The following is a 217,363-nucleotide window of genomic DNA, read 5'->3' as shown; positions in this document are numbered from 1 at the left end:
AAAAAAAGCCGTATGTTCTTCCGTTTTAGTCAACCCTTCTTCTCACACACAATCCCTGGCAATCACTGATCTGTTTCCATTCCTATAGTTTAACATTTTTCCAGAATATCATATAAATGGAATCACAGTATGGAACCTTCTGAGACTGATTTCTTTCACTCATTATAATGTATAAATTCACACAAGTGTTGTGTATTAGAGCTCACTCTTTTTTATTTATGAATAGTCTTTTTCTGTAAGGAGGTACCAGTTTGTTTATCCATTCACCAATTTAAATATATTAGGGTTGTTTCCAGTTTTGTGAAATTATTAAGCTATATAAATATTCATATGAGATTTTTGTGTGAAAATAAGTGTTCATTTAACTTTGGTAAAATATCTTGGAATGAGATTACTGGGTCATATAAGTATGTGTCTAACTTTTTATAAGAAACTGTAAAACTCTTCTCACAGGTGGTTCCACCTTTTTTTTTTTTTTTTTTTTTTTTTTGCGCTATGCGGGCCTCTCACTGCCGTGGCCTCTCCCGTTGCGGAGCACAGGCTCCGGACGCGCAGGCTCAGCAGCCATGGGTCACGGGCCAGCCACTCCGCGGCATGTGGGATCTTCCCGGACTGGGGCACGAACCCGCGTCCCCTGCATCGGCAGGCGGACTCTCAACCACTGCGCCACCAGGGAAGCCCGGTTCCACCTTTTTACATCTCTACCATCAATGTCTGAGAGCTCTGGTTGCATCCTTGCCAGCACTTCATATTATCTTTAAAAAAGTTATTCTGGACGCAGACATAGAGAATGGACTTGAGGACATGGGGAGGGGGAAGGGTAAGCTGGGATGGAGTGAGAGAGTGGCATGGACATATATACACTACCAAATGTAAAATAGCTAGCTAGTGGGAAGCAGCTGCATAGCACAGGGAGATCAGCTCGGTGCTTTGTGACCACCTAGAGGGTGGGATGTAGGGGGAGGGAGGTGCAAGAGGGAAGGGATATGGGTATATATGTATACATATAGCTGAGTCACTTTGTTATACAGCAGAAACTAACACAACATTGTAAAGCAATTATACTCCAATAAAGATGTTTAAAAAAAAGTTACTGTTAAGTCTGTAGTGGTATCTCTGTAGTTTTAATATGTATTTCCCGAACAATTAAGGATGCTGAGCACCTTTTCATGTGCTATTTGCCATTCATATATCTAATCTGGCAAAATATATGCCTAAATATCTTGCCCATAATTTTACTGGGTTGTTTTCTTATGGTGGAATTTTGACAGTTCTGTTCATATTCTGAATACAAGTCCTTTGTCAGATATGTGATTAACAATTTTTTTTCCATTCTTCTAACAGCATCTTTTTTAAAGCAATCTTAAATTTTGATGAAGTACAATTTATCAATTTTTGCTTCTATGGATTGAACTTTTGGTGTTGTATCTGAGAATTCTTTGCCTAACCCAAGATCATGAAGACTTTTTTCTTATGTTTTCTTTTTTTTTTTTCTGATTTAGAAATAAACACTTTTATTTTTTTTTTATGTTTATATTAGATTTTCTCTCTCTTTTTTTTTAAAACATCTTTATTGGGGTATAATTGCTTTACAGTGGTGTGTTAGTTTCTGCCCCATAACAAAGTGAATCAGTTATACATATACATATGTTCCCATATGTCTTCCCTCTTGCGTCTCCCTCCCTCCCACCCTCCCTATCCCACCCCTCCAGGCTGCCACAAAGCACCAAGGCAATATCCCTGTGCCATGCGGCTGCTGCCCACTAGCTATCTACTTTACTACGTTTGTTAGTGTGTATATGTCCATGACTCTCTCACGCCCTGTCACAGCTCACCCTTCCCCCTCCCCATATCCTCAAGTCCGTTCTCCAGTAGGTCTGTGTCTTTATTCCTGTCTTACCCCTAGGTTCTTCATGACATTTTTTTTTCTTAAATTCCATATATATGTGTTAGCATACGGTATTTGTCTTTCTCTTTCTGACCTACTTCACTCTGTATGACAGACTCTAGGTCTATCCATCTCATTACAAATAGCTCAATTTCGTTTCTTTTTAAGGCTGAGTAATATTCCATTGTGTATATGTGCCACATCTTCTTTATCCATTCATCCGATGATGGGCGCTTAGGTTGTTTCCATCTCCGGGCTATTGTAAATAGAGCTGCAATGAACATTTTGGTACATGACTCTTTTTGAATTTTGGTTTTCTCAGGGTATATGCCCAGTAGTGGGATTGCTGGGTCATATGGTAATTCTATTTGCAGTTTTTTAAGGAACCTCAATACTGTTCTCCATAGTGGCTGAACCAATTCACATTCCCACCAGCAGTGCAAGAGTGTTCCCTTTTCTCCACACCTTCTCCAGCATTTATTGTTTCTAGATTTTTTGATGATGGCCATTCTGAGATGATATCTCATTGTAGTTTTGATTTGCATTTCTCTAATGATTAATGATGTTGAGCATTCTTTCATGTGTTTGTTGGCATTCTGTATATCTTCTTTGGAGAAATGTCTGTTTAGGTCTTCTGCCCATTTTTGGATTGGGTTGTTTGTTTTTTTGTTATTGAGCTGCATGAGCTGCTTGTAAATTTTGGAGATTAATCCTTTGACAATTGCTTCATTTGCAAATATTTTCTCCCATTCTGAGGGTTGTCTTTTGGTCTTGTTTATGGTTTCCTTTGCTGTGCAAGAGCTTTGAAGTTTCATTAGGTCCCATTTGTTTATTGTTGTTTTTATTTCCATTACTCTAGGAGGTGGGTCAGAAAGGATCTTGCTGTGATTTATGTCATAGAGTGTTCTGCCTATGTTTTCCTCTAAGAGTTTGATAGTTTCTGGCCTTACATTTAGGTCTTTAATCCATTTTGAGCTTATTTTTGTGTACGGTGTTAGGGAGTGATCTAATCTCATACTTTTACATGTACCTGTCCAGTTTTCCCAGCACCATTTATTGAAGAGGCTGTCCTTTCTCCACTGTACATTCCTGCCACCTTTATCAAAGATAAGGTGACCATATGGCGTGGGTTTATCTCTGGGCTTTCTATCCTGTTCCATTGATCTATCTTTCTGTTTTTGTGCCAGTACCATACTGTCTTGATTACTGTAGCTTTGTAGTATAGTCTGAAGTCAGGGAGCCTGATTCCTCCAGCTCCTTTTTTCGTTCTCAAGATTGCTTTGGCTATTCGGGGTCTTTCGTGTTTCCATACAAATTGCAAAATTTTTTGTTCTAGTTCTGTGGAAAATGCCAGTGGTAGTTTGATAGGGATTGCGTTGAATCTATAGATTGCTTTGGGTAGTAGAGTCATTTTCACAATGTTGATTTTTCCAATACAAGAACATGGTATATCTCTCCATCTATTTGTATCATCTTTAATTTCTTTCATCAGTGTCTTATAATTTTCTGCATACAGGTCTTTTGTCTCCTTAGGTAGGTTTATTCCTAGATATTTTATTCTTTGTGTTGCAATGGTAAATGGGAGTGTTTTCTTGATTTCACTTTCAGATTTTTCATCATTAGTGTATAGGAATGCCAGAGATTTCTGTGCATTCATTTTGTATCCTGCTACTTTACCAAATTCATTGATTAGCTCTAGTAGTTTTCTGGTAGCATCTTTAGGATTCTCTATGTATAGTATCATGTCATCTGCAAACAGTGACAGCTTTACTTCTTCTTTTCAGATTTGGATTCCTTTTATTTCCTTTTCTTCTCTAATTGCTGTGGCTAAAACTTCCAAAACTATGTTGAATAAGAGTGGTGAGAGTGGGCAACCTTGTCTTGTTCCTGATCTTAGTGGAAATGCTTTCAGTTTTTCACCATTGAGGATGATGTTTGCTGTGGGCTTGTCATATATGGCCTTTATTATGTTGAGGAAAGTTCCCTCTATGCCTACTTTTTGCAGGGTTTTTATCATAAATGGGTGTTGAATTTTGTCGAAAGCCTTCTCTGCATCTATTGAGATGATCATATGGTTTTTCTCCTTCAATTTGTTAATATGGTTTATCACATTGATAGATTTGCGTATATTGAAGAATCCTTGCATTCCTGGAATAAACCCCACTTGATCATGGTGTATGATCCTTTTAATGTGCTGTTGGATTCTGTTTGCTAGTATTTTGTTGAGGATTTTTGCATCTATATTCATCAGTGATATTGGCCTGTAGTTTTCTTTCTTTGTCACATCCTTGTCTGGTTTTGGTATCAAGGTGATGGTGGCCTCGTAGAAGGAATTTGGGAGTGTTCCACCCTCTGCTATATTTTGGAAGAGTTTGAGAAGGATAGGTGTTAGCTCTTCTCTAAATGTTTGACAGAATTCGCCTGTGAAGCCATCTGGTCCTGGCCTTCTGTTTGTTGGAAGATTTTAAATCACAGTTTCAATTTCAGTGCTTGTGATTGGTCTGTTTATATTTTCTATTTCTTCCTGATTCAGTCTTGGCAGGTTGTGCATTTCTAAGAATTTGTCCATTTCTTCCAGATTGTCCATTTTATTGGCATAGAGTTGCTTGTAGTAATCTCTCATGATCTTTTTTATTTCTGCAGTGTCAGTTGTTACTTCTCCTTTTTCATTTCTAATTCTATTGTTTTGAGTCTTCTCCCTTTTTTTCTTGATAAGTCTGGCTAGTGGTTTATCTATTTTGTTTATCTTCTCAAAGAACCAGCTTTTAGTTTTATTGATCTTTGCTATCGTTTCCTTCATTTCTTTTTCATTTATTTCTGATCTGATTTTTATGATTTCTTTCCTTCTGCTAGCTTTGCGGTTTTCTTGTTCTTCTTTCTCTAATTGCTTGAGGTGCAAGGTTAGGTTGTTTATTCAAGATGTTTCCTGCTTCTTAAGGTGGGCTTGTATTGCTATAAACTTCCCCCTTAGAACTGCTTTTGCTGCATCCCATAGGTTTTGGGTCGTTGTGTCTCCATTGTCATTTGTTTCTAGGTATTTTTTTATTTCCTCTTTGATTTCTTCAGTGTTCACTTCATTATTAAGTAGTGTATTGTTTAGCCTCCATGTGTTTGTATTTTTTACAGATCTTTTCCTGTAATTGATACCTAGTCTCATGGCGTTGTGGTCAGAAAAGATACTTGATACAATTTCAGTTTTCTTAAATTTACCAAGGCTTGATTTGTGACCCAAGATATGATCTATCCTGGAGAATGTTCCATGGGCACTTGAGAAAAATGTGTATTCTGTTGTTTTTGGATGGAGTGTCCTATAAATATCAATTAAGTCCATCTTGTTTAATGTATCATTTAAAGCTTGTGTTTCCTTATATATTTTCATTTTGGATGATCTGTCCATGGGTGAAAGTGGGGTGTTAAAGTCCCCTACTATGAATGTGTTACTGTCGATTTCCCCTTTTATGGCTGTTAGCATTTGCCTTATGTATTGAGGTGCTCCTATGTTGGGTGCATAAATATTTACAATTGTTATATCTTCTTCTTGGATCGATCCCTTGATCATTATGTAGTGTCCTTCTTTGTCTCTTTTAATAGTCCTTATTTTAAAGTCTATTTTGTCTGATATGAGAATTGCTACTCCAGCTTTCTTTTGGTTTCCATTTGCATGGAATATCTTTTTCCATGCCCTCACTTTCAGTCTGTATGTGTCTCTAGGTCTGAAGTGGGTCTCTTGTAGACAGCATATATAAGGGTCTTGTTTTTGTATCCATTCAGCCAATCTGTGTCTTTTGGTGGGAGCATTTAGTCCTTTTACATTTAAGGTAATTATCGATATGTATGTTCCTGTTCCCATTTTCTAAATTGTTTTGGGTTTGTTATTATAGGTCTTTTCCTTCTCTTGTGTTTCTTGTCTAGAGAAGTTCCTTTAGCATTTGTTGTAAAGCTGGTTTAGTGGTGCTGAACTCTCTCAGCTTTTGCTTGTCTGTAAAGGTTTTAATTTCTCCATCAAATCTGAATGAGATCCTTGCTGGGTAGAGTAGTCTTGGTTGCAGGTTTTTCTCCTTCATCACTTTCAGTATGTCCTGCCACTCCTTTCTGGCTTGTAGGGCTTCTGCTGAGAGATCAGCTGTTAACCTTATGGGGATTCCCTTGTGTGTTATTTGTTGTTTTTCCCTTGCTGCTTTTAATATGCTTTCTTTGTATTTAATTTTTGACAGTTTGATTAATATGTGTCTTGGTGTATTTCTCCTTGTATTTATCCTGTATGGGACTCTCTGTGCTTCCTGGACTTGATTAACTATTTCCTTTCCCATATTAGGGAAGTTTTCAACTATAATCTCTTCAAATATTTTCTCAGTCCCTTTCTTTTTCTCTTCTTCTTCTGGAACCCCTATAATTCGAATGTTGGTGCGTTTAATGTTGTCCCAGAGGTCTCTGAGACTGTCCTCAGTTCTTTTCATTCTTTTTTCTTTATTCTGCTCTGCAGTAGTTATTTCCACTATTTTATCTTCCAGGTCACTTATCCGTTCTTCTGCCTCAGTTATTCTGCTATTGATCCCATCTAGAGTACTTTTAATTTCATTTATTGTGTTGTTCATCGTTGCTTGTTTCATCTTTATTTCTTCTAGGTATTTGTTAAGTGTTTCTTGCATTTTGTCCATTCTGTTTCCAAGATTTCGGATCATCCTTACTATCATTATTCTGAATTCTTTTTCAGGTAGATTGCCTATTTCCTCTTCATTTGTTAGGTCTGGTGCATTTTTATCTTGCTCCTTCATCTGCTGTGTGTTTTTCTGTCTTCTCATTTTGCTTATCTTACTGTGTTTGGGATCTCCTTTTTGCCGGCTGCAGGTTCGTAGTACCCGCTGTTTTTGATGTCTGTCTCCAGTGGCTAAGGTTGGTTCAGTGGGTTGTGTAGGCTTCCTGGTGGAGGGGACTAGTGCCTGTGTTGTGGTGGATGAGGCTGGATCTTGTCTCTCTAGTGGGCAGGTTCACGTCTGGTGGTGTGTTTTGGTGTGTCTGTGGCCTTATTATGATTTTAGGCAGCCTCTCTGCTAATGGGTGGGGTTGTGTTCCTGTTTTGCTAGTTGTTTGGCATAGGTTGTCCAGCACTGTGGCTTGCTGGTCGTTGAGTGAAGCTGGGTGCTGGTGTTAAGATGGAGGTCTCTGGGAGATTTTCACCGTTTAATATTATGTGGAGCTGAGAGGTCTCTTGTTGACCAGTGTCCTGAAGTTGGCTCTCCTACCTCAGAGGCAGAGCCCTGACTCCTGGCTGGAGCACCAAGAGCCTTTTATCCACACGGCTCAGAATAAAAGGGAGAAAAAGTAGAGAGAATTAGTAGAAGTCTGAGGAAAGAAAGAAGGAAAGGAGGGAAGGAAGGAAGGAAGAGAGAAGCAAAGAAGGAAAGAAGGAAAGGAGGGAGGGAGGGAGGAAGGAAGGAAGTAAGGAGGGAAAGAAGGAAAAAAGACAGAAAGAAAGAAGATACAGTAAAAATAAAATAAAGTATAATAAAGTTATTGAATTAAAAAATATTTAGAAAAAAAAAGAAAAGGGACGGGTAGAACCTTAGGACAAATGTTGGAAGCAAAGCTATACAGAGAAAATCTTACACAGAAGCGTACACATACACCCTCACAAAAAGAGGTAAAGGGGGAAAAATCATAAATCTTGCTCTCAGAGACCACCTCCTCAATTTGGGGTGATTCATTGTCTAAAGGAGGGAAGGAAGGAAAGAAAGAAAGAAAGAAAGAAAGAAAGAAAAGTATAATAAAGTTATTAAAATTAAAATTAATTATTAAGAAAAAATTTTTTAAAAAACCACGGACGGATAGAACCCTAGGACAAATGGTGGAAGCAAGACTATACAGACAAGATCTCACACAGAAGCATACACATACACATTCACAAAAAGAGGAAAAGGAAAAAAATCATAGATCTCGCTCCTAAAGTCCACCTCCTCAGTTTGGGATCATTCCTTGTCTATTCAGGTAATCCACAGATGCAGGGTATATCAAGTTGATTGTGGAGGTTTAATCCGCTGCTTCTGAGGCTACTGGGAGAGATTTCCCTTTCTCTTCTTTGTTCTCACAGCTCACAGGAGCTCAGCTTTGGATTTGGCCCTGCCTCTGCGTGTAGGTCGCTGGAGGGCGTCTGTTTTTTGCTCAGACAGAACGGGGTTAAAGGAGCCGCTGATTCGGGGGCTCTGGTGCACTCAGGCCGGGGGTGGGGGGGGAGGGAGGGAGGGGCACTGCGTGCGGGGCGGGCCTGCGGTGGCAGAGGCAAGCATGACGTTGCTCCAGCCTGAGGCCCGCCGTGTGTTCTCCCGGGGAAGTTGTCCCTGGATCCCGGGAACCTGGCAGTGGCGGGCTGCACAGGCTCCGCGGAAGAGGGGTGTGGAGAGTGACCTGTGCTCGCACACAGGCCCCTTGGTGGCGGCAGCAGCAGCAGCCTTAGCGTCTCCTGCCCGTCTCTGGGGTCCGCGCTTTTAGCCGCGGCTTGCGCTCGTCTCTGGGGTTCACGCTTTTAGCCGCGGCTCGCGTCAGTCTCTGGAGTTCCTTTAAGCAGCGCTCTTAAACCCCTCTCCTCGCACACCAGGAAACAAAGAGGGAAGAAAAAGTCTCTTGCCTCTTCGGCAGGTGCAGACTTTTCCCGGGACTCCCTCCGGGCTAGCCGGCTAGCCGTGGTGCACTAACCCCTTCAGGCTATGTTCAAGCCACCAACCCCAGTCCTCTCCCAGCGCTCCGTCCGAAACCGAAACCCGAGCCTCAGCTCGCAGCCCCGCCCGCCCCGGCGGGTGAGCAGACAAGCCTCTCCGGCTGGTGAGTGCCGGTCGGCACCGATCCTCTGTGCGGGAATCTCCTCGCTTTGCCCTCTGCACCCGTTGCTGTGCACTCCTCCGCGGTCCCGAAGCTCCACCCTCCGCCTCCCGCAGTCTCCGCCCGCAAAGGGGCTTCCTAGTGTGTGGAAACTTTTCCTCCTTCACAGCTCCCACCCACTGGTGCAGGTGCCGTCCCTATTCTTTTGTCTCTGTTTTTTCTTTCTTTTGCCCTACCCAGGTACGTGGGGAGTTTCTTGCCTTTTGGGAGGTCTGAGGTCTTCTGCCAGCCTTCAGTAGGTGTTCTGTAGGAGTTGTTCCACGTGTAGATGTATTTCTGGTGTATCTGTGGGGAGGAAGGTGATCTCCGCGTCTTACTCTTCCGCCATCTTCAAGGTCCCCCCTCTTATGTTTTCTTTTAGAAGTGTTACAGTTTTATTTATTTTTGGCCATACCATGCAGCTTGCAAGATCTTAGTTCCCCGACCAGGGATCAAACCCAGGCCCTGGCAGTGAAAGTGCTGTGTCCTAACCACTGGATCGCCAGGGAATTCCTAGTTTTATGTTTTAATTTAGGTCTATGATCCATTTGGAATTTTTGTTTAAGGTGTGAGGGATGAGTCAAGGTTCATTTGCATTTAGATATGTAATTGTTCTAGGACCATTGGTTTATAAAGATCATCCTTTCATTAAATAGCCTCTACACTTTCATAAAAAATGGATTCAACATATTTTTTCTGAATCAGTTTCCGATGATTATGTTCCTACCCTTTTGCCAACAGCACACTATTTTGATTACTGTAGCTTTACAGTAAGTAATTCTTGAAATCAAGAGGTATAAGTCCAACTTTATTCTTCTTAAAATTGTTTGGACCAATCTAGTCTCTTTGCCTTTTAGTATAAGTTTTAGAATCAGCTTGTTGTTATCTACAGAAAAATTCTCCTGGGTTTTGATTTGGATTTTGTTGAATCTATAAATCAATTCAGGGAGAAGTGACATCTTGAGAATACTGAGTCTTCCAATCGAGAAAGAAGTATAACCCTCCATTTATTTATGTTGTCTTTCTTTTACAATGCTTTTGTAGTTTTCAGCATACAGAGCCTGCACATATTTCATTAGATTAATAGCTAAGTATTTAATTTTTTGGTGCTAATCTAAATGGTACTGTTTGAAAAATTCTGAACTCCAATTGTTCGTTGGTATTATATAGAAATATAATTTTTATATATTGATCTTGTATTCCAAGATTTTGCTAATATCACTTATTCATTTCTAAAAGCCTTTTTTTTTTGGTTGATTCCTTGGAATTTTATATATAGAAATCATGTTATCTGTGACTAGAGACAATTTCAGTTCATGTTGTCCAATCTGGATACCTTTTATTTATTTTTCTTGTATTATTGTACTTACTGGCTGGACTGTCTAGAACAATGATGAATTGAAATGGTAAGAGTGGACATCCTTGTCTTGCTCCCAGTTTTAAAGGAAAAACATTCCACCTTTCACTATTAAGTATGATGTTGTCTATAGTTTATTATTATTATTTTTAAAATGCCCATTATCAAGCTGAGGAAGTTTCCTTCAATTCCTGGTTTGCTGAAGTAGTTTTATTTTTGTTTTTGAATCGTGAAAGGATGTTGAATTTCGTCAAATGATTTTTCTGTACCTATTGAGATGATCATGATTTTTCCTTTTATTTATTATATGGTGAATTGATAGATTTTCCATTTTTGGACCAGCCTTGCATATATACACTTGATCATATATATTATCTGTTTTTCAAAACAATTTTGTCTAGTTTTGGTATTAATGCAATGCTGGCATCCAAAAATGAGCTGAGAAGTATTCTATTTTCTTCTATAGTCTGAAAATGTGTGTAGAATTGGTATTATTTCTTCCTTAAATAGTTGGTAGAATTCACCCTATAGGCCTGAAGATTTCTTTGCTGTAAGGTTTTAAACTATGAATTCAGTTTCTTTAATTGAATTTAGATGTAGGACAATTTAGGTTATCTATTTTTTTCTTGAGAGTATTTTGGTAGTGTCTTTCAAGGAATTGGTTCATTTCTTCTGTGTCTTCAATAAATAGTCTGCTGACCCAGGGCCTGGTACCGAGTGGAAACTGATGGATGTTGGTTGAATAAATGGATGGCTGAATGCCTAAGCATAGCATTGGGGAAGGAAGAAGCAATATTCTCTGTTTCCCAGAGGAAAACTGTCACTCTCAGAAACACAAAAGGACTATCACAATTAACTGTACATGTACTACATTCCAGGCTCTATGTGAAGAGCCAGGATTACATGAATCACCTCGTCTTATTGCTCCCAAGAATCTTATGAGGAAGATATACTATCTCCATTTTATAATCAAGAAAAGCAACACTTTAGTTTTCACATACATTTAAAGAAGTCACACACGAAGCTAGTTAAGTGAAGCTTAAATCCAAATCCATGTTTATTTCTGAAACCTCTTTAAAAAAACCTTCTTAGTGGTTCTGCAGCTCCAGTGATAAATATTTGTGTATATTCATATTCTCTCTCCCCTCACTCCATTCTTTCCTATGTCTGTGGATTAGGAGTCTGGACCTGGCTTAGCTGGGGCTTTTGCAAAGTTGCGATCAAGGTGTTGGCTAGGACTGGGTTTTCATCTGAGACTTGACCTGGAAGGATCCACTTTCAAATGAGGTTGTTTGGAGAACTGACTTCTTGCAGCTCTAGGATTCATAGCAGCCAGCTTCTTCAAAGATACCAATGGAGGTGGAGGTAGGGAGAAGGAAGGAGGGACTATTGAGCAAATCTACTATCAAGGTGGAGTCTTATGCAATGTAACATAACTATGGTATTGACATCCCATCACCTTTGCCATATTCTATTGGTTACCATGATTCCCATTTCCTGGTATTCACACACTATGTAAACCCTGTATCTTGAGGGTGGGTTGCAACTGTAACTTGTTTGTAGCCAATAGTGACTTGCAACCATATAGGTCCCTTTACTCTCCCCTCCATGTTATAGTTGTCATATATATTACATCTACCTAACATTTAAAACCCCAACAAGCATTATAATTTTTGCTTTCAATTGCTATAAACATATTAAAGAATGTGGGAAAAGTAGTCTATTATTACCTAGATAACTCCCACCTATTGCTCTTTTTCCTGTGGTATCATTTATCTTCAACTTGAAGAACTACTGAATCTATCCAGTGGATCTTGTTAATTTCAGATTTTTTATTTTGAAAATTTCTGCTTGGTGTAATATTTCTTTCTTTGTAGAGAACATCTATCCTACTGTTGGTTTCAAGAATATTTATCACCACCTCATGGAGCATAGCTCTTCAAAATCTCTGTTAATTTCAATATCTTGGTTATTTTAGTGTTGGCATCTGTTGTCTTTTCCCTTAAGATGTGGTCTCGTTTTTTTGCCTCTTTGCTTACCAAGTAATTTTGAATTGTATCTTGGATATTTTAATTTGAATATTATGTCATGAGCCTCTAGGTCCTATTAAAATCCTCTGGAGATTTTTTTTTTAAGCAGGCAATCATCCTGATTAGATTGAACTAATTTTGCCTTACTTTCTCTGGGAAGTGTTCCAGTATCAGTTCAGTTTCAAAACCTTTGGTATGTTGCTTTGGGGCTCTCTTACGTGTGTATATCTCAGGAATTAGCCTGGGACTTAGGCAGTGGTTTCTTTAGTTTAGTTCTCTGCTATTACTATTATTCTGGTGGCTGAACTGGTTCAGTTTGCTTTGTGATCAGGAACAAATTATCAACCTCCCTGCATTTTCGATTCCCTTGTTATAGGAGTAGGGAATGACAGATGAACAGAGTTAGAAGGAAACATGAAGAGAGACTTCAGATTGTCACACTGTCTTCTGTAGAGTAATATATTTTCTTTCAAAAGCAGAATGATGATGGAAGAGTAAACTGGAAGAGTAAATGAGAGTGGAAATAGGACTTTCTAAGAAAAACTACAAAAAAGGTGAAAATCCATTTTGACACATACTGCTGAAGCTTTCAAGTACAAGCAGAAAAATTGTTCATGTTGAAAATAAAGAACTACCCTCTTCAACATTGGTTCAATCAAGCTTTCCCACCCACAATTTCTAGGCCAAGAACCCACCACAGAAGGGAGAAGAGAGAGGTTGAAGAAAAATCTACATATTGCATAAAATAAAATGGTAAAACTATTATACTTTCATGTATCTTGGTAATTTATTATTTTCAAAAGGAAGATATTACTTTTAAAGAAAATTATCTCTATCCTCCTGATCCTGATTACAAAGTCACTTACTTGGATACCAGAATTAAACACTGCAGCATACAATTTCATTATCTTTTCAGAATGAAAACAATTCACTAGAAAACCATAGTATATGGCTGTGAGGGTAACTCAAAGATATGTGCATTCCCATGCACTGATATAAGTTGAAAACATATGGTCCTTTCTAAATGTAGTTTTTATTTCCCAGGGCTTCAGTTTAATACATTTACCTCTATACAATCTCCATAGCAGATCCTCTAGTTCTCATAAATTCTAGCAATTCCAAAAAAGCCTCACAAGATTTTGTTAAAATCTGATTTGACCAATTTATGAAACGTAAGTTATTTTAATTACCCAGCTAAAAACCAGACATGAAAAGTACTAGGAGAAGTCCTTTCCCAGTGGAAATACTCTATGCTACACTTTTTGGTTATTGGAAATTAGTGAAATTTATCATTTTCCATGTTTTCCTTCAAGTTGTCTCTTCGCTGGCTCAAAGTCAACCCATAACCTCCTTTTGTAAAAATCATTAATTTATAAGGATGGTAAAAGGCTACATAATCACCCGTTTCACAAATACAACACAGTATGAGACTAATCACTTAGAATTCCTTAAAAATACTAATTCTTCAGCCCCAAAAAGATCTACTGAACCAAAATCTCAGGGACATTTTTTCATAAACCTTTTTTTCTTGAAAAACAGGCTCCTAAATTGATGGTCATTCAAATTGGGAATCACTTAAGAATCAAAAGATACGGCTTATATTCTACTCCTGGTTCTAATTATTTCAATGTTTGGCTTCTTTGGTTTCTTCAGCTGAAAAAATGAAGGGGTTAGCAATGGATTGTTAAGGTCCTCTTAGCTCCAACACCTTATAAAGATGTATCTTTATAAGAGAAGAGTAGATCACAAACACACACAGAAGAAAGACGACGTGAGACAGAGGGAGAAGATGACCATCAACAAAGCCAGCAAGAAAGGCCTCAGAAGAAATCAACTCTACTGACACATCAATCTTGGACTTTTAGCCTCTGCAACTGAAGAAATATATTTCTGTTGTTTAAGCCACTCAGTCTGTGGTATTTGTTATAGCAGCCCTAGCAAACTCATTCAATGAGTTATCTAGGATGCCCAAAAATATGCAGACTCCTGAGCTGCCCTCAGACTGAGTGACTTAATTTCTGGGGGTTGGTCCAGAAATCTGCTCTTTTAAAACACATCACAATAAAGTTTACTACACACAATAAAGTTTGTGAAATACTTCTCTGAAATCTACTGTAATATCAACTGTTAACTGATGGCATAGATTACAAAAGATCGACCTATCTATCTCTTATTCTCAAGGCCCTCACAATTAAGTTAGTCCCAATATAGATAAGCAACAAGAGACTCAAGAGCTCCAATTTGTTACCATCTCAAATGTTAAGAATGAATTCTTGCAATCTAAAAGAAATGCAGCTCTTAATATAGGACACTTAAAAAAATGGACTCTTGAAGATAGTGAGGCAAAGTGGTTGACTGCAATAAAGTGAAAGGAATGAACAGGGAGAAAGAAATCAAAGCCCAGGGCCTGACTAAGGTGGAGAGTCTAATAGAAGGCCACTAACACATTGAGCTGGGAGAAACAACAGGAAAAGAGCCACAAAAACTGCAGAAATTGAAATTGATGAAACCATAAAATGGCCCTCACAGTTTAAATAGATGTTAGACAATATGTGCAGAGGATGGGAAACCATAATAAGTGTTCCAGCAGTTTAAAAAAAGAGAACCAAATAGAACTTCTAGGACTGAAAAATACAACCAAAATTAAAAACAAAATGGATGGGGCTTCCCTGGTGGTGCAGTGGTTGAGAGTCCGCCTGCCGATGCAGGGGACACGGGTTCGTGCCCCGGTCTGGGAGGATCCCACATGCCGCGGAGCGGCTGGGTCCGTGAGCCATGGCCGCTGAGCCTGCGCATCCGGAGCCTGTGCTCCGCAAGGGGAGAGGCCACAACAGTGGGAGGCCCGCGTACCGCAAAAAAAAAAAAAAAAAAAAAACAAAATGGATGGATTTAATAGTAAGTATGTACGAAAGAGATGAAGAGAAGTAAAGTAGAATATGTGTCAGAAGAAATTATACAGTATAAATCCTGACAAGACAAAAACAATTGGAAAATACAGAAGAGACGGTGATAAATATGGAAGGCAGAGTAAGTCTGCCACATGTAATGAGAATCCTCCTATAAGAAAAGAGAAAGGGGATATAGGCAATATGTGAAGGAGTAATGAACTAACAAAAGGCACAAGTCTAGATTCAAAGAGCTGAACAAATCCTAAACAGGATTAACAAAAGAAATCCATACCCAGACACATAATTATACCACATACAACGTAAGCAGATATTTGTTTTAAAGATGCAATATTCAGCTTGACAGTTGACTCAAGAGCCAGAGAGGAAGTCGTAAGAGAGTAGAAAAATATTTCCAACATGTTGAAAGATAATAAAGGCCAAATTAGAATTTTACATTCAGCAAACATACCTCTGCAGAATGAGAGCAAAATAAAGATATTTTCAGACAAAGAAATCATGAGCAAGTATGCTACCAGTGGACTGTCACAAAATGAAATTCTAGAGGAAATATTTCAGGTAGAAAGAAATTGATCCCAGATGGTAAGCCTGAGGCACAAAGGAGAATAAAGAGTAAAGAAAGTGATATATATGTGTGTGTGTAAATATAAACACTGACTATATAAGAAAATAATAAAGTCTATAGAATTAAAAGACGTTGAAGTACTTGACAATGGAATTAAAATGCAAAAATAAAATATATGACCATAGTATGCAAGCTGCTAATTAGATAGTTGTTCTAGTTATTACATCTGGGTAACAAATAATCCCCAAACTAAGTTGCATGAACAATCCATGTTCACAGATTCTGTGGGGCTGGAATTTGGCAGGGCACAGCAGGGATGGCTTGTCTCTGCTCCATGAAGTCTGGGGCCTGGAATCACTTGAAAACTTGCTTACTCATATGTCTGATACCTGATGCTGACTGTAGGTTAGGGGTCTCAGTTTCTCTCCTGGGGGCTAGTTTAGGCCTCCTCACAACATGGTATCTGGATTACAAGGGTGAGCTTTCCAGGAGGGAAAGAGCAAGCAAAAGAGATTGAGAGCCAGCCATGCAGATGCCATATAATCTTTTATGATCTAACCTTGAAGTTGTACAATTACATACGCTGCATTCTGTTGTATTAGTTGAGGTAGTCATAAATTCTTGTTTCAAAGTAAGTGGAAACATTCTGTTGCTTGATGGTGGTTGGGGGGTGGCAAGCTTCTAGAAAAGCATGTGAGACTACAAATATCGCTGTGGCTATCTTTGGAAATTATAATCTTCCAAAATGTAAAGATAATGATTAACTTTAGTCTGACTTAATCTGAATATGCATGTTGTAATACAGGGTAATCATCAAAAGATAAAAGCCACTAGAGTAGTAAAGAAAAAAAATGTGTATAGTTCAGGAAAAGAAAAACCATATTATTTATATTAAGAAAGAATTTAACATAAGGAATTGGTTAAACAGGTTTTGTGAGAAGTCAAAATGTCGGCAAGGGACACAACTATTAAAGGGAAGAAAGTAGGATTATTAGAACCTGGAAACCTAGAACAGATACCCTGCAGAGAGCCAGAAAAAAGGTAGAGCCTGGGAACCAACCACAACTACTGGGAGAAAAGCCATTGCTGAGGTGATGCTGGTGATCAGGAAGCAAATGGCAATAGCCAAAGTCTCTTCTCCTGTTCTCCAGCTTTCCAGTCTCCTTCTAGTGCCCCCTATTTGTGGAACTTAAATGAAGCTAGATGGTGAAGGAGAAATATAGTTTGCAAAGTTCCAGAATACAGAAGGGTGTCTAGAATTGAGAGACAGTTAAAAATTGGCATAAATGGAATTAAAAAACAAAAGTAAATACAAATTTAAAAAGGCAAGAAAATAGAGAAAAAGAACCATAGAACAAGCTAGGCAAAAAACAAACCCCCATAAAATAAAATGGCAGACATAAATCTATTAGTCATTATGTTAAATGTAAATAGCTTTAGTGTTCCAATTAAAAGACAAAGAATATCAAATTGGATTTAAAAAAAAAACCCAAATCCAAACTCTATGTCGGTAATGAAGGAACACTCTCCTAAAAAACCCAAGAGTTGAAGAGGAACAACCCCTAATGAAAAATGGAAAATAAAGGCTGAAAATGAATGAGGTAAGCATCTATCGCAAGAAATTAGAAACAAGAATAAAAAACTCCAAACAAAATAGAATAAGTAATACTGATAAAAGCAGAAATTAATGAAACAGAAAACAAACAGAGAGGGGATTAACAAAACCAAAATTTGGATCTTAGAAAAAACAAATCACTGTCCCTATTTAAAGATTATGTAGACTATCCAAAAGAATTTGCAAATAACTTACAAGCATCATTAGAGTTTACTAAGTTTCCAGATACAGAAGCAATACAAAGATATCAATTACACTTTACACATAATCAACAGGAAATAAAGTGGGCTGAGTAATTTGGATTTAACATGCTCACTGGAGAATATTTAGAAATATTTCAAATATATTTGAAAAAGTATTGGATGATATTAGAAAGCTAAGTTAGTGAATAATTATCAAGTTAATATCTGAGACAAAATAGAAATTCATAAAGGAAATGAATTCTTCATTTGTGACCACTTGTACCCTGGGAGATTTTGCAGATTTTTAAGAGGCTACTGAGAAGCTGAGCAGAGCTAAGGGACTTGAGATTCAAAGGTAGAATGTAGTGCCAGCCAAGAGGTGGGGGCACTAGCTCTGGTAACACAAATCCACACTTAGTAAGCCTGAAGAGTTTTTGAAGTAAGGACTAATAGGAAGTAAGGGCACTAGTACAGTTAGCTCAGCTCTGAGTCACATGGATGACTCAGAAAATCTCAGTTTCTGAAATTGGGTCAAAATGTTCCTGAATTACTAGTGCCCAAGTGCCTAGTAGAGCAGATACAAAAACTCTGTGGAGGATGAAAATGTCTTATTGGGCATCAAATTGCAGTTGATCTTTGAACAACATGGGAATTAGGGCACCAACCCTCTGCACAGTTGAAAATCTACTTATGACTTTACAGTCAGTCCTCCGTAACCCAAGTTCCATTTCCACAAATCATATAATACTGTAGTATTTAGTGAAAAAAAATCCACACATAAGTGGACCCAGGCAGTTCAAATTTGTGTTGTTCAAGGGTCAACTATATTTCTACAAGCAAGCTTTCAAATACAATATTGGCATACAATTAAAGATAACCACACATACAAGAATACAAGATAGGGCTTCCCTGGTGGCGCAGTGGTTAAGAATCTGCCTGCCAATGCAGGGGACACGGGTTCGAGCCCTGGTCCGGGAAGATCCCACATGCCGCGGGGCAACTGGGCCCGTGAGCCACAACTACTGAGCCTGCGCGTCTGGAGCCTGCGCTCCACAACGAGAGGCCGCGACAGTGAGAGGCCCGCGCACCGCGATGAAGAGTGGGCCCTGCTCGCCGCAACTAGCGAAAGCCCTCGCATAGAAACGAAGACCCAACACAGCCAAAAATAAATAAATAAATAAATTAAAAAAAAAAAAAAAAGAATACAAGATAAATAAGAATTAGCAGAAACAAAAATATAAAGAGAAACCCCAGGAGAGCTTCAGATTTGGGAATTATTAAACACAGACTATAAAATAATCATGCTTTTCATGTCCAGGTAGATAAAAGCTATAAAATTTCAGCAGGACAATTAGAAGCTGCAAAGTGATAGATTTGCATGTTTGAAATTAGAAATTTGAGAACTGAAAATACAAGGGTTGCTAAAAATAACCAAGACACTTTTACAGAACAATAAGTTGGGAGGACTTGTTCTGCCAAATATCAAAAACAATATATCAGCTATCGTGATGAAGAAGTATACCATCACACAGATAGAAAAGAAGGAACAAGAAATCCAGCAAGAGACGTATACATATATGGATATAACATATGACTTTGGTGGCACTGCAGAAAAGAACGGACTTCAGTAAATGGTGGTGAGACACTTCCTAGCATACACAAAATTAATTCCTCTTGAATTAAAAACTTAAAATGGGAAAGTTAAAATTAAAGCTTTAGAAGACAATAGAGTATCTTCATGACTTTGTGGCTCTAGAGAACAATTATTTTAAAACTCACAAAAAAATCTAGCTTTAAAACAAAAAATTGACACTTCTCAGTACCTGACCATTAACAAATTCTTTTTAGCATCATAAAGAGAGGGAAAGGCAAGCCAGAGTGGGAAAAAATATTTGCAATTATATAGCCAACTAAGAACAGGATTTATAAGAACAGGATTTATAAGGATCTTTTATGAATCAAGGAGGAAAAAAAATCTGCCAACACAACCAAAAAATGGACAAAAGAATTGAAAAGTCATTTCACAAAAAAGAAAGTGGCCAACAAACATATAAAAAGGTGCTTAATTTCAAGAGTAATTAGGGAAATGCAGAGTAAAACTTCAACAAGATATAACTGCACATCCAACAGATTGGCAAAATTAAAAAAAAAAAAAATCTGTTAACACCAGAGATGAGCAAAGTGGGAAAACACGACAATTCTATTGCTCAGGAAAAACTCTGTTATTACCTAATAAAATTTAAGACGTGAATATCCTATGACCAAGGAATTCCACTCCTAGGCACATATACCTTAGTTACACTAGGCAATACATAAAATAATGTTCATTGTGGAACTGTGATTACCCACCCCCCAAACATCCCAATTGTCCACAGTCAATAGAATGAATAAATAAATAGTTGTATATTAACGCAAAGGTAAAATTATACATCAATGACTATGAATGAAGTATTGTTACAAGCAATCACATGGATGAATCCCATGTGAATGAAGGAAGCAGCCACAAATAAACGTACTGATTCTATTTACATAAAGTTCAAAAACAACAAAAGTAAACTGTATGTATTGTTTAGGTACATACATAGGTGGTAACACTATAAATAAAAACAAAGACACAGTTATCACAAAAGGTAGAAAAGTGCTAACTGCTAGAGGGTATGTGTAGGGAAGCTGGTTGTGATTGGGAAGGGACCACAAGGGAAGTTTCTGGGCTGCTGTCAATGTTCTATTGATTTGAGAGCTGGTTATACAAGTAGTTACTTTAAAATTATTCCTTAAACTGTGTATTTGTGTTTTATATACTCTTTTGAATATATATATATACACACACACACATACATATATGTATATATATATGAATATATATTTCTTAAATAGACAAAGCTAAGACAAGGCAAGACAAAAATGAACAAATTACCTACTGATTACTTCCTGTGACCCCCCCAAGATCGCAACTTCCTGATTTATGTTTTGAATTTGTTAAAAGTAAAATAGTTAAGCCCATACCTAATGATTGTATACTAAATGGTTATATATTTACAATCACAATGAATTTTTAATAATATTCATTGCAGTTGAAAGGATTATTAGGTCAAGAGAATATTTTCCCTCAAGATCTCAAGAGAATAATTTTCTTTCTGTCTTCATTTTACTAATTATAAAATAGTGGACTCTAAACACTGCTGACATTTTTATGTCTTGTCACTGGCACCACCAGGGAGTGCCATGACACATAAAAAATAAAAATAAAGATACACATCTACATCCAAGTTCTTTGGGACAACTTAGAGGAACTTATAGATAGATGTGTAACATACTGCTCTGAACTCTAAAAAGGAATGGACTTTGGAAATCCCCAACCAACAGTCTGGGATTTACCAGATCTTCTAGGTTTTACAATTTCTCAATTGTTTTAAAAGAATTTCCAGGAGCTAAAAGCACTTTGAAGTAATGTCTCTCCACATCCAGTGAGTGTTCTATCCCCATGATTGCAAAACTTGAAAACTAGGAAACACCAAAGCAACACTACTCACAAAATGAATAATAAAATTGGAATCTCTGGAGTCAGCTATGGAACAGGATTTACAAAGATATTGTCAAATTTCTTAATTTATTTTTAATAAGTAAAAAATCACTCAGTGGTACCATACAAATCATTAATTTTTGCACCTGGTATTTCAATCACCAGCACTGATCTCATGGTACAGAAATAAAACAGATAATGAAAAAAAACCGTCATTAAATTCACGCTGGTTTTCCAGCCTAGTAGAACTATACAGAAGAAACTAATGGCAATAACCGTTACAGAAAAAAAAAGCAATGACAATATGGTTTCAGATTTAATCACAAAACGAACTTAATCCTTACTGATTTTATTTATATTTGCTAAAGCACTGATCTCTATAAATAAGAATTGATAGCACGGTTCTGTTCTAAATTTACTGCTGAAGAGATGTGGAGATTTAGATCAAATATAAGCAAGCTACTAGATCATAGTCGAGAATTATTGAATGGCTACCTGGAAAATATCAGTTATTGTCATAGAACACAAAACAAAAAAGTGGGAACAGACTTCTTATAGGAAAGTGCTTTTACTGCTGCTAGCCTCTAAAGTTCCAAGCCATAGAGCTTTGATATTCCTGGATTCAATTTTAAGTAATATTAATTTTAAGCATTATATTTGCAATATACATGATGGGAGAGGGTAGGATACGATGAACCAAAATTAACTGCTTATTTCAAAGGTAGCCATTTCCTTTAAACTCATCCTGTCCACTTATCCTCACCTCCAACGCAGACTACCCTTTATTCATACAAATTCACCCTCCACTCCTAAATATATTTTCCCAATTGGATGATACTTTTACAAAAGAATGAAACAATACAGCTGGTTGACCAAGTAACTTAAACTATTTGTAAGTGGAATAAAAGGAAAGTTAAGTAGAGAATATAAAAATATACCAAATTGGAGTAATACTGATGTGAATCTAGTTTTTAATTTATCAAAGTACCTATTAATGGTTTGAACAGAATAGCAGAAGAAAAGCAGCTAGAGGGAAATGACTTTCTGTGGTTACAAAATGCCAATTGCTTTAGAATGCATGACAGCCCTGGAAATAAAAGAAACACTTGCTGTTTTCACTGAGTTTACAGTGTTGAGTACACTTTATGTTATTTTAATGAAAGCATTTCTATGAACATATGCAATAGCTCATATCAGAAAACAGAAAGTTTCTATCAATAAAGACCTAAAAAAATAAATTTTTATCTTTGTCAACTCCCTTTCTGGGAATGTAGAATTAAATAATACATTTCCCTTTAAAATAAAATATTAATTTATGATTATTTTTTCTGTCCATTAGGCTGCTGGAAGAAAAAAAATCAAGACTAAACTAGTAATAATTTTTTAATTTCTACTTTTCATCTACTGCTAAGGACACTCCCTTTACAAAACCTTTTAGTCTTATATACTATGACAATCAGGTTTAGAGTTCCAAATAAATAAAATAGCCATACTAGAAGGCATACTAAAGAATCAAATGACTAGCCATATTTATCTGTTCACATTCATGGATTCTCTAAGCGGGTTGTCAGAGTCCATATGCTATTGTTAACATTTAGTCGCAGTTAACACCTGTCATCTGATGCGCTTGCTCATGACTTACAACACTGATGCTATCAGCAAAAGATCCTGATTTTAGGGAGACAGTGATATAACAAACTCTGGTTAAATCAGCAGAGGTAACATGTCAGTAAACTGTAACTTTTAAAGTTTTAAGAGTAACTACTCTTCATCCACTGCTACCATCCCTGCTCCATTGGTGTTAAATTCAAAGCCTCATCATGAGAGGTGCAGGGAGCCAAACACTGTTTGTATAGAAAAATGGGCCTCAAATACTAAACAAAAAGAAATTCATAAAATGGGATTAAACTTTTTGGATAGTTGCATTTGTTAATTTCAATTTCTTGATCTTTTATTTCTTATGGTCTTAGATACATTCTTTTTTCCTTCTTTTCATCCAAAGAGGTTAATACACAATTTTTTTCTAAGCATTATAAAACAGCATTCCAGTTCGAAGTTGCTTGTGAGCACATCCACATATGAAGCACTACACATGTGTATACTATGCTTCAAAATGCTTTACAATTCTTCACTGTAGTTTTTTACTGATGTTTCCCTTAAATCAAGGCTTCATCAAAGAGAAATCCATAGCATTATGAGCTGACTCTTTAAGCTCCTGAATAAGTGCATTTTTTCCAAAATCAAGTAGTCCTAAATTTAAGACAACTTCTGTTAATCAGTGTCATGACTAAAGTAGTATCTTACTGGAGGTCCAGGTAAATCTTCATCTCCATCAGTATCTGGAGCAAATGACACAGTAAGATCCACATATTTCTTTTCAGTAGAAGGTTTCACAAGTTTATGCATTCTAAGGAAAAATAAGCAAGGAAAAATAATTTGGTAAATTCTGTAAAATTAAAGAGTGATTTGGTGATAATGTTGTCCAAAGAATCTGGGCTTGTTTAAATTTATTTTTAAATCTAATAATTCACCTGCTTTCATATAATTATTTTCTTTACTAAAAGCTCTAAAATCAAGACATTCTTTTACCTAACAGTTAATCAATTTTTACCTTTGCTGGTAATGATAAGGAATACAGACCACTTATTTAAAAACAAAAACAAAAAACTCCACAGAAAAAAACCTAAAATGTGAGATATGATTTTAAAAAATGAATATATCAAATATAGATCCCTGCCCTTGTGAATGAAGCTTATATTGGTGGGAGGGGAGAGACAATAAATAATACAGTAACTGTTAGACAGTGATAAATGCTATGAGAAAGAGGAAAAGTAGAGCAGCGTAAAAGAGATTAGGCATGCTAGGCTGGGGTACCAGACAGGATGCAGTATTAAATAGGGTTCAGAGAGGCCTCTTCAGGAAGTGCAAAGACCAGAGGTGAGAGTTAGTCAGATGGCCATCTCAGAAAGAGTTGCAAGCAGAGGGAAAAACTAGAGCAAAGGTCGCATGTTGGAGACTGGAATGTTCAAGGAAAAGTAAGGAGGCCAGTATAACTGGAATATTGTGAGCAAGGAGAGAGAAGTATGAAAGGAACTTGGAAGGATAAGTGGGAACTAGATAATTTAGGGCCTTGCAGACCACTGTAAAGACTAGCTGTTTTCCTCCCTCTCTTCCTTTAGGTTTCTGCTCAAATGTCAGCCTTTCACATCAGAATATGACGGGCAGGGACTTCCATAGTGGTGCAGTGGTTAAGAATCTGACTGCCAATGCAGGGGACATGGGTTCGAGCCCTGGTCCGGGAAGATCCCACATGCCTCGGAGCAACTAAGCCCGTGTGCCACAACTATTGAGCCTGCGCTCTAGAGCCCGCGAGCCACAACTACTGAGCCCATGAGCCAAAACTACTGAAGCCCGCATGCCTAGAGCCCGTGCTCCACAAGAGAAGCCATTGTAATGAGAAGCACGCGCAGCGCAATGAAAAGTAGCCTCTTCTTGCCACAACTAGAGAAAGCCTGCACGCAGCAACAAAGACCCAATGCAGCCAAAAATAAGTATAAAATAAATAAATAAATCTTTAACAACAACAACAAAAAGAATATGACAGGCAGAGGGAATATCTAGATTGCCCAATATACTGTACCAACTTAATACCCCCTTATTCTGCTTTATTTTTCCACAGCACTTATCACCATCTTACATACATATTTAATTGTTATGTAGACTCCTCAAGCAGGGCAGGGACTCTGCTTTGCTCACTGCTGTATCCCTAATGTTTATAAAAGTACCTGGTACATAGCAGGCATTCTTTAAAAAAATCTGTTGAATAAATGAAAATAACAATTCGGCATTTAAAAAAAATACTTCAGTCTCACAAGCCTAGTCCTTATGTGTTTGCATATAAGAGGTGCATCTACTTTTACTTGGTATATTGACCAAATCAGGTTTCTAAGCCTATTAGCTTATAAGATGACCCTGAATGATAATAAACTCACAAGGGTATTATAATCCTATAAATCTCACTTGATAGGTAGCCTGTGGAGCTTGGCAGAGTCACTGTCTTTATTACTGCCATTAGATAGGAGTAAATCACATATTTTTATCTGAACTTCAATAACCTCTATATTTAATTTTCTAGTGTGCATCCAACTTATATTTCAACTTTTGAGACTATCTTGCATATAATGTTCAATACTTACGTTAACTTCAATCTTTTTGCATGACCAGGCATTACAGGGACATAAAGCATTTTGACTCCCTGTACCACCATTGTTGGCTCAATTCCATACTTCTCCTGAAAGTGAATACCCAAAAGAAACAATCAAAGCTCCACCCAAATATAAAATGCTGGATGACAATGTTTTACAACCAGTTAAAAGAGAGAAAACTCCTGCTAAATAATATTTATAAAAACCTCTAACGAAATTATGTATAAAACTAACAGACTCAAAGCAACTAATGAATAATTGTCTCACTTTGACTGCATTTATGAAATCCAAGAGGGTGAACTCTTCTTTTCCATGTATAATCCATCTGTCCCAAATTGTAAATGATATTCCATTTCTGTTGTAGAAAAATATTCAGAACAAAAACATTTAAATTTTCTTCCCTTTAGTAATAATAAAAAATCCCAGAAGTCCACTATTTGTGATTTAGCTAGATATTAATGTGGGAATAAAAAAGGAAAATATAACAAAATATTCCATAATTCCATCTTACTTCCCCATCACACCACACAGGTAACCACTTTTATCAGTACCTTGTTTATCTTTCCAGTGTCTTATTATAAATCAGTATGTCTTAGCAAGAGAGTTCCATTTCTTTCTTTAAACAGTTGCATGAGTTTCACTGTGTGGATGTTCCAGTCTCCTATTACTAGACACTTAGGTTGTTCCAATCTTTGGCTATGATAAACAATGCCAAAATGAATATCCTGTTCATATATCATTTGAGATGAGTGCAAATGTATCTGCAAGTTTGAAATATAGTGCTATATTTGCCTTAATATGGGTTATATTATTTTATACTCTCATCAGTAATGTATGACAGTGCTTTCTCATACTCTTGCCAAGATAATAGTTTTCAAATTTTTGGTTGTTACCAATTTAAAAATTGAAAAATGGAAGTCCAGGGGAATTGATTTGCTTTGTCATACAACTTTTGGAACTAGATTCTTAATCTCATTATCCATTAGTCAGACACTAGAATGGCTTCTAATTCATCTGAATTAGGCAGACAGATGAAACCATAGAAAGTACAATGCTAAACAGTGTGGCCGATTATGTATTGTGAGAGTTCTATGGCTAGTTTAGTCAGCAATGCTTCATGCTACATGCAAAAGAATAAAATTGGACTCCTATCTTACACCACACACAAAAATTACCTCAGAATAGATTGAAGACTTAAATGTAAGACCTGAAACCTAAAACTCCTAGAAGAAAACTTAGGTGGTAAGCTCCTTGACACTGGTTTTGGTGATAAAGTTTTTAGATTTGACACCAAAAGTAAAGGCAACAAAAGCAAAAATAAACAAGTGGAACTACATCAAACTAAAAATCTTCTACACAGCAAAGAAAACCACTAACAAACTGAAAAGGCAACCTACCGACTCGGAGAAAATATTTGCAAATCATATATCTGGTAAGGGGTTAATATCCAAAATATATAACGAACACATACAACTCTACAGCAAAAAACCCAAACAATCCAATAATAAAATAGGCAGAGGACCTGAAAAGACATTTGTCCAAAGCAGACATACAGATGGCCAACAGGTACATGAAAAGATGCTTAATTATCACTAATTATTAGGGAAATACAAATAGAAACCACAATGAGATATCACTGTACACTTATTAGGATGGCTATCATCAAAAAACAGAAGATAACAAGTGTTGGCAAGGATGTGAAGGAATTGGAACTCTTGTACATTCTTGGTGGGAATGTAAAAATGATACAGTCACTATGGAAAGCAGTATGTAGGTTCTTTAAAAAATTAAAAACAGAACTACCATATGATCTAGCAATTCCACTCCTGGGTATTTATCTAAAGAAAATGCAAACACTAACTTGAAAAGATATCTGTACTCCCATGTTCACTGCAGCATTACCTGTAATACCTAAGACATGGAATCAATCTAAGTGTCCATTGATGAATGGATAAAGAAAGTGTGGTACTATATATAATGAAGTATTATTCAGCCATAAAAGGAACGAAATCCTGCCATTTGTGACAACATGGATGGACCTTGAAGACGTTATGCTAAGTGAAATAAGTCAGACAGAGAAAGACAGATATCTTATCATCTCATGTATATGTGGAATCTAAAACAAACAAATCCCACAAAAAACTCAACCAACCAACCAGACAAAACCCAAAAACATCCCAAGCTCACAGATATAGAGAACACTGATAGTGCCAGAAACAGGTGGTGAGGGTGGGCAAATGGATAAAGGGAGTCAAAAGGTACAAACTTCTGGTTGTAAGATGAGTAAATCATGGATATATAATATGAAGCATGGTGACTATAGTTAATAATACTCTACTGCATATTTGAAAGTTGCTGAGTAAATCTTAAATATTCTTATCATCAGAAAAAAAAATTCTATAACTATGTATGATAATGGATGGTGACTGGGCTTATTGTAATCATTTCACAGCATATACCAGTGTTGAATCATTGTGTTGTACACTTGAAACTAATTTAATGCTGTATGTCAATTATACAATAAAAAAAGAAAAAAAAAGAAATGCTACATGAAGATGGAGTTTTGACCTCATCATGAAGTGATGTAAGAGTTTATATATACAGGAGAAAAGGAGAGATAAAGCTATTATTTATCCCTTTTAAAAGGTAAAAAAATTATTTCATTCTCATTATGCAAGAGAAACACACCTTCATGCATACCTGATTTCAGTTTTTCTTACTTCAGATGCCTCTGTAAACACTATAATTGGAATGGCTAAGTTAAAGAAACAATTTTTGTAAGCTTCAAATGGATAGTCACCAGCTACTTTGATCATCTCCAGTGCAACCTAGATAAAAGAAGGTGATCTGATTATATAAATAGCCTAAAACTATTCATGACTTTAATTGCATCTATATAATTTTCCTGAATTCTTCTGAAGCATTTCTGTGTAGAGAATAAAAGCAGCTATTGGACTGGAGTAATATAAATTTCTTATAAGCCTCTAACTAATTTGACCATGTAATCTTCCTACTTTGAAAGCAGATATCAGAAGTCAAGCAATACAGCAGTCTAAAATCATTTAATAATAGGAACAATAATTACATAGCTTCTAAGAATAACACTACAGTAAGGTATAATAACTAGGGCCATCCTAAAGATTTTAAATCATTAAGGAAAGACTAAATTTAAAGAAATCCAAATCACTAACAGAAATTACATTTATTTTAAGACAAAGAACTAAAATCCAATATAATCAAAGAGCAAAGATTAGGGTAGTTCATTTTATTCAAGAAAAATAGAGCATTTGGATTGTATAGAGGATACAAAGATGATGAAGAGGATTATTGCCTGTAAGAAAAGTTATACTCTATCTTGACAGAGCTTATTTTTTTACATTAAAATGTCTGTATTATCTGTAAAAGTTCAAAATACAGATTACTGTATTTTCAGAAATATCTTACAATTTTAAATTATAAGATCAATATGTATCCCTCCTTCTCTAAGATCTCTGAGTGAATGTTTGGGGTGGTGTAATAGGGAAGACAGAAAAGAAGCAATGAATAACAAGCATTTTCAAAGAATCATAATCTCACCAAGCCAGTAACTGCAGCAGTGGATGTTGCTATAGCAGGTATAATTCTACCTGCTATGCGTTTTGTTTTCAAACGGTCAGCTGGTTCAATGCTATACATTTTGGCACGAAGATTTGATGCAGCTGTGATGAAATCTATGTGTCCATTACGATCATCATCTTTTTCAAATGAAAGCACTGCCATCTGAAGGTCACCTGATGACAACAACCAGAAAAACAAAGTTTCCTAGTAAGTGATAAAGGCTTTACTAGGTAAAAAGCAAGGCAGTGTGGGTTCACTACTGTTAAAAATTCCTTTTTGTTTACGTTTGCAAATGACTGAAAAATACAATGACAACAACAACATCCAGGGAACTGAAGTTACTGAAGGATACGAAAATGATGGCTTTAAAACCACTAAATTAGAAGTTTTAATATTTAAAAAAAAAAACCTTTCTAAAAAAACATAAAAATAAGAAAGCCATGTACATCTGCTATTAAGTGGCTTACAATAAAAAGTCAACACTGGGTACTGTTCAAAAATTGATTTCAGGAGGGAGACGCAAGAGGGAAGACATATGGGAACATATGTATATGTATAGCTGATTCACTTTGTTATAAAGCAGAAACTAACACACCATTGTAAAGCAATTATACCCCAATAAAGATGTTTAAAAAAAAAAAAATTGATTTCATAAATACTACTCTGAAACATTTTACCTCTGATAACTAAGAATAGGGTATATATTGGTCAAATAAAAATAAGTGTCTTTATGAAAGATTTCTAGATTAGTGGTTCCTCAGATCATTCTGTAGACAGGTGTAGTTTAATCTGTGATGAAACGAGAAAGTAAGAAATGGTAATATGTTTTTTCTAGAATTATAATTATTAACTTAGGATATAAACCTTTTACTAGCAAAATAAATAGCTGGCTAATCTCCTGAATTTTACTGGTCTTCGTGTAAAATCCCCAAAGTTTGGAAACTGCTAATTTATGTAGTAGAAAGGTGCTGAGCAGGTCTAAAAACATGAGCTAATACAGATCTGTTTTTAAGGAATTAAAAGTTCAGTTTCCCTATATTTAAGACCATTTAGCAAAGGTGTACATAAGTCAGGTTTATATTCCCTGTGTGTAATTATGGAGACTAACAAGCCAAGAAGAAATCTGTCTATGATTTTTTTTCCTAAAGTGATTTCACTGGATCTCAGGGTTAGTCTCCAAAGGACTCCATGTTTTCTTCATTATGCTAGCCATAAGTTAAAAAGGAATCACACAATAGAATCTCAAGAACTAAAACAATCAGAACAGCAAAAACAAAGCAGACTTACATTTCAGCCTTCTACGGTAGGGAAATGGTGGAGAAAGTTATGAATTTAGTCACAGTTAAAAATGAACAGTGACTTTCATATGATCATGGAATCAAGTAATATCATTATTATTGTTATGATTTAATCCCACAACCTTCTGAGTGTACAGTTAAGTGAAAATAAAAATCCCTTTAGTTCAAAACATTTTTATAAAGATTTCCCCTTACTTGTGGTAGCTTCACTAGATGAAATAGCCTTTTCCAGTTGGAAAACAGCATTCCTCTCATCTTCACTGCTAACAGGAACATGGTCTGGTTTCCTTGCAGTTTCATCTGTTTGAACAACCTTTAAATATATGTATGTATATTCATTAATGATATCACATCCTACACCTAAGTTTGACTAACAAATCTGTTTTTATCAAATAAGTCACAAAAAGAAAACATTCTATTGGTTTAATTAGATTATTAATCATTATGGTCCAATGTATTTTACACCTTCTATTGTTAAGCAATATTATGTTATTTACATATTTATTATCTACTGCCTCACACTGACATGTAAACTCTATGAGAACAGGGATCTTTATCTTGTTCACTGAAATAACCTCAATATATCTAAAATAAACTTGCTCATAGTGGGTGTTAAAAATACTTACTGAATAGTTTATAAGATCTAAGTTCATACAACTCTCTCTTAAAATTCCACACTAAAATAAAGTTAATGTTAATCAACAGTTTGTGATTCTGACAAATCAACTTCAAACCAAATGACATACCTCTAACTAGTGCAGAGCTATTTTCTGTCTCCAAAGAAACTGACGAAATCCACAAAATATATAATATGGGCATCTTTTAAATATTTATTGACTACTGAAAAGAAGTTCTATCCCAAAGAATATGTCTTCCTTCATATAGCTGCATGCTTAGGGCAGCACATATAAGTGATTTATCTTTAACAAGGGCAGTGAAGTTAATATTCTCAAACCAAGAAACTAGCTACACATCATCATTAAAATACTATTTCTTATTAAAAAAACATCCAATTCACATTTTTACATATTAAATATGATTATAAATATTTGAGAAATATTAAGGAGTCAGAGAAGCAGTAATTTTTATTTGCCAGAATGTGTAGTTGATTCTTTTTGGCTATGGCATCTTTTAACTAGGAGTGCCAGACGCTGAAGCTTCAGTGGGAGCTGCTTCAAGGAGTGGTGAAAAAGCTCATAAGTCATGTTAAAATTGCTCAGGGTAATTTATGCCGCCAAAACTTCGACACAGAAAGAAGCAATTCAAGCTAGAAAACATATTGAAGAGCAGTAGAGACCTGTAAAGTTATTGATGCATATTTCCTTGGCTTCTGTCTAGCAGCTTTGCCCATTGGAAACGGGCTAGGAAGCTTCTTTATATAGGAATTTTGTTTTTCCTTTCTGTACTTTCGTTCTTGATAAACTACAAGTCATGAACATTTCATTCAGAAAACCTATTTACTTGCACAAAATGAACTGCCTACAAGTTTTCCTTGTCCCTAAAATAAAAATACAGAGTGGAAGACGGCACACACCACTTCCTACTTGAATTCTGCAGAGAGGCACTCATTACTCCACATTTTCCAGTATAGCTAAAGGTAAACGGAACAGAAGATTGTTCTGTGGTTTATTTCTTTTTAGAGTGCATATGAAAAGGCACATAATGAACATGTGAAAAAGAAAAATATTTAGTATTTTCAAACTTTTTTATTTACCCTGCCTAAATTTCATGTTCCATCTTTATTAATACTCCCTGTCTTTCTCCTTCCAACATATTTGCCGACAAAATCCCAACCCTTGTTACAATCCAATTTACCAGCTATTCTACAGTAGCACCCAAGCTGCTAAATGCCTTTTCTCCAGCCACATGTAGTGGAATACATTAAGTGGAATTAACATTAAGTGGATCTTAAATATTATCTCAAAATTCTACAACATCTTCTAATTCCCCACTTTTCCCACTCCCCTAGGCAATTATTTCACATCTTTTTTTTCTCTGCTCAAACTTCCTCTATCTTCTCTCTGTCACTCAGAGCGATTAAGCTTGCTTCTTTTTTTCAACTAAGAAAATAATCTTTTTTTCTTGCACACTCAAACCAATTCCTTACAAATCCTGTCAGGGCTACTGCAAAATGTGCACAGAATCCAACCTCTTACCACATCTTCCCTGTTACCCACTACCCCTGTTTGATGGTTCATTCAAACCACCATCACATCTTGACTATAATCTCCTAATAGCTATTTCTGCTTCCCCTCTCATGTCCTAATCATTCTTAACACAATCGCCAGGGTCATCCTTTTAAATATGTCAGGCTGTGTCCTCTGCTTAAAATCCTCCACTGGCTTCTTATCCCATAATAAAACATGAAGTACTTATAACCCTCACTACCTCTCCAATCTCGCTATCTACCACTCTTCTCTTGCATATTCTCCTCCAGAAAAATTCTAGCCTTCAAAGTCTTTCAAGGCCTTTCTCTGAACTTGTTCCTGCCGTCTGTACTGCTCTTTCACCAGATAACAGTATGGCTCACTCCCTCACTTCCTTCAGGCTTCTGCTCAAATGTTACCATATCAGAGAAGCTTTCCCCTTTTATCTTGTATAAGATGACACCAGCTCCATTACCCTTTGTTTTCCCTGTTTTATTTTTTCTTATTAGCACTTATGCCCATAATGCAATATTACATAATTATTGGCACTTTTTTTTAATAGTCTGCCTCTGGCCCAACTCGCACAAGAACAAGAATTTTGTTTTGTTCCTATGGGCTTCTCCAGGTTTAGAAAGAGACTTGACACAAGTAGAAGTTCAATAACTATTTGCTAAATTAATGAACTTGTACACATACCTTGTTGGAAGGTCTGAATTCCTGAATCTTTACTTCGGAAAGAATATTCAACAGGGTATCTGCTGATAAGTCCTGGTTTTTAAAACAGTAATTTTATCAACATATTCTTAAAATTCTGAATTCTAAACCTAAAAAACAACCTAAAAAAGGTCCTTTATCATACTAAATATTTGAATAATTTATGATATAACTGTTTAGACCACATCTGTTTGTGACATTTACTTTTATTTCTATAGAAATACCATCCACAAAGGCTGGGAAGTGGGGGTGGTGTGTGTAAAAAAGTACTTGTTAGTCAACAAACCTTAAATCTTAGTTCTTTCCACAAATTTTTTTTTTTTTTTTTGGCCGTGCCATGCAGCAGGTGGGATCTTCCCCGACCAGGGATCAAACCCGTGCCCCCTGCACTGAGAGGATGGGGTCTTAACCACTGGACTGCCAGGGAAGTCCATCCACAAATTTTTAAAAAGGTAGTTTTAGGACTGGTTTTATCAGACAGAGTACCTTGAGATCAGGAACTATCTCTTCATTGTTTTACAAAGTTCCCTGCAGAAAGTTATACTCAATATACATTGACTCACAGTAAATGGAATTCATACCTTTGGAAGCAGGAAAATATTTAAATGGTTCAGGATAAACTTAGATGAATTTAAGGCTATATACATGTTTATTATTAAGAATCTACTTAGGAAAAACTGAGACACAGTGCTTTTGAGGTCACCTACAACTCATCACAAAATTATCACTCTTTTCACAAAAAGAATACCCAACTGAATGCTACTATTTTTACCAGACATTTATGGTATATTTTACTGCGTGTTAATTCCAAAAGGGATTAATGTACAACAGGCATTTTTATCTAGATCCAAAATAGCCAATTCTAGTTATGGATCTGGCTCATATTTCCCATTTAGCCTAGTACCTAAAAGTATATTAATTTATTTAGCTCTATTATGCATTTGAGAAGGAAAATTCACTAATGCAGACCTGCCTTTCAAATAAAACTGTATTAGATCCCTTTACATATGAGTCAATGAAGACGATGTCTAAGAGAAAAGGTATAAATGATAAAAGTAAAGAAATGTCAATGTAGGCTAGCATTTTCAAATCTCCTGAAAAGCATATGTTAATTTCACAAAAATAAGCCAAACAAATGATAACAGAGTCACTAAGAAATATTTTAAAATTGTTATGAAATAGGTCACTTTGGGTTTTCAGAGTAATTACAATAATTAAAGTTAGTAGGTTATAAATGTTTTAAAAATAAAGTAAGACTGCTTTTACAAATATTTGTTTCGCTACTTAAGTTCAGAAAAAAAAGTGACTTTCTTCCACTTAGTGATGCTGCAATAAGATTTTAGCTTCTGCTTTATTAGAATGGGCAACACTAGAACAAAATGAAGTTTATATCGAAGAATGATTCTTGTAACATAAAACACATTTTGATGATGCAATTAGCTAAGTCATCTAATTCTAACCTTTTCTATCACTTGTTAGGGCTTGAAGAATATCTTACCTCTTCTGTAAATGGAATGCAATAGACTGTAGCATATAATTTTGCAGCATTCAGAAGGAAACTGAAGTGCCTTTTGAAATTAAAAAATAAAGTGTGAATGCACAGTTTCAAAGATGTTTACCAGAAACTATAGCCTTTAAAATGTTGAAGATAAGTAATTACAGAATTTTTATTACAGGATTATTTTTTTTAAAGTTAGGCAATGAAATTCTGGTCTAGACCAAGGCATTGTAGAAGTTATAAAAGAGAAAACATCACATGTTTATCCTCATAAGCACTAATATTCAGGTAGTGATCAAGACTACTTTGGGGAGAGAAGTGGCCAGAAGTAGAAAAATTATTGGAAGAAAATTCATTTTAATTCATAAGAAAATATTACAAACTTGGTTTTAAAGAGTGTACAATAAGTTCAAACCAAGCAAATGAGTTTGTTTAAAAACAAAAAAGGTAAGTTTTATAGAAGAAGCAATCAGGGCTTCCCTGGTGGCGCAGTGGTTAAGAATCCACCTGCCAGTGCAGGGGACATGGGTTCAAGCCCTGGTTTGGGAAGATACCACATGCCGTGGAGAAACTAAGCCCGGGTGCCACAACTACTGAGCCTGCGCTCTAGAGCCACAACTACTGAAGCCCGTGCGCCTAGAGCCCATGTTCTGCAACAAGAAGAGCCCCTGCAATGAGAAGCCTGTGCACCGCAACGAAGAGTAGCCCCCCGCTTGCCACAACTAGAGAAAGCCCAAGCGCAGCAACGAAGCCCCAAAGCAGCCAAAGATAAATAAATAAATGAATTTATTAAAAAAAAAAAGAAGCAGCAATCAGGATAAGGTGACTAGAATAAGCACCAGAGGAAAAAACTAAGCACAGAATTATTTGTTGAAAGGAAGGTTAACAAGCTAAGTGTTTAATTAAAATATATACATATAAGTGTGTTTGTGTATAAAATGCATATCTAAGATAGATAGGATATACAGGCATTTACTCAAAGATGAACTCCTTTGAAAATTAACCTGAGATTATTTAGGGAGTTATTTAGTAGTGATCATTTTCCCCCATGTAACTAAAGTTTCTTATACATTGACTTCATTAAATAGGAAAACATCTGTCTTCATTTTACTTTTTTAATGAATAATGTCAAAGAGATGATACTTTGGTTGTACTTTAGAGAAGACAAAAATAATAAGATTATTTACCATGTAAATAAGTAGATTCACCTATGTGTGGGGAGAAGTATTGTGGCTGGCTTTGTTGGCCAAAATGCTATGCTAACTCTTAGATTAACAGGGATGCAATAATTTAACATTAAAGAGCCTGCAGTTTTCACCCTCCAATGTAAACCTATACAGTTAAGAAGTTTACAATGAAGGATGTATATAAAACTGGATATATATACTTACAAAGGTTCATTTAGATCAAATTTTAATGGAGAGGGGGGCCTTTTTGGTGACTGCCAAAACAAACCTAACAAAATACAAAATACAAAATATTATTTTCAGTGTCAGCAGTCAGTAATAAATTGCATTAAACTTTCTTCTCAACACTGATATATACTTACTGCCATCTTTTAATCGTGTGTCCAGAGGGAAACAGTGAAGAAGCTGAAGAGCCTAAAGAAAAAATTGAATTAAAAAAAAATCACTACTTAATATTAACTGAAGTAAAAAAACCTCAAAAAACAACATACATAAAAAGATATATAGTGAAGTCTTCCAGTCACCGTGTACTCAATCTGCCCATTCTCCTGTCACTGCCCCCCACCCCAACTTGGAATAACCTCTATTGCTATTTTTTATCAACACTTATATAGTCTTTTTTCTTTTTTTTGCATCTATGGCAAACATGAATATAGATTATTTTATCCCTTTTCACAAACGGTGGCATATTTTACATATCATTCTGTTCCTTTCAAAGAGCTAGTCCTTAAAACAAGCAAATAAAAAACAGTAAAAATACATAGTATTTTATATTTTGAAATGATATGCTGCTTGAGATTTGCTTCAAAACCATCTGGGGGAGGGTATATTAGGTGGGATTATAGATGAAATAAGATTTTCTATGAGCTGTTAATTGTTAAACCTGGGTGACAAATATATGAGGAATACATGGAGATTAATTATATGCTATTTTCTCTATTATTTCTGTGGTTGAATTTTTCCATGATAAAAAAAAGTTAAAAAACCCATAGAAGGAGAAAAAAGAGTTCTGTAGATTTTGAAACATGAGGTCATTGATAGTCATGGTAAGAATAATTTCAATAGTCGTGGGGAAAGAAGACACATTTACTGGATGAAGATATGGCAACAGTTAGTATAGACCACTTTTCCAAGAAGCAGAGCTTCTTTTTCCAAGAAGCAGAGTGAAAAACAGGAATAAGTATAATTTAAAGACTTTAAAAGATGAGCTTATTTTATATTCCAATAGGTAAGAGCCTAAAGAGAGGGAGAGACTAAACAGAGTGCAGGACACATTCAATCTTCTGTATGTAACTGGAGTAAGAATAACAGCTAATAATATTTCACTAAATATTTATGGGATGGACCAGGTTCTATGCTAAAGACTTTGCATGTATTAACTCACTTGATCCTCACCACTATGCTATGAGTCAGGCACCAATTTATTACTCCCATTTTACAATGAGAAAACAGACAAAATGTGATTATTAGATATATATGGGGAAGGCAAAATTCCAACAAAATTTCTGATGGAATCTCTATTCTCTCAGTCTCTTGCTTTACTCTGAACAACAAACTTCTTTATGATTACTGATTAAATGTATTCCTTCTTCTCTAGAAGGAAACCCTATTTTATTAAAACCCATTTTGTACACAGAAAGACAAGGATTAGTTAAATGTATAACTGACAAGCCAATGGGTGGAGTTTAAATGCATTCTTTAATCAGTAACATTCAGGGAGAAATTAGTTGTGTGCCCATCACTTGTTCTCAGTTAACTTACTAATTTCTGAAAAGCTTCCTGAAAGAAAGAGTACACATTTTCAGGTCAATGAAATTAATTTCATAGTAATTAAATGAGCCAAGTTTAGACTTTTTCTTAATGTTTTATAATGTATACTTACCTTATGGTTAAAATATTTTTCAAACTTTAATCTTGCTAATTCTACACAGTGGGACCAATTTCTAGGTCTTCTGCTAAGTAACTTAATAACTTGAAAACAGCCTTCTAAACTGTGTCCAGTTTGTATCTTCTAGAATGAAAGGAAAAAAGAAAACAAAGCAAATACATGTCCAATTAATCACACAAACACACATGCACATATTCCCAGGAAATGTCAGCCAAAGTTTGAAGTGCCAGCTCATGTGTCTTATGATTTTATTATTTTCACCTCATGCTCCCTGTCCCCGTCTTTCTACTTTCCCTCTTTCTTTTCTTTTCTGGAGGGGAAATGGGAAAAGATAGTATGTAAAATGTTAACTCTAAAGTTTCTTATCTCCCAAGTTATCCTCATGTCTTGCTAGTGGTAAGTTAGTACTATGTATGTACTTACTATACGAAGTGCTATGAATAATATTTTACACTAAAAAGCTGGCATTTTTAGTGTAGGATTAAAGGAAAGTGAAAAAACAGCTTTCAAGTTGCCTTCACCATGAGACTAATAAATCTGAGACCATTCCTACTCCTGAAATTTTCACTAAAACTTACTTCAGTTTTTTCCAAAGAGCTTAACAATCTGTTTTATTATTTGTAGCTCTCTTATCATTTATCAAATCCTTATCAGGTTGAACCATATGAATTGCTGTTCTGTGAGTCAAACATGGTAAAGTATTTGCAACTCCATATAGTTTGACCAAATTAAAAATGAAGGGTTATTTGTGACCTGCTAACTTCGAGATTCCTCATATACTTACTATATACAATATTAATGTATAAACTCTGTTTAAGGAGGTAAACTATTTATAGGCAACCTGAAAATAAGATTACACTGACATAAAGTGTTGGGGTTAGCAGATGCAAACTACTATATACAGAATGGATAAACAACAAGGTTCTACTGTATAAGACAAGGAACTAAATTCAAAATCCTGTGATAAACCATAATGGAAAAGAATATGAAAAAGAATGTATATACATATAACTGAATCATTCTGCTGTACAGCAGAAATTACCACAACATTGGAAATCAACTACACTTCAATTAAAAAAGAAAGTATATTGTTTTTTACCTTTAAGACTTCTTCTGCAGATGGATAGGTTTGCCAAAATTTGTTAAACAACGAAGGCTTGTAGGAAAAGGAACTTTCAAACTATAAGGGAAAAGAGGAAAACACATTACAAATAAAAGTATGTTTAAAAGTTGGAAATATCTGATGAACTGGGCAATTGGGATTGACATGTATACACTGATGTGTATAAAATTGATGACTAATAAGAACCTGCTGTATAAAAAAATAAATTAAATTAAATTAAAAAATTTAAAAAAAAGTTGAATATATCATCTTTTCTACTTCAAAGAAAAATTTCTTAAAAAATATCTTTATTACCTTATCTCTTGCCCATTGTATAGTGTGTTCAATAGCAGCTGGAAAGGACTTTAGGGTACAAAATGGTATTTCTTCTTCTGGGGGATCCCGCTATTTTATAAAATATGACAACAGTTAAGAGAAGCAATGACAATTTTTTATGGAATGAATTTACTTGAGTGTTTTAAGACCATTAAAAAACAAAATTCAAAAATGAAACAAATCCAACATTTTTTTATCTTCTTTCTCCTACACATTAAGAAGAAAAGATTATTCTTTTGACACTTAACCCACGTGTTTATAGCCATGTAACAACAAACACAAATTCTATTGTCACTTATTATCTGTGCACTCCTTTGGTACCATGTAGTACTCATATAGCAGATTATCATATATAATTACCTTTTTTTGTTTTCTCCAAGTATCAAGGTGACATTTAACACTTTAAATATTCTGCATTTTGAAAAATAATTCAAGAATTCCCAATATAGTGCCCACATACCGTTTCTTTCTCCAGGCAGAAAAAATATTTGTAAGCAGGAATCATATGTTCTTGATGCTTGGTATAGTTTCTTGCAGAAATTGTGTATTACATAAATGACAAATGTCTATGTTGTGTCATATGAAAAAGTACCATTGAAGAAATTCATATTCTCTTAAAGGGTACATTTGGTACATTTAGTCTTATGGGCTTACCCAATCTAAAACAACTCACTTTGTCTCTTTTTACTTAGAGATTTTATTTTAGTGTGTTGATCTATAAAATACCACGGAATATTTTATAAACCAAAAAGGAAAGCCAGATGGAGTATTCAATTCTAGTTTTTCTGAGTATGAAGTTAGAGAATATACATATAGGAGAAGGGGAAGATGTGGTAGAGAGAATCAAGGGAACTTTTGGAATTTTGTAACATCCCCTACTTTGAAAATCTTCTAGTATGATCCCAGCATATCATGATTTTCTCCATCTAATTTCCTTCAAATCAAACTTATCAATTTTGTCTATTATAGTGTTTTCACTATATAAACTTCTGATTGCATGAGAGTAAAGGGGAAAACAAATTTTATTAAAATTTAAAAAATTTTCTAAACCAAACATATCCATTAAATAAAGGGATATTTATGTTTGTAAAATAATATTCTTCTTTCAATTTTACAACTTGGGTTGACCTTTTTAAAAAATTTTTTTTAATTAATTAATTTATTTATGTTTTGCGGTACGTGGGCCTCTCACTGTTGTGGTCTCTCCCATTGCGGAGCACAGGCTCCGGACGCGCAGGCTCAGCAGCCATGGCTCACGGGCCCAGCCGCTCTGCAGCATGTGGGATCTTCCCGGACTGGGGCAAGAACCTGTGTCCCCTGCATCGGCAGGCGGACTCTCAACCACTGCACCACCAGGGAAGCCTGACCTTTTTTTTTTTTTTTTTTAAATCCTCAAGCCTACATTTCTTAGACCAGTGATTTTCAAAGTTGGTAGTATCGCAAAATCACTCGTGGAGGTTAAAAAAAAAAAGTCACACCTATATCATTTGTATAAAATATATTGTTATAAATGGCTTGGTCCCTCATATGGAGAAACCGAGTCTTCAGTAAGATTTTGGGTGGGTCACCAGTTCAAAGGTTGCTAAAAACTAATCAAGCAGCTCTGAGAAACAAACAGTAAACACAAGAATAATATTCCAGAAAGACAGGAAACAAAATTTTGATGATTAAAAAAATAAGTTCAGCTACATTTAAAAAAATGTCTATACACATATGCACAGACATCATTGGCGGATCAAAAACAGAAGGGATTAGGAATGCTATACCAAATTTGCTGACTAATGAAGAGAAATAAACCGTGAGATATAAAAATGATGAGATATAAAGAAGAGATATTTACTTTAAAAAAGTGGTTCACTTACATGACTATTATAGGATTCAGTTAAATGAGGTACAATAACTTCAGTGTGTCCCTTAGTGCCCATTGTTCCAGAATCTAAGAGGGGCCGTAGATTTGCTAAGCAACGGCTATGTGAAAAGAAAATAGGTAACAAACATAAAAGTGAGCAGTAACAATGTAAGCAGAGGACAACTTACCAATTTCTACTGACCATTTCACATGTTGATCACTTCTTGGATATAACACTTTAGGAAACAGATACACGACCACCAAACAACCCATTTATTATTACCACCCCCTTCCTCCCACAAACTTTGTTGCTCACTCTAGCAATTTTTGTCTCTACCTTCCATTCCCAAGTTTGGTAGTTTTAGAACAAGACACATTACGTTTATCTTGTTCTAAAACTCCTACACAGAATGGATAAACAACAAGGTCCTAATGTGTAGCACAGGGAACTATATTCAATATCCCGTGATAAACCATAATGGAAAAGAATATAAAAAAAGAATGTCTCTGTGTAAAACTGAGTCACTGCTCTACAGTAGAGATTGCCACAACATTGTAAATCAACTATACTTCAATAAGAAAACAGAAAAAACAAACTCCTATCAAATTTTGGGCTTCAACTTTTTTTCCTCTGGGTTAACTCTTAATTAATGTGTTACCCCTTCTTTTCTTGTTTTCTATTTCTTCTTTGGTTCATTTTCTGACTATAAGTTCTACCTCACTATATCTTTTCAACATTTTCTTCATCCCAAACCTTCTTTCTCAATACTTATGATACCTATATTCAACATACTTTATTTAATTTCTTAAAGTTTCTTTTTTGCCTTTCTCTGCAAAAGTTTATAAACTTTCCACTGTACTCTCAACTGGTAAATTTTCCTGCTAATAAATCTGCTCTAGCACCCTAACATTAGAGAGTCATACAAAGATATAAGAAAGATTATGTAAGGTGTATACATCATAGTCATTTATTCATCTACTTATTTAACAAATATTTACTGAATGACACCATGTGTTGGGCACTGAGGACAGAGTGATGGGAAAATAAATAATAACTGAATAAATGATTTAGTGAGGAAACAAATATTAAATAAATGTGCATGGCAATAAAAAATAAGTGCTATGAAGGAAAAATGAGTGCTGTGAAAGATTATCTTAGGAGGATCTAATTTAGAATTCAGGGGTTAAAGAAAGTCTGTTTGAATAAAGACATTTAGGCTGAAACTGAAAGGATGAGAGAAAAAACTAAAGGAAGTAAAGAGTAAGTAGGCAGATTTGGGGTCAGGAGTTTTAGAACAAGATAAACATAATTTCCTGAGGTTGAAGGAGATCATGTACAAGTCCCTGAGGTGAAAAGTGTTAGATGCCCCCACTGTAAGAACTGAAAGAAAGAATGTGTGGCTAGAATAAGGGGAACCAGGGAGAAACAGTAAATTTTAAGCTGGAGTGGTGGACAGGTGGCAGATACTCTATGAAAAACATTTAGGCCATTTTAAAGATTTTTAATTTTATCCTGTCTCTAATGGGAAATCATCAAAAGGCTTGGGTTCAAGGAGAACTATAATAGGAACATAAAGAATAATCAGAAACTTCGGTAACTTTTCAATAAATAGGTGTGAGAAATGAAGTGAAAACGAAAGACAATTTCTATGAACCTGAATTTCAAGAACATACCTGTCTACGTATCTCCTGGCTTCCACATTATCTAATGCTGTAATAATTATATCCTGCTTAGTATAGAACTCATCATTGTAAATCACCTCGGTGGCTGGACATACTTTGTTCAAGTGTGCATCTATCTTTAATTGAGGATTTATTTTCAGGGTTGCATCAGCAGCAGTATAGCTTTTAGGTTTCTAAACAAATAACATATAAAAACAGAAGAAATAAATGGTAAATAGGAAAAATAGACCATGACTGAACTTAAAACATTTTTTATATGAAGAATAATGTAATGAGACCAGTTTTCATTTTTAATTTGTGGATATTACATTCACTGTGGTCATGCTGCATTTAGTAATGCACATTAGAATTAATAATTCATACATTTTGTTTTTTTTGCGGTATGCGGGCCTCTCACCGCCGTGGCCCCTCCCGCTGCGGAGCACAGGCTCCGGACGCGCAGGCCCAGCAGCCATGGCCCATGGGCCCAGCCGCTCTGCGGCACGTGGGATCCTCCCAGACCAAGGCACGAACCTGTGTCCCCTGCATCGCAGGCGGATTCTCAACCACTGCGCCACCAGGGAAGCCCCATAATTCATACATTATTAATAAAAATGTAAACGAATTCTATTTTACAGCTAAGTGCTCTGTAATTCTTAAAATATTAGTTAAAAGTCTAATTAAGGGGCTTCCCTGGTGGCGCAGTGATTGAGAGTCTGCCTGCTAATGCAGGGGACGTGGGTTCGTGCCCCGGTCCGGGAAGATCCCACATGCCGCGGAGCGGCTGGGCCCGTGAGCCATGGCTGCTGATCCTGTGCGTCTGGAGAGACCACAGCAGTAAGAGGCCCACGTACCGCAAAAAAAAAAAAAAAGTCTAATTAAAAGTACATTTTTCTCTAGTAATGAGGTTTGAATCAAGTAAGTGCCTAGAAAAAAAAAATGAGAACACATTCAGTACAATGTTAGAAATCCAAGTTCTATAGAATATGAATTCTCAGAGGTATGGTAACATAATATCAATATTTTGGTACTAAAATGTTTAAAAAATTTTACCATTTCTGGATGGAAATAAAAAATTATTATATATGTTTCAGTTTTATAAAAAGAGTACCCTTTCTTTTCTTTTAGAGTTAGTGATCATTTTTAAATCACTGGTGTCCTTTCAGGTGCTATCATAGTTTATTTGGGAGTACTGGCTCTAACACTAAGTATCTATAGATCATTCAGCTTGAACGACTGCATCTAGTTTTAATGGTATCTGTCTCTTCTCATATTGTTAGACGGACATGTTTTTACTTCTCAGTGCTATTAGCATTCATACATACAAATTGTAAACTTTGTCAGAAGTGTAAAACAAACAGGCTTTAATAGTTCTTTTATAAGTAAAATGCACAAAGGTCTGTGAATGAATCTTATCACATAAATTTTAGTTCATGAGAGACCCTGTTACTTAGTTCTTTGTATTTGGATAGGTGAGGTCATTCGGTTAACTATGCCACTATATAACTATATACAAGTATGCTTTAATTACTTTCCTGTTCATGACATTTCTTAGTTTACTAAGATTCTCAATGAGTTGTAGAACAACAAAGTGAAAAAAATTTCTAAAGAGTAAATTTGCTTGACTGACTAAATTGTTTCTTTTACTGACTTAAATATTTTGACCTCCATAAAAAAGACTGAAAATAAGCATTATTTGATAATAAAAAGGGATGTTAAATAATCAAACAAGAGCAAAAGAGCAAAAAATTCTCAAACTTTACCTGTTTTGTAATAAAGGTTAATAAAGAAGACAGTGCCAAATTTGTCATCTATAAAAACTTCAAATTAGGGAAGCTGTTTTTATATCCTAAGATGTTTCTAAAATTACATAGATACATCTTGATTATAAAATGAAAAAAATACTGCCCATCATTCACAACTCAGATTTTAACACCCAAAATCAATGCAAAAACTAATTTTTATATTAAAAAATAATTATATATTTTCTCTATTGTCATTCCCATTATTTGATAATTTGAGAGATTCTAATAAAATAAAGAAGATACTATGCTTGTTCAAGCTCCATATTCTATTTATAAAAAGGAAACTCTCTTCTTTTTTGTATAACATAATAGATGATTCAAATTTGAAACAGTATAACAACACACCTGTATGTGATGAGGACGAAATAGAAACTGTCTATTCAAGTTGGATTTTTCTATCAAGTCAGGATCTGTTACTGTAACCTAATACCAAGGAAAAAAATGGCTGAAATTACATAAGAGATAAATTTAAATCTACTTTGTTTTTCTCTGAATGACTAAAACAACTCCCACAAGTTATTCTAAATTATTTTGGCTGGTGAAAGTTATAATACAAATACTCCAAAACTGGTTACCAATACTACTGTTTTTATACTTATATTTAATGATAATGTTTAGCATACGAACATGTCAAACAAAACAGCTGAAACCAACTGCAACTCCTACTCAAAACTTTTTTTTAACTATTCGTAACAAAATAAAGGTTTAACATCACTATCACATTTTAGAACCGTAATGGATTAGCCATAGAGGAGTTAGCTCTTCTTTCTATACATATTTATTCTCAGTCTCAATTGATTGGGAAAGAAAGCCTGAATGTTTCAATTTGAAAGCTCTTGCTAAAGCAGAGGTCTACGAACTACAGTGCAGGCAGGCTGCCTGTTTTTGTAAATAAATTTTACTGAACACTGTCATGCCACTTTATGGCTGTTTTCATACTGTAATGGCAGAGCTCAGCAGCTGTGACAGAGCCTTAAGATCAACAAGCCTAGAACAGCTACAATATAGTTAAGAAAAAGTTTGCAGACCCCCATTCTAAAGGATGAAAGATTAAAGTAAACAGATCCAAGATAATCTAAAAAGTACTCATAATGCATTTGCCACTTAAGCTAGTATTTGTAAAAGATTTCACTAGAAGCAGTATTCTCAGAGTGTGTTCCAGCTGTTACATGTTGATTTGTATTCCCAAACACATTCACTTTCTTTTAGCTGGCATTTCAGATATATATATATATATATATATATATATATATATATATATACACACATATATATGTATATATATATAGAGAGATATGCGTATATATACATATATATGTATATATATATATAGTTTTTTGTTTTCAACAGTTCTTTTTAATTACGTGTTAGAGGGTATCTCTTTGAAATGGGGGGAAAAAAAAGCACAGAAAATGTCCTTTAAGAAAAAGCTTAATCAATGTATACTTATTGTGATTACTGATTAAAAAGCTTTTTCTTCTACCTCCCCCAACCCTACTTTTTATCCACTTTTTTTTGTTTGTTCTTCTACTGGATTGATCAAGTATTCTTGATTCTAATCCTCCCTCAATGCCCCTGTCAACCCCTCACTGAACTGATTTGGAAGTTAAATCTCTATTTTTATGTGGTGATCTTCAAAATTTTAACATGTACATGTGACTTAAGATCTAAAATTAAAATCTCCATCTTCCTCCTGAACAACTGGAGGATATCTGAACTCTCTCTTCTGTTTTCCATATCAATGAACATTTTACTTATTCTTAACCAGCCCACCCCCAAACTGGTCAATATTTTAATTAAAGGTTTTAAAAATTAATGCTTATTTAAATCTAAGAATGTTGATAAATGCCTCTACTTACCCTTGCTTCACACATTGCCTATATTAATCCATAGTTCTTTCAGTGAGAATAAGCAGTAATCTTTCATCATTTTACTAGTCAATTATCTTTTTTTTTTTTTTCCTCTTAACAGATAATTTAGCTGGGTATAGAAATCTAGGTTGATAATCCCTTGCACTATAAAGATATGCTTCTCTATCTTCAGGTGTGCATTTATTGCTGATGAGAAGTCTACTAAGTAATCTCTCTTTTTATCTTTGCTTTTGATTTGTTTGGGATTAGTTTACCTTTTCAATCTGAACACACTTGTCTCTTCAACTCTGGAAACTTGTCATTATCCTTGGAATATATTACTTCTTCTCCCTTATCTTTACTCTCTCTGGAAATTCTACTACACTTACGTTGGACCATGCAAATGTATCCTCTTTCATTAAAAAAAAAAGAATCTTTCTAAACTATATTTTGGGTATTTATCTTCTTTTCATCAATTCTCACTTCAGCTATATTGGAATTTTAAGTTCACTAATTATACAAAAATTCTTCCTTGGCTTTTTGTGAAAATTCCAGTGCCTTTTTCTCTCATGTTTCCATTCCTCTTTCTATATCTTTGGTCATTTTTAACTTTACAGTTTGTTCTATTATCTGTAGCACGCCTATTATCTATAGTTCTTAGAGAGTTAATTCTTCTATTTTCATTGGCTGATTCTTCCAGGTGGTACCTTTTCCTAGTAGACTGTCATTTTTCATTGTAAATTGTCTTGAATGGATGTTGATTTCTCTGCATAGTCCTATGTACTCTCAGTGTGTAAGTACCACCATGATGTGGTTTTGCATTTGTTTTAATCAGAGGTTTCAATGGCCCTAAACTTGTTATATTCATTTCTCTTCTTGAAGTTTTTATATGATATAATTTTGGACCCCATACACCAGTGTGGTGCAGCTCTGAGTTATGATTTCTTACAAATGACTTTCTTTCTAGTTAATGTATTGGACATATATTTAAGACAGAAACACTTATGAGTCACCACAGCTTTTAGCTCAGGAATAATTTCTCTCTTGGTTCCTGGAACCTGGGGGTTTCTCTTTCCTTCCTTCTAGTTAGTTTGGCTACTTATGTAAACACTTTAAAAAAGAATAATTTATACAGCAAGACTATGCATTTGCAGTAGGCTAGAAATCTGTCCACATTAACTTACCTTGTTTTGTTACCTGAAGTAAGTAGGTTTATTTACTATAGTTCTTTTCCTGACTTTTATATGCTGATATGTATTATGAAGTTCCAAGGAGTAAAGTAGGTGATATCCAAACTTGTGTAACCAAGGATTTTTTTTTAAGAAATACTTTAAAAACTACCAGAACTAATAGTCATTTGTGGAACACAATTTAGGAAATGCTGAGCAGGAATAATATAACTGTAGGACATCTGCCTGTAACTGTGACAGTAAGTTTAATAAACTATAAAATGTGAACTATTAAATAAACTTTAGTCATTTAATTACTCACTATTAGTCACCATGATAAATCTATGACATCACCACTGTAGTGTACATCTTAAAGGCAAACAGCATCAATGAAATACATTTTTATTTAAATATATGACATGGCTTTCCAGTTAACTGACATTTATCATCTTAAGAGTTTATACTGTATACCAAAGTTTACACTACTCACTCTTTTGATACTCACCAATTGAAACAATATTTGAGTACTCTGCAACTTTTTAATGTTAGCTTCTCCCATCTTAAATATTTATATAATAATAAGTAGTATCTAATAGAAATAACAGTATTAATGTGCTTTATTGTTTCAAAAGCCCTTTCACATTTGATCTTCATAATTACATTATGAAGCAGGTAGTACAGATAACAGTTTCACAATACTAAAGAAAGAAACTGAGGAGCAGAGAACTCAAGTTATTTGTCACAAGGTCACATAAATTTTGAAAAATGGTCAGGGTAGAATCAGAATCTTCCAATTTCTAGCCTAGTGGCTCTATCCTCAAAAACCAATACTTCAGATCCATGCAGTCAAATATGATTCAAAACTGGGCAGCAAAAGAAATATAAACTTTTAACTCTCAAGGATTTATATCTTACCATTCCATTCTCTTTGCCTGTGCCAACACCTAGCAAAGCAAAATTTTTTAACATTTCACAGCCTATGGCTCCACATCCTACCTATGGAGAAGAAAAATAAAAGGTATCAGATTAAATAAAATTAAAACATCTACTTACTAAAGAGCAATTTCATCTTAAGTTTCTTCAAATGCTGTTACAATACATACTTTTAAAAATAATTTGAACTTTTAAAGTAACTTAAAAATCATTTTACTTTAAAATATTTAATGGTTCATGATATCATTATAAGTGTCTCGGTTAAAAAAATGTATAAATCATAGAAGGAAAAGCATAATATTTATAATTCCTTTAAAAAGAAGACATTTTAATATTCCACACAAAAGCCAAAGTTTGAACTCAGTTTTTATATAAGATGGAAACAAACAGCATGAAACAGTGCAACATTACAATTAAAAAGATTACTTGTTTATAGACAATTTTCTAAACTCATTTGATGAATATAACTATTCTAAGACTTTTAAGTAAAAACTAATAAGAGATTCTACATGCAGGTAAAAGCTCAGGAATACTGCTGATTTCCAAAATATTATTTAAAAAATGAATAATAAAAATCAGTAGTACTTTTAGGACTGATTATAATAATTAAAAAAAATAAGTGGCAGGAGAAGTCGTCTTATGCTATTGGGGAGAGCTTCCGTGTCAATGCACTAAGACATTTAAGAAAGACATATCCACCTACATATTCCTACATTTGGTAAGAAAAAACAAAAAAAAACCCCAAACCCACAATTTTTAATGTATTTCTAGAAAATCATTTAATGTTCAAAACTACTATACTCGTATTTTAACTTTACATGTACTAATTCTCTAGACGATGGGTTGGCAAACGTCTTCTATAAAGGGCCAGACAGTGAATGTTTTCAGCTTTGTAAGCGATATGGTCTTTTTCACAACTACTCAGCTCCACTATTATAGTATGAAAGAAGCCATAGACAATATTTGAATAAATGGGCTTGGCTGTGTTCTCGTGAAACTTTATTTATAAAAACAGGCAGCAGGATGGATTTGGCCTGCAGGTACAGTTTACAAATTCCTGTTTTAAACATTTCCTGAATGTCTACTATGTTAGAAACTTTACTCAAATTTCCTTTAATAAATTAACGATATACAAGAGCAGTTTGACTGTACTATTTATTCTCATTATTATTCCTACTTACTAAAAAGATATTCAAATTTTGTAGCTTCCGACACAAAGTGTCTCCAATGCAGGCTCGTAAGGCATCATATCTATCTCCTCTGTAAAAACAATATAAACCAAGAAAACAGAATGGCATAAAAAAACATTATTAAGATTAGTTTAATTGCTGCTAGTACCAATTTAATAAGTTTCTTCCAAACTAACAGATAAATTATCTTATTTGAAAGAGAAGAAACTTCATAAAGAAATCAGTTGTTTCTTTTTTCCATTTGACTTAATATTCTAAGTCCAAATGACTTAAGTGAAAGTCACTTTAGTTTATCTGGAAAAAAATTTTTAAGGCAGGGATTTTTAATAAAGGTTTGTAGAGAAGACTATGGCTGGGCTTTGAAGTTGTTAACCCACTTAAATTGAAGGCAGAACTTTGGGTTATGTGTATTTCTGGGAGAATGAATTCATAAGCTTTTATCAGATTCCCAAAGAGATATGTGACCCAAAAGGTAAAGAATGACTGATATAAATAAAAGCTGCAGGTAGCAATTGTTTTCATCTAAAATCAGAATGATGTTTCAAAACCTAACCATTCTCATGATATAAATTTAACACTTTATATTCATTATTTATAAGGTGGTAAAGAGATACTGCATTATTATGACACAATCTCTAAGTAGAGAAGAAATGACTGCAGAAGTGAGCTAAGGAGAAAAGACAACTAAAACAAATGCATGTTTGCACAAAAACTCTTTTAATCTAGTTGCTCCTTATAAACATACAACTAAGAAAAAAGCAACAAAAAGGTCAGTATTACCGTGGGAGAAATTCTTCACGTTCAGGTTTGCCTAGGGATTCGACAATATCTGCTGCTTCAATATATAACTTAAAGTAGAAGATAAAAACATAACTTACTATGTAGAAAGCTAAATTGCTAGAAAAAATAATTATCTTCTGTAGTTATTTAATGATCATTAAAGAAAACAATGATAAACATGTAAAATAATGTAAACATGTAAAATAAAGGATTAAAAAATGTGATTGTTTCTTATGCAATAAACATTCCTTACATTCTTTCATTGAAACAATGGTTAAATCTGGAGGAACTGTAAAAGGATATAATTTGATTCATGTCATTTAGCCATCTTACAGATGATATATTCTATTATTAACAAACAAAAGGAAATTTCACCTCCAAATCTATTTTTTATAACTACATAAAAACTTCTGGAAGCTCATTCAATTTCAGCTACATTTGAATAATTTGTTTACTTTTGATAGGAAAGTACCTAGTCCATATTTAATTTCCAACTTGGAAACTATGTCATCTGTAATTATTACATATACTACAGAGGAAATGGTCTAGGAGGCCACAATTTCAGCATTTAAAATAATATCAAACAGAATTAGTTCAGGTTAATGAAAAAAACCCGAGTCTCATTCTCATTTTCATTTTAAGTAACTTATATGGCTAAAAAACGTGAACATGACCATGAACATGAATAAATGGTTATTTATTTAATTATAACATAGAATCTATATTAATAACATAATTTATATTCCCCATGCTGCTAATAGTTATATCTAAACCAGACTTTTACAACTGAACTTGTACACTGTGTTAAAATAAACCAAATAATCCAGCAGCAAAATAATATTAATTAATAGCATCAATAATAAATTTACAAATTTTAATTATTAAAGCTAAATTTAAACTTTTTAAAACATAATAAACAAGATCAATGTTATATTCAAATGTTTAAAATTAAAAAAAAAAAAAAGGGCCTGAAGAGTATCCTTTGATACACTTTGCCAATTATTCCTTCTGGTAATAGAAACCAGGGTTTTTCCATCTTGCGATTGTTTTTACCCTATGTAGTTCTCAAACTTTTACCATTCCTATGCTTTCTACCTTTAGAAGTTTATACCTAGAAACTAGGGAATCTGAAGATTCATGATACCAAAAGACTCCATGGAACAGTTCAGGAGTCCTGAAAGCATGTGACTGCTAAACTAACAGTAGTGGAAACTAAATATAAGGATAAGAAAATTCCTTATATATAAGGAATATAAGAGTGAAAATTCCTCCACTCTCACAAATGAGGGAAATACATCCTAGAATGCAACTCTGGGTTACATGCCAATAGCCTCAACAAATGATCTTGTCAGTTTCCATTATAGAATTAAGTTTTGGTGGCACATCACATCTGACTCATGCATCAAAAAATACTTTAAGGTTGCTTTTATAATATATTAATTAATACTATGTTATAATTCATAACAGACATTCATTATATGGGTGAATAATTCAACCTTAAGTACAAAAAAAATATTAAAATAGAGAACTAACCCACTGGCATAAAGGAGAAAACTTTCCTGTCACAGCTTTCAATACTTCTTGGCTGGCAACACCTCCTACTGCTGCAGCAAGTGGGGGTAAAAAGCCTTGGGCAGTCCAAGAGAGCCAACGTACAATGTCATAATTTACTTCAGGCTGAAACACAAGCCATGAAAGACAATAATATTAACAGTATTCACATGGTATACTCAAAATTTCAATAAATAATTATACCTTAACTTCTAAAAGAGCTACTCAATTTCCCTAATAGTTTTTAAGTCCTAAAAAAAAGTCCCAATCTCATAATAAAAGATCCAATTCCATGTCAGTTACCTTAAGCAGTATATTTCATTACCAGTACCTGCCCAATTTTGCTTTTTGACTCTTTATGTGACACTAGGGAACAATTTAGAATTAAATGGATTATCTACCGTGATGTCGGACAAACAACCAGAATTTTAAAAAACATGTTTTAATGAAAACTATGGAAAAACCTTGCACCTACATAAATGAAAAAAAAAAAAAATGACCCAGAAAAAATGATGAGCTATCATTTGTGCTTGAAGTGGCAAATAAAAAGTAAAACTGTAAAAAATGAGGCAATACATTGTTAGAAAAGGCAGTTTAGGAAAAAAATTGAGAGTAATGGCACTTTTGCATATAAATCTAAGAGCCAATCACCACAAAGTTCTCATTATCATACTTAAACTGAAATGATGTTTCTCAAAATAAAATTTATTAGTATTTTTAAGAAAAAAATGGAGAACTGGATTTTGGAGCTATTATTTTAGCACAATTTCTTATTTGTCACAAAGATCTCTTCATGAGCTCTGGCTTCTCTTTCTCTTCCTGTTCTTTCAACATCAGTAACTAGAATCTTAACCTAGGATTCAAGTAGGGCTCAATTAATCTCTTGAAATTCTATGTAAAATGTACATTTAGGGGAAGAAGGAAGGCTTTTATTACATTATCAAAGATATCTATGATACAAAAAGAGATTACTATTTACTCACATTCCACCCACTCCATTTCAATTTTCTATATCTCACTATTTTACAACTATTTAGCACTAAACTCAACTCAGATTACAATTTCATTTAAGATGTGGCATTTCTGAATGCAGAGATATTGGTGGTACTGATAATATTAACAATGACAAGAATGCTAATAGAAGCAGGTAATTTGGTTGAGCATCTATTTTGAGTTGTATATTATTAGTCCACATGTAATCTTCAAAATAATCCTAGGAAATATAATTTCTATCATACAAATTAGAAAACTGAAACTTTGAAAGATTAAGTAATTTACTCAAGATTTTACTGCTAGTAAGTGGTCAAACCAGAATCTGAACCCAAAAAGTCCAACTCTCCAGCTCTATTCTTACCATTAGGTTACACTATCTTTCAAGATTTTATATTTTTTAATAAACAAACATCCAAATCTGGGGAGTTTTTCATCACCCTAGGATAACGACTAAGGCCTATATCTGAATTTCTGCACACGGTCTCCAAAAGATGATACATATCCACAAGAAGAGAAATAAACCAGTGGCAGGGCTTCAGTATTACTAAGAAACAGAAAATATGAACTTCAAATTGCCTGTAAATAGAAAAACAAACACCAAACCACAAATGAACTATTTCTGGACTTCATATTGCTGCAAGCCTGAACAGAGAGCAGGAAGCGTGTAACCACAGAAGAGAGAATGAAAAGCCTAATGTGACAAAGCACAGTCAAAATCATCCTGAGAAAACAGAAAGCCCATACTAAGTGCAAAAAATACTGAACATGTATGAAGTCTGGCAGATCTCAGCAGTGGCTATGATGAAAGAACTTCCCTGGGGAGAATGATAGAAAGGGGGAGATATCCCTTGACAGAGAAGGCTAAAAAAGGAAGTAAGAGAGGAAGTTAAGTAGGATTTGGCAGAAAGCAAAGAGATCCACAAGATATATCAACACGTATCCACCAAAAAAATTTTTTTAGTTAAAAAAAAAAATCACCTATTAAAGAAACTCCTTTTCAGGAAGAGAAGAGGAAGAGGGGCTCTAGAAATAAAAATTTGAAAAAGCACCAAAAAACCTTACCCTGTCCAAAAGCATATACAGAAAAATCAGTTTACCAAACAAAGAAGATGTAAAAAGGAGACAGAAAATTAGAATCAAAACATTTCAGTACTGAAAATTTCTCCCCCAAACTAATTATAAGGCAGAGTAAATTTGACTGAGTGAATTATATATCAACAAACACTTGGAGATGTGGAAAACCCCACCTTGAATCAGAAATTTAATAACTAAGAACCCAAATGATCCATTCCACCTTCCCCAAAGGGGAAAAATAAATAAATAAAAGAAAGTATGAATCAAAATGGGCTCATGGTATACCTTGAAAAATTGACTGAATGATCAATCTTGAGTTATAACTTGGTAAAACTATTAGATTTCACAGATGAAAAAATACACAGAAGAAAAAAATATACAGGGCCCCAAGGCAAAAAGACCAGATTATTTATAAAAAGTAAGAAAAGTAAGCTGACATCCTATTTCTCAACTACAAGATACAAAGCAAGATATCAAGGAAGAAAGTTAACAGCCTTGAATTTTACTTTCAGCCAGGCTCCTTTCAAGAATAAAGGTTACATAAAAATTTGAAATGTGTTAAGAACTCAGGGAATACGGTTAATTCTAAGTTCCTTCTGAGAAATGCACCAGCGACTAAACCTGATTTCAAGTCTTACTATAAAGCTACAGTAATCAAAATAGGATGGTACTAGCAAAAGGATAGAAACAACCAATGGAAGATAATATTGGGTTCAGAAAGAGCCCTACACATATGTGGTCAATAAATTTCTGACAAAGATGCCAAAAAAACTGGATAAAAAAAAAATGTCTTTTCAATAAATGGGCTAGAATTACTGGATATTCATACACAAAATAATTAACCTTGATCTATGCCTGGCAAGACAGAAAAGAACAAATTAATAAAAGTACAGGGCTTCCCTGGTGGCGCAGTGGTTGAGAGTCCGCCTGCTGATGCAGGGGACACGGGTTCATGCCCCGGTGCGGGAGGATGCCACATGCCGCAGGGCGGCTGGGCCCATGAGCCATGGCCGCTGAGCCTGCGCGTCCGGAGCCTGTGCTCCGCAACGGGAGAGGCCACAGTGGTGAGAGGCCCGCGTACAGCAAAAAAAAAAAAAAAAAAGTACAAAACTGTACACAGTGAGTTCAAAATGTATAGTCATGTACACGAACTATACTTTGTATGGTACAGAAAAATAAACTCACAAAACAATAAACCTTCTAGAAGAAAATACAGGGGAAAAGCTTTATGATTTTGAGTTAAAAAAGGGCACAAACCATAAAAAAGAAAAACTGATAAACTGAACTTCAGCAAAATTAAAAACCTGTGCTCCTCAAAAGACACTGTATTGATAGTAAAATGAAAAGACAACCCACAGACTGGAAGAAAATATCTGTAAAATGTGTGTCTGATAAAGGACTAATTTCCAGATTATATAAAGAATGCTCTCAATTAATAAGAAGATAACAACCTAATTAAAAACCAGGCAAAGATTTGCAAAACTCAAGTAGAATAATGTCAAGTAACTTGCTTACTGTCACAGAGTCAATAAGTAGCAAAACTGGAATTTGCAGGATAAGAGAACAGTAATATATAGATTTATATGTTACATAATTTTTGATGGCCATAACTTTGAATATTCACCTGCTCTTCCAAGGTTTCACTTATAGATGTTGCTAGTTTCAACAGCTCTTCTGAATCTTGTTGGCATCTAGGATTCAAAATAAAACACCCCAATTTCAATGTTCTCAATTGCTATAAACAGTAGGTCATATTCAAAACTGAAATTTAAGAAATATGTTGAAAACCTGTGGATTACAAAGTGCTTACTGACTTTAAGGTAACTGGTTTATAAATACATTACTTCAAAATTACATCAAAATCATGCTCACCTAAGAACAGTATATAATGTTTAGTTTTAAATATACATGGCAAAAACTTTTTGCAACAATACCAGGAGATAAAAAATTCTATAGCGGATTCATAATTTAATAATTCTCAGATTTTTTATTTTAAAAAGTTACAGCTTTTGAAGACTTCAAAATAGGAAAATTCTTATTTAGTATAACTCCATTTTTATAAATTGATCTCTCCACTCCTACCAGAAAAAAGACCAGGTCAGAAGTGTTTATACAGTTTGGTGTATCTAGTGGTATTACAATAAAAAAAAAAGTTATTTCAAACAAAGAACATTACCCAGTATTTGGCTTGCGACTATAGTTCTCCTGAAACTGGTCCAAGGCAAGCATGGCTGAGTGAATCTCTAAAGGTGCCTATTTAGAACATTAAAAATTGGTCAATATTTATTGAGTGTGTAATATGTGTCAGGCACTGTGCTAATGCTTTTAAGACATTATTTAATTTAATCATTATAATAAATGTATTAGCTTATTACTATTATCTTTATATAACAGATAAGGAAGCTGAGACTTGACTTCAAGGTCATAAAGATATATTTAAACAAAGATCTAAGGTTTTTTTCCCTCTCCCGTTGCGGAGCACAGGCTCCAGACACGCAGGCTCAGCGGCCAAGGCTCACGGGCCCAGCTGCTCCGCGGCATGTGGGATCTTCCCGGACCGGGGCACAAACCCACGTCCCCTGCATTGGCAGGTGGACTCTCAACCACTGTGCCACCAGGGAAGCCCAAGATCTAAGTTTTAATCCCAGGTTCTATGACTAGTTTTTATTAGGTTATCCATATGAAACAAAGTATTACCAACTGAACAAAGGAAACAAAATGTCTGTACAAGAGCACCGAATTCTTTTTCTTTATTAACATTTACAAATTTGGAAACTGTTAATATCGAATATAATTCTTTACTTATCACAAATACATTCACTGCTACAAAACTGATCCAGTGATTTAAAAAAAACAGAATAAATGCTTCCAAAGTTTTTACGGAAGAACTATGTATTATATAAAACTCTACATGGTTCAGAAAATCTTTTAATATGATCACCTTTGCATAAATTAATGAAACCACCTTTACACTATCAAACCTGGTATATCATTATAAAAGTAAACCTTTTTCCTATTATTTTAACATTTCCATTATATAAATTCCTATTTTTAATCCTTCGGCATCAGCTCTAGATACATGAATACAACTTTTATTTTTTAAAAATCCAACAGTCTGACAGAAATCTTCATAATCCCTTACCAATCCCCACCTGCCTTTCTCAAACCTGCAAAGCATTTATTTACCTCAGGTTTGCTAAAATCCGCAATAAGGCACTTTGGATGTTTTATCTGCTTCTCTAATGGTTCCTAACAGAAAAAAACAAAACAAACAACAGAAAAAAATCCACTATTACTTCGGAGCAAGCACATGACTACTTGACAAACTACACAGAGCACTAAAAGCAATGGCTCCCTCCCAAAGGTCTGAAATAAATAAGGTTAGGCTAATATGTTTTAACTGAAATATAAAATAGCTACCATTCACTGGTTACCACTTTTCGTATTACCACACTTTATTTTTTTAATGTTACATGCAACTAGATAACCTGCTCCAAATAGTAAATTTGGGAAGAATTGGTACAAACATTTGTATACTCGAAAAAATCTATAATCTTAGTCAAAGAGCTACCATATTTTTTTGATACCAAGTTATCAGGACTCATTATGCCTGACATAACTTGAATAAATACCCAGTTAAAATTTTCTGTGTGGAGCAAAGGACACACCAAGCCCAAAAAAACCCAACCAACACTCCACCACCACCTCTGCCCCCCCCCAAAAACAAACCCAATCTGAAATTTACTTGAGGCATAATTAAAAACTGGGGTAAATGGCAAGAGGAAGTAATGCACAAATCTTCCTACAGCAGATTTGACTAGCTGTAGCATTTTAATCTGTTTAGCTCTAACTTTGGCTTGAACAAAACCCTGTAGAAGACTTTAGTTAATAATTGTTCTGGAAAAGAAAAGGCAGTCAAGTTAAAACCTTGAGAACTTGCAAGAAAAAAGAGACTTATTAGACAGCTTATGCTGAGAAGTGGCCTAAGGATTTAAGCAGCAAGAGGCTCGCTGGTTCCTTGATACAAGTAGCCTCTACATTCTCTCTGTACGGATACTTACCTTTCCTTTCAATGCCAGTTTATGGGAATTATTTAACATTTCTAACATATTACAGTATTTCTTTTTTTTTTCTTTTGCGGTACGCAGGCCTCTCACTGTTGTGGCCTCTCCCGTTGTGGAGCACAGGCTCCGGACGCACAGGCTCAGCGGCCATGGCTCATGGGCCCAGCCGCTCCACGGCATGTGGGATCTTCCCGGACCGGGGCACGAACCCGCGTCCCCTACATCGGCAGGCGGACTCTCAACCACTGCGCCACCAGGGAAGCCACTACACTATTTCTTGAAATCCAAAACATTAAAAATTTAAAAACCTGGATTAACAAATATGATGAATAAAAGAAATATTCCTTTTACTTCAAAAATGTAAATGACTGAGTAATAAAACAGAACATATAATGAATCAATGCTTATTAAATCTTTCAAATACATATTAGTTATATCTTTTGTCTTAGGAAGTAATTATAAGAAGGTTTTGAAGGTTTATAAGAAGTATAATCAACTCTTTGATGAGTCACAAAGGAGTAGTTCCTTTGTGAACTATATGGATGGGTATTGTAGCTGTAAATTTTTTTGCTGCTATCAGTTTATTTCCATAGATTGATTCCATTTTCCTGAAAGTGGGTACAAATTAAAAAACAAAATCTGTTCAGCCTTTGAATTACTTTTATTGCTTTTTTTCTCCCTGCCATTCTTCTGTAAAGAAACATTTTTTTAATCAGAAAAAAAAATACTTACAAAGCAGAATGTTTTAGGAGTCTTAACTTGAACAGCTATCCCTCCATGTAAATAAGGTTCCAGTTCTCTAGTATCACCAATGCTAAAAGAAAATGGTGATACCACTAAAAGGAGGAAAAAAGAAAACCATTACATACTGATATAAGTATTTAAATTTGAAGGTTTATCACCATAAAGATGTTAATTTTTCATAGTTTACAAAATTAAGATCTCAGTATAAATCATTTTATTTGGTGATGGGTGGAAGTGTGGGGAGCTAGACAGATTATTTTTCCCATACAAATATAAGGACTTAAGCAAAAATGGCCAAGAAAACTTGGAAGGAAAAAAAAGGAATGAGAGGTGCTTATTATTAGATATTAAAATACTTTATAAAGACTCAATAATTAATATACTGATACTTTATATATATATAATTCATAATAACTAAAATAGTATGATACTGGCTCATGAATAGACAGGCAGACAAACAGAATAGATTATTCAGTAACAGACCCACAAGGGACACAATTAAGGTGGTACCTCAAACCAGCAAAGAAAAGATACTCAATAAATCTTTTGGAAAAAAAGCCATCTGGGAAAGTATTCCAAATGGATAAAAGTTTAAATATCAAAAACGATGACAAAAAAATTATTAGATAAGAGCATAGGAGAAAAATTGCTTTAAAACTTTGCAGTAAGGAAGGTTTTCCTAATTATGACTCAAAAGAAAAAATTGAAAGCTTTGACATCATATACACATAGAGCCATCACAAGCAAAGTCAAATGCCAAACTAGAAAATAAATTTTGTGACTCATATTAAAAAAAAAAAACTCAGCAAACATGCCCTATATATTAGGAGTTCTGGGGAAAAATAACAACTCAGTGAGAAAGTGGGCAAAGGACAGATGATTCACATTAAAGGAAAAAGAAATAGCTCTAAAACTTAAGAAAAGATACTTAATCTCATTCATAAAATGTAAAACGCAAATCAAAATTATACTATACCACTTTCAATCATACAGGAGACTATTCTACAATTACTGATGTGAAAAGACCATCTAGATGTTTAATTTAATGAAAAGGCAAAGGGCAGCTCTAGTCATAATATGTTACCTTGCATGTAAAAATGCATAAGGAAACCTGGAAGGGCACACAATAAACTAAGAATAGTGGACAGGTAAGAATGAGTGGGAGCCATAGGTGGGCAATAAAGTTTTCACTATAAACATTTGCCTTCTATTTTTTTTAAAAGTAATTAATTTATTTATTTTTGGCTGCACTGGGTCTTCATTGTGCATGGGCTTTCTCTAGTTGCGGTGAGTGGGTCTACTCTTCATTGCGGTGCATGGGATTCTCATTGTGGTGGCTTGCCTTGTTGCGGAGCACGGGCTCCAGGTGTGCAGGCTTCACTAGTTGTGGCATGCGGGCTCAGTAGTTGTGGCTCGCGGGCTCTAGAGTGCAGGCTCAGCAGTTGTGGTGCATGGGCTTAGTTGCTCCGTGGCATGTGGTATCCTCCCGGATAAGGGATCAAACCCGTGTCCCCAGCATTGGCAGGTGGATCCTTAACCACTGTACCACCAGGGAAGTCCCCCTTCTATTGTTTTTGAACGATTTGCTTATTCACAAAATTAAATTAAATAAACAAGGTTTATATATTAAGTAGACAGAAAAGGTCAGCAGAGTACACATCAAACTTAGCTGCTGTTACTTCTGGAGTAGAGGGGAGGTCTGAACTAGTACTCATTTTTAACTCTACCTAAACACAAATACATATATATATCTAGAATAAGCATATATTGTTTTAGCTATTTAAAAATGTTTTTCAAATAACAGAAAATTACTTTAGAGCAGTAAGTACCAACTAATAAATGTTAAGAAAAAAAAAGTTTCATAAACTGCTACTCTATTCAAATATTCTCTCTCTGCCCAAAGAATTTTTGGTACAAAATGTGGGTTTTATTTTCATTCCTTGATATCCAGTGGCTTCTCCTGTTAATATATACATATAGCCTCAAGATGCAGATCCAGCACCACAATCCACCATTGCATGGCCCCCAACACAACAAAGGATAATCCTAAATAGTTAGTTGAGTCAATTTATGCAAAAACAGATAAAAATTCTTTAATATCAGTGATCTCAATCTATATTTTACATAGTTAGATACAGTCTGGGAAACAATCCAACAGTTTTGTTACCAAAGATTTTTTTTTTTAATATTTATTTATTTGGTTGCGCCAGGTCTTAGTTGCAGCAGGTGGGCTCCTTAGTTGTGACTCGTGGACCCCCTAGTTGTGGCATGCAAACTTTTAGTTGCGGCATGCATGTGGGATCTAGTTCCCTGACCAGGGATCGAACCCTGGCCCCCTGCACTGGCAGCAGAGTCTCAACCATTGTGCCACCAGGGAACTCCCCAAAGATTCTTAAATATAGATCCAAAGTTGTTTTGGTATAAAGAGTTCGTAACAGGGACTGATTTTTTTTTTTTTTTCTCTCCTAAGGATCCATCTCGTAGTCATGAAAAGAAAAATAAAAGTAATCCATTTATTAGTCTATACACTAATCACATAATTATACTTTTAGATGCCCTAAAGATAAAACTGAATCACTCTCAACTGAACAGGTGTAAACATGCTGTCTCTGAGTTACAAGACATCTAGCAATGTCTTTAACTTTTTTAAACATGGCTGGAGGAAAATCACAAGCTACGCAGACTAACGCTGCTATAAATTCATTATTTTCAACTTCAAATGGATCCTAAATGAAGCCTGATGATTTTTCGATTTTTTAAAATGTTTATTCTCCTCAAATCTCTGGCCTTACCACCTTACCTCTCCTTTGGGCCATGATTTCATCTCAGTCCACTGACAAAACATTCCTACAGCTTCTTGCCAATAAATCCACAAACCTGCCTGCAATAACATCCATTCATCCCTTTATCCAAGCCACTGAACAAAAACATATATCTTCACTTGAATACTTCACTGTCACCTCACCCAACAAGCCTAGACTGTACTCATTATTTCTCTCCAAAACCTGCTCCTCTTCTTGCACTCCCTAATGTGTAAATAAGGTGCCAGAATCTTCACTCACCTACCATAAAGTTTTCCCTTAAATGTCTTGAGACTCTTGCTATCTCAACTCCAACTGTCACCCCTGCTATATTACATCTTTAAGTTCTTTGAATTCTCTTGCTTTTTACTGTTTGTCTCTGCACAGAATATTCTTTTCATCATCTTCGTAAGCCAATGCAATCAATTTTAATCAAGATACCCTGTCCCCACTGCTGCTGTACCAAAAGTGAGTAGGTTTCCTTGCTAAGGTTAGAGTTCCCAGAATGCCTTTTCTCTCTTTATACCATCACTGCTGAATGTTAGTATCCCCTCACTTGGATTAAATGTCTTGAGGCCAAGAATTCGATCATGTCTGTCTGAGCTGATGGTGTGTTCTTGACACCGAGTATAGTGTCTGAACTGTAAACATGCTGAATAATGGATAAGTATAAATGAATTAATAAAACACATAAACTTACCAGTTATTTGTTGTGTGGATCCATTTAAGCCTGTCATTCCATTAATTTCTCGAAATGTTAGGAATTGTCCTGTTTCAAGTTTGTGAGGACGATTTTCAAGGCAAGTGACAATACCAGGATTAGCCTAGAAATAAGAGTAATATACTAAAAAACAAGTCCATGTATTCCTTTTTTGTACAAATTCCAAATCTCACACAAAAAGGAACATATTATCATAAAATTCTCAAAATAACCAAAATTCCAAGCCATTCTTCTCCTTCCATATTAAAAGCAATGCTTTAAAGAATTGTAACAAAATAGTGACTTATCATTTTATTATGTGATTTTCAAACTTATTTTATTATGAATGTTTAAAATATAATTTCTATGTTTGGGGGAAACAGATTCCACAAGGGAGTTCAAATATTTCACAGATGCAAAGATTCTCGTGATTTATAAAAACATTCGAAGTGACTGAATGGTTAAGTTTCAAAGTCATTCATGACAGACTCTGTACATAAAAGATGAGTCTAACTTTGAAGATCAAAGAAATGTAAGAACAGAGGATGGAAATTTAAAGCCAGGAAAGTGGTAGTTTAAAGCTTATCCAACACTTTAAAGCAAAGAAATATTATGTATCCCTGCTTATCAAGATAAAAACAGGAAGTAATTGGCTTAACTCACCTAAAAGGTGGATGAGATAGGTCAGACACCAGGAAATTTCCTAACTGCATATAATCCATCACATTGCTTGAATAATGTGATAATAATTTAATTTACATAAAAGCTAATAGAATTATAATTCTCTCTTTCATAAGTATGTAAATTCTAAAAATTCTCTTGCTGTTTAAGGGTTTGAGAAATACAATTATTATCACAAACATGTAGATAAAATTAATGTAATGTGGGTTTACTAATATCTCAACAAGAATAGAATTCATAAGGACTTTAAGGAGAAATAATTTACAGATAAGTTAAATGGGAACATTCATGATATTTTTCTAATTTTTTATGGATAACCTCCATATTTCCTGCACTATTCAATAAAAGACAATATCAGTGCAATACAAGATCCCTTGGAGCTTATTCTAACTCTATAATATTCTTAGGGACAAACTAACAATAACTAGAGAAGGTAAAAGGCTGAACAATAACCATTCTGTAAGCAAAGAGATACACAAAATGATTTTTCAATGAATTTTTTCTTAAAAAGGGGTGAGAAAGGCAACATTACACTGGCTTTAAAAAGAAAGCATAAAGATAAAATCACAAATACTATTCAGTCAAAGTATATTATCATTTCCTTATGTTTGGTTTCTTTTGAGCTTTAATGTAAATTGATCATTAAGAGTGCAAATAAAGTTAATGATTTAGGCTAAACTACAGAAAAAGTAGTAAAAATGGATCATAATAATTTCTCCAATTCTTTCAGGGAATAAAAAATTATGCTTGCATGATATTAAGAGAACATGGTTAGAAAATTCAGAGTTTTTGATTTGAAGGTTAATTAACTCTTAAACTTTTCTCATCCTCCAAATAATGTTTTAGAAATATAACAAATTAGAAAAGCTTTTGTTTATGATGACTTAAGTGTTCATCTTCCTGGAGTCAGAGTGTTGGGCCAAGTGACTTATTACATACTTAGTACATCTATGATCTGACAAATCAACAGTTCAGTAAACACTGACTCACAATTCATGTCCCATAGGAACATGACAGAGAACAAAATTAAAATTAATGACATAAGCAAATGTTCATCAATTGTTAAAAAATGTTAGATGGAATCCAGAATACTCTCTCTTAATATTCTAACTTCAATTTTAAACAAATAAAAAATACTGCATATTACAATATTTTGCTAATATCACCTTTTAAAAAAGTTTTCACATCAACTTAAAAAAAATCAATCATATACATATACAATAATATATGTATATAATCATACTTGCGTTATATTTGAAATGAAAATCTCTTTTGGTTCCTCTCCTGTTGTATCTAAAACTTCAAATTCGTCACCGAAATCACAAAACAACCGTGACCAAATTCCATGTATATCTGCACTGATGAACTGTGAAATAAAGAAACAAGTTCAAGCTTATACATTTATATAAAGAAAAACAACCCCTCAACTATCTTAGGCCTTTTGGTGACAATTTTATTTATAATTAAGCATATTATTTGAGGTATAAAGTGACCACAAATATGATAATTTGTTTGTAAATTGGTTTTGGAATCAAGGATTTTGATATTTCGGACTGGATATCTAGTGTTAACAAAATTAGAAGCAACATCAGCACACCATCATTGTACATTCTATAATTTTTAAATAACAAAAATTCGTGCCTTGCCCTAAAAATCAAGCACAGAATATAAGAAAGATAACTTGGTTTGACAGTCTAGCAGTGAATTCTTACCTTTCATTTTAGAAAAGAAGAATGGAGTGTCCATTCACCAAAAGCGGTAGAGTTGAAGGAAAATAAAACAGCTAAAAACTCAGAGTGGCGTCAACAGGAAAGGGTTGAGGTACTAACAGTGCACATCGAAATTATGAAAGGTAAGAATCAGATTCTTAAACACAATCATAAATGTTTTATTGAAAGTGATTTTTATAACATTCTCCAGTCTAAGAAAATGTAAAGAAATTATTTTTGTGCTCAGTTAGTTTTAGACATACTGATAATAAAGAAAAAGTCTTAATCTGTAACACATATGATCCTGTATAAGGTGATATTTTTCTAACAAAAACTAAAGCCAATCATATTTGGGCATAAGAACGTAGCCCATTGAAATAATTTATACCACCTATTATATGAGGTAGTGAAATAGCTAACAGAAGACTACCTCCTACTTGATCATGCACTGCCTTTACTATCAAAATAGGTACCTACAGCATTTTTTATGAGACATAAAACCGAGAAGAAATTTATAAGCTTTTTTTTTAAGTTTAAAAGCTGCAAACTCAAGGACAATTTCTTTCTTTGCAAAACAACTTTAAAGTATGAATATATGCATCAATCACATAAAGATTTTACTTTACAACCTTGTGTAATTATTTTGTAAAACTATTTTTTTTTTTTTTTTTTTTTTTGCGGTACGCAGGCCTCTCACTGCTGTGGCCTCTCCCGTTGTGGAGCACAGGCTCCAGATGCGCAGGCCCAGCGGCCATGGCTCATGGGCCCAGCCGCTCTGTGGCACGCGGGATCCTCCCGGACCGGGGTACAAACCCGTGTCCCCTGCATCGGCAGGCGGACTCCCAACCACCGTGCCACCAGGGAAGCCCTATTTTGTAAAACTTTTGTGTTCTGTTCTAAGTTTACTGACTACTCTGTCTTATTCATCTACTTAATTTAATTTGTAAAACAACACAAATGTTCTACAGAGTATAAATATGCTATGTAAGTACCACAATCCAAAGATTTTCAGCACATCTATTTTATACAGTATGATGATAGTTTAGTGCCTATCTCAAAGGAACAAATAGCATTTTCCTTTTGCCAAAGGAACAAAGGACCCCACGAAGGAGGTGGAGTTAGTAATATGTATGCAGTTGTAGGGGATGTAGACCTCTTTCCATTCTTCTCATCTAGACCTCTTTCCATTCTTCTCAATGTCATCACTACTTAACAATACCTAATTACTCTGAACAAAAATCTAGGAGTCATTCTTTATCATTCTTTCCTTCACAACTCTTATTCATCCATTCTCAATCCCATTAGTCTGTTTTTACAAAAGATACCTCGAATTCAATGACTTCTCACATTCTCTATTCCCATCAAGGCACAAGTATCTCTCACTTGGACTACTTACTGCATTAGCCCCTAACTGGTCTAGCCACCTCTACTCTACTGTTACAATTCAACAGTTCTCTTTCTTTTTGGTTTCACAATCCCTTCACATTCTTAAAAATTACTGATGACCCAATTAGATTTTATTTATGTGGGTTATACGTACTGATATTTACTGTGTTAGAAAGTAAAACCAAGAAACACTTAAAAGACAAGAACACACACACACATTCAATTAGCTGTCAGAGCAATAATATCACCACATATCAAGTAGACTTTGTAAACTCTATTGCACCCCATAAGAGAATCACAGTGAAAAAAGCAAATAACATTTCAGTAATATTATTATAGTTTGACTTTGCAGACCCTATGAAAGGGTCTCAGGGACCCTCAGTGTCCTTGGACCACACTTCGAAAACCAAAATTAAAAAGTATTATTGATTGTCCTCATGTAAAAAGTTTCTTATATAACTCACTGAAAAGCTATAAATTCTAATACTGAAAGTGCTTTTCCTTTGGTAAACTATGTGTCATTATTAAGTGATACTATTACCTTTATTGGAGGGCACTGAGAACGGCAAAAGTCATTGATCTTCTTCTGAAATGATAGTTTGATCTCAGTCAATACTACACACTGTTGAGAAGAATACAAGAATTACAGATTAAAAAATAAACAATTATTTTGGTAATGTACAACTTCTAAATCAGAAGCATTTCAGTTTGCACTATGCTAAAAATACCTTATTTTCTTGGTAAAAAATACTATCGTATTGTACTCCATTTTAAGGTCAATACCTTCAGAGGTACAGAGTAGCAAAAGTAAAAGTAACATATACAGCCATCTCTAGGTATCTGCAGGGGATTGGTTCTAGAACTCCCTATGGATACCAGAATCTGCAGATACTCAAGTCCCTTACATAAAATGTCATAGTATATACAGGACAAAACCTGCCCACACTAAATTCAATTATCATCACAATTAGAAGCAAACCTTAATATCCTATGTGGCATTTACACAACTCAAATGGTTGGAGGTTTTTTTTTGTTTTTTTTTTTCCGGTACGTGGGCCTCTCACTGTTGTGGCCTCTCCCATTGCGGAGCACAGGCTCTGGACGTGCAGGCTCAGCGGCCATGGCTCACGGGCCCAGCCGCTCCGCGGTATGTGGGATCCTCCCGGACCGGGGCACGAACCTGTGTCCCCTGCATTGGCAGGCGGACTCTCAACCACTGCGCCACTAGGGAAGCCCCTTGGAGATTTTATTTTACCTGTTACTGCCATGGAAATGCTTAGTCATCAAAATATTAATTAAATGCTAGCTTAAAACAATTACATTTTCAAAGAGGTACATTAGTTGGCTGAGCTTTCTTTTACTTTTACTGCAGAGATTCAACAGATTCACAATATTACAGCTTTTATTTATGACAATGCCACCAAGTTCTGTTATTTAAGATAGCAAATTATAATTTTCAATGCTTAATTTTTTATCATCACCCTGTGAGATAAGTAGAGAAGGTTTTATAATTAGATTTTATCATAGCTAACTTAAACTCATAAAGGTCAAATATTTTCTTAGGGTCATTTATCTATCAAGTGGCAAAAGCAGGTTGACACGCTCAGTCCAGAGCTTTCCTTACTGCTGGTTTCCATGAAATGGATAACTCAGTTTCACTACAAATAACCAGGTATGGATTTAGTTTTATCTAGCTTAGAATAGGGTGTGATTCCTACAGAGCGGTAATCCTCCATCGATCTCTTACTGTTTATATATCTCTCACTGGGTATACCACGAATGCAAGGCTCTGACCATTCTTTATGTGGGCTGTTTCTCAGGTTTGTATTTGCCTTGTGCAGACTTGAGAAATGAGGTAATGTCTCCCTCTGGGACAAAGAGCAAGCTTGTTCACTGCTTGCTATAAAACAGCAAGTTCCCCAAGCTCAATGTTCCTTTCCTCTAAAGGAACCCACTACATGTGCAGGCATCCACTGAGCCCTCTGTACTGCACAGGTGGGATTTGGAGGAATGCAGGAGGAAACAAGGCAAATATCATGCTCACACATTTACCATGCTCTAAGTAATAAAGTCCTTAGTCTCTGATCCAGGAATCTCATGTTTTCTGCCAGCATCCATGAAACTCTAACAGGCTAACTTACTGGCTTGCAATTAGGGTAAAATCAAATCCTATTAGACCCAGTACATACTGAGTCTAATTTGTGTTTCATCAATGCTAGAAAATTCTCAACCATAATTTGAATATGCCTTTTTCTAGAAGTCCAATCTCACGAATTAGACCTTTTTATTCAAGCTCTCATTTCTTTTAATTTCTCTTTAGTATATTCTCTTATTACTGTGAGCTGTAGTTTTTATTTTTAGATTTAATTCTATTTATTTATTTATTTTGGCTGCATTGGGTCTTCGTTGCTGTGCGTGGGCTTTCTCTAGCTGTGGCAAGCAGAGGTCGCTCTTTGTTGCTGTATGCAGGCTTCTCATTGTGGTGGCTTCTCCTCTTGCAGAGCACGGGCTCTAGGTGTGGGGGCTTCAGTAATTGCAGCACGCGGGCTCAGCAGTTGTGGCACATGGGCTCTAGAGCACAGGCTCGGTAATTGTGGTGCACAGGCTTAGATGCTCTGCAGCATGTGGGATCTTCCCGGACGAGGGCTCAAACCCCTGTCCCCTGCACTGGAAGGTGGATTCTTATCCACTGCACCACCAGGGAAGTCCCTGTGGTTTCACTAATCTCCTCAGCTCTATCTTTCGATTTATTAATTCTTATTCCAGTTGTATCTATCCACTGTTTAATATATTCATTGTTTTAATTTTTAGGACTATATTTTTCATTTCTAAAAGTTCTATTTGGTTATATCTGCCTGATTGCTTTCAATAGTGTCTTATTTTCCCATTGTATATTTAATCCCTTCTTGTAAGATTTAGTCTGTTTGAACATCTATATTTTATAGTCCCTATCCAATAATTCTATTGTCTGAAATTCTTGGAGGTTTAATTCTATTGTTTGTTATATCCACTGACTCTTGATCATGCTGAACTGCTTTTTCCTGTCTTATTATTTTGTATTATGAACACAGCCTCATAGGAGCTTTACATATTAGAATATACTGTGGCCTGGTTGAGGGTATATGCCTCTAGATCTTCTGTTTCTGTCTGGCATTCCAGCATATCACCAGCTTAGTACTATGCTTTGTGTGTGTGTGTGTGTGTGTGTGTGTGTGTGTGTGTGTGTGTGTGTATATCAAGATATTTATTGTGTACAAGATAGTTTACTGTCTTTTTCAAATTCTAAGCCTTGTATAATTCATTCACTCATTAGGCTAAAAGAGGCCTTAGGAAGTTATTCAATATAATCTCCTGAATGCAGGCAAGTCTACATGATAATGTGCATAGAAGTAAAATCAAGACTTAAAATCTTTAAAATCACAAGGCACCTTCACAGCTTTCTCAATCACACTTGTTTCAAGACATAACAATCATCTCAAATATGTCATACACAAAAAATTACTGATCGGACATTCACAAAATATGCTTTGAATGAAAATAACATAGCAACAATTCACTCAGAGACACCTATATGGCAAAAACTATACCATAATACAAATCAGAAATAAGAGTTTAGGGTGAAAATTTGAAAAAGGTACAAATTTAAGGGCTGATAACCTAACTTTTCTTAAACTTACTGCTCTCTGTCTCCAAAGTTGTGCTATATCAATGACAGTCTTCCACAGTGCCTCTTCTCTATAAAAGGTGAATATACGAAAAACCAGCCCAACTGGGTAGTCATAGATTGTAACTAATGCAAGTCAGTTTTGTAAGGTGTATTTGATATTCCATCTACATAACCAGGAACTGTCTTAAATAATAACCATCCTATATTTAACCACAACCATAAATCTCATTCTGAATCAATTGAAGAAAATGCCCCAAAATTCTGATTTAATTCAATTTGAAAACCAATTCATTTCCATATAAACCATTTTTTAAAAAAGAAGCTGGAATAACATTCTGAATTATTCATAATCCTGGGAAATCATTAACTTGGGCAGTGGTTGGAAACAGCATAAAAGAAATTATCAACCAACTTCTCTCACCCCTTATGTAAGAAAGAAATGTTACTTTAATAGTTAAGAAGGCAATGAATTGGCTGACAAGGGCCCATGGTCTATGGATGAATCTAGAGATGGAATTAGGGAATGGGACACCAACTTGTGTTGAGATGTAGAATCTTCATATTTACCAAATCTTTTCTAGAGGTAATACCTTTGCTGGCTTGTCTTTCTTTTTTTCTCTCTGGTGAAACTATAAATTCTGAACTACCAATGATCAATTTCTGTGACATTTCCACCACTGACACTGGAAAAAGCTTTGTTTTACAAAAAAATACACAAAGTACATTTTTCTGAGAAGCAGATGAACAGTTGGGGTATTCTGTGGATTTTTTTACCACAGCTGCTAACATTTGCTGAACTCTGCAACAAAAGCAACTTGAAAGAAAGACGTTTCCACAGTTTGAGGAAAAGAACCAGACCAAAAAGGATAAGGGAAGCTGATGGAGAAAACTGTAACTTCCAAATGGTGAGGTCCTTAGGTTAATGATGCACTAGACTTACAGTCACACATTAGAGTTCACTCAGTATGACAGACTCTAGGTCTATCTACCTCACTACAAATAACTCAATTTCATCTCCTTTTATGGCTGAGTAATATTCCACTGTATATATGTGCCACAACTTCTTTATCCATTCATCTGTTGAGGGACACTTAGGGTGCTTCCATGTCCTGGATAGTGTAAATAGAGCTGCAATTAACATTGTGGTACATGACCCTTCTTGAACTATGGTTTTCTCAGGGTATACGCCCAAGAGTGGGTTTGCTGGGTCATATGGTAGCTCTATTTTTAGTTTTTTAAGGAACCTCCATACTGTTCTCCATAGTGGCTGTATCAATTTACATTCCCACCAACAGTGCAAGAGGGTTCCCTTTTCTCCACACCCTTTCCAACATTTAATGTCTGTAGATTTTTTTGATGATGGCCATTCTCACTGGTGTGAGGTGATAGCTCATTGTACTTTCGATTTGCATTTCTCTAATTAGTGATGTTGAGCATCCTTTCATGTGTTTGTTGGCAATCTGTATATCTTCTTTGGAGAAATATCTATTTAGGTCTTCTGCCCATTTTGGGATAGGGTTGTTTTTTTGATATTGAGCTGCATGAGCTGCTTGTATATTTTGGAGATTAATCCTTTGTCAGTTGCTTTATTTGCAAATATTTTCTCCTATTCTGAGAGTTGTCTTTTCGTCTTGTTTATGTTTTCCTTTCCTGTGCAAAAGCTTTTAAGTTACATTAGGTCCCATTTGTTTATTTTTGTTTTTATTTCCATTTCTCAAAGAGGTGGGGTCAAAAAGGATCTTGCTGTGACTTACATCATAGAGTGTTCTGCGTATGTTTTCCTCTAAGAATTTTATAGTGTCTGGCCTTATATTTAGGTCTTTAATCCATTTTGAACTTATTTTTGTGTATGATGTTAGGAATTGTTCTAATTTCATTCTTCTACATGTAGCTGTCCAGTATTCCCAGCACCACTTATTGAAGAGGCTGTCCTTTCTCCACTGTATATCCTTGCCTCCTTTATCAAAGATAAGGTGACCATATGTGCATAGATTTACTTCTAGGCTTTCTATCTTGTTCCATTGATCTATATTTCTGTTATTGGCCAGTACCATACTGCCTTGATTACTGTAGCTTTGTAGTATAGTATGAGGTCAGGGAACCTAATTCCTCCAGCTCCGTTTTTATTTCTCAAGATTGCTTTGGCTATTTGGGGCCTTTTGTGTTTCCATACAAATTGTGAAATTTTTTGTTCTAGTTCTATGAAAAATGCCAGTGGTAGTTTGATAGGGATTGCACTGAATCTGTAGATTGCTTTGGGAAGTAGAGTCATTTTCACAATGTTGATTCTTCCAATCCAAGAACATGGTATATCTCTCCATCTGTTTGTATCATTTTAAATTTCTTTCATCAGTGTCTTATAATTTTCTGCATACAGGTCTTTTGTCTCCTTAGGTAGGTTTATTCCTGATATTTTATTCTTTTTGTTGCAATGGTAAATGGGAGTGTTTCCTTAATTTCTCTTTCAGATTTTTCATCATTAGCGTATAGGAATGCAAGAGATTTCTGTGCATTAATTTCATATCCTGCTACTTTACCAAATTCATTTATTAGCTCTAGTAGTTTTCTGGTAGCATCTTTAGGATTCTCTATGTATACTATCATGTCATCTGCAAACAGTGACAGTTTTACTTCTTTTCCGATTTGGATTCCTGTTATTTCTTTTTCTTCTCTGATTGCTGTGGCTAAAACTTCCAAAACTAAGTTGAATAACAGTGGTGCGAGTGGGCAACCTTTTCTTGTTCCTGATCTTAGTGGAATGGTTCCAGTGTTTCACCATTGAGAACAATGTTGGCTGTGGGTTTGTCCTACATGGCCTTTATTATTTTGAGGTAGGTTCCCTCTATGCCCACTTTCTGGAGAGTTTTTATCATAAATGCATGTTGAACTTTGTCGAAAGCTTTTTCCTCCATCTATTTTTTTTTTCTTTTTTTTTTTTTTTGCGATACGCAGGCTTCTCACTGTTGTGGCCTCTCCCGTTGTGGAGCAACAGGCTCCGGATGCACAGGCTCAGTGGCCATGGCTCATGGGCCCAGCCCCTCCAGGGCATGTGGGATCCTCCTGGACCGGGGCACGAACCCGTGTCCCCTGCATCGGCAGGCGGACTCCCAACCACTGCGCCACCAGGGAAGCCCTCTCCATCTCTTGAGATGATCATATGGTTTTTCTCCTTCAATTTGTTAATATGGTTTATCACATTGATTGATTTGCATATATTGAAGAATCCTTGCATTCCTGGGATAAACCCCACTTGATCATCGTGTATGATCCTTTTAATGTTCTGCTGGATTCTGTTTGCTAGTATTTTTTGAGGATTTTTGCACCTATGTTCATCAGTGATAATGGCCTATAGTTTTCTTCTTTTGTGACATCTTTGTCTGGTTTTGGTATCAGGGTGATGGTAGCCTTGAAGAATGAGTTTGGGAGTGTTCCTCCCTGTGCTATATTTTGGAAGAGTTTGAGAAGGATAGGTATTAGCTCTTCTCTAAATGTTTGATAGAATTCACCTGGGAAGCCATCTGGTCCTGAACTTTTGTTGGAAAATTTTTAATCACAGTTTCATTTTCAGGGCTTGTGATTAGATTGTTTATATTTTCTATTTCTTCCTGGTTCAGTCACAGAAGGTTGTTACTTTTGTAAGAATTTTTCGTTTTTCCAGGTTGTCTATTTTATTGGCATATAATGGCTTGTAGTAATCTCTCATGATCCTTTGTATTTCTTCAGTGTCAGTTGATACTCCTTTTCATGTCTAATTCTATTGATTTGAGTCTTCTCCATTTTTTTCTTGATGAATCTGGCTAACAGTTTATCAATTTTCTTTAACTTCTCAAATAACCAGCTCTTTGTTTTATTGATCTTTGCTATTGTTTTCATTTCTTTTTCATTTCTTTTTGGATCTGATCTTTATGATTTCTTTCCTTCTGCTAACTTTGGGTTTTTTTCTTCTTCTTCCTCTAATTGCTTTAGGTGTAAGGTTAGGCTGTTTGAGATTTTTCTTGTTTCTTGAGGTAGGATTGTATTGCCATAAACTTCCCTCTTAGAACTGCTTTTGTTCCATCCCATAGGTTTTGGGTTGTTGTCACTTGGTTATGTAGTAGCATACTGTTTAGCCTCCCCACGTGTTTGTATTTTTTGCAGTTTTTTTTTCCTGTAATTGATATCTAGTCTCATGCCATTATGGTCCAAAAAGATATTTGATACAATTTCAATATTCTTAAATTTACCAAGGCTTGATTTGTGACCCAAGATATGGTCTATCCTGGAGAATGTTCCATGAGCACTTGAGAAGTGTATTCTGCTGTTTTTGGATGGAATTTCCTAAAAATTTTAGGTCTATCTTCTTTAATGTATCATTTAAAGCTTGTGTTTCCTTATTTATTTTCATTTTGGATGATCTGTCCATTGGTGAAAGTGGGGTGTAAATATCCCCTATGATTGTGTTACTGTTGATTTCCCCTTTTACAGCTGTTAGCATTTGGCTTATGTATTGAGGTGCTCCTATGTTGGGCGCATAAATATTTACAATTCTTATATCTTCTTGGATTGATCCCTTGATCATTATGTAGTGTCCTTCTTTGTCTCTTGTCATAGTCTTATTGTCAAGTCTATTTTGTGGATATGAGAATTGCTACTCCAGCTTTCTTTTGATTTCCATTTGCATGGAATATCTTTTTCCATCCCCTCACTTTCAGTCTGTATGTGTTCCTAGGTCTGAAGTGGGTCCCTTGCAGTCAGCATATTGTTTCTGTATCCATTCAGTCAGTCTATATCTTTTGGTTGGAGCATTTAATCCATTTACATTTAAGGTAGTTATCAATATGTATGTTCCTATTGCCATTTTCTTAATTGTTCTGTGTTTGTTATTGTAGGTCTTTTCCTTTTCTTGTGTTTCCTGCCTAGAGACTTTCCTTTAGCATTTGTTGTAAAGCTGGTTTGGTTTGCTGTATTCTCTTACCTTTTGCTTCTCTATAAAGGCTTTAATTTTTCTGTCGAAACTGAATGAGATCCTTGTTGGGTAGAGTAATCTTGGTTGTAGGTTTTTCTCCTTCATCACTTTAAATATGTCCTGCCACTCCCTTCTGGCTTGCAGAGTTTCTGCTGAAAGATCAGCTGTTATCCTTATGGGGATTCCCTTCTAGGTTATTTGTTGCTTTTCCCTTGCTGCTTTTAATATTTTTTCTTTGTACCCAATTTTTGAAAGTTTGATTAATATGTGTCTCGGTGTGTTTCTCTTTGGGTTTATCCTGTATGGGACTCTCCGAGCTTCCTGGACTTGACTATTTCCTTTTTCATGTTAGGGAAGTTTTCAACTATAGTCTTCAAATATTTTCTCAGACACTTTCTTTTTCTCTTCTTCTTCTGGGACCCCTATAATTCAAATGTTGGTGTGTTTAATGTTGTCCCAGAGGTCTCTGAGACTGTCCTCAATTCTTTTCACTCATTTTTCTTTATTTTGCTCCCTGGCAGTTATTTCCACCATTTTATCTTCCAGCTCACTTATCCGTTCTTCTGCCTAAGTTATTCTGCTATTGATTCCTTGTAGAGTATTTTTAATTTCATTTATTGTGTTGTTCATCACTGTTTGTTTGCTCTTTAGTTTTTCTAGACCCTTGTTAAATGTTTCTTGTATTTTCACCATTCTGTTTCCGAGATTTTGGATCATCTTTACTATCATTACTCTGAATTCTTTTTCAGGTAGGTTGCCTGTTTTGTCTTCATTTATTTGGTATTGTAGGTTTTTACCATGCTCCTTCATCTGTAACACATTTTTTTGTCTTTTTTTTTTTTTTTTGATGGGTGGGGTTGTATTCCTGTCTTACTGGTTGGTTGGCCTGAGGCGTTCCAACACTGGAGTTTGCAGGCAGTTGGATAGAGCTGGGTCTTGGTGCTGAGATTAGAACCTCCGGGAGGCCTCACTCCAATGAATATACCCTGGGGTTTGAGGTTCTCTGTTAGTCCAGTGGTTTGGACTCAGAGCTCGCACCACAGGAGCTTGGGCCCAACCTCTGGAATAGGAACCGAGATCCTGCAAGCTGCAGGGTGTGGCAAAAAAAAAAAAAAAAAAAAGGAAAGAAAAAAAAAGAAAGATTAAAAAGCAGTAAAATATCAAAGAATAAAAAACAAAATAAATTTAGAAAGATAAAAAATATATTAGGAAAAATAAAAATATAATTGAAACAACTGCCAGAAGGTAAAATAAAACCATAACAGAAAAAGAAAGGGGCTGGGCAGGGGGCAGGGGAACAAGCCAAAAGAAGAGAACAATAAGTATAAAGAATAAAATAAAATTAGAAAAATAAAATATAAATGAATGAACAACAGTGAATCAACAAGGTAGAATAGAACTTCAATCTAAAAGAGGAAAAAGGAAGAGAGGAAAAAAATAAGAAAAAAAATAGCCTTGGCTATGGGGTCAGAGTTTAGGCAGGGATGGAACTTAGGCAGGCGTGGGGTTAGGGTGGGGCGGGACCTAGGCCGGTGCGGGGGGTGACGTTTGAGCATTGGACCAGGCCTAGGCTCAGGACCCACTGAGCTGGAAAAGGCCTTGGGGGCGGGGCTTAGGCAGGGTGACGTTCAAGCGTGGGGCGGGGCCTCTGCTTAGGACCCAGTCTGTGGGGCTTCCTCCCGTCCTCATAGATGTCCATGGTCCACCACCGGTGCTTGGTAGGTGCCCTAGTTGTGCAGAGACATGAATTCTGCATCCTCCTAGTCCACCATCTTGATTCCGCCCTCTGCCGAGTACATTCTTGCTTCAGTTTCTGATATATCCATTTCCCAGGGCCATCGGGCAGGCTGGCTCCTGACTGGTGTGCACACTCGTGCTGGTGGTCACAAAGACCGGAATTCTGCACCTGGAGAAACTTTTCGGCCGGCCGGGCAGCCACAGGGAGGTGGACAGGGGCAGTACTATGTTTTATGTTAAGTTCTCAGCTTGCGAAATTTTAGAATATAACGGATTATAAAGTTTACTCCAAACTTATGTGAGGGCAGGCCTATCGTTATGAACTCCCAGAGAAGATCTTTTTTTTAATTCAGAGCTCAAAAGAAAACAGACAAGCTTCTTGTTCTGATGGGCAAAGATTGTTCTCCTACACTCTTTCATTAAGGGTGTAGCTTTCTGAGGTTCCAGAGAGCTACAAAAGGTGGTATGTCTCAATTACACTTTTCCATCATATATAGACAAATTTTATCGTTTTTGTGTGACCATTAATTCACAAGAAATGTGGTTACTGATACAGGCAAACCCTGTCCCTGAAAATGACCACAGCCAACAGTTAACTGGTCTTCTGTTAGCTACCTATTCATTTTTGGTCTCTGAGCACCTCCCTTACATATTCTGACCTCATGTAATCATTGAAAAGGAAGTCTATTAAGCAATTCTATTGTAGACAGTCTATGAAGCATCTTTGTAGCAGGATGGATTTCAAGTTATCCAGTCAAGAATGGAAGTCTACACTGATTCTTAAGTGGGTGTGATATTATGATTATAGTAAGAAATATATATTTTGGTCTTCATCCAAGGTTCCTGCCACATAGCTCCTACCACACTTGTAATTTCCTATATAAGAGCTATAGGTGCATCTTTTGTTATAATATTTAGTTTTGTCCTATTTCCTGAAATAGCTTCAGAGTGATAAAGATGAAGTGAATGTCTTGTTATTCATAACAAGCCCTTTCAGCCACACCTGAGTTTATGTTAATGAGGAGACTTTTGGAAAGCCCCTAAGGATGGGGGCTGGTTGTTAGAGGAACCAACCTTAGTATGTGAGGTTCAGAACTTTCAGCCCTATCTCCCAGATCTCTGGGGCTGGAGACTGACTTAATCACCAACGGCCAATGTGTTACTCATTCATGCTTACATAATGAAGCCTCCACAAAAATCCCTGAACCAGGAGCTTAAGAGAGCTTCCAAGTTTGTGAACATGGCATACCTGAAGAGGGCATGGGAGCTTGGCAACCCTTTCCCCATACCTTGACCTATGAATCTCTTCTATCTGGCAGTTCCTGAGTTATAGCCTTTTACAAAAAACTGGTGATTTAGTAAGTAAACTCTTTTCCTGAGTCTGTGTGCTGCTCTGGCAAATTAACTGAACCTGAGGAAGGGGATGTGGAAACCTCTGATTTATAGCCAGTCCTCAGAAGCACAGTTTACAACCTGGACTTGAAACTGGAGTCAGAAAGGGTTGGAGGGTGTGGGTTCTTGTGGGACTGAGCCCTTAACCTGTGGAATCTAACACTATTTCTCCAGGCAGACAGTATCAGAACTGGATTAAACTGCAGGACACCAAGCTAGGTGTCCAGAGAGTTGGAGAATTGTTTGGTGCTGGGGGGAAAACCCACATGCATATAGTCACACAAGTGCCAGAAGTATTGAGATCTTAAAGAAACACAGAAGTGCTTTTCCCTAGACGATGGATAACATCATAATTTAATCACAGGGAAAATCAGGGTCAATCTAGTCATTTTTAGAACTTTCAAGGTGCTGAGAAATTTTGTTTTTATTTGTTACCTGACTTACACTGAATTGTTGGTCCACATTATTTACTTCCTTGTTCCTGGGTTACACATTACTCTCTGCCCATGGCCTTAGGAAGAGTATAGTGTGCTTTCCTGCTCCTTTACTTTGGGTTTGTCCATGTGACCTGCTTTGGCCAACAGACTATTAATGGAAGCAACACAAACAGAGGCTTAAAATGTGTTTGAATGGTTACACTCGCTCCTTTGCATTTCTGCTATTGCTATGAGACCATGTCTCAGGTAGCCTCCTGGTCCCAGAAGAGAGGTACACGGACCAGAACCCAGACTGTGGAGTTCAAGTTTAGCCTAGAATAGCAGAACTCAAACTGACATGCAGATGCACGAGAAAGAAATACATGTTGCTATAAACCACTAAATTTGGGTAGTTTTTCATGTACATTACTGTGAAAATAGCTGACCAATATATTTACTTTGTGAGTAGTTCCTAGGCCCTTTCCCTAAAACAAAGCACTTGAAATGTATTAGTCTAAGTCTTTTTACCTGAAATTTTTTGAGCTGCTCAACAGACTAGGTTAAACTAGTTATACTATATTAATACATAATGATTTGCCTTGGAGTCTGTCAATAACATCTAATATAAAATGGAGTACCAACCTGGTATTTATGTAAGAAGGAAAGATCGGTAGTTTCATTTAAAGGAATAGAAGATGATGTGACATGAACATATGGATTTAATTCTGCAATACGATGAAGTACAGCTTCAGCCCTAAAACAAGAAAAGAAAAAGAAAAAAGACTTTTACTACTCTTTCGTTCAATAAATATACTCAATCTTTCAAACTTAGACACTTTGATGACATCAGAAGAACGTGAATGTTACAAAATTTCATGGGAATTTAAACTGGAGAGGAATAAAAGAAGTTAAAACTTATTTTTACTAAACAATCTTGAGATGTAGCACACTGTCATATTCCATAGTAATAGCATATGTAATAGCATAGTAATAGCATAGTAATATGGAATATGAATATAGCATATTCACATAATCTCAAAGTGTACCCTTATAGGTCAATGCTCCTTAAGGCTCTTAATGATTCAGTAATAATAAAGACCTACTTAAACAATCTTAAAGAAATGCATTTCTAGGTAGCAATGTGAATGTATTAAATTTTTGACAAATATAAATAATTAAATGTCAACACTTACTTATCTACAGTAGAGTGAATTTATGGTTATGAGTTAAACAACTATGATTTAACTGGTGTTCTGGATACAGAAAATATTCTAAGTAACTACAACAGTAAGAAAAAAGAAAAATCCTATGATAATACATCAAAATATCTTATCTTCACCTGTTTCTCATACTAACAACATCATCTTCACAGAGAAAGAAGTTGGTTCCTAGATCCCATGCTTGGCATTCTTCTGTATCATGAATTGTAAGTGCCTTCAAAAAAGAGAAAACTATCTGTTAAAAGTCAGGAGTAAGACAAGGATGCTCACTATTTCCAATACTATTTACACTGACTTGGAAGAATTATCTAATTAGACAATAGAAAGTAATTAAAGTCCTAGTAATTGGAAAGGTTATAAAGTTAGATCCATTCACAGATGATATGACTATATACATCTGGAAACCCAGAAAAGTTCATGGAAAAACTACTCTGTTTTTTTTTATAACGCAAAATAATTTTTTAATGCTAGTATATGATTTTTTTGGTATAGATTGCTGTTACATTAACTTAAATATAGCTTCATTATTCAACTGTCAACTGTGAAGTGAGATAAGACAAATGTTAAAAGCAGGGTTTTGATTACTTAACACAGTAAAATTGTAATTCCAAGTTACAGACGTTCATGTAATGATAGTTGTATACTGATGACAATAAGAATAATACTTTCCACTTATGACATTTATCAATAACAATTCTCAATTAATTAAGTAAAAAATAATTAACATGATGGTAATATTGTAATTCCAAATAAATATACTATATGCTTGCTGTAGGTGTGTGTATATGTACTTTATTTTTCAGATAGTACTGAACCCTAGTTGACTTTAAAAAAATGAATAAATTAGGCATATTACCATGCAATTACATCACCAGGGTGCCTTTATGCTATGTGAAAAACTACTTTAAAAAACAGTAAGAGAATTTAAGTTTAGAAAAGTAGCACATTATACAGATCAACATATATACAAAGATTTTAAAAATTCACATAAACTAACATTTCCAAATGGTCATGTTCTAAGTAAGAAAGAAAACTGACTAACTGGAAAATATATTTTTAACTTATATTTCAAGCCACAAATCTTATAGAAAAAGGGGCAAGGTATATGAACGCAGAGTATACTGAAAAAGAAATACATAGGGCCCTTTAAAATATTTAAGCACGTTCAACCTTGCTCAAGAATGAAACACCTTTTCTCATTCATCAGAATGGCATAAATCCAAATTGGTGAGAGTGAAGTAAATCAGACATTCTCATACATTACTGGTGGGAATATGAAGTAGCACAAAACCTCAAAGGAAAAAAAATTGGCATTCTTTAGCAAAATGACAAGTACATTTCTCCTTTGACACAGCAATCCCACTTTTAAGAATCTATCACAAAGACACACTGGAAATAATACAAAAATACATATGTACAGGACTCTTAGCTGCAGCACTATGTGTAATAGCAACAGACTGGAAATAATCAAAATGTCCACCAATGAGGAACTGGGTATAATTACGTATGATACATCAACACAACATATATCCATGCAGCTATGAAAAAAATAAGTGAAAAAATATATTTATCACTATGGAGTAATACCAGGATATGCTGGTATGTGATAAAAAGCAAGGTAGAAGTATGGCACTTTACCTAAGAAAGGCAGGTGGGGATAAATATGTACATACACACATACAGATTTGCATGTCTATATGTATGTATTTGCTTATATTTAAAAACAGATTAAAAAAAGAAGGCAATCTAATAAGGGAAGGAGGAAATAGGGTAGAGAGATGCTAGACTTACCTGAATATACTTTGCTTTACAAATTTGACTTTGAATTATATGTCTCATATAATAATAAAACTAAATCAAATTAAAAAAGCAATCCCTAAAAATCCAAAGTAAAATGAATAAATGGACAAAACTATCTATTTGAATTTGTTGCATAATTACACAAAGGAATTATTTAAAGTGACTTAAGAAAGCAGTTAATTTGTCTGCCAAATCCAGATGGGATACTAAGGATAAAACAATTTATCTTAAACTGTTTTCAATAATCATATTGTTCTAATAATGCTGGAACTGTTATTCCAAAACTATGTCATAGATATAACAGGATATAATATAGGATAAAGCAAATAAGTAATCAGGTTCACGTCATTAAGACCCAAAACCTTATAGTAAGAGAAGAGATACAAATATAAAATCTAAGAAGTAAATAAGTAAGTACGCTGTAATCCTAAACTTGAAACTCAGAAATTTCAGTGTTCATTCACAATGAATGTTCTAGCTCTGTCCACTGGTAAGACTTTACAGGCAGTGACAACCAAAGAATACTGGGGTAGTGTCAAAAGGACTCAAGGACTTCAAGAAGATCCCCCAAAGCAAAGATGAAACAATCTGAGCATCAATGACTCAAAACACATCAAATATGTTTAAATCCATCATGATGTTCCCATACACACATACCACCCAAGTTTCACCTGTCACTGTTGAGGATTCAGAGAAAACCAGTGATTTTGAAAAGTAGTAAATAAAGGGGGAAAATCAAGTATTTATCTTGCCTTTTACACATGTACTAACTATATGTAGCGAAACCAAACAAGTGATGAATGGAAACTTTTCTAAAATATTATTCCCATTAATAAATGAAATAGAAATGACACAAATAGAAAATCACAGCCCCAATAAAATAATGATCTAGGCAGTGATCATTAATAGGTAGTAATAATCACAAAAAAAAGATAACAGAATATTATTTCCTCCTGATGGAAGAACACAATATCACTTGTGAAGCAGTAGTGCCAAAAGAATCAAATCTGAATCTGATTCTCTGGATATAACGACTAGTTTATAAGAAATACAGAGATGGAAGTACACATGACAAATAACCTGATTTCTTTAAAAAGTAAATTGAAAGAAAGAAAAAGAATCAGGGAAGGGAAATCTATTGATTCAAAGAAACCAAGTCCAGTATATGGACTTTACTTGGATCCTGATTAGAACAAAATAAATTTAAGAAAAATTCTTTCTTTAGACGACTGGGAAAATATGGACTCTAACTAGATACTTGACGATTGTGGTAGGCAGGCTTCAAAGATACCCCAATGATTCCCACTTCCTGATATTCAGGCCTTTGTGCAATCCTGTCTCCTCCTAGTGACTTGCTTTTAAGGACTACAGCATAGGTGATGGAATGTCACTTCTGAGATTAGGTTACAAAAGACTGCGATTTATCTTGCTAGCACATTCCCTTTTTTTTTTTTTTGCAGTATGCAGGCCTTACTGTTGTGGCCTCTCCCGTTGCAGAGCACAGGCTCCAGACGCGTAGGCTCAGTGGCCATGGCTCATGGGCCCAGCTGCTCCACGGCATGTGGGATCTTCCCGGACCGGGGCACGAACCTGTGTCCCCTGCATCAGCAGGCGGACTCTCAACCACTGCGCCACCAGGGAAGCCCCTCCCTTTCTTGTCTTTTGCTTGCTTACTCCGATGGAACAAGCTGCCATATTGTGAGCTGCCGTATGAAGAGGGCCACATGGCAAGGAACTGAGGGTGACCTCTGACTAATAGCCAGCAAGGGACTGAGGTGGGCAAGTTGAACGACACAACCTTGCCACTGAATCCTATCCATAACTACATGGGCAGGTTTGGGAAGCAGATCCTTTCCCTAGCCTCAAGATGACTGCAGGCCCTGCCAATATCGGTGACTGGAGCTTTGTGAAAGATCCTCAGAGGAATCTGCTAAGTTGCACCTGATTCCTGCCCCAAAGAAACTGAGGTAAATGCTGTTGTTTAAGTTGCTAAGTTCTGTTTAAAGATAACAATGATCTTAAAAAACTGTTAACGTTTTTAGGTGTGGAAGTGATACTGTGGTTATGTTTTCAAAAGGCACCCTTATCTTTTAGAGGTTTATAGTAAAATATTTAAGAATGATATAATAGGATGTCTGAGATTGATATTAAAATAATTTGGCAGTTGGGGGCAGTGGGGAATGGGAAGAAGATACATGAAACAAATCTGTCTATGAGCTAATAACTGCAGGTGCATGATGGATACATGGGGCTTTGCTAACACTATTCTCTTTTTTTGGATAATTTTGAAATTTTCTGTAATAAAAAGCTTTTTAAAAGGAGGAAAATAGAGAATTATGACAATTTTGCTACTAAATGAAGAAGGAATAATTAGGCCAAAGTGTAACTAATATTACCACTATGGATGAGAGGAAAAAAAAAAAAAGAGTTCATAACAAACAATTCTTCTTACCAAGGACATTTACTCACCTTAATCCCTGCAAGAACAAGATTCTTTGCTATAAAGGGGGAAGAAAAAAAAAAGGAATAGCTTAATATTAGGAATTGTATATTAGATATGTCTTCATGGAGTTTGGTTAAATCTCTGAATAATTTTAACTTTTTACTACCTAAGAAATATAGGTTCCTTAGAAAATATGGATGAACAAAAGGAAAAAAATAAAATTTTCCATAATCAAACCACACTGAGATAATCATTCTTGAAATTTCAGTGTATGCTTCCAGACATGCTGTTATGAATGTGTGCATGTGTGCTCTACCATAATGAATTAATGGATACAGAGAAAGATCATTAATAACTATCAACATCACAAAAAGAGAAGCAGGAGAGTCATTACTGGTTCCTTGTGGAAGAATGTAACAGTATGAAATACTCTTGCCCCAGCTGCCCCCCCCACCCAAAATCAAAACTGAACCTGATCAAGGTTTTGGATCTAATTTCCTTTATAGAAAATAATACAAGGGAAAGGAATTAAATTCTTTAAATTATGTTGCTCAAAAGCATCATATAAAATTATGAATAAAAATACTGCTTACCAATTTCCAAACCAAGACCACCCATACCACTTAAGAAAACATGGGACTTGGCCATCTTCTGCATTGCTGTGTCTCCAAGAACGTACCTCTGTCGACTACATGTAAAACACAATGAAAATTATTTTACCAAAATTGTATATCCTTTTAAAATCATTTGTGAACTAATAACCTGGCAGCTAGATCCTGCCCACAGACTTGTTTTGGATCACTTGCATAGTGTTTAAAAGTTCTTAATTAATGTCAAATATATGACATATTTTTAAAAATTAGAAGATTTGGCACCACAGTCCACATTCCCTCATGGCTACAGAGTTGAGTAGGAGTTGTCCTGTTCAGAGAGGGAGGACTATGTGATCTAGATTTGCCACAGTTCCCATCCTTCTCCTCTCATTTACTACCTTGGTGGCCACCACCAGCATCTGAGTTTGCCACTTCCACTTAAAGCCTTTCACTGTGAAAAGGATTTCTCAGGCAAAAATTTGGTTTCCTTCTTGGAGTTTAGATGACTTAAGTAGTTTTCAAACATTATTTTAAATATAAAAGCTGATAAATTATATAAAGGACCTTGTTAAGTCATCCATCCTAACAGTCACAAGGCAGTATCAGGATGAGAATTTCAAAAAATACACATTGGCAATTTTAAAAAGTTAGATATAATAATAGTCAATAGTAAGAGTTTATTTGAAAGAACATTCATTAACTTGATGCTATACTAGTTTTTGAAGATAGGGGCATTCTAATGGCTTCTCACCAGAATTATTTTGAAAGATGAGTTCAGTATAAATAAATAATTCCAGAGCCCCTTGGGTTGCAAGTATTTCTTTTGGCTTTTTTTTTTTTTTTGCAGTATGCGGGCCTCTCACTGTTGTGGCCTCTCCGTTGCGGAGCACAGGCTCCGGATGCGCAGGCTCAACGGCCATGGCTCACGGGCCTAGCTGCTCTGTGGCATGTGGGATCTTCCCGGACCAGGGCACGAACCTGTGTCCCCTGCATCGGCAGGCGGACTCTCAACCACTGCGCCACCAGGGAAGCCCAAATATTTCTTTTGGAATTGACACACATGCACATTTACAGATGCTGGTTTAATGTATGTTTAATATATAGATGTTTATTTAATTTCCATATTTCATCTATTGATATTCAAGATAAAAGCCTGAAAAAGGGTCTCTTGTTTAGTAAGAAGAAACTTTATAAACACAAGCTATCTTTACTATTTCCATCCTTACTCCCTACAATATATAATAAAAGCTAGACTTTTCTTCGTTTTTTAAATTTTATTTTATTGAAGTATAGTTAACTTACAATGTTGCTAGTTTCTGCTATACAGCAAAGTGATTCAGTTATACATATATATATATTCTTTTATTATATTCTTTTCTATCATGGCTTATTACAGGATATTGAATATAGTTCCCCATGCTATACAGTAGGACCTTGTTGTTTAACCATTCTATATATATAAGTTTGTGTCTGCTAATCCGAAACTTCCAATCCATCCCTTCCCCACGGCAACCACAAGTCTGTTCTCTATTAGACTTTTCTTTTTAAATTGGTATTCACCATTTCTGCTTCAGAGATAAAATCGATTTATTTATTTATGAAATATTTATTGAATATCTACTATGGTATGTATGGAACAGTGTATTATATAGTCTTACAACCCTTATTTGTGTATTCCTAAACAATATATTTAAGTTTTGTCTGTTTTGTAACTTTATATAAACAGGATCATTTGAATACTTTTATGAGTTATTCGTATCAACGTAGCTGTTCATTAATTTTCATTTCATGTTGTATTCTATTATACTGTACTATTCTATTGTGATAATTTACCATAATTTACCTATTCTACAGTTTTTGACAGTTACCAATAATGAGACTGCGTATTCTTATATATGTATTATGGTACAAGTGCAGTAGTTTCTATAGCACATATACCTAGGAGAGGAAATGCAGGGTTAACTATTAGACAACGCCAAACTGTTTTCCAAAGTGGATGTACCAATTTACTCTCCTCCTGGCAGTGTATCAAAGCCCCCATAGTTTCAAATCCTTAATGTGTTGGAAAAAGTTAACATAGCAGGCCTGATCTTTAGCCTGCTTATGGGAGCTAGCCCTTGGCCACTGCCTGTGAACTTGGCTTTTGAAATGTTTCCTATGCTAATAATTCTACTTTTCTATTTTTCTTCCCTGAGTTTCCTGAAATAAAAACTCCTTAATTTTTAGGTTTTCTGTTCTAAAATACACATGTAGAACTTTTTTTTTTTTTTTTGTGGTACGCGGGCGTCTCACTGCTGTGGCCTCTCCCGTTGTGGAGCACAGGCTCCAGACGCGCAGGCTCAGCGGCCATGGCTCACGGACCTAGCCGCTCCGTGGCATGTGGGACCCTCCCAGACCGGGGCACAAACCCGTGTCCCCTGCATCGGCAGGCGGACTCTCAACCACTGTGTCACCAGGGAAGCCCCACATGTAGAACTTTAACTGATCTTAAACAGCATCCCAAATTTTGATCCATAGTAGTTTAAATTACTATTCTCCAATTTTAATCATGATTCTTTTTTTGACTTATGGGTTCATCTGAAGTGTATTTTTAAATTTCTAATTTTATGAGGCATTTTACAATTACCTTTTGTGTTGACTTCTAGCTTAAATGTATTGTGAATAGACATCACAATCTATATAATTTTCACTCTTTAATATTTGAGAAATTTCTTTGGTCAATTTTACAAATGTTCCATGGGTTCTTGAAAAGAATGTGTACTCTACAGTTGTTAGATACAACATTCCTTATATGTGCATTAGATTAATCTTAATAATCATGCTGATGAACTCTATACCTGTTCTGACTTTTTTGTTCGCTTGTTCTCTTGATTACTAAAAGCAACATTTAAAAAATGCCCCACTATGATTGTAAATTTGTCTATCTTCCTTATATATCAGTACCTGAACAGTGCTGACATGTAAGAATAACAGCTAAAACTCAGTGTTTATTACACACCATGCACTGTTTTAGTGTTTTATTTGTATTAACTCATTTAATCCTCACAAAAATTCTGTAAGTTCTATTGTTATTCCCATTTTTACAGAGAGGAAAACTTAATCATAGAGAAATTAAGCAATTTATAAATAGTGGAGGCAAGATTCAACCCAGGCAGTCTGGTCTTAGCATCCATATTCTTAACCACTATACTACACTGCACATAGATTAAGAAAGTTAAATCATTCTACAAGGCTTTTACAGGAAGAAAAAAAAATCAGTTCCTGACCTAATTCTTCCCTACCCTGATTCCCAAGTCCTAAGAACAACCACCCTCAATTCTTTTAATTATTTCTTCTAATATTTACCCCCTTATTTCTCAATAACATGTCTGTACTTTTTCTTGATTTTTCAGTTTTACATATTACCTATTAACTTCCAACTAAGAAAGACAGAATGACTTTTCTGAATACAAATCTAGTCAAATCATTTTCCTGCTTTAAAAACTCCAGTGGTTTCCTATTTCCCTTATGATAAAGTCTAGACTCTAATATTAGTCACAAAGCTGTTCATAATCTAGTCCCTGCTTGGCTCTCCAGTCTCATTTTTGTCACTCTACCAACAAACTCCATGTTCCAGGTGTACTAAAGGTTTTCAGTTCTCCAAACGTGTTTTCTCTTTGGCTATTAGATGTTTTTCTGAAATATTCCTCTCCCCCACTATTTTATGCCTGAATAACTCCTACTTGTCCTCAGGTCTCAAATTATATATTATTTTCTCCCATGATACTTCCCCTGATACCCCTAAACTTTCATAAAACAGTGTTAGATCATCTTCTGTGTGCATCCATAACACCCTACATTCAATCTATTATAACAATTAACACAGTGCATTTTCACTATTTGTCTATTTTTCCTAGGAGATGTAGATTCCTTAAGACAGGGCCTGCCTTATTTACTACTGTATCCCCATTGACTAACAGGGCCTGGAGCATAGCAGACACACAAAACCAATTTGCTAAATTAATGAAAGAAATGAACTGGCACACAAGAACAACACTTTTATGCTCTACTAAGCAGAGGGCTTGAATTCTTTTTTCTACGTTCACAGTCACAAAAACTATATTAGAAAAATGTTTTTCATCTCACACTTGTCTTCATCAATTATTTTTAAGATTACTTAGGTAAATAATGAATAGCCATGACACAAACGTGGTTATAAATGACAAAGAACATCCAGACAAAAGAATACAATTAAGATATATGAGTCAAGGTTTTCAAAGAATCATATAATCTCAGACAAATTCTCAACAGTTGATTAAATTACCTGCCTTTTCAATGCTGGCCACCAAGGGTAAGGGTACTAAGTAAGTGCCTAGTTTGTGCTAGGCAATGGCAGGTACTCTGCAATTGACCCTTAAATCTTACCTGATGGGATTTAAAGAGCTGAGAGTGTAACTTCAAGCCCAGCACTGATACATTACAGCTGACTGTATTAAATAGACATGCAACATACCAGTGAATGTACCCAGTAAAAAGGAAATTTCCAAGGCTAACTACTCTACTTTTAAAGAGTCCTATTTATTAAAGATTCTCCCTTTAATGAAGGTACAATATCTCCCTGTAGTTTTCACCACTAGTCCTAATTTTACCTCCTTGGGGCCATAGGGAACTTGTGTAATCCCTCTTCTATGTGACAGCCCTCCAAACATTTGAAGATGGTATTCAGGTTCCTCCAGGTTTCTCCAGGCTAAACATCTCTAGTTCCTTAAACAACTCCAAACATGGCATCATTTTGAGTCCCCCTCAACACTCTAATCACTATCTTCTGGATGTACTTCAATTATCTTCAGGCATTCATAAATTTATTAAAATATCTATTTCAAGGCAGGCACTGGCACTGTGTGGGGATCAAGATAGCAACAACCTCATGAGGTACTGTGAGGATTAAATTATTTAAAATAAAATATATATAAAATACCTAGGAGGATGCCTGCGACATGTTATTGGGGGAGATAAATAATCAAATAGTCCATTATTAAGTACTATATACAGAAGTACCAGAAACTAAGGGAACCTGAAATCCAGAAGAGAAAGTGATTATCTCTATCAGTGGAGGTCATGGAAAGCTTCACAAATGAGGTTCATCCAAGTTGAAATCTGAAGACTTAAGAGGAGTTAAATTAATCAAAGAAGGAAAAGCATTCTATGCTAGGAAAAAGAAAAGCATGAAGAAGAACGGCAGGTAAGAGATATATAGTATGTACCTAAGACTTCCACTTCTGGCCTTGGTTAAGTAACAGGGACCAGATTTATCCTCTTTCTGCCTTAAACAATTGAAAACTGGACAATATAAATGAAACAACAGATTTGAGACATTGGAAAATAGGTAACTGAGGACAGTAATCTCAGAGGAGAAAAATAAATGAGGTGAGTTTTATGATTGCCTAGCCTGGAGAGTTTCCAGGAGACAGAGCAGGAAGGGAAACCTAAGAAGAGCCTGGTGGTCTCCTTGTTGAATTGAAGAGAGCGAGTTGTAAATTCAAAGCTAGAATTTGTGAGCAGAAAGATGCACAGAGAGAACACCAGACATCTGTAGAGGGTTCTCCTTGAGTCTTCAGCTAAGTTACGATGAGGAAACAACCTCAAGCTGGGGAAAGAACCAGGTGACAAGTGCAAGTGAAACAATCACTGTTTTTAAAAAGGGTCAGAAAGAGTTTATGTTCCTCTCCAGCCAAATGGAAAACCTTATAATACAGAGAGCACTGGATAGAATACTCCAAAGAATATTACATCAATACTGGGGGAAAAGTAGCCTCAGAATTGAGTCTCCTCTCATCTCACCTAACAAAGCTTAAAAGTAAGTAAGCCTTGAGAAAATAAAATTGTTTTCAAGTAATTTAACTGTGTCCCTGAAAAAGCTCAAGAATATTTAAAGGAATTCAAGGTTATCCAGCAACCAAAAAAGTAAAATTCATAATGGCTGACATACACTAAAAAATTACAGATATGCAAAAGAGCAAGAAAATACAACTTACAGTGAACAGAAAAATCAACAACAGAACACATTTAGAAATGACAGATGATAGAATGTGTAAACAGGCATTAAAATAATTAAAAATATAATTCATATGCTCAAGAAGCAGCAAAACTTTCAGAGATGAAAACTATAAAATCTAAGATGAAAAATACTCTGAATGGAATTAACAACAGATTCGACACTGCAGAAGTGAACCTGAAAACATGGCAATAGACTTTACAAACTGAAACACAGAGATGAAAACAAAAAAGACTGGGAAAAAAAAAACCAAACAAACCCCCAAACCCAGAGCTTAAATGAGCTGCAGGACAACTTCACTCGGTCTAATATATGTGAAACTGAGGTCCCTGAAAGAGACTAGAGAAAGGGGGAGAGAAAAACAAAACTGAAGAACTAAACAGTTAAAATTTTTCCAGGAACACAATAAACTCACAGACCATGATGCAAACAAAGAACAAGATACATAAAGAAAACTATACCAAGGCATATCATAATTATTTAAAACTGGGGATGATGAGGAAATATCAAAAAAATCAGAGAAAACAGATCATGCAGAGGAAAGGTACAAATGACAACTTTCTCCCAGGAAAGCAGTACAAATCAGATGGCAGCGGCACACCATTTTTATAACACTGAAAGGAAGACACTGTCAACCTAAAATTCTATACTCAATTTCAAAAAAAGGAAGTAAAGACTTCATTGGACATACAAAAGGTGAAAGAATTCATTGCTGGCAGACCTTCACTATAAGAAATGTTATAGCAAATCCTCAGGCAGAAGGAAAATGATACCAGATGGAAATCTTAATTTACACAAAGGAATAGAAAATATCAGAAATGACAAATCTATGGATAAATACAAAACCCCCTTTTCTTTATTTGTAAAATCTCTTTTAATGATAATTGACTGCTTAAGCCAAAACCAATAACGTACTGTGAGTTTATAACATATGTACAAGTAAAATGTTAAGACAACAATAACTCAAATCCTGGAACAGGAAAAACAGAAGTACACTGTTGCAACCTTCTTATGTCATACAGGAAGTGACAGAATAAGATTTGAACATACACTGTGACACATTAAAGATGTACACTATAAATCATAAAGTAATCACTAAAAAAGGCAAAAGAAAGAAGTACAGTTGACTCTTGAACAACACAGGTTTGAACTGTGTGGGTCCACTTACACGTGGATTTTTTTCAATAAATATACAGTCAGCCCTCCATATTCACATCTGAGGATATGGAGGGCCAACTGCATTCATTGTACTACATCACTTGATATAAGAGGCTTGAGCATCCATGGATTTTGGTGTACATGGAGGCTCCTGGAACCAATCCCCCAAGGGTAGTGAGGGTCACCTGTAGAGTAACATGCCAATTAAAGGAGATAAAATATAATTAAAATACTCAATTATTCAAAAAAAAAAAAAGGAGAGAGAGAAAAAAAGGAACACCAGTAACAGATTAGGCAATTAGAAAACAAACAGCAAAAACAGTATCAACATTCCACATTAAATATAAATGGTGTAAACACTCCATTAAAAGACAAACTGTCAGGGACTTCCCTGGTGGTCCAGTGGTGAAGAAAACACCTTTCAATGCAGGGGACGTGGGTCTGATCCCTGGTCAGGGAACTAAGATCCTACAAGCTGCGGGGCAACTAAACCCTCGTGCCACAACTACTGAGCCTTTGCGCTCTGAAGCCCGTGTGCCACAACTAGAGAGAAGACTGCGCCACAAATAAAGAAGCCCGCACGCTGCAATGAAGAGCCTGCGCGCCACAACTAAGACCCAATGCGGCCTAATTAATTAATTTTTAAAAAAAAGACTGTCAGATTGAATAAAAAGAAAAATCCGACTATATTCTATCTATAAGGACCCCAATTTGAATACACAAATGAAAGTCAAAGGGTGGAAAAAGATATCATGCTACCAATAATCAAGAGAAAAGCAGACTTTTAATATCAGATAAACAGATTTCAAAGAAAATCACCAGGATACAGAGAGCCATTTCATAATGATAAAATGGTCAATACATCAAGAGGACATAACAATTCTAAATGTTTATGCACTAATAACAGAGCTTCAACCTATGTGAAGCAAAAACTGGTAGAACTGAAATAAGAAATATACAAACAGGAAATTATGGACAACACCACTCTCTCAGTAACTGATATAAAGAATGACAGAAAATCAGTAATGATACAGAAGAGCTGAACAACACTATTAATCGATTTGACCTAATTGACATTGATAGGACAATCCAATAAATAACAGAATACACATTCTTTCCAAATGCACACAGAACATTGATCAAGATAAACCATATTCTGCACTAAAAAGCTTTAAAAAAAATTTAAGTCACACAAATTATGCCCACTGATAACAGTGGGCAGGCTGATGCCCATGCTGTTTGCTATAAGTAATGAAATCCTGTCTCTAACCCAGATGTTTCACACCTTATGTTAGCATCCACTAAAGAATAATAGGCTAGCTTTTAGCTTGTAAACAGGGCAAAATCAAATCCTAGACCCTGACAATATATACATAAATTTTGAACAAGGCTAAAGAATAGGATGTCAGAGTGTAAAGTGGTGAGAAGTGACATGGAGGCTAAAAAGAAAGATATGGCCATAACTCATGGTAAATTAGAAGCTACTGAATTCATAGGTACAGTACTATTCTTCATGATTTATTTGCAATTTGTGCACATTTTCTCATTAAATATTTAATGAATAAATGAAAGAAATGACTGGACTTAAAGGTTAAGTAACCTAAGATCATACACTAATAAATGGAGAATGATTCAAATTCATATCTAATACCTAAGTTCAAACTGTCAGCTACTGTTACGCTGTATCCATAAAAGGGCTTAAATGTATATTGTACAGTTTGGCCTCATCAGTGTAGATTATAGGGAATCATTTAAGGATTTTTAAGCCAAGAAGCCATGGACTCCAAGGTAAGTGCCAAAAATACAACTTTGAATAACTTATGAAAGATGGATTAGAGACAAGAATAGTTTTAAAGAGAACACATAAGAGAATATTATAATAGCTCAATTGAGAGATTCCAAATGCAGGGAGAGAAAATGAAAGAGCTGGAATTAAGAGTTGTTTAAAAATAAAGGATTTAAAAAAGTTAATTTGGAAGATGACAAACAGGGAATAACCTAAGATGACACCAAGGTTTCTAGCTTAGGTTACTGAGTGGGTGTGGCACCATTTAATTAAGCTTGAGAATGGGAAGAGGGAAGGAAAAGGATTCCAATGGTGTTGAGTGCTACTTAATGCTGAAAATTTTATATTAAGTTTTTGCGTGAACACTTTAAGACTTAGACATTATTTTTAAGAGATGTTATTCTTATTTACACATGAGAAGTAGAAAGATTAAATAACTAGTTTTGGTTCATATAAATGTCAGGATTGGATGTGAACATTATCCTCTAAATCCAGAGACCATGTTCATTTCACTGTACAATAGTGTTTCTCTAAGAAGTAGATATTCTAACACAACATTGTAAATCAACTATATGTAAATTTAAAAAAAGGTAGTTATTTGCTCAACATCTGCCTGGTTTACCTTTAAAGTACCTTGTGGACGTCCCTGGTGGTCCAGTGGTAGAGAATCCGCCTTCCAATGCAGGGGATGCAGGTTCAATCCCTGGTCGGGGAACTAAGATTCCACATGCCACAGGGCAACTAAGCCCACGTGCCACAACTATTGAGCTTGCTCACCTCGATGAGAGAGGCCATGTGCTGCAATCTACAGAGCCCACGTGTCCTGGAGCCTGTGTGCCACAACTAGAGAGAGAAAACCTGCACATCACAACTAGAGAGAAACCTGAGCAGACTGCATGCCGTCATGAAAAGATCCTGCGTGCCTCAACTAAGACCCAACACAGCCAAAACAAACAAACAAGAAAACAGCATCCTGTGTGCATTTAAAAACAAAGGTCTTGAGCTTGGAAGAAGAAAGCTGAGGAAAGGGATTCAAATATAGACAGAAAGCTAAAATCATGGAAATGGATGTGAACTAGAGTATGAACTGAGACAAAAATCCTCAAGTTGGAACCTGGCATTTATGGTGCAGGCAAAGCAAGAGCAGACTAAGAAAAGTCTCAGAAAGAAGTCAAGTAGAAGCAAATCCAGAAAAACTGTTATCTCAAAAGCCAGAGAAGTTTCCTCTAGTATTACACTAGAACACACACAGTTTTGATACTATTATGACTGTATTAATCCAGAAAGCTAAGAATGCCCTGGTGCTGCTCTGATATTCACACCTTGTTCATATAGTGATCTTTACACAGGAACCTATATGCAAGGAACATAAAAAAAGAGACAGCAAAGTATCACTAACTGAATTAGTTTTAATTACCTCCAACAGAGAGTTCTTTGGTAAAAGCAGAGTTAGAAAACCAAGGCTTTAGTCCTAAATTAGGACTCATTCATTTCTTTAGATAAATCTTGGGATTAGCAGGCTCAGGCATATCTTCAGAGGAAAAGAAATGGGCAGATCTACAGAACTGGCTCAAGTCTAACTAGCTGTCTAACTCACCCAGCAATTTGCTGGCAATAAAGATGCAAAATTAAATAGAGATGGGGCCCAGAATGCTGTCAGAAGTGCTCCCCCACCCCAAAAAAGAAATCTTTAGATTCTGAGAACAATTTCAGGTTTAGTTGATCAGTAACTATGAGGTAATTTAAGATTGAGTAATAAGAAAAAAGTGAAATATATTTAACAAGCCACTTTGTTAAAGTAGGTATTGAAACTGCCCTAAAAATATTTCCTACCTAAATATATGTACAAATATCAGACTTAGTTAACATTCAAAATTTGTAGATTTTACAGAGTTTCAGTTTCGTAGGAAAGCCTAAATGTTTACAAATAATTATAACCTGAGATTCAATTATTCATATCTGGGAAAAACTTGTATACCTAGTAAATATTAAACAAATTTCAATGACAATATTTAGGAATAAATAAATAGTATTTAAAGTATTGACCTTGGGGACTTCCCTGGTGGTGCAGTGGTTGGGAATCTGCCTGCCAATGTAGGGGCATGGGTTCGAGCCCTGGTCCAGGAAGATCCCACATGCTGCGGAGCAACTGGGCCCATGCGCCACAATTACTGAAGCATGTGCGCCTAGAGCCCGTTTTCCACAACAAGAGAAGCCACCGCAATAAAAAGCCCACGCACTGCAATAAGAGTAGCCCCCACTCACCGCAACTAGAGAAAGCCCTTGTGCAGCAATGAAGACCCAACCCAGCCAAAAATAAACTAAAAAGAAAAGACAACAGGTGTAAACGCATAAACTATAGTAAGAAGTAGTCTAGTATGGCCAGTGTACTCAGAGGAAAAGGTAGGTTTGGACTAACAAATAGCATTGGGAAAATTGGATTTCCAAAACAAAAGATGAAAAGATTAGAATTTAGACCTCTACCTTATACCATCCACAAAATCAACTCAAAATGGATTAAAAACTTAGACAAAAGACCTGAAACTATAAAACTTCTGGAAGAAAACACAGGAGGGAAACTTCTCAGCATTGGTTTTGGCAAGGATTTCCTGGATATGACACCAAAAGCACAGCGATAAAAGCAAAAACAGACAAGTGAGACTACCGCAGACTCAAAATCTTCTGCATAGTGAAGCAAACAATCAGCAAAATGAAAACGCAAACTATGGAATGCGAGAAAATATTTGCAAACCAGGTATCTGATAAGGGGTTTAATGTCTAAAATATATAAGAAACTACAACTGAATAGCAACCCCCCCCACCCTGCCTATAACCTAATTAAAAAATGGGCAAGGACTAGACATTTCTCCAACAACAACACACAAATAGCGAACAAGAATATGAAAAGGTGCTCAACATCACATATCATCAGGGAAATGCAAAAACACGAGACAGCACCTCACACCTGTAAGGATGGCTATAATAAAACAAGAATAAAACCCGAGAAAATAACAAGTGTTGGTGAGAATGTGGAGAAACTGGAATTCTTGTGCATTGTTGGTGGGAATGTAAAATGGTCCAGATGCAATGGAAAACAGTATGGAGGTTCCTTAAAAAATTAAAAATAGAACTACCTTATGATCCAGCAATACCTGATCCTATATGAACTGCTATATATGATACCTAAATTGCTGTATAACTTTCAGTCCAGCAAACTGACTACAAGCGAACTGTAAGCCTACTTACCTAGCTTTGCAAATGGAAAATTTAATCTCCGGTTTACTGAAAATTATGTTCATTAATCAGCCATTATAGGATTGGAGGGATATAAAAATGTTTCACAAGGACTGTAACAAATAATGAAAAAAATTAGCTAATGCTATCTCAAGGAGCTGCCATTTGTTTTCCCAAGAATATGATCAGAAGGACATTAAGAACATCGTAATTACAGATGAAGAGTCCAAATTTAAGATGACTTCGGCGGTATAATCATAGTCAGGAGACCACATGGTGAAACAGTTTTCACGTAAGCAAAATCAAGTTAGTCTTTATCTCTTCTTCCAAGGTATAGCGCAAAATGTGACTTGAAATCAACATACCAGGTGGTATGTATCAGCTCCTCCTAAACTGCTCAAAATTGACTCTGCATCCCACATAAAAAAATATAGAAAAATCCAAAATACATGATGAGCCTATTGTTCCAAATTCTACCTACATAAAATTTATTTTTTCATGATTACTTATAGAGGAAATCTAAAAACTTTTAAACTGAGAGTATACTATCTTTCATGCAAACATCTCAAAGTATCTACTAGAAATGACAGCAATTTATGTGTTTTTAATTTTTCTTTAATTTTGAAAAAAGTATTTTTATTTCATGAAAAAATATGGCAAAAAAAGTCCCACTAAATTCCATTCAAATCACAGCTCTTCAATCACAAAATACTTCTCCACTGTCTATACAGTGCAAACATGCAATGTTGTTAATGAGATCACAGTGAAGTTAACATGGTCTCTAGATGCTACTGTATAACTAACTAAAGTGAAACGAATTGTCTCTCATGAGACTCCTGCACTATCAAGAACATAAATATGTACTCCTGTCCAGAAACAAGAGGTATATTTTGTAGTGGATAGCAAAATCATTTTTAGTCATATCATCTAAACCTAACGCAACCAAGATTTAAATATTATTCAAGCTTTCAGCCTACAGTAAAAAAAACAAAAAAAGAAAGCCGAATTTTTAACTTGAGTGGAACTCTTAGAATATATATTACAAAATTTTGCATAGGCCTAATGGTGTCTTTGAATAAAACTACTCCGTTACTGGAGAACAATGAATGGGGAAAATGTTTCAGTTTCCATAAGGTACTTACCTGTATAATGCATCATCAATCTCCACAGATTCTGTTGGCATATTGGGCAAATTTGTATTCACACTGAAAAAAGAAAACATAACTTATAAGGGCCAGTACGGCTATTCAATACTCATATTCTGTAATACTCATATTCAATTATACATGGGATCAGATTCACTAGTTACTAAAACAGGTTTTACAAACCAGGTATATATTTTATTATTTACCACTTTACTTAGATTTTAAAACTAGATCAAGATTAAATTCACTGACTGCCTACCCTGTATTATAAAATTAGAGCCCATGGTTGTTTTATTCTCACGTGTTGTTTATCAATGCTACATATATATATTCTGATGGATCTATATTTTAGCAATTTTATTTGAGTGTCCCATAAACCTTCTATAATATACACACTTGGAATTTACCATATAATGATATCTAAGCTTATTTCTACATGTTTGACCTTTCCTCTGCCCTCCAGATTTTATGCATCTGCCAGAACAATATTCTGATGTCTAACTGGTATCACAAACATAACAAGCCTCGGGCTTCCCTGGTGGCGCAGTGGTGGAGAGTCCGCCTGCTGATGCAGGGGACACGGGTTCGTGCCCCGGTCCGGGAAGATCCCACATGCCGTGGAGCGGCTAGGCCCATGAGCCATGGCCGCGGAGCCTGCGCGTCTGGAGCCTGTGCTCCGCAATGGGAGAGGCCACAACAGTGAGAGGCCCGCATACCACAAAAAACAAAAAAAAACATAACAAGCCTCAAATAGAATTCAATTTCCCTTGCTTAATCTATTCTTCCCCAGCCTTTCCCAACTCACTTGGGACCACCAAGCAAATGATGCCACCATTTACTCACATGCTCTGGCCAAAAATCTAAGGATCTTTACTTGTTCCCTTATTTTCTCTATCTGTGAGTGCTGTTAGTTCTACCTTCAAAAGGGATCTCACATCTGATCACTTCTCACCATTTCAGTCAATACAATCTCAGGCCAAACCATCATCATATCTCATCTGAACTACTTCAAAGGCCTCCTAAAGTATTCTATTTCTATTGCCCTTCCCTTTAATTAATTTTCCATCTAACAGCCTAAAACGTTTAGAATGTAGTCAGACATTACTCCCTAACTTAGAATTATCCTTCAGTAAGTTTTCTTTACCCTTAGAACAAAATTCAAACACCTTAGCATACATAATAGGGCCTTTATGTATGTCTCCCAGTTAGTTACCTGTCCAACCTCAACACCCACACCTCTCCCTCTGGCTCACTATCTTCAGCTACACTGGCCTACTTGATGGTTCTCAAAAAGCCAGGCTTGCTATCACTTCAGTGTTTTTACACTTGCTATTCCCTTTGCTTCAAATGTTCTTCCTTCAGATCTCTGAAAAACTGACTATTACCATTTAAGCCTCTATTAAAATATTGCTTCACAAACATCACAGACCATTCGGGATCACCCCACTGAAACTGAGCAGGACCCTGTGGGGCCTTCCCTGGGACAGATTTCCCCTCCCCGCTTGTTTGTACAAAAGTTTTAGCCTCCTAGGCTTTCCCCGAGTTCCAAACAGCAAATTTAATCAGAGAGATGAGAAAATGTACAAACAAAGGAAAGCAGTCAAAGTAATAACAGTTTAGCCATAAAACAAGTCAAGGACCTGTCGTTGTCTTGCAAATGCCAGAACTCCCACAGGTGGACGAAGTTAACTGTGTGCTGAACTGCTGATCAACTGGAACCAGAAGGTTGATGACTGAGGTTCCAAAAACATTACCTTGTTACCTCACCATCAAGCAATCAGAGAACTGAGCATGGATCACACACCCCACAACCCTCTCCCTTCAGACTGTCTTTAAAAACCCTTCCCTGAAAGCCAATGGGGAGTTTCTGTCTTCTGAGCATGAGCTGCCTGCCCATTCTCTTTGCTTGGCCCTGCAATAAACTGTACTTTTCTTCACCATTACCTGGTGCCAGGAGATTGGCTTTGGTGTGCACTGGGGAAGCAGACCAAGTTTGGTCTAGTAACACAATCAACGAAGTGGCTCCCTAACTTGTTAACCTGCTGTATTTTCTTCAAATCATTAATTATGTATTTTTTTCATTAACTATCATCTGCCTTCCCCTATAGAATATATGATCCATTAGGAATTCACTACTGTATTCCAAATCCCTAAAACAGTACCTGACATTTAATAACAAGAGCAAACATGTGTCACACACTGCTTTAAGTGCTTTAGATGTACTAACTCAGTTAACCCTTTCAACAATTTTATGAGATAGACACTATTACTGTCTCCATTGAACAGAGGAAAAAACCTGAGACTAACAGAGATTAACTTAAATAATATGCCCATGGTCACAGAGCAGGTAAATGGCAGAGCCCTGAATCTAATCAGTCTAGCTCCTACCAACCACATTATACTGCCTATTGCCTCTCACAGTAGGCATGAAGAAAGCACTAAAAAAAAAAATATGTTAAATGAATTTTAAAAATTAAAAAAAGGTTAAACATACTAGTGTAACAAGACACAAAGTGATGTATCATTTACCACAGTTCATTCCAATTTTTTCACAGCATGGCACAGAAAGAAAAATGATAATAGGTAAACACTGGGAAACAGAAATAGTTCCTGGCCAGAGGGAACCAGCTGGGACATTTGGGCCTGAGCCACGGTAACAGCTAAGATCAGTATCATCTTGGCAAAAGTGTGATCCATTCTAGGTTTTGGGAAGCTCTAATTATCAATCACAGGATTCTACAAACAACGTGATAGCACAAAATCCAGTTTTGGAAACTTATTTTCTAGGCCTGGTGTTGCTATACAAGCCAAAGTATTTGAAAATATAATATCAAAATGTGACTATTTCTGTTATCAAATATTGATTAGGTGATCAAGTGATATCAGCTTCTAGCTAATAAAAACACACAAATACACAATATACCCTGGCACTGTAACAAAAATTTTTATTACAGCTTTCTTATCCCTGGTATACTTTCACTAGCTATCTTCCTTGCATGGAGGGCAGTAGTCTAGTGGGTAAAGCTCTTAAGTAAACATGAGTAGAGCATTACATTCTAACCAGTTCTGTCACTAAACGATACGACTGGCACCTACTTTTCAGAAAGTTCTGCCTTACTGGAATATTTCAAAAATCATTCTTATGATAAGGTCTACATGGCGATCAAAAACGCTTTAAATAAGGGAAGGTTTTGTTTGTATTACATAATATCTCCCAAGTAAATCTGGCAATGCTGGCAATGGCAGGCGATACCATGGTACCAAAAAGCATCCCTTCAGTCTGAAGCTGGTGAAAATGCTACAGGTTTGTAAACACTCACATTAGCTCAAAATCAAATTTGCGCCACTTTTATCTTTGGCATATTGTATTCTGGTAGTGGGCAGAATGTAACTATCCGCTTTATTAATTACGAAATGATTGAAACAGGAACTACACGCACATTTCCCCTCTATTTTTGCCAGAATGGAAAAGACGTGAACCTCAACACCAACTGGGAAATAAGAATGGGTAACTCGTGTTTTTTTCCTGGATTTCTTTTTCTTTCTTTCTTCCTTTTTAAAGTGCAGTCAACAGAGGCCTCAGAGTGTCCTGACTACCACTGATTCATTATTACCAAGTTACCTCTGGTAATAGTTTTCAAAGGAGGATCTCAGCGGAGGTCAGCGCACAGCAGAGCTTAGCTTTCACTTTATCGAAAGGAGGGAAGGTGTCCGGCACCAGGTCTGGGAAGCTCACACCGAGCGACTCGGACCAGAACTCCCCGCCGGAGCCCCTCCCTCCCCTCCACGTCCGGCGACTGGGAGGAAGGAGGAATGGCAGACCCCAACCAGAACTGAGAAAGCGCTGAAAGGGGCGATAAGTGGGCTTTTTCCTCAACGAAGCCGGCAGTCGCAGAGGCCGGAGCCCACGCCGCCACACCCACACCGCGCGCTCCCCTAGCCGCCCAGGGCCGGCTCTGGCCAGCCCCGCGGCCTCTCGCGCACTCCCTGCCCGCCTTAGGGGGAGAAGCAGAAAGCCGGGCTCTGGGTCCTGCCCGCCACGCCTTGCTTCTTCGCGCCCACACACGTCCTCTCACCTGCCGGCCCCCCAGGAGGAGCATGACGCCTCTTCCCCCTGACGTGCGGCCACCGGCTGGGAGCCCTCCATCGCCTCCTGAGACGCAGCCGCTGCTGGATACTGGGAGGCAGGGAAGGGGGCAGGACCGTGAGGTCAAGGGGCGGGCGGTGACGTCACCGGAGGGGGCGGGCCTGGGGGAGCGCGCAGCCCGGCGGCGCCTTCCCGTCAAGCCCAGAGGCGTCCTGGCTTCCGGTTTGGGTGTGGTCGTGGAGTGGGCTTTGCTGCAGGTGATTGCAGGGAATGGAATGTTGCGACTGGCGTCTGGCAGATGTAAACCGAACCAAAACACTGAAGGTACGAGTCACCTACCAAACACAGAGGATTCCAGTGGCCAGCGAAGTGATCGGATTGCATAGCAAAATCCTTAAGAGTTTTATAGCAGGAAGAAGAAACCCCTTCATTTTATACTTTTAAAAACCCCAAAGGCTAGTAATAAGTAGCTCCGGATTTCCAGTCTGGGATTCCATTTTAAGACGTTACACGTTTAACAAATAATTTTGGACGTCTACTACGTGTCAAGCACTGTCACAAATTTGATAGAATCGTGATTTTATGAGCTGTGAATGGCATATGTCATCCAGGTTGCCCCCTTCACTTTGTGAGGGACAGAAATTTACGGTTGGTGTGACTTGCCAGATTAAGTACCTGAACATATGTGTAAGGACCTCTCATCTAATTCCCTTTCCATTGACTCCCCTTTCACTTTTCTTGGAAAACAACAAGAATTAGTGTGACTCAATAATATTACGACTTATCTTTCATTCTAAATAAGTGTATGTTTGGAGAAATGTCTGTAGGATTTTTAAAACTGACAAATACTTTGACACTATGTATTTATATCATCTGTAATGTATGATATTTTTACTTAGAATTTCTTCCCATTCTGGTGTGGAGAAAGGGTCCAGGCAAAAGGGCATTATCCTTTGTGCCTCTATTCTCTTTTCAACTTGCACATCTCCAAATACCTGGAAACTTCATATTGCTCACCTATGCCATCATTCAGATCTCTCAATCAAGTTGTGTACCTTTTCTACATAATCATGAAAATGAACTTGGTCTGTGTCCCATTCTTTCAAGGTTCTGCTCTAGGACTGGACTAATCCCCTGTCTTCTCTCTTTATTCTAAAATTAATAGATATAAATATCTTTGAAAGGTTCGCTCCGCAAATAACACCAGTTTCTCTCCTAATTTCTTTTCCCTTTTTCTTTCCTTCTTAAATATTTATTGAATGCCTGTTAAACATTAGGGCCTAATGACTAGATGATGATTAGGTGATAGAGATACAGGTTCTTTACGGAAAATCATAATCTGTTGTGTGTAATTAATTCTTTATTACTAATTCCCCTGAGTTCTGTCACCTTAACTTCTGAATTTTTCTATTTTCTTCCCAGCTTTTTCAAGATATAATTGACAAATAAAATTGTAAGGTATTTAAAGTGTGCAATGTGATGATCTGATATATGTATACAGTGTGAAAGGATTCCCTCCATAGAATTAATTGTGTTTTTCTAATTCTGAATCATGTTGTTCTTTCATACCTTGTATCATTTTCTTAATGTCATTTAGCTAGTTTAAAAATAGTAACTTTCGGTTTTGATCTATTTTGTGACACATCTTTGGGGCATGCTTTCATTATCTGTAATGATGATGTTATACTCCTTATTCGCTCTCTTTTTTTTTTTTTTTTTGCGGTACGCGGGCCTTTCACTGTTGTGGCCCCTCCCGTTGCGGAGCACAGGCTCCAGACACGCAGGCTCAGCGGCCATGGCTCACGGCCCCAGCCCCTCCGCGGCACGTGGGATCTTCCCCGACCGGGGCACGAACCCGTGTCCCCTGCATCAGCAGGCGGACTCTCAACCACTGCGCCACCAGGGAAGCCCTATTCTCTCTTTTTTGATAATAATTTTGTATAGTATTTGAACTTGATATTTTTTGGCAGCTCAGTTTTATGTGAAATTATTGTTCTTTAACTTTTAGTATGAGGCAGGCTTCCTAGTCCAATAAGACTACATCCATCAGAAACAAAACTGTATTCCAAGAATGTCAGGTTTCTGGCTCATTGCAAGGAGGGAGGCCACATTCCATGGAGCCCACCATGGGATGCCTCATCAAAGGAAAAGGTAGGTTTATTATAGGAATTTGGGGAAGTGTAGAATTTAGGAGAAATAAAACGAAGTAGTATTTTGATAGACTCAAAAGAAAGGAAGGATGTATGTAAGGGGGCCTACCTTAGGTCTGGACTGTAAAATGGACCCTGTTTTTTTGGTAGCTACAGAGTCGGAGTAGGTGAGGAATGTGTCCACAAACCCCTTTTCTGAAGTTCTGGAAGTAGAGGCTGTTTCTCTATCACATAACTCAGATCATCTAGCCAAGAATGGGATATTTCAATCTTAATGAAAGATTTCAAAGAGCAAGTTTTTTGACAATCTATGTTTTTAGAGAAAAGAGTTCTCTGTGAGTAAAAAAAGCAGCAGTTACTCATAGTGGGTTTTTTTTGGTGACACTACAGCATGTTCTTGGGAGAAATACTATTTTCTGTTAACTTTACAGCTGGCTTTATCTGTGTTTATTATCTATACCTGATGAATGGCAAAGCAGATTTTTACTTTCTTAGTCCAAGCTCATTTTTACTTTCTCACAGGTTTCAGGAAAACTTTTCTAACGCCAGAGAGCTCCTTTTTTGTTGCTTTGGTGTAGTGCTGAAAAATATGGTGGCTTGATTTCTGTGATTTCCTTCATTTCTGTTGTCTCTGTGCTGCATGTGTTTATATGTATGTATGTATGAATGCATAGTTACATTCTCAAGGCATGGTACAATAATTTTATTTTAAAATCTTTATTTTGGGTAATTTTAGATTTACAGAAAATTTGCAAAGGTAAAACAATTTCTGTATATACTTCACTCAGCTTCCTCTAACGATAACATCTTACATAACCGTGGTCCATTTGTCAAAACTAAGAAATTAATACTGGTACAATACTATTAACTAGCTACATATTTTATCTGGATTTCACCAGTTTTTCACTAATGTTCTTTTTTCTGTATGGATCCAATCCAGGATACCACAATACATTTAGAATTGCCCTGTCTTGATCATCATGTAAGTGTACATTGTAATGAATATCTTCCTGAAATTTTATGTACAAATTGGATTTCTGCAAATTAAATAGTTCACATCATAAATTATAAAGATAATAAACAACATCTATATTGTGTTTTATAATTACATAGGCTATTTACATGCATTTTTCACTTCATTCTCCTAAGTTATTCACTATTAGCACAGAAAGGATATTTAGCAGTCACCTGAGTATACAACCCTATTGCTTTATAGAGGATGAGTCAAAGAGGTAAAGAGTTTAAATGTCTTGGATAAATTCACATCATTACAGGTACAGAGCCATGACTAGCTTCATCCCTTGTTGAGTATTTCTCTAGTATATTATACCCAGATCCCAACAATTGGAATACCTGTTCCGTGACTGTCATAAAGAATAGGAAGTACTACTGAGGTCAGGCCTTCATGAACATGGTTGGAAAGCAGCCAACCTCCTGAGTTTTGAAGCAGGCTTCTTTGTCCAAAGATGTTGCGATAACATTTGAACTGGCTTGAAGCTGATTATTACAGACTATTTAGAAGAACCTAGAGGGAATTCCTTTGTGAAGGAAATAAACCTTTTCAAAGTGTGAATAATTATCATCATAAGTGGTCTATGAATTAGGATATATGTATATCACATTTTCCTGAAATATTTTTTAAAAATTGCCCATAGAGCAATAAAAAGACAAGTCATTGTAGATTAACGATTGAAATATATTTTTCAAGATACTTTATTGTTTGATTTAACTGATTATGCAACAGTGACTAGAGATAAAATATAATAAATCATGCTCCTAAGTTTAACCTTCTTCTAATATTGGTAGAAGACAGATGACAGACCTGAAAATCCCTAAGTGGGACTTCATGTTTTTGTGTCTTTCTAGGCAATATGCTGTAAATGCATCTGGATGTGCCCTAATTGGATGATAAAGGCACCTCAACCCCTTTATGAAAGAGGATGCTCAGAGCCCTACTCCAAAGATGAATTCAGCCACAGTCACTGTTCACCATAGACTCAAACTATACTATCCAATTTCACATCTTTTTTCTTGACTGAAACGATGTTCAGATCATCTCCCTTCTCATCTTCAGCTTGTTTTCTCATCTTTGGTTTGGCAGCCAGCACCTCTAGCCTGGAGGCATCAAACTTCAGCACACACCAGAATCTCCTGGCCTGCCTATTAAAGCAGCTTGTTGGACCCCCACTAGCATTTATGCTTCAGTATGCTTGGGTAGGGGCTGAGAATTTGCATTTCTGACAAGTTCCCTGGTGATCTGTGCGCTGCTAGACCTAGGACCAAATTTTGCGCTGCTCTAACTCGCTTCCTCTAACTCATTCTTTGGGCTACCTCTAAACCTCCTTTCAGTACAGCTTTCCTTACTGCGTTCTGGACTGCACCGATATTTGTGTTAGTCTTTTGTTTCTGTTGCTTAGTTTATTTGCGGTTCCATTCCTCTTGGCTCTGATGTCATTTTATACTCTGGATCCTGCCTTTAGACATGCCTTATATTTACCATTGCAAGGTAATAGAAAAAGAATTAGTAATTTTGGGTACAGAAAATGTTTGTGATTGACTTTTCTAGCAAAGATAACTGGGATATATGTGGACAGAAGGAGGTAGGTATGGAGATAGAGAAAAAGTTAATATGGAATTCTGTCACATAAATGTGCAAGGCATCATAAAATCTGAGGGAAGCAGTGATGGAGAATACAATACTGTTGATAATATGGTTAAGGTTATTGTATACTGAGTGCTTGTAATTAAGGTTTCTTAATATATAGGTAGCCCCATTATCTCATATAAAATTACAATCGTAATACTCCAGAGTAGATGAAGTTGAAGACTTCAGATACAGCTAAGAAAAACTAGGAAGCTGGGTAAATGGAGAACTGTTCCTATAATCAACTATCAGCAGGAATGAGAAATAGAAACTGGCTTTACAATCAACCAGCAGAAATCCAAGAAAGCCTGAACCTACACTCAGGTCTGCTAGCTTCTGAATCCTGTTCAACACTGGGTCACTGATTTCCTTTTCAATGGTGTAGTGCCTAGAGGCACAGCTATTTGCAACATCTTTGCCAGTGATGGCATTCTAGAGAGACCTTCATCACTTATAATTCGTTGTAGGTCTATAAACATTCTTGTGGGGACATACTAGACAACACTATTCTCACTGAAGAAGCTATTGAAAGAGTCATCTCTCACAATCCTCTTATCACTGGGCTTTGGGTGGGATGCTGGATTTTATATTCCAGGAAATAGAGTTCCCAGTAGCTGTTTCTATTCTGGACACTAACCTCACCAATGTGATTAGGGATGCTTTAATGCAGGGTGGTAGAAACAGGAAGCAAAGGTGAGGGAATAGATACTGAGTCCAGGTTATCATCTCCAATAAGGTAGGAAGAGAGATATCTGATTTAATAATTAGTAAAATGACAAGTTTAGAATAAACATACTCTAAAGATTCTTTATTATCAATTAAGATAATATTAAGTAACAATGGCAACAACAGCAAATTACCTGCATGAATCCTCAGCCCTCTGCTGGTGAGATTTCATGTTTAGTTCCAAATGTTGGGCAATTCTGGATGAAAGGAATAGGCAAGAAATAGATTTGCCTACCACCAAGTTTCGTGGATAGATCTGGTGATTGCTTCAAAATGGGAGATGCTCCCATCACTTTTAATACTTCTACTGAACAGAAATTATGGTCATTGATGACATCTAATCACAGCTTCTTTTTAGTCATTTAAATTGCTGAAAGACAGGTTGACAGACATCATACTCCTTCTTTCTTGGTAAGAGATCTCTCTTCTTTTGTTAACAGAATATCAATTTTGTTCAGACATAAGGCTGCCATGAGCTTCATGGGAGGCTAGATTTCTCCCTTACCCTAGATACTGAGTTATGATTGGACTAAAATAGTCAAAATCCCAATCTCCTTAGAGTTGACTGGTTTAGGCATTGACATGTTAGGCGGTTCAGGATAATAAGTGAGAGGTAGTCCTATGGATGGGTTTCTGAAGAAGATTCTCCCTGTTGATAAGAATAGACACATCATGGAAATATTCCCTTTTGTGTCTTTGGACTTACTCTGTGAGGAGATGCCTCCTGCAGCCATTTCAGGTTTTTCCTGGCCAAAATGGACAAGCCTGAGATCAAAAAACTGATACAGTGCATATGCCAAAATACTAAATTTCCCGGAACTCTGAGTCAGCTAAGCTCTGGAATGCTTGATATGTGAAATAGTTTCTTTTTGTTTAAGCCATTTTTAATTGGGTTTCTCATTCTTCTAGCTTAAAACATCCTAATTGATAAAGGTAGTATTTTTCTCCATTACTGAATAGAAACATTAAGGCAGCAAACTTGTATTACATCTGCACTCTGAAATATCTCAAAGAATTTTACATATTTCATTTCTCTTAGCATATACATGTAAATATATATACAAAATTATAAATATATAAAAAATATATTATACACACACACACATATATTTCCTTGAACCACAGTGTGGGTCTTGCTGTGTCACTCTTTAGGGACAATGATGATATTATACTAATTCCATCCTTTTACTGAAGAAGGAAAAAAGTTAACATTGGCAATGTCCCACAGCTTCTCAGCCTGAAGTCAGAATTGATCATTCAAAGTTGCTCAAGAACACCAAGATAAGAAATTTGGATTTTGTTTTAAGTGGGATGTGGAGTCATTAGAGAGTAAGCAGACTAGTGACATTTTAATTATATTTAAAACGAACATTCTGGCTGCATTGTGGAGAATGGATTATAGCAGAGCAAGAGGAATTTGGTGAGAAGTTTGTGGCTCTAATCAGGTTGAGAGAGATGATGCTGGATTAGACTAGGTCAATGACAATAGAAATAGAGAAATAGATTTGGAAAATGTTATGAAGACTGAACTTATTGATGGATTAGATATAAGATACTATGGAGAGATAAATTAAGAATAAATCCTGGATTTTGGCTTGAACAAGTTAGGCATATTTTGGTGCCAGCATTGAGATGGAAAGAATAAATGAGAAAGTGATTTAGGGAAGAAATAAAGAGTTCATTATAACATAATAAAGATATATTGAGTTTAAGATGTGCATGTAGAGGAATCAAGTATAAATTTGGATCTATGAACTTGTAGCTTAAAGAAGTCTGAGCTAAATATATAAATTTAATAATATATAATATATAAATATGTGTGTGTACATGTGTATGTGTTTGTATATGTGTATATATATACACATATACATATATATATATACATATATATATATATACACACACACACACACACACACACACACAGTACTGGGTGATATCCCCAAGGGGGAGAGGGTAGACAGATAAACCAAGAATCCCTAGATCTGAGCCCATATAAACATTAGGTAGAATAGAAAGAGGAAAAAATGAAACTGAGAAAGAACTCCTAGTGAGATAGGAGAAAAACTGGGAGGGGATGGTTTCACAGAGCTAAGAGGAGTGTCTCAAGTGGGAAGCAAATTGGTATAGGAATTCATCACTGTCCGGTTCCACTCAAGTATTGATGCTGGGCTTTGTTCTTAATTTGTTAAGGAATTACCACCCGCTCTTTTCAGTGGAATTAAAAATATACTAGACTGATGAAAATTGGATTTCTACCCAGAATAGTTATTCAAATGGGGGTTCAGCCTTGTTTTAGGATGATTACTGTTTTCATGAATGGCTAAGGGATATTGTGCTGATATCTGAAAATGGAAGGCCATTCACCAGATAGTGATAAGAAAAACAACAATGGGGCTCCTCTGTGATGGCAATATTATTTACTCACTTGAAGAGAGAGGGATGGCCTTCAGACATCAATTAAGCTTCCATGTAGCTCCCTGGTGCTTGACAATTTCCCAACCCACCTCTTTGTCTTGTGCTCTCTCCCAAATTAAGCTTTCTCTTTCAACTCCTGCCACTCCAGTATTCTCCAAGATATGGCCCAGTCCTCCTTCACCTGAGCTCTTTACAGAGAGAATGAACAATTGTTTGAATATTGATGAAAATTACAGTAAGTCAAGAACAGAGAAATCACCATTAGTTTTCATAGTAGGGTGATCTTTGGTGACCTTTACTAGAGTTTCACTGGAGTAGTAAGGACAGACTACAAGGTGACAGGTGTTGAAGATTAAAAGGGAAGTAAGGAAGAGGAGTTATCAGGTGTGGACAACTCTTGAGAAGTTTTCTGGGAGGGAGAGTAGAGAAATGGATTGTGGGAGGTGAAGCTGAAATTGAGTATATGGCTGAGGAGGATTTTTTTTTAAGATGCAAGATAAAAAGCATTTTCATACAGCAGTGGGAATGATTTAGTAGAAAGGGGGAGATTGATGGTATAGGAGGACAAGGGGATATCCGAAGAAGTGATGTCCTTGAAAGGTGAGAGAGAATGGTATCCACAACACAAGGAGAGGAATTGGCTTTTAAGAGGAGCAGGGACAAGTCTTCCATTGTAATAGGAGAACACAGAGAACAGGATATAGTTTAGGAATGTTTAACAGTGGGAAGTTGAGAGAGCGCTCCTCTGATAAATCTTTGTCAGCTTCTGCATTTCTATTTCTTTGGGATCTGTTTTCTATTGAATTTGACAGTGCTATTCTGATAGTGGTTGCATTTTGTCAAATAGATTGTCATGGGATTGTTATCTGCAATGGACTTGGAGACCTTGTGAAGGTATTCCTGGGAACTACATCTATTGGGGCAAGTAATTGTTGTAGAGGAACCAGCTATCAGTGAATATGGTAAGTGCATCCTAGAAAGTAGAACACATTCAGCATGTTTAGTGATAGATAATTACTAGTTGCAGAGATCAACTAGTAATAGAGAAAGCAGTGGATGAGAGTGCAGCAAGATACATCCAATTAGGTGGGTGGAGCATAGTAATTAAAAATCTGTAAAAGTAGGGAGCATTAGAGATTTTGGTACACAGACCAGTATATAGTTTGCAGCAGAGATGCGTGAAATAAAATAGCATGTTCTCCTTAGTTAAAGTTGGTTTAGGAGCAGACTTCAGTCCCATTCTAATGGAGAGGAGGCATTAGAATGGCAGGAATAAGGCAGGACCCCATTCTAGCAAGTCTAGCTTTCTGAAGAGATCACTGGGATAGTGAATTTGGCAAGAAAATAAGATTTGAATCCTTTTACCAGAACTAGTGTATAAGTTTGGAAAGTGGGAGGTGGTCTTAGAAATAATGCAGAGGCTTAGTTCCTATCAGAAGGATTCATGTTTTCTGGGGCCTGAAGTTTTTACAAACATCACAAAATCTAAAAAAAAAAAAAAAAGTAATAATTTTAAGCATTAACTGCTTGACATAACTCTAAAGTACTTTTTCCCGTAAATTATTTTGGCTTCATACTCCCTAATTATGTCTTAGTATAACAATGTTTTATAATATAATGTTTTATATAGTGATAGTTTAAAATTTTTTCTTTCAATTTCAAAATTCTTTGTAAGTAATGACATCCTAACATTTAATCGCATACATTGAGATGCATGAAACAGATGTACTTACTGGCTTTAGTACTGCTACAGTTTTGTACCCTACAAACACAGGAATTCTGATAAATTTTACATTTCCAGTCAAAAAGAAAAAATAATGTAGGCATTTATAATTGTATATGCTGCACTGTTGAGTATATTTCTGAAAGGAGAGAATTTTTATTTTAACTAGGATTTGATGAGGACCCAATCTTTTTCTTACAATTTTACATGCTAAGTATATTAGTTTTCCACTGTTGCATAATAAATTACCACAAGCATAGTGATTTGAAACAACACACATTTATCTCACAGTTTCTGTGGGTGTGGAGCCCAGGCTTGAGACTGGGTCTTCTGTTTCGGGTGTCAGCAGGCTGTAATCAAGATGTTGGCCAGGCTGTGCTCTTCTCTGTAGGCTTGACTAAGGACAAATCCACTTGCAGGCTATCAGGTTGTTGGCAGAATTTGTTTCCTTGCATCTGTATGACTGAGGGTCCCAACTTCTCATTGGCTGTCCACCAGAGGCTACCCTCAGGTCCTAGAGGCTGCCCACAATTCCCTGCCACATACTCTCTGCAAAAGTAGTTCACAGCGTGGCTATTTGCTTCTTCAAGGGCAGCAGGAGAATTTCGGGCTCAGTCAGCTAAGATAATCATATATAATGTAACAAGAGTCATGGGAGGAACATCTATCACCTTTACCTTATAGCTTAATCAAAGAAATGATATCCCATTACCTTTTCCATAGGTAAAGCATGGTTGGAAGCAAGAGTACCTTATACAGCGGTGTGATTTATTGGGAATCACTTTAGGGTGAACATGCTAAAGAGTGAAATAATTTCTGTAGACAGGTTTCTGTATGCTTTATACCCTACTTTTCCTCCACTACTCAAATAGTTCTGGTGCCATACTCTAGACACCTCCATATCATGATATGACCTCTGGCCCTACACTTTCCTGTCACTATGCCAGGTAAGTCTGTATGGGGGTAACAATATTTTATCTAGTACTATGCCTAGATGCTTACTGTGATGGTTAGCAGTGACTTAACTACACATGAAAGTGACCAAGAACCACAAAATATCCCTCTAGATTCGATGTAAATATATACCTAATTCAAGTTCCCCTTGGCTGGATCCCAAAGCTATCCATGGCCATTCCAACATCACCTCATCTGAGGGATGAGTGTGACAGAGGGGAAGTAAAAGTGAAAAGAGATAGTCTTAATTATTGCAATTATAATATCTTATTTTTATGAATTTTATAAAAACATGTACCCATGGGAAGACTTCTTTTCCAGGGCTCATGAGGGGGCTAAATGAGGAGCTTTGAAATTAAGTTTCATTAGCTTCATGGGAAATCCACTTCAGGTTGCCACATTTTTTTTTTTTTTTTTTTTAGTTTTTAGCTTTTTAGTTTTAATCACATTTTTAAATTATTAATTTGACAATTATTCACTTGATCTCAAGTCATAGTTAGAATTTTTAAAACTTATGCAAATTTCTTATCCAATGGACTTGTTATAAAAGAAAATCAATAATTGGGTGGAAGTTACCCTCTATGCATCAGATGAAGATTCCAACCACAGGAGTTTAAATGTTCGGATTTAGATTGTGAAAAATAATAAAGTTTGTTCTTTTCCCTTAGGGCTACATTTATTGTGTAATTACAGTGTACCAAGACTATATTTAGCCTTTATTCTTTGTGTTTAAATTGTGTGCTATTTAAATTTTGTGATATACATAGTCCTGATTTTATTTTGAGAAGGTAATTGGTGATTGTAGCAGGTACTTCTGTCTTCTGATCCCCAAAACATTCCCCTCTTGCTCTCACAAAAAAAGAAAAAGAGAGAGGAAAAAAAGAACTAAATATTTTTTTAAAGTTATCAGGTGACTAAATGTTCAGGGAAATTGAGTGCTGCTCTCCATAAGATAAAACATACCCTTAAGGTGTTTAGGGTAATCCCTTTCTCCTTTGCTAGTGATAGTTTAGAGGTGGTCATGTGCTCCAGTTCTAGCCAATCTAAGAGGAAGTGCTGAGGGTTCTGGGAAAGAGAGATGTATAGTGAGAAGCCACCCTTTCTTTGTGCCTTTGAGACTTCTAGTTGGTGACAAGTAGTTTCTGATCCCTGAAGCCTAGAGGAAGCAGAGAAAATGACTCAAAGCTCTGAACTAACCAACTCTGCATGCTTTCTTCTGGACTTCCTGTAACGTGAAGTGAAAACATGCCACGTCTAGTCTGACATTTCTATTGCTTACAGCAGAAGGCACTCTAACAGAAACAGCACAAAAATCATACAAACACACATAATATTTATTTACCTTTTTCTCATTAGAAAAGCAATATATGTTCATTCTGGAAATTTGGGATACAGGTGTTCACAAGAAATTTAAAAAATCATTCAGAGGTAACTATATCAATATTTTTTGCACATATTCTATTTTTCCTATGCATGTACTTTGTATATTATATAATTAAAAAAATTAGACATTGTTTTATACCTAATTTTTATACTTAATAACCAAAAGAATTAAATTGAAGATTTAAATCAATTAATCTTAGAAATTAAATTGAACCTTATTCTATTTAGTCTCCTATGGACACAATTTATAGTAATTAGACAACAAGAATTGGTTTGACATTTGAAACTAGGCTAAAGGTAAAATAGATGAAATTCAAATGTATTTTAGCTGCTCATAAATATTATCTCTTTGTGACTACCAAGTAAGTTCTGAGATAGGGCACTTAAAATTTTTTTCTAACTCATTTACACTGATTTATGCTGCTGGGAAGATTATGTTTGTAGTACTCCAACATTTTTGGTTTGTTTGTTTTAAGATATGATATCTCTGTTTTGTAGGCTGAAATTGAATTTGCACAATCTTTTAATTCATTGTTGTTTGTTCATGTCATGTATTACTAAATTGAATTTAGCAAGAGGAAATCCAGTTTTTAACCAGTTTTTTATGCCAAATAGAAGAGGAGATATCCAAGATAGAATCTTAATTATCTGATATATTGGATTAACTCTGCAGAACATATCCTTTTTTACAAGGAATCCTCATCTTTTATTATGACTGAAAATAGAGTAAATGACTATAATACCAAATATGAAATACTCTATGTTGAGTGATGTATCTTTAACTTAAAAGCCACATTTACCTTTTGCACTATTAATTTTGGTATAAATCCATATCCACATTATAATTTACAGACCACAACATTTATATAATATATTTATTTCTGCCAAGTTTTTCATTACATGTTGAGCCTTAAGAGAGTTTTTAAAGTTGAAAATGGTGAGTGATCAAATTGAATCAATCCAGTACAGTTTCAATATTAACATTATTATGAATATATATATATATATATATATATATGTATCAGGTGAATACATTCTGATACATTTTTATTGTAATAAACTTCTTTATGAATATACAGAATCAGTTGGGAATTCCTAAACTTTTTTGTGACATTGGCTCCTTTGGCAGTCTGGTATGGCCAAAAACCCTTCTCAGGATAATGTTTTTAAATGCATAAAATAATACAAATAGGAATAAAAGTAAAGCAGTTGCATTGTAATACAGTTTTGTGCATGGTCCACAGTTTAAAAACACCTGCATCAAGATTTTGAATAGCCCTTTAGTTAATGTATTAAAAAATGCCTAAGAGTGTATCTAAGTAGAACAGTTTCTTGAATATGTAAAAGCCAAACTGACATATGTTCAATAAACACATATCTAACAAAGCCCTTAGATTGTATCTTGTATATTTTTGCCTTTAAATCCGTATGTAAGAATTGTTATCAGTTTGGGAATAAGAATACGTATGATAAAGAGATGGTAGAGAAGAATGGTTTTGTTGTGACTTATCCATATTCCTGTGTCATCTAGTGAACTTTAAATTCTTGGTATCAGTATACACACCTTTAAAGTTAACTTTGAGCATTTTAGCACATTACAAATTTGAGTCCAGCCCAATTCAACTGTAGAGTTGGGGCATTGATTGGCTAATTAAAGGTATGAGTTTAGTAAAAAGACGATATGAATGAAAGAGTAGAAGGAAGGAGTTCAATAGTGACAGAAATAGGACCAATGGAGACAGAATTGGAAAATAACCTAGAATGTGGAAAAATAACTACTACACACTACAACACTAAAAGTATGAGAAGAGAAAAATAAGGAAAGGAAAGATCTACCATTAGTTTAATTAGTAGTTTACTTAACCACAGTTCCACAAGGCCTGGAATGTGTGGAAATGACATTTCATCTTTTGTGTGGCATTACATACCTCATGTGAATATAATAATATTTTACCTATTTCTTTTAAAAAATAAGTTAAAGAGTGGTTGAATTTCTTTTAATTCCCTTATACAGTTTTCTTATTTAATGGATATTATAGAACCCTTTCATCCTATCCCCTTTTTCATGGAATGGGTGGAAACAGGCCTAAATTACAAGAGGTATTGTGCTGACATATTTTGGAAACCATACCACTCAATGTGAACATCAGCAGGTATTAGTTATACATTTACAGAGAGTTTTTCTTTTCCCTTTTCTAATACCTTTCTGTCTCCTTTGATCTATATATAGTGAAACTGAGGTTTTCAGAGTTAATTTTACATATCAAATAACTTTTTGCTTGTGCATTTGCTTGATTTCTTTTTTTTTTTAGTGATTTGTGGATTATGGATTTAGAAAGATCAGAAGATAGAAGAAAATCCCTGACATTAAAAGAGAAGGTATGTTATTTATAAAACATAATCAGTATATATCTTTTCATGATTGTATTTTAAAACATTGTTATTATTACTACACTTAATTACCACAAACTCCATAGACTACACAGCCCAAGAGGAATGTTCTAACCCCCTGTCCAAATCTGAGCCCCTCTGAAACTCCCTTTTATATGAAGGCACTTCACAACCTGTACCAAGTGAAGAATGGGATGAAAGAGAACTATTTATAAATCTTGTCAGGTTGGAGCAGTGGACAGTGGGTTGGTTGCTGAATACTCCAAACATTAGAATGCTTTTGAAGCCAAGGAAAAAATTTGATTCATTGCATTTTGTTTTTTTAAACCATAGAAGGGAAAGCTGATCACATGGGCAGGGGAAATACTATCTCTGTGCTCTATGTATTTATTGTTTTAGCATAAGATTGTAATTGCTGCTAAGCCCCTTTGGAGAAAAACTCTCCAAGGCATGCTGAGGTTAGGACTGTGTTTCTCAGCGTTACTTTTTGGCATCTGTTTGCCTTAGGCCATGGCTATTTTAAATATTTATATATTATTATACAAGAAGAAAGTGATTTAAAAACCCATATAATGTGTTATAGAAGCTCAGAAAGTGAAGAGATTAATTTAGAAACTAATGGTTAAGAGGAAATATATAATTATTTTTCCTGAAAAAATTTTCCTAGTAATTGAGTTTCTGACAATGTGATTTCCAAAGGAATAAGTGTAATACCGTAATCTGAAACTCTGCTTTGTTTGTATGTAAATGTGCTGGAATATGCTTTGTGTTTATCATTCCCAAAAGGGGAAATCCATTACCTTGTCCTACATAGTTTATGTGTCTGTTTACGTGACTTCCTATGTAGTCTAACAATTACAGAGAGAAATATCCATATATAAGTGGATCAAAGCATGGATTTAAAAAAGCAAAGAGAAAGAAGAAGTGATTTACTGGATCTGACACCCTGTTTACCATTTCAGGATCAAACCAATACCAAATTCCAAGGACATAGTAGGGAGTCCAGCAGACAGTAAATGAAGTGGCAAATGCAACCGTCATCTTTAGGGTCCTCAGTCGAGCTTGTGGTATATTATTCTTGGATTGATTCAGTTGTAGTTCTTTTAGATAGAGAAAAGAGTAGGTGTTTAACAACCAGTTTTATTACAAAACCAAAATAGACAAAAAGGAAGACAGAATCATAATTCAACCTGATGAATTAGCAAATTTCTAATATTTTTAATAATGACAATTTGTTTGAAAAGCTTGTTTATATTTCAAGTTTTCCACTATGTTACATAATAAATAGAAAATATTAAAGATAGTAGTGCTCTTAAAATAAATTTTCCATCAAACTAATATGGATTTGAAATAAAGGGCTACTCAAATTCTTAAAATATAAATTTAAGAGAGCAGACTGAGGTTGAGCTGAGTTGAATTCCCTACCTTTTGGTTGTCATGCCAACATAACCATGTTTACTTTATAAATTTATAAATTCCCCCTCTTTCCCAATTGGCCACATAGGAGGTGCCATTGCCATTGTGGGAGGCAATGTAAGCTTGGCACATGGAAGAAACACATGCATTGGAACTGGTGTCAGAATCCTAGTTGGCATTAAGGATATTGAAGGACGAGGACAAGATGGTGGAGTAGAGGAATGTGAGCTCACCTCTTCTTACAGAAACACCAAAATCACAACTAACTGCTGAACAAAACACGCTGGGACCTACCCCCAAAGATACCCTACATCCAAAGACAAAGAAGAAGACTCAATGAGATGGTAGGAGGGGCTCAGTCATGATAAAAACAAATCCCGTATATGCTGGGTTGGCAGCCCACAAATTGGAAAGTAATTATACCACAGAAGTTCTCCCAAAGGAGTGAAATGTTTGAGCCCCATGTATGGCTCCCCAGCCTGGGGGTCAGGCAATGGAAAGAGGAGCTTCCGGAAATTGAGACTGTGATTAAAAATCTTCTACCAAACAAAGGCCCAGGACCAGATGGCTTCATAGGAGAATTCGATAAACATTTAGAGAAGAGCTAACACCTATCCTTCTCAAACTCTTCCAAAATATAGCAGAGGGAGGAACACTCCCAAACTCATTCTACAAGGCCACCATCACCCTGATACCACAACCAGACGAAGATGTCACAAAGAAGGAAAACTACAGGCCAATATCCCTGATGAACATAGAGCAAAAATCCTTAACAAAACACTAGCAAACAGAATCCAACAGCAAATTATAAGGATCATACACCATGATCAAGTGGGATTTATCCCAGGAATTGAAGGATTCTTCAATATATGCAAATCAATCAATGTGATACACCATATTAACAAATTGAAAGAGGAAAACCATATGATCATCTCAGTAGATGCAGTAAAAGCTTTTGACAAAATTCAACACCCATTTATGATAAAAACCCTCCAGAAAGTAGGCATCGAGGGTACTTACCTCAACATAATAAAGGCCATATATGAAAAACCCACAGCCAACATCTTTCTCAATATTGAAAAACTGAAACCATTTCCTCCAAAATCAGGAACAAAACAAGGTTTTCCACTCTCACCACTATTATTCAACATAGTTTTGGAAGTTTTAGCCACAGCAATCAGAGAAGAAAAAGAAATAAAAGTAATCCAAATCAGAAAAGAACAAGTAAAGGTGTAACTGTTTGCAGATGGCATGATACTTTACATAGAGAATCCTAAAGATGCTACCAGAAAACTACTAGAGCTAATCAATGAACTTGGTAAAGTAGCAGGATACAAAATTAATGCACAGAAGTATCTTGCATTCCTATACTTTAATGATGAAAAATGTGAAAGAGAAATTAAGGAAACACTTCTCTTTACCATTGCAACAAAAATAATAAAATGCCCAGGAATAAGCCTACCTAAGGAGACAGAAGACCTGTATGCAGAAAACTATAAGACACTGATGAAAGAAATTACAGATGATACAAACAGATGGAGAGATATACCATGTTCCTGGATTGGAAGAATCAATATTGTGAAAATGACTATACCACACAAAGCAATCTACAGATTCAATGCCATCCCTATGAAACTACCAATGGCATTTTTCACAGAACTAGAACAAAAAGTTTCACAATTTGTATGGAGACACAAAAGACCCTGAATAGCCAAAGAAGTCTTGAAGGAAAAAAGCGGAGGTGGAGGAATCAGACTCCCTGACTTCAGACTTTACTACAAAGCTACAGTAATCAAGACAATATGGTACTGGCACAGAAACAGAAATATAGATCAATGGAAAAGGATAGAAAGCCCAGAGATAAACCCATGCACCTATGGTCAACTAATCTATGACAACGGAGGCAAGGATATACAATGGAGAAGAGACAGTCTCTTCAATAAGTGATACTGGGAGATCTGGACAGTTACATGTAAAAGAATGACATTAGAACACTCCCTAACACCATACAGAAAAATAAATTCAAAATGGATTAGAGACCTAAATAAGACCTGACACTATAAAACTCTTGGAGGAAAACATAGGAAGAACACTCTTTGACATAAACCACAGCAAGATCTTTTTGGATCCACCTCCTAGAGTAATGGAAGTAAAAGCAAAAATAAACAAATGGGACCTAATGAAACTTAAAAGCTTTTGCCCAGCAAAGGAAACCATAAACAATAAGAAAAGACAACCCTCAGAATTGGAGAAAATATTTACAAATGAAGCAACTGACAAAGGATTAATCTCCAAAATTTATAAGCAGCTCATGCAGCTCAGTATCAATGAAACAAATAACCCAATCCAAAAATGGGCAGAAGACCTAAATAGACATTTCTTCAAAGAAGATATACGGATTGCCAACAAACACATGAAAGGATGCTCAACATCACCAACCATTAGAGAAATGCAAATCAAAGCTACAATGAGGTATCATCTCACAGCAGTCAGAATGGCCATCATCAAAAAATCTACAAACAATAAATGCTGGAGAGGGTGTGGAGAAAAGGGAAACCTCTTGCATTGTTGGTGGGAATGTAAATTGATACAGCCACTATGTAGAACACTGTGGAGGTTCCTTAAAAAACTAAAAAAGAACTACCATGTCACCCAGCAATCCCACTACTGGGAATATACCCTTAGAAAACTATAATTCAAAAAGAGTCATGTACCACAATGTTCATTACAGCTCTATTTACAATAGCCACGACATGGAAGCAACCTAAGAGTCCATTGACAGATGAATGGATAAAGAAGATGTGGCACATATATACAATGGAATATTACTTAACCATAAGGAGAAATGAAATCGAGTTTTTGTAGTGAGGTGGATGAACCTAGAGTCTGTCATACAGAGTGACGTAAGTCAGAAAGAAAAACAAATACTGTATGCTAACACATATATATGGAATCTAAGAAAAAAAAGATTCTGATGAATCTAAGCATAGGACAGGAATAAAGATGAAGATGTAGAGAATGGACTTGAGGACATGGGGTATGGGAAGGGTAAGCTGGGACGAAGTGAGAGAGTGGCATGGACATATATATGCTACCAAATGTAAAATAGATAGCTAGTGGGAAGCAGCTGTATAGCACAGGGATATCTGCTCAGTGCTTTGTGACCACCTAGAGTGGTGGGATAGGGAGTGTGGGAGGGAGACGCAAGAGGGAGGAAATATGGGGAGACATGTATATGTATAACTGATTCACTTTGTTATACAGCAGAATCTAACACAGCAATGTAAAGCAATTATACTCTAATAAACATGTTAAAAAATTAATACACGGAAATCTGTTGAATTTCTATAAACTAACAATGAAATTTCAGAAATAGAAATTAAAGAAAGAATCCCATTTACCATAGCATAAAAAAGAATAAAATACCTAAGAATAAACCTACCTAAAGAGGCAAAAAAACTGTACTCTGAAAACTTAGACACTGCTGAAACGAATCAAAGATGACACAAACAGATGGACAGATATACCGTGTTCTTGGACTGGAAGAATCAGTATAGTCAAAATGACTCTACTACCCAAGGCAATCTACAGATTCAGTGCAATCCCTATCAATGTACCAATGGCATTTTTCACAGAACTAGAACAAAAAATTTTTAAATTTGTATGGAAAACAAAAATACCCTGAATAACCAAAGCAATCTTGAGAAAGAAAAACAGAGCTGGAGGAATCAGGCTCCCTGACTTCAGAGTATTCTACAAAGGTACAGTAATCAAAACCTGGTATGGGAACAAAAACAGACATATAGATCAATGGAACAGGATAGAAAGGCCAAAAATAAACCCACACACCTTTGGTCAGTTAATTTATGACAAAGGAGGCAAGAGTATACAGTGGAGAAAAGTTAGTCTCTTCAATAAGTGGTGCTGGGAAAATTGGACAGCCACGTGTAAAAGAATGAACTCAGAACATTCTTTAACACTATACACAAAAATAAACTCAAAATGGATTACATACCTAAATGTAAGGCCAGATACTTTAAAACTCCTAGAGGAAAACATAGGCAGAACACTCTTTTATGTAAATCATAGCAATATCTTTTTCAGTCCATCTCCTAGAGTAATGTAAATAAAAACAAAATAACCAAATGGGACCTAAATAACTCAAAGGCTTTTGCACAGCAAAGGAAACCATAAACAAAATGAAAAGACAACCCTTAGAATGGGAGAAAATTTTTGCAAATGATGCAACCAACAAGGGATTAATCTCTAAAATTTACAAGCAGCTCATGTGGCTCAACATCAAAAAAACAAATGACCCCTCACAAACTGGTCAGAATACCTAAATAAACATTTCTCCAAAGAAGACATACAGATAGCCATGAAGCACATGAAAAGATGCTCAACATGGCTAATTATTAGAGAAATGCAAATCAGAACTACAATGAAATATCACTTTACACCAGTCAGAATGGCCATCATCAAACAGTCTACAAATAATAAATGCTGGAGAGGGTGTGGAGAAAAGGGAACCCTCTTGCACTACTGGTGGGAATGTAAATTGATACAGCCACTATGGAGAAGAGTATGGAGGTTCCTTAGAAAACTAAAAATAGAACTACCATATGATCCAGTAATCCCACTCCTGGGCATATATCCAGAGAAAAACATGGTTCAAAAGGATACATGCACCCCGATATTCATTGCAGTGCTGTTTACAATAGCCAAGACATGGAAGCTATCTAAATGTCCATCGACAGATGAATGGATAAAGAAGATGTGGTACATATGTACAATGGAATATTAGCCATTAAAAAAATAAAATAATGCCATTTGCAGCAACATGGATGGACCTGGAGATTATCATACTAAGTGAAGTAAGTCAGACAGAGAAAGACAAATATCATATGATATTGCTTATATGTGGATTCTAAAAAAACCTGAAACAATTGAAGTTATTTACAAAATAGAAACAGACTCACAAACTTAGAGAACAACCTTATGGTTATCATAGTGGAAGGGTAGGGGGAAGGAATAGATTGGGAGTTTGGGATTGACATGTACACACTGCTATATTTAAAATAGATATTCCCTAACACCATACACAAAAATAAATTCAAAATGGATTAAAGACCTAAATGTGAGTGGACAATATAAACCTCTTAGAGGAAAATTAGGAAGAACACTCTTTGACATAAATTACAGCAAGATCTTTTTTGGCCCACCTCCTAGAGTAGTGAAAATAAAAACAAACATATACAAATGGGACCTAATGAAACTTAAAAGCTTTTGCCCAGCAAAGGAAACAATAGACAAGACCAAAAGACAACCCTCAGAATGGGAGAAAATATTTGCAAACGAAGCAACTGACAAGGGATTAATCTCCAAAATATACAAACAGCTCATGCAGCTCAATATCAGAAAACGAACAACCCAATCAAAAAATGAGAGGAAGACCCAAACAGACATTTCTCCAAAGAAGACATACAGATGACCAAGAGGCACATGAAAAAGATGCTCAATATCACTAATTATTAGAGAAATGCTAATCAAAACTACAGTAAGGTATCACCTCACATTGGTCAGAATTGCCATCATCAAAAAAATCTACAAACAATAAGTGCTGGAGAGGGTATGGAGAAAAGGGAACCCCCTTGCACTATTGGTGGGAATGTAAATTGATAGAGCCACTATGGAGAACAGTGGATGTTCCTTAAAAACTAAAAATAGAAGTACCATGTGACCCAGCAATCCCACTACTGGGCATATACCCTGAGAAAGCCATAATTTAAAAAGACACAAGCACCCCAATGTTTATTGCAGCACTATTTATAATAGCCAGGACTTGAATGCAGCCTAAATGTCCATTGACAGATGAATGGATAAAGAAGATGTAGTATATACATACATACATATATATATATATATATATATATATATATATATATATATATATACACACAATGGAATATTACTCAGCCATAAAAAGGAATGAAATTGGATCATTTGCAGAGACATGGATGGACCTAGAGACTGTCATACAGAGTAAAGTAAGTCAGAAAAAGAAAAACAAATATTGTATATTAATGCATATATGTGGAATCTAGAAAGATGGTGCAGATGAACCTATTTGCAAGGCAGAAATAGAGACCCAGCTGTACAGAAGAAATGTATGGACACCAAGGTGAAATGAATTGGGAGACTGGGATTGACATATATACACTAATATGTATAAAGTAGATACTAATGAGAACCTGCTGTGTAGCACAGGGAACTCTAATCAATGCTCTGTGGTATCCTAAATGGGAAGGAAATCCAAAAAAGAGAGGATATATGTATACATATTGCTAATTCACTTCACTGTACCGCAGAAATTAACACAACATTGTAAAGCAACTATACCCCAGTTAAAAACAAACAAGATAGATAACCAACAAGGACCTGCTATATAGCACAGGGAACTGTGCTCAATACTCTGTAATAACCTAAATGGGAAAAGAATTTGAAAAAGAATAGATACATGTATATGTAAAACTGAATCACTTTGCTGTACATCTGAAACTAACACAGCATTGTTAATCAACTATACTACAATATAAAATTTTAAAAATTCATAAATTTTAGTATTTGAGAATGCACCAGATTCTTAAAGCAAAGGCACAACTGCATCTGTGAAGTTAAAGGTGAAATAGTCAATTACACGTTCAAGTTCGCATACTCAACACACAAATGTGCATAGTGTGTGGATACATTTTGTGGGTACAGGAGATTTGAATGTGATACAGAAAAGCTTAACTTTAACAAGTCTATTGGCTACCATTTAACGAGTTGTACTTTGCTACATTCTAGACATTAGGTGTTTGATAGAGCTTTGTGATGGACCAGCAGGAACAAGTTGCCAATGCTTCTATCGGGTAATTGGAGCAACTGTCCTTTCATTTTTAATTTCATGCTGCAAATTTATAATATTGGGAGTATTAAATTACCTCATATCTAAATTGGGGATAATAAAAGTATTGCCTCATGGGTTGATTCTGAATATTAAAAGAGTTAATTAATATACGTAAAATGCTTAGAACAGTATCTAGCGCATCGTAAGTGCCACTCTGCTTCTGTGCTTTGAGTATTGCTGTTAAAAGCTGTCTACCCCCAATTAACACCAAATCTAAGGAATACATACTGTGGGGATCCTGATGAAGGACGCTTGTCAGGGTGAAGATGATTTTTGCATTGCAGATCAACATGATGAGAAGAGGGATGATGAAGAGGCAGGTGAAGGTGAAAAAGTTATAAAAGGCTTGATGCCACCATTGTGGAAAACTGCAGTGTGTTACACATTGAGAGAAACCTTCTGTCTGTCCAGAGTCATCTTCTAAATGGATCATCCTGAAGATGTATAACTGTATAAGAAAATTTTTTAAAAAGTGATGTTGCTTATTTTCAAACAGTATTTGCAAGTTGTCTTGAAAGTTTTCTCTTCTGTATTCTGCTAGCGTTCTAACATGTTGTTGCCCAAAGCAACTGCTAAGTATCTTGATATTCTTTTGGCATTTCTACAAAAAGTTATAAGTGGATTTTTACTTAAAATATGTTTGGGTAATGTGAATGGATCTGTAGGATTTTGGATTTCTTTTGCAATTATTTCAACCTTGCAGCACAATCATCAACCAAAGATTTAAACCTTGTTTGTATTTCAATTTCAGATGCTATTATGCTGAGTAAACTTTTTGCGAGTGATTTTGCAAGTGATTTTATTGTTATATCCTCAGCACATAAAACTGTGTCTGGTATTTAGAATATACCCTCAAAATACAAATTTAGATTTTATTTTTGAGACAAAATCTCATTAAAATGGTCATAAAACATGAACAGACAGTTCACAGAAAAGATATAACAGTGGCCCTTAATCATATGAAAAGACATTCAACCTCACTTATGAGAGCAGTGCCAACCAATTAAGGCTACAATGATATGCCATCTTCTACTATCAAGATTGGCAAAATTAAAAAAAAAAATAGTAGCACACTTTCATGGTAAGGCTGTAGGGAAACAGGGACTCATACATTGCTAATGGGAATGCAAATTGGTACAACCATTAAGGAGGGGAATTTGGCAATAACTAGCATAACTACATATGCATTTACCTTTGACTCAGCAATCTGACATTCAGGAATTTACCCTGAAGATACACCCCTACTTCCATTATATGAAAATACATATGCACAAGATTAACCATTGATGCATTGCTTATAACTGAAAAACATTGAAAATAATCTAAATAACAATTCATTGAATAGTAACTGAATAAACTACAGTTGGCCACACAATGGGGTGCTGTACAATTCTAAAAAAAGAGTAAGGGTAATTTATGTGTGTGTGTGTGTGTGTGTGTGTGCGCGCGCGCGCGCGTGTGTACACATAAATACATTTATTCCAGCTCTGCCTGTGGAGAGAGCCTAGGAATAATGACATCTGAGTAGCAATGAGCACACCCAGCACTGCAGCACCCAGATCTTGTTTTCTAAGTATCATTCTCTATCAGAAGGAACCAGACCTAACTGGAGAAATGGGTGATCTCAAGGCTGGGGAAAGCAAAGTACAATATGTCCTTGGAACAGCTGTTGTGCTGAAAAGTCAGGAAATGCCCAGAGAATGATGGAGCATGTGAAAAATGTTCAGGCACCAGCTTGAAAGAGCTTCAGTTGGCCAAATCTGGGATAGTTTAAGCATGAAAACAAACAAACACTGATAGAAAACAATGATAAACTATAGAATAAAGAAAGAAACCATGACTCCATGTTGATGTAAATTACAAACCAACAACGACAAATAAATGGGGAGAGGAAAAAGCTCTTTACTGTAGAAAGTCAATTAATAAATGTAAAAGGTATAGTGGAAGTAGTGATTACCATTTTGTAATCACTATAATAATAATTGATTCAGGCAAGAATCACCAATAGATGGTAAAAATATGGGTGTAAGTTTGAGGAGAGTAGTTTATTTATATCATCTCAAAGTATCTACCTGCAGGATACATGTCATTATAACGTTATTATAAAATAATAACTTTACTAGTCGAGAAATAACCAAATAATTAACATTGCCAATAATGGGACCAATCGACAGCTTCTGCTTCCTTCTAGAATATGCTGCGAAGAAAGTGTCACCTCTTAGGTATTTTTTGCTAAAAGTTTGTGGATGAAGAATGTCACCTACCATATCAGTAAACAAAGAATGTTGTGGCCATCAAGCCATAGCCCCTGCAGCCACCCCCGACTGTGCACACTGAGGGCATTCAGGATGGAAAAAGGCAGGATACTGGCTCTAGATAGTTAAGGTGCATTTCAAAGGGATGATTTCAATAAGTCTGGACTCTTGCACCTTCCCATACTTAGAAAAGCACTAAATTCATTAACTTGAGATATATCATTTTTCTTTAATTAACAATAATCTTTTGATGTTCCGACTACCTGGTTTTTGTTGCAAAACAACCTATACATCCTGGCTCCTCCCTTGCTTCTTGGGAATAGTCCCTCAGAGTTATCTGAGAGGCTGTCTTCTGGGCTTACGTCCTCAGAAAATCTACTGAATAAAACATAATTCTTAACTTTTAGGCTGTACATTTTTTTTCAGTCGACAAGTGCATAACCTGAATCTACCCACGAGCAAACATCAGACGAACTCAAATTGAGGGGCATTCTACAAAATAATTGGCCTGCACTCTTCAAAAATGTTAGCATCATGAAATTCAAAAGGAAGACCAAGGAATGGTTCCAGTTTAAAGGAGACTAAAAAGACATGGCAACTGAATCCCTCGCATAATCTTGGATTTTCTTTTGCTAAAAGGGATATTATTGAGACAGCGAGTGAGATATGGATAAGGTATATAGATAAAAAATAGCACTGTATTAGTGATAATTTCCTGATTTTGATAATTAGTACTGTGGTTATGTGCTAGAAAAAACACAATGAAGTATTGAAAGGGACGTCATGTCTGAACTTACTTTTAAACAATCCAGAAAAAAATGTACACAAGAGAGAGAATAAGGCAAATAAACAAATGTAGTAAAATGTTAATATTTGGGGAACCCAAGGGAAAGGTATCCTAGAAATCTTTGTATGATTCTTGCAACCTTTCTCTAAATGTGAAATTATGTTAAAAAAAGAACAAGTTGAGTTAACTATTAAGGAAACGTTGCAAGTGGTTTTCAAAAACAAGTTCTAGTGGACATTTATTTATCCTTTCCCCATCCGTCAAGCACATTTCTGACTTCGTCATTTCCAAGATTTTCTACTGAAAAACTTCGTTTTCCCATGAAACATTAAAATGAAAAGAGTGCCCAAGCACTTAAAAACTGATAGCAAGTTAATTCAAGCAAAAATGTTACAGGATTTTTTAAGCAAATGAGGGAGAGTATACCTTTTCATTAGTTTTTATTAAATTAGTAAATTTAAAGTACATTTAATTAACTTAATAGGCCCAGAATTTCTTTGCTTTTGGGGAGGGCTGGAGTGGGAGTAGATTATGCCTTAAAAAAAATACCGTTTTTCCTCTTTGCTTGTAGAGTAGAAAACTTTTACTAAATGTAAAATATAATAAAATATATACAAATGTAATAAAATGTAAGTAAGTATAATACAAAATATAAACCTATTTCTTTTATTTGTAGTTAAAATGTTGATTTTCAGTTTCAGATCTTTTCAGCGTCTAGGGCAAAAAAGAATTTAAAAATCAATCCACTAGAGGACGCCAATGATCATATTATCTACCTTAAGTCGAAACGACATACTTTCAGCTAATTCTATTTTATGATCCAGACCAACTTTTTCCACATTACAAAGTGACCCCTTCAGTTTTTCCATACTTCTTTGCAAACTGACCTTATTTAAAGTTCAGTTTGAATTTGACTCAACAGGTGTTGTGAGTTGAAATCCTTGGAAGAGTTCCTTCGCATAGAATCCAGGAGTCCTATATTTCTTAAAAATCTTTTTCTCTCTACCTCTCCAATCAGCCTTGGAACCAGATGACCTGAATTTGATTTTCTGCTCTGCACTGGGTCACATTTTCACTTTAATATTTCACGTTTTTAAGTTATAACGATGAAGCTTTCAACAAAATTGACTTTATAGTACTATGATTTGAATTTGGTTGTCATCTTTATTTATGTAACAAATGCTAGTTTTTAAAGCAACTCCCTGGTCAAAAAACTATACTAGGAACACTCTGTTGTAAAAGATGACCTACATATATCCTGCCATCAGGGAATTAAATTTTTGGTAGGGGAGATATAGCATGTATGTGACATCTGTAATACAAGATAGACTGTGATAAGTTCCAAAGGAGATGTATAGTGTTATGAAAATTCAGAATCTTACTTGTCCATAAATTAATTTGTTTTAGGCTTGGTTCTGTTTATTTTCAGCTCCAAGGCCATGTTCATTTGAATGATTAATATAAGGTTCCACTTTACTTCCTGTGGTTCTTTTGTCCTTGGATCATATTTTTAAAATTTCTTTATGTTTCTTTACTCTCATGCCTGGCCCCAGTTCTCATCAGTGCTTGCTTTATTTTGCCCTCAACAATAGCAATCTGTTTTCCATATTTACAGTCCTTGCAGATGCTATTCCTCATAACATATTATTTTTAACCTTCACCTTACCCACGCTAGTGACAACATGACCTAATCTTTTCCAAAGGTGATTAACTTTAGATGATGTGCTTCAGGTTCCTCTCATCTATAAAAGGGAGATATTAATAGTATCTGCCTCTAGGAGCTGTCATGACAATAACAAGTGAATACTTTTACTTAGAGTAGTGCCTGGCACACAACACTATGTAAATTATAATCATTATTAAAATAAAAATTTAGAGGCACACAACTTATAAATATGTATCTCATATATATGATATATATGTGTGTGTGTGTCTGTCTGTGTTTTTTGGCCGTGCCATGGGGCATGTGAGATCTTAGTTCCCTGATCAGGGATTGAACCTGTGCCCCCTGCATTGGGAGCACAGAGTCTTAACTGTTGGACTGCCAGGGAAGACCCTCTGATATCTCTCTCTCTCTTCTTTTTTTAATAATTTGTAAGGGTCTTTTTTTTAAATTAATTAATTTTTGTCTGCTTTGGGATTTCGTTGCTGCGCACAGGCTTTTCTCTAGCTGTGGCAAGCGGGGGCTACTCTGTTGTGGTGCGCGGGCTTCTCATTGCGGTGGCTTCTCTTGTTGCAGAGCATGGGCTCTCGGTGCACTGGCTTCAGTAGTTGTGGCACATAGGCTTAGTTGCTCCATGGCATGTAGGATCTTCCTGGACCAGGGATCAAACCTTGTCCCCTGCATCGACAGGCAGATTCTTAACCACTGCGCCACCAGGGAAGTCCGTCCCTCTGATATCTCTTAACTATCTATTCTCACCTTAAGATTTTCCTGTCTTTTTCTTCTTCAGCCTCCTACAGGAAGAAAGAAAATAGACAATATTGTATAGTGCGATATATTGTAGTCATTAAAAACTCTGGGTATGGAGCTAACTGGATGTACTGACATCTCCACTTACTAGATGGTAATCTTGGCCATGTTACATTGCATTCATAATCTTAGTTTATTCATGAATAAAATAAAGATAATAATTGTATCTAATTTATACGGTTATTGGGAGCCTTACATGAAGTAACGAACACAGAAGGGAGTTCCCTGGTGGCCTAGTGGTTAGGATTCTGGGCTTTTACTGCTGCGGCCTGGATGCAATCCCTGCTCGGGGAGCTGAGACCCCTCAAGTCGTGCAGCATGGTTAAAAAAAACAAAACAAGACAAAACAAAAACACAATACAGAAGAGGGACTTGCCTGGTGGTCCAGTGGTTAAGACTCTGCACTCTCAATGCAAGGAGCCCACGTTCAAACTAGATTCTGCATGCTGCAACTAAAAGATCCCTCATCCCGCATGCTGCAACTAGAGATCCCGCAGGCGGCAAAGAAGATCCCTCGTGCCTCAACTAAGACCTGGCACAGCTAAATAAATAAATAAATATTTTAAAAACCCCACAGAAGCATTTAGCACAGTTCCTGGCACATATTTATGTACTGAATAACTATTATTTATCAAAATCATCATCATTATTGTTATTTTTGCTATTAGCATGCTATTACTATGTTCCAGTACTGTTTGGGGCATATTGTACATGTGTAACGAGTATTTATTGAATTTAAACTGCTTGTCAAGTTCAGAAGTGCATTCTAGCCCTGTAAATTCTGTATGTAACAGGCAAGCCTCCACATTTATTCAGACCACATGTCTTCACACCAAAGAATAAAGGATTGCTCATATACAACAGACCCTCCAAATCTGTGGGTTCCACATCTGCAGATTCAACCAACTGCAGATGGAAAAATATTTGGAAAAAAAATTTCAGAAAGTTCCAGAAAGCAAAACTTGAATTTGCCAAGCTCCAGCAACTATTTACATAACACTTACATTGTATTTACAATTATTTACCTAGCATTTACACTGTATTAGGTATTATAAGTAATCTAGATTTAAAGTATATGGGAGGATGTGCGTAGGTTACATGCAAATACTATGCCATTTTATATAAGGGACTTGAGCATCTGGGAAATTTATTATCTGCAGCCACGGGGTGGGGTAGGGGGAGAGGGAGGATATCCACGAACCAATCCCCCAGGACACTGAGGGATGACCATATCTTCCCTGCAGGCCTAGGTTACCTATAGAATTAAAAAGCTGTCAACGTGTAATTCACCCTAGTAACACAGATAAACTAATGATGTGAACTCTATCTGCAAATAATTTGCTGCTCTGGAGTTCTTGTGGTCTTAGGTGACTGTCATTGCAAACCTTATTATTTTAAATTAGATATGGACACATCTAATTCAGGAAATATTTTCTTCTTAACATGCACTTACTAGCCTAACCATAGCCGGTTTTCAATCCTTTCAGATTCTGTTTGTTGCCTTGCCTCCCCTCCACTCCTCTCCTCTCCCCTGCCCTTCCCTTCCCTTTCTTTTCCCTTCCTTTTCTTCCTCACCCTTCCTCTCTTTCCTCCTTTCTTATCCTGCTTTTACACACGATACTTCCAAGAGTGGAATCATTGTGCTCTGGCATATAGAGCTTTCAGAGTGAGTAGGACAGCTTGGTGACTAGGGAGTATATTGGCCAAATTTACTTATCAGTCAGAATAAATGTCATAATTTGAGAAATATGAAGTAATCTTTATATAAGCAATTTTCTTTGCTGTTTCTTAAATAATTATTTGATTTTCATACTCATATTTCCTTATTATTTTTTTCTCCTGACTTCAAAAACCCTGTTATGAAGGAAGTAATGAAGATAGGAAAAGAGGAAGGAATGAACATTGAGTGTTTAAGTATAGTCTTGTACTGGATGATTTTATATCTCTTACTTGTTACAATTGAAAATTACAAAAGAATTATAATTCTTTACAATTACCCTTTTAAACTTAGTTAACTAATTTACTCAGATAGCTGGTAAGAGACAGCATTGAGATCTGAAACCAGCTTTGTTTAAATCCAGTATCCATGCTATTTTGACTATCCCATTGCCTTTCAGATTTGCAATGGGATCTGAGGTCTTCAGAGACTATGACCAAGCAGAGGACTGGGGCTCCTTTATCCCTATTTGACCAGAGCAAGTCCACTTATATCTGTTTCATTTACTGAAGCTCTACATAGAATTCCGTTTTAAAAGAAAATTCCATTACTAGCAAAAAGTATGACATTTTGGCCACACTATGCTAAAACTTCTGAAAATATATCCCCAAATCATCACAGAACACTGAGGTTATTAGGAGGTGGAAAAACAAGGTGGTCAGTTTGAAATTTGGTCATTCTGACCTCTAGCAAAACGTCATAAATTCTTAGATTCCTGGCAATGTGACAACTAGCTCGTTAGTTTATTTCTTCATTCAACTTAGGTATGAATTACTCAAGTGATAGAATATCAACATATGCACCAAAAGATGAAGATAAAAGTCATCCTTTCAATGTAAATTGGCCACGACAGGATGCGCCTTTGTCAATGGGCTTCTTCGTGGAGCATGGTGAAGCCTGAGGTGTACTCACTGTGTATCCCATGGTCTGGAAATAAAAAGCCCTCCCTACCTCTTGTCTTCCCCATCAAATACACATAACATTAGTCACAGGGTTGAAACCTCTTTTATTCAGAGAGAGAGCAGAGAGCTATAATAAAAAGATAAACTGGACTTAGTGAAGAGACAGGAGTCCAACAGGCCAAGTGGCATTGGGCAAACAATCCCTTTAAACCAGTGCTTTTCAAACTGCGGGTTGTACCCATCAGTTGGTTGTAATCAGCATTAAAAAATGAAATGGAACAGAGTAGAATATTTATTTTATGAAAACTTTTCTCAGTTATAAGTGTGTGAGAGAGACAAAGTCTTTATGTAGTATGTATATCTTTCTGTTACTGTCAAAAAAGTTTGAAGGACATTGTTTTCCAAGGTTCTCTTTGTATGTTCTCTTATATGTGAAATGGAGACAATAACACAGCTTTTATGTACCTCACAGAGTCAATGTAAATACCAAATAAGATTCTGACTGTGCGGTTTTTCAGGAAACTTCAGCAAAGTGCTTTATAAATTTAAAGTGTTGCTGAAATCAAAAATGGGTCATTTGTTTTACAAAATGAAAGAATACTACCATTTTCTGTGGCCCACATTCACACAAATCTCTCAGGTAGAGTAATGTATTTGAGCTCAGGCTATATTACATGAAATTCCTAAACAATTTGAAATTAATTTCATATTTTCTTTTCATTACATCAAGACAGATAAGTATTTGGCATTTTCTTTCTGTTATTACTGTGATAGACTTAGATGAAAATAATTGAATTAATACATCAATTTTTTATTTATAGTCTCTGGGAGAGTCCTTTAAAAGAAAGTGAAATTGTGGGTTTGTGTTTGTTATTATCACAAATTGACTTATTTAGACTTTTGTTTAGACTTCCATTTGCATCAATATCCCAAATTACCAAATGCTTTCCAAATAGCTCTTTTACTAGCCTGCCTTCTCTCCCCCTTCAAACAAATAGGCAGACAAACAAACAAACCCTTCTGTTCCCAACCTACCTGTCTATTTCCAATGGTTTTAAAACTCCTTGGCTAAAAATATTGGAACTTTATTTTACTTTGGTCTATTACTAACCCCCCTAAATCCAATTTGTTGCCAAGCTTTGCTTTTTTGGTTGAAAAGTCCCTCATAAATACTATCAACCTCCTCTAACACCATCCTAGCCTCCAACCTAACTACCTCATCACCAGATGACCTGAAGAGGCTTCTTTGCCTCTCTCCACTCTATTTGGTTTATGTAATTTTCTCAAAACATTTTTGTTAAAAATCATTTTAATAATGTACAACATGATGGCTACAGTTAACACTGATGTATGATGTATAGAAAAGTTGTTGAGAGTAAATCCTAAGCATTCTCATCACAAGGAGAAAATTTTTTTTTCTTTTTACTGTATCAATATGAGATGATGGATGTTAGTGGAACCTATTGTGGTAATCATTTCACAATATATGTAAATCAAACTATCATGCTGTATCCCTTAAACTTATACAGTGATGTATATCAATTATTTCTCAATAAAACTGGAAATAAGAAAAAAAAGCAAAAAAAAATTTTACTCCTTGCACAGGACTCATGAAGGCTATATGGCTTCTGCATTATTTTCAGAATTTCCCCTGGATATTGGTGTCTTCTGTTATATACATCCATTCCACCCCCAATGATTGATTCATTTATCCAAACTTTTTTTTTTCTTTCTTTCTTTCTTTTTTTTGTAAAAGGTGAAAGGCCTACTTGATCTGGAGAGAAACGGGAGTATCCAAACATTTAAAATTTCTATTTTTGTTGGGTATCTCATTGTGTACTATGAATATTAAGTTGAACATAACAGTCTTCACTGTTGTAAGAGCAAATACCATAGTGGAAAAGACAAACAAATACATAATCATAATGTTTTCTGACAAAGAAATAATGTGCCATGAGGTCAAAGGAAAGACAGCAACCACCAAATCTAATTTCCTGCTACTCTCAACTCTCAGTCTTTCACTTCAGCCAAACAAGTCTCCTATGAAAATTAATCACTTTTCAACCTTTGCTGAGAAATATATGTGATCCTTGGCTTACTTTTTCCATCCAAAACTCATTCATCTTTAAAAACTCAGTTCATCCTTCTTTTACCCTAAAGCCTTCCTTCACCATTTCAACTCTTGTTCATCTCTCTCTCTTCTTACACTTCTAGTACGTTTAAAAACTTTTTGGTACATAGTTATAATCATTTTATGTAAGTTTTGTCTCTACAACTGAATGACACTTTCTGTGAGGGCTGTTTCTTTGTTTCATCAGTACTGGGCTCAATGTTAGGAACCTAACTTGTGTTTATCTTTTCTAAGAAAACTGGACAATACACAGCACTCCTACTTTAAAGAAGTACAATGGAAAACTTCAGAACATAAGCCTTTGCTAAGCAACCTCATTTTAAGTGACATATTTGCTAAACTAATTCTTGTATATGCAGTCACTGTGAGAATAATTGTAATATGCTTTTTTTCCAGGGGAATGAAAGCATTTTGGTTTTTCCCATTTCTTCTTCAATAAAACACACACTGATGTACAAAAAAATGTTAAGTGAGGAATTGGCAGGAGAATTTAGATATCTAGCTTTTAGTGCAAGAAAATGCACTAGGAAGAGAGAAAAAAAATTTTTTTGAGGGTTACAAATATTCAGATTTTATTATAAATAAAATACTATTTTTTTAAACATAAAAGAATGCCAAGTGTTGCTTTTTATTTACTACCCTGGAGAGCAAGACAGTAGATTTTAAGGCAAACAGTTAAAGTGAAGGCACATGGAAAAGGGCCACAGTGGAATTAAAAGGGAAAATTTCAGGGAATAGCTATGTATGTTCCCTGTGACACCCAGCATTCTGCCGCAGCCACCTTGTCAATTTTATTAATAAAATACAGATAACTAGAACTATACAATAAAATAATGGCTATATTGCAGGAGTGTAATTAAGGTATCATCTTATAAATAACTTTTATTTTAAAAGTAAGATTCTGCTTATGTGTCCTGGCTATTGTAAATAGAGCTGCAATGAACATTGTGGTACATGACTCTTTTTGAATTATGGTTTTCTCAGGGTATATGCTCAGTAGTGGGATTGCTGGGTCACATGGTAGTTCTATTTTTAGTTTTTTAAGGAACCTCCATACTGTTCTCCATAGTGGCTGTATCAATTTACATTCCCACCAACAGTGCAAGAGGGTTCCCTTTTCTCCACACCCTCTCCAGCATTTATTGTTTTTGATGATGGCCATTCTGACTGGTGTGAGGTGATATCTCATTGTAGTTTTGATTTGCATTTCTCTAATGATTAGTGATGGTGAGCATTCTTTCATGTGTTTGTTGGCAATCTGTATATCTCCTTTGAAGAAATGTCTATTTAGGTCTTCTGCCCATTTTTTGGATTGGGTTGTTTGTTTTATTGATATTGAGCTGCATGAGCTGCTCATAAAGTTTGGGGATAAATCCTTTGTCAGTTGCTTCATTTGCAAATATTTTCTCCCATTCTGAGGGTTGTCTTTTCATCTTGTTTATGGTTTCCTTTGCTGTGCAAAAGCTTTTAAGTTTCATTAGGTCTCATTTGTTTATTTTTGTTTCTATTTCCATTTCTCTAGTATATATGGACATATATACACTACCAAATGTAAAATGGATAGCTAGTGGGAAGCAGCCGCATAGCACAGGGAGATCAGCTTGGTGCTTTGTGACCACCTAGAGGGGTGGGATAGGGAGAGTGGGAGGGAGGGAGATGCAAGAGGGAAGAGATATGGGGACATATGTATATGTATAACTGATTCACTTTGTTATAAAGCAGAAACTAACACACCCTTGTAAAGTAATTATACTCCAAAAAAATGTTAAAAATTAAAAATAAAATTCTGTTTAAAAATATACCACACAGATGGAAAAGGAGAAAAGAAACAACAACGAATCCCCAAAATTTCACTGTGGCCTAAGACTTAACTGGAGTGAACCTGACCCATAGGCTAGATGGAAAACTACCTTAACAGTCTATCTTCTGTCCTTTTCCTGCAACCTTGACCAAAACGTCTGTTAGTATGTGGCCACTTAACAAGAGGAACTAGCTAGGAAACACTGATGTGAACACTTGGCAAGAAAGAGCCACGCTTCCTGTTATAAAAGAGGCCTGAGAGGAGGAACGGAGTGGAAGCTTAGGAGAATGCCAGGTCAAAACACTGGTGAGTCAAATCTGGGATGCAAGGAGGAGATGGAAAGGGGAAGAACTAGGTTAGACCATCTCTCCCTCTCTGCCTTTCCGCAGCACAATCCCTGATGCCCTACAAGTACTCAGTAATTATGCAGCCCCTCATCAAAATGATCCATCCAGCTCAAACAGTTGCCAGAAGGTTTTAATGTCTTGCACTATTTAGTGAGTCCTGTGTGACAGTTTTTGTTTGTTTTTTGTTTTTATGCCACCTGGCCATTTTAGAATGTCTAGATAAATTTCCATTTGTAGTGACAAGTTTTTGGAGAATCACAGTAAACTCTGACTTTACTTCTTGACACATCCTTGTACCCTGGGTTCACCATAGAGTACATTTACAAGCATAGAGACAACTTGTTCATCTGTTATTAAAGGATCATTGTCCTTTTCAAGAATGTGTCCTTTTCTTCAGAGATCTGACTGTTGAAAAGGCAGATTCTGCAGGTCAGTCAATCAGGTTGCCTCTGACGAAGACAGTCTGGAGAGATATCTGCTTTCTATAGGAGAGGGCCTTGCCTGAACCAACAGTCTTATAGTTTTTCTAACAGCATGTTACAGTCTAGCCTACCTCCAGAAAAGCTCAGGTCGACCTCAGGGAAATGTTCAAATTTCCAAAAGTCTGAGATTTCCCACATTTCCTCTTTATTCAATCGCACATAGCTGCAAACTGCAGAACAACATACTAATCAAGTATAGTTCTCTCTAAGCTGCAATGACAGAAGACTCAAGAAGCCCCAAATAAAACAAGGTATATGTACTTTCTACCTATGCAAATTTCATTGTTCCTAAAGATTCTCTCAATTTACCATGTCAACCTGAGTGAAAGGAAAAGTAGATGGAAGAATAGAATGGGGATGAGGTCAAATTTGAGAATAGCTACATTTTCAGGGAGCATTTACTAGGTACCAGAGATTATGATAGACACTTTAACACACTATTCATTTAATCATCACAAAAGGTGCATAAAGTAGACATTACCTCCATTTTATAAATGAAGGAACTGAAACCCAGAGGGGTTAAGACATTCGCGCAAGGTAACAGAGCAGAGCCAGGATTAAATGCCACACTCTGACTTCCAGAACCCAAGCTCTTAGAGATAATACAATACTGCCTTTGACAAGACCTTCATTCAAGTTTATATAGGAAATCTGTGATCTCCATGTCCTAAAAAGTTTATGATACTGGTTTACCTGTGGTCCAGCAAAGATGCTACTGAGGAGCCAGGCCAAGCCAATCATGAGCTGTCCGAGCTTGTTGTTGCTTTTCACAGCTAGGGGCCTCGTGATGGCCAGGGAGCGGTCCAGGCTGATCACCACCATCACGAAGGCGGGGGCGTACATGGAGAAAAGCTTCAGATAGCTGAGGACTTTGCAGAGGAGTTCTCCAGCATACCATTGCACAGTGATGTTCCACATTCCGTCCAGTGGCATGACAATCAGAGTCTCCAACAGGTTGGCTAAGGTCAAATGTTTTAAAAGCACTTTCATTCTTGAGAGTTTTTTCCCTTTCTCTTTCCTTTGAGTCCACTTCTGAAGTTTCAACAAGAAAGAAGCATTGAAAGTTGTGGAGAGTAGAAAAAGGAAGAAAGTAACTGTCACTCGAATCTTTCCAGATAAGGTCAGTGTGGGGAGGTTGCCCTGTGTCAGCGGGATGCTGCTGTTGATTGCTGAGCAGTGATTTTGATTCTGTTCAGGAGAGGCACTGTTTGCCATCCTTCACGGCTGATATAGCTTCAAAACTTGTGTTTCTGGCACTTCTGATGTTTTAATTGTAATTGCACTCAAAGTCCTGTTTTATTTCAGCCTTCTTTAAAGAGAAACGTCACGGGTTTATATTTATGTCAAAATTTGTCCCTGAGATACTTTATATTTAAAGTGAAAGGTCAAGGTGAACTTGTTTTGTGAGCTTATAATCCAACAGAGTGCTAAAGCGAGCAAATACTTTCTGAGGGCCAAATGTAACTGTAGTATCTCAGCAGATGGCCTGGTTTCCACAACATTTTTCTTAAGTGAAGAAGGACGTTTGAAACTTAATTTTATATTTAAAATTCACTTATGATAGTGTTCAAATAACTATAATGAAGAGATTTTCTAAAAACTATTACATGTCAACAGATGCAAAATGAAAAAGAAGAAAAATACTAAAAAAAGAACTTGATCCAGTTAAACTTTGTTGTTTTAAGAAACTAATATATTTCTCAAAAACATTTGTTTTCTTTTCAATCGCACACTGCTGAGCATTCAAACACTAGATAAATAGACTTATTTAAAACCATCCTCCACGAAACACCAAATTAATGCCTTAACAGTTAGAATCAATTTGATCTGATACAAATTGGGCTGCCTTCAAATTTACCAATCAGTCTTAACAGTCAGATTATCCATGCTTAAGTTAGAGTAAAATCATTAACTATTTTTTCTGTTATTGCCTTGATTTCATAATTGTCTAAATATTATACCTGCTATTATTGTGCATATTGCATAAGATGACTAGGTATTGGAGAGAATACTGTATAAATGCTGTAACCACATCTATGTATGTTTATATATAATATGAATATTTGTTTATATCCCTTTATATGCAATCTGATTGTTTCACATTAGGGTGACTTAGAAACTTTCTCTGTGTTATTGCTTTAACTTTCATGATGAGTGCTTGATGATGTTGTTTACTAATACTGGTATGACTTAGATTGGAATTTATTAAATCACCAGCTTGATTTGTCTTATGTCAACTAGTTTGCTTCTGTGGCAGCCAAAGAAGGAATAATGTTAAGAATAAAGGTGGCTATTTTAATTTAGATGGTCCATTCTTGTTGGTTCATTTATTTGTTTGTTCTGTCTTATATTCATTTATTTAATAAATAATTACTAAATACCTGCTATATATACTCTCTTGGCCTTAGCAGGTGATTAAAACGTGAATATGGGTAGGCTTCCCTGGTGGCGCAGTGGTTGAGAGTCCGCTTGCCAATGCAGGGGACACGGGTTCGTGCCCCAGTCCGGGAAGATCCCACGTGCCGGGGAGTGGCTGGGCCCGTGAGCCATGGCCGCTGAGCCTGCGCGTCCAGAGCCAAAACGTGAATATGGCATCAACCAGGCCCTGAAGGAACCTATTTGGTACTATAGAAGATTAGACAAGAGGACTGGATTTACCTTATGTGCCTCCTCAGTTCCTGCTGTGCTGGCTCCTGGGTCTTGAGCAGCTTAGACCAGTTGCTTACCTGGGTTCCCCTTTGGTTGTTACCACATGCCCAGAAATACTGGCTTTTCTAAATACCTCTAGACTTGGATGAAATATTATACTGCAGGACATGAAATCTGGCTTCTTAAGTGCCTTTCTGAAGGATCTATAAATATTTTCAAATGGATTATTTTGGTCCTGAAATAAACTACTTTAGAAAAATTAGTGGGAGGAATAGACAAATCAGAAGTCAAGAGGCATGTGTTTTTTAGAAAAATGTAACAATGCATTTTTAAGCAGAAATATAGCATAAGTATACAGTTCATGCTACTCATTATTTGTGGTAATTCTGTTCTACAGAGTTGCCATGAATTCTGAGTTAGTGAATACTGAACCGTTGCTCCTCGTGAAGATACAGGGTTAGGTTTCTCCAAGCCAAAATCATCATTTGCATCATACAGATTCATTTGCCAATGTCTTTGTAAAACAAGCCCAAACTCATCAGTGTTGAATACCTGCTCCTCCACATAACCCTTTTCCTGTATAACACAGAGCAGATATTTTAAAAATTCTGTAATATAATATTGTAAATCAACTATGCTTCATTAAAAAATTCTTCCCAAGATGTGACGCCTGATTGGCAGAAATTGCCTCACCTGCAAGTGTGACATTTTTCACACTATATCACCTTTCAAAATGTGCAAACCGGTAACCATAAGTTTCTTTGGCTTTCAGTCTCATAACAGTGCTGTCCACTCTACTTTAAAAAATTAGCCCTCATCTCATGAATCCACAAATTTCACCACTTGTGCACGTTTTCTGTGGCTTCATCACAAACTATAGATTTCATCTTAGCACTCTCCGAAGTAGCCTCATGTACATATCAGAAAATTTCCTCTTCCTTTTTCTGGGTATACCATGGTTTTGAGTCATTGACATTGAACTCATGGGCAGAGCACTATCACTTTTGCCTGACAAGACCCATATAACACATCCATTTTCTCCATAAGGCACATCACAGCCTTCTTGTGCTTAGGAACACTGAACAGGACTTCAGCAGTATGCTTGGGGGGCCATTTTAACAGTGAAATCACCAACAAAAAGCACAAACATGGTACTATACATACCATGAAAAACGTGGTACTAAATATACCATGAAAAGGATGCTAGCTTGGAATATGAGAGCTGAAACAAGGAGGCAGAGCATTGCCTTTTTCATCCTTGGCTGGGAAATTGCACCATGGGCAACTCAAGTATTTCCCTATTCTGTGCATGTACATGCCTGGGAATAATCACAAAATCACTATGAATATGATTTTGGGGTTTGAAAGAAATTTTAGCAAGTAGATATATTTGCAAATAATAAAGATCAACTATAAATAAGAATTGATGTCAAATAGAATAAAGAAAAATTAAAATTCCCACTAGAACTTCCAAATAATTTAAACTGTATTACAAATGAAAATGTTCATAACATTAAAAATAATAGTGTTTTAATCTAGAAGTTCACAATACCTTAAAATATATTTGTTGAACTTGAAGCTATTTTGATATTATATAGAATATTGAAGGCATTTTTTTTCACATCTGATACTTGTGAACATAAATTTTGTACCTACTGCATTAGCTCTAGTAGGTTCCTTAAAATCAAACAGTCTTGATTATAACAGTTTATTATTCTGAAAAACTCAAAAGACTTTGCATATATATCATGCCAGTTAATCTGTTCAAGGCCATATGCTTGAGACAAAACAATACAAGGTAACCATTGGATAGATTTTATAAATCTGAAAAGCTATTATATGTGGGTCAGCAACCTAAAGAATAAAGGAAAAAATGTTCATGGTAAAATCTGATTACACTGAGGTATATTTTGCCCTTGCCTTCTACATTTAGGGAAAGAAAAACTGACGCATAAAAGCTTCATTGTATCTTTCTGTTCTATTCCTTTCTCTTTTCAAGATTCAGCTTGGTTGAAACTTCTTCCAATATGTATTAGTCAATCAAAGTAAGAAAAAGGAAGTAAAGGAAGATAACAAAAGAAAGAAAGAAAGGAAGAAAAGAGAAAGAGAAAGAAAAAAGAAAGGAAGAAAAAGAAATGAAGGAAGGAAGGAAAGGAGAAAGAAAGAGAAAGAGAACTTATGACAAAGGCAAAAAGGTGATTGGGGGATGAAGTAGATGGATGGGGAGGGCATTCTCAGAGGCTGGAACAACATGCTCAAATACAATGTTAGGATATTCAATGTGGCTGGAAAAGGGAATCTGAGAACAGAAGTGGAAAAGATGAAGCAGCCATCAGATCAGTAAAATCTATATTATATACTAAGAAGTCTGGGCTTTACCTATGCACAGTGTCTTGAAGGATGGAATAATATGGTGTAGATATGGCCAGAAAGAAAAAGTGCACTTCAACAAACAGTACTTACTTGTAGTGTTATCTGTGTAATATTGAACTTACCTATTTAATAAACTTGGTTATAATTTATTTATATTCAGTGTATTGAGTTTTCACTATTATTTCAAAGTTCTCATCATGAATTCTTGCCAGATACTATTTATAGAAGAAATGCCTAAATCTGAAGAGACTCAGTAGTTAAGACACTGGTGCCAGATGGGAAGGCACCATTATCATTGACATTACCTGTTGTTTTGTCTCTCTTGTAGAGAGGGAAAGAGAGTCTATGATCACATAGTATTCTATCATGCAGATTAGTTCACTTAAACCATCCTTATTTGGAACTGGCATACTTCTTAAATGTGCTAACAATGTAGCTGTTTTCATGTCAAATTATTTTCTAAACGTAAATATTGAGTGTTTTGTACTTTTTTCCCCCCACAGGAATTTTATATACCTGCTATACACAAGGAAATTAGATAAAGAGGAGTACTAAGCCTTAAAGTATTAGTCCATCTTGCTTTTTTCCAAGATATCAAGATATGCATAGTGTGACATTGTTTTATGGAAAATCTGATTAAGACAATAAACACATGAAAACATAGAATTTCTGTTGTGAAGTAATATGATTTTGAATAACATTATATTGATTCAGAAGATAGTACATTTTCCATTGGATAATGAACAACTTTTTTTTTTTTTTTGGTCTACCAGCATTCTTTTTCTGGAAAAGGCCTTCCCTGACCTAAGAAGCTATCAGTAAAAGGCCCCACCTGCTCCACCATGAGTGGTTCCCTGGGCCAATCATAGGCATCTCAGGACTTTTTTCTTTACTCAAGGCAATGGGTAGGAGGGCTCTATTTTTGAGGGACTCTTAGCCTACCGCTAAGGAAAATCTAAGTCTAGAGCCAATAGACCTGTCTTTACCACCTTAGTGGGTTCTGGCCATGAATGAAGACAGAGGAGAGGAAAGTTAAGATGTGGCTAGAGATCAAGACATTGTTTGAGCTCCTGGATCTAGCCTCAACTCTGCCATTTGTAGATCCTTATATTTTTAATTAAATGAGTCAATATATTTCTTCTTTTCACTTAAGCTACTGTTAATTGAGTTTCTGTCACTTGCAACCAAAGAATTCTGGCCAAAATGCATACAGTTTTTTGTTTATTCTTAATTTCTAGACAATAAAAATATAGAAATATTCTGATAAATTTATAATTCAAGGTATATCAAAATATTTTAAAACTAATCAAATAATAACATACTCTATTAACTCATCCCAAAATTTTATGGCAAATATTTCATTTTAGAATACTATGCTAGGCAGATACTTAGTTACAACTATATTACATAACATAGCATAGTTGTTATAAGTGTGGGCTCTGGAATTCAGTTGTCCGATTTGGAATCCTAGCTCAGCTAATTATAAACTCTCTGATCTTGACTTCTCCTTACCTCAGTTTCCTTATTTATAAAATTAAGTTTACAAGGGGACAATCCTCACAGGACTATGTGAGAGTTCAATGTAATAATACATGTAAAGTGTGCCTGGCACATAGTAAGTGGTCTATGAATATTAGCTACTATTATTAATGCATTTATTCTTTGGGTCCTTGAAAAAAATTATATCATAATGAAGGCTATTAGTGGTAGCGGTAGGAATGTCAGTGATGAAAAGAGAAGGGAAAACTGCTATAGAGATAGTGGTGGACTGCAGTCTCGGAAAGCACCCTGATGAAATCATATTCCAGATAAAAGCCAACTGATCTGCTTATTTGGCAAGTTGGCATGAGGCATAACAGTGAATTTTATAGATATATATGCCATCATCTATAATTTTTCTATATGGGCAAAAGAAAAGTAAAGTAGAAGCAACATTTTCATATTATTTATTCTGTTTGATAATTTGTATTGAGGAATTTTAAGAGATTGGAGACATGTAATATGGTGTTATTGACATAGTGTATTTAAGCCTAATAATGAAATATAGCCCATGTGTCTGAGGATAATTTTACTATTGTATGTGTATATGTGAGAACTGTCTTCTACCTCACTTTCACATGAAAGAGAAATAGGGACAAATCAACAGTCATCAGCATACGTCAAGGGATCTATCGATTATCATGCTGTTGTGCATCACTCAAGGTGAGGAAGCCATAAATAGAGAAGGGATTAGCGTTGGTACAAAGACTAGAAAGAAAACAGGTAGACAGATTTTCCTGAAAAATTTTTATAGTCTGTATTATTGAAACTCACTAGCCAAATACCCACCAATATTGGGATCTTGTGGAGTCCATGTGATTCAGCAGGGGATTGTTTATACACTCGGAAGCCCCTTTTTTTAATTTTTTTAAATTTTTTTATTTTTTTTGCCGTACGCGGGCCTCTCACTGTTGTGGCCTCTCCCATTGCGGAGCACAGGTTCTGGCGCGCAGTCTCAGCGGCCATGGCTCACGGGCCCAGTCTCTCCAAGGCATGTGAGATCCTCCCGGACCGGGGCACGAACCTGCGTCCCCAGCATCGGCAGGCGGACTCTCAACCACTGCGCCACCAGGGAAGCCCTCGGAAGCCCCTTTTGATTTCCCAGCTCAACTACATCAGCCTACATCTGTATTTACTCTCCTTTTCAGACAAATGGATGTATTTGGTTCTTTCCAAGGTTAATCCCCCCATCTGTTCTTTGAATCAAGGACCTTGTTCTATCAATAATTGTTTTGTGTATTTGTTTTTTCCTAATATGTCTTCATTTCCTCCACTGTCATTTCTCTCCAGGCATATACATTTTTTTGTTTGTTTGTTTTTGCCTGCCTGAAAAATGACAAACTTTCTGGATTTTAAGACCTCCTCTATTGCCCTAATTATCTTTCTCTCATAGCTAAGTGACTTGAAGTAGTAGTCTATACTGAAGTTTCCAGTTTCTCATTCCATTCTCCACTTACTTCTTTTTTTATTTTAAAATTAAATTATGATTAACATACAGTATTATATGTTTCAGGTGTATAACATAGTGATTTTATTTTTTATACATTATGAAATGATCACTACTGTAAGTCCAGGTACCATCTGGCACCGTACAAAGTTGTTACAATATTATTGACTACATTTCCTATGTGTACGTTACAACCTTATTTATTTTATAGTTGGAATTTTGTATCTCTTAATCCCCTTCACCTATTTCATCTGTCCCCCCACCCCCTCCCCTCTGGTAACCACCAGATTGTTCTCTGTTCCTATAAGTCTGCTTCTGTTTTGTTTTGTTTTTCAGATTCCACATATAAGTGAAATCATATGGTAATTGTTGTTCTGTCTGGCTTATTACACTTAGCACAATACCCTTCAGGTCCATCCATGTTGCTGCAAATGGCAAGATTTCATTCTTTTTTATGGCTGAATAATATTCCAGTGTGTGTGTGTGTGTGTGTGTGTGTGTTTGTGTGTGTGTGTATACACCACATCTTCTTTACCCATTCATCTATTGATGGACACTTACGTTGCTTCCATGTCATATGGTAGTTCTATTTTTAAGTTTTTGAGGAACCTCCATACTGTTTTCCAAAATGGCTGCACCAATTTACATTCCCACCAACAGTGCACAAGGGTTTCCTTGTCTTCACATTCTCTCCATCACTTGTTTCTTGTCTTTTTCATAACTGCCATTATGACAGGTGTGAGGTGATATCTCATTATGGTTTTGATTTGCATTTCTCTAATGATTAGTGATGTTGAGCATCTTTTCATATGGCAAGAATAGTATGCAATGGGGAAAAGACAGTCTTTTTAATAAATGGTTCTGTGGAAACTGGACAACTACATGCAAAAGAATGAAGCTGAACCATTTTCTTACACTATATACAAAAATAAACTCAAAATGGGTTAAAGACTTAAATGTAAGACCTGAAACCATAAAACTCCTAGAAGAAAACATAGGTGGTAACCTCTTTGACATTGATCTTAGCAATATTGTTTTGGATATGTCTCCTCAGGCAAGGGCAATAAAAGCAAACATAAACGAGACTGTAACAAACTAAAAATCTTTTACTCAGCTTACTTCTAAATGGTTTTTCCACCAGTGCAACTTTCCAAACTTTACCAATAAGCAATTGTTGAATTTGATAGACACTTTCCAGCACTTATCTTACTTGACCTCTTGATGTCATGTGTCACTAACCATCCCCTTTTTTTCTGATCCCTGGACCCCCGTGAGACCAATTTTTTATGCTTTTCTGTCTTTCTGATCTTTCTTATCTCTTACTGTTAGCCCTTAAAAAGCATGTATACCTGAATTCTGTTACTTAGCTGCTTCTTATTTTATATACTTTATCTGAGCTTTTGTATCCATACTCATGAATTTGACTACCGCCCAGATGACAATGAATTTTAGGTATATATCTCTAGCTGAACTCTTTCCTGAGCTCAAGGTTTTTATTTACAATGATATAATGGACATATGTACCTGGATTCCACAGGCATCTCAAATTTAGCAAACCCCAAACTGAACTTTTACCCTCCTTAAACCTGCTCTTTCTCCTATATACCCTCTCTCCAGTTGCTCAGGGAATAATATAGAGTTAGCAGGTATAACTCCATTTTCTTCTTCCTCGTATCTAAGCAGTCTCACAGTCCTGGTCACTCAACTGTCTTATGGTCTTTTCATTCTTACTGTGTCTTGGTTGAAGCCCTTATTACCTTTCACAGGCAAAATATTTTAATAGAGCCCACTATCTCTAGCTTTCTTGTTCTAGTTCATCTGACACTCTGCGTGTATTGAATCTGGCAGTTAGAAAATCATTAGTAATCTTGGCTAGAATACTTTCAGTGGACTAGTAGGGCAAACGTCTGCAAGCAGTGGGTCAGAGAGTGAATAAATTGAGAATGTGAAACATTGTTGTAAACTATTCTTTAAAGATTTGACCAAGAAGGGAATAAGAAAGACAGAGTAGGATATATAAAGGAGAGATCAAATAATGTTTGCAGAATATGTGGAAGACTGTATTAGAGTGGAAGTTTGGAAAATATGGGAAAAGTTCAAAATTAATGAAAAGTTCAAATACCTGTGTAGATGAAAACAGAGTGGATAAAAACACAATGTAAGAGATTAGCTTTTCTTTTCTTCCTAATAGATTTGTATTTGTACTTATCCTTACCTTCTAAGCTGAGGATAAACAAGTTTCTTCTACTATTCAATCAGGAAGGAAAGAAATTAAAGGAGTAGTTGCTGTCATTTTTTTTTTCTAGTTAGTAGTAGGGAATGTCATTTGCTAAGGAATATAAGGGCATGGTGGGATACATTCAAAGAACATAATAAAAGTTTGACATAGCACCATAAAAGATGCATTAAAGGATTCTACAGTGTGTTAAGGACCCAGCTGTAACTACATGACACAAGGCTTTAGCTGTGCTCAGGAGATCGCATATAAAAGCAAATAAGGTAAATAGATTGCTATGTGTTTGGAGATTAGGATGGGTGTGGGGGAATTAGAAGATGGTGAAATCATTGAGGGGCTGTCAATAGAGTGGTTGAAATAATAAAACATGGGCTCTAGGCTGCACAAATTTAGAAGAGAGTCATGGGTTTGAGAGTGATGGACTGCGAGAAAATTGAGAGAAACAAGAATTTAAGTTTGTCATGACTTTGAAGAATAGGTTTAATGGGACAGTTGCGAAGATGGGAATCTGTAATAAGAAATTATAATTATGTATTACAAGTGCTTGTTTGCATGTCTTCTAGCTACTAGAGTACAAGAATAATGAGTAAATTGAATTGAATGAATAAAATAAGGGTCCTTCTGGATTTATCACTGATTCTGCCTGCTTAGATAACTTACAGTAGTACTTTAGTAGTTCTAGGACGGGCATGAAGATGCTATATAAGGTTTGTCAAATAAATAAAACATTTAGGATGTTGGAGCCACCCTAAATCAAGAAAGCTCCATGATCCATAGGTTTCTTGTTGGACCCAGTTGTGATTCCCAGTCAAAGAGGGCCAGTTGAACTAAAGTCACCAATATTCAATTTCATCTCTTCATTGCTTATTCCAAATTGAGTCTCATCCCCACTCCCATTCAAAGCTTCTTATAACAATAAGGGTGCTTTAGCTGTATAGTACTTTAATGAGACCTATCAGATAGCAATATAATTTTAATCAGGTACTTTGGCTAACGTAAATCTTTAAAAATTGTCAGTCTTTTGAGACAATTGAACAGGTTAATTGAAAATTAAAAAACATATGAAAAAAACCTTTTTGAAAATGGAATAAGCAGATTTACCTGGCAGGCATCCACACTTCCCTTCAGGAACCGGGCACACAACATTCCGGGTTTGATTGCACCACCATATACCACTTTACTGTTGCAGGCCTTATTATCTATAATCTTCACTAATCCTTTCTGGAGTATATTAGGATTTTTTCCTAAAGGAAAAAATATGTATATAACATTTGCTAAAGTCAATATTAATCTCTCTGGCTAGGTTATTAGTATCTAACACTATGTAAAATTTCCAAATCAATGTAAAACATGTTTTAATTAAACTTGTATTTGTGTGCTTTCTTAATAACAAAGAAGTAATGTTATGAATATACCAAGCTATTGTTAAAAATCATCATATTTAGAAATACTTAGTGTGTCCATCCATGTGTGATGGGATAGATTTTACTTTTGAATTGTTTTGGAAGTTTATATTTAATACCTGTATGGTTTAGAAAACAAAACAAAAAATTCATATTCCAGAAATATACATTTTATGATCATTTTTAGATTTTCTACTGTTTGTGACTACAATTCTGAGTCTTGGAATTTTGTGGTTTATTTTTTTCTGCTTTCAAATGCATTTATGAACACAAACAGCCACTAAATCTTTACATTATTAGGATCATGGTTTAAATGGTCTTTGCTCAAGTATTGCTTTGTCACAGAGAGCTACTCATTTTACCCCATCACAAATGTTCAAATCCCCTGTAGTTCTTACTTTTGCTATGGTACTTACCTGCATAAAATATGCTATGTAATCTACTTATTTATTGTATCTCATGATTATTGTCTGTCTTTCTTTGCTAAGAATGTATGCTTTGTAAGGGCAGGAATATTTGCCTATTTTATTCATTAATATATCCAAACGACCTAGGACAGTACTTGGAATAAAGGTTGTAATCAAAATAAATGTTTATTGAATGAGTGAATGAATAAATGAAATGGAGGAAAATGAATTACTTATTCAAATAATCATTTCTGTAAAAACTGCCATTCTTAAGGGAAATTAAGGTAAACAGTTCTATGAAATTGTAGTTTCTATATGAATGTTGTTGAGGATGATTTTCAACCCATTGCACATTACCTCCTTTAAAATGACCCGGAGAGAGAGAGTATTTCTCAGGTTTAATTGTAATTCTGAGTATTTTTTTTGACTCCTAAAACTCAAACCATGTAATGATGGAAGGTTAGGAACTCACCATCAGACTTTAATGTTCCCTATCCAGTGACCACCACATCAGAACTGGGTGGGAATGCATAAGAAGCTTCTGGAAGACATGCTCTTCGGATGTTGCTTGTGTATAATACTGGTGAAGACAGATGCACAAGAGCAATGTCATTATCGTGTGCTGCTGGTGTAGTGGTAGTTTTCATGAATTATAATATCCTTGACACTTTGCTGTATTTGTGGATCACTTAAAAGAAGCCTCAAACTAACATTCCATTCTTTGGGATCCCTGGCCCTAAAGAAAATGAATTTATTTATTAAAAGTCCTGTATATTGGAGTTGTAGGAATTAATATCTTATATTTTTTAAAGAACTAGATAAGTTTTGAATTCTCGTAGTGCATATAAGCATACAAAAGCAAAACTATATGTAAGAAAAAAGTTAAAATAATGATAACATGAATAGACTTTGAATAACTCAATAAGCTCTATTTTAAAGGATAACTCATGTAAACTACATTTTATTCTTTTTTGTACAGAAAAGACTCAAGGGGATTTAGAAAGATAAATATAATAACACAAGATAATAAGATTAAATAAAAAGTGGGCAAGGATATGGGACAGAGTGAACTTGTAGAAATTAAGGAAATAGTCTAAATCCTCTTTTTTTTTAAAAATCCTCTTTTATATGCATTAAAAACTATAAATAGAAAATATTTCTGACTTTTACTATTACTTGTTAATCAAGGGTTGTACGTTAAGCACTGAAAGTAGTACTGCCAGAACATTTTAAAACTCTCAAGTTTGAGAGGGATTTTTGTTTACATATAAAAACAATAAGTGCTATATAGAACCAACAGAAATTAGTGAAATGAACCATCAAACAAAAGGGTAAAAAACTTTTAGGTATAAAAATAGTAAACTTTTGGTGTAATAATATATCCTTTAAAGAAATAATCATTTCAAGTAGAGATATAACATATATGGGAGGATGCAGGATGGATTCAAATACTTATGATTAAGTAAATATGACCAAATGTATTAATGATGAGAAAGGAATAGAAGACCCATATTCAATTTGGGATTTATAATTTCCTTATAAAATTGATTAAGTAGATTTAGCTTAGTGATTCTCAACTGAGAGCGATTTTATCTTCCAAGAGACATTTGCTAATGTCTAGAGACACTTTTGGTTGTCAGTCTTGTCCTCTAGACACTGACATTTGGTGTTTAGAGGACAAGGATGCTCCTAAACATGCTATAATGCACAGGCTAGTCCCCCACCACAAAGAATTATTTGGTCCAAAATATCAGTAGTGCCACTGTTGACAACCCTGCTCTAGTCTGAATATATATATATATATATTTTACTGATAATTCATTGAGTAATTTTGAGCTATACCTCACAATATTGTACAGCTGGAAGCATAGTTGTATGACTATATTCTTGAAAGATATGTACCAGACTTTTAGGTACTTGAGTGAATTTGAGGCCTTTAAGTAGTCCAGAGCTTACTTTAAGAAACAGTGAGCAGCAGTGACAAGCCAGCTGTTACTAATCAGAGTGGCTCCACATTGGTGGACATTGCTCTGTTGAAGGCTAGCTTGCCAGGGCCATTCCCCTTCGGGAGTTATTGTGTGCTGTCCTCAACCTTTTCAAAATCGAGTCGTTAGCATATAATATTGATACCACTTATGCATGCATTCCTATAGTAAACAACCTTCCTATAATATGGGTCACTGTTAACTTTTAACTGAGAAAAAACACAGTCTTGGAAAAGTCAGGACTAATTTACTAATGACATGAGATATCCTGAGAATTCATTCAAAATAGATTGACATCTTTCTCCCCCATCCTCATCACTCACATACATCTTTTTGTGCATGGTTCGGCCTTCCTATGACCTGTTGAAAGAGGTAGGTGGAATTAAATGTTTAAATTTGGAAGATAATTGCATAACAAATTACAAAGTTGCATGGGGAAATGTGTGCTTTTTAATTTTGTGAACAGTTGTTTAAAGCAATAATTGCTATTAAACATTCATAAGAAAGTGTGAATGAATGTCAATGTAAATGAGATATTGATGAGAGACAGAGTAGACAGAAATGTATTTGCATTCAAGTTACAACAAACAATACTTGGATAAAAGGAAAAACACATGAAGATAACCAACACTTTTCCTAAAGTTATATGCTTCTCTGTATCAGGACTGTGCTTTAGTGTCAATTTAGATCCAGAGAAACTGCTAGACTCTTAAGTCTTTAAAGCAAATCTACAGTAATAGTGTAACTTCATTATTATTCTACCCATCTGACCCTCTCTCTGATTCTCGTGACTATCTCGTCTTACTCCAACTAAAGCACTGAGCTTGTCCCTTAACAGTTTATGGTACCTTTTGCTAGAGATCGTCAGCCTCACTAATAAATATTTTTAGAGGGCAAGAATCGTATCTTTAAATAAAAATGTATCTCCAGAACCTACTGGAGAGAACCCATCACATAAAAGGAGCGCAAACAAGTTCTCAAATGTTTGTAGAAATGAAGTCTATATAGTGTAATCCATGAGACATCTTAAAATAAAAATATTTGACTGCAAAACCCTCTTCTGTATTAGGTTTGTTCCTAAGAATTTGGCGAGTGAATAAAATTTGCCAAAATCAATGCAGTGGGCGTAGATTAAGGTAGTGGTCTCAGTCAGTGTCAATTTTGCATACCACCTCCCATCCCCAGGAGTAATTTGGCAATATCTGGAGACATTTTTGGTTGTCATAACTGGGAGAGGGGCAGTATTGGGCTACTGGCATCTAGTGGGTAGAGGCCAGTAATCCTGCTAAAAATTCTATAATGCATGGGACTGTCCTTGAAACAAAGAATTATCTGGCCCAAAGCGTTAGTAGTTAGGGTTGAAAAACTCTGAATTAAAGAAAGATGTTTGTATCAAGAATGAGAATATTTAAATTAATTGGAAAGGTTAGATGGTCAATTGCTTCACAGAGATGTTGTTTGTTATATGTGACAAGATGTATCTTGAGGTATTCTCTCCTGAGGGTGGAAAGGATTAGAAGCACAGGGGAGGGACATGTAGATTTTTAAAAAACCTTCACTGGCCCTTTGAAATCCTTAAGTTTGTATATTGCTTCTGATTCTAGACTGCTCTTTGATGAAACTCAAACTTCAGGTTGTTAAGGCATCCTCTTGATAAACATCATTGAATTTGAATGAGACAGCACTCACACTGACTCACTAAGTGTGACTCCCTTTTCTTTCCCTCTTTCTATCCACTCCCTTATCAGGAACGCTACAGAGGATAAAGAAAATAATGCAGAACCTGAAGATATAAGCGTTCCTCCTGATCTTCCTTTCTGTTTGGACAACTCCTAAAGGAAGTTGGCTTTTACTCAACTTCCTTCAGAGGAATGTAAAAACAAGATGATAATCTGTGGGCTAGGAGAACCTCCCCTGGGTGACTGTACTTCTCTGTTTCTGCTGTTACTCAGAATTTTAATCTAATTTATATCCATGCACCAATCTTTATTCTGAGTTTTTATTTACTCATGATTGTTATGTCTATTAAGCTTTTAGCCACCACCTCTGCAGTACTACCTTGTTATTACCTCTGCCAAAATCTTACCTGGCACCTTAGAGCTTTTGTTATGTCGAAAGAGGTCATCTGACAAATTTCATGGATTTAAGGAATATAATGAAGACTCTCTGGGTGATACTTTCCGAAAAATCAGATAATCTACCAAGCTCTTACAGTCTCGCTACACTTCCAATTTCTACTCCATCAGCTATTACTGCATTAAAAAAATTTTTTTATCAAAGTATAGTTGATTTACAATGTTGTGTTAATTTCTGCTGTACAGCAAAGTGACTCAGTTTTATATATATATATATATATATATATATATATATATTCTTTTTCATATTCTTTTCCATTATGGTTTATCACATGATATTGAATATAGTTCCTTGTGCTATACAGTAGGACCTTGTTGTTTATCCTATTACTGCACTTTAATATACTTTATGTCACATGCTGAACTCTATTCTCTTCAACCCTGTTCGATTTTTCTTGCCTACCTCTCCCTTCTCCCTTCTTATTTAAATTAAAATCTCAGATAAACCAAGGCAAATTCAGGATACTGGTCTGGATGGTTGTTTAGTGTCCCAGATGGGGGGATGGACAAATTGGCTAATCTCTTTCTTACCACTGCTTTTATTTCTGTGTTGACTACCTCTCTCTACCAACCTGACAAATTCCTAATTGTGGATTTTGATCATATCAGCACTGAAGATTTTAACTGGAATAATTGACTTTAAAACGTCTTATTAGTTGCTTAAGCGTTGTTCAGTCAAAATATATCACAGAGAAAAACAATCTAATACAGATTTGTGTTTACGTTTTGCCCAGTTTGCTCAGAAATAACCATGATGTGACTGAGGGATAGCAAGAGCCATTGGGGTCGGTGTCACCTGGCTCTGGAGGGCAATTCCTTTAATCCAGTTGCTCCAATCAACCTCAGATAAGAGGAGTGCTTCTCCTGACAGTGTGCTCCAGGTTCTAGCAACCTTGGGGATCACATTTCCCAAAGCGGCTAGTGGGAGAGTAGAAACAGAATGCCTTGGCCAGCAAGCAGCTGCTTGCATGTAAGGCAGCTGACTTCTTAAACTTGGCTTCTAGGATCAGAATTCCACAGTGAGTTCCGAGGCCTGAAGTTTTCATCAGCAGAGTAGAAAATGCAAAGGGCTGACATCTTTTGAGTGCTTATCATGAGCATATACTCTTTTAAGTACTTTACTTGTACCATCTTTTATCATCACAATAGCTTGGAACGGAAGGTTTGAGAAGTTAAATAACCTGTGTAAATTCACCCAGTTAGGAAGTGCTAGATCTGGGGCTCAAAACTAATGTGTAGCTAGTTTTAGAGTCTAAGTTCTTAATTATCACTGCAGTCCTTAGATCCCCTCTGCCATCATGGCATGAGATAATGTGTTCCTCATTTTAAATCCATGATATCAGTCAAAGACCATCTACAGTCACCTTCATACGAGTTTCCAGAAGAAAGGTTCCCATTAAACCTTTACGGATACCACATTGACTCTCAAGTGGAGGGTTGGTTTTTTTTTTTTCCATCTAAGGAATTTCTTACTAGAAAATAACTCTTTATTAGTGAACTTACATGTATTGAGAAGATTTTCTGCTGTTGGCATTGCAATGTCTAAAAGTCAAGGGGGAAGAAAAGGGAAATAGTTACATTTATGAACACATTTTGTTTTAATATTAATTCATATTAATTATTTGGTTTTGGAGAACACATTATTCTTTAGGCATGATCATTTTATTCAATCCTGACTATGTAATTTCTATGTTCATAGATTAGCATAGAGAGTAATAAAATCTTAGTATTTATTATTCTGTTTCTAAAAAGACTCTCAAGTTCCCCATCACAAGATATTTGAAAAAGAGGTCTGGGTTCTAGAAAGTACTAAAATATATGAAAAATGGTAATCTTTCACCACATCTTGAATACAAACCACCAGATACTGAATTCATTTGACACTTTTTAATGCCATTTTAAATACTCTTGGCCCATCTTATCCCAGTCACAGTATGGTAACCTAGTCCACACAGATCTGGATCTTCTCTACTCAGGAGTAACAAATGCCCTTCTCAAGTCAGCACCTAGGACTTCTCACTTTCTGCTAGAAGGAACCCACCGGACATTCCAAGATGGACAATAGGAGATGTGGGAGGTAACTGCTGGAGCCAGAATTGGCTGAGAGCTGATGGACAAATGCTTCCCCCTTTAGTCACAGGGGAACACAGTTCTGAAATACAATTAGTAAGGTCCTACCAGATGGAGCTAGAGTTGCCGCTAGTGATGACCAACTTCCTCTCCCCATTTTACTATTTCTGTCCTTTACTCTTTCTCAAATCAACTACTGAATGCAAGTCTCTGTCTCAGGCTCTGCTTTTGAGGAACCAGATTAAGACACTCAAATAACTACATACCAGAACAAATAATGCTTGTAATTAGGAGAGAGTACATAAATTTTATAGTTAGTGCATTTCTCGGTGTTGTGTGCATTTTGCTCATTTAAAAATAAATACATTTTGTGCAGTAAATTTCAATTATTCAGAACATTCAATTAAGCATGCCATTCCATTTCTCATTCATTTTGGATAAAAATATATTTTAAGAAGAGGGTACACTTCAACATTGTCTACTCATTCCTAGACATCTAGGGAATATTATAGAGTGAGATTTACTCCTGATAATTTTGGTATGGGCCCCACATCTATGGAGAATGGCAAACCTGTTTAATTCATGTGCAAAGTGTGTGAGGAGAGGGTAAGTGAATTACAATTATGTCCTAAGTTTCAGATGCAGAGAACTGTAAATCCAGTAGCCATTTCGACTTATGATTTCTCTTCAAAAAGAAATCACCAGTTACTCTATAACTTAAATACTGTAAATGTCAAAGTAGGTTCATTTTTATTATGTTCTTGGATTTCTATAAATCCAGGAGGGAGTATCCAGTTATGTATGCCAATTACAATTACACACTCTTGTATTAGGTTGCACAAAAAATCAGAGAGACAAAAGAATCCTTTACCAGAAAGTTAACCTGTCTGAACAAAAAGGCAGGAGCAATTCAGCAGTCAGAAGGACTAGGAGTAAATGTGTGCCACACCTACTTAAACTGATGGCATATTTCTGTCTAATCCTTTATGTCTGCTTTCCAGAGGCTAATTTTTATTCAACATGATATCAGTAGAGTTTGATTTTGAGCTTTGTGTCGTTGGTAAAATGTATCAAACCATATCAAGATTTTGGGAAATAATTAAACTACTATGACTCTACTGGAAAAATGTTAATTCCTATATCTTAAAAACTAATTATTTAGAAACCCTACTTTGTTCACAGACTTTCTTCTTCCTTTGAGGTTTTCTTAACTGATGCATGACTTTTTTTTTTTTAAGGTATGATTAACACTACAAAAGTTACAGCTTTATTCTGATATGGCCTCAGTATCTAATTTACTTTTGTATTTTTTAATACATCTTTATTGGAGTATAATTGCTTTACAATGTTGTGTTAGTTTCTGTTGTACAACAAAGTGAATCACCTATATGTATACATATATCCCCTTATCCCCTCCCTCTTCAGCCTCCCTCTCACCCTCCCTATCCCACCCCTCTAGGTGGTCACAAAGCACCGAGCTGATCTCCCTGTGCTATGCGGCTGCTTCCCACTAGCTATCTATTTTACATTTGGTAGAGTACATATGTCAATGCTACTCTCTTACTTCGTCCCAGCTGCCCCTTCTCACCCAGTGTCCTCAATTCTGTTCTCTACATCTGCGTCTTTATTCCTGCCCTGCCACTAGGTTCATCAGTACCGTTTTTTTAGATTCCACATATGTGCATTAGCAATGCATGACTTTCTAAAGAGAAGAAATGTTTTTGAGCTAGAACTTACATTTAATAGTTGTATTATTTCAAAGCTTAATACAGTAACTATCACTTGGTTAGGTGGAAGACAGGTACCACGAATGGGGAAATGACTTAAGCTGTCATTGTTTTCGACTGAGTCACTGCTCTGGCAGTTTGTGTGTCCTTCCTTTTATAAATTATTTTTAATTTAACATCTTTATTGGAGTATAATTGCTTTACAGTGGTGTGTTAGTTTCTGCTGTATAATGAAGTGAATCAACTATACATATACATATATCCCCATATCTCCTCCCTCTTGTATCTCCCTCCCACCCTCCCTATCCCACCCCTCTAGGTGGTCACAAAGCACCAAGCTGATCACCCTGTGCTGTGCGGCTGCTTCCCACTAGCCATCTATTTTACATTTGATAGTGTATATATGTCCATGCCACTCTCTCATTTCATCTCATCTTACCCTACACCCTCCCGTGTCCTCAAGTCCATTCTCTACGTCTATGTCTTTTTTAATTTTATTTTATTTTTTAACATCTTTATTGGAGTATAATTGCCTTACAATTGTGTGTTAGTTTCTGCTTTATAACAAAGTGAATCAGTTATACATATACATATTTTCCCATATCTCTTCTCTCTTGCGTCTCCCTCCCTCCCACACTCCATATCCCACCCCTCTAGGTGGTCACACAGCACCGAGCTGACCTCCCTGTGCTATCTGGCTGCTTCCCACTAGCTATCTATTTTACGTTTGGTAGTGTATATATGTCCATACCATTCTCTCACTTTGTCACAGCTTACCCTTCCCCCTCCCCATATCCTCAAGTCCATTCTCTAGTAGGTCTCTGTCTTTATTCCTGTCTTGCCCCTAGGTTCTTCATGACCTTTTTCTTTTTTTCTTAGATTCCATATATATGTGTTAGCATACAGTATTTGTTTTTCTCTTTCTGACTTACTTCACTCTGTATGACAGACTCTAGGTCCATCCACCTCACTACAAATAACTCAATTACAGTTCTTTTTAAGGCTGAGTAATATTCCATTGTATATACATGCCACATCTTCTTTACCCATTCATCTGTTGATGGACACTTAGGTTGCTTCCATGTCCTGGCTATTGTAAATAGAGCTGCAATGAAACTTTTGGTGCATGATCTTTTTGAATTATGGTTTTGTCAGGGTATATGCCCAGTAGTGGGATTCCTGGTTCATATGGCAGTTCTATTTTTGGTTTTTTAAGGAACCTCCATAATGTTCTCCATAGTGGCTGTATCAATTTACATTCCTACTAACAGTGCAAAAGTGTTTCCTTTTCTCCACACCCTCTCCAGCATTTATTGTTTCTAGATTTTTTTGATGATGGCCATTCTGAATGGTGTGAAATGATATCTCATTGTAGTTTTTAGTTGCATTTCTCTAATGATTAATGATGTTGAGCATTCTTTCATGTGTTTGTTGGCAATCTGTATATCTTCTTTGGAGAAATGTGTATTTATGTCTTCTGCCCATTATTGGATTGGGTTGTTTGTTTTGTTGAGTTGAGCTGCATGAGCTACTTGTAAATTCTGGTGATTAATCCTTTGTCATTTGCAAATATTTTCTCCCATTCTGAGGGTTGTCTTTTGATCGTGTTTATTGTTTCCTTTGCTGTGCAAAAGCTTTTAAGTTTCATTAGGTCCTATTTGTTTATTTTTGTTTTTATTTCCATTTCTCTAGGAGGTGGGTCAAAAAGGATCTTGCTGTGATTTATGTCATAGAGTGTGCTGCCTATGTTTTCCTCTAAGAGTTTCATAGTGTCTGGCCTTACATTTAGGTCTTTAATCCATTTTGAGTTTACATTTGTGTGTGGGGTTAGGGAGTGTTCTAATTTCATACTTTTATATGTACCTGTCCAGTTTTCCCAGCACCACTTATTGAAGAGGCTGTCTTTTCTCCACTGTATATTCTTGCCTCCTTTATCAAAGATAAGGTGACCATATGCGCATGGGTTTATATCTGGGCTTCCTATCCTGTTCCATTGATCTTTATTTCTGTTTTTGTGCCAGTACCATACTCTCTTGATTACTGTAACTTTGTAGTATAATCTGAAGGTGGGGAGCCTGATTCCTCCAGCTCCATTTTTCGTTCTCCAGATTGCTTTGGCTATTCGGGGTCTTTTGTGTGTCCATACAAATTGTGAAATTTTTTGTTCTCGTTCTGTGAAGAATGCCATTGGTAGTTTGATAGGGATTGCATTAAATCTGTAGATTACTTTGGGTAGTAGAGTCTTTTTCACAATGTTGATTCTTCCAATCCAAGAACATGGTATATCTCTCCATCTATTTGCATCATCTTTAATTTCTTTCATCAGTGTCTTATAATTTTCTGCATATAGGTCTTTTGTCTCCTTAGGTAGGTTTATTCCTAGATATTTTATTCTTTTTGTTGCAATGGTAAATGGGAGTGTTTTCTTGATTTCAGATTTTCATCATTCGTGTATAGGAATGCCAGAGATTTCTGTGCATTCATTTTGTATCCTGCTACTTTACCAAATTCATTGATTAGCTCTAGTACTTTTCTGGTAGCATCTTTAGGATTCTCTATGTATAGTATCATGTCATCTGCAAACAGTGACAGCTTTACTTCTTCTTTTCCGATTTGGATTCCTTTTATTTCCTTTTCTTCTCTGATTGCTGTGGCTAAGACTTCCAAAACTGTGTTGAATAATAGTGGTGAGAGTGGGCAACCTTGTCTTGTTCCTGATCTTATTGGAAATGGTTTCAGTTTTTCACCATTGAGGATGATGTTTGCTGTGGGTTTGTCATATATGGCCTTTATTACATTGATAAAAGTTCCCTTTACGTCTACTTTCTGCAGGGTTTTTATCATAACTGGGTGTTGAATTTTGTTGAAAGCTTTCTCTGCATCAATTGAGATGATCAAATGGCTTTTCTCCTTCAATTTGTTAATATGGTGTATCACATTGATTGATTGATATTGAAGAATCCTTGCATTCCATGAATAAACCCCAGTTGATCATGGTGTCTGATCCTTTTAATGTGCTGTTGGATTCTGTTTGCCAGCATTTTGTTGAGGATTTTTGCATCTATGTTCATCAGTGGTATTGGCCTGTAGTTTTCTTTCTTTGTGACATCTTTGTCTGGATTTGGTATCAGCGTGATGGTGGCCTCATAGAATGAGTTTGAGAGTGTTTCTCCCTCTGCTATATTTTGGAAGAGTTTGAGAAGGATAGGTGTTAGCTCTTCTCTAAATGTTTGATAGTATTCGCCTGTGAAGCCATCTGGTCCTGGGCTTTTGTTTGTTGGAAGATTTTTAATCACAGTTTCAATTTCAGTGCTTGTGATTGGTCTGTTCATATTTTCTATTTCTTCCTGATTCAGTCTTGGCAGGTTGTGCATTTCTAAGAATTTGTCCATTTCTTCCAGGTTGTCCATTTTATTGGCATAGAGTTGCTTGTAGTAATCTCTCATGATCCTTTGTATTTCTACAGTGTCAGTTGTTACTTGTCCTTTTTCATTTCTAATTCTATTGATTTGAGTCTTCTCTCTTTTTTTCTTGATGAGTCTGGCTAATGGTTTATCAATTTGGTTTATCTTCTCAAAAACCAGATTTTAGTTTTATTGATCTTTGCTATCATTTCCTTCATTTCTTTTTCATTTATTTCTGATCTGATCTTTATGATTTCTTTCCTTCTGCTAGCTTCTGTTTAACTTTTGTTTTTTTGTTCTTCTTTCTCTAATTGCTTTAGGTGCAGGGTTAGGTTGTTTATTTGAGATGTTTCCTGTTTTTTAAGGTAGGATTGTATTGCTATAAACTTCCCTCTTAGAACTGCTTTTGCTGCATCCCATAGGTTTTGGGTCATCATTTCTCCATTGTCATTTGTTTCTAGGTATTTTTTGACTTCCTCTTTGATTTCTTCAGTGATCATTTGGTTATTAAGTAGTGTATTGTTTAGCCTCCATGTGTCTGTAGTTTTTACAGATCTTTTCCTGTAATTGATATCTAGTCTTATAGCATTTTGGTCGGAAAAGATACTTGATATGATTTCAGTTTTCATAAATTTACCAAGGCTTTATTTGTGACCCAAGATATGATCTATCCTGGAGAATGTTCCATGAGCACTTGAGAAGAATGTATATTCTGTTTTTTTGGATGGAATGTCCTATAAATATCAATTAAGTCCATCTTGTTTAATGTATCACTTAAAGCTTGTGTGTCCTTATTTATTTTCATTTTGGATGATCTGTCCATTGGTGAAAGTGGGGTGTTAAATTCCCTGACTATGATTGTGTTACTGTTGATTTCCCCTTTTATGGCTGTTAGTATCTGCCTTTTGTATTGAGGTGCTCCTATGTTGGGTGCATAAATATTTACAATTGTTATATCTTCCTCTTGGATCAATCCCTTGATCATTATGTAGTGTCCTTCTTTGTTTCTTGTAATAGTGTTTGTTTTAAAGTCTATTTTGTCTGATATGAGAATTGCTACTCCAGCTTTCTTTTGATTTCCATTTGCATGGAATATCTTTTTCCATCCCCTCACTTTCAGTTTGTATGTGTCCCTAGGTCTGAAGTGGGTCTCTTGTAGACAGCATATATATGGGTCTTATTTTTGTATCCATTCAACCAGTCTCTGTCTTTTGGTGGGAGCATTTAGTCCATTTACATTTAAGGCAACGGTTGATATGTATGTTCCTGTTCCTATTTTCTTAATTGTTTTGGGTTTATTATTGTAGGTCTTTTCCTTCTCTTGTGTTTCCTTCCTAGAGAAGTTCCTTTAACATTTGTTGTAAAGCTGGTTTGGTGGTGCTGAACTCTCTCAGCTTTTGCTTGTCTGTAAAGGTTTTAATTTCTCCATCAAATCTGAATGAGATCCTTGCTGGGTAGAGTAATCTTGGTTGTAGGTTTTTCTCCTTCATCACTTACCTATGTCCTGCCACTCCCTTCTGGCTTGCAGAGTTTCTGCTGAAAGATCAGCTGTTAATCTTATGGGGATTCCCTTGTGTGTTATTTTTCCCTTGCTGCTTTTAATATGTTTTCTTTGTAGTTAATTTCTGATAGTTTGATTAATATGTGTCTTGGCGTGTTTCTCCTTGGATTTATCCTGAATGGGACTCTCTTTGGTTCCTGGACTCGATTAACTATTTCCTTTCCTATATTAGGGAAGTTTTCAACTATAATCTCTTCAAGTATTTTCTCAGTCCCTTTCTTTTTCTCTTCTTCTGGGACACCTATAATTCGAATGTTGGTGCATTTAATGTTGTCCCAGAGACCTCTGAGACTGTCCTCAGTTCTTTTCATTCTTTTTTCTGTATTCTGCTCTGCAGTAGTTACTTCCACTATTTTATCTTCCAGGTCACTTATCCGTTCTTCTGCCTCCGTTATTCTGCTATTGATTCCTTCTAGAGAATTTTAAATTTCATTTACTGTGTTTTTCATCATTGTTTGTTTGCTCTTTAGTTCTTCTAGCTCCTCATTAAACGTTTCTTGTATTTCCTCTGTTCTATTTCCAAGATTTGGATCATCTTTACTGTCATTATTCTGAATTCTTTTTCAGGTAGACTGCCTATTTCCTCTTCATTTATTAGGTCTGGTGGTTTTTTACCTTGCTCCTTCATCTGCGGTGTGTTTTTCTGTCTTCTCATTTTGCTTAATTTACTGTGTTTGGGGTTTCCTTTTTGCAGGCTATAGGTTCGTAGTTCCCATTATTTTTAGTGTTTTTCCCCAGAGGCTAAAGTTGGTTCAGTGGGTTGTGTAGACTTCCTGGTGGAGCGGACTACTGCCTGTGTTCTGGTCGATGAGCCTGGATCTTGTCTTTCTGGTGGGCAGGTCCACATCTGGTGGTGCGTTCTGGGGTGCCTGTGGCCTTATTATGATTTTAGGCAGCCTCTCTGCTAATGGATGGGGCTGTGTTCTTGTCTTGCTAGTTGTTTGGCATAGGGTGTCCAGCACTGTAGCTTGCTGGTCGTTGAGTGAAGCTGGGTCTTGCCATTGAGATGGAGATCTCTGGGAGATTTTCGCCGTTTGATATTACGTGGAGCTGGGAGGTCTCTTGTGGACCAGTGTCCTGAATTTGGCTCTCCCACCTCAGAGGCACAGCACTGAATCCTGGCTGGAGCACCAAAAGCCTTTCACCCACACAGCTCAGAATAAAAGGGAGAAAAAAATAGAAAGGGGATAAAATAAAGTAAAATAGTTATTAAATTAAAAAATAATTATTAAGAAAAAAACTTTTAAAAAGTTAAAAAAAAGAAAGAAAGAAAGAAATCAAAACAAACAAACAAAATGGACGACAGAACCCTAGGACAAATGGTGAAAGGGAAGCTATAGAGACAAAATCACCCACACAAGTATACACATACACACTCAGAAAAAGAGAAAAAGGGGGAAAAGTAATATATCTTTGCTCCCAAAAGTCCACCTCCTCAATTTGGAATGATTCGTTGTCTATTCATGTATTCCACAGATGCAGGGTACATCAAGTTGACTGTGGAGCTTTAATCCGCTGCTCCTTAGGCTGCTGGGGAGGATTTCCCTTTCTCCTCTTTGTTCACACAGCTCCTGGGGCTCAGCTTTGGATTTGGCCCCGCCTCTGCATGTAGGTCGCGGGAGGGCGTTTGTTCTTCACTCAGATAGGATGGGGTTAAAGGAGCCGCTGATTCGGGGGTTCTGGCTCACTCAGGCTGGGGGGAGGGAGGGGCACGGAGTGCAGGGCGAGACTGCGGCGGCAGAGGCTGGCATGACGTTGCACCAGCCTGAGGTGTGCCATGCGTTCTCCCGGGGAACTTGTCCCTGGATCACGGGACCCTGGCAGTGGTGGGCTACACAGGCTCCCGGTAGGGGCGGTGTGGATAGTGACCTGTGCTTGCACACAGACTTCTTGGTGGCTGCAGCACCAGCCTTAGCGTCTCATGCCCGTCTGAGGGTCTGCACTGATAGCCGCGGCTCACGCCGGTCTCTGGAGCTCCTTTAAGCAGCGCTCTTAATCCCCTCTCCTCGTGCACCAGGACACAAAGAGGGAAGAAAAAGTCTCTTGCCTCTTCGGCAGTTCCAGACTTTTCCCCGACTCCCTCCCGGCTAGCCGTGGCGCACTAACCCTCTGCAGGCTGTGTTCCCGCCGCCAGCCCCAGTCCTCTCCCTGGGATCCGAACGAAGCCCAAGCCTCAGTTCCCAGCCGTGCCCACCCCGGCGGGTGAGCAGACAAGCCTCTCGGGCTGGTGAGTGCCGGTCGGCACCGATCCTCTCCTCTGTGCGGGAATCTCTCCACTTTGCCTTCTGCACCCCTGTTGCTGCACTCTGCTCTGTGATTCTGAAGCTTCCCCCCCTCTGCCACCTGCAGTCTGCGCCCGCGAAGGGGCTTCTAGTGTGTGGAAACCTTTCCTCCTTCACAGCTCCCTCCCACTGGTGCAGGTCCCATCCCTATTCTTTTGTCTCTGTTTTTTCTTTTGCCCTACCCAGGTACGTGGGGGAGTTTCTTGCCTTTTGGGAGGTCTGAGGTCTTCTGGCAGTGTTCAGTAGGTGTTCTATAGGAGCAATTCCAAGTGTAGATGTATTTCTGATGTATCTGTGGGGAGGAAGGTGATCTCCGCGTCTTACTCTTCCACTATCTTGAAGCTCTGGTAATTCTATTTTTAGTTTTTTAAGGAACCTCCATACCGTTCTCCATAGTGGCTGTATCAATTTACATTCCCACCAACAGTGCAGGAGGGTTCCCTTTTCTCCACACCCTCTCCAGCATTTGTTGTTTGTAGATTTTCTGATAATACCCATTCTAACTGGTGTGAGGTGATACCTCATTGTAGTTTTGATTTGCATTTCTCTAATAATTAGTGGTTTTGAGCAACTTTTCATGTGCTTCTTGGCCATGTGTATGTCTACTATGGAGAAATGTCTATTTAGGTCTTCTGCCCATTTTTGGATTGGGTTGTTTGTATTTTTAATATAGAGCTGCATGAGCTGTTTATATAATTTGGAGATTAATCATTTGTCTGTTGATTCGTTTGCAAGTATTTTCTCCCATTCTGAGGGTTGTCTTTTTGTCTTGTTTATGGTTTCCTTTGCTGTGCAAAAGCTTTGAAATTTCATTAGGTCACATTTGTTTATTTTTGTTTTTATTTCCATTACTCTAGGATGTGGATCAAAAAAGATCTTGCTGTGATTTATGTCAAGGAGTGTTCTTCCTATGTTTTCCTCTAAGAGTTTTATAGTGTCCGGTCTTAAATTTAGGTCTCTGATCCATTTTGTGTTGATTTTTGTGTATGGTGTTAGGGAGTGTTCTAATTTCAATCTTTTACATGTAGCTGCCCAGTTTTCTCAGCACCACTTATTGAAGGACTGTCTTTTCTCCATTGTATACTGTTGCCTCCTTTGTCATAGATTAGTTGACCATAGGTGAATGGGTTTATCTCTGGGCTTTCTATCTTGTTCCATTGATCTATGTTTCTGTTTTTGTGCCAGTACCATATTGTCTTGATTACTGTACCTTTGTAGTATAGTCTGAAGTCAGGGAGCCTGATTCCTCTAGCTCCATTTTTTTCCCTCAAGACTGCTTTGGCTATTCGGGGTCTTTTGTGTCTCCATACAAATTTTAAGATTTTTTGTTCTAGTTCCATAAAAAATGCCATTGGTAATTTGATAGGGATTGCATTGAATCTGTAGATTGCTTTGGGTAGTATAGTCATTTTCACAATATTGATTCTTCCATTCCAAGAACATGGTATATGTCTCCATCTGTTTGTATCATCTTTAATTTCTTTCATCAGTGTCTTAAAATTTTCTGCATACAGGTCTTTTTCCTCCCTAGGTAGGTTTATTCCTAGATATTTTATTCTTTTTGTTGCAATGGTAAATGGGAGTGTTTTCTTAATTTCACTTTCAGATTTTTCTTCATTAGTGTATACAAATGCAAGAGATTTCTGTGCATTAATTTTGTATCCTGCAACTTTATCAAATTTATTGATTAGCTCTAGTAATTTTCTGGTGGCATCTTTAGGATTCTCTATGTATAGTATCATGTCATCTGCAAACAGTGACAGTTTTACTTCTTCCTTTCCAGTTTGGATTCCTTTTATTTCTTTTTCTTCTTTGTTTGCTGTGGCTAGGACTTCCAAAACTATGTTGAATAATAGTGCTGAGAGTGGACCTCCTTGTCTTGTTCCTGATCTTAGAGGAAATCATAGGCAGAACATTCTATGACATAAATCACAGCAAGATCCTTTTTGACCCACCTCCTAGAGAAATGGAAGGAAAACCAAAAGTAAACAAATGGAACCTAATGAAACTTAAAAGCTTTTGCACAGCAAAGGAAAACATAAACAAGACAAAAAGACAACCCTCAGAATGGGAGAAAATATTTGCAAATGAAGCAACTGACCAAGTATTAATCTCCAAAATTTACAAGCAGCTCATGCAGCTCATTATCAAAAAAACAACCAACTTAATCCAGATAAGGGCAGAAGACCTAAACAGATATTTCTCCAAAGAAGATATACAGATTGCCAACAAACACATGAAAGCACTCTCAACATCATTAATCACTTGAGAAATGCAAATCAAAACTCCAATGAGAGGGCTTCCCTGGTGGCACAGTGGTTGGGAGTCCGCCTGCCGACGCGGGGGACACGGGTTCGTGCCCCAGTCTGGCAGGATTCCATATGCTGCAGAGTGGCTAGACCCATGAGCCGTGGCCGCTGGGCCTGCGCGTCTGGAGCCTGTGCTCCGTGACGGGAGAGGCCGGGTCAGTGAGATGCCTGCCTACAGAAAAAACAAAAAACAAAAAACCAAACTACAATTAGATATCATCTCACAGTGTTCAGAACAGCCATCATCAAAAAATCTACGAACAATAAATCCTGGAGAGGATGTGGAGAAAAGGGAACCCTCTTGCACTGCTGGTGGGAATGTAAATTGATACGGCCACTATGGAGAACAGTACGGAGGTTCCTTAAAAAACTAAAAACAGAACTACCATATGACCCAGCAATCCCACTACTGGGCATATACCCTGAGAAAACCATAATTCAAAAAGAGTCATGTACCACAATGTTCATTGCAGCTCTATTTACAATAGCCAGGACATGGAAGCAACCTAAGTGTCCATCAACAGATGAATGGATAAAGAAGATGTGGCACATATACACAATGGAATATTACTCAGCCATGAAAAGAAACGAAATTGAGTTACTTGTCATGAGGTGGATGGACCTAGAGTCTGTCATACAGAGTGAAGTAAGTCAGAAAGAGAAAAACAAATACCGTATGCTAACACATACATATGGAATCTAAAAAAGCAAAACAAAAGAAAAAAATGGTCATGAAGAACCTAGGAGCAGGATGGGAATAAAAATGCAGACCTATTAGAGAAGGGACTTGAGGACATGGGAAGGGGGATGGTAAGCTGGGATAAAGTGAGAGAGTGTCATGGACATGTATACACTACCAAATGTAAAATAGATAGCTAGTGGGAAGCAGCCGCATAGCCTAGGGAGATCAGCTCAGTGCTTTGTGATCACCTAGAGGGGTGGGATAGGGAGGGTGGGAGGGAGGGAGACGCAAAAGGGAGGAGATATGGAGATATATGTGTATGTATAGGTGATTCACTTTGTTATAACTCAGAAAGTAACACACCATTGTAAAGCAATTATACTCCAATAAAGATGTTAAAAAAAATAGTATGGTACTGGCACAAAACTAGAAATATAGATCAATGGAGCAGGATAGAAAGCCCAGAGATAAACCCATGCACATATGGTCACCTTATTTTTGATAAAGGAGGCAAGAATATACAATGGAGAAAAGACATCCTCTTCAATAAGTGGTACTGGGAAAACTGGACAGTTCCATGTAAAAGAATGAAATTAGAACACTTCCTAACACCATACACAAAAATAAACTCACAATGGATTAAAGACCTAAATGTAAGGCCTGACACTATAAAACTCTAGAGGAAAACATAGGCAGAACACTCTATGACATAAATCACAGCAAGGACATTTTTACCCACATCCTAGAGAAATGGAAATAAAATAAACAAATGGGACATAATGAAACTTGAAAGCTTTTGCACAGCAAAGGAAACCATAAACAAGATGAAAAGACAACCCTCAGAATGGGAGAAAATATTTGCAAGTGAAGCAACTGACAAAGGATTAATCTCCAAAATTTACAAGCAGCTCATGGAGCTCAATATCAAAAAAACAAACAATCCAATCCAAAACTGGGCAGAAGACCTAAATACACATTTCTCCAAGGAAGATATACAGGTTGCCAACAAACACATGAAAGGATGCTCAACATCACCAATCATTAGAGAAATGCAAATCAAAACTACAATGAGATATGATCTCACAGTGGTCAGAATGGCCATCATCAAAAAATCTACAAACAAATCCTGGAGAGGGTGTGGAGAAAAGAGAACCCTCTTGCACTGTTGGTGGGAATGCAAATTGATACAGACACTATGGAGAACAGTATGGAGGTTCCTTAAAAAACTAAAAATAGAACTACCATATGACCCAGCAGTCCCACTCCTTGGCATATACCCTGAGAAAACCATAATTCAAGAAGAGTCATGTACCACAATGTTCATTGCAGCACTACTTACAATAGCCAGGACATGGAAGCAACCTAAGTGTCCATTAACAGATGAATGGATAAAGAAGATTTGGCACATATATACTATGGAATATTACTCAGCCACAAAAAGAAATGAAATTGATTTGTTTGTAGTCAGGTGGATGGACCTAGAGTTTGTTATACAGAGTGAAGTCAGAAAGAGAAAAACAAATACCATATGCTAACACATATATATGGAATCTAAGAAAAAAAAAAGGTTCTGAAGAACCTAAGGGCAGGACAGGAATAATGATGCAGACATTGAGAATGGACTTCAGGGCATGGGGAGTGGGAAGGGTAAGGTGGGACAAAGTGAGAGTGTGACATGGACATATATACACTACCAAATGTAAAATCAATAGCTAGTGAGAAGCAGCTGCATAGCACAGGGATATCAGCTCTGTGCTTTGTGAACACCTAGAGGGGTGGGATAGGGAGGGTGGGAGGGAGATGCAAGAGGGAGGAGATATGGGGATATATGTATATGTATAGCTGATTCACTTTGTTATAAAGCAGAAACTAACACACCATTGTAAAGCAATTATACTCCAATAAAGATGTTAAAAAAAAAAGTTCAGGATTCATTTCAGGTATCCTGGATCTAAATTGGCAAGATGAATCTAGAACTCCACTAAATAAAATCTGTTGGGGTCTGGTCTACTAAGCCTATTTTGATCGAGTCTCAGTCATTCTACATGGATCTAGCAGGTAGTCCAGGCAAGTAACTGAACTGGCCCACTAGATGGAGTGTCTTGGTGTTAAGCATTTAAAATTAGTGCCTGACTATCAAAAATAACCAATATAAATTATAATGTTTTTCCTTTTATAGAGATTAGAAAATAAGGATTATTCATTTGGAAGAACATTCTTGTTTTACGGATAATTCTGTGACAGTATGTGTTGTGTGCCCTATTGATAGCAAGTCCTTTAATGCAATGACTATTAATAATTTTTAAATTCCCTTAAAGTATCTGGACTGTGCCTAATAGCTGTATCATTCAATAATATATATATTTCAAGCTTGCATTTGAAAAATACTTAAAGAAAGAGAACATGTCTCTGGGAAACAGTATACTTTAACAAAATGTCCTCTAGAAGTTATCAAAGAATGATTGGTTAAAGTTGGTTAAAACATGGTACAAATGAAGCCATGCAGTGTCTCAGGATCAAGTCACATGAAAAAGCTGTGTTCTACTAACATCATTTATATCTCAGTGTTGCCCAGTGACACACAAATGAGTGCTAGGCCAGAGCTTCATTCCTTTTCTTGTAAAACCCTTAACAGTGGGTCAGGACCGTCATCCTTGTGTATGAATTCCTATTACTGTCACATAATTTGAGTTTTTACTTTAACCAGTTATGGTTTAGCATAAGTATTTAAAATATTTTTCATTATTAATCAGTAAATGATTAAGTGTAGCAGTAGGTACAAGGCATTTTTCTGTAGGAAATAATAAATATTTTTTAAAACAAGGTACAGTCATATCCTTAAGTACGCTCATTAAAGTTATGAGCATTCAACTTTATAAGGCATTTCATTAAAACCCTCACTTCAGCTTATGAGGCATTTCTTTGTTTTTACAAAGAATGACTTAGATTTTTCCTTCCAAAGCTTCCAGGAGAAAAACACCATGTGGTCATCCTTGCAGTTGTGTAGTTGGTAGATCTAGTCTAGCATTACATTTTCTTCTTAGCTGCTGGCTTGATAGTTTACGGCAGTGACAGTCAAGTGCATCATGCTGTGAGGTCAACTTGTTTGGTGGGATATCACTTGCATTGCTTTACTTGTTCTTTTCTTTCTTTTTTTGCATTAAAGTTTGCACAACATTAAGTATCACATGTATGTTCTGTTTTTTTTGCATTAAAGTTTGCATAAACATTAAGTATCACATGTATGTTCTGCCTGTTAAGCTATAAAATAACAAGATCATGTAAGCATGATCTTATAATTTATAAAGGAAATAATTTATAAAGTATTGATTGTGTTAACTAATCTTAACTATTGAGGTTATCTTCTCTATTTTTAAAATAATGTGATATTGTTTAAGGATAAAGTATAAGTGAATATAAATTCAGGGGTTTGGGAATGCATAAAAACTTTCAGCACTGAACTCAATGGTATTAGGTTAAGAAATTTGCCATTTGAGAGATTTTTCTGGAAAATATTCTATCATGGGCAGGGGAAAACTATTCCATCAATGTTTTTTCTAGACTTTATGCCTGGTAGTCAATTTGAAAATTCTCTGATCTAGTAAGTTTAGAATTGATGGAGAAAATACTATTTCTCACTGAAGAATACACTGTAAATACTGATTGCTAGTACCTAGGAAGATAGTAGCAGTGTCATTTCCCTGGAATTCAAGAGTGAGTGGAAAATTAAATTGCATATTATGTTCACAGGTCTTAATAATTGAAGCACTCTTTGCATCTTAAATTTGGGGATAGCAGTGTCTACTAGCAGCGTACATGTGCCAAACTTGCCATCGGCCTTCCTCAGTTGGGGTTCTGTAAGGGAATTAAGCTCTAAAGTCCTAGGTGGCTTTTGTTCTAATGAAACTTCTCTTCTATGCATCTGGAACATCTCTATTATGCACCGATGATACACAGTTTATGCATATCATTATTCTATATGCCCTCTTTCTAGGCATAATCATATGGGAACACTGGTATTGTATTCAGGCATTCATTGTAACTAATAGTGATGTCGGTGATGTCTTTTTCCTCTATGTTAGCAGCTTGTATGAAAATGAAATCCACAACCTTGACATACTTAGGAGCAGGCGCTAAGCAACCAGGCTATTCAATAAGATGCTGTGACAGCAACCTTGGCTACCTAAATAAGCTTTCATAAATCCCTAAGCCAGAGACCCATTTATGTGTTGACTAACGAAGGTTCATAATCTATTTAAGAGCTGTCTTAAATGTGAGCTTTGTGTTAACTCACTTCATTGTGGTTTTGGAGGCCTGGCCCAGTCGGCTTCTGAGTTTGATCTTGCACCTGTACCAAAGCACTGCATGTACTTAAGAGTATTACACTTATCAGTCACTGCTCTCCATAAACTTGTTGGATGGCATTATAATAAATAAAACTACTGAGGAAAACCATAAATCTAGGAAATACCTCCCAGAAAGTCTGTTCTCCTGGGATCCTACATAATGTTCTTAAAGTTTGGAGGAATACCAGGAATATAATGCTGTTTTTTTTACTATGTGAGTTCATGGTTTTAGCAGATGAGTTTCCAAAAATATACCTTTGGTGGTTGATTCTCTGTAAATCAGAGAACTGCTTTATTTCTCCGTGTTTTTTTAAGGTAATCACACGTAGCTGTGTGAGAAGGAAGGTTCTAAGACAAAGCGTCTAATATAACCCGAGGAGAGTCACATTTCAACAACATGATGGATTTTTATCCAGGAGAAGCATGTTCAGGTTTTGCTTTTTGATCCTTTTGATGTTCCAGACAAATGAACACTTGGACTAGATTTTTTTTTCATAAACCTTTAGTCCTTCCTGTAGGGATAGGATACTTTTCTGCCCTTGATCAAATTTGTTGTAGCAGAGAACTGATAGCCTAGCTTAGATGTGCCAGGCATTGGCTATACATTTATCAAGATCAGGGAGACACTGATTATCCTGGGAATGGAGGACATGTGTCACTATCTTTTAGAAGCCATCTTTCACAATATTGTTATGTGACCAAGAATAAGAATTAGATTGGATATAAGAGAGATGAAATCCATTAAAGGCCTATCAAGAAATAAGTTTGATGTTAAAGATATTCAAACTCAGTTCTTGAATTTGGGAGTCTAGATTCTTAAGACATCCAAAAGAACTGAGAGAGAAATCATGACCCACAGAACAAACCATAAGTGTTCGAGCTTAAGGCTGCCTTGTTTTGCAAAGAAATGTTATTTGGGACCATGATTGCTTTTTTTGAAAAAAATCTATCATTAAATAAAGTTTAATTTCAAGAATATAAGGATGATTCTATATCAAAAAATTGATTAACAGAGACCTTGATTACTTTAACAGTGGTTAAAAATAATTACCATTATCTATGAAATGATATTTAAAGAGAGAAGTATTGTTTTCATTTGTACAGCAAAACACCATATTCAAATTAAAAGATGAAAATTATTCTGTATCATACATAAAAAGCTTACCTGAAAATCTAAATGAAGAAGAATCTATATATAAAGACCCAGTTTTGCCCTTTAGCTTCTGATGTAAAATGGTTTCGATCCTATCCCAAAATTTTGCTTCATTATTCATATAACAGGATTTAAACTTAAGCACAGCATGTGTTATCACTTTTCCTTTGGCTCGGCTGCAGAACAGAAACAAACAAAGAAATTATGCTTTTATTACTAAGCCTCTATCATTCTTAGTGGAGTCATTCTATCCTTTGTTAAGCAGAGCTCCTGGCAGTTTTCTAGCTCCTCTGAAGGGAGTGGAAACAGCACTTTATTGACATGGTGAACAGCAGAGAGTGTGATTTAGATTCACAGGAACTGAGTTTGTACTCTAGATTCACCATTTCACATTCATATTCAACCATCTACCCTGTTGCAAAAGCCTTGAACAATATCTTCCTTGTCTGTTCAATTTTGTATGGTGCAATTTGTGCTTTGACAGCCCGGTGGTGGGAACAATTTTATCATGTTTATTGGGGGAATAATAGCAATCTATATGGATATAAGTGTTGAATGAGGATGAGGGTATGAGATGAGGTCAGAGAGAAGCAGGGCCATTCCAGGTAAGGTTATGTGCACTATGTAAGAAGTGTGGAATTTGTGGGAAACTGCGAGAGGATATTAAGGAAGGGGATGATGGCCTCTTCTAATTCATTTTGATTGCTGCATGAAGTTTGTATAATAGTGGAGCAAGAGTGAAAGCTGAAGATTAGACAAGTTGATGCAATAATCTAGATATGATTGCTTGGGTTCAGACTACAGTTTTTTACTTATTAAATACGTGACCTTGGCAAGTCACTTAACCTAACTTTGCTTCAATCTCCTCTGCAAAATGAGAAACTAATATGTATATACCATACAGGGTTGCTATCAGGTTAAATGAGTTAATATAAGTTCTCTGGGGGTTCTGGTTGAGAGCATGGATTATTTAAAAAGGAACCAAGAAAATTAAATAGCACAAGTTCTAGTTTTAGGAGGAGGTATATTCCAAAGCATATTAGCTTTTCTATTTGAGATTGTGGTTATTATTTTTTCATATCTATTGCAGGTTACCTCTTCCTCACCAGTGTTTGGATAAACATCTTTGCTGCTAGAAAATAACTGTAGAATTAGGAAGGTAAGGTAAAAGAGTGAAGCTGGTTGGGTGTAAATACATATGTATACATTTGTGTGAGTGTTAGGGCCTGCTGCAAACAGTGCAGCTTCAGTGTCAGAATATTGTTACTGCGTGGGAATGTGGGTCACATGTTGTTAGATATTTTGATTTTTTTTAACGCATTCTGAGAATCCTGCTTTTATGTGAAATTTTCAAACTTTTACATTTAATCCACAATTCTAAGCAAGATTTGGCACATTATCTACTAGTGTGCCACTCCTGGGTCAGACATTTTATATGTGGCTCTCCTATCTTATCCATTCTTACGTTGAAATTATCTGATTTTAGATTTGCTTTTTGACTTTGTGCCTTCAAATAAAAAACAACCCCATTTAACCTTTACCTGATACTTACCATCAGCTGGAACTCTTGGTTCTGGTTTAATAATTTTCCAACAGACCTTGAATACATTTTTTCACATTTGAAAATGCTAGTGGTTTTGAGGCCTCAAATTTAACCTTTCGATTATATACTATGCAAAGATATTTTATTGAATATGAGATATGAAGGCAAAGGAAAAATTTATTCTCTGCACCTCTCAGGCTGTTTTACATACCTTACTTGCGCAACATGAGATTTGACATACTGCCTTCTCAGTCTGGATCCATGAAATGTTTCATTTATCTGTTAAACAGTAAAATGAATAACTTATGCTTTGAATTTTTTTAATTTTAAAGTTTTCACTGTGAAGAACTTCAAATATACATGAAAATAAATAGAATAGTATAATGTACCCCATGTACCCATCATTCATCTTCAGCAGTTATCAATCAAGGACCAAACCAGTTTCATTCTACTACTATCCACATCCTAGGGATCAAACAACTCCTTAATATCATCAAATACATAGTGTTAAAATTTCCCCAGATCTCATTTAAGAAAGAGATGCAATGTGTGTTAAACATGTGGGGTTTTTTTTTGCAAATTACCTTTATACTAGCTCAATTAATTCTCAAATATCCTTAAATCAATAAATTGTGTGGCAAGGTGAGGCAATAATATTTGCTTCCTAACAGCATGATAGGGAAGAATATTCATTTTAGAGAGATAAATTCAAAGGTCCAACGAATAGAGTTTGTCTTCCATGTTCAGCCTCCATTGAACATCAATGCCATAAAACTAAACAGAAGTGTCCTGAGAAGGAGGAAATATTTCTCTCTATTTTTTTTTTTTTTGTACTATGGCAGCCTGCTTTTCACCTCTGGACTGCAAACCATTTTCCCTGATCTTTCAGTTACGTGCTACCGACAGGTTCAAAGCAGGATATGTAGAAATCTCTCAGAGAAATCTCACATAAGAGTCATTTTCTCAGCTGTTCTTGATCTTAACCTAATGATGATTTCTCACAGCAGGACCTTCACAGAGGACAAGACAAAATGTTGCACTGTCCATGGCTTTTACTTTGGCAAAGATAGTCCTTCAGAAACAGTGACTCATTTTTGGAATTGCAAAGATTTAATTTATATTTTTCCTCTTGCTCCAAAGCAATTGGAATATGTTCATTTATTCAATAAATATCTATTGAAATAAAACTACTAACAAATTAGATAGATCCATACTTTCTTGGAGATTCAATGAAGGAGACAGATAATAAGCAGACCAAGAAATAAATATATAAATATGATAATTTGAGATAGTGTTAGGTGATATGAAAAATGTAAAATGATGTGATGGAGTAATTTAGGGAATAGTACTTGAATGATAAAATAAGATCTCTTTCAAGAGGTGACATTTGATTGAGACCTGAAAGATGTAAAGTTGACTATCAAGGGGAGAAGAATATTCTATAAGGAGTGAACAGCAAGTGATATAATCCTAGGTAAAAACGAGATTAGTATATTTGAGGAATAGAAGCAAAGTTGCTGTGACTCAAGTAAAATGAGCAAGGGAGAGTGTGTAAGCTGAGGTTGCCCAGGTAGATAGCAATGTGATTACAGAGAGCCTATTTGGCCATGGTAATAAGTTTGGATGTTATTCCTAAATATAGTGAATGGAGGAATCCAGACAAGATGGTAACTTAACTATACTGTATTTTTCTTCTATTCTCTATTCCAATCTGCCACTCCTGGGGCCAGGTGGAATTGGGTTTTATGGGAGTCCTAGAAACAGGAAGGTGATGAAGAATTTCTTTTCCACAGGTCAAGGAAGAACCTAGAAAATAGTATGAGTCCTGTGCAAGGATAGAATCAAAACAGGCCCTGGGAAGATCTTGGTCAACAGAGGTGCTTGAATACCCAGGGATAAGGTCGACATTGAACCATGTGAGTGTGTTTCCATGGCTCCACAGAAGCCAAGAAGGAACTGAAAAGGGGGCTGAAGCCTCCTTTCTCCTGATGCTAGGCTAATACTGGACAGAACATGGGGAGCTGGAAGACTTCCTCCTGGGTCCTTGGTTTGGAGACGCAGAAGGCCTGCTGCCCACATTCAGACTACAGGATTTAAGAATAGCTCATGCTCTATCTTGTAGGATTGTCTCCAGTAGCAAGACAGTGGCCCGAATAAACCAACAAGGAAAAATGATAATACAAATAAAGAAACCCAGCAGCCAGAGAAAGGAAATAACAGATTAGGTGCTCATCAAAAGAGAACTTCTGGAGAAAACAGCAACCTAACAACAATGGCAAAAAAGCACACATAAGAACATTCAGGTACATCAAAAAAAGACTATGTGGTACTAAAAAGCACAATTTTCAAGTTAAAAAATTTAGTGGGTCAATTTAAAAAGATGAGTGTCATTCTTGAGATCCAAATTTGTGACCTGTAAGGCCAAAAAGAATAAATACTTTAAATAGTAAAATTTAAAAAGAAGAAAACAATGAGGGAAGAGAAACAAAACACTTAGATCATGATTCCAGAAGTGGCTGTAAATAATAGGATCTTGAAGAGAGAAAGAGATAGAAGGAAAAAAAAATAATAATAGTAAAATAAGTAGTAGGAGGAGGTGGTTCTGAATTAAATAAAGATCAAAATCTACAGATTCAAAGGGATAGACTGAGTTTCAGGCATATTTGATGCATCAGGGGAATATTTTCGAATTTTAGCTACAAACTTTAATATTGAAGTAAAAATATGTTGTCAGAAGAAATAGAATCATTTCATCTGTAACATTTGAAGGTGGAAACTGGTGGAATAATATCCTCATACTCTGAGAGAAAAAGCTGACAATTTAACAATCCTATTCTCAGTCAAGGTATAATTTCTCGTTAGAGTAAAAGAAAGTTATTTATAGATATTCAAGAATTCAGTAATATAGCATTCACATATCACAACTGAGGAGAATACATGACTCAGGATTCTAGGAAAGCAAGATATAAAACAGAATTGAGGTCTCAATAGAGGGGGAGGTGAAGAGGAGAGGGAACAAATGTTGAGCAATGAAACCTGAGGGGTGTGTGTACAATACAATGAATGTATAATGGAAATGCTTGCAGCAGAAGCAACAAACTTTAAGAAACAGCCCAACATTAGAACTTGAGGTGCTATTTCACCTATTAGGAATAGGAAAGGAGGGCAGGAGAGGGAGGGGAAACAAGTGTTAAAAAGCCTTATCAGGAGTGGGGAATGGGAATGTGAGGAGAGGATAAAAATGAAAGTATGTTAAAGGCCTCCCGTCCTTGGGTTGGCATTTAGGTAAGGAAAATAATGTTTTGATAGGGCTAATAATTTTTTTAATAAAGAAAAATATTCATCTAACTTTGAGTTTCAGGATGGATGTTAACTATTAACTAAGTATATTGAAATTTTCAAGTGGAAAAATATAGAATGAAAAACAGTGAAACTCAGCAAGAATAAGGATAAGAAAGTAAAAAAATAAAATGTTATTTACTTAAAGCAAGATGGAGAAATAAAATCAAGTATATTACCTGCTACAATTAATGAGAATAGATAAAACTTTGTCATTAAAGAATCTATGAAATTGCATTCAAAACCGAAACCTAGTTATCTATTATTTAAAAGAATCGTACTTGTAAATAAAGGGATGAAAGACTGTTGACTATTTTGCTCCTGGCTGTAGTGTGCATGTATTTTTTTCCCCTCTTCCATGTTTTCTAAACTTACACTTTGGATTCATCAAATCATCTTGTTCAGATAGCTCAGGATTGTTTTTCTTTTGCTTACCCTGTGCTCTTGGGTTCTATGGTATTTCTGTAATTACGTAACAATGGTGTTGCACAGTAATCTATCATATAGAGCTATATGTATGGAAAATTTTGATCAGTTTTTTAAAGAAAATTATCCTGTTTGCAAAGGCACAATAAAGTTGCATCTTATAGACTATAGGCAATAAAGCTAACACTAAACTTTATTTAGCACAAACCATATTCACATTCCCTGTTCATTTGATCTTGAGAAAAGTCTAGCATATCCAGTAGTTTCACGGATATCATTTTAACTTAAAAGGTTCTGATATATTTAATTTATAAAGCTCAGACTGATAGAGTTTTGGAAAATGATAAGAAATGCTTTGGTAATGTGTGTATTCTTATATAAAACCCATGGCTTCTCCTGTGTATATTTTTAAAAATTAAAGGAATACACATTTGACAAAAAAAAGACCATTGATTATGAAGTTATGAGAAAGAAATGCTATACAATTAATGTGGAACACAATATAGAATCAAAAAATAGATCCTAGATTATATACGGACTTAGAATACAACAAGGATGGCATTTTATTTTATCTATTTTTCAAATTAACATTAAAATTTTATTTGGAAAAATGTAGTTTAGGGAAGATCTAGGCTTATTTCATGTATGAACATGTGTACTAACTGTTTAAGTACCATAGGCTTGAGTCCTAAAACACAGAAATTCTGATATATTTTAGTTTGTATGATTTCCATTATAAGAGAAAAAAATGTAATGGTATATTTATGATTTTACATACTGCCTTATCAAATATGTTCCTAGTACAAGGGAACTTCCATTTGATCATGTACTGAAATAATGTGTACTGATGGTTGTTAACCAGACTTATCGTGGTCATTTCACAATATACATGTAGATGGAATCATTATGTTGTATACCTGGAACCAACACAATGTTGACAATGTTAATGTCAATTATACCTTAAAAAACAAAAACAAAAACTGAAGGCTTTAAAAAATTTTACATGTCTGATGACTGGAAGAATTTACCACACACTGGATTCTAGCTCCTTAATACCAAGATTCATTTATCCCCCTCTACCACATACTTCCACTGTTGATGCTCATGATGCATTCATCATCATTCTAGGGCCCCAACCCTCTTCCTCAAATAACAATGCTACTTTTCTTGTGAGATGCATAAGTTCTAGAAGCTATATGTGCAGTAAAGAGTTAACTCAGTAGGCTTAGGGTGTTCAATCCCTGTACATTCCAAAGGAAGGAGTGACCCTTGACCAGCTTCTGAGGGATAACCTTTAAGCCCTTGGAATGTCCTGCCTGAGAAGAGTGTGTTTGTATACCTGGGGCTTTGGGCCACACCAGATGGTTTATGTTAACACTGTGCTGGATGCCTGTGGGGGATGCCTGCTTTTTATTTGCCTGGGGCCCTGGGTCATGGTATAACAGTTTCACCTCTGGAGGGGCTGCAGACTAAGTAGTTAAGGAGAGTCATGTGGACAGTCCATGCTTATGTGACTGTCCCCCAGAAATTACCCTGGATCCCCTAAGGCTTGGATGAGATTCACTGGTTGGCAATATTTCATATGTGTTGTCAAACCTTTTGTGAATGGGGACAGTAATTATATGCTGCTTATGAGCTGTTATGATGATTAAGTGAGATAATATGTCATATGCTTAGAACAGTGACAAACACTGTTCTAATAAATAAAAGCTATATAAGGGCTTGTTAAATAATTCTAAGGGGTGAGTGCAGGAAAGCCAGAGTTTAGAATCTGAGAACATATATCAAGCAACAGATTTGGGATGATGAAGTTTGAGCAAGCAACCAAAGGGTCAAAAGGCAAAGAAATCTGGAGCAAAAAATAAACAAACACACACACACACACATACACATACAAAATATGAAGTAGAGGGAGTACAGATAGAGAAGAGAGAAGATAAAAGGAGGGGGAAAGATGGAGAAGGAAGGGAGACTCTGGACAATGCAGAGGGGACCACCTATATTTAGAGATCTACAGATGATAAGGAACCAGCAAAGGCAGCTGGGAAAAGCAGTTAGTGAAGAAGAAAATATGGAGAAGGAGGTATCTTGTAAACGAAAAAGAGAAAAGTTTCAGGAAGGAACATAAGTAATGGTGAGAAGTTCAAGTAAGAAGTGACCATCGGATTTGGCAACAGTGAGGTATTTGGTGACCTCTATAAGAGTAGTTGAATGCGTGCAGAGAGAGAAATTCCAGCTGGACTGGGTTAAAGTGAGAACAGGTGACAAAGGAGGTGGAAACAGCAAGCATATCTAACTTTTTCAACAAAATTTTACTGAGAAGGAGAGCAGGAAAATGATGCTGGAGGAGAACATAGAGTCAAGAGCAACATTTTTAGATGAGAGTGTGTGAGCTAGCTACTGATATCTCTGAAGAAAAGACAATGAAATACTGTACTGTACTCTAGAAGAGCAATAGTATTCCAGTATCTTGTTTCCTGTGGCAAAGAAAATCCTATGAAAAGAGAGAAAAATATAGCTACTTATATGCTCAGAATAATTCAACTGTTGTCAACTCTCTTAGGCTGCAGAAATTTTCTGCTGATCCGTAAATCTGCCTTTTCCTCTTTAAACTGTTTCATCATTTTTCTTTCTCACTCCTTCCTAACTCCCTTCCCCCTGACTTTTTCTTCTCCTTTTTTTCAAATATTATTTGAATATAAGGAGATGACTGGGGCAAGAGGTACAGGGAGCATACCTGTAGCTACAAAGAGAAGACACAGTAAGTGACAAAATTAGTACCATAGATTGTGTTTTCTGTAGGTATTCAGAGATGGGAGACAACATTTTGAGTTGGAGTGGTTAGATAATAGCATCCCAGAATTGATAGTAATAAATCCACAGATTCATGGAATTTAAATCTATAAACCACCTTATAAATAATCTTAACCAGTTCTATTCTTCAGATAAGTAAACAGAATCTTGCACAAGCTAACTACTTATGTAATTGAGTGATTACACCAGAAACACAAATAATATCACTTCCTATGTTTTCCAGATGGCTAGCTGATTGGCCCAACACTATTGAATTTGAAATTGCATCTTTATCATAAACTATTGTACTGGATTTATCATTAATTTGAACAGAATTGATATAATTAAAATAATGAGTCTTCTGTACAATTTATGTTATTTTTATTCATGTATATCTTATAGTTTTTGTTGCTATTAAATGGAATTTAAAAATAATGTTTATATTTTGTTATTTTTGCTGATTAAGAAAACTATTACTTTTTGTGTATTGGTCTGGTATTTGGCCACATTGCAAAACTGTTATTATTTCTAGTAATTTTTCAACTAAGTCTTTTGAATATTTTAAGTATCTAGTAATATTGTCAGTATATAATGACCTTTTCCCCTCATTCTTTTCAATGTACACATATTACTCCCTTTTCTTTTTGTAATTGCGTTGGTATAGAATTCCAGTAGAATGTTTGATTCAGTCCTTTAATTAATTTACAATATATTACTTCCTGTTGGAATAATTAATACCTTATGTTAATTAATTAGTTACCCACTATGACTTCCTTTCAACCTTTGCTTTCTCTGATCTTGAGTTTATTTGAAGCTTCTGTTGGGAAGACTCACTTTCTTGGAGGCTGGTATTTTACCTCCAGGGCTCTGGAGTTTGTCAGCAACTGTGCTGCTGAGATTTTACTCTTAGTGGAGCTCTAGTTTTTATCTTCCAGAAACTCCTCACTCTTTTAGTCTTTTGGGTGGCAACATTTCCACGATTGTAAGACACATTGTATTGTTTTTATTTGTCTTCTGTCATTTCAGTGAGATTTGAGGGGAGAGAGAGAGGGATAAATGCTTGTTTTTAATCAGCAATCTTGCTTTGGAAGTCAGGCTAGAAATACTTTGAAGAAATAATTAATAAAATTTGGTGAATGGTTAGATAATGGAGATAATGTTTAGATAATGGAGATAATGGTTAGATAATGGAGAAGGAGGGGTCAAAATTGACTTTAAGATATGGTGACTAGGTGAGTGGGAGAATGGGAATACTATGAACCAAAACCAGGGAAAGAGACTAGACTGAAGACCAAAAATGATGCCTGCTAAATGATACTTGAAAAAAATAAGCTTCAAAATGAACTCAGACACCCAGCTTTAGCATATAATATTTGTTTAATAAGGTGTGGATATATGGAAGATGTAGAACCATCCTTAGAGTGAACAGTAACTTCAGGCTTAGGGTGTTCCAAGAAGCTGTAAGGTGGATTTATAGAAGTTTCCCCAGTAGCACTCATGCAATCCCTGTTTTTAAGAAGCTCAGTCTCTTGGTACACCCTGTAGGAAAAGGGTTGTTAGATATTTGACCTGAAACTAAGTGCCAAGTTTCAGAAACTCACTTAGAATTATGTTAGTGTTCATTATTACCATTCCCACCCTCCATAACCATGTCTGCAGACATCCTGTCCTGAGCATCTAATATTTCTTCTCTCCTTATTTTCCAATTGTAGAAAACTAGCGCATCAGTAATTTTTGTAAGTTTTCTTCATACCATTTGAAATATGAATAATATCTCCATAATGTTGGTTGCATTTTTTTTGATAAACCTGGGATATTCTCAATTCCTTCATGGTTAAAATTTTAACGCACAATGATTTTCATTTAATATGTCAGATCAGCATTTTTTTCAATAGCCTATATTGGAGAGTACAGTAATCTTGAATTTAGTTTTCTTATAAGTTTTGAAGGGCATGAAACTGAATGAACACTGGCATAATTTTTACTCATATTAGATAGGACAGGAATCCTGCATATTATCCTTCACTTTGTTACCTTTTAAAAATTACATACTTCTAATCCTGATGAATTCCATAGATAATCTGTCATTTGGTAGGCTGCACAGAGAGACATAAGTTTAAAGGTGCATATGCCTATACCAGGTTTAGGTTGGATCAGCAGAAAATTTGTTATTTGATGAATACCCTGGTTATATAATGACCAAAGATGCCCCCCTGCTCTTGGATACTCTGATAAGTGGTTTGATGTATAAGCTTGGCTGACCTGTTTCTTATGGGTAATCTTAGATATCTTACACATATCAGGTATCATTTTGGTCATCTATAATCCACTACATTTACATGTGAAAACCACATAGTATTTGGTTAAACATTTTGGAATATTTGACCTGTCATGTGAAAATTGATGTAATTGGAAATGTGCTTGAGATTTTATGTTTGCATGTTCATTAGTTATAGGACAATAAATCATAAAGTAGAAGGAAGCATACTTGCATTATGACTTTGGGTAAATTAACCTCTTCATGCCTCAGTTTCCTCATATGCAAAATGGGGATATCAGGAGAATCAAATAAGTTAATATATAAAGTGCTTAGACCAGTCCTGACAATTAGTAAAGCTAATTTTTGTTGTTAAGGTATTACCTCACTCCTAAATTTTAGAATTTATATTCACTGTAGTTGGACATCATATCTGCTGGAGAGCTACAAAAAAAAAAAAAAGAAAGAAATAACAGAGATTTCTTTTGAGTTTCCCACTAGAAAACCATATATCTAAAACATGAAAATGTTCCCTATGAAGGTGTATTCTCTGTAGTGAAAAAAAAACTATGATTCATAGTAAAGCAGCAGCTGTCTTTATTTAATTCCTTTTCTCCTTTTAGAGTGAATCATCACAAGAATTATTTAATGAAAATCAGAAGAAAAACAGGCTGTGTGCATTATAATAATGACTAATAGGTAAGTTTGATGAATGTACAAGTCCATTTGGTACATGCTATCATCACCAGTGTTGTACTTTTGAATGTTGTGTATATGGTAACAATTATAATACAAGGAGCATTGAATTAAATGAAAATAGAAGGAAAGGCATGTAAAAGCAGGCATTCTGACCCATGTAAATGAAAAAGTATGAGAAATATTTGGTGATTGTTTTAATACAGGTGACTTACAAATTGGGAATGAGGACTGCTAAAGGAGCCTGAAGGAAGATGTCAGGATTGGTGGTTGATTGACCAAGATGATATGATAATAGATCAGACTGATAGTTTTGGAATATTCATTTGTGAAGTAAACATAGGTTAATTGGTTTGAACGTGTTGGTTTGAATTTATAGCAGAAAAGGTGAATTTCTTAGTGTGGGCATATTTGGAGTTATTTTAAATTTACATATTAGCTTTGTTATATACTTATAATTTATTAAGTCTATTGGCACTCTTATTTTAGGTAATTGTTTTAGACCATCCTTATTTTAAGGGTTTATAGAATAATAAGACTTCTTTTAAGATTATGACATATTTAACCTTATGTCATGCCAAGAACATTTCCATGGTATAGGTATTTGTCATCTCATTTTTAGTTGAAGAAACTGAGGTGTGGGAAGATTAAATAACTTGCCTGAAGTCATACAGGTAGTAAATGGCTACACACAGAATTGAACAAGGACTCTGAGTCCAAAGTCTACTATTTATTAGTCCTTGTGTTATACTGCTTCCTTGTCATTTCCTTCTTTATCATAAAGCTAAACTAAAAGTGGGAATTTTCTTTCTTCATTTTCTATATGCTAACTCATAGTCTAATGGTAAAAGCACACCAAAACTTTTAGTCTTTGGATTTATTAGAAACTGGAGGTAGTGGAATGCTGTGGAAAAACTACAAGCTTTACTCAGAGACAGTTAGGTCTGAAAATGTCAGGAATCTGCTCAGAGAAATGGGAGATGAATGATGACACCATTGCTCTTGGCAGAATTTGGTTTGATTGATAGAATTATTTGAGTTAGTTAGAGTGGTATCTATGATAAAGGAAGCTTATGTCCAAGGGGCAGTCAAGACTTTTCACTAGGTCTTTAGTCAAGTAAAGTTTAAATTATAACAAGCATATTCTTAAGTAGACATTTAAAAATTTTACATACACTGAGGATCAACAAGAAGATTTTTATTTTGGGCTGTATGTTCTCTTCTACACTGGCCATTTCTCTTCCTTGAAGGACTGTTTAAGTTAGGAGCAGAAACAGCATAGCCTTGGTCAGGTATCTTGGAGGTAGAGTAAGTTTTATTCATTTAATTTATTAATACATTAGAAATATTCTTTGACTGTCTATCACATGTCAGGCATTTCTTAGATGTTTCAAAATGTGTCCCTCTTACATTTTTCCTCCCATACATGTATTCTAACTGACTTTCTGAAAGGGCTCACTATCCTCATCTAGAACTGGGGTAGTGGTAAGAAATAATATCAAATTATCAATCATTTCCAACTTGGAAGGTGAGTGCTAGGATTCTGGCATTTTAAAGAGCATAGCATTTATAAAAAACAATGCTAAGAAAAGAATTTCATCTTACCAAAGATACTATCTTTTTAGTTAGGTCCATATATTCTTGTGAATATGGTTTTTTGAACTTGCTGTCATAGTCAATATTACTGACTTTAAAGCTCATGTGGTAGTAAAAAGGTGTTTTTCCTGAGAAGGAGAAAAAAGAAAAAATAGTTCTGACTTTGCTTATTGTGTAACTCCTTTCATTCTTAAGGAATCATGTGAAATAGAATACTCTGATTAAATTTCAAGTAACTTAACATTTAAATAGTCTTAATACCTAGCGATTGTGGAAATAACTTTGACATGTCTATTAAATTATGACCTTGCCCAAGAATGTAAACCATTTTGTAACATTCTGATAAAATTCTTCATGTGAGTGGCTGCAGTTAATTATCTAAAAAATCTTTCCTATACAGTCACAAATAACTTAAAAAAACAAACAAAAAAATGACATAGCATTTTTCTTGGATTGTATTGGCAAAGATGACAAAAATAATAATACTCAGGCTGGAGTAGCTATACATATATCAGACAAAATAGACTTTAAGCTAAAAATAGTATTAAGAGACAAAGAAGTTCATTATATAATATTATATACATATTAAATAATATAATATGACCTATTATTATGCAATGATAAAGGGGTCAATTCATCAAGAAGACATAAAAATCATAAATATATATGTACCCAACATCAGAGCATCTAAATATATTAAGCAAATACTAACAGATCTGAAGGGAGAAATAGACAAGAATGCAGTAATTGTAGGGGACTTCAATACCTCATTTTCAATAATGGATAGATCATCCAGAGAGAAAGTCAACAAAGAAATGTTGAATCATACTTTAGAGAAATTGACTTAACAGACTTATGTAGAACATTCTATCCAACAGCTGCAGAATACACATTTTCTCAAGTTTACACAGAATATTCTCCAGGATAAAGCATATGACAGGTCACAAAACAAGTCTTAGAAAATTTAAGAAGATTGAAATCAACTAACTATCTTTTCTTACCATAATGGTATGAAAGTAGAAATCAGTAACAGAAAGCTGGAAAATTCACAAATATGTGGAAATTAAACAACACACCCCTGAACAACCAATGGATCAAAGAAGAAATTGAAAAGGAAATTGAAAAATATCTTCAAACAAATTAAAATGAAAACACAACATACCAAAATCTATGGGTTGCTTCAAAAACAGTTCTAGGAGGGAATTTTACAGTGATAAACACTGACATGAAGACAAAAGAAAGATCTCAAATAAAAACTCTAAATTTACAACCTCAAGGAACTAGGAAAAGAAGAACAAGCTAAGCCCAAAGTTACCAGAAGGAAGGAAAGAACCAAATCAGAGAAATAAATGAAACAGAGACCAGAAAAACAATAGTCAAGATCAAGGTTTTTTGAAAAGATAAACAAGATTAACAAAACTTTAGCTAGACTAACTGAGAAAAAAGAGAGAAGACTCAAAATCAGAAATGAAAGAGGAGACTTTACAACTGATACCTCAGGCATGCAAAGGATCATAAGAGATTACTATGAATAATTATACACCAAATAATTGAATAACCTAGAAGAAACGGATAAATTCCTAGAAACATACAACCTGCCAAGACTAAATCATGAAGAAACAGAAAATCTGAACAGACCAACAATGAGTTAGGGGTTTGAATCAATAATCAAAAACCTCCTGAAACAGAAAAGCCCAGGACCAGATGGTTTCCCTGGTGAATTCTACCAAACATTTAAGGAATTAATGTTAATACTTCTCAAAATTATCTAAAAAATAGAAGTGAAGGGAACACTTTTTTTAAAAAGAAAATTTTATTGGAGTATAGTTGATTTACAATGTGTTAGTTTCAGGTGTAGAGCAAAGTGAATCTGTTATACATATATATATACATATATATATATATATATATATCTCCACTCTTTTTTTGATTCTTTTCCCATATAAGCCATTACAGAGTATTTAGCAGAGTTCCCTGTGCTAAACAGTTGGTGCTTATTAGTTATCTATTCTATATATAGTAGTGTGTATGTGTCAATCCCAATCTTCCAATTTATCCCTCCCCCTGCCCTCACCCCTGGGTAACCATAAGTTTATCTTCTACATCTGTAACTCTATTTCTGTTTTGTAGATAAGTTCATTTGTAGCCTTTTTTTATATTCCACATATAAGCAATATCATATATTTGTCTTTCTCTGTCTGACTTACTTTGCTCAGTATGACAACCTCTAGGTCCATCTGTGTTGCTGCAAATGTCATTATTTTGTTCTTTTTTTTTTTTTGCGGTACACGGGCCTCTCACTGTTGTGGCCTCTCCCATTGCGGAGCACAGGCTCCAGACGCACAGGCTCAGTGGCCATGGCTCATGGGCCTAGCCGCTCTGCAGCATGTGGGATCTTCCTGGACTGGGGCACGAACCCGTGTCCCCTGCATCAGCAGGCAGACTCTCAACCACTGCACCACCAGGGAAGCCCTTGTTCTTTTTTATGGCTGAGTAATATTCCATTGTATATATGTGCCACATCTTCTTTATCCATTCCTCTGTTGATGGACATTTAGGTTGCTTCCATGTCTTGGCTATTGTAAATAGCGCTGCAATGAACATTGGAGTGCATGTATCTTTTCGAATTGTGTTTTTTTCTGGATATATGTCCAGGAGTGGGATTGCTGGATCATATGGTAGCTCTATTTTTAGTTTTTTAAGGAACCTTGATACTGTTTTCCATAGTGGCCGTACTAATTCGCACTCCCACCAATAGTGTAGGAGGAGAAGGGAACACTTCTAAACTCATTTTACAAGACCAGTATTACCCTGACCAAAACCAGATAAGGACACTACAATAAAACTATAGACCAATATCCTTGATGAATATGGTACAAAAATCCTCAACAAAATGCTAGCAAACTGAATTTAACAACACGATAAAAGGATCATATACCACAATCAAGATTTATCCCTGGAATCCAAGGATGGATCAATATATACAAATCAATAAATTTGATATACCTTTTTTTTTTTTTTTTTTTTTTGCGGTATGCGGGCCTCTCACTGGTGTGGCCTCTCCCGTTGTGAAGCACAGGCTCCGGACACGCAGGCCTAGCGGCCATGGCTCACAAGCCTATCCGCTCCGCGGCATGTGGGATCTTCCCGGACTGGGGCATGAACCCGTGTCCCCTACATCGGCAGGTGGACTCTCAACCACTGCGCCACCAGGGAGGCCCCTGATATACCATTTTAATAGAATGACAGATAAAAATCATATGATCATCTCAATAGATCAGTAAAGCTTTTAACAAAATACAAAACCTTTCATGTTGTAAAAACCCGTTGGGTCTAAAGGGAACAAACCTCAACATAATAAAGACCATATATGACAAATCCACAGCCAACATGATAATCAAGAGTGAAAGGTTGAAAGCTTTTCCTCCAAGGTCAGGAACAAGATAAGGGTGCCCACTCTCACCACTCCTATTCAATATACTGCTGGAAATCCTAGCTGGAGCAAAGGCAAGAGGCATCCAACCTAGGAAGAAAGAAGGAAAGTTGTTATTTGCACATTGATGACCTTATGTATAGAAAATCTTATAGACTCTTCCAAAAAACTGTTAGAACTAATTGAGTCAGTAAAGCTTCTGGACACAAAAATAGTTGTGTTTCTATATACTAACAATGAAACATCTGAAATAATATAATAGCATAGTAGTGGGATTGCTGGGTCATATGGTAGTTCTATTTTTAGTTTTGTAAGGAACTTCCATACTGTTTTCCATAGTGGTTGTATCAATTTACATTCCCACCAACAATGCAGGAGGGTTCCCTTTTCACCACACTCTTTCCAGCATTTATTGTTTCTAGATTTTTTGATAATGACCATTCTGACCAGCGTGAGGTGATACCTCGAAAACCATAATTCAAAAGGAGACATGTACCACAATGTTCATTGCAGCACTATTTGCAATAGGCAGGACATGGAACCAACCTAAGTGTCCATTGACAGATGAATGGATAAAGAAGATGTGGCACATATATACAATGGAATATTACTCAGCCATAAAAACAAACAAAATTGAGTTATTTGTAGTGAGGTGGATGGACCTAAAGTCTGTCATACAGAGTGAAGTAAGTCAGAAAGAGAAAAACAAATACTGTATGCTAACGGACGTATATGGAATCTAAAAAAAAAAAAAAATGGTACTGATGAACCTAGTTGCAGGGCAGGAATAAAGAGGTAGACATAAAGAATGGACTTGAGGACATGGGGTGGGAGGGGGAAGCTGAGGCGAAGTGAGTGTAGCATCGACACATATACACTACCGAATGTAAAATAGTTGGCTGGTGGGAAGCAGCAGCATAGCGCAGGAAGATCAGCTCAGTGCTTTGCAATGACCTAGAGGGGTGGGATAGGGAGGATGGGAGGGAGGTTCAAGAGGAAGGGGATATGGGGACATGTGTTTGCATATGGCTGATTCACTTTGTTGTGCAACAGAAACTAAAACAGTATTGTGAAGCAATTATACTCCAAAAATGATCTATTAAAAAATATACACATAAGCATATTATGATAATCATTTTGCAATATACAAGTGTATGGTGGTAACAATTTTGCAATATATATCAAATCAACTCATTGTATATCTTCAACTTACACAATGTTATATGTCAATTATATCTCAATAAAGCTGGAAGAAGAAAATTCCAAAGGAACATAATATTTTTGTTATTATATATTTTTATTTATAAATACTATATGACCTTAATTTTCTATTAGGATATCAGGGCTGAAAATCTAGGGCATTAAGACAGTATTAGGCTTTATTAACTTGTTGGAGTACTAAACAAATTTTAAACACTAGAAAGGAAAGCCATTCCTTAGCTCTGTTATCCTGTTAGAGCACTGAGTCCTGAATTGGAAGGTGTAGTGATAAATTAGGTGCTACTGTTGGTATTCAGAGGAGCTAACAGGCTATTATACTGAAGGATTAGTTTCTCTCCTTCAAATGTAACCTGGACCTTGAGCAGAGAAAAGGAAAAATTATAATCTAGGATCTCTTCTGAGTGTTATTTTGATTGGTTTTTCCTCCCTAGAAGAGTCATGTTTTTCAAATAATCCAGGTCACATTCTGGGCTAGGGCTAAGAGCTCCAGGGAGGACTAGATCCTGACCAATTCTTCTCTTTGTATCTTTTTATTTATTTTTATTTGCTTTCCAAGTGGTTTTTACAATTGAGATATAATTGACATATAACTTTATATTAGTTTCAGGTGTACAACATAATGATTCAATATATGTACATATTGCAAAATGATCACCACAGTAAGTCTAGTTAACATCCATCCAAGCGATTTTTATGCACAGTAAACCTTGAGAAGCAAGGTTTACATAAGTGGCTCTCAGCCTGGGCTTTCAACAAAGATCCCATGTGGATTTTTGAGAACTATCAAATCTTGGGTCCTCTCCCACAGATTATGTTCATTGGTCTGGGTGAGAACATCAATGTTGCTTTAATTAAGTGCTCCAGGTGATTCTAATGAGGCCAGGGTTAAGTATGTGGTCTCCCAAGTATATTTATGAGAGTTGAGTCCAGGCTTTTGTCCAAGGGGAGGTAACAGGGTCTGTTCTACATGGGTTTGGTAGAGGCAGGGTGGTGGAGCCCACATTAGCTATTGTGTAGCAAAATTTAGGGGCATCTGTGGGAAGGGAGGGTCATTGAAGACAAGAAAGGAGAAGCTCAAAGTTTGTTCTCCAGGTAGGAGCTCATTGTTCCTGAATCTCTCCTGAGACGAGGAAGGGTTGACTTTCCTAAGTTTCAAGGCCCTTCTGCCCATGGCCACATTGGTAGCAGGTAAAGGATCTGTGCCGAAGCCTTTAAAGGCATATTCTCAAGATGCTGACGTGATTTCTCCACATAATCTCACCTGAGGAAGAAACCTAGAGGAGGAAGCGGAAGAGGAAGAAATGGCAGGTTCTCAGGTAAATGTCCTGTCTTGGGTCGGAGCTATGTCCTCCTTACTTCTTGAAATGCCATGGTTTTAGAACATGCAAAATTTTACTTCTGTACTTCTGGTGTTTCTGCCTAACAAGTTTTTTTCAACTACCTTTTTTTTCTTCTTTCTTGTGACAGTCAAGGTTAACTCTTAAGAACACTTCGCCCCTGTATCCCAGATCCTTCTTTGTTTTCTCCATTCAGACTTCTGATGGGCCTTGAGCACTTGCCACCATGAAGTAATGACCTGAAACTACAGACAGTGTTCCCTTTGTGACAGATCACTTTGGAAAGTTATTGATAGCTAAGATTCATATGTAGGATGAAGTGGGGACCTGGGATATCAGTGAAGAAGAGAAGTGTAGTGTTTAGTTCCCATATGGATGGTCTGTCAGCTCTATGTAGATCAGGATTAAGAAAATGTACATCTAGGGCTTCCCTGGTGGCACAGTGGTTAAGAATCGCCTGCCAATGCAGGGGACATGGGTTTGAGCCCTGGTCCGGGAAGATACCACATGCCATGGAGGAGGTAAGCCACTGTGCCACAACTACTGAGCCTGCACTCTAGAGCTTCTGAGCCACAACTACTGAAGCCCGTGTACCTAGAGCCCATGCTCCGCAACAAGAGAAGCCACCGCAATGAGAAGCCCGTGCACTGTAACAAAGAGTAGCCCCCACTTGCTGCAACTAGAGAAAGTCCGTGCACAGCAACAAAGACCCAAAGCAGCCAAAAAAAATTATAATAAAAATAAATAAATAAGAAAATGCACATCTAAACAGGATGGCATTTATGGCCCAGAATAATGCAGAAATTTCTGAAAGACAAGAGTAATTAGGAGACACTGCCTCTCTAGAATGCTAAAGAAAGTTTATTTAAAGACACTACTGTATTAGAGATTGAGGAATATGGGCACTCTATGTGGCTTGACATTTGAATAACACTGATGTTTTTCATGACTAGATTTAGATTATGATTTGCTTATTTTTCTGGCCAGTAAATATCACAGCAGTTATATGTCCTTTAGCAAACATTAGGCACCTGATATCAGTTTGTCCCATTACAGCTGATGTTAACTTCATTCACTTGGTTCATGCGGCAGATTCCCTCCCCTACTCTTTGTATCTTTTCAAAACTACTGAAAAGTAATCTAAAAATGGTGTTCAAGGAAATGGTTTTATGTTGAATTTTCTTTTACAATACCACTTGTCCTGTGAGAATTCTTGCCCCATAGAATTCTTTCTGTGGTCAGGACCATACATATATTGTGGGCTTATAATTAACTGATAACAGTATCAGTACACTTGTCCCTAGATGTTTCCACACCTAGATCTTTCTCACACATGGTGACTTACTTGCTCAAAACTGCATTCTGGTGCCCACCAATTGCTCTCACTTTTGTCTGCTATTATCTTAGAAGATGAATCACCTTAAATACCCTCAGCTTGGTCCTTGGCTTCTATTCTCAACATTTAAGACTTGTTGGGCTTCCCTGGTGGCACAGTGGTTGAGAGTCCTCCTGCCGATGCAGGGGACACGGGTTCGTGCCCTGGTCCGGGAAGATCCCACATGCTGCAGAGTGGCTGGGCCCGTGAGCCATGGCCACTAAGCCTGCGTGTCTGGAGCCTGTGCTCCGCAACGGGAGAGGCCACAACAGTGAGAGGCCCGCATACCGCAAAAAAAAAAAAGAAAAAAAAAAAAAAAACTTGTTGAAAGTAGTTCTCTAGGCCAGGATCTCCCAAATGTGCCTCTAGAGAGTCAAAGAGATGCCTTTTACAAAATCTATTAGTTAACAATAAACTTGGCCCTGAAGAGACAGTCTAGAAAAAGTACCTCACATATTTACCATTTTGGCCTTTGGCTAAGTAAGAAAATAAATTTGAATTTGAGAAGAAATTATTTTTGCCTTGACTCTAATGCTTTCCCTTTCATTTCCTATTCCTTGAAAGTGAAGTTGCTATTTTGGGATTAACAATTTCCATTTACAGTTGGCACAGGAGTATTTGAAATATCCTGAACTAGTGGTAGTGAGAAAATCAGCAAGATAGATTAACTTTCTCCATGCATAGCCAGAAACTTTCCTGGAAATCTCATCTGTTCATTTCCTCATCAATTACTCACAGCCTAACCTACTGCAAGAGAATTTTAACCTCCTGAGGATGAAATTATGTGCTACTTCTTGATATTCTTTCTTCTCTTTTCCTATAGTGATACAGTTTGTGATTTTTAACTGAGCAGATTCTATCCAAAAATAAAAACTATGTTTTCCTGTCTCTGTTTGTTCCATCTAGGAGTGATGGAGTACATTTAAGTTCTGACAAGTGGAATGAAATGGAAAGTGGTAAGTGCAATTTATGACATGTTTTCTTAATAGAAGCCATGCTCTTCTTCCTATTTTGCCTTCTGTCTGGCTGGAATGTGAACATGATGGTCAGAACTGGCACAGTCACTTTGAATATTGAGATGATCTGGGCAATATAGTTCATGGTAGCATAGCAAGATTGAAGGAGCCTGGGTCTCTGACGTCTTGAAGTGACATACTGAACCTGAGTCACTGACTTCTGAACATATTTGTGTCTGAATCTTATAAATATATGTATCTGTTTTCCCCTAGATCAGTGGTTCTCAAATCGTGGCTGAACATTAGAACCACCTGGGGAGCTTTTAAAGTTAAAAGTTGCACTCCAGACAGCATCTTTGAGTGGGGCTTTTGTACTAGTAGTGTTTGAAAAAAACTTTACAGGTGATTCTAAGGTGCAGTCAGGGTTAAATTTTATTAATCTAGATCAGGGATCAGCAAACTGTGTAATCTAGCTTGCTGCCTAGTTTTGTATGGCCTGTGCCTAAGAAGGTTTCTACATTTTTTAAAAGTTGAAAAAAAGTCAAAATAATAATATTTTGTGACATGTGAAAATTACATGAAGTTCAAATTTCAATGTCCATGAATAAAGTTTTATTGGAAATTAACTACATTCACTTATTTACATATTGGCTACTTTAGCATTACAACATTAGACTCAAGTTGTGATAGAGACTATTATGGCCCACGGAGAGGAAAATGTATACTGTCTGATCCTTTACAGGAAAAGTGTGCTGACCCTGCTCTAGATACTGAGCACTTTAAGGCAAGGACTAGTGTGATGTTCTAGAAACTCTCCTTCATTACTCCACTACTCCCATTATAGCACCTAGCCTACTACCTACCATTAAGTACACAGTAGTCACCCAATGAATGGCTTGTTGGGTTGAATCTGTATGCAGTTTCAGATAGAATGGGAGAAAGAGGAAGGCTATCCATCTATCTATTTATCTATCTTCTCTTAAAAAGTTAACCAAATAGATAACACAACATTATTATTACATAGAGTCATGTGAAGTATAAAAAGGTAGGTTTTGTGGAGTGAATATCTGTGCTGTGCTTTGGTTGTCTAGCTGTCTTTGTTTAACTAGTTACTGGCCCAAGCGAAAGAGTAGTTATTTTGAGGATATGGTTAGTAGCTTCCAGGTTTGGTGTCTAGAATAGTGAACTAGAAAATCTTAAAATGGTAATGGGCAGAATGGAGCCCGCGTATCCGCAGAGCTGGAACACCCGGCTCAGGGTCTGTTCCCTCCACCGTCACGGAATTGCCCCGGAGCCCAAGGGGAGGGGGGCCTCACTGAGGCTGCCGGCTCTGGAGGGGCCCCGGCGGCCGAAGCCGCGACAGTCTTGGGGATGGCGGTCCGGGACAAGATGGTGGAAGAGTAAGACGTGGAGATCACCTTCCACCCCACAGATATATCAGAAATACATCTACACGTGGAACAACTCCTACAGAACACCTACTGAACACTGGCAGAAGACCTCAGACCTCCCAAAAGGCAAGAAACTCCCCAAGTACCTGGGTAGGGCAAAAGAAAAAAGAAAAAACAGAGACAAAAGAATAGGGACGGGACTTGCACCAGTGGGAGGGAGCTGTGAAGGAGGAAAGGTTTCCATACACTAGAAGCCCCTTCACGGGCTGAGACTGCAGGTGGCAGAGGGGGGAAGATTCAGAGCCATGGAGGAGAGCGCAGCCACAGGCGTGCGGAGGGCAAAGCAGAGAGATTCCCGCACAAAGGATCGGTGCCGCCCAGCACTCACCAGCCCGAGAAGCTTGTCTGCTCACCCGCCGGGACGGGTGGGGGCTGGGAGCTGAGGCTTGGGATTCAAGGTCGGATCCCAGGGAGAGGGTTGGCTGAGTGAACACAGCCTGAAGGGGGCTTGTATACCACGGCTAGCGGGGAGGGAGTCCGGGAACAGGTCTGGAACTGCCGAAGACGCAAGAGACCTTTTCTTCCCTCTTTGTTTCCTGGTGAGCGAGGAGAGGGGATTAAGAGCGCTGCTTAAAGGAGCTCCAGAGAGCGGTGCGAGCTGTGGCTATCAGCGCGGACCCCAGAGATGTACATGAGACGCTAAGGCTGCTGCAGCCACCAAGAAGCCTGTGTGCAAACACAGGTCACTATCCACACCTCCCCTCCTGGGAGCCTGTGCAGCCCGCCAACGCCAGAGTCCCATGATCCAGGGACAAGGTACCTGGGAGAACACGGCGCGCATCAGGCTGGTGCAAAGTCATGCTGGTCTCTGCTGCCGCAGCAGGCTCGCCCAGCATCCGTACCCCTCCCTACCCCTGGCCTGAGGGAGCCAGAGCCCCTGAATCAGCTGCTCCTTTAACCCCGTCCTGTCTGAGCAAAGAACAGATGCTCTCAGGCGACCTACACGCAGAGGCGGGGCCAAATCCAAAACTGAACCCCGGGAGCTGTGCGAACAAAGAAGAGAAAGGGAAATCTCTCCCAGCAGCCTCAGAAGCAGCGGATTAAAGCTCCACAATCAAGTTGATGTACCCTGCATCTGTGGAATACCTGAATAGACAACGAATCATCCCAAATTGAGGAGGTGGACTTTAGGAGCAAAGATATATTATTTTTTCCCCCTTTTCTCTTTTTGTGAGTGTGTATGTGTATGCTTCTGTGTGTGATTTTGTCTGTGAAGCTTTGCTTTCACCATTTGTCCTAGGGTTCTGTCCATCCGTTTTTTGTTTACTTTTTAAAATTTTCTCTCAATTATTTTTTATATTTTATTTTAATAACTATTTTATTTTACTTTATTTTATTTTATCCTCTTTCTTTCCTTCTATTCTTTCTCCCTCTTATCCTGAGCTGTGTGGATGACAGTCTCTTGGTACTCTGGCCAGGTATCAGGCCTGTGCCTCTGAGTTGGGAGAGCTGAGTTTAGGACACTGGTCCACAAGAGACCTCCCAGCTCCACATAATATCAAATGGCGAAAATCTCCCAGAGATCTCCATTTCAACACCAAGACCCAGCTTCACTCAACGACAAGCAAGCTACAGTGCTGGACACCCTATGCCAAAAACTAGCAAGACAGGAACACAGCCCAATCCATTAGTAGAGAGGCTGCCTAAAATCATAATAAGGCAACAGACACCCCAAAACACACCACCAGACATGGACCTGCGCAACAGAAAGACAAGATCCAGCCTCATCCACCAGAATACAGGAACTAGTCCCCTCCAACAGGAAGCCTACACAACCCACTGAACAAACCTTAGCCACTGGGGACAGACGCCAAAAACAACGGGAAATACGAACTTGCAACCTGCGAAAAGGAGACCCCAAACACAGTAAGATAAGCAAAATGAGAAGACAGAAAAACACACAGCAGATGAAGGAGCAAGGTAAAAGCCCCCCAGACCTAACAGATGAAGAGGAAATAGGCAGTCTACCTGAAAAAGAATTCAGAATAATGACAGTAAAGATGATCCAAAATCTTGGAAATAGAATAGAGAAAATGCAAGATACACTTAACAAGGACTTAGAAGAACTAAAGAGGAAACAAGGATTGAAGAACAACACAATAAATGAAATTAAAACTACTCTAGAAGGGATCAATAGCAGAATAACTGAGGCAGAAGAACGGATAAGTGACCTGGAAGATAAAATAGTGGAAATAACTACTGCAGAGCAGAATAAAGAAAAAAGAATGAAAAGAATTGAGGACAGTCTCAAAGACCCGTGGGACAACATTAAACCACCAACATTCGAATTATAGGGGTCCCAGAAGAAGTAGAGAAAAAGAAAGGAACTGAGAAAATATTTGAAGAGATTATAGTTGAAAACTTCCCTAATATGGGAAAGAAAATACTTTATCAAGCACAGGAAGCACAGAGAGTCCCAAACAGGATAAATCCAAGGAGAAACATGCCAAGACACATATTAATCAAACTACCAAAAATTCAGTACAAAGAAAACATATTAAAAGCAGGAAGGGAAAAACAACCAGTAACACATAAGGGAATCCCCATAAGGTTAACAGCTGATCTTTCAGAAGAAACTCTGCAAGCCATATTTAAAGTGATGAAGGAGAAAACCTACAACCAAGATTACTCTACCGAGCAAGGATCTCATTCAGATTTAATGGAGAAATTAAAACCTTTACAGACAAGCAAAAGCTGAGAGAGTTCAGCACCACCAAACCAGCTTACAACAAATGTTAAAGGAACTTCTCTAGGCAGGAAACACAAGAGACAGAAAAGACCTACAATAATAAACCCAAAACAATTAAGAAAATGGGAATAGGAACATACATATCGATAATTACCTTAAATGTAAATGGATTAAATGCTCCCACCAAAAGACAAAGACTGGCTGAATGGATACAAAAACAAGACCTGTATATCTGCTGTCTACAAGAGACCCACTTTAGACCTAGGGACACATACAAACTGAAAGTGAGTGGATGGAAAAAGATATTCCATGCAAATGGAAATCAAAAGAAATCAAAAGCTGGAGTAGCAATTCTCATATGAGACAAAATAGACTTTAAAATAAAGACTATTACAAGAGACAAAGAAGGACACTACAGAATGATCAAGGGATCAATCCAAGAAGAAGATATAATAATTGCAATATTTATGCACCAACATAGGAGCACCTCAATACATAAGGGAAATACTAACAGCCATAAAAGGGAAATCGACAGTAACACAATCATAATAGGGGACTTTAACACCCCACTTTCACCAGTGGACGGATCATCCAAAATGAAAATAAATAAGGAAACACAGGCTTTAAATTATACATTAAACAAGATGGACTTAATTGATATTTATAGGACATTCCATTCAAAAACAACAGAATACACTTTTTCTCAAGTGCTCATGGAACATTCTCCAGGATAGATCATATCTTGGGTCACAAATCAAGCCTTGGTAAATTTAAGAGAATTGAAATCGTATCAAGTATCTTTTCCGACCACAATGCTATGAGACTAGATATCAATTACAGGAAAAGATCTGTGAAAAATACAAACACATGGAGGCTAAACAATGCACTACTTAATAACCAAGAGATCACTGAAGACATCAAAGAGGAAATCAAAAAATACCTAGAAACAAATGACAATGAAAACATGATGACCGAAAACCTATGGGCTGTAGCAAAAGCAGTTCTAAGAGGGAAGTTAATAGCAATACCTTAAGAAACAGGGAACATCTCAAATAAACAACTTAACCTTGCAAAGAAATTAGAGAAAGAAGAACAAAAAACCCCCAAAGTTAGCAGAAGGAAAGAAATCATAAAGATCAGATCAAAACTAAATGATAAAGAAATGAAGGAAATGATAGCAAAGATCAATAAAATTAAATGCTGGTTCTTTGAGAAGATAAACAAAAGTGATAAACTATTAGCTAGACTCATCAACAAAAAAATGGAGAAGACTCAAATCAACAGAATTAGAAATGAAAAAGAAGTAACAACTGACACTGCAGAAATAAAAAAAATCATGAGAGATTACTACAAGCAACTCTATGCCAATAAAATGGACAATCTGGAAGAAATGGACAAATTCTTAGAAATGCACAATCTGCCAAGACTGAATCAGGAAGAAATAGAAAATATGAACAGACCAATCACAAGCACTGAAATTGAAACTGTGATTAAAAATCTTCCAACAAACAAAAGCCCAGGACCAGATGGCTTCACAGGTGAATTCTATCAAACGTTTAGAGAAGAGCTAACACCTATCCTTCTCGAACTCTTCCAAAATATAGCAGAGGGAGGAACACTCCCAAATTCCTTCTACGAGGCCACCATCACCTTGATACCAAAACCAGACAAGGATGTCACAAAGAAAGAAAACTACAGGCCAATATCACTGATGAACATAGATGCAAAAATCCTCAACAAAATACTAGCAAACAGAATCCAACAGCACATTAAAAGGATCATACACCATGATCAAGTGGGGTTTATTCCAGGAATGCAAGGATTCTTCAATATACGCAAATCTATCAATGTGATAAACGATATTAACAAATTGAAGGAGAAAAACCATATGATCATCTCAATAGATGCAGAGAAAGCTTTCGACAAAATTAAACACCCATTTATGATAAAAACCCTGCAGAAAGTAGGCATAGAGGGAACTTTCCTCAACATAATAAAGGCCATATATGACAAGCCCACAGCAAACATCATCCTCAATGGTGAAAAACTGAAAGCATTTCCACTAAGATCAGGAACAAGACAAGGTTGCCCACTCTCACCACTCTTATTCAACATAGTTTTGGAAGTTTTAGCCACAGCAATCAGAGAAGAAAAGGAAATAAAAGGAATCCAAATCGGAAAAGAAGAAGTAAAGCTGTCAGTGTTTGCAGATGACATGATACTATACATAGAGAATCCTAAAGATGCTACCAGAAAACTACTAGAGCTAATCAATGAATTTGGTAAAGTAGCAGGATACAAAAGTAATGCACAGAAATCTCTGGCATTCCTATATACTAATGATGTAAAATCTGAAAGTGAAATCAAGAAAACACTCCCATTTACCATTGCAACAAAAAGAGTAAAATATCTAGGAATAAACCTACCTAAGGAGAGGAAAGACCTGTATGCAGAAAATTATAAGACACTGATGAAAGAAATTAAAGATGATACAAATAGATGGAGAGATATACCATGTTCTTGGATGGGAAGAATCAACATTGTGAAAATGACTCTACTACCCAAAGCAATCTACAGATTCAATGCAATCCCTATCAAACTACCACTGGCATTTTTCACAGAACTAGAACAAAAAATTTCGCAATTTGTATGGAAACACAAAAGACCCCGAATAGCCAAAGCAATCTTGAGAACGAAAAAAGGAGCTGGAGGAATCAGGCTCCCTGACTTCAGACTATACTACAAAGCTACAGTAATCAAGACAGTATGGTACTGGCACAAAAACAGAAAGATAGATCAATGGAACAGGATAGAAAGCCCAGAGATAAACCCATGCACATATGGACACCTTATCTTTGATAAAGGTGGCAGGAATATACAGTGGAGAAAGGACAGCCTCTTCAATAAATGGTGCTGGGAAAACTGGACAGGTACATGTAAAAGTATGAGATTAGATCACTCCCTAACACCATACACAAAAATAAGCTCAAAATGGATTAAAGACCTAAATGTAAGGCCAGAAACTATCAAACTCTTAGAGGAAAACATAGGCAGAACACTCTATGACATAAATCACAGCAAGATCCTTTCTGACCCACCTCCTAGAGTAATGGAAATAAAAACAAAAATAAACAAATGGGACCTAATGAAACTTCAAAGCTTTTGCACAGCAAAGGAAGCCATAATCAAGACCAAAAGACAACCCTCAGAATGGGAGAAAATATTTGCAGATGAAGCAACTGACAAAGGATTAATCTCCAAAATTTACAAGCAGCTCATGCAGCTCAATAACAAAAAAACAAACAACCCAATCCAAAAATGGGCAGAAGACCTAAATAGACATTTCTCCAAAGAAGATATACAGAATGCCAACAAACACATGAAAGAATGCTCAACATCATTAATCATTAGAGAAATGCAAATCAAAACTACAATGAGATATCATCTCACACCAGTCAGAATGGCCATCATCAAAAAATCTGGAAACAATAAATGCTGGAGAAGGTGTGGAGAAAAGGGAACACTCTTGCACTGCTGGTGGGAATGTGAATTGATTCAGCCACTATGGAGAACAGTATGGAGGTTTCTTAAAAAACTACAAATAGAATTACCATATGACCCAGCAATCCCACTACTTGGCATATACCCTGAGAAAACCAAAATTCAAAAAGAGTCATGTACCAAAATGTTCATTGCAGCTCTATTTACAATAGCCCGGAGATGGAAACAACCTAAGAGCCCATCATTGGACGAATGGATAAAGAAGATGTGGCACATATATACAATGGAATATTACTCAGCCTTAAAAAGAAATGAAATTGAGCTATTTGTAATGAGATGGATAGACCTAGAGTCTGTCATTCAGAGTGAAGTAAGTCAGAAAGAAAAAGACAAATACCGTGTGCTAACACATATATATGGAATTTAAGGAAAAATGTCATGAAGAACCTAGGGGTAAGACAGGAATAAAGACGCAGACCTACTGGAGAACGGACTTGAGGCTATGGGGAGGGGGAAGGGTGAGCTTTGACAGGGTGAGAGAGAGTCATGGACATATACACACTAACAAACGTAGTAAGGTAGATAGCTAGGGGGAAGCAGCCGCAAGGCACAGGATATTAGCTCGGTGCTTTGTGACAGCCTGGAGGGGTGGGATAGGGAGAGGGGGAGGGAGGGAGATGCAAGAGGGAAGACATATGGGAACATATGTATATGTATAACTGATTCACTTTGTTATAAAGCAGAAACTAACACACCATTGTAAAGCAATTATACCCCAATAAAGATGTTTAAAAAAAAATTTTTAAGGAGCAAATAGCACTCAGTTTACAAAACTGAGGGTTGTTTGTTTGTTACAGAACACTCCTAAACTACCATGCAATTCTCAGTTATGAGTTTCTACTGCTAACGATCAAATGAAAAATGCTTCCCATGGCAAGGAGAATCAGCAGTGGATTATTTGACTCTCATTGTGGTTTATTTTATTACACGAGGAGTCACATTTTTTCCTTTGTTAGTTACAGATGTTGAGAAAAATCTGGTGGCTATACTTTACATAGGCTACAAAAAATATAGTTTCCCCCCCCCAAAAAAAAAAAAAAAGATGCTGCTTTTGTAAATCAAAAAAATTTTATATTGTCAATTTTACAACAGTTTAACCTATAGATTCAGATACATTTAATTTATTGTTTCTCCTTATTTGTCTATAAGGTGACAAAAAAGGGATTCTTGTAAACAACAACTTGTTTACTAGGGAGATTGTTTGACTTCAAACTTCTCTTCAGTGTAAATTTCCTAAAATGAGAGATGCATGGCCCTTTGGAGATGGCAGGGATTTTGCAAATCACCCATTCCTGTTTCCTTATTTAAAAAAAGTGGAAATTGTAGGACAATATTTTCTCTTTAGAACCTTTCAAATCTAGGGAAGACAAACAGTCTAGGTAGAGATTTCTCCTTTGGTTATCAGCAGCATATTTAGGGTTAGGGTTTGAATTTGGATTAGGATTCTTTCCTGGTCTCCTGAAGGAAAAGTAAATCATATAGGGCACTCTAACTTGCAACTCTTACTTATCTTACAGCCAAAATCTAAGATCACTACAGTGACTTAACTATCTTGATTCACAAATACAAAATTATGGTTAGTGAATAAAACTTAATTCTAAAGGTAAATGAACTAAGTGTGTATTTCTGTCATTCTCACCTGAGTTTTCAAAGATGCAGATGTTCTTCCTACTTACAAAGGATTTTATTGATTTGGAAAGTAGTTATCCTCTGTGTGAGTGGTGTGTGTGTGTGTGTGTGTGTGTGTGTATCCCTAAATTGAAAAGAAAAATTAAACTTTGTAAACATCCAGATTCTTTATTCTCTAAGAACAATGTGAGACATTTAAATTCCACTTTCTCAAAGTGTTATTATGTGATTGTCAGTTGAAAAATAGACCACTTATTCAACAGAAATTGGGTCTTAGGTGGGAGTTGACATGAGGAATAGAAAAACTTGTTTTTATTTCTGCAACATGCCTTAATTTTCCAAAGTTTTATTTATTCACCAAGTGTATATTGAAGCCATTCAGGTGTGATAAAGGTAAGATGTAATAATGGTAAGGTGTAATAATGATATTGAGATTGATTTAGCAGTTTTAGAAAGTGTGGCTTGCTGATGAGTTTTACATAAAAATTATTTCCTTGAAAGTATGAAATCAGGGTATGTCTATATATTATTTCTCATATATCATTTATGAAACCTAACGAACTGAGCAAGTTGACGTGGAAATAAAACACATTAATTAAAGACAAGGCCAAACATTTTTTACTAGAATTTTTGTTAATTAAATCATAGGAATTAACAGTCACCATTTAATGGAAAAGATTTCAGGGGTACTCTTATAGTTAAATATTTATGTGAATGTATAAAGTGACTGATTATTGAATAAGTTATATTCTGCCCAATATTAAACTGTTCACCTAGAATCTAGATGTTGGCAAGATCAAAACCAGAAAAGTTGTTTAAAAATTGTTAAAAACATGGGTCAGGCCCAATGTGTCTATCAAGGTGTGCATTTTGGAGTGACAGGAAGGACTGTAATTTGTATGTGAACATTTATCTTTGTGTGCTAATTTGATTAGCTTAAGAGTCAAAAATTATTTGTCCATCTGTGTGCCATGGAACCAGTCAGCACATTTCTTTAACTTTCGGGCCAGTTGCTGTCTAAGCATGTGGCACTGCTAATGGAAAGAAATAAATTTTTTTTGTTCTTGTTTCCAACTGAAATATTAAATCACACCAGTAAAAATGTATAGCAGTGAAGCACTGTGATGTTTCAGTGATTAATACCTAAACTTTTATGTACCACTTCCTATAGGTAAAATAGCATATTATAAACGTAAATATTAATGTCTCTGTATCAACACACATCAAGAATAGATACAAAAAAAAAAGAATAGATACGTATAACTATCTTGTGTTCTTTCAATTTTCAAAGTGAAATTATCTTTTAAAAAGTAGAATGCCCCAATTTTACTTCAGAAATTTCAGCAATTTATACATATACTTCTCATGAATGTTTTAATTGTGATGGAAATATTTCTCACAAAAACTAACAAGCAAAACAGACTCTAATGATTAAAATTTATCAATCATTCTTATTTTTCTTTTATTTAGAATATACATTGTTCCTTCTTCCATATAAAGTTCATTTTTTGAGACTATAAAATACAAATGAAGCTACTTTAATGAATTTGGTCCCTTCAGAAAATTTCCCTGAGGAGCAAGGGCAAGCCCTCCTGCTGCCCAGCCCATTAAGCCCACCTGTTCTGTGGTGGTGTCCATGCCTGCTCTCTCCACAGAGGTTGTCCCTTTGCCATCATCTCCCCGAGTGCTGTGCAGCACAGTCATTCTCCACCCATTTAGCTTACAAGATACTGTGACTTTTATGTGTTTTATGATAACGGTGTAATGATAATACTTAGCACTCATACAACTTTTCATCTTCAAAGTACTTTCTGAGAATTTCCTATTTGTACATTAGTAAAACATGAGCTGTATATATGCTGTTCCATAAATAATAATCATATGACCCAAGTTAAAACTCTCAGTTGTTGTGACTGAGGAAACAATAAGTTTACGTGGTTTGAGAAGGACAGTCAGCCTTTATTTAGTTTTGCATTTTGTGAATCTAAAGAGAGCAGCTGCCCTTCTTATTCCCTAGATTGTGGCAGTTTCTTTATTGCTTTTTGGTGGAAGACCAATGGCTCTCCAAGTTCTCACCCTCCACCAGAATCTGAATGCTCTCCAATACATAACTCTTGTCTCCTTTGACTCATATCATCCTTTCTGAATTCCTCCCTGAAATTTTTACTGCTACCCTAATACTAGCACTCATTAAAGAATTTTTCATTCCCTGAAACCCAAAGGGTGTTGATTTTTTATTAAAAGTATACATGGGTTTAACCAGTAATTTTTCAAATTTTTAGATAACATTCTTGTTCTTAGCAGCAAGTTTAGATAGTGCTGTGGAGACTAGATTTGACACATTCTAATGTTTAGCCACTTGGAAGAAAATGAATTTACCAGAGGCCAGGGACCAGTAGTAAGGGAAAATCCAGTTATGCTGGGAGAGAAGGCTTCCTTGGGTAACAGTCTTTGTTAAAGAGATTCAAACTTATATGGTCAAGTAGAATCATTGTTCTAAACTGTGCTTCCCCTCTTTTTTTCCTCCCAAACATGTAAAGGTAAAGGTCATCAGAGTAATGATATTTGTATCAGAATTAAAAACCATCATGGTGGTTCTCGTATCAATTATTAATAGGACCTGGATCAGAAACATTTGCATTCTTTAACAATTTCTACTTAAATTGTATTTATTTGAGCATTCTAGGCTAGGCTTTTGTACTTTTCTTCAAAATATCTAGTATGCTCTTCTTACTCACTTGTCTATGTAAATCTATTCATCCTTTAAGATTAGGTCAGTCCCTACTTTTTCCATGTGAGCTTCTCAAAATATACTGCTTAATCATTTGAAGTTCATAAAGTCATGGGATCTTGCACCTTCCTGAGTTCTTTGTGCCATCATGGTGCTTAAGCCCTTGAATAGAGAGACTTCACAGTGTACTGAGGCAGTGAGATCCTGAGGTAGGCTTGATGAGTGTGATGGTGACTGAGAAGAGTGGGGGATAATAGTCTATTTATTCTATGCTTCTAAGCACTGTGTAGAAATGAACGTGTGAGAAAGCTGACTGACCTGTAGATTGTGCCAGTGAGGTGACAGTCTGGACAGATTATGACTGTAGATCAGCCCCCTCAACCCAGTGCTTTGACACTATGTAAGCTGGGTCACCTGGAACTTAGAGAACAGGGAGGAGTATGGTAACTCGCTTGAGAAAACCCCAGACTGCCTAAGAAAAGCCTGAGTTGGCTAAATCTACCAAAAATAGAGTGTACAGCTGCAGTCATTAGGCAGAATGGGAGTTTGAAAGAGAAATAATTAAGAAAATTACTTTTCTGGGGGGTATACTTGAGTTTATGGCAAGAAAATATCATACCAGCTAAAGAAGCACGTTTGAGTATGAGCTTTAAAGGGCAGATTTTAAGTTATACTAAAAGGGGTTTTCACACTAATTTGAAAAGATTCATGCACCCCAATGTTCATAGTAGCATTATTTACAACTGTCAAGATATGGAAGCAACTTAAGTATCCATCAACAGATGAATGGATAAAGAAGATGTGGTATGTATATACAATGGAACACTACTCAGCCATAAAAGAGAATGAAATTTTGCCATTTGCAACAACATGGATGGATTTGGAGGGTATTATGCTAAGTGAAATAAGTCAGACAGGGAAAGATAAATACTGTATGATATCACCTACATGTGGAATATAAAAAATACAACAGGGCTTCCTTGGTGGCACAGTGGTTGAGAGTCCGCCTGCCGATGCAGGGGACACGGGTTTGTGTCCTGGTCCGGGAAGATCCCACATGCCGCGGAGCGGCTAGGTCCGTGAGCCAGAGCCACTGAGCCTGCACGTCCGGAGCCTGTGCTCCGCAACAGGAAAGGCCACAACAGTGAGAGGCCCGCGTACCGCCAAAAAAAACTAGTGGATATAACAAAAAAGAATTAGACTCACAGATTAGAGAACAAACTAGTGTTTACCAACGAGGAGAGGAAAGGGGGGAGGGGCAATTCAGGGGTAGGGGATTAAGAGGTACAAACTATTATGTGTAAAATAAGCTGCAAGGATATATTGTACAACACAGAAAATATAGCCAATATTTTATAGTAACTATAAATGGAGTATAACCTTTTTAAAAATTGTGAATATGTAAAGCAACTATACTCCAATAAAAATTAATTAAAAAATTGTGAATCACTATATTGTACACCTGTAACTTATATAATATTGTACAGCAACTATACTTCAATAAAAATTTTTTAAAAAGCAAAAAATGGGGGTTTTCATAAAAGTATTAGTTTTTAAGCAATGAGTATCAAGGAAAAACATAGGGTCATAGCTTTAAAAAATTATATATAAGAAAGATTCCATAGAAAGGGGCTATATGGAAGTTACAAATCTAAGTTTCTTTTTAAATGCCATAATTTTATGTGTTTGAAAGTGTCTTCTCTATATATCTAACATTTGTGATGATGTATACTAGAACACTTTCAGAAAGTATCTCTTTTTTTCTTATTATAAATCTGTGTCCACTTTAAAAGCTATCATTAAAAATCAATTAATCAATCATTGGATTTAGATAAGGATTATTTAAAAACTAATTTTTAAGTAAATATTAATGGACACATTGACATATAAAGTAAGTGAAAACCTAAAACCTTTTGATAATTATCATGAAACAGCATAAACTAATGTTAAAGATAAAATATAAAGTGAATAAGGCAGAATACAAAATTGTTCTGTATTGTTGGAGAAAGTCATGGAAAGGACATGACTGCCAGCTGACTCACAAGTTGGACCTGGGCAACTGGAGGCTCCTCGCCCCTCTCCTGTCCTTGGGATGTATGTTCTTCCCACTATTCCCATAGTGGGAGCCATTTTCAAGGACTCAGCCTTGAGAGAGCAATGTGTTGCTGAGATCATCTGGACTGTATATGTGACTGAGCTCAGTTAAGTCCTCTAAATACTGTAAACTTTAAAGATTTTGGTGGACAGGAGTGGAGATCTGCTCTTCTTGTGGCCACCCAAGACAAGCCTGGAGTGTGAGTTCTCTTGTTTACTAAAATTGCCACCTACCAGTCTGAGGTGGTCTGCCTCTTGCTTCAGTCTGTCCTTTCCTTCTGTGTACAGGGGCCAGTTTGGGAACCAAAATGTAAAATTATACATATATTTGGATAAGAACTGGAAGAGAATATGAGAAAGTGAAAATTGATATTATTAGCAGTCACTGATTTTTTTTAAAGCTTTTCATTCTTTTCCATTATTATAACGTTTACACAATACATTCCTGTAAAGTGTATATTAAAAAAAATTATGACTTATTCATGTATAGCTATTTTTTGTTTTTTTTGGAGTACACGGGCCTCTCACTGTTGTGGCCTCTCCCGTTGCGGACCACAGGCTCCGGACGCGCAGGCTCAGCAGCCATGGCTCACGGGCCCAGCCCCTCCACGGCATGTGGGATCTTCCCGGACCGGGGCATGAACCCGTGTCCCCTGCATTGGCAGGTGGACTCTCAACCACTGCGCCACCAGGGAAGCCCCCATGTATAGCCATTTTTAACATTTCAGGTGAAATTTTAAAATGGATCTCTCTCTTTTTTTAAAAAAAATCTTTATTGGAGTATAATTGCTTTACAATGGTGTGTTAGTTTCTGCTTTATAAAATGGATCTCTTTTAAAAATAAGTATAAAATACATGTTATGCACTTTTCTGTCTAGTTTTCAAATAGATATTTAATGAAGGGAAAGTTTGAAAAATCACAAAGGATAAAACATAAAGATATTTCAATCTTTAAAAAGTACTCGGGGCTTCCCTGGTGGCTCAGTGGTTGAGAGTCTATTGAAAAGAATTTTGTGGAAAGTCTGTGTACATCTGCTGTGTGATTGTGTAAATCTCATGAGAAACCTGTGACATAAACTGGTCATAAGGTTAATTGCTATATATTTTTGTTTCCTCAGTCCCAATGATTATATCATTCACTATTATTGAGTTCTATAAGAAACCTAACCTGTAAATATACATACACACATCTTGCTTTCTTAAATGTTAAAAACTTATTTGAACAATTAAAATCCAATATGTCAAAATGTAGGATCCTATTAAACTTTTCCATATGTATGTAAGTAATTTGAAATATATACTCACATAGTAGTAAGTATTTTAAGTGTTGGATATCAAGTCTGCTTGAGGCAAACATTATCCTGGAGAATATTGTCATAGACTATAGGCCCTCTATCTCTTATTCCTCCTTTTTCTTTGTCTCATTTATGAGCCTGTTTATTTGGTCCAATTTTAAATTATTATTTAAAAATTTTCAATTTTAGTTTTAAAATTTAAGAACGTATTTTAGAAGAGTATAATAAAAAAAATCTTATTTTTGAGTCAGGGTAGAAGAATCCCTCTAATTAGAGGGGTCCTTCTCTGCAAGAGTTATTCTAATTTCCTTAAAATTTGCCTTGAGTTGAGCCCTACAATTATATCTCTAAGCTGGCATTTATCTAACAGATTATATGAACCTACAGAGAAATGAAAGTCACACTTACATCTGGGTATCTAGAAAGGAAGTCTTCATTTCAATCTCACGCCATTGCTACTGACCCTTTGGAGTCAGGCCCCAACAAGGGTCCTCCTGACCGATGTCTTACTCACCAACATAATGAGACCGAGTTTGGTTCAGAAGCAAAGGAAAGCGCTATTCTAGGATCCAAGAACAGAGAGTTTCGAGCTCCAGCTCTAGAGTAAACGGTTCTCTCTGACAGGCCGGCATCAGGGCTGCTTTATAGGATTCTCATAAGCTGGCAGAGTTCTCTCAGGTGGGCGCAGTTCTCGCGAGGTGGGCGGAGCTGTGCTGCTCACGCCCAGATCACAGTGCCGGGTGGGCGCAGCCGCTATAAACACAGACCTCCGCCGCCATCTTGGACTGGGGTGCTGTGTGTGGTGCTTCTGCGTGCAGCCGCTGAAGTGTCCGGCACAGCGTTTCTATGCTGGGAATGCTAACCCAGCGTGTTAGGTGCAAGACTTCTAGATGCAGCTTCTATAGACAAGTGAAACTAGACTAAGCACAAAAGAAGGTAGACCTTATCACCTAGGTTCCATCGAATTTTTCCCAGGGACCCCAGTGGGCTTTGCCGGCGACACCATGGGTAAGTGTTGCCCTAAAGTTAAGTGCTTTTCATTTTGCAATTGATGTTTCCTGAGCCAGGTTTGGAAAAATAATGAAGTTACAGTAGATTTATATAAGACATGCTTGACAAGTCTTCTATAGAGAAAAGTTCTAGAGAAGGGATTGTAAAAATCTTCAGAGTTTTAGAAGAAAGTTTTCTTCTTCTGATAAGTGCTACAAACCAAATGGAGGTTTCCTTTTTTTTAACCAGAATAATATAATTATATAGAGCTTAACATCTGTAGGATAATTTTAAAGTGTTTTTTTTTAATTCGTCCAAGTACGTGGTATAAACATCTTTGGAGCTAGTGTTGATGAGTTCTTTATAATCCTATTTTTATTGCTTATGATTTTGACAGTTCATTCAAATTTATATCTTTCTCATAAAATTGCTCTGTGAAAAGTAGAGAGAAGGTGATATATTTAAGGTTGAAAAGAAACAAGGTTGCATCCTAAGCCTGTTCAGGACGACAAAATGTCAGTGAAATTACCCTGTGAGGATGCATAAAATCATCACAAAAGGAGCAAAAAGCAGGGTTTTTTTCAAGTGGCCCATATGAGTATGAGAGGTGTTGAGTTAGGACAGCATTAGAACTAGAAAGGAAGTTTAAAAATTCAGAAAAAGCTACAGTAGTTTAAAAACTGTAATAGAACACTACTTCTGGCTGACTCACTTGAAACCCAGAAGATTTTACCAGTACCTTTTGTATCTTTCCTCTCAGCATCTGCTTTCATTGCATTGATATGTATGGAAGCTTTAGTTTTCTTTCTTTCCATCAAGGGAGTTTTATTGGAGGCAGTGGCTAGGGGGAGTTCAGAGGATGTATCAAGTCGCTGGGATTCTCCACTCTTATAAGAGTTAAGGCCCAAAACAGAAGAACATTTTTATTATAATAAGGAGTTCGGTGAGATTTTAAGGAAGGGGTGTATTAGTACAAGCTGAATGAAATGTTCAAGAAATCTTATGTTTACAAACAAACAAAACACACAACCTTTTATTAAACCATTTTTATTATTTCAAGTACAATTATTTAACCTGAATCATTTAACGTGAATAATTTAACTCTGAATCATTTGATCTGGCCTCTTGTTACAAAATGGGATTTTATGTATCTTTTTATTTTACCCTCAAAAACTTATAGTTTAGGAAAATTAACTCATTGTGGAAGAAAGAGAATTGAATATTTGAATAGTACCATGCACATTAGAAATGTTTAAGTATAGTAACAATGTTAACACTAATAGGCGATCCTCCTAGATCTTTAAAATTCAAATAAAAACAAGTTTTAAAAGATTAGTGTGGATCATGAACAGAAAGAAAATGCTTTTTTTCTGCTGTCATGATATATACCTTAAAAAAAGAGTCTCATATATTTTCTTCAAAGAGTCTTTCCTGAATGACCTGAGAATTATAGATTGCTTCCCCTCACCATGTTTGGAATGCCCACAGATGTTCTGCATCAGAGATGTGAGAAACAATACACATATGGGAAAGCATGTAAAACATAAACGTACAACTTAATGGCTTGCTATAAAGCATATATCCATTGAAGTTTACTAACAAACCAGCCTTTCCCTTTGTGATTACAATTCCACCCTTCTCCTCTAAAGGTAAATATTGTCTTGTAGTTTTTGGTAATAAATTACTTGCTTTTTTCAAAAAATAGCTTTTAATGAGTAAGAATGAATTCCTAAACAATGTAGACCTTTAAACAAATAGTATAGTATGCATTCTTTAGTGACTGGCTTCTTTTGTTTAACTTTGTGTTTTTTAAAGTTCAGCCTTGTTGTTAGGTGTGACTCTAGTCCATTCATTTTTGTTGCTGTATTGTATTCCATTGTTTGAATATAACAAGATTTATTTATTCATTTTATTGTTGATGGACATTTGGTTGTTCCACTGTTTGGCTATGAAGAATAATGCTGCTTTGAATATTCCTGCACATGTGCACCCATTTCTAGAGTATTCGCTTTGGAGTAGAATTGCTAGATCATAGGATATGCATATGATATCCTTTATTTGATAATGCTAATTTTTTTCCAAGTTAAAGCAATTTACACTCCTCCATCCTTACTAGTGCTTGATATCCTCAGACTTTCCATTTTTATCCATTGGTAAGTGTGTAGTTGTTATATATTACAGTGGCTTTATTTTACATTTACTTATTTCTAATAAGCTTGAGCCCCTTGTCTTACATTTATTGGCCATTTAAATTTCTCTTTTGTTCTGATATGCCTGTTCCAATCATTTGTCCATTTTTCTATTGAGTTATCTTTTTCCTTTTGATCTGTAGTCATACCCTACACATTCTAGATACAAGGTATTTGTCGTGTATTGCAAATATCTTCTTACTCTCATTTTACCTTTTTATTCCTTAATAGTGTCTTTTAAATAGAAAGTTCTTAATTTTAATAAAATCAAATTTAACTTGCCTTTAAATCCCGTTTTGTTCTGATACTAAAATCACTCTTTCATCTTCTTTAGATATCAAAATATATCTTGATCATTAAGATATTTCCTTATATTTTCTAAAAGCTACATTTCCCACTCCCTCTTCTAGTCATCCAGTATGGCTTTTGTCTCCTACTTCCCTGAAATTGTAAATGCCATCAGATAGATATTTCAGGTCTCAATCCCTCCCCTGAGCTACAGATGTGCGTTCATAGTTGTTTACCTCACCTTATTGCTTGCAAATTTCAAAACGTAACAGATTCAGAAAGAAACTGTTATAGTTTCCCCACACCCCAAACTTGCTCCTCCCAAATTTCCTATCTCAGTGGTTCAGGCCCAAAATTTGAGTCAACCTAGATCTCTTCCTTTCCCTCAGTCCCTAAATCTAGTCTATTAGAAATTCCTATTGTTTCTCCCTACAAATATTTTCTGAATTCCACTATTTGTCACCATCTTCACCATCTTGTTAGCTCCTTAATCCAAGTCAGTCCCATCTTTTCCCTGGATTACTGCATTAGTCTTCTGACTCATCTCCCTTCTTTTGTCCTCTTGTAGCTCTTTCTCTTTAGGGTAGCCAGTGTTACCAAACCAAGTTCATTTGCCTGATGCACAGCAAGTCAAATGTCGAGACTGAAGAGGGTTGCAGCAGAGAAAGGGTGTATTTGTTGTTGAACTCACGTTTGTGTGCCTGATGCTCAGTGAGACCAAACAAGCTGACACATTGGAATTTGAGGCAGAGAAAGGTTTATTGCAAGGGCCAAGCAAGGAGTATGGGAGGCTCATGCCCCAAACACCCAAATTCCCCAATAGTCTTCTGGGAAGAATTTTTTTTAAAATTTATTTATTTTTGCTGTGTTGTATCTTTGTTTCTGTGCGAGGGCTTTCTCTAGTTGTGGCAAGCAGGGGCCACTCTTCATCGCGGTGCGTGGGCCTCTCACTCTTGCGGCCTCTCTTGTTGTGGAGCACAGGCTCCAGACACGCAGGCTCAGTAGTTGTGGCTCATGGGCCTAGTTGCTCCACGGCATGTGGGATCCTCCCAGACCAGGGCTTGAACCCACGTCCCCTACATTAGCAGGCAGATTCTCAACCACTGCACCACCAGGGAAGCCCTGGGAAGAATTTTTAAAGACAAATTTAGGGGGAGGGCTGCAGGATGCATGATTGGTTGGTGGTGAGGTATCAGGGTGGTGGTCCATGAATCTCAGTCATCAGCCTTCTGGTTCTAAGTGGTCTGGGGTCAGTGTGCTTATGCTCAGCCTGAAGTTACCAACCTCCACCTGGGTGAGGGCTTTAGTTCCTGTCAAGGAACTCAAAGAAAAGTATCAGATTGTTGTGTATGTACTTTGAGGAGGAACTAGTATTCTACTTTATCACTGCACAGTTTTCTCTTTGCTGCTTTTCTTTGTTTCTGTATTCCCTAACCTCCCTAATTAGTAACTGTTTGAATCTGCTCTTTGGAAATCAGGGAAGGCCTATGAGCAAGAAACAGAGGGGACATGGTAAGACTTTTGTGCTAGGAGGACCCCATAGGGTCCTTCTCAGTGTCAATCCCCCGTTTTCTTTGATACTTCTCAATCTTGAGGGGGAATAGGTATGGGGCAAAAAAGGGAACAAGTTTTGGATAGAGAGGTTAATCATAAACTCAGCAGAGGAACTCAGCTTTAGGGGGACTGTTTCATATTCATGAGACAGCCAAATGAGGAGATGGGAGAACAAAATCTCAAATCGGCCTCCCCAAAGGGAGGAGGGAGAGGCTTGGGATATTTATGGGATAAAGAAGCAGGGTGGTCTGAGGTGTGGGGAGCATGGGGAAAGATGATTGGAAATAAGAAAAAGGTGAGGTAATCATGGTGCTGCACAAGTGTAACTAAGCTACAGGCTTCTTCACAGAACTCATGGTCAGAAAATGGTGGGGTTGGCATGTTCTGAGGGTGCCAGAACACCTAGCCCTCTGACATTAAAAAGTCACCAAGTGGTCATTCAGGCATGCGCAGTTGGAGGGTCAGTGGTCCCAACCAGTCTTAATTGGCTGGAGCTTGAACTGGACACAACTTGGGCAAACATCTTATTGTTTAGGTTACATGCCACTTGGAGGGCATGCACATTTTTGTAGTAACAATTAAAGGGAGCTTGATTAGTGAAGGCAGGTTACAGGTTTAACGGATCTAACTGATGATTAACCTTGGTTTCACCAGTTTAATCTTTAGAAAATAGAAAATTGATCATATAATTTCCCTTCAGAATTTTGCCTTCACATTTAGAATAAAATAAAAACTTCTTTAGATGGACCCCACGCTTATTTCTTCAATCTCTTCTAACACTAGTCTCTCTTATATTCGTTTTGCTCTAGCCGCATTGACTTCTTACTGTTCCTCAAACCCACAAACTTGTAGTCACCTCAGGACTTTTACACTTGCTTCTTCTTCTGCCTTTCTTGTTCTTTCCTTGAAGTTGACTTGGCTAGCCTACAATAGTGCCTGGCAAATTGTCAGTGCTCAAAAGCTATTGATAAACAAATGAATGGGTAAAAAAATGAATGGTTAGATGGATGAATTTTGCAGGGAGGAAACCTTTATTAATATTATATCAACAGATTTTTATTGCATAAGTAATTTCAGTCTAAGTTGTATGATTGGAGGTAGGAAAATGCCTGAGCTCTGTCTGCTTTTTGAATTAATTTCTCATTTCATTCAGTTCTCTTTTTCTCCAGAATGGTTTTCTACTTAATTTGAATTTTGATCAGTTTGATTTCTTTGCTCTTGATGATTTGTTTCATGGTTTTGAACCAGATTAAACAAACAGATATCCTAATATGCTGAAATTCTTCTTTTTCTCAGATGTTATGCTCCCTCAAAACTATTTGCTTATCATGGGTAGAATCTTAGTCTGGAAATCACCATGGAAATAATCTGCTTTTAAGCCTGACCCATTGCAGAAATCTTCTAAAACATTTCTTCAGGTTATTATCCAGCTTCTGCTTAATTATCTCTCATGATAAGAAAACTGTTCCTTCAAAAGACAGCTGATTCTTAACAGAAATGAATCACTGGAAATGTAGGGGAGTGGGGATGATCTGTTTTCCCCAAAGGAGATTAATTAAACTGATTAGAAGCAGAATGGACTGGATTTTGAGATTTGGATTATGTGGACATAAAAAATTGTATTTTGGCTCTGTTTGAAGATTAATGTTTAGCAAATAGGAAAATAGGAATTGAATTGTATAAATTAGAGCTTGTGACATATTTAAATAAATAACCTGAGGAGTTCTTAGCTCCCTTCTCTCTAACCACACAGTAATTAGTATTGTTCATGGCAAACTGATGGTCTGGAAGACTCACTTTTGATATTATTATATTTTCCCTGAGTCTTCTAGAACTACCCCCTTTTTTTGTTATCCTATAATAAATATCCTACTCTTTATCATTGCCTCCGTTATATTATATTTCTGTCATACAATATATTGAGTGTCTTAAAGGCAGGGACTATGTCTTGTTTATCTTAGCTTTATTAGTGTATAGTAGAGAGTAGTATAGTAGAGAGCCTGAAATATATAGGGCTCAATAAATTTGCTAAATGAATGATCTACACTCTGTAATTAAGACTTCCCAGGAGTGAAACAGTCAATTGCTTGCTCTAAACTTTCTTGAATAATTCCCTTTTTATTAGCTCTGTTGACTATTTTAAACTCAGGAGTATTTAGTTTGAACATCAAATATTCAGTTTGTTTGCCATTTAAAAAAATTGGTTCATCTGTGTGTTTTCTCTATGATGAAAAGGATTCTCCCTCGTATTAATAACTCTTCCTGGCACTGAATTAAGGTTCTAGAATGTTTCTTCCAGAGTTTCCAGAATGATTTTTTTTTTTTTTTTTTTTGCGGTTTGCGGGCCTCTCCCGTTGGGGAGCACAGGCTCCGGATGCGCAGGCTCAGCGGCCATGGCTCACGGGCCCAGCCACTCCGCGGCATGTGGGATCTTCCCGGACCGGGACACGAACCCATGTCCCCTGCATCGGCAGGCGGACTCTCAACCACTGCGCCACCAGGGAAGCCCCAGAATGATTTTTTTAAGAACTGAAAAGATTCATGAATCACCACACCTTCCATAAATATTCAAAATTGCTTTCATGGAGTTACTTAGCTATCAAGAAGATAGATCTCATCAGAACATTAAAAAAAATCTCTTAAAATAGGTGTTCTTCTGGTGTTCAAATATCTTTTCATAAAACTATGAATATTTACTATTTTATTTTCAATAAATAATTGAATTTGCTCTATTTTCTGCTAAATAAGTATGTTCCTTTATATAGCATTCAATGTGTAGAAATAAACTAGTATGTTTATGATTATGTGAAGGCACATGCACACACATACAAACACACCAACACACCCATACACAAACACACTCCCCTGAGGCTTACTGTGAATGGCCAGTTTAATATTGTCCTCACAGGGTGCAACCAGGGAGTTTCAAGCTGGACGCTTGCCTTAGTTACAGAGCTTGATTATAAGGCAGCAGAAAGTGCCAAGCCTTCAGAATCTAGTTGGCCATTCTATTGTTTGAGAACCAGTTAAATAAATTGTTTTGGATTGTCCTTCGTAAGTCATAACTTCCGTAAA

The 217,363-nt window shown here is 36.2% G+C and overlaps 2 protein-coding genes across 3 annotated transcripts; both read right to left on the bottom strand.

The window, feature by feature from the left end:
• Nucleotides 1-23,189: 23,189 nt before the first annotated feature.
• UBA6 (ubiquitin like modifier activating enzyme 6) lies at nucleotides 23,190-101,548 on the bottom strand. Its single transcript, XM_065877194.1, has 33 exons — nucleotides 101,478-101,548; nucleotides 97,399-97,461; nucleotides 84,045-84,139; nucleotides 83,478-83,506; nucleotides 79,328-79,422; nucleotides 78,631-78,742; nucleotides 66,373-66,453; nucleotides 63,980-64,102; nucleotides 62,056-62,179; nucleotides 58,543-58,646; nucleotides 56,933-56,995; nucleotides 55,923-55,999; nucleotides 55,371-55,437; nucleotides 51,662-51,805; nucleotides 50,129-50,196; nucleotides 49,340-49,418; nucleotides 48,141-48,221; nucleotides 44,552-44,629; nucleotides 42,414-42,595; nucleotides 40,753-40,858; nucleotides 38,870-38,959; nucleotides 38,552-38,632; nucleotides 37,447-37,575; nucleotides 35,927-35,978; nucleotides 35,769-35,832; nucleotides 34,378-34,447; nucleotides 32,862-32,933; nucleotides 30,214-30,331; nucleotides 28,700-28,893; nucleotides 27,824-27,951; nucleotides 25,391-25,478; nucleotides 25,115-25,209; nucleotides 23,190-23,325 (listed from the first exon to the last, which is right to left on the bottom strand). Exons 1-33 carry the CDS (start codon nucleotides 101,546-101,548, stop codon nucleotides 23,190-23,192), a joined length of 3,159 nt encoding a protein of 1,052 aa, XP_065733266.1.
• Nucleotides 101,549-115,677: 14,129 nt separating this feature from the next.
• Nucleotides 115,678-138,432, bottom strand: GNRHR (gonadotropin releasing hormone receptor). Of its 2 annotated transcripts, none has more exons than XM_065877344.1 (3): nucleotides 137,831-138,432; nucleotides 124,471-124,690; nucleotides 115,678-116,977 (listed from the first exon to the last, which is right to left on the bottom strand). In XM_065877344.1, exons 1-3 carry the CDS (start codon nucleotides 138,350-138,352, stop codon nucleotides 116,733-116,735), a joined length of 987 nt encoding a protein of 328 aa, XP_065733416.1. In that variant the 5' UTR covers nucleotides 138,353-138,432; the 3' UTR covers nucleotides 115,678-116,732. The 2 variants fall into 2 exon arrangements, with proteins under 2 accessions (XP_065733416.1, XP_065733417.1); XM_065877345.1 differs by having other exon boundaries at nucleotides 116,950-116,977; nucleotides 124,471-124,562; nucleotides 137,831-138,352.
• Between the last annotated feature and the right edge of the window lie 78,931 nt (nucleotides 138,433-217,363).

This window comes from Phocoena phocoena, chromosome 5, assembly GCF_963924675.1.
Source record: "Phocoena phocoena chromosome 5, mPhoPho1.1, whole genome shotgun sequence".
NCBI lineage: Eukaryota > Metazoa > Chordata > Mammalia > Artiodactyla > Phocoenidae > Phocoena > Phocoena phocoena.
This window is presented reverse-complemented; position numbering and strand designations above follow the sequence as displayed.

Excerpts from the sequence above, each read along its gene's own strand:
- GNRHR (XM_065877344.1), bottom strand. The coding sequence starts at position 138,352 with ATGGCAAACAGTGCCTCTCCTGAACAGAATCAAAATCACTGCTCAGCA. Across the intron at positions 124,691-137,830 it reads GCATCTTTGCTGGACCACAG|TTATACATCTTCAGGATGAT; the intron begins GTAAACCAGTAT and ends TTTCTTATACAG. Across the intron at positions 116,978-124,470 it reads CCTTCATCAGGATCCCCACA|AACTACAACTGAATCAATCC; the intron begins GTATGTATTCCT and ends TCTATCTAAAAG.
- UBA6 (XM_065877194.1), bottom strand. The coding sequence starts at position 101,548 with ATGGAGGGCTCCCAGCCGGTGGCCGCACGTCAGGGGGAAGAGGCGTCA. Across the intron at positions 27,952-28,699 it reads CTGCTGCAGTTACTGGCTTG|GTTGCACTGGAGATGATCAA; the intron begins GTGAGATTATGA and ends TCTTTTATCTAG. Across the intron at positions 25,210-25,390 it reads ATTTCATAAATGCAGTCAAA|GAGAAGTATGGAATTGAGCC; the intron begins GTGAGACAATTA and ends ATTCACTTTCAG.